This window comes from Vitis vinifera, chromosome 1 (assembly GCF_030704535.1).
Source record: "Vitis vinifera cultivar Pinot Noir 40024 chromosome 1, ASM3070453v1".
In the NCBI taxonomy this organism is placed as follows: Eukaryota; Viridiplantae; Streptophyta; class Magnoliopsida; order Vitales; family Vitaceae; genus Vitis; species Vitis vinifera.
The window spans coordinates 6773812-7019530 of record NC_081805.1 but is presented as its reverse complement, the minus strand read 5'-3'; the positions used below and the strand labels follow the sequence as shown (position 1 = coordinate 7019530).

At 34.3% G+C, this 245719-nt stretch overlaps 26 protein-coding genes, 2 non-coding genes and 2 pseudogenes across 38 annotated transcripts; 17 read left to right on the top strand and 13 right to left on the bottom strand.

The window, feature by feature from the left end:
- Positions 1 to 4940: 4940 nt before the first annotated feature.
- Positions 4941 to 5851, bottom strand: LOC132254252 (uncharacterized). Its single transcript, XM_059739477.1, has 3 exons — positions 5545 to 5851; positions 5213 to 5417; positions 4941 to 5124 (listed from the first exon to the last, which is right to left on the bottom strand). The coding sequence occupies exons 1-3, from the start codon at positions 5672 to 5674 to the stop codon at positions 4941 to 4943; spliced, it is 519 nt and encodes a 172-aa protein (XP_059595460.1). The 5' UTR covers positions 5675 to 5851.
- LOC104879551 (uncharacterized) lies at positions 5700 to 7315 on the bottom strand. Its single transcript, XM_059736302.1, has 2 exons — positions 5788 to 7315; positions 5700 to 5713 (listed from the first exon to the last, which is right to left on the bottom strand). Exons 1-2 carry the CDS (start codon positions 7313 to 7315, stop codon positions 5700 to 5702), a joined length of 1542 nt encoding a protein of 513 aa, XP_059592285.1.
- Positions 7316 to 10446: 3131 nt separating this feature from the next.
- On the top strand, positions 10447 to 12847 carry LOC100245779 (cytochrome P450 71B34-like). The gene is made up of 2 exons (XM_002285436.5): positions 10447 to 11417; positions 12182 to 12847. Exons 1-2 carry the CDS (start codon positions 10512 to 10514, stop codon positions 12791 to 12793), a joined length of 1518 nt encoding a protein of 505 aa, XP_002285472.2. The 5' UTR covers positions 10447 to 10511; the 3' UTR covers positions 12794 to 12847.
- A 4989-nt stretch (positions 12848 to 17836) lies between these two features.
- On the top strand, positions 17837 to 20095 carry LOC100250924 (cytochrome P450 71B34). Its single transcript, XM_002285421.5, has 2 exons — positions 17837 to 18931; positions 19377 to 20095. Exons 1-2 carry the CDS (start codon positions 18026 to 18028, stop codon positions 19986 to 19988), a joined length of 1518 nt encoding a protein of 505 aa, XP_002285457.1. The 5' UTR covers positions 17837 to 18025; the 3' UTR covers positions 19989 to 20095.
- A 10226-nt stretch (positions 20096 to 30321) lies between these two features.
- LOC100256069 (cytochrome P450 71B34) lies at positions 30322 to 33011 on the top strand. The gene is made up of 2 exons (XM_002285424.5): positions 30322 to 31498; positions 32351 to 33011. The coding sequence occupies exons 1-2, from the start codon at positions 30593 to 30595 to the stop codon at positions 32960 to 32962; spliced, it is 1518 nt and encodes a 505-aa protein (XP_002285460.2). The 5' UTR covers positions 30322 to 30592; the 3' UTR covers positions 32963 to 33011.
- Positions 33012 to 35881: 2870 nt separating this feature from the next.
- On the top strand, positions 35882 to 38173 carry LOC100261157 (cytochrome P450 71B34). The gene is made up of 2 exons (XM_002285420.4): positions 35882 to 36986; positions 37455 to 38173. Exons 1-2 carry the CDS (start codon positions 36081 to 36083, stop codon positions 38064 to 38066), a joined length of 1518 nt encoding a protein of 505 aa, XP_002285456.1. The 5' UTR covers positions 35882 to 36080; the 3' UTR covers positions 38067 to 38173.
- A 4708-nt stretch (positions 38174 to 42881) lies between these two features.
- LOC109123413 (ribosomally synthesized cyclic peptide ustiloxin B precursosr-like) lies at positions 42882 to 44503 on the bottom strand. The gene is made up of 3 exons (XM_019223064.1): positions 44132 to 44503; positions 43160 to 43233; positions 42882 to 43056 (listed from the first exon to the last, which is right to left on the bottom strand). Exons 1-3 carry the CDS (start codon positions 44501 to 44503, stop codon positions 42882 to 42884), a joined length of 621 nt encoding a protein of 206 aa, XP_019078609.1.
- Positions 44504 to 53138: 8635 nt separating this feature from the next.
- On the top strand, positions 53139 to 55103 carry LOC104877321 (cytochrome P450 71B34). Its single transcript, XM_010652414.3, has 2 exons — positions 53139 to 54218; positions 54296 to 55103. Exons 1-2 carry the CDS (start codon positions 53316 to 53318, stop codon positions 54902 to 54904), a joined length of 1512 nt encoding a protein of 503 aa, XP_010650716.1. The 5' UTR covers positions 53139 to 53315; the 3' UTR covers positions 54905 to 55103.
- An 87-nt stretch (positions 55104 to 55190) lies between these two features.
- LOC100257714 (cytochrome P450 71B34-like) lies at positions 55191 to 62394 on the top strand (annotated as a pseudogene).
- Positions 62395 to 66285: 3891 nt separating this feature from the next.
- LOC100266362 (uncharacterized) lies at positions 66286 to 72152 on the bottom strand. 2 transcript variants are annotated; one of them, XM_010652422.3, is made up of 6 exons: positions 70012 to 72074; positions 69864 to 69940; positions 69160 to 69271; positions 68814 to 68930; positions 67414 to 67767; positions 66286 to 66843 (listed from the first exon to the last, which is right to left on the bottom strand). In XM_010652422.3, the coding sequence occupies exons 1-5, from the start codon at positions 71440 to 71442 to the stop codon at positions 67414 to 67416; spliced, it is 2091 nt and encodes a 696-aa protein (XP_010650724.1). In that variant the 5' UTR covers positions 71443 to 72074; the 3' UTR covers positions 66286 to 66843. The 2 variants fall into 2 exon arrangements, with proteins under 2 accessions (XP_010650724.1, XP_002285440.2); XM_002285404.5 differs by lacking the exon at positions 66286 to 66843 and having other exon boundaries at positions 67167 to 67767; positions 70012 to 72152.
- Positions 72153 to 74377: 2225 nt separating this feature from the next.
- Positions 74378 to 75466, top strand: LOC100262835 (patellin-6-like; annotated as a pseudogene).
- Positions 75467 to 76922: 1456 nt separating this feature from the next.
- LOC100267987 (E3 ubiquitin-protein ligase RGLG2) lies at positions 76923 to 83579 on the top strand. Of its 6 annotated transcripts, none has more exons than XM_010652454.3 (13): positions 77072 to 77267; positions 78034 to 78376; positions 80750 to 80834; positions 80918 to 81058; positions 81158 to 81271; positions 81376 to 81473; positions 81751 to 81830; positions 81899 to 82004; positions 82106 to 82233; positions 82324 to 82507; positions 82675 to 82731; positions 82833 to 83004; positions 83115 to 83579. In XM_010652454.3, the coding sequence occupies exons 2-12, from the start codon at positions 78125 to 78127 to the stop codon at positions 82914 to 82916; spliced, it is 1329 nt and encodes a 442-aa protein (XP_010650756.1). In that variant the 5' UTR covers positions 77072 to 77267; positions 78034 to 78124; the 3' UTR covers positions 82917 to 83004; positions 83115 to 83579. The 6 variants fall into 6 exon arrangements, with proteins under 6 accessions (XP_002282202.2, XP_010650751.1, XP_010650756.1 ...); XM_010652446.3 differs by having other exon boundaries at positions 77072 to 77386; XM_010652441.3 differs by having other exon boundaries at positions 77072 to 77549.
- A 101-nt stretch (positions 83580 to 83680) lies between these two features.
- On the bottom strand, positions 83681 to 96604 carry LOC100245667 (mRNA export factor GLE1). The gene is made up of 15 exons (XM_010652426.3): positions 96290 to 96604; positions 95961 to 96131; positions 95705 to 95860; positions 95245 to 95356; positions 94146 to 94294; positions 93638 to 93806; positions 91818 to 92058; positions 91476 to 91585; positions 86771 to 86841; positions 85804 to 85885; positions 85628 to 85708; positions 84990 to 85073; positions 84586 to 84717; positions 84280 to 84402; positions 83681 to 84192 (listed from the first exon to the last, which is right to left on the bottom strand). Coding segments are annotated over exons 1-15 (1989 nt in total). The 5' UTR covers positions 96292 to 96604; the 3' UTR covers positions 83681 to 83886.
- Positions 96605 to 102333: 5729 nt separating this feature from the next.
- LOC100244027 (glycosyl hydrolase 5 family protein) lies at positions 102334 to 105459 on the top strand. The gene is made up of 3 exons (XM_002285388.4): positions 102334 to 103133; positions 103919 to 104687; positions 104774 to 105459. The coding sequence occupies exons 1-3, from the start codon at positions 102729 to 102731 to the stop codon at positions 105256 to 105258; spliced, it is 1659 nt and encodes a 552-aa protein (XP_002285424.1). The 5' UTR covers positions 102334 to 102728; the 3' UTR covers positions 105259 to 105459.
- A 476-nt stretch (positions 105460 to 105935) lies between these two features.
- On the bottom strand, positions 105936 to 112738 carry LOC100249199 (proteasome subunit beta type-7-A). Its single transcript, XM_002285379.5, has 9 exons — positions 112496 to 112738; positions 111899 to 112051; positions 108294 to 108435; positions 108076 to 108172; positions 107906 to 107975; positions 107708 to 107812; positions 107366 to 107464; positions 107156 to 107243; positions 105936 to 106194 (listed from the first exon to the last, which is right to left on the bottom strand). Exons 2-9 carry the CDS (start codon positions 112040 to 112042, stop codon positions 106118 to 106120), a joined length of 822 nt encoding a protein of 273 aa, XP_002285415.1. The 5' UTR covers positions 112043 to 112051; positions 112496 to 112738; the 3' UTR covers positions 105936 to 106117.
- A 9836-nt stretch (positions 112739 to 122574) lies between these two features.
- Positions 122575 to 124479, bottom strand: LOC100250807 (cytochrome P450 86B1). The gene has a single exon (XM_002282149.4). The coding sequence runs from the start codon at positions 124361 to 124363 to the stop codon at positions 122783 to 122785; it is 1581 nt and encodes a 526-aa protein (XP_002282185.1). The 5' UTR covers positions 124364 to 124479; the 3' UTR covers positions 122575 to 122782.
- Positions 124480 to 131568: 7089 nt separating this feature from the next.
- On the top strand, positions 131569 to 135221 carry LOC100255955 (protein SIEVE ELEMENT OCCLUSION C). Its single transcript, XM_059736296.1, has 7 exons — positions 131569 to 131819; positions 132445 to 132552; positions 132623 to 133121; positions 133186 to 133377; positions 133459 to 133586; positions 133808 to 134296; positions 134377 to 135221. The coding sequence occupies exons 1-7, from the start codon at positions 131574 to 131576 to the stop codon at positions 134998 to 135000; spliced, it is 2286 nt and encodes a 761-aa protein (XP_059592279.1). The 5' UTR covers positions 131569 to 131573; the 3' UTR covers positions 135001 to 135221.
- A 9839-nt stretch (positions 135222 to 145060) lies between these two features.
- On the top strand, positions 145061 to 148851 carry LOC100261038 (protein SIEVE ELEMENT OCCLUSION B). Its single transcript, XM_002282136.5, has 7 exons — positions 145061 to 145350; positions 145432 to 145539; positions 145802 to 146250; positions 146585 to 146694; positions 146844 to 146986; positions 147237 to 147728; positions 148058 to 148851. Exons 1-7 carry the CDS (start codon positions 145126 to 145128, stop codon positions 148673 to 148675), a joined length of 2145 nt encoding a protein of 714 aa, XP_002282172.1. The 5' UTR covers positions 145061 to 145125; the 3' UTR covers positions 148676 to 148851.
- A 589-nt stretch (positions 148852 to 149440) lies between these two features.
- LOC100266247 (protein SIEVE ELEMENT OCCLUSION B) lies at positions 149441 to 153114 on the top strand. The gene is made up of 7 exons (XM_002282129.4): positions 149441 to 149730; positions 149846 to 149947; positions 150280 to 150719; positions 151065 to 151174; positions 151431 to 151573; positions 151690 to 152184; positions 152329 to 153114. The coding sequence occupies exons 1-7, from the start codon at positions 149512 to 149514 to the stop codon at positions 152956 to 152958; spliced, it is 2139 nt and encodes a 712-aa protein (XP_002282165.1). The 5' UTR covers positions 149441 to 149511; the 3' UTR covers positions 152959 to 153114.
- Positions 153115 to 153215: 101 nt separating this feature from the next.
- On the bottom strand, positions 153216 to 153362 carry LOC132254717 (small nucleolar RNA snoR137). Its single transcript, XR_009467024.1, has one exon. It is a non-coding gene; the product is annotated as a small nucleolar RNA snoR137 (small nucleolar RNA).
- A 531-nt stretch (positions 153363 to 153893) lies between these two features.
- Positions 153894 to 153965, top strand: TRNAT-UGU (transfer RNA threonine (anticodon UGU)). The gene has a single exon. It is a non-coding gene; the product is annotated as a tRNA-Thr (tRNA).
- Positions 153966 to 157839: 3874 nt separating this feature from the next.
- LOC104879512 (uncharacterized) lies at positions 157840 to 161733 on the top strand. 3 transcript variants are annotated; one of them, XM_010652501.3, is made up of 2 exons: positions 157840 to 158477; positions 160391 to 160823. In XM_010652501.3, exon 1 carries the CDS (start codon positions 158061 to 158063, stop codon positions 158472 to 158474), a length of 414 nt encoding a protein of 137 aa, XP_010650803.1. In that variant the 5' UTR covers positions 157840 to 158060; the 3' UTR covers positions 158475 to 158477; positions 160391 to 160823. The 3 variants fall into 3 exon arrangements, with proteins under 3 accessions (XP_010650803.1, XP_010650810.1, XP_010650807.1); XM_010652508.3 differs by lacking the exon at positions 160391 to 160823 and adding an exon at positions 161532 to 161733 and having other exon boundaries at positions 157897 to 158477; XM_010652505.3 differs by lacking the exon at positions 160391 to 160823 and adding an exon at positions 160132 to 160389 and having other exon boundaries at positions 157897 to 158477.
- Positions 161734 to 172693: 10960 nt separating this feature from the next.
- On the bottom strand, positions 172694 to 174352 carry LOC100249075 (protein JINGUBANG). The gene has a single exon (XM_002282111.5). It carries the CDS (start codon positions 174232 to 174234, stop codon positions 172792 to 172794), a length of 1443 nt encoding a protein of 480 aa, XP_002282147.2. The 5' UTR covers positions 174235 to 174352; the 3' UTR covers positions 172694 to 172791.
- A 1907-nt stretch (positions 174353 to 176259) lies between these two features.
- Positions 176260 to 179871, bottom strand: LOC100254183 (putative multidrug resistance protein). The gene is made up of 3 exons (XM_010652521.3): positions 179248 to 179871; positions 177223 to 179162; positions 176260 to 177128 (listed from the first exon to the last, which is right to left on the bottom strand). The coding sequence occupies exons 1-3, from the start codon at positions 179869 to 179871 to the stop codon at positions 176753 to 176755; spliced, it is 2940 nt and encodes a 979-aa protein (XP_010650823.1). The 3' UTR covers positions 176260 to 176752.
- A 4598-nt stretch (positions 179872 to 184469) lies between these two features.
- LOC100254296 (uncharacterized) lies at positions 184470 to 185384 on the top strand. The gene is made up of 2 exons (XM_002285363.5): positions 184470 to 184714; positions 185143 to 185384. The coding sequence occupies exons 1-2, from the start codon at positions 184535 to 184537 to the stop codon at positions 185227 to 185229; spliced, it is 267 nt and encodes an 88-aa protein (XP_002285399.2). The 5' UTR covers positions 184470 to 184534; the 3' UTR covers positions 185230 to 185384.
- Positions 185385 to 188766: 3382 nt separating this feature from the next.
- On the top strand, positions 188767 to 191114 carry LOC100264473 (vignain). Its single transcript, XM_002285361.5, has 4 exons — positions 188767 to 189889; positions 190088 to 190323; positions 190417 to 190557; positions 190696 to 191114. The coding sequence occupies exons 1-4, from the start codon at positions 189442 to 189444 to the stop codon at positions 190948 to 190950; spliced, it is 1080 nt and encodes a 359-aa protein (XP_002285397.3). The 5' UTR covers positions 188767 to 189441; the 3' UTR covers positions 190951 to 191114.
- Positions 191115 to 193813: 2699 nt separating this feature from the next.
- Positions 193814 to 196870, bottom strand: LOC100242186 (protein terminal ear1). The gene is made up of 5 exons (XM_002282081.4): positions 196110 to 196870; positions 195139 to 195826; positions 194873 to 194992; positions 194583 to 194724; positions 193814 to 194421 (listed from the first exon to the last, which is right to left on the bottom strand). The coding sequence occupies exons 1-5, from the start codon at positions 196780 to 196782 to the stop codon at positions 194068 to 194070; spliced, it is 1977 nt and encodes a 658-aa protein (XP_002282117.1). The 5' UTR covers positions 196783 to 196870; the 3' UTR covers positions 193814 to 194067.
- Positions 196871 to 208760: 11890 nt separating this feature from the next.
- LOC100247322 (D-cysteine desulfhydrase 2, mitochondrial) lies at positions 208761 to 216972 on the bottom strand. Of its 2 annotated transcripts, XM_010652543.3 has the most exons (8): positions 216811 to 216926; positions 212437 to 212572; positions 212252 to 212345; positions 211716 to 211758; positions 211275 to 211622; positions 210468 to 210597; positions 210171 to 210347; positions 208761 to 209519 (listed from the first exon to the last, which is right to left on the bottom strand). In XM_010652543.3, the coding sequence occupies exons 2-8, from the start codon at positions 212511 to 212513 to the stop codon at positions 209276 to 209278; spliced, it is 1113 nt and encodes a 370-aa protein (XP_010650845.1). In that variant the 5' UTR covers positions 212514 to 212572; positions 216811 to 216926; the 3' UTR covers positions 208761 to 209275. The 2 variants fall into 2 exon arrangements, with proteins under 2 accessions (XP_010650845.1, XP_002282104.1); XM_002282068.4 differs by having other exon boundaries at positions 212252 to 212572; positions 216811 to 216972.
- A 646-nt stretch (positions 216973 to 217618) lies between these two features.
- LOC100252440 (uncharacterized) lies at positions 217619 to 229106 on the top strand. The gene is made up of 15 exons (XM_002282061.5): positions 217619 to 218237; positions 218600 to 218776; positions 218868 to 218992; positions 219082 to 219217; positions 219668 to 219817; positions 219909 to 219962; positions 224381 to 224476; positions 224554 to 224613; positions 224742 to 224816; positions 224900 to 224953; positions 225180 to 225281; positions 225431 to 226144; positions 226284 to 226418; positions 228122 to 228229; positions 228527 to 229106. The coding sequence occupies exons 1-15, from the start codon at positions 217842 to 217844 to the stop codon at positions 228674 to 228676; spliced, it is 2532 nt and encodes an 843-aa protein (XP_002282097.1). The 5' UTR covers positions 217619 to 217841; the 3' UTR covers positions 228677 to 229106.
- Positions 229107 to 229901: 795 nt separating this feature from the next.
- LOC100257862 (oxysterol-binding protein-related protein 1D) lies at positions 229902 to 240720 on the bottom strand. 2 transcript variants are annotated; one of them, XM_002282053.4, is made up of 8 exons: positions 239659 to 240720; positions 237902 to 238258; positions 236468 to 236555; positions 235447 to 235916; positions 232497 to 232652; positions 231943 to 232251; positions 230985 to 231329; positions 229902 to 230325 (listed from the first exon to the last, which is right to left on the bottom strand). In XM_002282053.4, exons 1-8 carry the CDS (start codon positions 240145 to 240147, stop codon positions 230149 to 230151), a joined length of 2391 nt encoding a protein of 796 aa, XP_002282089.1. In that variant the 5' UTR covers positions 240148 to 240720; the 3' UTR covers positions 229902 to 230148. The 2 variants fall into 2 exon arrangements, with proteins under 2 accessions (XP_002282089.1, XP_019075341.1); XM_019219796.2 differs by having other exon boundaries at positions 229902 to 230381; positions 239659 to 240642.
- Between the last annotated feature and the right edge of the window lie 4999 nt (positions 240721 to 245719).

Sequence of the window (245719 nt, the reverse complement as noted above, 5' to 3'; positions counted from 1 at the left end):
GGCCAATTGATCTTCTGATCGAATCTTAGGCAATTCCACAGTCTTATCATCCAACTTTTCCTTAATGAAGAATCTATCCACCTCGACATGCTTTGTACGATCATGTTGTACTGGATTATGAGCAATGTCACATGCGGCTTTATTGTCACAAAACAATCGGATTGGTTGCCTAGATAGGTAACCTAAATCCTGTAAAAGGAGTCTTAACCATAATGCCTCACAAAGTCGTAAAACCATACCTCTAAATTCCGCTTCTGCACTTGAACGAGCGACGACATTCTACTTCTTACTTTTCCATGTCACAAGATTACCACCTACAAAGGTAAAGTAACCAGATGTAGATCGCCTATCATCCACTACACCGACCCAATCAGCATCAGTATATACTTCTATACTCTGATGATCAACATTTTTAGCGAACAAAATTCCATTCCCAGGACCATTCTTCAAATACCTCAAAATACGCATGACTGCATTCATATGTTGCTCTCCAGGATTATGCATGTATTGACTCACTACACTTAATGCATAAACAAGATCTGGTCTTGTATGAGCTAAGTACATTAATCTCCCCACAAGTCTCTGGTATCTTCCCTTATCGGTTGATACTTGATTAGACTCAACACACAATTTCAAACCTTCTTCTATTGGTGTATTAACAGGTTGACATCCCGACATTCCAGTCTCCTGTAAAAGATTTAAGGCATACTTTCTTTGAGACAGAAAAATTCCTTCACTTGATCGAGAAACTTCAATCCCAATAAAATATTTCAGATGACCTAGATCTTTCATTTCGAATTCTCTAGATAGATAATTTTGCAGAGTTTTTCTTTCTTCAGGATCATTTCCTGTAACTACCATGTCATCCACATATACGATGAGTGTCGTAATCTTACCATGTTGTTTTTTTAGGACCAAAGTGTGATCTGAATTACTTTGACGATAGCCAAAAGCTCTCATTGACTTTGTGAACCTTCCAAACCATGCTCTCGGGGATTGCTTTAACCCATACAATGACTTCTTCAATTTGCACACCTTCTGACATTGCTTTTCTAACACATGCATCCTGGTGGAAGATCCATATATACTTCTTCAGATAACTCACCATGCAGAAAGACATTTTTCACATCGAATTGTTGTAATGACCAATCTAGGTTTGTAGCTAAAGACAGTAATACTCGAACTGTGTTGATCTTAGCTACAGGTGCAAATGTCTCTGTGTAGTCAATTCCATAAGTTTGAGTGTACTCTTTTGCTACCAATCTTGCTTTAAATTGTTCAATACTACCATCTGCCTTATACTTCACAGTATAGATCCAACGACACCCAATTGGCTTCTTTCCTGGTGGACATTCTACGAGTTCCCATGTTTCATTCTTCTGCAATGATTTCATTTCTTCATTCATGGTTGCTTTCCACCTTGGATCAGCTAAGGCTTCCTGCACATTGTTAAGAATAGCTACAGTAGATAATTGATTTACAAATGACTTATTTGATTAAGACAAACGATGGTTAGACACATAGTTGCTCATGAGATATTTGACTTTGGTAGACAATTCAGGTTCATATGTGGGTTTATGAATACCTCTATTATGACGGTGTGGTAACTGTTTCATGAATGGGTCGGGTTCCAAATTAAGAACACCCTCAACAGACGACGATTGGTTTGGTATTTCAGTGAAGACATCTTCGGACCCAAATTGTTGACCACTCATATCCAACTCACTCGCTTCCTGGTTCACTAGTTCAGATTGTCTAGATTCCTCCTCCTCATAGATATGATAATCATAATCCAGAGTCTGAATTTCCTTATGGTACTCTCCTTGAAGTTCAGACTCGGATGAAAAATACATTGAATCTTCATGAAACACCACATCCATTGTAATAAACATTCGTCGAGTTGGAGGATGGTAACATCGATATCCCTTTTTGTGCAATGCATATCCAACAAATACACATTGCAATGCATGGGAAGTTAACTTGGTGCGTTGGTGTTTGTGTAGATGCACAAATGCCACGCAACCAAAAACACGAGGAGGTAGATTTGAGACGGTTGGGGCAACTATGACATATAAGAGCTTGAAAATGTGTTTCAAAGTTAATTGAGCTAGAAGGTATCCGATTGATCAAGTATGCGGCAGATGTGATTGCTTCTCCCCAATAAGATATCGGTATTTTTGCTGCTATCAAGGAAGCACGAACAACCTCTAACAAGTGTCGATTTTTCCGTTCAGCAACTCCATTTTGTTGTGGTGTATTGGAACAAGTAGTCTGATGAATGATGCCATGTCCTTCCAAATACTTTTGAAGATCAGAACTCTGATATTCTCCACCATTATCACTATGCAGAACCCGAACCTTTGCATTGTACCGAGTTTCAATCATTTTATGAAAATTTTGAAACAACAAGTTCACTTCATCTTTGGTCTTCATCAAGTATAACCATGTCATTCTGGTACAATCATCAATAAAAGTAACAAACCAACGCGAACCACTCAAAGTTGGGACTTTGGATGGGGCCCAAACATCAGAATGTATAACCATAAAAGGAAACGGACTTTTATTCAAAATTAATGGAAACGAAGCACGATGGCTTTTAGCCAATTCACAAATATCACAACGGAAACCAGAAATATCACTCTTTGCAAACAAACTAGGAAACAATTTTTTTAAATAACCAAAGGAAGCATGTCTCAAACATCGATGCCACAACCAAATTTCAGACTTTTTCTTCTCTCCCTTAGATCCATCTGCCATCAAGACTTGTCGCAACTTATTTGAATCCTTTGATTGCAAGTCCAAATAATAGAGTTTTCCCCTCTTAATATCACAACCAATCGTTTGTCTTGTTTGGATGTCCTTAAAAACACAAAGTTCAGGCCAAAAAATGACAATACAAAATAAGGCTGCAGTGATTTGAGAAACTAACAAAAGATTATAATGTAAGGATGAAACAATTAAAATAGAATTCAAATTCAAAGTATCAGTAAGAGTTAAGGATTCTTCCCCAATGACTGGTGTTGTGTTACCATTGGTTGTGGAAACAATTTTTTGTGAGGAAAGTCTAAGGGGTAAGACCTGTCTAGAATAAAAAGTCATATGATCTGTAGCACCAGAATCAATTATCCATGCACTATTAATAACAGGTGTAGAAGTATTTAAAAACTTACCACCATAATCTGTAGCGGCTACCAATGCAGAGACTTTCTCATCAACATTAGCCTCTGTTTTTATTTCGGCAAGAGCTGCAATCGAGGTTTTCTTGGAATCCTTCTTCCGTTGATCACGATTGTGATCCTACCAGTCTGGATATCCCACAATTTCAAAGCAACGACTCTTGGTATGACCAGTCTTATTGCAGTGAGTGCATTTGAAGGTTGACTTATCAATATTAGGGTCTGTCTTAGGATGGTTGGTCTTGGATTGGTCCTGCCAATTTTGGGTTGATTGTTGTCGGACTACCATAGCTGAGGTGTCAGGGTTGTCAGATTATGCTTTCATACTAGCATGACGTACTGCTTCTCGTCGAATCAGTGCATAGCATTTTTCCAAATCGGGAAGAGGATCTTTGCGTAGAATCTTTCCTCGAACTTGCTCAAAGTCACCACCCAATCTAGCAAGAAAGATGTGCACCCGTTGTCGTTCAATGGATTTCTGGTATGCTGCAATGTCCTCAGGGTCTTTCATGACTACCTTATCCCGATGATCCAATTCGCAAAAAATTTCAATTAATTCTCCATAATATTCAGAAAGAGACCTGCCGTTTTGTTTGGCAGTGAAGGCTTTTTGATTCAAAGTGAAAACTTGTAATTCATCACTTCCATCATAGAAGACCTTTGATAATGCACTCCAAATTTCTTGAGCAGTGGGTAAGCGTAAGTAACGCTTCATAATTTCTGGACTCATGGACATTAATAACCATTTCTTTACCTTTTGATTCTCAGCATACCATTTTTCATATTCATTTTCTGACTCTTTTGGTAGATTTGTCTTACCTCGAATGTAGGAAAGTTTTTCCAATTTGGCAATATGCATCTCCACGAGTTGTGACCAAACGTCATAGTTTCATTCAGTCAAAATAATTCCTGGATTGAAAGTACCTTCAGATTGAAAAACAATAGTATTTTTTTCACTCATTTTTTTTTCTCTCGCAAAGGAGGGACGATGGTTGGCCTTACCGACAAAATATCCAGGATTTCAGTTCCATGACTCTGATACCATCAATGTTTTAAAAACCGGACCGGTCATTGAACCGGAAAAGTTACCGGTTCACGGTTCACTGGTCGGACCGCCAGTCGAACCGCTATCGAACCGCTATCGAACCGGTGACGTCATAAATATATATTTTATTATTTTATATAATATAAAAAATTAACAAATTAATAAATTATATGTAAATTTTGACAGCATCTACTTTGTTTATTGAGTAACTTGAGTTTTGTCACAAAATTTTTTACCTGTAGAAGTCATCAATTATCATATATGATATTTATAACACAATATAAGATGTTATACATTCATAATGTCAATAAACTCAATATTTATCAAATAATCAAACCATTACTATCCTATAATAACCAAATTATCAAAGAGTTGTTAACTTAACACATTGTCCATACCAAATAATACAAATGTCAACCATAGGTCCACAACACTTAAATAATTACTCAAAATAAAAACATAACATGTCAATGTTTGAATATTCATGAAGATTTTTGCATACTAATAAATATAAAATTCATGTCTTCATTCATTTGGGAAATTGGAATATGGAGATTGAAAATGAGCATTTGGAAAACCAAAATTCTCCACATCAAGCCCTTCTCTAGCCATGTCACCACCATCCTCATCATCTACAAAAATATTGAATATATATCAACAAGAAATCATTTTTGAAGAAAAAATATAATTGTTGAATTTTTATAAGTTTAAATATTTTACTAACCAATGTGAGAACTTGAACCTTCCACTTCATTTATTGGAATTGACCCTTCTTCATATAGAAGATTTTCCAATTCTTCAACATCTAGCTCTGCTGGCTGATCGTCATCAACTACCCAAAAATCGGTCTCATCAATGCATGCATAGTCAATGGGATCATAGATTCTTTTCTTGTTATAAAACCTAAAAAAGAAAAACATATAATTATTCATAATTGTGAATAGAAGAATTTGAATTCAAAACAACTAAGAAAGCATTTATAATTTTATACCGATTTTTTAGCCGCAAATTGTAATGAACGTATACAAGATCATTAAGCCTTTGATGTTCCAATCTATTCCTTCTTTTGGTATGTATACGTTCAAAGACACTCCAATTCCTCTCACATCCAGAAGACGATGCGGTTTGGCTCAATATTTGAATGGCCAACTTTTGTAAATGTGGTGCACTATATCCATGTAGCCTCCACCATTCATCTAGTTACCATTTCACATTAAAAATAAGAAAAAAATAAAACACATTAGCAAGTTTAAAATATTAAATAGTAAGTAGGTAACTAATAAAAAAGAACAAACACACTAATAAATGAAAATAATATTTTACCAGGTTGAAGTACTTCACGTGAAGAATAAGCAAGGTCTCTCCCAAAACTTCCCAATCGATCACGAAATAACCTCATTTCATTCATTGTTTCAATCTTGCCTTTCAAAACTTTTTGATCAATAACATCCATAACACCTCCAATAACATTTGGCTTATTACAAAAGTTTTCCTGATCATATTGGAAACATGGATTCAACCAATAAGCTGCTGAATGAATGCTTTTCTTTAGTTGTTGATCCCAACGTTGCTTTATGATCTCTGTATAAGGCTTGTATAGTCTTTCGCTGTAGTTAAACAATTTCTTAATGCCCAAACGAACCCTATACATGCCTTCATACACATATCCCATCGAAGGCCTCTCATCACAATCAACAATACGCAATAAACGCATTAGTGGAGACATAAGATTCACAACAATCAAACAATCATTCCAAAATCTATTATCCAAGATGATGGAAACTGCAACTTGGCTTTTATAATCCTTTGAATATCTAGAGTCCACAAAGAACTTACTAGTCACCAAAGCTTGCAAATCATGTTTGTGATCATGAAGACTCTTGAGTGCAATGAAAGTAGTAGCAAAGCGAGTTGCACCAGGTCGCAGAATCTTTGTCCATCCTTCCCTTTTTCTCAACCAACTTAACAAAGCAACATGATTATACACAAAAATTGTCACCTTTGATGCACGTCTTACAAGTTCAGCAACATGGTCCATCTTACCAATATCCTTAAAGATCAAATTAAGACAATGAGCTGCACAAGGTGACCAATTAATGTGTTTATGCTTCTGAGAAATCAATCTCCCCGCGGCCACATAATTTGCTGCATTATCAGTCACTACATGAACTACATTGAGTGGACCCACCCATTCAATCACCTCATCAAATAACTGAAACAAATTAGTTGCATCCTTGACAATGTCCGAAACATCAACAGATTTCACAAACGATATTCCTTCAGGACAATATACAAGGAAGTTGATGAGTGTTCTTTGTCTGTTATCTGTCCAACCATCACCCATTATTGTACACCCAACTTTTGCCCAAATTGCACGATAAGAGTCCACAAGTAACTGAACTTCCTTCTTAGCATCCTTTAAAAGATTAATCCGCAACTGATAGTAATTTGGACCCTTATATCCAGGACCAATTGCAGATATAGCATCCAACATTGGCTTGAAGTAGAAGGAATTCACAGCATTAGTAGGAATGCATGCATCATAAAAGAATCTCCCAACCGCCATATCCGCTCTCCAAGTAGCTTCTTTCCCAGCTAGCACACTCCTCATGGAAGGTTGAGCTCCTTGTGTATTTCTTGGTGCAAAATACTTATCCACTGTTGATTTTTTCCTTTTTCCACTACTAGCTGCCATAGGACTTTGCATTTCTTGAACCTCTTCTTCACCTTTTGCCATATCCCCTTCAAATTGTGACACATTAGGACCATAAGGATTTCTATATTCATCTGCTTCTTTGGTTGCTTTCTTAGCATTCACAAACTCTTGCAAAGAATTTTCCATGCGAAATCTGACATCAGGTGGAACCGATTTACATGGACCAATATCTCCTTTCACTCCAGCAAGATGTAGTTTCATTCTATGAATACCTCCACCTTTTGTAATCTTTTTACAATACAAACAAATAAGAGCTCTCCTTCCATTTCCATATCTTTCTTCAGAAACATGCTCCCATGCAGGATCGGTCTTACTTCTACTTGATTGAGAATGGGTAGTTGAATCTTGACCAGAGGATGGAGTCAAGTTTGATGCCATTTTTTTATTTCCCTATCAAATTAAAAACAAAAATCCCACATCAATTTAGAGAATGAAGGTCATCAACAATTTAATGATTTATAATCAAGTCATCAACAATTTACAATCACATATCACATATTAATGATAGTAAAAAATACACTTTTTCACCTATGATTCCTTAGATAATCAAACATCAAATCATTATCATATTTTAGGCACATGAATCTATAATTGAGTTGCAATCTAATATCATAATGCACAAATTGTTGTATAATGGAAACAAACCGAGAATTCTTGAACTACATGTGCATGTGTGTATTTTTTATTTTTTTATTAATTGGGGAAAGAATTCAAAGCTAGTGGGCTTGTGGTGATTTTGAATCTTGATAGATGCATTTTTTAACTTGTGTGTTTTTATTAGTATCATTTTTTGTAAAAGAAAAATAACATTTTGATAAAAAAAAAAAAGATGAATATTTAGATATAAATTAGAAAAATATTTTTGATAATACTAATTAATAAAAAATTCTTTTAGAAGAAATTGTCAAAATTCATTAACAGCATGTCAAAATTCATAAGGTGGTCCATAAATTGTTTAATTTTAATATCCATCATTCCATCAATACAATTAATAATTTGAATTTCTCAAAGTTCTCTAACTAAATAAAAAAAAATTCCTATCATTCCATCAATACAATTAATAATTTGAATTTCTCAAAGTTCTCTAACTAAAAAATAAAAAATTCCTCAAAGTGATTATCAAAAATTCCTCAAAGTGATTATCAGAAAATATAAATCAATTACAAACCATATAAAATATTAAAATCCCCCAAATTCCAAACCATTATAATATTAAAATCCCTTGTATAATGGAAAGTGCACTGTTGGAAGTTGGAACTCGGAAACAAACCGAGAATGACGAGGAGCAGGTGGGCTGTCGGCGGGCTGCTGTGGGCGTCGCGAGGCTCCGGCGGTGCTGCTGTGGCCCTGTCGGCGTCGTGAGCTGCAGCGGGGCTGCTGTGGGGGTCGCGGCTGCCGTCGCGGTTGCCGTGGGCGTCGTGAGGCTCCGGTGGTGCTGCTGTGGCCCTGTCGACGTCGTGAGCTGCAGCGGGGCTGCTGTGGGGGTCGCGGCTGCCGTCGCGGTTGCCGTGGGCGTCGCGGCTGCCGGGGAACTCTTCTTGTTGTGGGTGTCGCAGCTGACGGCGGGCTGAGGAGGAAGGGTTGGAGGCTGCTGGGTTAAATTTTGCTTATATAATCACCAAAAAACGACGTCGTTTAATGCTTTAAAAAAAAAAAAAATTAAATTCATTGAACCGGCTGGTTCCCTCGGAACCGGCCGGTTCGTCCGGTTCACCGGTTGGACCGCCGGTTCAGGCGGTCCAATCCCGGTTTGGTCTTCTTCCGGTCTAGTGACTGGACCGAACCGGAACCGTGACCGGTCGACGGTCCAACATGTCGGATCGGCCGGTCCGGTCCGGTTTTTAAAACCATGGATACCATATTCAAATTGATGAATGATAGTTTTTTATTCATACTTTCATTCGTTCATGTATAGAGTATATATAGAGGGTAATCACCATTCTAAGAATGAGAAAAGATGATACAAGAAAAGAATAATATAAGGAAATAACAACTAATATCTTAATATCTCAACTTTCCTAATATCTCAATATTCTTAATATCTAAACATTCCTAATATCCCAACACTGAATGACATAAGGAAAGAATGATATAAGGAAAACATTCCTAATATCTCAACAAAAATTACCCTAAATAAAGGATTCGTTCATTATTTGAGTCACTTACAAAAACTACAAAGTGATATAACATTAAATTTCCTTGGCCGCTACAATATCATAAAAGAACAATTTTCTCTTTTGCCTTTCTTTTACATTCTAGACCATTCCTCTCATTACGGTCTTTCTTGTTGTAATTGAAATGCTTGGTTTTTCCTTGAAGTTTGGTATAGATCTCGACTTATCTTGCTTAAGGTTTTTTTTTTTCCTATTTACCTTCTAGCCAATTAATATTTATGTGAGGTTTTTTTTTTTTTTTTCTATTCTTAGACATTCAATTCTTGAAGTCCCTTGTATTTAATTATATCCCCATCTCCTTTATGGAATGAGTATTTCTATCATATATTACGGTATTCACAAGGTTCTTATAAAAACTTGGAAGGGAACACATCAAAATTTTTACTTATCTTTACCAATAATTTTGACATAATATTTCTTATGTCTATAATGGTTCTATCAAACTCATCAAAGTAGTCTTTAGTGGATATATCTTCTTTCGTTTAGATAGAAAATAATTACCCATTTAAATAGAAGACATTCATAAGAAACTTTACAATACATAGACTTTTTAACTTGAACCATAAACAATTGTATCATCTTTTGCAACCTTACAAAGTACCTTATTATCGAAGTATAGCATACCAAAACCATGTGCTTTCTATACAATGCATGTTTTCTCTTTAGAACTTCTAAACTTTTCAATGCTTTAGACAATCTTTGTGGATTAGGCTCACTCGTCTTTATGGGTGGCTCGAGAGGCGGACTTCCTATGAATTGGATGGTTTCTACTAGCAGGTGATTGGACTCCATGATCTGAAAGATGTAAAGGAAGATTTCATCGATGTGCTGCTGCAAACAGAAAGGGATGTGCGGTTCAGCTAAATAAAGATCATATTAAAGCAACCCTCATGGTGAGCCGCAAACAAGCTCCTTAGTCCTAAATGAAAAGTGACATCAATCATTGCTTTTGCAAATAAAGGTAAGAAATAGTTACCCTTTGATTTTTTGAAAGTTGCGTTATCGCATATATATGGAAAAGCAAGTTGAGGGAAAAATGTGAAAGCTTTTAGAGGTCATGGATGCATTGCAGCTTGAATATTTTTAATTAGGGGCCCATTAGCCCCTATTCGTGGGAGTGTTACTGCAATATTGAGTGGCATGATGCTTGTGTTGCTAAGATTCTAGTGAAATCTTGGGCCCCAGTTGGCTTTGGTGCGTGACATAACCACTGAAAACAACAAAATGCTGGTTGGTTTATATGGATGAAGTAAAATGAAGCACGACATTTGAAATGGGGCCACTAAAAGAGAACTCTATATTAGGTAAGTGTTAGGAGTGTCGTCCACGTCTCATAGAGCGATGATATATGTGTATCCTAAGTACATCCCACCCAAGATTCATAGAGCGAGCAAGCTCCAATGGAGCTCTATTCCCCATCAATGTGGCTTCATCTGCTTCTGCTACTTCTCCCTCTAATGTTTCTCATAAAACGGAAAATAGAGTTGACGGGGCAAAAGAAGCCGCTGCCTCCTGGCCCTACTAAGCTTCCCATTATAGGTAATTTGCACCAACTTGGTGCGTTGCCTCACTACTCTTTATGGCAACTATCTAAGAAATATGGCTCCATCATGCTCCTTCAGCTCGGTGTCCCTACCGTCGTAGTCTCCTCTGCGGAAGCTGCAAGGGAATTCTTGAAAACTCATGATATTGATTGTTGCAGTCGACCTCCCTTAGTTGGACTTGGAAAATTCTCATACAATCACCGAGACATATCTTTTGCGCCATACGGCGACTACTGGAGGGAGGTACGCAAGATCTGTGTTCTCGAGGTGTTTAGCACAAAAAGGGTGCAGTCGTTTCAGTTCATCAGAGAAGAGGAGGTCGCTTTGCTGATTGATTCAATTGTGCAATCGTCTTCTTCTGGAAGTCCTATTGATCTTACCGAGAGGCTAATGTCTCTCACAGCAAATATAATTTGTAGGATTGCATTCGGAAAGAGTTTTCAAGCGAGTGAGTTTGGTGACGGAAGATTTCAAGAAGTGGTTCATGAAGCCATGGCTTTGTTGGGCGGGCTCACTGCAGCCGATTTCTTTCCGTACGTGGGTCGGATTGTGGATAGACTCACTGGTCTTCATGGAAGGCTTGAGAGGAGTTTCCATGAAATGGACGGCTTCTACCAACAGGTGATCGAAGACCATCTCAACCCAGGAAGGGTGAAAGAGGAGCATGAAGACATCATCGACGTGCTGCTGAGAATAGAGAGGGAACAATCTGAATCCAGTGCCCTACAGTTTACTAAAGATAACGCGAAAGCAATCGTTATGGTAAGTCACCAACCTACTCCTTTTTTCCGTCTCATTTTTTTCTTTTTTCTTTTTTGAGTTTCTCCCCATTTTGAAAGCTTAATAATAGCTCAATGTAACCCCTTTTTATTCGTTGAAACAGGCCGAGTCCACCTCCCTCTGCCTCCCTCCCTTTTTATCATTAAAGCCCAGTTCCCCACCCTCAATTTATATCATTAAAGGGGCTGGGACCTTAAACTCGTTAAATGAGTTAAGAGACCACCCCACTACATCCGACTTGTTCCTTCATGTGGCAAACAAAAAAAATATATTCTTTACTAAAAAAATTTATAATATTAAATAAAACATATAATATTTTCTAAAATTATAAAATTAATTAAAATTAAATAAATAATTTTTCTTTCATTTTTAATATATTCACATTTAAATATTATATATATAATTTTTTATAATTATTTTTAATTTTAATAATATGTAATAATATATTTATAATGTTACCCGTTACATCGTGGTTTACCTACTGGTTTGACCGGTAATTTATGAACCAATATTTTTTTTTATTTAAAGACTTGGTTTGATTATGAAAGCATTGAAAGAGAGAGACGGAGGAGGAGGAAGGCGCAAAATTACGTAGAATGCCTTGGAGCTATCTACAAAAGGGGCAATCGATAATCATTTAATTTGACTTTGCGTCTTGGGTTCTTTGAGCCAAGAATGGCATAATGCTTAGCTTGGTATACTTGGAACTAAAGCGTTCTTTTGCTTACTTTTAACATGTGCCTCAGGATTTATTCTTGGCTGGAGTGGACACTGGTGCAATCACCGTATCTTGGGCAATGACCGAGCTTGCTAGGAACCCAAGAATAATGAAAAAAGCCCAGGCTGAAGTTAGAAACTCCATTGGAAATAAAGGAAAAGTCACGGAGGGTGATGTCGATCAGCTTCACTACCTCAAGATGGTGGTCAAAGAAACTTTGAGACTGCATCCTCCCGCCCCACTTCTACTTCCAAGAGAAACCATGTCACATTTTGAGATAAACGGATACCACTTTTACCCGAAAACCCAAGTCCACGTAAACGTTTGGGCAATTGGGCGAGACCCCAACCTCTGGAAGAACCCAGAGGAGTTTTTGCCCGAGAGGTTTATGGACAACTCTGTAGATTTTAGAGGACAACATTTTGAGCTACTGCCTTTCGGAGCGGGAAGAAGAATTTGCCCGGGTATGTATATGGCGATTGCAACAGTGGAGCTCGCACTTGCTAATCTTTTATATCGTTTCAATTGGAACTTGCCGAATGGGATGAAGGAGACAGATATTAGCATGGAAGAAGCAGCAGGCCTTACTGTCCGTAAGAAGTTTGCTCTTAACCTTGTGCCAATTCTCCATCACTGTTAACAAGAAAAGAAAAGTAGAAAAATAAAAAGAAGTTTAAATTTATTTATTTTTACATACTTATTTAATTTATTTCTCCCCTTTTCTCTCCCATATAAAAAGAATAAAAATATTAAAATGTTTGCACTATCTGTGGCCAAATTGAAATTGATGAAAATCGTTGCAGATAGGAAAAGGACCTGGTAGAAAGAAAAGGAGATGTCACGTGGTGCAATGCTGCAATAGGAGAAGGCAAGAAAATAGGACCCATGACTTAAACCGACCGGTCAACTTAGAATGGTAGGGGGATTTTTGACAAGAGTACCGTAATTTTAAAAAATAATTTTTAAATTACCATAATAAAAAAAATAATTTCAAATCTATGATAGATTTTGTTAGGTAGGAGGGAGAGATATATATTTTTTTAAATAGTCTCTTCAAATTTATGACCCTTTTTTTTTTTAAAAAAAAAAATCTCTTTCCAAATTACTAAGAATGAGAAATTTCATTTTGAAGAAAAGAGCACGATTTCCAAAAAATAATTTAAATTAAACAATTGGAGATTGTCTGTTCAAGAGATAATTTAAAAAATAAAAAAAATAAAATTTAATATATATTATAATACAATTAATTATTTATATATTATAAAAAAATTAATATAATTTAATATAAAAATATATTATAAATCTATTTTACAATCATATGACTCCCTTACTACTTAGATGCCCTAATGAACCAATCGAGAACAAAGAGACAAAAGAGAGGATGATTTTAGGTGGGGGAAAAATTCAAACCTCATAAATAAGCTTTGCACAATCCGGGGAAAAAAAAAACATTGCTTCTAACAGGAATAAACACAAATATATGAATTGCATCAGTAGACTGCTCCTGAATGCTTCTTCTCAGAGAGTGGTTAATGGAAACAGTCACACTTGGAACTGACGGGCGTCCACATCCACATCCACATAAAACCTTAAAGATTAGGGAAGAACTTTCTTCCAGTCATCAAGATCCGACAATTTGCCGGTGAGAGCAATGGAGCTATCCTCCTTCCTGTTTCCGAGATTCAAAACAAAGACTGATCACCAAAGACCTTATGCATTGCCTTCAATGATTCCTCCATTACCACCTTCCCATCTCTCCTTGAATCCTTTGCCTCAACACAACTCCCTCCAACATTAACCATAATCCTCCCATCCTTCCTCAACCTCTTCATCAACTTCTTCCAAGTCCCTGGATCCTGAAGCTCTGGTATCAAACTACCCTTACAAAACAAATCAACCAAAATCCTCGAAACCCATTCCTAACACTTGCATTCAACGTATTACCAATGTAGACGAAAAGCCTAGTTGGGTGCTCTTTTTCAAGCTTGGAAAGGCCAAAATACTCTCTTCTCACTTTTGTGCTGCCCACTTGGGGTTTTTTTAATCACTTTTTGTGTGGAAATCGTGTTTTGAAGAGACAAAATCTTGTTTGTTTTTTTCCTTTTTTTTTTTTTTGTGAGAATTATATATATATATATTTGGAAATCGTGCCTCTTAATGATACAATTTCTCACTTGTTTTAATTTTTTTATTATTATTTTTTTAAATCGTCTCTTTAAAAGAGGATGTCTCACTTTTTTAAAAAACCATTTCTCAAGATACGATTTACTTATTTTTTGAAGAGACTATTTTTCATTTACAAATTATTTTCTCTTTTCTATTTGAACAAAATTACCATAAATTTGGAATTATTTTTTCTACTACGGTAATTTAGGAATAATTTTTTAAAACTGTCATACTTTTATCAAAAATCCCATTTAGTGGGTGTCTGTGTTACGAGTTACAACTTATAAGTAATTAAATACATTAAATATAATTGATAAAATAACTTAAAATAAAAAATAATTTTAAATAATAAATAAAAACAATTAATTATTATTAAGTTTACATCTTTATTATTATTTTTTTATTATGATTTATCTTAATTATCTCTATGATTTTTTTCGTTACTCCACAACCTTTATTATTATTTGACTTTCTTTACCCTAATTATAATTTATGAGGATAAATATGTTAATTTGATGATTTAAAATAAATTTTAAAATAATTTTATCAAAAAATTTTAATATTTAAAATGAAAATTAAATAATAAGTTTTAATTTAACAACTTAAATATAATTTAATTTTAGTTTCATCAAATGCTCTTTTTAGAGTAAAATTTGTCATATGTTAAAGGTGATTATTGTTTATTTATTTGTTATTATTATTATTTAAAATTAAATTATATTTATCACTTTTTAGTTATCATAGGAAGTGACTTATTGCTTTTTATTAATTATTTTAGATTAATGGATTTATTACTTTTTTTAATTGTTAAATTAACTTTGGTCTTTGAAATTTGAATTTATGGATTATTATTTATGTTAAATTAGAAACTAACACATATATTTTATGATTTTGAGTTATTTAGGGTTTTTTGGGTATATGTTTTCAAAAATAGTTTTATGTTCTTGAGAACACACTTGGTAATTAGAAATTTGTTTTTATTTTTTATTTTTTATTGTGTTTTTAAATAATATTTTTTAATTGTTTTCAATTTTTTTTTAAATAATTATATAAATATGTAGAATGATTAAAAATAAAATATTAAATATAAAAATTATTTTAAAAACATATTTAAATTAAAAAAAAACATATTTTAAAATTTATTTTAGATATTTAAACAAATTTTTACTTTATAAAACATCAAAGAATAGTTGTTAAAAATTGTTTTCTAGAACTGTTTTTAAAAATAATTACGAAATAGATTAGTTTTAACATTTTTTTTGATAATATGATTTACATGATATAAATTTTAAAATAATTACTTTCTTGGTATGATGCGAAAACCTATAAGAACCCATAGAGACCCGAGTTGCCCATGGACTTGATGTTGGGTTGGTAGAGCCCAATGTTCAAACTGGAGTCCTACCCATCTCGTTAGGAAATAATTATTACAACAAAACTTATCGTTAAAGCAATAATATCCAAATGTAGCATCAACTTGTACAACATAATTTTGTTGGCTTTCTTCTTCTAGATTTTTACTCAGCTTATATGATATAGGAAATGTATTCAAAACACCAAGAAAAACAATTGTTATCTAGAAAATCTCATTGACTTATCTTACTTCCATTTAGACAAAACCAAACACAGCTGTATATACCAAATCTAGCTATCTCCATGTCTCTTAAACAACTAGGTCCATTGTAGGAGAAGAAGAGCAAACACCATCTCATTTCTGTTTATAATTTAGAGATGAAGGCCAACATCTACCGTACTTGAATAGCTGGCATTCAGGTGGACAAGAACTACAACACTTTTCTCAATTACATGTATGCTCTATCTTCCAGTCTTACTCTATTGTCTGGATTTGCATTACCTGCCTTGATTAATTGCCTCCTATTTATTCTAGTGATCAAGAAACAGGTTTGGTGTATGTGGAGACAATATACAACTGCCCCACCTCCTATGAGAGGTGGGTGAATATGTTGTTTATCATTAGACTATGTAGAAAGATAAATTTTTTGTTTCCAAGGATATGCATATGAGGCCCATTAGGTCCCTTTTGCCTCTACATCACTTATTTCGTAATTGATTTTTGAATCATTTCCCCTTTTTTCTTTTGGCCTGTGTTTCCTAGCGGAAAACACTTGTTTCTACTTAGCAGGTTCTGTTTCTATTTTTGTTTAGTAGTTTACATATAGTTTCTCATTGCTTACTTCGGCATGATCACCAAGTAATCGTTCAAATTGCATAGAATTTTTCAATTTGTGAAATATTTGCAAATAACATTTTATGGATGATTTTCTATTTCTTTATTTATTAATTATCATCACGATTTATTCATTTATTTTAATTTTCTTGGAGCCTAAATATGAAAAATATTTTAATCTTAAATCAAATGGTTATTTGATAGTCCCATGAGCCTGCCTTCTTGACCATTATCTGAATTTTTCAGAGATGCATCATAGATATCTTGGGGCAGTAGCACTTGGTGTTAAATTTATTTATGGTCTTGTCATTTTGTTGCTCTCCAGTGTCAAACTTTCTCCTCTTCCAGAATTTTGTTGTCACTTCAAACAATCAATATGATTCATTTATACATTAATCAATTGAAGGGATTTGGATCCTTTCCTGTTAAATATCTACTTGTGTATGTGAGTTTTGATTCCAGGATCAGTTTCAGCCTTGTCAAGAGCAAAAGTAAAAGCTGAAGCTGAAGATATCATGTTGTTCCTTTCATCTTTTGCTTTGACTATAAATACTGAAAGGGCTTAAAATAATAGACTTTAATTCCAAAGTTACCAATAATCCCCTGAACTGTGAAACCGTTTTCGATGAGATTCGCTGAATGATCAAATTCCATCAGGTGATCACCACGAGTCATACGTAGAAACACAAATGAAAAGGCAGAATGATCCATTTCCGTTTCTTTTTGTCTTGTTTGAAGGAAACATTGGTGAGTCCCTTACTTCGCAGACTGAACCTTGGTGTTGTCTGAAGATCAGATCAGCGGGACACCGAACTGAAAGAGGAAAGGACATGGTGGTGAGAAACCTCAAGAATGCCTTCTAGCATTAGAGTGATGGCTCATCCTGCACACACCAAAAACCATTTGTGAGTGCATCTCAGGCTGGTGAGAAATGGCAAGTGCCTACCTTGCAATTGATGCTCACAAGTGCTCGCTTACTACTTTTTGCCAGTGGTTCAGCAAAACAGCTCATCAAAGTCTTTTGCATTTTCTATTTTCAATTAACGTTGAAAGTATTGGCAATTGTGTGTGTGTAAATGTGTTCGGATATTGGTTTTCCTCTTGAAAATATTTTAATTGATAAATAGGAAAAGGCATTGAAAAAAATAAATAAATAAAAATAAAGATCTATAGTAGTGAATAAATTATGTCCACATAAATTAGCTATAGTAGGGGCCAAGAAAAGTGCATCCTATGAGCCTTATGGTAGCAGCCAAGAGAAAACTGCAACCCTGTATAGCCTATTAATAATTTTTAACTTCTTCTACTGGCAGTTTTATATAAGTGGCTACAGCCATAGGATTTGTCTGCACCCTCTATGGTCTATGACTAAGCTTTGCTCTATTTTATCCCTATCTAAATTTTATATGGTCACAATTTTTTGTTAATTTTAGCTGCAGGATAGGACCGCAACTATAAAAGTATCTTTTTGTAGTGTATCTACAACCCACCTAAGATTAATAGAGCTAGCAAGTTCCTATGGCACTCTATTCCCCATCGATGTGGCTTCATCTGCTTCTGCTGCTTCTCCCTCTTATGTATCTCATAAAACGGAGAATAGAGTTGAAGGGGCAAAAGAAGCCGCTGCCGCCTGGCCCTACTAAGCTTCCCATTATAGGTAATTTGCACCAACTTGGTACGTTGCCTCACTACTCTTGGTGGCAACTATCTAAGAAATATGGCCCCATCATACTCCTTCAGCTCGGTGTCCCTACCGTCGTAGTCTCCTCTGCGGAAGCTGCAAGGGAATTCTTGAAAACTCATGATATTGATTGTTGCAGTCGACCTCCCTTAGTTGGACTTGGAAAATTCTCATACAATCACCAAGACATAGGTTTTGCGCCATACGGCGATTACTGGAGGGAGGTACGCAAGATCTGTGTTCATGAGGTGTTTAGCACAAAAAGGCTGCAGTCGTTTCAGTTCATCAGAGAAGAGGAGGTCGCTTTGCTGATTGATTCAATTGCGGAATCATCTTCTTCTGGAAGTCCTATTGATCTTACCGAGAGGTTAATGTCTCTCACTGCAAATATAATTTGCAGGATTGCATTCGGAAAGAGTTTTCAAGTGAGTGAGTTTGGTGACGGAAGATTTCAAGAAGTGGTTCGTGAAGCCATGGCTTTGTTGGGCGGGTTCACTGCAGCCGATTTCTTTCCGTACGTGGGTCGGATTGTGGATAGACTCACTGGTCTTCATGGAAGGCTTGAGAGGAGTTTCCTTGAAATGGACGGTTTCTACCAACGGGTGATTGAGGACCATCTCAACCCAGGAAGGGTGAAAGAGGAGCATGAAGACATTATCGACGTGCTGCTGAAAATACAGAGGGAACGGTCTGAATCCGGTGCTGTACAGTTTACTAAAGATAGTGCAAAAGCAATCCTCATGGTAAGCCACCAACCTACTCCTTTGATCCGTCTCATTTTTTTTCGTTTCTTTTTTGAGTTTGTTGTTTCAACTCTTAGCTATTTAAAGGATGAATGATAGATCAGGTCCCCATTTGGGAAGCTTAATATCACATTTCCTAAGCTCACACTTAGATAACTCAACACACTTTACATTGTTAAGTTTTAATGTAGTTATGGTCAGATCTCGTGTCATAAAATACTTGATAAGTTCTATTAATGATGTAAATGGAAATGTGGAAGAGAGAGACGGGAGGCAGGAGCAGTTACGTAGAGTGCCTTGGAGCTATCTACAAAAGGGCCAATCGATTATCATTTAATTTGACTTTGCGTCTTGGTTTCTTTGAACCAAGAATGGCATAATGCTTAGCTTGGTATACTTATTGGAACTAAAGTGTTCTTTTGCCTACTTTTAACATGTGCCTCAGGATTTATTCTTGGCTGGAGTGGACACTGGTGCAATCACCCTAACTTGGGCAATGACCGAGCTTGCTAGGAACCCAAGAATAATGAAAAAAGCCCAGGTTGAAGTTAGAAACTCCATTGGAAATAAAGGAAAAGTCACGGAGGGTGATGTCGATCAGCTTCACTACCTCAAGATGGTGGTCAAAGAAACTTTGAGACTACATCCTCCCGTCCCACTTCTACTTCCAAGAGAAACCATGTCACATTTTGAGATAAACGGATACCACATTTACCCGAAAACCCAAGTCCAAGTAAACGTTTGGGCTATTGGGCGAGACCCCAACCTCTGGAAGAACCCAGAGGAGTTTCTGCCCGAGAGGTTTATGGACAACTCTGTAGATTTTAGAGGACAACATTTTGAGCTACTGCCTTTCGGAGCGGGTAGAAGAATTTGCCCGGGTATGTATATGGTGATTGCAACAGTGGAGCTCGCACTTGCCAATCTTTTATATCGTTTCAATTGGAACTTGCCGAATGGGATGAGGGAGGCAGATATTAACATGGAAGAAGCAGCAGGTCTTACTGTCCGTAAGAAGTTCGCTCTGAACCTTGTGCCAATTCTCCATCACTGTTAACAATACCGGTGATAAGAGGAATCGTTCTTGATATTCTTTGTATTTGTCCCACGAAAACTTTAAGTTGCTGATAAATTAATGAAAATAAGTGGAGTATGGAGATTAAACACCAGTCCTTTTTCCTGGGAAAATGACATAGGAAACGTGTAGGCTATGTTTGGTTGATTATGCTTTGTTCTCGTAAATGTTTTAAAGAAAAATCAGAGGGAAAAAAAATAGGAAGAAAAGGTAAAATAAATTAGGTTTTTGAAATTAAAAATAAATTAGTTTTGAATAGTTTTTTTCCCAACATTTTTATCGTTTCTTCCATGAAAAATGTTAAAAAAAAAAGGAAATTTATTTCATGGAAAAAAAATTTGAAATTTGATTGTGCTTCTTATTTTGTTTTATTTTTTTTTCCTTTTCCATGGAAGGTTCAATTTCGTTTGGATTGTAAACAGCTTGCGCCAAAGAAATGAGAATAAAAATTGAGGAAAATTAGAAAAAGAAAAAGGGAAAAATTTTGTTGCCTTTCTTCTTATAAGGCATTATCATCATTTTAATAACTTACCATGCATAGCAACGCTTAGTTTAAGATAGTACTAAGAAAAAAAATCATTTACCTTTCATATTTGATTTACTCTAAAAAAAATACAAAAAAATAAATATAGATAAAATTACTCAATTTTTTTATATATTTTTAATCTTTACAAAGGTGAAAAAAATAAATAAAATTAGTTTGAAAAAAAATGTAAAAATAATTTTTAATTTTCATTTTCATTTCTAATTACAAATGTGTAGTTTCTCATGTCTTTTTTATTTAAAAATAAAATAATAAGGGGTGTAAAATAAAAAGAAAGTGAAAACCTCTGCAATTTATGATAAAGTGAGATATTAAAATAAATATTAATTACCATGTAGATGATACAAATATAATTACCATTTTTATCAAGATATTAGTGAAGAAGTTAAAATTCTTCATGAATAATTCTGCTTTACTCCATCACTTTCAATATGCAAAGATGGATTTTTGCAGTTTGGTAGATGCAGAGAGTGATACGATTGATGAGGAGGACCCTATTTCCCTTTGGTACTTACTAGTTTTTTACGGGCATTCTTCCTCTTTTTTTCAATTATGTTCAATTTTTTTGTCATTCTTTTACCTCATTTTGTACATAATGCCAAATTCAGTATCAGGACAACCTTCTACCACCATTATAGCCTAATTTGTGTCACAACTTATCAAAAGTTGTTAAAGGTTTCTTTTCAACACAAAGTGGGAAAGGTTGGTTCTTAAGGTCATCTCTTGAGGAGGACTTTACTCATAAGTAAAGTGATTTTTTGTTTCTTAGTTAACATAGGGAAATAAGGACGATATGTCTTGTGAAATTGATGCCAAAAAAGAAAAAAAAAGTAAAGGATTGCGATTCTTATCAACATTGTCGTTTATGACTCTTATAATTTAATGTGTTTTTGTTATGATTTAAAAATAAAATTTTATTTTTAAAGGTAAGAAATTGCTTTTTTAAATTAATAACATTTTCATTGGTAACAATTTGGAAACAATTTTTAAAAATTAAAGTGGAATGAAGAATAGTTTGTAGAAAACAAATAAAAATTATTTTAATGGTTTTTTTTTTAAAATAAACGGAAAATTTGGAGAACTTAAAAAAATAATTAAAAAAAATAACACAATCTCTTTTTCTCATTTTATTTTCTCTTCACCAATCACTATATATATATATATATATATATAAAATCTTCAAATATGATATCTTTTTTAATTATAATTATTTTTTCAAATTTCTTTCTACTTCTTTAAAAAAAAAAATTATTAGACAATGAGACCTCAAATAAAATGATATTTGATGCATACAATTTAATCATTTTTAGAAATAATTTTATTTAAAAATAATTTGAAACTCAAAAACTAAGCTAGAACTAATAATTTGAAACTTGAAGATAATTTGGAACTCAAGAACTAATCTAGTTAGTACTAGAAAGTTATGCAATTTAAAACTAATTCAAGTACCATTAGAAACTGATAGATCAAAATTCATTGTAAATGACTTTGTTAGTTTTTTCCTTACATATAAGTATATGTTGTGAATTTTTTAATTAGGTAAATAAACTCAAAATCAAATAAAACTCAATGCGTTAGATTTATTAAAGAATTTAGTAATTTTTAAAAATAATTTAAAACTCAAATAATCAACCAATTAATACTATAAATTTATGGATAAAAAAATGACTCTATTTTGCACTTTTAAACTATACTTTCATAAATTTTTTATTAAACAAGTAGATTTGAATGCATTGGATTTATTAACAAGTTTATGAATTGAGAAAAATGATTACAACTAAAAATATAATACACTTTATAACAAAAATCCATTTACAAGAATTGGTCTAGAATAATTTTATTATTGTTTTTTTACACATAATTATATTTTTATAAATTTTATTATTGACAAATAAATTTCAGATCAAACAAGACTTAATATATTAAATTTATTATAACATTTAATAATTTTTAAAAATGATTTGAAACTTAAAAATATATTTAATCACTATAAAAAATAATAGACCAAATATGATATATAATACATCATAATTTTATTGTTTATTTTAAATTTTCTTACTCGACAACTCAATTTTGAATTAAGTGAAACCAAATCAAGTGAGACTTAATAATAAATATTCTAATTTTAAAAAATAATTTGAAAATTTAAAAATTAATTCTTCAAAATATGTTACTAAATTTATCTATGTTATGATTTTTTTTTTCAAATTAAAAGAAATTAAATTTAAAAAAAAATAATTGTATTATATAAAGATATTAATATCCATATCTTCATAATTAACTACAAAAATATATAATATCATTTTTTATGAAAAAAAAATACAATTTATGATTTCATTATGATATTAGTATTCATATTTTACTAAAATCTATATATTTTTAAAACATCATATTTGTTATAGCGGCAATATCATTTTTTTTTATATATATATAAAACAATTTATGATTTCACTATAATATTCATATTCATATTTTACTAAAAACTATATATTTTTAAATTTATTTATAATAACAAATTAATTTTTATTTTTAATAAGACTTAAATTAAATATAGTTTAAATCATATAAATTGATTAACAACATTTTTAAAATCAAAATAAAAATTTGTTTTTAAGAACAATTTATTCAAACCTGTTTTTTTCCCTTTTATATATATATATATATATATATATATATATATATATATATATATATATATATATATATATATAGAATGCACTTCAAAATTAATTGTAAAACATTTTTCCTTTTAGAAAACATCAAAAGTTTACTTTTCATTCTTTAACTTAAACATAATTTTTAAAAACAAATATAATGAAATATCGTCAAACAGTCCAAAAATTCTTATGTTGTCTTTGCTCCCACTACCAACATGAAGGCTATGTCGTGTTTTCTTTTGAAATCAAGAAAATTATGTTTACACTTATATGCCAAGAAAAATAAGTCAATTAGAATTTCATAAAACATAATACTTAATAATAATTTAAAGTAATTTTATGTTTAAATTATTAAGTTATATTAAGTCATTAAGTTTTCTTGTCAAAAATTAATTTTGATTTTAAATTATAATACTAAATATACTTAATAACCTAAATTTAATCATTACAATATATTAATTTCTGAAGTTATTATGTTGATTTATTAAATATTTTTTAAATTTCAAAAAGATTCTATGAATGTGTATATATATATACTGGATAAATTATTTTTAAAAAATGTATTTGGAACATTTCTAATTTTAAAAAAAGGACAATCATGATACAAAGCTGCGTTTGGTTGCACAAAATCCGAATCCAAATATGGGAACTCCAATTCTGGGCAACCAAAAGCAGCCAAAAAGGTTTCGAGTTTTACCTTAGGGTGAAGTTGAGGTGCATCCCAAGCAAACCTAGGCCTCTTCCGAGGACGCCGATCCATGTGAGTATGAGGAAACTCAGTCACACTTTCCATCTCCATTGGTCGCAATCGGATCGAACCCTAACCCTAACCCTAGTTCTTTCAAAGAGATCGGACACGTTGACGACCATGGTTAGATGCAGGCAAACCGTGGTTGAGTCAACTTTTTTTATATTTTCAAAATGGAATATACGGCACCTAGGGTTAGATGTTCCAAGGGGCAACTCTGTGACCCTGTCATCTATAGGTTTACACAGCGCATCGATGTTGTGCCACGTATCTAATGGGCTCTGTTATGGGGCCCTTGGCCCATTTTAATTGATTTTTAATCATATGTTTTACCTCATGGATTTTACAAGATGCTACTTCGACCTGTCTCTAGGTCCAAGCCTGACCCACATGAGAATATCTTTTATGTTATGGATTTTGATCCCACTCTGGGCTATGTTTGGTTCCATAAAATTTGAAGGAAAATGCAAAAAAAAAAAAAAAAAATACAAAAGAAAAATAGAAGGAAAGAAAAAATAGAGAAAAATAAATAAAAAAGATTAAAAGTTGATAAATTATTTTTTTGTTACTTTAAACTCAATTTATTTTTTTTAACTCATCAATATAAAAATTAAATAATTTAAAAATACATAAATTTTTAATTAGTTTAAATTATATTTGATTTTCTTTGATATTTTTTATAGGACAACCAAATATGAAAAAATCATTTTCCTTTACATTTTTTTTTTCTTTCCTTAGTATTTTCTGGGACCAAATGTAGCCCTAAAAATAAAAATATCAAATTTTATTAATTTGTGGGCTTAATGCCTACATTTGTATAACGTCGGTGTCAAGGCAGTTTTGGATCTGTTACAAGTTTTTAAAAATAATTTTTTAAACTAATTTAAAATTTTTTACTCTTTAAAATTCATAATTTGCCACAAAATTAATTTTTTTCAAGAAAAAGAAATTCCAAATTTAGATTACTTTTAAAAATATTCATCAAACTAGTTCTTCATTAACATATATTTTATTATTTTTTTTAAAAAAATTATGTTAAAACTATAATCACTGACCTTGGTTTTAAGTTTAAGGTTAAACCATAGTCATTAATTATGGTAATAAAAATTATAGTTTATGCTAGAAATATTAGGCTAATCCAACCTATGGTAATCACCCTAAAGGGGGGTGAATAGAGTGATGATCTCTTTTCTCAAATTTAAACCAGTGAATGCAAGAGACAATTATATGCAAGTATATAATAATCAATATATAGACAATTGCATATAAATTAAAGAGTAGTGAAGAGAGAATGCAAACACAAGAGTTTATAGTGGTTCGGTGCAACCCGGCCTATATCCACTCTCGTTTAGCTTCAATCCCGAGCTTGAGGTTCTACTAATCCAAGGCTTCCAAACCAAGCCTTCAAGCAATACAATTGGATTATGGTTCCAATTCACCCTCTTGGATTTTTGGCTCCAAGCACCCTTTACACTTCTCAAGAGATATCCCACTCTTGAACAACCCCTCAAGTGATACCTCACACTTGAGAAACTTCCTTTTAAAGATTTACAAATGAATGATCTTTCAAAAATCTTAGCACAAGAACTTTAAGTTCAAATGATACAAGAAAAATTAGGATTGAATGGTGCACTAAAGATATGCAAGTTTTGAAATAATGGTGCACTCAAAAATACTCTTCCAAGGCTCAAATATAATCAAGAAAGATTTGGGAAGGTTAAACTCATGAAACAATGAAGATTAGAGCATTTTTATAGAAGAAAAAAACCAAACTAGCCGTTGGGGGTTCGATTGGTCGAGGTAGGAGTCGACCGGTTGACTAGCCGTTAGCATTTAATGCTTGGTAAGTGACTGTTGGGCCTCAACCGGACCTCAACATGACCTCGACCGGACCTCAACCGGTTGAGGTTCAACCTTGATCGGGAAGAGAAGGCCACTGGGAGAGAGAGAAACTTTTTGGCCTCCCTTAACCGGTCCTCGACCGAATGAGCACAACCGGTCGAGCCATTTTTTTGGCTCAACACCTAACCTTTTTCAACTTAAAACCTTTTAACACAAGTTTGAAAATCATTTAACACAAGGTTTTAGTTGAAAACATGAAATCATCCAATTCTTAAGATATTTAAAACAATATTACTCTTGGATAATTTTAGTACATAAATAAATAATGAAATGCATGAAAGTCTTAGTGCACCAACAACCTTACAAAGAGATCTTATGAAGCTTTGGTCTTGAAAAACTCTTCTCTTTGAGGTGGTATTCTTCTTCATGATTTCTCTTTGGCTTGATTTGTCTTTGTGATTGTCACTTTGGAAATCGTCTTGCCTAATCACACTTGAAATATGATCATTAGTTCTAAACCTTATTTTGTTATTATCAAAATCAAGATTAATCACACCTTGGTTTCACAGTTTACTATGACCTTAATTCTAAAGCTAACACTATTTTTGTGAATATTTTCAAAACAAATCTACATTTAGATTTTTTTTCAAAAGGATTTACTTTTATTACTCACTCTCTAATATCTTTTTATCAAGTGAATCCACTTTGCTCAAAATAGTCCCACCTTATTGTGTATATAATTGGACCTATAACTATGTTGTCTTGTAATGTATGAGAATTATTAACTTTTTGTCCTCTCATTATGAAAAGAGCACCCTTCAATATTCTCCCTAGTCCACTTCTACCTTTGTATATGCACCTTTTTAGAATGAAAAGTATCAAAAGAAATCAGCTTTTTTTCAACATTGGAATATATTGTACATCAATTAGTATCATCCAAAATATCATTAAGAATCTTAATTTGAATTGTGCATATCCTAACAATCTTGTAAGTTGTAGTATTTCTCATAATAATTTTCCTACCATCAAATTGATGGGTATCCACTCAAAGTTAAATGGTAAGATTACCCTATATCAAGGATTCATTCATTATTTGAGTCACTTACAAAAACTACAAAGGGATATAACATGGAATTTCCTTGGCCGCTACAATATCATAAAAGAACAATTTTCTCTTTTGCCTTTCTTTTACATTCTAGACCATTCCTCTCATTACGTTCTTTCTTGTTGTAATTGAAATGCTTGGTTTTTCCTTGAAGTTTGATATAGATCTCGACCTATCTTGCTTAAGGTTTTTTTTTTTTTTTTCCCTATTTACCTTCTAGCCAATTGATATTTTTATGAGGTTTTTTTTTTCTTTTTTCTATTCTTAGACATTTAATTCTTAAACTCCCTTATATTTAATTATATCCCCATCTCCTTTATGGAATGATTATTTCTATAAGATATTACGGTATTCACAAGGTTCTTATAAAAACTTGGAAGGGAACACATCAAAATTATTACTTATCTTTATCAATAATTTTGACATAATATTTCTTATGTCTCTCATGGTTCTATCAAACTCATCAAAGTAGTCATTAACAGATATATTTTCTTTCATTTAGATGGAAAATAATTACCTATTTAAATACAAGACATTTATAAGAAACTTTATAATATAGACTTTTTAACTTGAACCATAAACAATTGTATCATCTTTTGCAACCTTACAAAGTACCTTATTATCCACGTATAGCATACTAAAATCATGTACTTTCTATACAATGCATGTTTCTCTTTAGAACTTCTATACTTTTCAATGCTTTAGACAATCTTTGTGGATTAGGCTCACTCGTCTTTATGGGTGGCTCGAGAGGACATACTATGAATTGGATGGTTTCTACCAAGGATGAAAATATCGGTAATCACGGATATTCTGGAAAAAAATATTGATAGGCTTAAAATTGTTAAAAACTCATGGAAATGCAAGGAAAACCTCATAATAATATAATTATAAGTATAATGGACATTTTAAAGTTGTTTTATTAAAAAATTTGATATACATATGATATAATTTGCGATATTAGATGTAATTATATCATGTCGATCTATAAGAAATGTTAATTTTATAATTGTTCTCATTATAAAGTCACATAAAATACTTCATTTAATTAAATATCAATAATTTTTACACATTAAATTCATTAAATAAACATATTTCATATTCAAAATATAGTAGTTCATGTTAATTAAATTAATTAAATAATTTAGCAAAGTTAACTAGTTTAATTTAATTCTAAATGTGAAAATAAATCACAAATAATCATCTAAAATAAACATATCAATTTATAATTAAATAATCAAATTAACCTAAGTTAATTCAATAAAAATATAAAAATTAATTACAATTGAATGTAAAAATAGTATTAATTCATCCATATTACAAACATAGTAATTAATTGAAAATACATGAATTAATTATAATTGCAAACAAAATTAATTACAATTTAAAACAAATATACCTTAAAATGATTAAATAATTGAGCAACCTTAATAAAAATTGGAGTAATGAGAGAGCAAATGAAGAATGAAAGCAAAAATGGATGAAATAGATTAAATTTGGGCTATTTATAGAAAAAATTTGGGCCAAAATAGCCGTTGGAACATTAATTTATCGTTGAAAATCAATTTTGGCTGTTGGATAAAAAGCTGGGAGCAATCTGGCCGTTGGATCGCCATATTACCATTGGAATCACATCTAGGCCGTCATATCAACACGGGCGTGATTTGGGCCGTTTGATCACGTTGTATGAAAGAGGGGAAATATTGCAAAAAAATTGACGATTTATCTCTGATATATCATCAATATTTTGCCGATATTTTGCCACCAGAGGTGATTTTTTTTTTTAAAATCTCCTATATATCTCCTCGAGCCAATATATCGCCGATATTTTGGCGATATTTACGGAAATATCTCCCCTCTGATTTTTCTCTACGAAATATCGTATCAACCCCTCCCGATACACGATATATCACTGATATATCCCGACATTTTCCTCATTGGTTTCTATTAGCAGGTGATTGGACTCCATGATCTCAATTTAATAAGCTGTGAAAGAGGAACATGAAAATTTCATTGATGTGCTGCTGCAAACAGAAAGGGATCGAACACCCTAAATTTGGTGCGATTAAGCTAAATAAAGATCATATTAAAGCAATCCTCATGGTGAGCCGCAAACAATCTCCTTAGTCCTAAATAAAAAGTGATATCAATCATTGCTTTTGCAAATAAAGATAAGAAATAGTTACCCTTTGATTTTTTGAAAGTTGCCTTATTGCATATATATGGAAAAGCAAATTGAGAGAAAAATGTGAAAGCTTTTAGAGGTCATGGATGCATTGTAGCTTGAATGATTTTAATTAGGGGCCCATTAGCCCCTATTCCTGGGAGTGTTACTGCAATATTGAGTGGCATGATGCTTGTGTTGCTAAGATTCTAGTGAAATCTTGGGCCCTAGTTGGCTTTGGTGCGTGACATAACCACTGAAAACAACAAAATGTTTGTTGGTTTATATGGATGAAGTAAAATGAAGCACGACATTTGAAATGGGGCCACTAAAAGAGAACTCTTTATTAGGTAAGTGTTGGGAGTGCCGTCCACGTCTCATACATTTATGTTTTCGTTTTCCTTATTGAATGAAAAAGGATCTGAGATTTGACATTGCAATCTATGCAAAGTTCATCCTCATGAAACAACTTCATTTGCATTTTTTGCCTTAATTTCTTTATCATCTGGTCATATAAAATTGAACAATGCTCTAGCCACTAGAATTGACATCTCAACTCCGGATTTATAAGTTTCACTCAAGAAGTCCTGTAGATCTTCATGGATGTTAAATTGTGCTTGTTATAGATTTTCAATAAATTACTTCTCATTAATTTAGGTTATATTTGGTTGACAAAATTGAATAGATAAGGATAAAATATGTATATCCAAGGATATCATATTGATATCCTGAAATATATTGAATGATATATATATAAAACACATATTATTTTTAATATTTGAAATAAAAATTATACCATATTTTAATATTTTTTATTTAAAAAATTAAAAATTTTCTAATATTTAATAATATTCATGATTAAAATATTTAAGTTTTATAAATTAATAAAAAAAATTTATATTATGTTATTAAATATATAAAAATAATTTATAATTTACTTTGGATTCAATGGATCTCGGGATGGACAAAAATTATCTATATATTTGAGAGAATGTTCCAATGAAACTTTGGGTTAATACAAGGTATATCAAGTGAGAAAAAAAGGAAAAAAACAAAATAGGGTTTGAAAAAAAATGGGAAAGATATTTTAAAATTGGAAACTTCTTATTAAAATATTTGTTTTAAAAAAAATAAAAAAATGAAAGTTAGCTTCAAGATCGGCTCCGTGCACATGGAAATGTATGTATATGCCCTCGTATACATGAGAATGTATCCGCATGTTATGACTTGGAATGGGGACATTTGTAGACAAAAAAAAAAAAATTGTTTTATAAAGAAAATATATTTTTTCTTGCTTTGTATCACTTCACAAAATTTGTGGTAAAGAAAGAAAGAAAGAAAAGACAAATCTGTGCTTGTCGTTGCGAAACGTGGCATGTAATGCTATAGAATAAAAAAGGGGAAACGATAATTGGAAGGCCTGCTAGGACAAAATAGTGGTAGAAGTTGGAATTGGGGTTGAAGCCGATGATGTATGTGTATCCTAAGTACATCCCACCCAAGATTCATAGAGCGAGCAAGCTCCAATGGCGCTCTATTCTCCATCAATCTGGCTTCATCTGCTTCTGCTACTTCTCCCTCTTATGTTTCTCATAAAACGGAAAATAGAGTTGAAGGGGCAAAAGAAGCCGCTGCCTCCTGGCCCTACTAAGCTTCCCATTATAGGTAATTTGCACCAACTTGGTGCGTTGCCTCACTACTCTTTATGGCAACTATCTAAGAAATATGGCTCCATCATGCTCCTTCAGCTTGGTGTCCCTACCGTCGTAGTCTCCTCTGCGGAAGCTGCAAGGGAATTCTTGAAAACTCATGATATTGATTGTTGCAGTCGACCTCCCTTAGTTGGACTTGGAAAATTCTCATACAATCACCGAGACATATCTTTTGCGCCATACGGCGACTACTGGAGGGAGGTACGCAAGATCTGCGTTCTCGAGGTGTTTAGCACAAAAAGGGTGCAGTCGTTTCAGTTCATCAGAGAAGAGGAGGTCGCTTTGCTGATTGATTCAATTGTGCAATCGTCTTCTTCTGGAAGTCCTATTGATCTTACCGAGAGGCTAATGTCTCTCACAGCAAATATAATTTGTAGGATTGCATTCGGAAAGAGTTTTCAAGCGAGTGAGTTTGGTGACGGAAGATTTCAAGAAGTGGTTCATGAAGCCATGGCTTTGTTGGGCGGGCTCACTGCATCCGATTTCTTTCCGTACGTGGGTCGGATTGTGGATAGACTCACTGGTCTTCATGGAAGGCTTGAGAGGAGTTTCCATGAAATGGACGGCTTCTACCAACAGGTGATCGAAGACCATCTCAACCCAGGAAGGGTGAAAGAGGAGCATGAAGACATCATCGACGTGCTGCTGAGAATAGAGAGGGAACAATCTGAATCCAGTGCCCTACAGTTTACTAAAGATAACGCGAAAGCAATCCTTATGGTAAGTCACCAACCTACTCCTTTTTTTTTTTTTTTCTTTTTTGAGTTTCTTAAGTGTGTAGTATAGTTGTTTCAACTTTTAGCCGTTTAAAGGATGAATGATAGATCAGATCACCTGATCTCCCCATTTTGGAAGCTTAATAATAGCTCAAATGCAACCCCTTTTTATTCGTTGAAACAGGCCGAGTCCACCTCCCTCCGCCTCCCTCCCTTCCATCCCTTCCCACCCTTTTTATCATTAAAGCCCAGTTCCCCATCCTTAATTTTATCATTAAAGGGGCTGGGACCTTAAACTCGTTAAATGAGTTAAGAGACCACTCCACTACATCCGACTTGTTCCTTCATGTGGCAAACAAAAAAAAAAAATTCTTTACTAAAAAAATTTATAATATTAAATAAAACATATAATATTTTCTAAAATTATAAAATTAATTAAAATTAAATAAATAATTTTTCTTTCATTTTTAATATATTCACATTTAAATATTATATATATATATATATATATAATTTTTTATAATTATTTTTAATTTTAATAATATGTAATAATATATTTATAATGTTACCCGTTACATCGTGGTTTACCTACTGGTTTGACCGGTAATTTATGAACCAATATTTTTTTCTATTTAAAGACTTGGTTTGATTATGAAAGCATTGAAAGAGAGAGACGGAGGAGGAGGAAGGCGCAAAATTACGTAGAGTGCCTTGGAGCTATCTACAAAAGGGGCAATCGATTATCATTTAATTTGACTTTGCGTCTTGGGTTCTTTGAGCCAAGAATGGCATAATGCTTAGCTTGGTATACTTGGAACTAAAGCGTTCTTTTGCTTACTTTTAACATGTGCCTCAGGATTTATTCTTGGCTGGAGTGGACACTGGTGCAATCACCGTAGCTTGGGCAATGACCGAGCTTGCTAGGAACCCAGGAATAATGAAAAAAGCCCAGGCTGAAGTTAGAAGCTCCATTGGAAATAAAGGAAAAGTCACGGAGAGTGATGTTGATCAGCTTCACTACCTCAAGGTGGTGGTCAAAGAAACTTTGAGACTGCATCCTCCCGCCCCACTTCTACTTCCAAGAGAAACCATGTCACATTTTGAGATAAACGGGTACCACATTTACCCCAAAACCCAAGTCCACGTAAACGTTTGGGCAATTGGGCGAGACCCCAACCTCTGGAAGAACCCAGAGGAGTTTTTGCCCGAGAGGTTTATGGACAACTCTGTAGATTTTAGAGGACAACATTTTGAGCTACTGCCTTTCGGAGCGGGAAGAAGAATTTGCCCGGGTATGTATATGGCGATTGCAACAGTGGAGCTCGCACTTGCTAATCTTTTATATCGTTTCAATTGGAACTTGCCGAATGGGATTAGGGAGGCAGATATTAGCATGGAAGAAGCAGCAGGTCTTACTGTCCGTAAGAAGTTTGCTCTTAACCTTGTGCCAATTCTCCATCACTGTTAACAAGAAAAGAAAAGTAGAAAAATAAAAAGAAATTTAAATTTATTTATTTCTCCCCTTTTCTCTCCCGTATAAAAAGAATAAAAATATTAAAATGTTTGCACTATCTGTGGCCAAATTGAAATTGATGAAAATCGTTGCAGATAGGAAAAGGACCTGGTAGAAAGAAAAGGAGATGTCACGTGGTGCAATGCTGCAATAGGAGAAGGCAAGAAAATAGGAGCCATGACTTAGACCGACCGGTCAACTTAGAATGGTAGAGGGATTTTTGACAAGAGTATCGTAATTTTAAAAAATAATTTTTAAATTATCGTAATGAAAAAAATAATTTCAAATCTATGGTAGATTTTGTTAGGTAGGAGGGAGGGATATATTTTTTTTTAAATCGTCTCTTCAAATTTATGACCTTTTCTTTTTTTTTAAAAAAAAAAATATCTCTTTCCAAATTACTAAGAATGAGAAATTTCATTTGGAAGAGACGATAAAAAAAAAGAGCATGATTTCCAAAAGATAATTTAAATTAAGCAATTGGAGATAGTCTTTTCAAGAGATAATTTAAAAACTAAAAAAAATAAAATTTAATATATATTATAATACAATTAATTATTTATATATTATAAAAAAATTAATATAATTTAATATAAAAATATATTATAAATCCATTTTACAATCATATGACTCCCTTACTACTTAGATGCCCTGAACAAAAAAACAAAAGAGAGGATGATTTTAGGTGGGAGAAAAATTCAAACCTCATAAATAAGCTTTGCACAATCCGGGGAAAAAAAACATTGCTTCTAACAGGAATAAACACAAATATATGAATTGTATCAGTAGACTGCTCCTGAATGCTTCTTCTCAGAGAGTGGTTACTGGAAACAGTCACACTAGGAACTGACGGGCGTCCACATCCACATAAAACCTTAAAGATCAGGGAAGAACTTTCTTCCATTCATCAAGATCCGACAATTTGCCGGTGAGAGCAATGGAGCTATCCTCCTTCCTGTTTCCGAGATTCAAAACAAAGACTGATCACCAAAGACCTTATGCATTGCCTTCAATGATTCCTCCATTACCACCTTCCCATCTCTCCTTGAATCCTTTGCCTCAACACAACTCCCTCCAACATTAACCATAATCCTCCCATCCTTCCTCAACCTCTTCCTCAACTTCTCCCAAGTCCCTGGATCCTGAAGCTCCGGTATCAAACTACCCTTACAAAACAAATCAACCAAAATCCCCGAAACCCATTCCTAACACTTGCATTCAACGTATTACCAATGTAGACGAAAAGCCTAGTTGGGTGCTCTTTTTCAAGCTTGGAAAGGCCAAAATACTCTCTTCTCACTTTTGTGCTGCCCACTTGGGTTTTTTTAATCACTTTTTGTGTGTGGAAATCGTGTTTTGAAGAGACAAAATCTTGTTTGTTTTTTTCCTTTTTTTTTGTGAGAATTTTATATATATATTTGGAAATCGTGCCTTTTTAAGATATAATTTCTCACTTGTTTTAATTTTTTTATTATTATTTTTTTAAATCGTCTCTTTAAAAGAGGATGTCTCACTTTTTTAAAAGACCATTTCTCAACATACGATTTACTTATTTTCTGGAGAGACTATTTTTCATTTACAAATTATTTTCTCTTTTCTATTTGAACAAAATTACGATAAATTTGGAATTATTTTTTCTACTACGGTAATTTAGGAATAATTTTTTAAAACTGCTATACTTTTATCAAAAATCTCATTTAGTGGGTGTCTGTGTTACGAGTTACAACTTATAAGTAATTAAATACATTAAATATAGTTGATAAAATAACTTAAAATAAAAAATAATTTTAAATAATAAATAAAAACAATTAATTATTATTAAGTTTACATCTTTATTTTCCTTTTTTTTATTATGATTTATCTTAATTATCTCTATGATTTTTTTCGTTACTCCACAACCTTTATTATTATTTGACTTTCTTTACCCTAATTATAATTTATGAGGATAAATATGTTAATTTGATGATTTAAAATAATTTTTAAAATAATTTTATAAAAAATTTTAATATTTAAAATAAAAATTAAATAATAAGTTTTAATTTAACAACTTAAATATAATTTAATTTTAGTTTCATCAAATGCTCTTTTTAGAGTAAAAGTTGTCATATGTTAAAGGTGATTATTGTTTATTTATTTGTTATTATTATTATTTAAAATTAAATTATATTTATCACTTTTTAGTTATCATAGGATGTGACTTATTGCTTTTTATTAATTATTTTAGATTAATGGATTTATTACTTTTGTTTAATTGTTAAATTAACTTTGGTCTTTGAAATTTGAATTTATGGATTATTATTTATGTTAAATTAGAAACTAACACATATATTTTATGATTTTGAGTTATTTAGTGTTGTCTGAAGATCAGATCAGCGGGACACCGAACTGAAAGAGGAAAGGACATGGTGGTGAGAAACCTCAAGAATGCCTTCTAGCATTAGAGGGATGGCTCATCCTGCACACACCAAAAACCATGCATTTGTGAGTGCATCTCAGGCTGGTGAGAAATGGCAAGTGCCTACCTTGCAATTGATGCTCACAAGTGCTCGCTTACTACTTTTTGCCAGTGGTTCAGCAAAACAGCTCATCAAAGTCTTTTGCATTTTCTATTTTCAATTAACGTTGAAAGCATTGGCAATTGTGTGTGTGTAAATGTGTTCGGATATTGGTTTTCCTCTTGAAAATATTTTAATTGATAAATAGGAAAAGGCATTGAAATAAATAAATAAATAAAAATAAAGATCTATAGTAGTGAATAAATTATGTCCACATAAATTAGCTATAGTAGGGGCCAAGAAAAGTGTAGCAGCCAAGAGAAAACTGCAACCCTGTATAGCCTATTAATAATTTTTAGCTTCTTCTAGTGGCAGTTTTATAAGTGGCTACAGCCATAGGATTTGTCTGCACCCTCTATGGTCTATGACTAAGCTTTGCTCTATTTTATCCCTATCTAAATTTTATATGGTCACAACTTTTTGTTAATTTTAGCTGCAGGATAGGACCGCAACTATAAAAGTATCTTTTTGTAGTGTATCTACAACCCACCCAAGATTCATAGAGCGAGCAAGTTCCAATGGCGCTCTATTCTCCATCAATCTGGCTTCATCTGCTTCTACTACTTCTCCCTCTTATGTTTCTCATAAAACGGAAAATAGAGTTGAAGGGGCAAAAGAAGCCGCTGCCTCCTGGCCCAACTAAGCTTCCCATTATAGGTAATTTGCACCAACTTGGTGCGTTGCCTCACTACTCTTTATGGCAACTATCTAAGAAATATGGCTCCATCATGCTCCTTCAGCTCGGTGTCCCTACCGTCGTAGTCTCCTCTGCGGAAGCTGCAAGGGAATTCTTGAAAACTCATGATATTGATTGTTGCAGTCGACCTCCCTTAGTTGGACCTGGAAAATTCTCATACAATCACCGAGACATAGGTTTTGCGCCATACGGCGATTACTGGAGGGAAGTACGCAAGATCTGTGTTCTTGAGGTGTTTAGCACAAAAAGGGTGCAATCGTTTCAGTTCATCAGAGAAGAGGAGGTCACTTTGCTGATTGATTCAATTGCGCAATCATCTTCTTCTGGAAGTCCTATTGATCTTACCGAGAGGTTAATGTCTCTCACTGCAAATATAATTTGCAGGATTGCATTCGGAAAGAGTTTTCAAGTGAGTGAGTTTGGTGACGGAAGATTTCAAGAAGTGGTTCATGAAGCCGTGGCTTTGTTGGGCGGGTTCACTGCAGCCGATTTCTTTCCGTACGTGGGTCGGATTGTGGATAGACTCACTGGTCTTCATGGAAGGCTTGAGAGGAGTTTCCTTGAAATGGACGGTTTCTACGAACGGGTGATTGAGGACCATCTCAACCCAGGAAGGGTGAAAGAGGAGCATGAAGACATCATCGACGTGCTGCTGAAAATAGAGAGGGAACGGTCTGAATCCGGTGCTGTACAGTTTACTAAAGATAGTGCAAAAGCAATCATCATGGTAAGCCACCAACCTACTCCTTTGATCCGTCTCATTTTTTTTCGTTTCTTTTTTGAGTTTGTTAAGTATCATGAATATGTATTATTGTTGTTTCAACTCTTAGCTATTTAAAGGATGAATGATAGATCAGGTCCCCATTTGGGAAGCTTAATATCACATTTCCTAAGCTCACACTTGGATAACTCAACACACTTTACATCGTTAAGTTTGAATGTAGTTATGGTCAGATCTCGTGTCATAAAATACTTGATAAGTTCTATTAATGATGTAAATGGAAATGTGGAGGAGAGAGACGGGAGGCAGGAGCAGTTACGTAGAGTGCCTTGGAGCTATCTACAAAAGGGCCAATCGATTATCATTTAATTTGACTTTGCGTCTTGGTTTCTTTGAGCCAAGAATGGCATAATGCTTAGCTTGGTATACTTGGAACTAAAGTGTTCTTTTGCCTACTTTTAACATGTGCCTCAGGATTTATTCTTGGCTGGAGTGGACACTGGTGCAATCACCCTAACTTGGGCAATGACCGAGCTTGCTAGGAACCCAAGAATAATGAAAAAAGCCCAGGTTGAAGTTAGAAGCTCCATTGGAAAAAAAGGAAAAGTCACGAAGGGTGATGTCGATCAGCTTCACTACCTCAAGATGGTGGTCAAAGAAACTTTGAGACTGCATCCTCCCGTCCCACTTCTAGTTCCAAGAGAAACCATGTCACATTTTGAGATAAACGGGTACCACATTTACCCGAAAACCCAAGTCCACGTAAACGTTTGGGCAATTGGGAGAGACCCCAACCTCTGGAAGAACCCAGAGGAGTTTCTGCCCGAGAGGTTTATGGACAACTCTGTAGATTTTAGAGGACAACATTTTGAGCTACTGCCTTTCGGAGCGGGAAGAAGAATTTGCCCGGGTATGTATATGGCGATTGCAACAGTGGAGCTCGCACTTGCTAATCTTTTATATCGTTTCAATTGGAACTTGCCGAATGGGATGAGGGAGGCAGATATTAGCATGGAAGAAGCAGCAGGTCTTGCTGTCCGTAAGAAGTTTGCTCTCAACCTTGTGCCAATTCTCCATCACTGTTAACAATACCGGTGATAAGAGGAATCGTTCTTGATATTCTCTGTATTTGTCCCACGAAAACTTTAAGTTGCTGATAAATTAATGAAAATAAGTGGAGTAGGGAGATTAAACACCTGTTCTTTTTCCTGGGAAAATGACATAGGAAACGTGTAGGCTATGTTTGGTTGATTATGCTTTGTTCTCGTAAATGTTTTAAAGAAAAATCCGAGGGAAAAAAAATAGGAAGAAAAGGTAAAATAAATTAGGTTTTTGAAATTAAAAATAAATTACTTTTGAATATTTTTTTCCCTACATTTTTATCGTTTCTTCCATAAAAAAATGTAAAAAAAAAAAAAAAAAAAAAAAAGGAAATTTATTTGAAATTTGATAGTGCTTCTTATTTTATTTTATTTTTTCCCTTTTCCATGGAAGGTTCAATTTCGTTTGGATTGTAAACAGCTTGCGCCAAAGAAATGAGAATAAAAATTGAGGAAAATTAGAAAAAGAAAAAGGGAAAAATTTTGTTGCCTTTCTTCTTATAAGCCATTATCATCATTTTAATAATTTACCATGCATAGCAACGCTTAGTTTAAGATAGTGTTAAGAAAAAAAATCATTTACCTTTCATATTTGATTCACTCTAAAAAAAAATACAAAAAAATAAATATAGATAAAATGACTTAAAAATTTTATATATTTTTAATCTTTACAAAGGTGAAATAAATAAATAAAATTAGTTTGAAAAAATATGTAAAAATAATTTTTCATTTTCAATTTCATTTCTAATTAAAAGGTGTAGTTTCTCATGTCTTTTTTATTTAAAAATAAAATAATAAGGGGTGTAAAATTAAAAGAAAGTGAAAACCCCTGCAATTTATGATAAAGTGAGATATTAAAATAAATATTAACCACCATGTAGATGATACAATTATAATTACCATTTTATCAAGATGTTAGTGAAGAAGTTAAAATTCTTCATGAATAACTCAGCTTTACTCCATCACTTTCTATATGCAAAGAGGGATTTTTGTAGTTTGGTAGATGGTGATACGATCGATGAGGAGGACCCCATTTCCCTTTGGTACTTAATAGTTTTTTATGGGCATTCTTTTTTTTTTTTTTTTTTCAATTATGTTCAATCTTTCTTTGTCATTCTTTTAGATCCTTTTGTACATAATGCCAAATTCAATATCGGGACAACCTTCTACAACCATTATAGCTTAATTTGTGTCGCAACTTATCAAAAGATGTTGAAGATTTCTTTTCAACATTAAGTGGGAAAGGTTAGTTCCGAAGGTCATCTCTTGAGAAGGACTTTACTCATAAGTGAAGTGATTTTTTGTTTCTTAGTTAACATAGGGAAATAAAGACGAGATGTCTTGTGAAATTGATGCCAAAAAAGAAAAAAAAAATAAAGGATTGCGATTCTTATCAACATTGTCGTTTATGACTCTTATAATTTAATGTGTTTTCGTTATGATTAAAAATAAATTTTTATTTTTAAAGGTAAGAAATTGTTTTTTTAAATTAATAACGTTTTTGTTGGTTGTTATTTGGAAACAATTTTTAAAAATTAAAGTGGAATGAAGAATAGTTTGTAGAAAACAAATAAAAATTATTTTAATGGCTTTTTTAAAAAATAAACGGAAAATTTGGAGAAATTAAAAAAATAACACCATCCCTTTTTCTCATTTTATTTTCTCTTCACCAATCACTATATATTAATCTTCAAATATGATATCTTTTTTAATTATAATTATTTTTTCAAATTTCTTTCAACTTCTTTAAAAAAAAATTATTAGACAATGAGACCTCAAATAAAATGATATTTGATGCATACAATTTAATCATTTTTAGAAATAATTTTATTTAAAAATAATTTGAAACTCAAAAACTAAGCTAGAACTAATAATTTGAAACTTGAAGATAATTTGGAACCCAAGAGCTAATCTAGTTAGTATTAGAAAGTTATGAAACTTAAAATTAATTCAAGTATCATTAGAAACTGATAGATCAAAATTCATTGTGAGTGACTTTGTTAGTTTCTTCCTTACATATAAGTATGTGTTGTGATTTTTTTTCATTAGGTAAATAAACTCAAAATCAAATAAAATTTAATGTGTTAGATTTATTAAAGAATTTAGTAATTTTTAAAAATAATTTAAAACTCAAATAATTAACCAATTAATACTATAAATTTATGAATAAAAATGGATTTAAAACGACTCTATTTTGCACTTTTAAACTATACTTTTATAAATTTTTTATTAAACAAGTAGACTTGAATGCATCAAATTTATTAACAAGTTTATGAATTGAGAAAAATGATTTACAACTAAAAATATAATACACTTTATAATAAAAATCCATTTACAAGAATTGGTCTAGAATAATTTTATTATTGTTTCTTTACACATGATTATATTTTTATAAATTTTATTGCTGACAAATACATTTCAGATCAAACAAGACTTAATATATTAAATTTATTATGACATTTAATAATTCTTAAAAATGATTTGAAACTTAAAAATATATTTAATCACTATAAAATATAATAGACCAAATATGATATATAATACATCATAATTTTATTGTTTATTTTAAATTTTCTTACTCGACAATTGAGATCTTTTTGGTCAAAAACAGGTAGGTAGACAATTGATTGCAAGTGTTCTCTTGTCAATAAATGAAGTGGAGCTATCAATTTATAGGTTTCTAAGCTCAGGAGCCAAAAATAGCAAAAGATAACCTTGACCGGTCGAGATAGGGGTCAACCGGTTCACTAGTCGTTAGAGCATTTAATGCTTGACAGGTTACCGTTGCCTCGACCAGACCTCAACCGGGAATAGAATCACCTCGATCGAGAAGAGAAGACTATTGGGAGAGAGAGAAAGTTTTGTGCATCCCTTGACCAGACAAGGGCAACCGGTTGAGCCGGTTGGCCATAGCCTCGACCGGTTGAGCCGGTTGGCCATAGCCTCGACCGGTTGAGCCTTTTGGCCCCGAAAACCTATCTTTTTCAATTCCTTTCTTTTCTAACACTTAGGCAAGGCTTTAAGATGAATTATTATGTCAATTTTAAAACATTTTGCCTAAGGTACATTTGTTAAAACTCAGGTTTTAATGAAATCAAAATTTTAAAGAATAAACGTCTCGATCACAAGTCTCCTATGATCACAAGTCTTCTAATGAAACGATATGAGAATCCTAAGTGCACTTAGGCATTTATCTTATATTAGTTTCCTATGATCACAAGTCTTCCAAACGTCTCGATCTTGTATCCATTTGGTCATTTGATGAATTTTCGAGTTTATGCCTGAGATTCTTAACCATTAAACCAATTAGTCATTTAATCATAGTTTGTTATCATCAAAACCCGATTAGGAGAACCCTTGGGCTAACAAATACATCATAATTTTATTATTTATTTTAAATTTTCTTACTCGACAACTCAATTTTGAATTAAGTGAAACCAAATCAAGTGAGACTTAATAATAAATCTTATAATTTTTAAAAATAATATGAGAATTTAAAAATTAATTTTTCAAAATATGTTACTAAATTTATCTATGTTATGATTTTTTTTCAAATTGAAAGAAATTAAACTTTTTTAAAAAATAATTGTATTATATAAAGATATTAATATCCATATCTTTATAATTAACTACAAAATATATAATATCATTTTTATGGAAAAAAAAATACAATTTATGATTTCTTTATGATATAAGTATTCATATTTTACTAAAAACTATATATTTTTAAAACATCATATTTGTTATAGCGACAAAATCATTTTATATATATATATATATATATATAAACAATTTATGATTTCATTATAATATTAATATTCATATTTTACTAAAAACTATATATTTTAAAATTTATTTATAATAACAAATTAATTTTTATTTTTAATAAGACTTAAATTAAATATAGTTTAAATCATAAATTGATTTACAACATTTTAAAAATCAAAATAAAAATTTATTTTTAAGAACAATTTATTTAAACCTGTTTGTAGACCCCCATATGGGTCTCGGTTTTTTGTCATATCCCAGCAACTCATTCTTACCAGGTGGAAGCCTCTCATTGAGCCACTTGTCGGCTCGTGGATGGTTGCTATAGAATCAGGTAGTGGAATTGAGGAGCAATGAAAAAGGGACACCTGTTATGGAATCTTGAGGCCGTTATGAAGGAGCGTCTGGCAGTTGCAGGAGGAGAGGTTGCTTTTTGGACGTGCTGCCTGGAGAGATTTCTGGAGGAAAAAGAGAAGAGGTGAAGAGTGATAGCGGAGAGCTTTGGGAAGGGGGAGAGGGCTGGAGCTTCAGAGCAGGACGTTTTGGGGAAGGAGGAGAGGGTTGGAGCTTCAGAGCAGGACGTTTTGGAGATAAAGAGGGGGACTAACTGGAAAAGAAGGAGGGGAGTTTTGTGAATTTTCTGGAGAGCTTCTAGAGCAAGAATAGGGAGAAATCCGCTGAAGAGAAGCGTTTTCAGGTACCTTTATTGTGGATTCCCCATTAGCTTCTACTGGTATGCTCTTATGTTTTTTTTCTGGTGTTTCTTAGATGATATTTGTGGACTAGGACTGACCATGTTCATGTTTTGCTAATGGTTTTGCTGTAGATTAGTTTGCTCCTATTTTGATTCCTTCATGAGATATTTTGTAACCGTGTTTTACCCTTTTATATGATACTCATTTGATTTCTCCCACCCTCATCTAAGCTTGTTGATTAAGATATGAAGCATGACTTGAATCCATTTGTAACCGTGTTTTACCCTGTATGGGCTCGTTGCTTGAATCCACTTTTTGTGCTTTGTTTTTTGTTATCTTCATCTACTCTTGGTATAGCCATGGCACGTCACTCCTAGGCTGTAATTTTCCAACACAGCATTCATGTAGTTCCATCCAACTGCATTAGCTGGTGAAGATCTTCCCATGTCCACCACCTTTATAGACCCCACACCATCACCTCTCTGTACCCAGACGGTTGCCTCATTTTTCTCACTAAATCCGGCCACCCAGTCCATTAATTCCAAGCCCATTAAACCCACTCCCCATTATTCTTCCCCATCCATTCATCACACCCACTTACAAAAGCTAATCTTACCATCCATTTTCATACCCGGCTGCCCACCATACCCATGCCATGCTCATCTCCATAGGAATCCCAAAGCCACCCACCTACATGCATGGGAATCATGCATGCATGGCTACCCCCCATGGTTGCCATTCATCAACACATACCCATCCTTTCAAACCTCCATACTTACCCATGCACATCACCACCCTCATACCCATGCAAACTCTCCACGTTTGTATACCCTAGCCCTCATGTCCATGCAAACCTTCCATGCTTGTTGAGGCCTCGCGTCCCTGGTGATCCACGTAGTTGCCAAATGGATGGACGCACGATCTCAACCAATATAGATTCTTGCTTCAGTCGTTCCACCTGCAAAAGGCGTCCGGACGGGGTGTCCGGACGCACCATCCGATGGTTTTGTCAGCCATGGTTCAAAGAGAGATAAATTAGTTGGCCTTTTACTAGGTATAGCAAGCTTACCTTCCTCTTTGTGTGAAGGTTCGTATATATAGCATCAGAAGCTTTGTTTCCCTTTTCAATGGTGGGGAGATATTTTGTGTTGTCATGATGACACTAGGTGGTGGCAGGACCATCATCACCCTACGGGCGGCTGACAGAGATCGTGGTAGGTGATGTGGTTGTCAGAGATCGTGGTAGGTGATCGTGGGAAGTGACTTGTTGTCACTTCATCTTGTCCTTTCACTCTGCAGGTGGCGGAACATGGGCCATGGCAGGCTATTGTGATAACGTGCAAGACTTGCTTACTTCAGTCAATGATCTAGGCAACGTATCCGGATGGCCTGTGTTTAGTCGTCCGGATGCGTTTGTGGAAGTCGTCTGGATGTCATGCTTATGAGTGTCGTGTGCTTCTCCTTGAGGTAGTCCGGATAGGAGAAGCGCGCCACGTGTACTCTTGGGGAAATCCGGATGGGGTTGACCCCAGATGAGAATGTGTGCCACATGTTATCAGGGAGAAGGGTCCCTACAATGCTCACATACCCTATCCAACATGCATGGCCACCCCCCATGGACACTTTCACTCACCACCCATTCCTCACCCGTCCATCTCTCACCTTCAATACCCAACTCCCTCATTTTCTTCCTCACCACCTTTTCTCTCTCTACACCACACCACAATCCTCTCACCACATTTTCTCTTTCTACACCACACCACAATCCCCTCACCACATTTTCTCTTTCTACACCACACCACATGTCCCTCACCATCTTTTCTCTCTCTACACCACACCACATGTCCCTCACCACATTTTCTCTCTCTACACCACACCACATGTCCCTCACCACCTTTTCTCTCTCTACACCACGCCATGCATCCATTCCACTCTCCATGCTCTCATGCATGTATGCCATTACTCACAATAACCGAAAATATCGTGTCTCTCCCTATACATGAGGCATCTTCAGTGCACTCTCCATCAACATAAGAGGGTCTCCAAGGAGTGGGGTTGAAGGAAGGATCCGGTTGGAGTGGTGGGCTGTGAGGGAATTTGGAGCCTTTTAGGCTTACCCATAGGTGGAGGTTTGAGCCCAAGCCCAGGTTTGTGATAGAAATACGTTTTGGGCTTGCCTCTATTGGCCTTGAACTTAGGCTTAAGTTGGAGCCTAGGGCTAAGCTTTGATGGTGATGGTGCCTTGGGCTTAAGTTGGGGCCCAGACCCAAGCTTTTATGGTGATGGTGCCTTGGGCTTAAGTTGGAGCCCAGACCTATGCTCTTGGTGACGAGTTTGGGCTTGAGTTGGAGCCCAACCCAAGCATGTTGATGAAAGGCCCCATGCCCCCTATGCTAGCCACCCTCATTGGCCCATGCCCATTCCAAGCCCATGCTCACTTCAAGTTGATTTGTTCACCAACCTTAAGTTAGCCTATTGTCACAAGATGTTTCAAATGACCCTCCCCATGGGCTTATATAGGAGGAGGGAAGCTTCTGGAGACTCCTAGAGCCATCTACACTAAGCCATTGGTGGGAAGAGTGTGGAAGGGTCTAGAAATACCTAGAGATGTCCACACATCTCTACACTATGGTGGAAGGCATGGGAGGAGTCCAAGGCTTTCTAGAGACTTCTAGGAATCTCTTGTATATTCTTGTACATAGGGTTGTACATAGAATAGGGTAGGATGTTCTAGAATATTCTTGATTTGTAAAGAACCCTCCAAGGTTCTAGAGTGTTCCCTTGGTGCCTATAAATAGGTGAGGGCCTCATTTGGCCAAGGCACCACCCAAATCACTTCCTAACCAAGCAAGTGAGCATCCAAGCACTTGTAAAGGCTTCTTGAGTTAATAGAGCTTCCATTTTTTTAAGGAGTTGCCTACCAAGCTTCTTAAGCCTTTGAGTCGCAAGTGTCTTAGCCGAGCAAGCTAAGCATTGGGGAGCAAGGCTGACTTAGCAAGATCAAGCGTCTTGACTTGTCTAAGTGTCGCACAAGCTTAGTGAACGACTAAGTCCATGACAAGTGGTATTAGAGCACGGTTACGAGGTGGGCACACCAAAGGAAGCATATCGGGCTCTAACGTGGAGGAGACTAGCGAGTAAACCCGTGGACGGGAGATGGAGCATACTACACGGGGCCAAGGCCGGAAGGACAAGTCTCGTGACGCCTTAGCCAACATGGAGGCAAGGCTAGCCAAGGTGGAGCTAGCCATGGCGGACACCCAGGAAGGGGTGGACTTGATCGAGCAAGGCATGGAGAGGGCTTAGAGGATCTAAAAGAGCAGATCCAAGACCTTCATGAGAGGGTGCTAGTCTCACAGGTTCAACCAGTGTCGCACGAGGAGTTTGTGTCCTTCCAAGGCAAGGTCATGAGCATGTTCGCTAGTGTGGAGTCAAGGATGGAGGCCTTGGCTGCGCGCATGGAGGCCCGAGACCAGGAAATTCGGCAGGAGTTGGCCATCTACAAGGCTGCTATGTCGGTTCGAGTCATGGCTACACAAGAGGCATCTAGGGTGGAGGTGCCGAAGCCACACAGGTTTAGTGGCAAGCGGGATGCCAAGGAGTTGGATAACTTCTTATGACATATGGAGCGATACTTCGAAGCTATCGCATTGACAGATGAGGCGGCTAAGGTGAGAACTGCGACCCTCTACCTTACTGACACAGCTACTCTATGGTGGCGTCGAAGGTTTGCCGATATGGAGAAAGGCATTTGCACCATAGAGACGTGGGAGGACTTCAGGAGGGAGATCAAGAGGCAGTTCTACCCGGAGGACGTGGCTTACCTGGCTAGGAAAAACATGCGGCGTCTTAAGCACACAGGCTCACTACGCGACTATGTCAAGGAATTCTCTTCGCTCATGCTTGAGATTCCTAACATGACTCAGGAGGAGTTGCTATTCAACTTCATGGATAACCTGCAAGGGTGGGCCGAGCAGGAATTAAGGCGCCGAAGCGTTCAAGACTTAGCCACTGCTATGGCAATAACAGAATCTTTAACGGATTATAAGAGAGGAGACTCCTCCAAGGATGAGTCTTTAGAGGATAGCCACGCCATGGGTGGGAGAGACGAGGTTCTAAGGGACCACAATGCTCCTAAAAAGGGATCAGGCAAGACGTCTAACGTCCGAGAAGGAAGGGATAAGGCGGAAAGGAAGGAGTTTACGCCTAAAATCAAATGATTCCTATGTGACGGTCCACATTGGGCACGGGATTGTCCAAAGAGGAAGGCGCTCAGTGCCATGATCGAGGAGAGGGAGTAGGAGGACGAAGCACATATGGGCTCAATGCAGCTACTGGGTGCCCTCCAATTCAACCCAAAGCCTAGTACGCCTGAGACCTCCTTACTAGCAGGGGTGCAAGTAAAGGAGGAAAAATGGGAGCGAGCTGAGGTAGCCCACACACACATGGAAGAGGTCACCAAGGGAAAGGTGAACTCGATGGGTAAGAGGAAGCAGCACTCTAAGCATCAGAAGCGCACGGGTCTGCATCCATTTGAAGCCTCACGGGAGAAGGAGGTGAAGAATATCCTGGCTGAACGGGTCACCAGGAGACAAGGGGTCCCTCCTGTGGTAGAGTACCTAGTCCAATGGAAATGACTACCTAAGAGGCGGGTAAGCCAGGAACATGCGGATGCCTTGAGAAAATTCTGGAAACACATCGAGAAGTTTCAGAATGAGGCAACGACGAGGACGTCGACGACATCGGTGGGGGAGAGTGTCACAGGATGTTTCAAATGACCCTCCCCATGGGCTTATATAGGAGGAGGGAAGCTTCTGGAGACTCCTGGAGCCATCTACACTAAGCCATTGGTGGGAAGAGTGTGGAAGGTTCTAGAAATGCCTAGAGATGTCCACACATCTCTACACTATGGTGGAAGGCATGGGAGGAGTCCAAGGCTTTCTAGAGACTTCTAGGAATCTCTTGTATATTCTTGTACATAGGGTTGTACATAGAATAGGGTAGGATGTTCTAGAATATTCTTGATTTGTAAGGAACCCTCCAAGGTTCTAGAGAGTTCCCTTGGTGCCTATAAATAGGTGAGGGCCTCATTTGGCCAAGGCACCACCCAAATCACTTCCTAACCAAGCAAGTGAGCATCCAAGCACTTGTAAAGGCTTCTTGAGTTAATAGAGCTTCCATTTTTTTAAGGAGTTGCCTACCAAGCTTCTTAAGCCTTTGAGTCGCAAGTGTCTTAGCCGAGCAAGCTAAGCATTGGGGAGCAAGGCTGACTTAGCAAGATCAAGCGTCTTGACTTGTCTAAGTGCCGCATGAGCTTAGTGAACGACTAGGCCCAAGCTTTGATGGTGATGGTGCCTTGGGCTTAAGTTGGGGCCCAGGCCCAAGCTTTTATGGTGATGGTGCCTTGGGCTTAAGTTGGAGCCCAGACCTATGCTCTTGGTGACGAGTTTGGGCTTGAGTTGGAGCCCAACCCAAGCATGTTGATGAAAGGCCCCATGCCCCCTATGCTAGCCACCCGCATTGGCCCATGCCCATTCCAAGCCCATGCTCACTTCAAGTTGATTTGTTCACCCACCTTAAGTTAGCCTATGCCCATTCCAAGCCCATACCCACCTCAAGTTAGCCCTTTTGTTTTCAATTTGCATGACTTATCTTCTTAAAAACATTAATTCCTCAATAAATTTTAATTCCAATTTCCGAAATTTTAATTCTCACATCAATTTATTTAATCATCATTTTCGTCAATATTATTATTCTATTTCAAAAATTCCTTCTTCAAACAATTCCAATTTTCCGACTTTCGAATTTAATTTCCAATTTCAAAAATTCCGATATTTTCATTCATTTACTTAATCATTATTTTCGTCCTTATTATTGTTGTTCCATTTATTTATTTATTTTAAAATTTCATTTTTCAACATTTTTTCAAAATTCCAATTCCTGAACTTAATTTCAGATTCCCAAAATTCTAATTTCCTTCAAATTTAAAATCTAAAATTCTCATTCTTAAATTCAATTCCCAAGGCTCCAATTATCAGATAATCTTCGGAACTTCAATTTTCAAATAAATTTCAAAAATCCAATTTTCACTTGAACAGTTTTAATTTCGCTTTAGTTTTCAAATAATCTTCTTTTTTTCTCTTAATTTTATATAAGCGTGAATGCAATTTTCATAATTCCAGAATAATGGAATCTGTGATATTAATTCATGCAAAATAAATCGGGCTTTGGTGGGGGCCCCACCTACATGATTTTATGATCTATTGATTGACTTGATTATAATACATGATTGATTGTTTCTTCTCTATGACATGCTCGAAATTATTTCTTAATTGTGCGCTAACCTCACTTCTTGATAGCGCATTGAGGATCATTGCCCAGGTACGAGCTACATCCATTCTTATCATCATTTATGCATGCTTTGATACTCATATGTGCATGATCGATTTGAGTATTCATTGATTTACTCATCAATTGTCATGATTGCTTCGCTTTATTAGTAGAGACCCGACTTTAGGGACTTAGAGGGGTGTTATGGTCTTTACCGTACCTTCCTGATAAGTAACCTGACCCCCGAACCCAATCCGGTTTTTCGTAGACCACCTTTTCCAAAATAATGAGTCACACTTAGGGTTTTTCTTTCTTATTTTGTTTACCCTTTAAAAATAAAACAAAAATAAGTGGCGACTCCAAGTCATTTTCTTTTCAAACAATAAAATCAATTTTTCGAATAAAAATCGAGCTCGCCATCGAATGGGAAACGCATGAGCACGAAATGCGGGGTCCACACTGTTTTTCTTTTTCCTTATATATATATATATATAGAATGCACTTCAAAATTACTTGTAAAACATTTTTGCTTTTAGAAAACAATAAAAATTTACTTTTCATTCTTTAACTTAAACATAATTTTTAAAAACAAATATAACGAAATATCGTCAAACCGTCCAAAAATTCTTATGTTGTCTTTCCTCCCACTACCAGCATGAAGGCTATGTGGGGTTTTCTTCTGAAATCAAGAAAATTATGTTTACACTTATATGCCAAAAAAAATAAGTCAATTAGAATTTGATAAAACATAATACTTAATAATGATTTAAAGTAATTTTATGTTTAAATTATTAAGTTATATTAAGTCATTAAGTTTTCTTGTCAAAATTAATTTTAATTTTAAATTATAATACTAAATATATATACTTAATAACTTAAATTGAATCATTAAATTATATTAATTTCTTAAGTTATTAAATTGATTTATTAAATATTTTTAAAATTTCATAAAGATCCTATGAATATATATTGGAAAAATTGTTTTCTAATTTAAAAAATGTATTTGGAACATTTTTGACAAACAATATTTTTTTTCAAAATGCGTTTCAAAAGTATGTTATTTTTAGAATAATTTTGATGTATATTTATTTATTTTAGAAGATGAAGAATATTTCATAATTTTTTTTATTATACATATTGTAAATGCCTTTAAGTTGAGAAACTATTTTTCATATTTAAACTCACAAAAAAAAATAATTGTTCTAAAAAATAATTGAGAACCATTCTCAAAAATTGTTTTTAAAAATATTACCAAACAAATCTTGAACTTTTAACTTAATTTATTGCAATAAATCAATAAACAGATGGTTTATAAAAATATTTATAAGCTACCATAAAAGTATTTTCATAGTTAATTTTAAAAATGTGAAATTATGGCTTAATTTTGTTAGTCTCATGTTTTAATTACAAGAATGGAATATCTTTTGTGAAATTGTGTTAAGCAATGTTTTCAAGAATATTAACCATCATAAAAAAATATAATTCAAAGTTGTAATTTTTTATTCTTTACTTTACTTTTGTGAAGTCATCTCTATCTTTTCCTCCTTCCCATTTTTGTTCTTTCGGCAATTTTATAATTATTTAAAGGAGGATATAAGAGATAAGAATGGAAAGAGGGAGACAATAATGCGACCTATGATTGAAAGGAACAAATACTTGATAAGGTTCAAGTAGGGATGGTAGTTTCGTGGGTTAATTGGGAAACTTGTCTTGATTTGCTCTTATTGGGACAGGTATGAGAATATGGTAATCGGGTATGAAACAAGTTTGGGGAATTTTTCAAAACCCATGTCGGGTTCAAGGTTGGTATGGATTTTGTAGCAGTTTGCCCTATCCCATACATATAATTACTAATTTACCCTTATAATATTATAAAATACCAACAATCTCTTTTATATAAATAATTGTTTTTTTCTTATAATTTTAGGGTTCTTTTCACTCGTGAGAGAGTTTTGAATTCACTTTTTTTTTGTATGCTTTAAAATCACATTTGGTACTCTAAAACCAGCTTATAGACAACTTATGTGGATTCCTCATTTTTAGGAAAAAGAACCCTAAATTTTAACTTGGTTTCCATATTTGCGGTGAAGAGGAACCCTAAATTTTAACTTGATTTTCATATTTGTGGTTAAGAGGGAGTGGATTTGCTGAAGGTAGACAATTAGTTGGCTTGTTAGCCTGTCCCTTTGCAACTTTGCTGCCACTATCCAAACTTTCCCCGTATTACTTTTCTTTCTCCAAAACTCAAACAATAATGAATAAAAAAAAGGTTGATTCTAAGTGGTGAATGGATATTGAAGATCTCTCTGTAAATTAAATCAAATGTTTGTGTTACTGGAGTCTAATAATTTTCAGCCTATTTGACTAAATTCCCAAACAAGTAACTTAATGAAAATGAGCAATAAACATGAACAAATTTATTATTATATTAAAATATTAATTTCAATTTTGTGTTTGGGTACAAGAACATCATTCTTTTAAGTCTAAAATGAGTCATGCAAATAATTCTTGAGATGTCTAACAATTGAAATTAGAGATTCTAAGAAGCTGTCAATTTTTTTTAAAAGGATATGTGAAAGTAGAAATATCCCATTTTGGTTCTAGGTTCTATAAATTTTTGGTTACTTGTTTCCTCAATTTTTTTCCATTCACTTAAAAGAGTTTATTGTTTTCTTTGGTAGACTAACACTTTAATGTTAGAACTTAGGCTATAGTAAATTAACTTGTTTGTTTCTCTTTTTATTTTTGTACTTAAATTTTAAGCATATGACAAATAGAATTTTATTGTGATTAAAGTGTTGTAAAACCATTTTAAAACATTCTATAGGTTCAACAAAATGACAATCAAAGAAGAAATTATTTTTTGCACGCCAAGTATTGGTTTTAATCTAACTATGGATAGTAGTACTTCAACTTCTGATGGAACATTGACATCTAAAAAAAGAAAGTTGACATTGATTGTTTCGAATGATTTTGAGAAAGTCATAATAATTTATTGTTTTCATATGCTATTTAATGTATATTTATTTATGTGCCTCCTCCTCATAGGAAATAAGTTCTTTTTTATGTGTTACTATTTTTTTTTATTGGATTGAAATATTGATAGAAAAATATCTATAATCACTGTGGATAATTGCTCAAGTAATGATGGAATGATTGATATTCTCTTAGAGAAATTATCATTGAGCAGGTCACTTTTGTTGAATGAAAAAGTCTTTTATATGTGGTGTGCAAGGAAGGTCTAAATGTCATTGAAGTAGAAATTGAAAAGATTTATGAGAGTGTTGCATATTGGTTGACAACATTCTACACTATAGTATATCATTAGAGGATTTTTTTTTTTTAATATTTATTCATTATTCTATTAAATATTTATTTTTAAAAAAATATAACATTGCCTTATTTATTGTTCTATTTTATGAATATTTAATCAAATAAAACTTATTTAAGTAAATAACATAATAAAGACTTTTCATCTCAAAAGTGTAAAGAAAGTAATAAACATTGACAAAGAAAAAACAAGTGACACTCGACACATATTTTATAAAGACCTTCTAATCGATCATATAAATTTAATTATGTATTATGAAATTATTAAGGTTATCCATTTTGAAGTTATTTATATTGTACTACAATTTTAAAACTATTTTTAAATATCTTTTGAAAAGGCAACTTCTTTATTAATGTGTTAAAAAATGTCATAATTTTTTTTTTTTTTTTAAAAAAGTAGATTCTCATATTTAAAAATAATTTTTAAAATAATATTTTTCTTTTTCCTTTCAAAATTCCAAAACTTGGAAATGATTGATTGAGTGAATTGTGAAAGGTGTTTCCATGTATCCTTTTTTTTTTTTCCTTTTTAACCCCTTGATAAAGGAATGCTGTATATTATGATTCATGGATGGAATTAGGAATCTTGTTGGATTTTCTTGTTGCCAAGATTTTCAACATGATGAGGTGGGATGTTGAAATGTTGTCCTCAAATATCATTGTGATTTGGAAATTACAAACCGGCCAAAATATCACTATACATTTTACAGTGATTTTGAAAGAATCATATGTTAAATAATTTTTCAGGTGTCATTTTAAGTGATTTTTAAAATTTATAAAACACCTAATTTCTACAAAGAGGCATTTCTAATCATAAGAAAAACGTTTCTAAGTTTATTAAAATCACTCCCAAAAGGGTCCTAAGGAAGGAGGAAAAAATTGAAGTGATTACAAGAGATATACCTATTAATTGGACAAATAAGTAATTAGGACTTGAAGGGGTCATGATTAATTATAATTGGGCTTAAAGTGACTTTCGCTATGTGTGAACAGGAAGGCTTTTGAAGGTTCATGGTTTATCCACAGATGAACAGGACAAATCACTGTGTACCAGTGGAATTTCAGGGGGTCCATGGCTTATTTATTGTTGATAAGAATCCAACTAATCATCAATGGCACCCTATTCCCCGGATCTGTGGCTTCCCCTGGTTCTCCTATTCCTCTCACTGCTGTTTCTTCTGAAGAAAATATTAGAGTTGAAGGAGCAAAAGGGGCCTCCTGGCCCTCCTAAGCTTCCCATTATAGGTAACTTGCACCAACTTGGTGCGTTGATTCACCAATCTCTGTGGCAACTATCTAAGAAATATGGCCCTGTAATGCTCCTTCACCTGGGTTTTGTTCCTACCCTTGTAGTCTCATCCGCAGAAGCTGCAAAAAAGGTGTTGAAAGATCATGATATTTCCTGTTGCAGTAGACCTCCCTTAATCAGCATTGGAAGACTGTCCTACAATTATCTTGACATATCTTTTGCACCATACGGCCCATATTGGAGGGAGATCCGAAAGATATGCGTTCTCCAGCTTTTCAGCACGAATAGGGTGCAGTCATTTCAGGTCATCAGAGAAGCAGAGGTTGCTTTGCTGATTGATTCCTTGGCACAATCATCTTCTTCTGCAAGCCCCGTTGACCTCACTGACAAGATCATGTCTCTCACTGCAAATATGATTTGCAGGATTGCATTTGGGAGGAGTTTTGAAGGGAGTGAATTCGGTAAAGGGAGATTTCAAGAAGTGGTTCATGAAGCCACTGCCATGATGAGCAGCTTCTTTGCGGCTGATTTCTTTCCATATGTCGGTAGGATTGTGGATAGACTCACTGGGATTCATGAAAGGTTGGAGAAGAGTTTCCATGAATTGGATTGCTTTTACCAACAGGTGATTGAGGAGCATCTCAATCCAGGAAGGATGAAAGAGGAGCATGAGGACATTATTGACGTGCTTCTCAACATAGAGAAGGAACAAGATGAATCTAGTGCATTTAAGCTCACTAAAGATCATGTTAAAGCAATCCTTATGGTAAGCTACTTTTTTATCATGAATGTGTTGTTGCTTCAATTTTGATTGTTGAAATTAAGGCTTACTTCTTTGAGCAGGATTTGTTCTTGGCCGGAGTAGACACCGGTGCAATAACCGTGGTCTGGGCAATGACCGAGCTTGCTAGGAAGCCAGGAGTGAGGAAGAAAGTACAAGATGAAGTCAGAAGTCATATCCGAGAAAGAGGAAAAGTCAGGGAAAGTGATATTGAGCAGTTTCACTACCTCAAGATGGTGGTTAAAGAAACCCTGAGACTACATCCTCCTGTTCCTCTTCTACTTCCAAAAGAAACCATGTCCACTATAGAGATTAGTGGGTACCAGATTTATCCAAAAACCCAAGTCTACGTTAACGTATGGGCGATTGGGCGAGATCCCAACCTCTGGAACAACCCAGAAGAGTTCTTCCCAGAGAGGTTTATTGACAACTCCGTTGATTTCAAAGGACAACATTTTGAGTTTCTGCCCTTTGGGGCGGGGCGAAGAGTTTGTCCTGCCATGAATATGGCGATAGCAATGGTGGAGCTCACACTTGCCAATCTCTTGTATCATTTCAATTGGAAACTGCCCCATGGGATGAAGGAGGGAGATATCAACATGGAAGAAGCACCAGGCCTCTCTGTCCATAAAAAGATTGCTCTAAGCCTTGTGCCAATCAAATATCCTTGACTAAATAAAATGAGCTTATGAAGAAGTTTACTTGATATCTTCGGTAGATCTGGTTGTCAGAATCTATCAATTGCCAGTTGGGTAGGAAAGCAGAGGTAAGCTCTGGTGTTTGAATTATCTAGTCTCTGTCAAAATCACCATTTCAAATTGTGTAATAAAAATAGTTTTTGGAAGAAGATAATTTCCAATTTTCTCACCATGATTATCAATTGTATGTGAGGTCTTGTCAGTCTCTGTCATCACGGTCCTTTCAGGATTCCGAAAGGGGCGTTTAGGGCTGGCGTGCATGGCTCTGATGCTGAATCCGGTAAGTAGGCCACAAAGGCCCCGGTGTCTGTACATTTGGCAGGCCGCAAGTGTAGACTATAAAATAAGTATCTAAATAAATAAATAAATAATAATAAAAATTATCACAATTCAAAGATGCTTACAAGCCTCATACCTTCCGTAATGTCCTAATTAAATTTGAAGGGTAAAACCATAAATTTAAAAATAATAATAAATTAAAAGATGATATAAAGGTTTTTTTCATATTAAAAGTTGTATAAATTAGATTTTTTGACTTACGAATATTAGATAACCTAAGGCACATATTTGAGATTTTGGAATTTGAAAATCAATTTTTTAGAGTATGATTTTAACCCTAGATTAGTTTTTCGGATTCATTAAATAGTTTAGATATTCTTTTTGTTTGATTTATTTAATTTTAGATAAGGAAGATTGCAAATATATGAACATAATTTTTTATTTGTGGAAATGGGAAACTTTTGAATATTCAAATAATTAAATGTAAATCAAAAATAAAAATAAATTATAAATTCAAATGTGAAAAATAAATAAATAATTGGAAAAAGAAAAAAAACTTGGGATGTGTGTTGTGTAAAGGTTGGGAGTTGGGAGTTAAAAGGAAAAAGACAAAATTTGTGATTGTGCTACAATGATAGTATCAGAAGGATAGAGAGTCCAATGAAATTAAGAATAAACTTATATAGAAGCTAGATCTATATAGAACCTAGATCGGGTTCTAATGATGATAGTCCAAATGAACTAAAAATAAACTTATAACTTAAGATGACATTCCTATGACAGGAGTCCAAAGAAACAAAGAATAAACTCAAATATAACCTATCATGATGTCACAAAATAAAAGTTCAAGACTAAGAATAAACTTAAATAGAATCTAAGATGATGTCTGAATCACTATAGTACAAAACAACTAAAAATAAACTTAGAACTTAGGATGACATCCCAATGATAAGAGTCCAAAGGAACAAAGAATAAATTCAAATAGAACTTATGATGACGTCACAAAAATAACAGTTTTAAATAGAATCTAAGATGATATCGTAATCACTATAGTACAAAGGAACTAAAAAATAAACTTAGATAAAATATATGTAAAATCCCAGGGATAACATCCCAGGAGAATTCAAAGGAACAAATAAAATAATTGAGGGGATTTGAATCCCATCAAAAGGTTCAATCATCACATGCAATCACCACTGGATAGGGATGACAACTAGTTCCCATCTCAACTTCATCTCATTTATTCAAAATAATTCTTATCCTTATTCTATTAAAAAAATTAAAAAGGGATCCAAACTTGCCTCAAACCCATCCTAAGTATTTGAAAAAACCTATCTCATTGTCATCCCTATCATTGAGACAAGTTTATCCCTTAATAAATATTATGCACTAAACATATACATTAAAAGTTATCATAGATTCATATAAACAAAATATTAAAATAATACTTTAAAAAATAAATAAATTATAATTATTTTATAATTAAATGAAAACATTTTATTTAATTGATTAACAAAAATATAAAAGTTATCATGATAATTTTATTCATAGTGTTTTTAATATAATAAATATATTAATTAAATATTAAAAAATTATATATTTATCATTATTTATTTTATATTATTTAATACAATTGAATTAAATATATCATAATTTTAATATTAAATATATTTTAAAAGTAGACATATTATAATAAAATATTATAATATTATTGTTCAATAATATTTGTATAATTTAATAATGAATGCACACTTATCAAATTTATATTTTTATTGACAAATACAATATTATTATCAAAGTGTAGACCCCATTTGGAGCCTCATCTCCCAGGCAGCCTGTTTTGACAAGTGTTACAGTCTCATTAGGGCCACGTGTCGCCTCGTGGTTGGTGGTCATAGAATCAGATAGTGGAATTGAGGAGCAAGTGAGAGTTTGACACGTGTCATCGAGATATTCTGGCCGTTAGTGAGGAGCGCATATTTTCTGTTAGAGGAGATTCGTTTACAGGAAGGAGGTGGCCTTTTGGGTGAGAGATTGGCTGGCAGCTGGGGAGGGGGTTGAGAGACGTTTCAAAAAAAAAAAAAGATATTTTCAGAGAGAGAGGGAGATACCGGGGAGGAGGAGGAACCTGAGAGAAGATGGAGCTTTCACAGGAGGTCAAGACAGAGGGGAGGATGGGGACTTGAGGAGGCTGCTGGTAAGAGAGTTACAGAGAGGTAAGCTTGCTGGTTTCATCGGCATTGGAGGAGGACTTAAGGCGCTTGGAGTTGAACAGAGCCTCACTGGAAAAGGGTTCACTCAGGTATGGATGCAACTGACTTATTGTTTGATTTCGGATCTTTGCTATCCCTCTACATTTCTTGTTGATATTTGGACGTTTGTTGGATTGCTTGGGGTGGATGATGAAGGCCACTTGTTGCTTGTTGATATATAATCTTGAACTCGTGTTTGCCATTGTTGATCTTAATGTACCTTGTCTCTGTTATGAAATACCCAATAATCCTTCCAATATTTGCATTTGGTGCTATTTTTCTCACCTAAGAAGGAGGTTCACTGATGATTCATGATGTGAAGCCCCTTTTGAGGACATTTTTATTTGTTTCTTCTATGCTCTGTTTTCATTGCATTTTTCATTATCAAGGCCACTTCCATTCCTGGATCTTGTTCATTATATGGACTGAGAGGGAGGCAGAGATCTTTTCTGAGGGGGAGCTTGGAGAAAAAATCTGAGGCGATGGAGCAGAGAGAGGAAGCTGGGGGAAGACATCTAGTGCATTTTCAGGAGGTTTCTGGGAAAGTTTAATTTGGTCCAATAGCATCAGCTGTGGAAAGAAGCCAGGGATTGGAGCTCTATTGAAGAAATTAGCTTCATCCTGGTGCTACGTGGTCTTTTGAAGAAATCCCCTTTGTTTTATCTAGCATCAAGGATTTTGAGGGATTATTTCCAGTTGTCAATGTGGATGATGACTATTCTCAGAGTCATTTCTGAGTTGGATGGATACGACTGTATCGAATGTGGACTCAAGATTCTGGAGTGCAGTATGGCAATCCGATTCATTGTTGGCTTCTAGAGTTGAGAAATTCAGACCCATGGTCTTCATGGCAGGCCATTTGGTTTCAATGTCGGACTGGTGCAGTCCCTTGCATTGGTTATATGCAGGCGCATGTATTTATGGAGTCCGGTGGTTGTTGTCGGAAATGGTTCGTGAAGAGGATAAAGGTCAGTTATGCCTCCTAAAGTGGTGTCCACTCAAGTTATTGAAGTTCCTGTGCCTTTTAAAATGCAGATACTCAAGTAATGCCTATGATGTCCATCAACCTCCCCGAAATTCCATAAGAAGCATTGGTGGAGATCTCGTTTTGATTATGCAGTTTAAAGTGATGGTCCTTGAGATTTCTAATCAACTGTTAGAATCTGATGCTTATGGGAGAGAAGAGAAGGGTTTAGCTATGCATCTTCCAACTACAGCTTATTTATATGCTTCACTAACAGCTGAGATTACCCCCCACTCTTCCGAGGTTAAAATAGCCAGTTCGGAGTGGCTTTTGTGGGTCATCGAAGAGAAAATTGGAATTTCTAAGATCGGAAATGGCTGCTGCTGTAAGGAAACTTATTGCAAGGATGAGATAGTGCTACGATCGCTGAGACTGTTCTATATATCAAAAAAAGAATTCAACATGTAAAGTGGAACCCTCTGCATGGGATGTACAAGCCATCAGGCCTTTGCAAGTTCACCATTTAACAAACTGAATGAGTGCTCCATTACGCTGGATGCTTCAAAGTGGGTTGATTGAGGAATTGAGAAAATAATAAACCAAGCAAAGCTGTCCTCGAACGACGCCGGCGGAGGCTTTTGACCGGAATCTTGAGGAACTTGCTTCTCAGAACAAACTGGTGCAGCCACCAACAGTTTAAGAGACGCACTTAATTTGTCTCCTAGAGATATTGGCAAGCATAACAACAGGTATTTGCATGGGCTTTCAAGGCCCAATGACCAACAACCAGCTGGATCAATGGGGCTCTATCTAACCTCATCTCCATCAGGCCTTCCAGAGTTCTGGCTTTGAGCATCCAAACTCTGATCATCCACGCCAACTTCAGTCATCGCAGTCGAGTTCTAATCCCTCAAGCAGCAGCTAACACATAGGTGAAGACGGAAGCCTTTCTTATACTTGTAAGACTAGGAATCAAATCATCAGCTTTGATACTAGACCATGCATTGTTTAGGATGCCCAGTTTCCTCGGTTTACGTGCGGATCATCCTTACTTCCTTTAGATTGGAATCATCAGCGCCTTATTTTGCATCTGATCCACCTAATGCACCTCCAGTTGGTTCTCTGTTCCTGTTTGACTGAAAAGCACTTCGATATTTTCGCAAGGATGGTCATCATTACAAGGTTTGAGGGTTAGAAGAGTGCATGTGACATCGCCATCACTGCCACCTTATTGGAGGCGCCTTCAACGACCGTGATCAACCAGCCTAAACCCTATATCAGATCTCTGACACAGGTCCGTTACTGCTATCACCGCAATTGCCTCGATCTCTTTTCCTCTTCACATGGATTCAGCCGCTTCTCGCCCCGCTGTGATCATTAACAACGGCACCGGGTATACTAAAATGGGTTTTGCCGGTAACGTGGAGCCGTGCTTCATTGCCTTGACAGTTGTTGCTGTCAACAAGTCGTTCTTGAATCAAAATCGGAGCTCCACCAATCTAAGCTATCCGATTGTTCACGGCCAGGTTGATTAAAAGGGATGTGATGAATCGTGTGACAGCAGCAATATATAAGAAGCCTACTTCTAATAATTGCTATGAGAAAAGGTCGCAAAAATGAATCTCCAATCTGTGCTGATTTAGAAAATGCAAATGCTGCCTGGAATATCCCATTGCGAGCATGTATGCAAAGTGCCAGTTGATACATCGAAACGCGGCTCTCAATGGCTAGAGCTATGACCTGCAAGGTTGGATAAAACTCCGTACTGATTGACAAGTTCCCAGGTTGGGGTTTATGGCAGAGCAGCACCGGAGGATTTCACTGCAGACTTTGAACATTGGAAACGAGTGGTTGCTAAGTCATATCCAATTGGAGGTATCTGTGGCACCTTTAGGACCCATTCTCTCTTTCTAGCCTGGCATGCATGGCCCCCTTTGGTGGGCCGCTCCTGAAACCCACGTGTCTCACCCCTATATTCCCATGCATTGTTTTAAAAAATTGATTCTTATCATTTTGTTTAATCATCCTGCATCTTTTACTTTATTTTTATTCATATTTTCATTTTTATTTTTTTCTACTATTATTATCATTATTATTTTCATTTTTATTATTATTAATATTGTTATTGTTGTTATTATTATTTTCTCTTTCTCTTCTCTTTTCTTGACTTTAAATATTTTTCTTTTTTTAAAATAAAATTGATTGCCATATTTATTTTTGGCACACATTTTTTTATAAATCCTCATTGATTTTTAATAATTTCCTAATTTTCACATTTTTTAATAAACATGAGTTAAATTTTGTAATTCCGAATAATGGAATTTATGAAATTAATTCATGTAAAAATAAATGAGTTTTGGTAGAGGCCCCATATAAGTGAATTTATAATTGATTGATTGATTGATTGATTTAATTACCATGCATGATTGATGTTATTTTGCTATATGAGATGCTTGAAATTATTTCTTAATTGTGCACTAACCTCACTTTTTGATATCTTATTGTGGCTCGTCGCCCAGGTACGTATTTATTCCCACTCTGGTCTTTCTATATACATGTTTTGATTCTCATATGTGCATGATAGTTCCAGGTATTTATTGTTTTCCTCATTAATTGCCACATCAGCTTTATTTTATTAGTAGAGACTCGTTTCTAGGGACTTAGAGGAGTGCTACGGTCTTTACCGTACCTTCCCAATAAGTAACCTGACCCCCGAATCCGATCCGTTTTTTCGCAGACTACCTTTTCCAAAATAAAGAGTCACACTTAAGGTTTTCTTTCTTATTTTGTTTACCCTTTAAAAATAAAACAAAAATAAGTGACGACTCCAAGTGATTTGTCTAAACAATAAATAAAATCAATTTTTTCAAATAAAAATCGAGCTCGCCATTGAGTGGGAAACGCATAAGCCGAGATGCGGGGTCCACACAAAGTTATATATATATATATATATATATAACTTTGAATTATAGAAAAAAAAATCTTAACAAAAACTTCATCTTCATATTTTAGTACATATAAATAGCCTGCCATACCAGGGAAAGAAGTGGTACTGGGGTAGAATGCCTTTGAGCATATTTATTATGTCAAGCAGACCTCTTTCTCTGACTCTTCAAACAAAAAACTGGTGCTGCTTCTTTTGCTTAGCATACCAAGGTCTTTATTTGTCTCAGAATTTACTCTTGGCCGGAGTCAACACTAGTGCATCGACGGTGGTCTGGGCAATGGCAGAGCTTGCAAGGAACCCAATAGTAATGAAGAAAGCACAAGCTGAAGTTAGAAGCGTCATAGGAAATAAAGGAAAAGTCACTGAAAGTGATCTTGATCAGCTTCTCTACTTCAAGCTGGTGGTTAAAGAAACTTTCAGATTACATCCTCCTAGCCCACTTCTACTTCCAAGAGAAACCATGTCCCATTTTCAGATGAATGGCTACCACATTCACCCAAAAACCCGAGTTCATGTTAATGTATGAGCAATTGGGCGAGATCCCAACGTCTGGAAGAACCCAAAAGAGTTTTTCCCTGAGAGCTTTATTGACAACTCCATTGATTTTAAAGGTCAACATTTCGAGCTGCTGCCTTTTGGGGCAGGGCGAAGAGTGTGTCCGGCGATCAACATGGGGATTGCAATGTTGGAGCTCACATTTGCTAATCTCCTTTATCACTTCAATTGGAAATTGCCCCATGGAATGAAAGAGGAAGATATTAACATGGAAGAAGGAGCAGGTATTACTAGCCCTAAAAAATTTGCTCTTATCCTTAGGCCTACCCAATATCCATGACCATGCTTTAGCTTATAGAGAAAGTTAATTTTCTTCATATTTTTTGTCGGTCTCCTTACGGCAATCCATAAATCGCTATTCATTGATGAAAGCAATGGTAAATTATGAATATTGAATGGTTGTTATGAACTAATTTTGTCCATCACATGCATACATCTGCAAATGATTGGTTATCCGTAGGAAAAATGACTGTATTTTCCCATAGAAAAATAAAGGTACCTTCTAAACTCAAGGTGGTAGTGGCTTCACCTTGCACAACCTTAGCTTAATATAATGTACTAGCAGTAGTATAATGTAAAGAAATACCCAGGGTCTTATGGGATTGCAGGCTGAGAGGCAGTGGCATAGGGTGACAGAGAGATACTGGGAGGCATACAAGCAGATTGACCCTGAAGAACAAAATCAACAAAACACGTTTCAATAACCTCTGTAGCCCTTTGAATGAAAATGGTCTAGACCCTTTTTGTTTCTCTTGTTTTCCTTTGGCGTTCCATCATCAAACCATGTATCTGATAGTCACTTTGTGTACAATTGTCTGAGTTAGATTTTGCATTGTGGGGTAATTACTGGAGGAAAATTGAGGAAAAAGGGCATGTGCCCCTGAGCTTTTATTCCACTGCAAACATAGCTGGGTAGCGTACCTACTGTGGTAGTCTCTTCTGCTTGAGCTACAAAGGAAGTAAAAACCACAGAGAAAACAGAGAAAGCTTCTTCCACAGCAAAAAAATCTCATCTCCCCTGCTGTTTTGCCGACTTTTTTTCTCTCCCTTGTGCCACAGCCCACACAAACAGAGATATTCTCACTAATGATCATATTAAAGCAATAATCGAAGTCTCCACCGACTGACTCATGTGCCAAGTCTTCCTGTGCTCCAATTTAGTGTATTGCACATCATTTGAAGTATTAATAGCCAAAAATCATGGAATTGTTAACACATTAAGAATCAGTTTGATAATAGTTTTAGGAAGTACTTCTAATATTTCTAGTACTTGAAAATTTTTATCAGAAGAATTGTTTTTCAACATTGGAAAGGCTTCTAATATTTCAAGCGCTATAATTTTTTTATCAAAAGAATTGTTTTCTTTGTTTCTCCAATTCTAGTTGTGTCATCCTGCAGAGTCCTGTGGCAGGGGGCTTTACCGTAGTTCTGACTCGATCGACCGAGCTTACTCTTTTCTAGGAGGGAGTTTCTTAGGCAGCTTGATTAGTATCACATCCTTTAACTTTTTCAATCACTCCCATAACTTGCTTAGGCATGGGCTTTTTTGTAGCGGGCTCATCCTCCTCCTTAAGGGCCATCTAAGACTCTTTAAGTATGTTGCTTTCCTTTTTTCTGCACCCTTTCCCTGAGCTACGTGGAAGAAAGAAGGGGAGTCTTACATACCTTTGCTTATAGCTGGGATCATGTATAATGTACCTTCTTCCAAGATAGTCATCGACTGTAAGAAGGGTAGTAGCTTTGCCATGACCTTGCTGAGGAAATACATCCCCAGCTACTTAGAAGTCATCCATTCTGTCAAATCAATCCTTCCTTGCTATGTCTCATAAGTTCTTTCTTAAAATCATCTCGCATATCAATAGAGCATTTGCCTTTCTCTATGTAGGTACTTTGCCAGAGTGTGACATCATTGACCTTAGTTGACAACTCGGTGCTTTGCCTGGATCAACAACACTTGTTTATATTTTTTCAAAACAAATTCTAGGTTTCACGCCCATGATTGACCTTTGGTGGATTTCCAGTACAGGGATGCAGAATTTAGAGATGGTTTCACGAGCTTTGACCTAAAATACTATGTTTTAAAAAAACAATTCATAAAGTACCCCCATTTCCAAAATAATACACAATCTAATGTGTTTATACCACGTAAATTGTCATGTCATAAAACCATAGTTGGTAACTACGATTTTACTTTTTAAAAACAATCAAAACTGTAGTCACCAACCACGGTTTTAACTTTAAGTTTAAAACCGTAGTTAATGACTACGACTTTGACTATTTTTAAAAGCAGTCAAAGCCGTAGTCATCAATTATGACTTTAACTTCAAGTTTAAAACTAATTAGTTACAACAACACTATTTTGATATAGAAAAAATAATGTATTAAAAAAAATTTACAATCTAAACCTCCAATCAAAATAATTTTTAAAAAATTGAACATTAACATGATTTAAAATTTGAACTTAAAAATTTGGATTTAGGTTTAAATTTAAAGTTATGATCACCAACTACTATTTTGACTATTTTTTAAAAAAAATCAAAAATCATGATTACTAATTACAGTGTTGTGATGTGAATATCTATATGAATAAGACACATTACATTGAAAATTATTTTGAGAATAAAATTATTTTATGAATTTTCTGTTTTAAAGAAATCATTTTTACCCAAAACTCCCATTAGTACCCAATAAGAAACATTTTTCTTATTATCAATGAATTTACAAAAATATTCCAAAAGCATTTTTATCTATTTACCAAAACAATTAAACTAAATAGTGAATCGATTGGAAAAACAAATCTATTTTCTTTCTACAATTCTATATTTTAAGAAATAGAAAAACAAATTCTTTTAGGTTGGCATTTTAAGTTTAACATTTTAAGTCTTTCCATTCCATTTTGATCCCATTTTAAAAGGAGAAAAATGGAAAAAAAATTATTTTTGTTGTATTTAAGTAAATTTTCAATTATTTACCCACTTGAAGTCATATTATATTTTATACAAGTGCATAATTGCCTTTAATTTTTGCACAAAGTTACAAAATAATATAATATTCTTCATTATGAGGGTATAAAATAGTATATTTATAACTAATTATATTTATATTGAGTGTAGTGCCAAATATTTTAATAAAATTATCAAAATATATTTTTATATCAAATTAAAGACATCAATTATTTAATTTCATATATTACTATTCTTTAAATAATGAGATCAATTAAAGGTAAATATTTTTATTACACCACTTACATATTTTTAATCAATATAAAATCAAAATAATATAATATTTTATTTTAAAAAATATTAAAATTAAATATATATATATATAAAATTAAAGTTAAAGTTGTAGTTGGTGATTACGACTTTAACTGTTTTTAAAAATAAAATCGTAATTATCGACTACGGTTTTATGATGTGACAATCTATGTGGCGCGGACATATTAGATTGGATATTATTTTAAAAATATGGGTACTTTATGGATTTAAAAAAAAAAAAAAACGTAGTCTTTTGGGTCAAAGCTCTTTCGCGCTCTCGAAGTCCATGTCACAAGTTGTAGCCATGTAGGGATACTGGGTTATCCACCTTGTTCACCATTATGACGTCCGTAACCCATGTAGTAAAGAAATGCCACAGACCTAGAGCCACGTGCCAGACTGAGGGCTGAATGCCTCTGAGGTATCAACCAAACATTTCAATAACCTCCTCTCTGGCTGTTTAGAAGAAAATGGGCGTTTCTGTTTTTGGCATGTAATTGTGAAACTAAGGTCATTTTTCTCAGCCCACTTTCAGAAATGTATCAGGATTTTTGGCGGGGGCAAAACAGGAGTGCCCCACCATGGTCTGAGAAATGGCAGAGCTTGCTAGGAACCCAAGAACAATGAAGAAAACACAAGCTGAAGTTAGAAGTTGTGCAGGAAAGCAAGGTAAGGTTTTGGGAACTGGGATGTGACCTTGATCAACTTAACTACCTCAAGATGATGACTATGAAAGAGATGCTGAGGCTATATCCTTCAGTCACACAATACTTCCAACTGAAACCATGCAACATTTCAATATAAATGAGTAGCTCAGTTTATCCTAAAACACAGTTCCTTCAACTCGATGTTTTAGCAATCGGGAAAGATCCCAACATATGGGAGAACACCCAGAAGAATTTTCCTTGGAGAGGTTTTACTGATACCCCAAAGATTGAGTGAGAACATCTTAAGCCACCGTCATTGTGGGGCAGGTTGAGAGAATATGCTTCAATATATGATATACATGGAAACAGATATGAAAGGGCTAGTACTAGCTAATTTCTTAATATCTGCCTTAGGAGATGGAGAACTTAGCAGAGAAGAAAGTAGGTCTTGGAAACTGTAGAAAAGTAGTTCTTAAACCTTGTGCCCATATAAAGGTTTAAATACAAATAATATTAAATTGAGCGTCATCTCATAAAGAATTAGTTCTTAAGCCTATAGTATGATAAAATGAGTTAAAAAAAATATATATATATATATTAAAAAGGCGCCTTACTTTCTGCAGAGAAAAAAGGGCGCAAAACAAAAGTTGCATCTTCAGCAGCCGGGTCACCTGATCACTCAAGGAACTTGTTGATCCACGGTTGGGTCCTTGGCCATCTAGGAATGTCACACCACTCAAAAGATCGTATGCTTAATTGATGGATCAATGGACTTAATTTTTAGGCAAAACATGCAATTTCAGCCCATATAAGTAATTGTTGAGAATCCTGTCTAGTTTCAGCCGGTTATTCTCAGATCAGCAAATGCTTCTTGTCCAATGTTGTCCTTGTGTTGATAGGAAGTGGGGTATCTAAACTCACACACAATGCAAGCCAAGTCCCAGTCTCATTGTCTCAGGAGTCTCACCTTCTACTCTAACTCAGCGCCATTTCGGATGACATTGCCTGACAAGTCTTTCAGATAAAATGGACAGGACTCAGCTCATAGGTACATCATTTAAAAAAACGTATTTAAATAAAAATATAAAATATTTAAAAAAAAATAGTTTTACAAAAATTACAAGCATTGTAACAATGTTGCAGGCTGATCATTTATTAATTTGCAAGAAATGCCCTTATGCGATGATTATCAAAACCCATGGCCAGAAAAATTTACATGCCTCAGTCAGTGTGCCTGGGGGAAGGAATGATTATGAAGACAGACCATACCGGTCCATGAGTTCTCCTTACCTAAGAATCTATGTATGCATGGAAATAAGAGAACTGAAAAGCGGAACTTAAGCAGGTAGTGAATCCTTTCTTACTCAATAGCAAGAGAATATAAAGCGGGTTGGGACGGAAGCAATAAGCCCCATAAAGTAAAGATTTACTTTGCCTGGTGGCCAAACAAGATCACTAAAGTTTTTCTATTAAGGGAGCCTGGAAGAATGAAGATGCTATGAACTACCATTTCTTGACTGTTCTGATGTCAAACAGCATAAATACACAAGGAAGAAAAGAGAGAGAGAGAGAGAGAGAGTATACTCAGAGAAGAGGTTCGGAAAGCTCCATTTCATTTGAATTCTGTTGGTTTGTGTCAGGCTGGTGTAAACCTACAAAGTTCAGCCCGAGCCATTCCCAAGGCCAGCATACATATCTTGGCCCATTTCGACTCCTCCTTGAGTCTTCCCTGGTATCAGACTCCTCAAGCTGATGAGTCAGCTCCTCCACCCTATCCCTTAACCTAGATGCCCGCAAGTCTGCCAATCTCAATGATTTCTCAGCAGCATCTCTAGCTTCCATGGCAGCAGCTGCTGTCTCTTCTTTGAATTTGAGCTTTTTCTCCGACTCCATCACAGCTTGCTTTGCCTCTTTGAGTTCCTGACGAATCGCTGATAACTACAGGTAATTGCATCCGCAGACTATTATGGTTAAAAAGAATTTTAACACAATCAAAACCAAGGTAGATGCACAGTAATTAAGGGAGAGAGTAGTAGGAATGGTAATCATCAATACAACGGAATATAAACAAGTACATTGGATTAGTAGTTGAGGTAAAATATCAAGCTGTCATGGGTACCATAATAAGCACAGTAATCAGTGCCATAATGCCATAATGCCACCTGACTCTAAGACAACTGTGTCACATTGTTTAAATGAAAGTAAAAATAAAAAATAAGAATCAATTTTATTTATTTTTTCATTCTATTAACAACCAAATGGAGGCTAAATCAACTTACCCTAAAATGGAAACCTAGAACATTAGATGTATATATCCATGCATGTATGTATTTAAGCATGAAGGTAAGTAACTTAAAAACAGCAATCTAGAACAGTGCATGGATGTACCTAAACTCTACTTTCTAACATAATGAATCCATCCTAATTATATGTTCAGAACCAAATCAAATAACAGCATCCCATGCCCAATGAAGTTTAGTTTACCTTTTCCTTGGTGATTTCATATACTCAATTGGGAGTCAAACCTTGCAAGAGATGTATTTCAATCCTTGGCACTGTTTTCACATTGCCTATTTTTCTTATAATGAACGCCCAGGGAAAAGGGCATTTATCATAGGCAAACTAACCATAGAAAACAAGGACTTCTCACGTGCAAATTAGTTTTTAGTCAATTCCTGCAGTTAAAAATTAGAACTATGCCTTGAACAGAATGACTCCACAGTTCATGTCAGTCCTGATTAACATGGTGCCTGTGATTAGTAAATGCAAAATTGCATGAACAGTATATGCAGCAGATATATGCCTCCAAAAACATATTATATATTAATAGCAACCATTAGAAGTCATTTTATAAAAAATTTCCTAAATGCCAAACTTAAAACTACATTTACATCATGTATTTTTTTCACACTTCAAAATTACCAATCAAATTCCATGCAAAAAAAAAGGTCCAGAATGTTTTCTGTCCAACTTTGTGAGCATACCTGAGACACAAATTCTTGTTCGACAGCTCTGCCTGCTGCAGCTTCTTGTTCTGCTGCCACTTTCCATCTTGTAATTTCTTCTTCAGCAGCAGCAATATCCATCATAAGCCCTTCAACCTGTAACATAAATAAATCTAGTCAGTTTTCAATCTTAACAATAATGCATACATAATTACACATCTAACTGGACTAGTTCATGAATAGTGAGGGCTATAGAACACTTTTTATCTCTTCAGAGATTTATTTAACAATCCAACAACAGTGACTGGAATGACTTAAAAATTCTTAGCTAACAGACCTGTCAATTGGAAAATTTTGAAAAGATAAAAATAAAAATAAAACTTACACTTTCATTTGCCACTCTTTCCTTCTCTTCAAGTTCCTCTATGCGACGCTGCCTATGGTTGAGCTCCTTAGCTTGAGCCTCCATATGCTCTTTAAGTAAACTTGACTCTGCCCTTAATCCAGCAAAGCAGTACATGTAACATAAGAATGCCTGATCAATCCATGTCCAATAACATTGGCAGGGTACACCATGGAACTGCCAACAGATTCTTACTAAATCCAGTTGCAGCCACCTCCTCTTTCTCTTCTCTCTTTCACAGAAAAAATCACAACAGAAAACAAGCAAAAGGGAATGGAGGACAAACAGATGGAATGCAGCAGAAGAAACAATAGAAATGAAATGAGCTGTCTGAATCATAATTCAAAGAGAGTTTAAGGTGTTAGAGTGCATGGTTTACATTGTGGATTCAAATCCTACAAGCTTAAGCTTTTAGGAAAATTGATAGTTCAACATGGTATCAAAACCTTGTTTTGTAGGTCAAGTGTTCAGACCTCACCACCGTATGTTTATTTAACCAATTTATTAAGCCCACATAAATGGAGGCTACATGTGTGAGGATGGGTGTTAGAGTACATGACATACATTATGGACCCAAATCCTACAAGCTTAATCTTTTAGAAAAATTGATAGTTCAACATAAGGGAATAAAATAAGCATATCTGTTTGTTTGCAGTTAAGTGAGCTCTAGAAAGATAATTAAGTACCTTAATTCATCTACTGAATGCTGCAGTTCAATGATCTCAAGCTGAGATGCCTTAACAATATGCTCCAAAGCACCAGTCTGTACAAAAAAGTATAGATAAGCACAGTAAAAAGGGGATTTTGAAACACGTATCCAGGATAAGTGCTTACCATATTGTATAGTTCATCCTCCTCTGTTTCCAAAACACCAGCTTTATCATGAGACGCCATAACCTTCCCATCCTCAAGAAGATTGCTAAATTTGAATTCTATCCCAGCCTCTCTTAAACCATTTTCTGCAACTTGAAACAACTCTTTCATTTTGGATGATGGATCTAATGCCATCCTTCTTGACAAAGCACTTCTCAGGAAAGATCCGATTTGTTCTTTCTCCTTAACTAATCGGGTCACCGTTTCATTTAAACTCTTTGCTTCACGACTCTGATCCTCCATTAAATTCCTTATTTTTTCTCCAACAATTCTGGTTAACTCATAAATAGATTCCATGCCTGCTAAAGAAGCACGGATGTTCTCCTCCATGTCCGTTGCTTGTGGAAGAAACAAAGACTCAGAGACCTCTGACTGATCCAATTTATTGTCATCAACAATCCTGATGACATCATAAATTCGGTCATGAATTTTGGATACCAAATTTAACTGGTCAAACAATAGATGCCTCTGTGACTCCATTATTGATTCCAAATTCCCCAACTTAAGATCATACTCACTGACTATTTGTTTAAGTTCAGACATTTCATTTTCTGCCAGTTGAATCTTCTCTGACATCTCTCTTTCCATATCTGATATCTTTGCATCCTTCTCAGCCATAGATTTCTCCACATTCTCAACAACAGAAGTTTTCTTCGAAACTTCTTCTCTCAGCCCACTAATGGTTGCTTCAAGCTGAGACACTTCAATAGCAATCTCATAATTTCTATGCTCCATCTGTTCACGAGCATCATTCCTGGACTTAGTTGTTGCATCCATCTGTCTAACAAGTTCTTCAACTATTTCATTTGTCCTCTTAATAACTCCATAAGCAATGGCAGGCAATCCAGTGTACTTCTGAGACCTTGGCAATCCCCCTGCTGTGAAATTCTTGAAATTACTCACCTTTCCTGAAATCTTCTCAATTCCAGTCACAAGCATTTGTGCTGAAGTTTCAATCTCAGATCGCGAGGCTTCCCTTGCCTTCACCGCCTCATCCAATTGCTTAGCAATCTCATCCCTCTGCTTCAGAACCTCATCTTTCAATTTGATTGCTTCCGCCAATTCCCCCGAAACTTTATCATTTGATCTCAAAACTTCTTCCTTTTCACGCAATGCCTCATCCCGTTGCCTCGTGCTCTCATCTCGCTTCTTAATTGCCTCATGAGCAAGACTCTTTAACCGATTAAAGGCCACTAGCAATTCCGATTTCGAATTCTCCGCTGCCTCCCGAGCTTGCCGCTCTCGATCCACCTCGGCAAGAAGCTCTCGAAATCTCTCCACGGATACATCCTCCTGAGACGGATTCTTGATGACGATCGGCACAGGCACCGGATCGTCACCTTCCACATCGCTCAACACGGCATCGGCGTCTTCCTCACCGGCGCTCGTCATTTCTCACCACCAATCACTACTACCAAGAGATTAAGCACACCTCCATTTCGCGGTCCACCATTGGTAATTTCACAATTGAAAACAAGAAAAACCAAACCTAATCGTTCTGATAATTAATTTTGATCTCTATCCTCTTCTCTTATTATAGAAAATATAAAAAAAAAAACAAAACCCTAGAATTCAAAAATAGTGATTACTTGCAATCGAGTAAAGAAAATAGAAAGATGATTGGGAAGTCGAAGCTAGAAGTATGATTTAGTGATAATTGAAACGGCCTAAAACATGAAATTTGATAAAAATAATTGCTGCTTCTTGCGAGAGAAAACGGCGAACAAGATCGTACCTTGAGAAAGACAACAGAGGAGAGGAGCGATAGCTACCAACCAGTCTCTCTGTTTCTCCCGTCGTTCTTGAGTTTTTAAAAATATAAAAAATAAATCACAAAAATTGATGTTACGATCGTCTGCGACGTGGTGGATTGTTGGTTGGTAATCTAAATGGACGGCGGTGATGAGGTTGCCGGGGCTGTGAAGAGAAGTGGACAGCCCGGCTGAGGATTGATTGATTGGGATGTTTAGAGTGTGGAGTACGGGACACGCAGACGGACCGTGCATCCACCGTTTTCCTGAAGCCATCCTCACCGTCGATTTGGTAGACCCACTTCTAATGATAATTTTTGGAAATTACATCAACAATTACGAGGCAGATTATGAATAAGTATCCACTTTGAGTGATAGTTGGACAATTTGAATAAGAGAATTTTTTATGGCAACAATATTTCGTACCGTATGAATCGTATATAGTCTATTGCGAACCTAAAAGGATGTTTTAAAACGTGTCCATATGATTAAAAAAAAGTTCATAATTAAGAATTTTATTTTTTATTTGACATGAGACATCATATCTTATTTGTAATTTTTTGACTTAAATTAAAAATAATAAAATATTTTTTTGAAATTGATGGATAGGGTTTGTTTGGTACTTTAAATTTCTATATTATATCATTAATTTGTAAGGAGAATGGAGTTTTATAACTTTATGAATAACTTTATCAATAAGTTATGTAATAACATACTAAAATTGTGGGCATGTCCATTTAAGGCTCAATCAAACATCGTTGCTTCTTCACTTCTTAAATACACAGACCCACGGATAATCATGACTTTAAGCCTGTTTAATAGTAATTTTAAGAAGTGTTTCCAAACATTTTAATACTTTAAAATTTAAATCATTTAAGTATTAAAAATACTAGAAACGTTTTTAAAATCCTTTTTATATAAAGACATACTACTGTCATTATGTTTCATGTACATATAAACCTATATAGAAAATTAAATAAAAATAATTTAATTTAATTTTTCTTTTTAATACATATAAAAATATTTATTTATTTTTATAAATATAAAAATTATATTTGATTTAAATAATCAAAATAGGATGGAGATGATTTGGGCTAAACTCAGGTTATCTATTTAAATAATAAAAATGGTGGTATTTTACTTCAAGAGACAACTTTAATAGTAAAAAAAATAATATTTAATAAATTAGAAGTACAATTCATTAGTAATAATTGAATATTCACTCTAATAATAAAAAGAATTACAATATATAAAAACCTAAAAATTAAAAATAATATATAAAATTAAGGAAAATTATAAAAACTACTATTATGATTTTAATCATATTTTTATTAAAATTATTAATTATTTTCTTTTTCTTCACAATATTTATGAAAGGGTATAAGAAACATCAATCAATCATTAGTCTATCTTCTGTCGAGGCAAGGAGACAAGTTTTTCCTTCACACTCGAAAATGCCATTACATTTTCTATATGATAATTGAAGGAATAATGAATGCTAACTCAAGCATAGGCTCAAAATTTGGTTCATCAACCAGAACCATTAATGTGAATTGAAGCTTTCTCAAGGTGTTCAAGCTCTTATACTTTCCTTTACTTTAAGGTTATGTGATCATGGCGATAAACGACTTACTAGAAATACAATCGGATGAAGTGACTTCGACTATTGTTGAACTTGCTAAAATCATTGAATAAAAGGTCTTACAAATTGCTTCTCTTTGAATACACTACAAAAGCAAAATATCGGTTACTTGAGTGCAAAACAAGACCAACTTACCTTAATGCACCATGCTACTACCGCAGCTCTTATAGGTGCCAACACTTCTTAAAGTATTTTGTTTGTTAATATTTTAAGTTATTTAATATATTCTTAAATAATTAATAAAATATCAACTTTAAACTTAGGATAAATATTAAATTTTATATATATTAAATATTTTATTATGTAAAAGAATTTTTTATATATATATTTGAAATTAATTATTCACCATTTAATATTATGATAAATGAGTTATTAAAAAATATAGATGTAACAATATGAATTCATAAGAAATGGTTCTCAAACGTTGTACCTGGGATAGGGCTAGAGGAAGATGAAAAAGCTTAATTGTAGACCCCTTTTGCAGACGAAGGACTATTGGTTTATTTATTTATTTATTTTTATTGCTTTTATTAGTAGCATTTCATGGATATTTTCTTACCGGGAGGAGCTGGATAGCATGTTGTTGAAGTAGGGGACGGCTTCCACAGGTGAGCTGCATGCATGAGACATGTGGCAAGGATGTGACCACCTTGCCATGGTGGTGGTTGAAGCAATGGAGCTGGTGGAGGATCGCTGGAACAGGGAGCTTCAGAGAGGATGATGAGCTAGGCAATGTCTTCGGGCTAGAGGAGCTCTATAAAAGGGGGGGGGGGGGGATGGCTTTCAGCACAGGATTTTAGCCAGAGAGGAGCAGGGGGAGGGGGGAGACTTTTTGGGGTGAGCTAGCTGTAGAGAGTGTCTGGGAACAGCTAGAGAAGAGCTCGTTTGAAGAGTTTTGATCCGTGATATCAGTGGAGTGTTCTTATGTCGTTGCTGAGTTTGAAACCTTTTCCAGCATGTAATTGATCCCCATAAGATTCCATCTGGGTCTTGCTCAGAATCCATTCATGGAAGCTTCCTCACCCATCTCAATGCAACAAACTCCTCAACAAGACCAGCCGGAAGCGTCCTCCAGGCCTTTCAGGAAAAGCTTTGTGACCTCGTTGATGGAGGCCGCTACCCTTCGCTCTCCTTCCTTCAAGGAGGACACCTACTTCGTGTCCCGCCTCAAGTCTTCAGAGAAGGCACTGCAGGAGTTCAAAGACAAGCTCGTGGCCTCTCATGGGTCCGACTCCATGTGAGGCATTCCTCTCTTGGGTGGAGACGAGAGAGCCGATGTCATACTATTGAAGTTTCCGCGAGCCAGAGACTTCAGGGTCGCCGACTCCTTTCACATGCTGGAGAAGTGCTTGGCTTGGAGAAAAGAGTTCAGAGCGGATGACGTCGCTGAGGAGGACCTGGGGTTTAAGGAGCTCGAAGGTGTCGTGGCTTACATGCACGGGTACGACAGAGAAGAACACCCAGTTTGCTACAACGCCTATGGGGTTTTCAAAGACAAGGATATGTACGAGGGAATCTTCGGGGACGAAGAGAAGCTCAAGAAGTTCCTGAGGTGGAGAGTTCAAGTACTAGTCCTCGAGAGAGGCATCAAACTTCTGCATTTCAAGCCCGGTGGTGTTAACTCCATCATTCAGGTGACTGATCTCAAAGACATGCCCAAAAGAGAGCTCAGGGTCTCTTCCAACCAGATCCTCCTCTCTTCCAAGATAATTATCCAGAAATGGTTGCCCGGAAGATTTTCATCAACGTCCCCTGGTACTTCAGCATCTTGTATTCAATGTTCAGTCCGTTCCTGACCCAACGAAGCAAGAGCAAGTTTGTGATCTCTAAGGAAGGAAATGTTGCAGAAACCCTTTACAAGTTCACAAGGCCAGAGGATGCGTCGGTGCAGTACGGCAGGCTGAGTAGACCCAGTGATTTGCAAAATGGCCCCACCAGCCCCTTTGTATCGTTCCCACTTCTGCATGCAGGCATGGCTCTCTTTCTGTTTTATTTTGAGAGACACGTGGCTTTCCTTCGCTAAGATTTCACAATTTCATATCACTCGTCTTAAGATGTAAAAATAAATTTATTAACATAAATATATTTATTTAAATTAAGTTAAAATAGAAAAATTAAAACACTTATTGCAAAGAATAAAAATATTCAAAAAATGATTTTTAAATCATACAATAATTTTTTTTAAAATAAAAAATTAGTTCTCATATGAAAATTTTAAAAATTAATTAAATTTTTAACATTATTTTTTTTAATTAAAAAATATGTTCACAACAATTCAATAATTCAATTTTATGGAGTATTCAAATATTATTTTTGAAATTCACATTACATTAAAGAATTTAAAAAAAAATTGCAGAAATACTAATGTGAAGCCAATGTGTAATTTGGAAACGTTTTTTAAAATGATTTTAAAAACAATATTTTTAAGAAGAGTTACTAAAAATTATTTTATGATGTTTTATAAAATAAAAGTTGATTTATGAATTAAAATATTCTCAACTTATTTTCTAATAAATATGTTTTTAAAAATATTTTTTTCTATTTTCCATATATATAATTATTTCTTGGAACGGATTTTAGAAAACAACTTAAAACAACTATTATTCTTGGAAAACACTTTCAATTTTTTGGTTTTAAGAATAAAAAATTATTTTTATATTTTTTAATTATCAAACATGTTTCTTATTTTTTTATTTTGAAAAACAAAAAAGTAATAATAAAATAAAATCTAATTCTATCACGTACAGCGTTGACATGATCCATTTTGGTGTATTAAGAAAATTCATTTAGTTAAGTTTTCTTAACAAATATTTTAGAAAACAAAATACTAACATATTAAAATTGGTACATGTGACACATGGAAATTTAGGTCATGGAAAATATATATTGAAACTTGAGTCATTGAACAAAATAACAAAAAATAAAGATATTAAAAAATAGTGGATTTTTTATAAGAGTACAATACTTTTAAAAAATAATTCTTAAATTACTGTGGTAGTTTTTTTTTAAGTGAGTCTCATATATATATTTTTTTCTTATGAAAATCATCCTTGAAGAGATGATTTATCACTTAGTTTTATTTTTATTTTTTTAAATCATCTCTTGAAGGCGATTTACTATTTCTTTTTTTTTTTGTTTTTTTTTTAAATTGTCTTGATATGAGTTACTTGATTTTATTTTTTTTATATTTTTTTTGAAATTGTCTTTTAAATTTTTTATTTTTTATTTTTTGAAAATCGTCTCGAGACAATTTCTCACTTGGTATTATTTTTTTATTTTTTATTTTTAAAATCATGACGATTTTTCAATTTTAATTTATTTCCACTCTCCTTGGACAAGATTTGAAATTATTTTTCTTACGATAATTTTGAAATTATTTTTTAAAACTATCATACTCTTATAAAAAATCTTGTAAACAACAAAAACTTATATATCATTCGTTTATATGGAAAGTGATGTGGTAGGTCTAAAGTCTTATAATATTGATTGCTGATGGAAAAGTATCATCCAATATAATGTACCGATTCCACGACTCTACTCTACCTACCCCACGTGATGTGAACATACGAGGAGAAACAGACAGAGCCATCACAAGTACTGTTCCCAGAAGATTCGGTGGTGGGCCGGTGCCGTGACGGGGCATTCTCCGGGCATCCCTCTTTTTTCATTTCAAATGACTCGACTCCAACTCGATCCGTTCGAAAAAGAAAAAGATATTATTAGATCAAAAGCTCAATTATGAAACATTTTTAAAAAGCAGTGAAACCCTGGCAAGGAGGGTTCAGCTCCACTCAAGGAAGCTTCCCAAAAGCACTGATTTTGAGGTCGTGCCCGCCAGATTTTCGCTTGCTTTCTTTTAACATTTTCCTTCCGTTTCCCGGTAACCAAACGGAGCGGATACAGTTGATGCGATGTCAGCAACAAAACAATGGCTTTTGCTTTAGTATCCAGGCTCGCCGTTCCGTGATTTCATTTGGCTTTGCTACTATTTGATTATTATTAATCTCTGTATTATCATCATCATCATCATTATTATATGAATACAGATGCTGAAAATCGGAAGAGTTGTGGTTGACCAGCCCTATTCAGCTTTTCTTGCGCATTAGGTTACCTATATGATTCACGTTTTTACTAATCTTTAGCAAAACAAACAAAGGCATTGCGTGCTGGGAAGCCACTTGGCCAGCCCTAATAATTCTGTAACATCTTCTTCAATAGCTTTCTTTCTATGAACAATCCACTGGTCAACGTTTCTCAGAAGGTCGGCAGTCATTGAATGGGTCAGCTAGACAACTACGCCGCCTCTTTTATTATTAGTCTTTGTTTTCATATTCAGTTTTCTTCCTGGAAATTTTCCGCTTGAATCCTAATTCAGCTGTCAACCATTCCATGCTGATATCTCCCTCACTCCGTTTATATACATCTGTGTAATTCTTCATCTTCCCCAATTTCCCGAGTCATATATTCTACAGAAATCCGAGAAACTTTTCGAATTTTGGTATTTTATGACAATCAAATTTACTCCACATACATTTTTCTTTTGAATTCCTGTAATCGGTGTATTGAAATTCGATTTGATTTGGAGTGCAGGGGAGATCATCCAAGTGGTTTTGATTGATAGAGTGAGTTAATATTGAGGTGTGTGGAATTGGGAAGGAGTTGTGCAGAGATTGCATAGGTGATGGGAGGGAAAAGTTCGAAACGGCGGAGTGGGAGAGAATATCCATCGTTTGAATCGTCTTCATTCAACCACCATGGTTACTCACAGTCACAGCCTTATGAGGAGGCCTATCCAGCCCAGCCATACCACACGCCGCAGCACCACAGCCCTCCTCCACCTCGCTACTACAGCGGTGCTCAAACTCCTCACCGGCACCCCCAATTGGACCGGCGTTACTCCAGGATAGCTGATAATTATAATAGCTTGGATCAGGTTAGACCTATACGCCTTCTCTTATTATTATTAAGAAATATTTGGTTAATTGGGGTGAAATAATCCGCTTGTTAGAAATCTAAGGCAATGTTACTTCCTGTTTTTAAGAACTATTTTTTGTTCTTGAAAACAGAAAACACAGAAATCTTGTTAGGAAAAGGGATTTTATTTTTGTTTTTTTGTGTTTTTTCTGTTCTCAAAAACCACTTTTTTTTTATAACAATAAAAAAATATTTTCATTGTTTTTCACCGAATTGATTGTTTTTCATTTTTCAAAAAACTTTTTTTGAAAACTATTTTAACAAAAACTGTTTTTTAAAACAGTTTTCAAAAATAACAACCAAACTGGTAATAATCATTTTCATTTTTTTATAAAAAAAAGTAACCCATTTTTACTTAAATGATATTTTTTATTTTAAATATTTATACATAAGTTTTAAAAAAATAATTAATTTCACAAGAAAATAATAAGAACATTTTTGTTTAAATGATGTCAAAAAAAAAATCGATTAAATTTCAAAAATTAAATTTTGAGAGACCCTTTTAATCAAATTACCCTATTATTAATATGTTGACATAAAAATGGAAGCAAACTATTTACGTATACCTTTTTTTTCTTTTTCCTTTAATTCTTTTATCGGTTGATTTTATTGAAATAGCTTATGATTTAAAATAATTTTAATATAAAAATTAGAAAAATATTTAAAAACAAATTTCAAATAGCTTATGAAATGTGTTTTTTATGTTTAGATATGTTTTTTTAAAAGTCGATTTGATTTCATTTTCGTGTGGGAATCCATAAAGGATATTTTAAATATGATTTGATAATTGAGTTAAATATTTTACTATTTGATATTAATTATATATCAAATTTTGGATTTTTCATCTTAAACACGTATTTGGTTTCGCATCCTTTACGCTATAAAAATCTTGAAGGACAAGTGTCCTGATTTATTTTCTTTCTTAACATAAACCATCATTTCAATAAATTTTGATAACACCCTTTTTTAATCTATCCATCTTTTTTTCTTAATCTTAAACTTTACATAAGTACATAGTTTCATTTGTTTTAACTTTCTTATTCTCAAACTATTATGCAATTCCTTACCCTTTTTTTTACTAATGAAAAACAATTTGAGAGAATCGAGGTATGTTGGAATATTGATTTTGAAACAATTTCTCTTTACTAATGATAAAAAAATAAAAATAAAACTATTATGTATTTTTTTTAAAAAATTGATGGATAACGAAGGAATATGAATGACAGTGTAGTGAGTTTTTTCATATACTCATCCCGTCATACCTTTAATGGGACAGATTTGAAATTTAAATAAACTGATTATAATGAATTTAAGATTTTTTTAAAAATCTAAAATGAGTCAAAATTTATTTAAATATTACCTTATTCCATTCCATTTAAATTATATATAAAATTAATTTAATTTTTATTTTTATTTTTATTTTTTAGTATTATAATAATTATAATAATTTTTTTAATAAAATAAGTTATAAAAAATTATAATATTTTAATTATTTATAAAATATATTTATTTTAATGTAATTGAAAATTTAAAAAAAGATTTTTTTTTTTTTTTTTGAAAAAAATTAAACGAATTGGACTCGACCCATTTAATTTTTTTTAATGGGATAGAACCCATCCTGTTGCCATCCTGTCGGGAGCGGCCGTTCCACCTCCCATAGCGTAGCAGCATGAGAGCGCCAATCACAACCTTCTGTCCCCTCTTTACCTTTTCTCGTTTTTCCTTTATATATATATATATATAATGTGTTAAGGGTTTTCAAACTAAAAATGATGAGAAGGGACTAAGAAGAAAGGATGAAAGAATTTGTCAGCCGGTGATTTCGTCATTTCACAGGAAGCGCAATTTTGTAAGAAGAGCAAGGGAAGTTGTACTTGTACTCTCTATACCCACCGTTTTTGATATAAAAAAGAAAAAAGAAAAAAAAAGAGAAGTGCAATGACCATATTGTTCTTTTCTTCCCCTTATCAATGATTCCCTTCTTCCTCGTTTTCTTCTCTATTTCATCTCATTTTCTTCCTTTTCAAAGACAAATACCATGAAGAAATATTTCATAATTATTTTTATTTGAAAAAGAAGGTGGAGTGTGTGTCTAACCATGGGAAGTACAAACAAAACAAGTTGATTGAACTTGGCAATTCTCACTTTCTTCTTCTCCTCCACGAATTTTTAAGCTTCTCTTTGTATGATGTCCTTGCCTCCTTCAAGCTCTGACCTTGTTTTGTGATATGCCTACACATCCTACTGTAGGAAATTCAACTTATCTTTTACCTTCATAATAAGCTTTAGCTATTCATCATTCTATATAAGTAATGAAGATGATCACCCACAGGTTACTGCTGCTCTTGCTCAAGCTGGCCTTGAGTCTTCTAACCTCATTGTTGGTATTGACTTCACCAAGAGTAATGAGTGGACAGGTTCGATCCCATCTGCATTCTTGTAAGTTACAACTTCTTCAATTGCCTTATCATGGAAATTGCTGAATTTTGTTGGAAATCAGGTTCCAGGTCATTCAATAGGAAGAGCTTACATCACATTGGAAGGGGTCAAAATCCATATGAGCAAGCAATAAGTATTATTGGGAAGACCTTATCTGCATTTGATGAGGATAACTTGATTCCCTGCTTTGGATTTGGAGATGGTAATCTCATTTAGAGCATCATCTTAACTCATTTATGTAGAGTTTACCATCACAATTGTGGAAAATTGGAAATCAATTTTTTCTCACGTCTCATTGCAGCCTCAACACACGATCAAGACATCTTCAGTTTCTACCAGGACGAGAGGCCCTGCAATGGATTTGAAGAAGTACTGATGAGATACAGAGAATTGGTTCCCAGCCTTCGACTTGCAGGTTCTGCTTATATTGATTCTATCTACTTGGCTATTCATTGGATATGGTGCTTTGGAAATTTAGCAGTTAGTTCTTACAGCAAAGGTTTGTTTTTCTTATTGCAGGACCCACCTCTTTTGCACCCATCATTGAAATGGCCTCGACCATTGTTGAGAAAAGTGGTGGCCAATACCATGTTTTGCTGATAATCGCTGATGGACAGGTAATTCAGTTCTGGACCAAATTTTATCTATATAGGTTTTGCAAGCATCATAAAATATATAGTTCATTTCAACTCTGTTCAAATTAGATGTCAGGAACAAAAATAAAAACTATGTTCATAAGAGCATTTGATGGTCTTCTTTAATAACAAATCCCCCAACTCTGTCCCCCTTGCCAGTTAAAAATATACATCTTTCGATACTAGAGAACAATAATTGTGTGTCCATCCTTGGCTGCAACATGGAGTTGTGACTGACTGAGGTTTTCTGCTGCCTTAGGTGACACGAAGCGTTGATACACAGCATGGCCAGCTCAGCTCTCAAGAGCAAAAGACGATCGACGCAATTGTAAAAGCAAGGTAGGTATTCATAACTCGTTTGCTTTTGATTGTCAATCCACATTCTTATACGCTTGTTTTAATTGCAGTAAGTACCCCTTGTCAATAATTTTGGTTGGGGTTGGAGATGGGCCTTGGGATGTGATGAGGGAGTTCGATGACAACATCCCTGCTCGTGCCTTCGATAATTTCCAGGTAAGGGATTGTCATTGTCATTGTCATGTACATACTAGGTGCCATGTTCCTATATTCAAACATACTAAATTCGGAAGGACTGTTTTGCTTTGTCTTGTTAGTTCGTGAATTTTACAGAAATTATGTCAAAGAATGTTGATTCATCGAGAACACAGACAGAGTTTGCTCTTGCAGCCTTGATGGAAATTCCTTCCCAATATAAAGCAACTATTGATCTCAATACACTGGGGTAATGATTGAATCTTGTTTTTTGATGTTTCTGCAGGCTCTTATTTATTCAAATCTAACTGGCTATATTTTCTGTTTATTCATCAAGCAGTGTAAGGAGAGGGAATGCTCCTACTAGGGTTGCTCTCCCCCCACCCCAGTATGGAACACCTTCTTTCAGCAGCAGCTCAAAACCTTACCACTCGAACAGTTTCCAAAAAAGCGCTGAGTCTTATCCTGAATATGAGGCAGCAGTCAGCACAGGCCCATCTTCTAATTCTCTTTATGATAACAAGGTATATAGAGTTGCTCCCCAAATATGGCTATGCTTCATTTTCTCTTATCTACTTCATGTGGTTATCAGTAAGACAGTAACCAAATCTATGTAGCTGTCATTTGAATCTATTTGAAGAGAAGTGATCTTTCTCTTTATCAATTACTTATTTGGTTTGAACTTGGACAGGTTTGCCCCATTTGTCTCAGTAATCCAAAGGATATGGCTTTTGGTTGTGGTCATCAGGTAAACCACTTTCCATGTGTTAACTATTTCTTCATGCCCTGAGGTCCAAGGATGACACTATGCTGACCACCTAGAAATTTTCCTTTTCTTTAAACTGACAGACTTGCTGTGAGTGTGGAGTAGACCTCAATTCATGCCCCATTTGCCGAAGCCCGATCCAGACTAGAATAAAGCTGTATCAATAAGCTATTGTGTTCATGTCCTTAGATCCCCCTGCTCTCAGATTGGAACTCTATTTGTCTTGGCAAATGCTCGCCAAATGCCAAAGGCAAGGTCTGCAATGCCACAGTTATTCATTTGCTATTATTACTATTATTACTTTTTGTTTTGAAAAATTAAAATTTATTAAATAGATATAGGTTAACTTTTTCTGTGATTTACAGGGATGTTTTGCATCTTGGTGAAGGTGCATTTTGGCCTGGGACATGAACTCCTACTGAAGAGTTACTGTAGCACTACTAGCTTTGTATATATATATATATATATATATGAAACGCCATGCCTCGATGGAAGGAGAAATTCCTCAGAGATTTATCAACCATGACCTTCAGAAGACCGAGGATCCCCCATACAATTACATCCTTCATTAGGAGAAGACTGTTTGGATTGGATTGCATTTTGCGCGTGGACAGAGGCTTTTTATATTTTTTTTTTGTTCATTCTTTTATTGGTTTGTATTGAAGCCGTTTTTCCCCCTCTTTGAAATGACGATAGTTTGCAGTGTGTGTATAGTACAAATTTGTTTGCATTGTTTTGAATTTGATGTACAATAACGCATTAAGGTTTTGGATTATTAAATGCAGCACGCCTCCTTGATGTATAGATGTGGGGTGGTAAAGTTATAAATACTTACGATAGCTAAAAAATAAACAGTAGTATTCTAGTATTCAGCTCAATCCTTACATTAAACGAACAGACAGTTTAATTCCAGTTCAATAAAGAAAGTTAATGAACAACAATTATACTGGAGCACAATTTATTCATTGCTGGAGATTCAAATTTGATTTCCTTTCTTCCGTATTCCTTGGTTTACTGTCTTTTTGTTTAGTAGTATGTCATTTGCACTGGGTGACTTGCTCTTCATACAAATCCAATACATTGGAAATTCCCTTTTTTGTAAAAAAAAAGCTATAATTTAATTTTAGCTGTTAGTCATCAGTAGTATGATGAATAATGATAGGAACCTGAGTAATTCGATGGATGATGATAGGAATCTGGGTAGTCTAGCTCAGGCGCCATAGAACCCGATAATAAAGAACCCTGCATCCTCCATCCTTCTGGTTCCTGAAGGAACTCGTTTTTTTCCACATAGTACTGAATATTTCCAATGACTTGCTTCAACTTCGGTTCTTTTACTTTCTCTCCTTGTGCTTTGAGTGCAACCAGAAAGTTGCCAGAGATGACCTTTAGTATCTTCCTGAACTGAGATCTGTACTTTCGAAAGAGAGCAAAGCCCGCCACCTGGAGAATGCAGAAATCTTTTAATTCTGTGGTATTTGAAAATCAGTTCAAATGGCTAAACTATAATAAGTTTCTATGTTGGCTTACTTGCAGGAACACCTCAAGCGCAACTGCGGTATATACATTGGCAGGGAGAGCATTTAAGAACCTTGCCAGCCATGCCCAACCTTCCTTTAGACCATGTGGGTTTTTAACACCATCAGCTTCAGTCTGCCAAAACAAACCATCTTAATCTCCTGCTAGGGTTTTAAAAAGTTAAAAGATACATGGAGTAAGTGGGACAACAAATCTCATGATGGAGAAAGTAGATTATAAAAAATAAAATTCAGTTTCAGCATAGAGAAAACTAGGGCCCTCAAATTCATTCAGTGCATAGTATGATAGTAACAAAACCTGAACCAGTGCCGCATATAATTTCATGTAACATGCCAGTCGTTTCAAATAATCTTCAGTTCTTTCAATTTTCCCATTTTCTTCTCGATAGCCAATCATTTTGTAGTAATCCTCTTTCGATTTGAATGCTGACTGAAGAAGTAAGAAAGGTTTTAGAATCTATGCAAGCAGTGACACCAGTAACAATAAAAAGCATGACACCCATCTAAATCTTTCTGAACCTTCACTTTGCATGGCTTGTCCATGCAAGGGTTAACTGATCATGGAAAAATAAGGATATTCCAGGAGGCAAGTTTTGTCAAATTCAATTAATATCCAAGGCACAATAAATTGTTCCCTCAGATGGCATGTCACCACAGAGCATTAATGAAGAATGGCTGGTGAGAGTTAAAAATTTGAGTCACCTTTGAGTAATCTATATGCTTTGGCACAGTATATATGCAAACTCGATGTAATTCAGCAAGAAGAAGATCCATTGCATATGGAACCTGATTCATAAATTAAAGATACATGCAACTCATTAGAATAAACCCAAGAACACCAGTGGTATGAGACACATTTAGATAACATATATGCTTTTTCATAGGCATGACACATTTAAATAATATACATAATTATGTTGTGTACAAGGGCAGCAGCTTGGGAGGGCTACCCACCAACCTAACCAATGACCTAACAGGTATTTTCAGACTAAACAATTGGGGATTGACTCTTGAGTCAATGCTTTAGTACCCCAACCAGCAATGCCAGTATATGGATATAACTTCCCTAAATGGTGTCTACATCCTGTATGATACCAAATAGACTTCTTTTGTAAATACATACATTGTGTGTTTGTATAAAATGACATGAATGATGACCTAATATCTACTTCTCCAATTACTGCAATGTTATTAACTTCAAATGATCCAAGAAATCATGAAATCCTGCTTAATATTAGACACTGCAGATAATTCTCCCCCATTCCAAACCCCACAGACAACCCCTTTGTGCTGACAATTAAGGAGTAAAAAAAAAAAGGGAAGTATGAACAACATTGTACCTGTGAAGCAACAAAAACAATGACATGACCACATGCATAAGTAACCTTACTAGGCTGATCCACTTCAAAGTAGGAAACAACCTGCAGTATCAAAAAATTGGAATTGCATATAAACATACTATCAACATGCAGTGGGAGTGAAAAAATGCGATTCCAGACCAAACAATAGACAATACCTTCTTCACAAATATTGCAACATTGATTGGTTGAGGACAAAGAGGATCGTTGAACATCTTAATTAGTGCATTCCCTTTTGTTCTGCAGAAAGTAGATCAATAGTAGAAGTTGCATTAATATGTACAAGTATTTCAACACAAATTGGAAGTATTGAAAAGAAATGTTTCAGAGATGTGGTCATGTCAAACTTATGCAAATTGAGAAACCAAAACTGAGAACGTGTAAAAAATATTAACAGACTTATCTTCTTAAATCATGTTATAAGGGCTAATTTGAAAGTTGTGAGATAGTTATTCTTATTGGTTGAGTACCCATGGCCTATTGATTTTAGAAACTACCACAACCCTCATTTCAGCGAGTACAAAGTCACAGAAATAGGGCGTAAAATCACACACATAAAAGAGAATCACCTCAAATCAAGAAAGAACTCATGTGCCTCCTTCCTAGTTTCCAACAATGTTTTTCTTTCTCATAAAAAAAATATATATACAAAAAAAAAAAAAAAAAAACAAAACAAAACAAAAATGAATTCCTATGAGGGTGTGCATCTCCATCCACAGGCTCCAGGCCCCAATCCCACAAGTCATACATGGTAAGCAATAGGAATGCTGGGAGCCATTATTGAAAAATATTCTGTCCAAACTCCCTTGAGCTATGACAGAAATAAGGAAGCATTTAGCATAATAGGTTGCCGGACCTTCACAAGGTGCAAAGGCTGAAATCATCTCCATATAGACTTTTGTCCTGTGTAAGGTCCACCTCCAAGGCAAGGATAGAATAGTTGCTAGATTTTGGTGGGCATTGGGTCATGTATTTTGCTTAAAAGCATGGTTAAAGTCAAAACTTGGCAAGTTCCTACAATTTATTGGTTACTATCATAACAAATTGCAACCATGCAGAAATTACATTTAAAAAACAATAATATACCATGACAATCCATGAACCTAAATGAAAGTCTTCACCTACCTGACATTCTCTTTTGACCCTGATATTTGTCTTATTCGCCTAGCAAATTGCTGTTCATGTCTCTGAAAATCCTGCCCATGCATGAAACCAAGTGACAGAATGATTTACGGGAAATAAGCCAGCATTTAAGTTCTAAATATATCTTTTTTGATAAGCAACAAAACTTTATTAATGAAATTAACCCACTGAGAATAACAACCACCAGCATCCACAAATAAAGAATTCCAAGAAAAGGTTCCTTGTTAGGGCAACCTGTTAGCTACCCAATTTTGTGACCTACACATATAACTCAAAAGAACAACTGAATCTCTAGAAAGATCAATTATCTTACAGATTAAAGAATCCAATTGTCATGGCTCCCTCATCCCCTGAGTAACCTATGAGATAACTACAGCTAAGATCTCCCTCGAGAGGACATCTCCATCAAACCTTCCAAATAAGCATGACACTCTACCTAAATGGCCAACCAGAACCAACCAATTTGGAGAAGGCTCTAACCTGGAAACCTTTCCAGGTTTCCAGTCAATGCTACCTTCTAAACACCCCCTGCCTTCATTTCACAATTCTCCACAATCCAATAAAATCATAATAAAATGCATGCCTTAAACACAAAACTCCTGAAGAGAAAAATGGTAATAAATGGAATCTCATGGGATATCTAGTCCTACACAGATCTTCAAAAACTCTAGTTCTCTTATTGATCCAGAGCACCCAGAGAATGATTAGCACAGGCCCCTAAAATAGTATTCCCACCTAAAATTCCTGCAAAGTTTCTCTCCATTACCACTTCTTTTATTTCACTCTGTTCAAGAAACCTGTCATGGTCGTGTTAAAGTGCATTCTAGGGCTCCAGTTTGGTCCTCCTTCATCTATTGGGTCATTGAGTATGGCAAGTTGAATTCAAGTGGGCAAAGCATGATCTAGAAAGCTTTAGGGGGTTAGGTGTAGTGGTTTGCTTTCACTTGAAGCTTTCTACTGATCACTTGACTGCGTCATTCCTTGGATTCTGCGCTGAGTTTTCCTTCCATAATTTCAGTTTTTAAACGAGTGCATTGTAAATTAAATGCCCATTTGCATTACACCTTGACAAATGCACTGTGTCTACAATGGAAACTGTCTTTCTCTGACTACCAAGCCCTGTACAGTATTTCATAACATCAGTTGCCTTGTTTTTGAATAGCTGATGAACTCTTTTGGTAGTTGCATAATTGTTGTGAATGCAATTGTACATGGATCAGCTTGTTTAGACTGATTGATTGAGTAGAAATCCTGGAATAACGGTTGAGCCTCTAATTGAGTTTTCCTGTTCACAATAGTCAGACCTAATGGTAATTGAACTGTGCTTGTTGAACATCACTTAGCAGCTTATTCCAGAACTATAAAGAATGATTTTGCATAGAACTTGGGACCTGAACTATGTGTTTGATAATGAAATTTTGGTTTATATAAGTGATAGCAGTTTTGGTAGTATAACTTGTGCACAAGTTGCTATAATTTTGGGACTTGAATTTCAGACACTTGGTTTTGGCATTTTAAGCTTAGAATTGTGGATTAGGATGGGTGATAAAAAGGAAAATTTTTTAATTGTTTTTCCATGCATTTGTGACTTGTTAGGGTATTGATTGTGTTGCAAAAGGAAAAGGCCTATTGTGTGTACTTTTAAGTGACAAATGAATGATCAAGACAAGTGAAATGCATTTGGTATTCATTGAAATGACTTTCTGGGGCTGTTTTATACTGCATGTAGGTACGTATAGGATGTCATTGAGTGTCCTTGGAAGTTGCCTACCTATGCTCCTGAATGGGTTGGGTGATTTAAGGTGGGGTACTCTAGGCTGAATTCTACCTGATATCTTTTGAGCCACAAACTCAGACTTAGGACTATGACATTAGGATTTAGGTTGGACTGGTGTGGCACAAACACAATTGTTAATTGTGCAGGACACCCTCTAGATTTTGCAAGAGTGCACCTAAGGGTCACTTTGGAATACTATTTTCAGTTTTCTTGGACCTCTATTTTACCCAAAGGGATCACAAATCTAAATCCAATAGAGCCTATCATTTCCACACCTTATTGAGCTTTAACATACCCTTCTTGGCTTCCAAAGTCTGTGACTTGCATTGCATAGATTCCAGTATGCATTATGCACATGGTTGAGCATTTGCATTGAATCAATTCTAAATCAACTGACCACAAGGCTGTACATGTTTGAATAGAGCAATTTGCATTGCTTTGATTCTAAATGAACTGGATGTACTGGTTTGAATACCAGTTTGTGGTCTATGTAAGGCTTATCGTGTTAATAGTTGATTTGGTTATGCTAGCCACTTTGCTACTATGTAGCTCTTGGCATTACTATTCAAGCAAATATCAGCATGTGCTGCTCCTACCTTGGTGTTCTTTAGGAAGGCTGACTGAATTGGATTTTTCATTTTTTTTTTCTGTTTTCTTTTTCTTTACTTTTTTTTTTCCAGCCTGTTTAACTGTTGTAGTGTCAAATTTTTCTAGATTGTATTTTTGTTGGAATATCTGGATTATGGACTCAATGATTCTATCCATAAAATGGCATGATGGGATTAATTAGATGGAGGCTTTGGAAGCTTGGTTGATTTCTTTTCTTCTCTATGCGCTTCTGCCACCAATGCCTTTGAGCACAAATTTGAGTTTTTTATTCCTAAACTGAAGTGTCAAATATTTCTAAATTGTATTTTTGTTCAAATATCTGGATTATGGACTAAATGGTTCTATCCATTAAGTGGCATGATGGGATTATTTAGATGGAGGCTTTGGAAGGTTGGTCTATTTCTATTCTTCTCTATGCGCTTCTGCCACCAATGCCTTTTGAGCACTCCTTTGAGTTTTTTATTACTAAACTGGAGCCTGGCCAGCAATTCCAATGGGTTAGGTGGTAAGAGAAGTCCTAAGCTGATATTGGCTATGATGAGCCCAATAAAATTAGATTTTGTCGCTATTCTTTTGTAACCTAGGACAGCTAGAGCCTAGAGGAATGCTTCAATATCACACTAGTAACAAGTAAATTGTTGAAAGTTTTTTCTAAACCTGTTGGAAAAGATTCGGCTATTGAGGCAGATATACCAACACTTTTGGAGTCCTGCTGCAGGCCAAGACTTTAAGCCTTCCTAATCTTTAGGCGGAAGGAGACTCAAGTATTATCATCTTAAAAACGTCCATAAAGGAAAGAGATCCATAGAAGGATGCTGGAGTGGCTTTGCCAAATTTCTGATGTCACTAGATATTTAGGATGCTACTCTTTTAAGGCTTCAAGCATAGTTAATAATTTCATGCTTGGTAAGTGAGAAAACTGTTGGTTTTGTTTATAAGGGACTCTAAGTTCTTGAAGCAGTTTTGAGATTGAACATTCTTTTGGTTTCCTTTTCTAGTTGTGCTACTTGTTTTAATTTCCTCAAAAAAAAGTCCATACATATTTTTTCCTGTTTTTTTGGGAACCTTTATTTATTTATTTTTGGAAGGATTTCTTATCCCTTTTTGTACTTACTATTTCAATGCAATAAATTTGTTGTTTCATGATTAATAAAAAAAGCAATTGTCAAGTGATCTCTCCTCCGAGCCTGGCCTCAACTAAAGAAAATTTGTTTGAATTTTCTTAATCCTAAATGTAACAACAGATGAGGCCTTGAAGATAGAAAGGTAATACAAACAAACAGAGTGACAAAGACCCTAAATGATGGTAATCCCTGTCTCAAGAAGACAAGAAATCCTTCTTCTAATCATCCACCTGCAAGCTTCTTACAGCCTTAATGGACATAGAATCCACTTTTTTACTGCTGGAGACACACCAAATCAACCTTTAAGGAGAAAAACAAAAATTTCACCACCCTTTCTTTCTCCAATTTTCAATAGATAGTTATAACCAACAACCCCCAGAAGATCCTTCCTTAAACCAGAATACATGAATACCAAACCAATGATCCAAGTTTGAGTAAGGGGATCTATGCCTTCTCATTTAGTAGATGTTAACTTAGGCTTGGATCAAAGGGATCCATGGTCTTTGAGGTTCAGTAGCCTAATTTTTAAAGTGGACAACTGCACTCTAGCTACTCCAATCTCATTGGATAAAAGGCCCTTTATGGCTAATCCATTTGTTAGGGATTGTCATTTGATAAGTGTTCTAAAGGAACTAAGTTTATTACATTCATTAAAGAGTCCCCAAAAGGAGTAATCATAGTAGAAGTGTCACAGAAGCATGAACACAGACTACCACAGTAGACTGATTACAGCCAACTTCAGGGTTAGGAGGAATAGCCAACTCCCTGAAAGGAAAAGGAATATGTGTAAAAGGAGAGGCAATAGGCCATCCATGGATAACTTAAAGAGGGATTAAGGGGAGATGGGTTCTCTATGTCCATAAATTGAACTAAGACTCGAGGACCAAACCTCCACCTAAGCAGGGTTTGTCATATGGGCCAAGATTCTTGAAGGAGTTGCGTGGACATTTGAAGCTTTAAGCTTGAGTTTGACATTTGATAGATATCAAAATGCATTAGAATATTCCACTACAAGGCTGTAGTTTCAACACCATGGATATTGCAAATTGAGTAATTTAAAAAAAAATAAAAATTAATGCAGTGTGATAATGCTATAAAATTGTAGAAGAATAACCAAAACAACCAGAAAACTAAGCATATAAATTATAAATCACAAAAGCAATATTTCTGGCATTACCTTATTGGAACTTTGTCCTAGTGCCTGGGTTTTTTCATCAAACTCCTTGTACTTCTGTAGTCTCTCTTGCTCTAATTTTAGGGCACTCTCTGCAGACTTAAGTATATTACCTGTAATCATATTTGTGAGTTGCATTCTTAGATAAGAAAAAATCTTATGAGAAGCATCTAAAAATAACTTAAAGTACTACTAAGCAAGAAATTGTATTAAAGGTGTTGAAATTTAATAGAAGACAGCCATGGTGTTGGCTTGGTTTAAAAAGAAAAACTACCATTAGATTCCTTAAAGTTTTGGCTGGTAGAAAGAAAAAGTCGTGTCCTTTCAATTTGGAAATAGAAATACCTGCTGATTGTGCTTTCTTAGTTCCATCAGTTTTGGATCCATTCAATTGAGCATTTAAAATTCCCAAACTAGCATCTCTCTGGTGCCCTGTAGCTTCCTTTGGGGCAACTTCAGTAGCAGCTCTTGTAGAGGCTCCAATACCTTCCCTTTCTGCAGCTTCTTTTGCTGCTCTTCTCTCATCTTCCAAAGCTGCTATTTTTGCTTCCTCAGCTCTCTTCTTTGCCGCCAACTCAAGTCTAACCTGCATCCAAAAGTATAAAACTTACTTCTGACAAACTAAGTATTATCATCCTAAAGTATATAATAGACAAGCACCTATGCCACAGACGCCAAGTGGTTTTGACTCTTGTCAGATCAGCCCTGTTTCAATTTTGGGACAAGTTTAAACAGTCTTAAATTTTTTTATAGTTTAGTGTATAAAATCAATATCTGAACAGACAAAATATCAGATAAATTTAAGTTGTCATTGGGAATATGTATCCAATTGCGTATTGAGGGTTCTTTTTGTATAGATTTTGCTTCAAGGAAACTTCTTTTGGGGTTTTCAAGTTGGGATGGAAGTTGCCAACTTTCTATTCCTTGCTCAATGAGGACTTTGGGTTCGCAACTATACAATTTAAGCGGTTCAGAGTGTAATTTGGTTGTACCTAAAGTAGAGATGTCCTACTTTAGGAGAGAGCCTTCTAGGAGAAATCATTGTGACTCTTTGAGTGTGGTTTCTACAGTGGAGAGCGGTTCTCTACACAATTCTTGTTCAGGTTTGTTTTGGGTACTGGTTTCCATGATTGTCAGAACAAATCCATTTTTTATGTTGAGGATGCTTCTTGTTTCAGGCTCTACAACTCTCTATCAACACACCATTTTGGTGGTTTTTGGTGAAAATCCACCATAAATAAGTTATTTTATTAAACTTTGTAGATCATCTTGGTGAATATAGCCTATTAAGTGAATCATATAAATCCTTGAGCTTGGTGTTTCTTATTTTAATTTTTAATTTTTTGATAGGTTGGTGTTTCTTATTTTGATAATTCTCTACTTATTTTCAACATGCCAACCAAAGTTGGACCAAATGCATTTGCAGATCCAACAGGCAGTATTGGATCCAACAAGCCATATCAGAATCCAAATTTGGGCTCTTTGCATTCCTGTGAAGCATTCCAACTGAAGATTTAGTCTGAGATATTTTCTATTAGAGGTCAAGGCTTGACTTAGGGCACACTTACTACAACAGTGGTGAAAAATTGATCAATTCTTGATTAGGTGAGAGAAATTTACTGAAAATAATAGGTTTGCCTGTGGTGAGTCAAAGTATGAAATTTGCACAAGATTCTAAGAGAAAGACAACATGCGTCTGATGCTGGTATGTGTCTAGGCATCTGATCTTTCACATCCCAAAATTTGACAATACAATGATTCGGCTTAAAAGGATCTCAATAATGGATATAGGTAATTGGATACAGCATAATAAAAATTAATGCAGAAGTGTTAAGCACATCTTGAATGAGTCAAAATAGTAGGAAAAACATGGATAGCTCCAAAATCAAGACATAACTGCAGTGATAGATAACCATGCCAGAGTAAACAGATGGCAACAAATTGATGTATGAATATGATTCCTTCTGAGTTTAAAAGCAAAAACATCCAAGTTTCAGATGCCACAAGGAAAAAAATAAAGTCATTTAGAATACAACACCAATAAATAAATAACTATTTCAATATACCTGAATAGATACCTATAACAGTAGTAATATGTCACAAATACTACAACCAGAGATTCACCAACAAAACATCAATGAAACTGGAATATCAACTAAACAAACCTTTGCTTCTGCTTTAGCCTTTTCTTGACGTAGCTTTTCTTCTTGAAGAGCCTTCTCTTTTCTTGCCTCTTCAAAAGCAGCCTCATTCCTTATTCGCCTTTCTTCTATTTGGGATCTATGTTCATGGTCCCTCTGAACAGCAGTCATGTGGTTGTCAAGCGCTTCTGCACTAAATTGTTCCAATTAAAAGTCAAGAATGCCACTGAGCTTCTGTAATAATTTAGCAAGCACAGAACCACACAAGGCATAATTGATGCAGTAGGTAATCCAAATTTCAATCTTGCCAAACAGGAACAATTCAAAACAGTTCAAGTAAGGAATGACCATAGTTGCCAACCAAAAATTTAAGACCAAATGTAATGATGCTTTGACATTTTGGAAAATAGCCAAACTAAATTATAAATATGAATAGCTGACTAAAAAATCCAGAATGATAAGCCAAAGACATGATTAACCTTGTTTCAGGATTAAAAAAAAATACAATAAAGAACCAGAACGTGAAGCTTACATATTGCGCTGATATTGAATATCAAGTTTCCTATCCATCTCCCGCCTTGCTTCAATATATTTCTCAACCCGAACAATTGCAGATGTAGATTTTTTCCTTTCATGCGTTAGATCTGTCTCCAATACTGAAATTTGGGTCCTAACTTCCTCCTGTTTATCAAAGCAATTGTATGTCATTCCAGCAAAGAAAAACAAACAGGTAAATACAACCATTGTCCATGTGCATATAGAGGGGAAGAGGGTGAGAGAGAATAAAGAGTACATTGCTAATATGCATTTTGGAAGCTCAGTGCTCAAACAGAATAAGCCACTTCAGATAACAACACAGAGAAACCACTAATGTTATCAACACAGGGGAGTGAGAAATGAAAAAATAAGTTTCAAGAGATTGTTATCATGAACCCTCTTGTCTACTTAAATTCACATATCAGAGAGAGAGAGAGAGAGAGAGGGAGAGATCACTGTCTTGAACAACTCTTGTATACTTGGGGCAGGGATGTGCAAGGTTCTAGGTTTGAGTCTCAATACGAACAAATAAAAAAATTAAAAGAAAAACATTACCTATCAAAAACCATACACACATACATAGTTACATATATGCATATATATATATATGCAAATACACATCCATCCATCCATATACACCTTTCCATGTTTCTTCAGCTTGGGAGTGGTATGTGGAAAATTCTAGTTTCGAGTCTCAATAGGGACAAAAAAAATTGAAAGAAAAATGTTACCTATCAAAATATCATTCAATCATACGTGCATACTGCATACTTACATACATATATATATATATATACAAACATGCATACATAAGCATATTTTAGTACTCCTATCATCTTTCCATGTTTCTTTGGCACCATGATGAAAAAATAATAATGAAGGAATGTGCAATCATGATTTTCATTCTATTGCAGTGATCTTGCATGGTATTTACCAGGTAATTGCCATCAAATATAGAAATAGAAATTGGATCATCCGCCATACCAACATCTCTAATACCTTAACATGACACCCCCCAAACATAAAGATCAAAAATCTAAAATGCTGATCAGTTTCAAGGTTATCAGATACTACAATTAGAACAAGTACCGCACCTTAACTGCAAGCTGATGCTCATGGGTTAGCTCAAAAAATGCACCTTCTGCTACTCCTGCTTTATCCATCAAGTGGAATTGGTCATGAAGATTTGACTCATCATCACTATCACTGAAAGGCCATTTGCAAAATCTCAATTCAGAATTACAAGCCCAAAAAACAAACACATCAAGTTACTAAATTAAAAATTCATTGAGGCAACAAATTCTACAACAGGTATACATGTAACATAAATGCTCAAACCACATTACAAAGTAGAATTAAAAGCAATTATTCACATGGCTTTGTAACTCTATCTTCAATATTGAATCCTAGGTTTTTCAATATTTAGGCCTGAAGAAAATAAATTGATCCACATACTCAAGCCTAGAAGAACTATTTACATTCACTTTCAGTCACTTCAACAACCAACACTTTATGCCTCAGATAAAATTGATCACTGACAATATAGTTTCATACCTCAGATAAAGTTCATCACAGGCAAATCGGCTCCCTGCAACTAAACTCCGATCATAAACCCCTTCAACCCCACCCTCTCTTTCCACATCCTCCATCTCATCATCTGATACCCGCATTACAAATGCGGTTGGGCCCTTCTTCACATTGGAAAGTCCTCTAAGCACAAAACAATGAAAAGATATGAAAAGTTCAATAACAAATATTCTGAAAAAAACAATTAATAAATACAATGCCACCAGCAAACAAAATAGAATACCGCGACTCTGTTTTAGTAAAAGGGATAGGAAATATTGACGATGAATTGAGCTTCAATTCTAACGAATTCAGCTCCGACACAAGAGCTTCGAAGCTCCAATCTGGTTCCGGATCGGCGGCGATAATTCCGTTCTCATTTTGGGGACAGCGAAGTTCTAATTTAACAGCTCCCCTAAATCAACAAAACCCCACAAGATATTATTGTCAGAAACATAAACCACAACAAAATTCCTAAAAATTCAAACTAGAATTTATATATTTGAAAATTTTGGGGGAAGAAACCAAAAAAGAACAAAAAGAAAAAAAAAAAAAAAAAAAAAGGAAACCTACATCGCTAACAATGCGATCCCAAGTTCTTCAAAGTCGAAGGTTTTTCTCCACACTCTCGAATTCAGACCGTTCGAACCCAAGCTACAGCTGAAACCCTAGAAAGTGTAAGGGTTCTTTTTGGTGGCAAGAGGGTTTGCTCGAGTTCGAATAAGCGATTCTTGAATGGGCCTGGATAATTTTTCTTTGAGCTTCACAGCATTCGTTAGCTTCAAAACCATCCACAAGGAGGAAAGTTAAATATTTGTTTGATTTAAAACTTAAAAAGAAATATGGCAAGAGAGAGAGAAAAAAAAAAAAAAAGTTACTACATGTTTGGTGACGGTTTTCATACTTTTTGAAACCTAAAATTCTTTTAACATGTTTTAAATATTTTTAAACATAATTTTTATTTTATTATTTTATTTTAAATCATTAAGAAACATTTGAAAAATTATTTTATTTTAAATCATTAGGAAACATTTGAAAACAATAAAAATAATTAATAAATGTTTTATGAAAATATTATAGGTCTATTTGATAATTATTTTTAAAAATAATTTTAAAAAATAATTTTTTTAAATTGTTATTTGATATTTCATAAAATAAAAGTATATTTGAAATCTAAAATATTTTAATTTGTTTTTAATATTTTTAAACATATTTTAAAAATAATTTTTTTGTATAATGGTTTTTTTTAATCATTTTATATATTTATATAATTATTTTTTAAAACAATTTTCAGAAAATAAATTAAAACAATAAAAAATAGTTTTTGAAAACCTTATGTTTTATGTTCATTTATTATTAAAAGTGGTTTTTTTAAATAAAAAAAAAAACTATTTTTCAAAACCATTAACTAACAACCCCTAACTATCACAATTTATTTATTTATTTAGATAAAAAGTATTTAGTTATTTATTTAGAGAAAAAGTGGGGAAAGGGAAAGGGAAAGAGTCCCTCAAAAAACCATTTAGGTGAGTGTTGGGCTAAAATTCCAAAATTATTCTTCAACTAAAATCTTAAGATTCAAGTACCAAATATTCCACAAAGTAAAACACATCTTCCTCGCGTTTGGATATCATCTTCAGCCGTGGAAGTTCCCAAAGGAGAGCACTTTTCCTACGAGAAAGGAAGAGCAGAGGTACCATGGATGAGGATTTTCTGCTCAGTGTTCACATCTCCCAATATCATCTCTGGAAACTCACTCTTAATCTCAGTTAAAAATGGGTCTATAGCACTCAAATGTCCGAGTATTTCGCCGCCTACAATGCGGATGATATGGCGAAGTCGATATATGTTAGAGCGTATTTAGAACTGGATTGGTTATTAAACTAGAAAAACTATCGATTCATGATTTAATAGTCGAATCGGTGGTTGAATAATGAGAACTTGATGATTCTTAGAGCTTCATAAGGGTGAAAAATGGTTCAATCTTAGTGGATTTTTTGAAGATGATCTTGATCCATGAATGTAGGATTCAATTTTAGGTCCGAACCACGTAAATCCTACTTGGTTTATTCTGTTTTGATTTCTAGTATTGTTCTCTTTGTCTTCTTGGATTGGTGTTCATGTCAAGTCATTGAGATCTTTATATATTAAACATTATATATGTTCTATTTAATAAAATTTAAAATATTAATATATTTATATTTATCTTTATCATTTAATTTGATATGTCAAATATAAAAACAAAATATTATTAAAAGTTTTAATTATATATAATTCTAATTTTTATAATTATTTTAAATTTTATATAATATATAAATTATATATTTATAACATCATCGGTTTGACAACGATTTAATTATCGATCAAACTAGTGAACCGTGAACTAATAACTTTTTCGATTTAATCACTAGTCTGATTATGAAAGCATTAGTTTTAATTAAGCATAAATTTATTATCATCATCATCTTCATCCCTGTCAACGAAATTATTAACTCCACGAAAATTGGCTAAGATTAGCTCAAATCGAAATTTTCCACACATTGACAATAGAAACTTTATGGATACAAAAAAAACTTTGGTTATATGAAAAATGAGGTGTACCCAAAGAGCTTACCTAACCAGAAAAAAAAAATGTAAAAGATGATTGACAGAACTAAAAGGAAGCATCTCCAAGTAGGGTTCATCCCCCAATCATAACTAAACCAAATTATTTCTAAATCAAGAGCTCAAACATTTATTGCATCAAGAAATTGGACATTTCAACTTGAAAAACAACATGAGGATCGAGAATTCATCTAACAAAAATGAAAGTCTACTCCATTGTTCAAGGTCCATAGCTCAAGAGTTGAAATGGTTGAACTAATCTTATTACCACAAGCATTATTTAGAGTCAAGAAATAGACTTCATTCAATAAATAATAATCTTTCACACACTTCACAAAAATTTCAAAATGATCATAAACATATACTAAAAGCTTTGATCCACCTAGAAGAATAGGGCATTTGTAGGCATAACTTTCTATTCTCCACTTTAATCTTTGCTTTGACAAGTGGAGAGTAGTGGAGACACTTTGGAAAGTTATCTCTTGTGATTGCTTATACTTATAAGGTTAACGTTCTTCAATTGATCAATGCATTGGCTATTACTCACCTAGTTCGAACCATTCATGTTTACATTCTCAAATAAGCCATAATCAAGGGATGGGAAATTAGGGAAACTCCTTCTACGATGAACTCAATATCAATCAACAATCTTCTCTATAAAACTCTCAAGCTTCAAGGTAAAGTAAATAACCTTGAAGATAGCAAATAGTTGACAAGGTTTAAGGAGACATTGACACCTAATTTAACCAATGGTTAAATGAGAATCATATTTTAAGTCCAAATAAGTTGCTTTCAACTCATCTATTTTATCTCAATTTCTAGTTCAATTACTTTTCTTTGGAAAAAGAAACAAATGACATTGAGAAATCAAAGCCTTAAAGTTAACATAACCCAACTTGAAAAAAATAGGGTTGGATAAACTTCCAACCTGAGAACAATGATTCATGATGATACTACTCAAAATAAAAACAAATAAAAATATTAAAGGTATTGTTACCAGGAACCTAAGAAGAAGCTTTGACTCAAAACTTATATAACTCTCTCAAGAATCACTAGATCAAAGTTCAGCATAACCCCATTGCAAAAGAATAGACTAAGATTTAAGATTGGTTTATAAATAGTCAAAATAAATATTTGCACAATAAACCTTCATGAGTATACACCACACTGTCTTTACATAAATTTGATCACTGCATAACATTCCTATTTTAAGCTAGGTAGCCTTATTTGAAGGCTTTTACATATGCCTATAGGTAGAAAGGAATAATCACACTCTAACTCTTGAAGGAAAAGATTTGATCAACTACCTCCAAAAGAATATGTAGGAGAGTATAAACTTCTTCAAATTAGAAAATGAAAATAAAACACTAGAATTGAAGACATGTTAATAAGCACTACAACAACTACTCACCGATTCTTAATGAAATGGTGAACCTATAAATCTAATAGTAATTTTCACATTAAAGTTATAATATTCACTATCCTAACCTCTTTGAAAATACCTTTATGGTTTAGGTTATTCCTATACTAAACTAAACTCCATGGTTGCAGGTGAAGGTTTTAGTACAAATGCCTAAGCATAGATCATCTCTATTTTGAGTTGACATTCACATATTTAGGCCCTTAAATGTGTCCTTGAGCTGATGATTTAGACTTTCATTAATAATTCAAGTTTGAAAAGTTTAGCATCAAACTGTCTCAATATGAACAATGTTCACCTATATCTTTGCTAGTATCTTGACTTTGATATAGGAAATTCCCAACCAATATTGCAAAAGTGGAGCTTAACCCAAAACTAAATCCTTAATTCACTAAAAATAAAGAAAGGTTACCCCATGAAAGGATTCTTAAGGTACACAAAACTAAGCTAAAGTTTTTTTTTTTTTTTATTCTTATTCCATCATATGAAAAAAAAAATTGAGTTAAAATATGTTGCTAAACTACCTAAGTACAAAATATGAATGCGCAACTTGCAAACACTACTGCCATTATTTCTAAAACTCTTAACTATGCACACAAACAAATATAACCTCCAACAATTGCACACATAACTACATATCATCCACAAAAGGACAAAATGATCTAATAAAAATAACTTAATTGCAAAGTAAGATCGCATACATCATGTCAAGAGAAAGTTGATAGTTATCATAGGAAGAACAATTCAAAGACGGCAAAATAACATAATTGAGTAAGAAAAATGTTTAAAAGAGTCATATATGCTAAAAATAGGATGTGTAATAAGTAAGACAACAAACACAACTCGAAAGATAAAAAAAAAAAAATAAAACACAACATGTGGAGCTATAAACACAATTAAAAAAAGATAAACTAAAAATAAAATGCAGCTGACCAAGTTGCGAAAACAACTTGACAAGCTTAAACTAGCAAAATAGTTTGATGACAATTGTATTGAGGATGATAATAAACAAATTTCTAATGCTTGACAATTGTGACACCTTTGTATTGTAAATATGCAATACACAATGCAAGAAAAATAGGAATACCCATTCTTTTATCCAAGAAATTCTACTTCATCTCCAATTATATGCCTTTTATCATTTGAAACACCTTCACAATATCCATATCTTTTACAGAAAGTACACTGCAGACATGAAACTTCCTTTTTGCCCAACCTATTTCCTCAATGAAAGTTCAATAGATATCTTTTCTTATTAGCTAACCAATACTCTATGCTGCAATCAGTTTTTAATGAAATTTAATACATAGTTCATTGTTTGTATAATAAAAGAAAGGAAAAAAAACCCATGTTATGAGTTCAGAAAAGCTTTACCACATTATTTTATTAGTCCCTAAGTAATACATTGGAGTAAATATCCAATACTACCTTTATATATACAAAAAATGATTAAAATTATATATTTATAATAATAAAAAATTCAATGACCCATTAATTATGCTTAATTATATTAAGGGAGAATGACATGAAAAAAATAAATGACCGAACACTAAATAAAAAAACATGAAATGATAAAAGACGAAATTACAATAATAAAGAAAATATACAAAATAATAATAAAAATCAACTTCAATTAATATTTTTATAAGTTAAGAATAATCAAATATTAATAATATTAAATTCTCTTAATTTAAAAAATAATATTTATCTTTTTTTAATTTTAATATATTTATTATTTCTTTTTTAATTTATATAAATTTTTATAAAGAAATAATATAACACAATCGCTTTCCTTCCCTATCAAACTTTTCAAATTGTGTTTTTTTTTTTTTCAAACATCAACTGTTTTCGAATAACAATAAGGTTATGCATGAAGAAGAAGGGAAATGATAGTATTCATACCTTTATACTAATATATATATATATATATATATATATATATATATATATATATATATAATGATAAAAACTCACATGGCCAAAAGGATTAAACACAAGGATGGAGAAAACAAAAGCAATTAGATGTGATTTGCCTTCAACGTTAGCTAAAGCCCCAAACGTCCAAAGGAAAAATCTTACTCCTCAAGTGACCGAGGTGGCATCCGTCTTGGCTTTTTCACAGGCTATACGACATGCGTCACTACATGTCTGTAACTTGGCGTGTTTCCAACACCAATCAGCACGCTCCCATGCCCTGCATTACGCCAAAAAACAAATTTTATAAGGTCTCTTTTCTTTTATGATACCCATCTTTTCTTTTAAAATCCCCCTTTTTCTTTGTGTGTTTGTTGATACCCATCTTTTGTTTTCAAATCCCTTTTCTTTTCTTCATTGATACCCATGTCTATTTGAGTAAAAGCAGTGTCTTAATTAATTGCTGGAAGCATTATTGTGTGATCCATAGAACAGGGGTGGTTAAAGATGATACCAAAAATGATGATGGAGTCCTTAACTTGGCATTGGCTTCATGAAATCCTAAATAAGAAAGTGGGGAATATCCTTGTTTTGATCACTTAGGAGTTCTTCCTAATCTTAAAGTCAATACGATCAAATTAATCAATTATAAGTGAGATCAAGTTAATCATTTTTATATGATTCGATGTTATATTCATATTTGGGTTTACCTATATACAATACACCTATTTTGGGTCTGGGCTCTTAGCTCAAATCTAATCATCTCTAAACCTTTCGTTATAAACCTATACTTCGATCATTTTTCAAACCTTTTATTTTTTTTTTTAATAAGAAAAAGCATTGCTGAATTCTTAACAATTTTAACAATCCAAATACCGATCACATGCTCAACAAGGCAAGTGATTTAAAACTTAAGGCCAAAACCTTCTCCTTTACCCCTATTTGAAGGCTTGCTGAGAAAGACAGACTTCAAAAGGAAAAACAAGGGGGTCATGTCACCCAACCCCAATATAAATAGAATACTATGAGGCTCTTCTTGCATCTATCTAACTAGCAGTCAATACAAATCCCACAATGGGGAAGTTCTTCTTCTGCTTCTTCTTTTCCTTTCTTTCTATTCTACCTCTTCCACTTCTGAAGCCTGTGGTGGCTCTACCACTCTACACCAATTCAAGGTGGATAGTGGACGAAGATGGTGCCCGGGTGAAGCTGGCATGCGTGAATTGGCCATCCCATCTGGAAGCAGTGGTGGCGGAGGGCCTCAGCAAGCAGCCAGTTGCCATGATCTCCAAGAAGATTGGGTCCATGGGGTTCAATTGTGTCAGGCTCACTTGGCCACTTTTTTTGGCCACCAATCAATCACTGGCCTCCCTCACTGTTAGACAGTCCTTTCAGAGGCTTGGCTTGCTTGAATCCATTGCCGGCTTCCAAGCCAACAACCCTTCCATGGTTGATCTTCCTCTCATAAGTGCTTACCAGGTGCGCCAGTTAATTTCTTCATTATTGACCTAATTTGTTTATGCAGTTAGAAAAATGAAAAGCAAATTAATGACAGTGAAAAGCACTTTCTTAGGAGGAAACCTTATCTGGTTTGTAGTCATCGTGTTGTCTAGAATCCAGATACCGCACACTCATTGAAAAGATGCCAAGGATTTTTGGAGCCTTGTATAAGGATTTTGACTCTCTCAAGTTTGTCGGCAATAATTTAAAATTAAAAGAAAAAAAAAAAGGGGGAAAAGAAATTAAGGCATGGAAGCAGACTCGGCATAGACCAAACAGCAGTAAGTTGAAGGGGCTCCAAGGCTCCAAGGCCCCAGATGGCAGTGCCAGGAAAATTGAATGAATCTATTTTGATTGGCTAATTAGTATTTGAAATCTGTCTCTTGTAGTTAGAACTTAGAAGTGAAATTAATTGATCTGTTTTTCTTTGATTTGATTTTTAATCACTTTCCCAAGTACATCTCCACAATGATCAAGAGTTTAAATTTTGATTAGGGCATGAAATTAATTGAGTTTTGAAATAAGTTAAGTCGATATATTAGCATAAAGACTGACATTCACATATTACCATAATTTTAGTCATACTGGAATGATGGCTCCATTTTACACCAACAATTATGCACTTAAAAGAGGCCATATGCCACGTACAGTGCAAGGAATAGATAAGATTGGTGGTTAGTCAATGATAATAAGACACCGCAAATGGCAAGAAGGCACCAGACCCAACGCCTGTTTTGTATTGATCTAACAAGTTATTATGGCAGGCAGTCGTGTCCGGCCTTGCGGACAACAATGTGATGGTCATACTAGACAATCACCTAAGCAAGCCGGGCTGGTGCTGCAGCAGCTTCGATGGCAATGGCTTCTTTGGCGACCAGTACTTCAACCCAGACTTGTGGGTCCAGGGCCTCACCCGGATGGCCACCATGTTCAGGGGCGTCACCAATGTGGTTGGCATGAGCTTGAGGAATGAGCTCCGAGGCCCCAAACAAAATGTGAAGGACTGGTACAGGTACATGCAGAAAGGAGCTGAAGCAGTGCACTCAGCTAACCCAGATGTTTTGGTCATAGTATCGGGCTTGAGTTACGACACAGACCTATCGTTCGTCCTGAAGCAAGAGTTGGAACTGACGTTCACAGGGAAATTAGTGTTCGAGATGCATTGGTATGGATTCACGGATGGGAGTGCTTGGGAAACCGGCAGCCCCAACCAGGTGTGCGGGAGAGTGGTAGAGAGCGTAATGAGGAGAGGAGGGGTTTTGCTAGAAAAAGGGTGGCCATTGTTTGTGAGTGAGTTTGGGGTGGATCAAAGGGGTACCAATGTGAATGACAATAGGTATTTGAATTGCTTCTTTGGCCTGGCAGCTGAACTGGACTTCGATTGGGCATTATGGACACTGGTAGGGAGTTATTATACGAGAGAAGGGGTTATTGGGTTGGAAGAGTTTTATGGTTTGCTGAATTGGAACTGGTGTGAAGTCCGGAACTCAAGCTTCTTGCAGAGGATTTCTGCCCTGCAGTCTCCTTTTCAAGGTATTGTTGGTACTCATGTGTAGTGGGCCCTCTGAAGGCAAATTTGCTTATCCATAGCTAAATTTCTTGTTTCATGCGAAATGCAGGGCCAGATCTATCCGATGCCAGGCCACATAAAGTAATTTTCCATCCTGCAACGGGTCTTTGCATTGTATGGAAGTCAGTGTTTGAGCCATTAACGCTGGGTCCCTGTCCGGAGTCGGATGCCTGGAGCTACACCCCCCAGAAGACCTTGATAATGAAGGAAACGTATTTCTGCCTTCAAGCAGATGGGCCAGGGAATCCTGGAAAACTTGGTATAATATGCACTGAACCTGGTTCAAAATGGGAATCCATTTCAGATTCAAAGATGCACCTATCAACTAAGCTGGGAGATGGTACCACAGTTTGCTTGGATATAGACTCCAGCAACAACATTGTCACAAATGCTTGCAAATGCTTGAGTGGGGATAATAAGTGTGACCCTGGGAGCCAGTGGTTCAAGATTGTCAACGCCACAAATATTTCAACAAGACCTCTAATTCAGATCAGCTCCAACTTGGATTTGAATGGAGCTGAACATGCCAGCTAAAAAAAGCAAAAAGGGTCTGTCGTACGCCTATACGTCCTGAAAGAGGGAATTTTTTAGAGAAAATACTAAATAAAAAGAAGCTCAAAATCACTTTATCAAGCCTCATTATCTCCCTCAGCCAAGGGCTTTTTAAACTAAAAAATGTTCATTCTAATGGGCTCACCTACATGCCATCAGTTATATATCTTTCTTGTTTACCAATTCTTGCGAGTACAATTCTGGATGCCTTGGCCCAACCCATCTACTTGGAAATGCAAAGGAAACCAACTCCATAACAATTATGCAAGAGGTCAAGCAGCATGTTACTGCCGTTTTGATCTAACTTTCAGAAATCACAAATAGGGATGTAAAAATGCTCAAAAACAACCAACACCACCCTCTTGTATCTGTCATCGGTACTTCCCTTTTAACAAGCCTGGGCCAGAGTGCAGTGGCTCAGGCTCAGGCTCAGTCCAATCAAGCCTACATTTACTGTCTAACACCAGTACAATCCAATTTATTTCCCACACAAGGATCTGATGATTTTGGCCCAATCAAGCCTACATATGCGGTCTAAGAGTGCAGTGCTGAGCTCAAATCTTTTCCATATACAACACTAAAATCCTAATAGATTCAATTATACAAGTTCGTTTTACCCTCCTTAATTTTCCAGAAAATTTAAGGATGTACGCAAATGATGAATCTCAAATAGCCCAGGTTAGCAAAATATAATATATGAAAAACTGAAAACTGACAGTTGAAATTTGATGACAATTCATCCAAATCTCCAACTAGATTTAGCATACATAATGAAAAGCTTGAAGAGATGGAAGCATAAAGAAATTGATAGAAACCATACAACTCAGTTCAATCACAAAATTCACTCTTCCATTGCATCTCCCCCTTCAATCACTTCAACTTTTTCTTTCAGTGGAGTAACCTTGGTCAAGAGAACCTCTGTAACAACAAATAGTACGGTGACATCAGGTTTTTTTTATAAAGTCCAACCGAAAAACACATTAACTTGCATACCAACTATATAGTGTGGCTTACTTGTAATTTTTCATCCCTTGTTACATTTCAATCGAGATACAATTAGAAAACATTATACTACACATTATATATGAGAATATAGAATCAGGGCATATGTATGTTATGGAACAGAAAATAGGATTGGTTGGCCATGGCCCTAAAAAAGATTTGTAGGGAGTGGCATCAATCATTATAATTTGTCCAAAATCAAATAATTGTCTGTTTGATACACTTCCTAGTTTCTGTTTTTAAAAATAAAAAATAGTAGTAACTTCTATATAAAATATAGTAACTCTTATATAAAAAACATGAACTTACCTTATGGCTTAAGAAATCACTTCTAAAATTTTGCGTAAAATTTTTTTAACACCTCAATTCTTTTATCCAGTTTTTAAAGTAATTATCTTCTAAAAGTAAATCTAAAAAAATTGTTACATTTTATATACTTGTGACTATCAATTTTTATTTTTAAAAACAAAAAACAAGGAGTGTATCCAAACAACACCTAAGTGATAAGAAACATAGAAACACCAAAGAATTGTAATTTTTTGGCAGGATAGTTTCAAGGCAGTCACAAACAATGTTGGAATAGTAGATGGCTGGCTAAGAGCTGAGTTTGATCATGTCAATGATAAAAAGGCAGTTGTTGTCCCTTTTGATGGGCAATTATTGGCCTTATTTCTTATGATAACCAATTAAACCTAATCAAGGTTAGATGTACCATTTTTCCTAATGAAAAAATGATTTGTTATATCATTTATTGAGATTCAAAATAATAAGGCCAAGCCATACAACTAACAATACAAGATTGATTATAGAGTTATCTGACTTCTCTAAGGCAATAATAGGTAGTAAGCCAAAAGTGATGTCAGGTGAAGTTACTAACCAATTGGCTTGGGAAATGAATATCCTTTTGCACTCACGTAGGTGCGAGGATTCGGCAGCTGGTGGTTTCTAAGGTACTCCTTATGGCCCTGTACCAGCAAGCAACTTATAAAGGGAGTTCCAGAGCAAATCCCAACAAACAAGAGAAAGGATATATGCATACGAAATGAGTATCACTCTTCTTAATGGGATTAGGGAAGAATCAACAAACCTTGGTTATTACACAAACATCTACATTGCTTCCACTCCCCAAGTCATTGAATATGCCAGAGCAAATAGCCTCGCTTACTAAATTTATTCCCTCTTCCCTCTGCAGACAAATACTTGGAAACTCATTTTCCATGGAAACAAACTAAATGCATCATCTATTTCTATAACAAATAACCATCACTTGGTTTTGAAGAAGCTCAGCTGTTCCTTAACTATTACCAATGTATCTTCCACAGAAACTCATAAGAATACATAATTAGCTTCCATTTAGTAACGAGAAGCACAAAGTTAGACAAATTAAAGCCAGTTCTAAGAATTACCAAACTAAAGTATGACAACTTACAGTCAACCCTTCATGATACTTTGACTCAAATACGGCCATTGCAGCAAGAGAACCAGAGCCCATTGTGGCAAAGGGCAGTGTGTCTGTAGATCCATGGGGGTAGATCTGTGCAATCAATAATTCAATAATGAATTGCTAATACCATGTAAAAAGAAAACAATATACGGTTCATATGCCCATAATTAGAATCCAACTAACAGTGTGCAAATGTGGTCCAGTGCAATCAACTCCACCAAGCACCAAAGCAGCTTGAACATAGCCTTGATAACTGGACAATTAACAAAAAGTTAGGCTATTTCAAATCATCATCCAGTTACACATGAGTAAACATCTAACACTACCAAGGGCAATACTCCCAAAATACATACCTAAAAAGATGAGACTTCAGAAGGGTAAGAGCTGTCACAACCCTTGATTCTCGACCAGTATGATAACGATGTAACTGCAGCTGGGAACTAACCATGTCTGGGAAGACAAAATCAAAGCATACAAATGATAATGATCTTATGAAAACTTTAAAAAGAAACAGAAGTGAGTAGCACAAATAACAACATGCCAGTACCATCATATAGAACACAAAAGGTACCTGTTACTGCCTCTGTATCAGCTGCAGTTCCTGCTCCACAGCAATAAATGTTAGGTGCCATATAATGAATTTTTTCACAATTCTTATCACAAACTATGGGTCCTTCAGTGGCCCTTGTATCTGCTCCAAGAATGACACCATCCTGAAGATAGATTGAGAAAACAGTATTAAAAAGTGAATGGAAATAGTCTATCAAAAAAAGTGAATGGAAATAGAACTAAAAGTACAAATTTTTTTTTTTGACAGATAAAGAATCAAATTGTATTAAAAGGAGCCCGCCTCTAGGGCTCAAACAGGAGAAAAATTTACCAAAAGAATTAGAGCCTCAATCCCGACTGATCAAACAAACTCGCTAAAGTCAGAGGACAATCATCCATAAACAATTCAGTCTCTAACTAAAGGAAGCAAATAAAAAAAAAAAAGTCAAAAGTACAAATTTACTTCAAAGTCCAGGTAGGGGTAATGCAATCAAGAGAGAAGATTTAAAATTCATTCCTGCTTGCGATACCTTCTGGTATACACTTCTAGAACCACCCAAACCCTTCCCAACCCCAGGCAAAAGAAACACACCAAAGACAGTGAGACAGCCTGTTAATTTCAAATAGGGTTTAAAGTGATACAACCTAATTAACTAACTGTTTGGATTAGGTCCTTAATGGACTACATGGTTTACAACTAAACAGAAGTGGGCAGTTTTAAACAGTTCTTGGAAGAAGTCCAGTACAAACATCAGACTAGAGCAAAAAGAGAAAAATACGGGGAAAAGAGATAAGAATGACCTTTCTCTGTGGATATACTTAAAAAAGGGTTTAAGGAAGACCCAGAGTATAAATTTTTGTAGAGAGCCACCAACATAATAAATTAAGGATAAATTCATGTTCATCTCTATAAGGGCCTATAAGCATGCATGTATTTAGAGAGAGGCTTTCAAAGTATTTAGGGTACTATGGAGAATCAAAAGACATCTATTTTAATGGACACATGCAGGCATATGCTTGTCCATGAATCATGTGTGTGTCAAACATTTGAATAATGAACACACCAAGGTGGCAATACAAAGAGATAGGGAGGAAGGAAAAATTGGAAAAATATGAATTGCATAGATTTAGACCACATAATGTAAAAACACAAAATATGACCAAGCCAACTACTTGGACTTAGCTCACAACTAAAGATCACCACACCTTCAATAAATTTCTTCGTCAAATAGGTGCATTATATACAGCGCTGATTCAGCACTGATTCAGTCTGTCCACCAATTTATTTGCTGGCCCTTTCATACATTTTTTTTAATAGGTAAAAGCAAATATATTAAAAGTGCCACTGGCCCTTTCATACAGCATTTGAAACTACGTTTATTAAGGATCTTCTTTATTGAACAAAACTCAAGGCTTGACAACTAGTTGAATGTCATAAAGAATGTCTATTTTATTCCTATTGTTTTGAAGAATAGAAATTCTTCCCCAAAAGTGGTGGAGGACCAAATTGTGTCTTCTAATTTCTTTAGTGATCCAGAAGAAAGGATTTTTTTTCTGTTCTTTTTTCTTTTTCAGGGAGCATGCTTTAGATTTTATTAGAGCCTAATCTCCTTGCTATTTATGCCAGAGGTACTGTATGTCTTTTGTAGACCTCTGATGTAATTCTTTTTGTTAGTTAAACATGTATAGATATAAAAATGGAAATATCTATGAAAGGGGTGGGAAAATTAGTAAATGGGGAGTATACAAGGAACTGTAAAAGAAGAAAAAATAAAAAGTTAATCAAGGAGCTCTCAGTGAACTCGATATAAAGCAAGCTCTCACCCCACTGACGGCCTAGACCAAGAGAATGACTTCCAACATAAATCTTTTCCCACAAACACATGATGTCTCTGCCTTAAAAAGTCCTCCATCACTCAAAGACACTAAAACAAGCTTAGAGGCAATGGGTTTCACGCTTTCCTCTCACATTATGGAAAAAGGAACCATAACAATAAGCCAAAGCTTCCTTCAGAGAAAGAGGCAATGCCCATGAAATGCTAAACATGGAGAATAGATTTTTTATTTTTTATTTTGTCATTACTATTTTCTTCTCTTCTTTTTTCCTTTCACTCTTCCTTTCCCTAGTATTTTCTGAGATGCAAATGAAGTCCTAAATTTTCACAAGAAATTGAAAGTAATTGGAACAATATGAGCAAAGATCTACCTAAAAGATTAGATCCATAGATAATAGTGGTCATTTATATGAAATATTTAGCACAAATATCTTCTCTTTTTTTCTTTTTAACATTGAAAATTTAACACTGCATAAAATAACTACTCATATATATCCTTGTGTTAATAAAGAGAAATTGAATACACAATTTCACAAAATGAAGAGTCAAACCATAGTTGTCAACTCATAAATGTTATTGTGTAATTTTTTACTGTTCTTTTGTATCATGAATCATATTACATAATGAAAATCAAACAGAAAAAATATCCATAGCAATAGTAATGTCAGTAAGTTACATTGATGACACAAGCCTTTGACAAGAAATTATAGTGCTTTCACATATAATCATTTTCTTTATTCCTTTCTATTTTGTTATCTGTTTCTAATTTTAACGTACATTCTAAATAACTAATATACTAATATTTTCTATAAGAAAATCCAAAATTAAATTTTCCTCAAAAACAATTTAAAATAGTCAAAGTTGCTTGTATTACAGTCAATGTTTAAAAGGTAAAATGTGGTTTTGAGGTGTTTTGTCCAATTGATGCGAGGTGTAAGCCTCAACCTAAATAAATAAGAAAAAAGAAAAGAAAAAATCTCAAGAAAAAAAAAAAAACTAATACAATCGCATGAAAATTGAATAATAAGAAAACCATACAATTCATAATAACCAAATCAATTGTTTATCATCATCACCTCCTTCTCTCTTCAAAAATCCAATTCTCTTTCATGGCTTCATCAAATGATCTTCAGGATTACCATTGTTATCACCATTAGGATCATCCAAGGAATCATAATCATATCCAATAACTCTATTATCCTCCACATCGGTGCTAAGTTTAGGTATTCTTCTCCATTCATCAATTGCAATGGTCTTTTTCCTTTATTCATCAATAATATGAAATTAATTATAAATGAGTTCAATCATTACAATGGCCAACTACTCCTTTATTTCTTTTTCTCAATCTCTTTCTTCCCTCTCCATTTAAAAAATAAACTGGCAACTAACTAAGCCCCTTACTTTATAAAAGGTTTAACCCTAGTTTTTTTTTTTCCCTTTTTCTTTTGGATAGGCAAAACCAAGTACATATTAATAGTGGCAAAGAAAAGGGTGGACTGGAGAATAATATATACAAAAGGCGCTAATAGGCAAGCAAAAAAGAAAAAAAGAAAAAAGAAAAGAAATGAGATCTAAACCACAAAAAGAAAGTTGATGCCCAAAAAAATGAACAATTAATAGGTGGTACAAAAGAAAGATGCCAATAAGATCTAAACCATCATATTTTCCCCTCAGCTTTTATGCTTAATCATTGTTAGCAGAGTGATCACCATGAGATGTAGAACAAATTAAAAAGGAAATGAACAAGTAAATTAAACTGATACAGGCTAAGATGGATGGAAAAAAAACATACCTGGAAAACTAGCCCAACAATAGTGGTTCCTGTCTTCCGAAAAGGTGGAGTCTGAACACCTTTTTTCGACAACATTTCATTCCTTCTACATAGGTCAAAGCTAAACCCACCCTTGGGAGGAACATCTACAACTGCCTTAGACATCACGCAAACCTAAAAGAAACGAAACACAAGCTAAGTTTACCCTTAGATGTTTAAAACAATTACATTGATGATTTCAAAATGCAAATACATTGATTAAGATTAGACAAGTTCGAATCGAACAAACCTAGAAGAGAACCCTATGCAGGGATTTCCAGTATATAAACCCTAACTTCAGGATTTTTACGTTCAAACATGAATTGAGAGAAGTAAAGCCTAAACATCTGCTTGGCTGATGAAAAAATGTTCTATAGATTCACAAAGAGAATAAACAAGTTATCTCAATCGAATCTTGTATAACTATTTACGAAGTTAACAAGAGCATTCGATTTCTTGGGTAACAATGTATAGCCAAAAAAATTCTTTACCCTTTCTTGGGTTTCTCAACATCCAAACAGATGTTAAAGGTTTCTCAATTACTATGACAATTAGAAACCTAGAGACACAGAGACTGACCTGAAAAATCGACGAAGATCTGAGTCTGAGGAACCAGTGAAGACTTCGCTGCGTATTGGCAACGAAAGCTTGGGGAATAAGAAAAGCAAGGGATTGTACCCTCGACGCTCAAGATTTCATTTTAGTCTCTGGCTTTTTGCACTTTCGGTCCCATATTTTAACTGAATTCACAATTATGCCTCCTATCTTTCAACTTTTTCTATTTCAAGCCCTAGCACTCAAGGATGAACGAGTTTAAGACATGTTTGACAAATATTTTTTAAAACAGTTTTATACTCTTTAAAATAAAAAATATATTTGATAATTAAAATTTATTTTTTAATTTTTATTTTTAAAAATAAAAAATATAATATTTTTAGATAATATTTTTAAATTATTTTTTATTTTTTCAGAAGACTATTTTAAGAAATAATTAAATAAAATATTATATATAAAAATTATTTTTAAAAATATTAAAAATAAGTTAAAAATATTTTAAGTTTCTAAACTTTTATTTTATAAAAATTAGAGAATAATTTTTAAAAATTATTTTAAAGATTTTTTTGAACTACCAAATAAAGACTTAGTTTTTTGAATTTTTTTGAAAAATACAACTAAGTTCTTGCCCATTTTAATATTATAGGTAATTAAAAGAATATTTAATTCTTTTTATTTTCATTTTCTTACAAATAAAATAGAAAAAAAAATATTTCTCTTAACAATAAATTATAAAAAATTATAATATTTATTTATATATAAATTATATTTATTTGTAATATAATTCAATTTAAAAAAAATATTATACAGGTATAATTTAATTCCTGCGCCAACTCATTTCACCACATTTAAATTTTACTGTTATTTCTAGTCGATTAAATTTTTAAATTTTTAAATTTTGGATAAAGAAAAAAAAAGATTTAAATAATATATTTAAATATTTTGGATACTACTTGCTTTTCCTACTAACATCATAACATACATTTTGGAGTCTCTATAGGTTATAAAGTGAGGTGGGTAACGACCCAAAGCCTAGGCCCGGGTTAGGCTTTAAAACCTTAAGCCCAAATGAATAGTTTATTTTTTCAAAATACAAGAGAAGAAAGTTTGGGCCTATTTGGGAATTGTTTTTGAGATTGCTTTTCTGTTTTTTTAAAACAAAAAACATAGAAAACATATTTGACAATCAAAAATTGTTTTCCATTTTTCATTCTTAAGAAAAATAAACAAGGTGTTTTCATATAACATCTTTTAGTTGTTTTATGTTATTTTTATTTGTTTTCTAGGAGTTGTTTTAATAAATAATTATATAAAAACATAGAATAATTAAAAATAAAACATTAAATATAAAATTTGTTTTTAAAATATATTTAAAAATATTAAAAATATGTTAAAAACATTTTAAGTTTTCAAATAGACTTTTTTATACAAAAATCAAAGAATAGTTTTTAAAAACTGTGCTAAAAAACTATTTTTCAAAATTATTTTCGAAAACAGTTACCAAACAGACTCTTTATTGTTCTATTTGGTTTTAAAGAGCTGATGATATCATCAAAGGTGAAAATTATTGGTTTTCATGAATATATTAGGAAAGATCATAAAAAAATTTAATTAAAAAAAAATGAGTAGCATGAAAATTAATTAAAACTAATAAAAATATTAGAAAAAAAACTCCAAAAATGATAGAAAAATAATAATTCAAATATTAAATTTTTTTAAGGAATAAATTGATATATGTATAATAAATTTTTCATGACTAATAAATTTGGTGAAAGAAAAATTATGAGTCTTTGTTTGCATATAACTCATGTTTTTTTTTCTTTTTTAAATTTAAAAACTTTTATATCAAAGTAGAATATCTTATACAAAAATTGTAGATTTACTTTACTTTAAAAATCATTTTCAAAAATTTGAAAATTTGTTGTGGTAATTTTTTTTTTTATATCTACATGTTTTTAAACAAATTTTAAAACTATTATTTTTCAATATCAGTCTCTAAGAATTCTTAATTTTTATATAAAAGCTACTATTATTTTTTTATTTTAAAAATAAAAAATAAGAAGTACGTGCAAACGGATGCAAAGAGATTGATTTTCTTAAGAATTAAATAAATTTTGTTAGGATTTTAATTATATCAACTTAAGATAATCACCTTAGGGTGAGTGGATTGGGGGGAGAGGGGTGAATAGGGGTGATAGTTACTCTTTTGCAAATCTAAAATTAAAGAATAAAATTGACAATTGTATAACAAATACAGTGTAATATGACCTACATCTACTGTTTTCAAGCACCTAAGTAAAGGTTCTATTAAAAAGACTTTTAACTCAAGTCTTTAAGCTTTCTAAGTGGATTATGGTTCTAATAAGCCATTTTGGACTTTGGTTCTAAATACCTTCTTAGATTATGGTTCGAAGCACTCTTTACAACAAAACTTTTTAAGACAAAGTCTCTAAAATCTTTCCTTTATATTATGGTTTTAAAACACCATCACAAGATATAAAAATGAATAAAATATTCCTCATTTACAATATTTACTCAAGTAGAATACAAATAAATTACAATTGAATGTTGCATTAAGATATGTTTGAAAGCAAATGCACTTTAAAAACATTCCCCCAAGATTCAAATAATATTTAAGAATATTTAAAACTCTTTCTTCCAACAATACAAGAAGTTTAAAGTTTTTAAATAAGAGTTAGAAGTCTAAACTAGTCGTTAGACATAGTTTAGGTTTAATCGATCGATCAATAGATCAATTGATTATCAATTGTTAAGGTTATTGTTACCCAACTGGCTTAACCGTTCCTTAATTAATCCTCAATTGGTTGAGGTTTATCCTCTACCAGTTGAATACAAGCTATTGGAAGAAAGAAAGTGCAAGTGCGCCTTGACTAAAACCTCAACTAGTTGAATACATGCTATTGGAAGAAAGAGAGTGCAAATGCACCTGATTGAACCCAATTGACTTAACTGGTTTCTCCTTACCTTAATGGATTGTACTATAAAGTGCACAAATTAAAAGACCTCAATTTGAGGGTTAGAACTTCAGACCATTTATATTCAACTTCTTAAAACCTTTTAAAACAAATTTAGAAAGGATTAGAATTAGGGTTTTTAATAAAAGCATGAAATCATCTTATTTATAAAAGAATAAAATTGATATGGGCATTTGTGATTTTAGGTGTTTAAGTAAAAATGATATGCATGATCCCACCAACAACCTTACAAAGAAATACTAAACAAATGGTCTTGATTGATTTCTTTTTAAGATCTTCTCATTCTTCTTGATTTCTTTTTGGTTTGATATGTCTTTAATTGTTTATTTGGAAATCTTCTTATCTAAACACACTTATGCTAAATTATTAATTTTAAACTTTATTTTGTTATCATCAAAATCAAAATTAACTAAACCTTGGTATTATAATCTTCTCATTTTTTATGATGACAAAACTAAGGTTGTTAAGATACTTCACCCTAATATATGCTCTTTAGTCTTAGAGAATATTTAAGTTTAAAAGCTTTAAAGAATATGTTAAGGATACTATATAATCAATTATAAATAGTACAAAAAATAATTAACACTATGGCAAGATGTAGACATTAACTAGGATGCATGCATATATGATTAATTAAGCACATAGCATCAATATTGATGGGATTGCTAAAACAATTTAGTATTACTTTTTTATCAAGTTAGTAACCTATTATTATTTTTCCCCTTTTTTGTCATCAATAAAAAGTCTTAATAAAGCATGAAGAGGGAATCATAATATCAAATAAAAATGATTTTACAAATGTGAGAATTAAGCATACATCGTTTTTCATGAAAATATGCAAGATAAAATTATTTTACTATTTTTCCCATTTTTTTTCATTGAAAAACGTTTTTCAAATAAAAGTTTGACCGAACTTAGAGCATTATCTAATTTAAAGTATGATTTGGAAAAATAATGTAGGAGAATGTGAGAACATATACATTTAAAAGAAAAATGTAGCATAGAATGCTTAGGATAATACCACATATAGCATGCAAAATACAAATGATATTATCAATTTTGCATAAGGTATTTATAACAAAATGTCTTCTTTTAAATCCAAACCTTAGGGCAGCAATTATACCAATTTCATCAAAAGGATTTAACATTTTTTCTGTGTATGACCATAATTCAAAATATATTATAGTTTGTATAGCTATGTGATTTAAAAATGATTTTCTATTTTGAAAAATAAAAAACCGTTTTTAAAAATATCTAACTTTGTTTAGTCATTATTCTCTTAAAACAATTTTTAAAAATAAAGTGAAATAAAGAATAATTTTTAGAGAACAAGAGTTTTTTTCATTAGTTTTTAAAAACAAAAGGAAAACACAGACCCATTTAGCTATATTTTCTTAAACTTGGCTTTAAAAACTATTTTTAAATTAAAGAATAAAAATGGTTTTTAAAAACAAGTTTCAAAAAACATGGTCACCCTTAATTTTGCCACATCAAAATTTCCATTCAATAAAATAAGATGACAAAATCAATTTAAAGCATTCTAAACTAAGAATAAAAACTTTTACCCCTTTTATACACATTTGGTCCTTTGATGATAATTGATATTATCTCCATTATGGAAGATTTTTTAAGTGTTTTATCAATTTTTCACACTATCTCATGACATGTTCCTTTTTACAGTAGTAGTAAAACTCTCTAAGAGTGTAATTGGAAATTATCATCTCATATCATAATATCTTCCTCATGGTTTATTCCTACCACGATATGATCTAGACTTCACCATAGGATTTTGCCAAGTATAAGAGGAACTACTTAGTCGTTTAATAATTTAATCACTGAAAGTACAATTGAGATCTCATTCACAATCAATGTCATCTTTCCAATTAAAGGTGTAGTCACCAATTTCTTATATAATTTCGATAGGAACATTAATGAAACAATAGCTTGACGTTGCTTATTAATCTTAACCTCTACACTTAATAATTAAGTTATGCACTGATTGATAAAGCCAAATGTATATAGAGTCAAATGGGTTAACCCTTGATAATAAGTTTCTCAATCTTAGTCAAACTCAAAAAGTAATTTACCTAACCCTTAATTCTATAAATATCAACTTTTTTTTAAATAAAAATAAATAATTTGAGTCAAAATTACTAATAAAAATCACTTAAAGGTTCACCTCTATGTATGAATATCTGATATCTGTTGATTTCTTTCTCTATGTCAAATAATGTATGACGAAAAAAATTAGTATTGTTAATTGATGTATGCTCGTGGTTGTCATTTCTCTCATCTAATGTGATACATAATTAATGGAATTAATAACTTATCATCTGTAAACTTTAAATGAATGAAAAATTTCACATTCCCATTATCTTTGAGTTGTACAAGAGTTATTAGTGTATATATTGACATTAAATATGTACTACAAGTAACTTAATGCATGTCACAAGCGGCTTAATACCTCTTAAGTTGGTAGTCAACATGTTGAATTGTATTTAATTATTTTTAAATTTTATATACAAAGAACAAGGCACCAATTACATTCAATTTTAAAATTTTAAATAAATACTTCACTTACTTCATTTATTTATTTTTAACAAATAATTCCACTTAAATTTAATCTAAAATTTCATTGTTTCCCCAAACCAAAAAAGTGTGAAGAATAGTAAAACTAATGTAAATATTTTCGCGTTAGGTTAGATTACTTACCTTTGTTCAACCTTGCCATCTATTTTTGCTTATTTTTCTCTCAAAATTGTGTTGTGATGATTGCAAGAAGGAGAAGACATTATAAAAGAGTGTATTATGAGATAAGAGAGTATTGGCAATGAGAGAAAAATCAACTCAATCATGATGGTAATAAAAAAAATGAGTTGAGTTCATGAGAGAACAAAATCAATTAATGTGAATGAGAAGGTTGGACAAAATTAAAGAAATGATAGGGAAAGATACTTCACAAGAGAGGCAAAATGAACAAAATTAAAGACATAACAGAGAAAGGTATTCATGAAAGAGACAAAATGAACCGTGAATAAGAAAAGTCGTAAAGTGAAAGAAAGAATATTTTCTTTTTTGGAGTAAAATTAATAAGAGTACAAATGTCCAAATAATGTCATATTTCAATAAATTATTAAATGAGATTATTTTTCCTATATGCGTTCATTTTGAGTCAATGGTTGAAATAACCCTTTAAAAGTTATTGTCTATTTTAAGGCAAATTTGTCTTATCTATATAAGAATTCTTACGTTTTATATATGTATTATTATAATTTTCAATTTCTAAAAACAAAAAATAATGTATCCAAACCCCACGTTAGGTATAATTATAAAACATTTATAAAATAGAGAATAAAAAATTTAGATTATGTTTGCCATGTGATTTATTAAAAAATAGCTTTCTATTTTTAAAAATAAAAAATTGTTTTTAAAAATTCTTTAAGAATAATTTTAAAAAACAAAGTAAAATAGAAAACAATTTAAAAAAAATAAGTAAAAGTTGTTTCCATCTGTTTTTAAAAACAAAAAGAAAACATATCATTCTTTCTCTCTCTTCACCATCTAATACCAATGCTAAAAATCTTTAAATATGATATTCCTTTCACCCGTGCTTTTCTAATTTTTTTTTTCCTAAAATTCTTCATTAAACAATTAAATTATAAATCAAACTATATATAATACACAAAAATTATTTTTAAAAATAACTTATTCAAACAAGTTTTTTATTTTTTGTTTTTTAAAAATAATTGTCAAACACCTTTATTTTTATAAAACACTAAAAAAGACAAAAAAAAAAATTTCTTGAACTTAGAAACAGTTTTTTAAAACAAGATTCAGAAAACACGGGTCATATACTTTTTCCACAAGTCTAAAGAAAAATGAACATTTCTTCCATCTTCATACCCAGGTATTTTCATCCATGTGAGGCCCCTTCTTATGACAAAAAAATACATGTAATATTAGATTAGGTAAACGCCATTAATTTGAAAGGTATATTTAATTAGCATCAGTTTTAGTATAGATACTGATAAAAGTAAAGATATATTCAATTGCACTGATGTTTGGTTGCTGAGAAACTGAATGAAGGAAAAAGAAACTAAAGTTGAGGTCTTCCATATGTATACAAGATCAGCTTTTTCCTTGTCACTCTCATACAGTCATACCAAACGCCCCATTTTCAACCTCCACATTGACTCTTTATTCCAATGCTTCGATCACTTAATCATTTCTACTTAACTTTTTATAAAACATTGGCATTTATAGATAACAATATCTTGGTTAGTGCAGAGGAAAATATTCTTAGCAGATGCATAGATTGGAAGGACCCAGATGGAAATAAGATGCTAATCCTTTCAATTTAATGAAGAAACTCATCTTCCATCTACCTTGTCCTTCACCTAACCTTAGAAGAAACCAAAGGCAGACACCCTTTTAATTGATACCTTTCTATTGTCCCAGCATCCAGACAGCCATTCTTAGTGCAGAGGGTAGTTGTGATTTTTAGAGCAACCTTCCTCTGCATGTTTGGCAAGCTTTTTACACTATGCAACACACGAGGATGGTTGAATTGATTTTCGCTCACTAACTGCACATTTTTTTTATCTATTTGAACTCCATGCAGGCTTTTTCCACATGTGGGCTCGATTAAAGCCATGGATAGAAGATGGAATACCTATCAAGGATGAGAATTCTGTGAGTTTTTCTGGTTCCATCCGTGTTTCATGGGATAGGTTTGGAATTAAAATTTACAAGTTAGGGGCGAGTTTGAGGTTTTTTGAAATTAGGACCACCAATTATATATAATAATTAAATTAAAAATATTTTAACACATAAAATAATAAAAAACTATTTTTCAAATAACATAATATAAAAATTTTAATATATTTATTTTTAAATTAAAAAAAATTATTATTTTTTAAATAAGCTATGTGGATGTGAGAATTATTATTATTTTTTAAAAAAAATTAAAAAATAAATAACATAGGTGTGAGAAATTCTTATACCTGCATGTCTTTGTTTAAATTTTTTATTAAGATAAGGATGAGAATTAATTTATATAAATCAACAAAGATTAGATTAACAAAGTGGGATCCATCCAGCCCTATTGCCATCCCTAATAGCTAGTCTCACTTTAACTAATGTCCCATCTGCTAACACCCACTCTCTATCTACATTAATAATCAATTAGGTGAACAAATTGTTTTGACTTTTGGTTTATACTTTGGCGTCGGTAGGGAACATGGCAGGGCTTTCAATTAAATGATGATGGCTTTATAAACCAGGGGTTGGTACCACAACCTCCCACAGGGCCATGGCCATAAGTCATGACAACTGACAAGGAGGCCTAACCACAGTATTCCTGCATTGATGGGCGAGCTGTGCTATTACAAAATTGTAAAAACGGTGCTAGGCGCCTCATTAAAATGGCTTCAAGACCAGGTACACCAAATCATACCTTATCATAAACCCTCCTTGTCCATTGTATGTCGTTGGCTTCTTAATTGATTGGACCAAGTCATTTAATCTTACAAGTACTATTTAAACCATTAGTTACCATAGTATATGATTTAAATTATGAAATATAATTTATTAGTAGGATGATGTTAAGAAATCAAGAAAGGATCATAATGAAATGGTTGACTCTCATTGACTTACATTAGATTTTGTGCAATTATTGTCTAAGCCTCATATAATTTAATTAAAGAAATTAAGCACCCAGGAAAGAATGATTATGAAAGAACAACCAATTCTACTTAGGTCAATAATTATTAGGTGAAAGATTAATAAAAAAGGAATGGAAAGAAGCAAAAACCACACCAATCAATCACAGCTTCTTCACCAAGACGTGTGAACAAGGCCTCTACACCTTTTGCTTGGTAAGTCCCAAAAAGAATGAAAGCGATTGTGAACTCCTAGAAGCTAATTAATTGTAACAAATTAAGCAATCCTTCCATCTTCAATATTTCTCATGAGATTCAACATCAAGGGCTTTACTTAACAATTTTTTGACTTCATAATTAGCATGATTATGTTATTAATTAATAATATATTTGAGAGCATCTTACTTGAAGTGCTCTCTTTATAAGCATTTTTGGAAGAATCATCAATCAATGCTTCATTGACAAATAATATAAATGATTTTTCAATTTTTTAAGAGTCAGTTTGATAGTAATTTAATTTAGTCTAAAAAGTGTTTTTGAAATAATATCAAACGTTTGATAAAATTTTGGAAACAAGTTAAAAATTTTGAAAAACCACTTACAATATTAAAAAAAAATCATTTATAATATTTTCTAGAGAAAAACTTTATTGGTAATTATTTTAAAAACACTTTCTGAAAAAACATTTCTATTAATAGTGGTTTGATAGTATTTCTAATTTTTTTAATAGTAGAAAAATTTTATCTTTCAAATATTAAATAAATTAAAAATATTTCCTAAAATCATAATCAAATGTATTTTAAATACTTTAAATAGAAATATTTTGATATGCACTCTAAATTTTATGAAACATCTTATTTTTATAAATGTTTTTGGAAAATACTTTCCAATAATGTCTAATATTACTCATAATTCTTTAAGTGTGAAGGAAAGACGACAGGAAAAAAAGAAAGCATCCAAACCAGCTCAAACACATTTTAATTAATTTGTTTATGTTAAATATCCAAGATTATTATACCAAAAAAAATAGAAGGACATGCACGATGAGAATTCATGCACGTTTGCAGGATGACTCTTAGACATTCACATATGTATATGATGTAGCCTTCTCATTAAACTTAGAACAGGCTTCTCAAAGCCAGGCCCCTCTGGTGGGTGAGTGGTGGGCATGCAATGCAAATCTACTTCGTCGTCTGTGTCGTACTCGTACCTGACACTCTATTTTCTCTTACACACTGTCCCTGTCCACCGCATTTACAGTTAAGTTTCCACTTTCCACCATTATTAACCCTAACAAACTCATGGACAAGATATAAAATAATTCATGCACGTTTCCTTAGTGTTTGACCTACCTCAAATATTTATTTTGAAGCTATATTTATTATTTATTGGCATTTCCATTTTGCAACGTAAATTTTTTTTTTTTGGTTAGTTAAATTTCACATTGTACGTACAAACTTGATGTGTAAAATTCATTAGTTCATATATATTGTACAACACGAGAGCAAACGAAGACGTACGTCCATTTGTTTTCCTCCCACTGCTACAACTCATTACACGGAGCTATTGAATTTATTTGATAGTGATTTTAAAAAGGGATTTTTAGCACTTACCTTATTATGACCTGACCAACCTTAGCTTAATCACTAGCTAGCTTAGCTCACCAGGCTCAACCTAGGCTTGAAAGTCACCAATAAGCCATTCTTCATGTAGAGTGTGGTTGTCATTTTGGGAATAACGTTATGACCTTCAACAACCTTAACCGAGTACCTCATCAGGATCGAAGCAGCCACCATTTTCATCTGCATGTAGGCAAACTTTTTCCCTATGCAAAGCCTGGGTCCAGCATTAAACACTGGATACTTAAACTGATTCTCACTCACAAGCTCCCCGTCTTTGATCCACCTCTCTGGCTTGAACTCCATGCAGTCTTTCCCCCATATGGACTCGATTCGAGCCATGGAGAAGATGGAGTAGAGGACCCTGGCCCCACGTTTGATGGGTGTGCCGTCTGGGAACACGTCATCTTCCATAACCTCTTTGAAGTCGATTGGCACAGATGGGTAGAGCCGCAGGGACTCTGTTAAGGCCGCTTGCAGATACACCATCTTCTTTAGTTCTTCCACTGTAAAAGCTCTCTGACTTAGGTCTTCCTTGTTGGAGTCGTACGGACCCAAGACTTCTTTGATTTCGCTGAGAATTCTGCTTTCCACATCTGGGTTTTTGTGTATTAACCAGAAGAACCACGCCAGTGCAACAGAGCTCGTGTCTCGCCCAGCTAAGATGAAGCTAATGCAAAAATCCTTGAGAAACTTGTCAGAGAAGTTGTTGTTTTTGCCTTGTTCCGAGTACCCAATGGCCACAATCCTGGACAAGAGATCACATCGGTTAGTCGAACTGCCGGCCTTACTCAATTCAATCCTCCGTTCTGTCACCGTCTTCTCAGCAAAATCATGTACAATTCGCACTGCTTCCTTGAGCCGCTTCTCAGTTCCTACTCTAAAGAACCTCATGGGCTTCCACACAAAAGGAGGCACAATGAACCTGAACAGTGTTGATTCCGTGGCTTCCTCGAAAGCTTTGGCAAAAGGAACTTCGGGTAAATCTAGAGCCAAGCACCCTGGATCAACACCAAAAGCTGCAGTGCAAATATTATCAAATGTAAAACGAAGAAGCACTTCTTGCAGATCAATACAATCTCCTGACTTTGCCAGCTTCTCTATCAGTTTCAACAGCTTCTGGTGCACCAAACCTTGTATGGTCTGAAACGAGTGCGCCACGAACGGACCCGAATGCATCTCAAAAGTCGCAAGTCGCCTTTGCTCCTTCCATGATTCATCATCTGCATTGAAAATGCCACCCCCGAGCAAATCATTGAACCTCTCTCTATAGTAATTGCCTTTGGGGAAGTTCTTGAACCTTGTCTTGAGCATGTACTCAATGTTGGCAGGATCAATAGTCATAATCCCGTAACTACCACCCATCCACATTCCCCTATAGTAGAATGTCCCCCCAGCTCGGATCAGAACTCTGGTTCCCCAATTGTAGATGTCGTTCATGTGGAAGAATACTGTTGGTATGATTCCCATCACCGGCCATAACATGGGACCTTTGTTGGTGAGTCTATGAAGTATAGAACTGAAGATGAATATGCTCGACAAAGCCACAGCTATGTCAGAAAACCATATATGATGAACCACCCAGTCTACTGCAGAGATAACAATCCTTCCAACCATTCTCTAATGCTTTCAGTTCTTGGAGAACCACGAAGAACGAAAACGAATAGGTGGATAGTAATGGAAGCCTGAGATGCTTTCTCTCAGCTAATATATTATATAAATATTACTTGACCTATTGATGGTGGAGCAAGAGAGCCTCACCAGCTTTTTTGACCCTCATTAGGTGGGTATTAACTGCAGTCGCTGACCCAGCATGCATGTCATTAGGTGGCTATTAATACTTGTAACTTTTTTTTTAAAAAAAAAATATTTATAAAAAATGGTAGTTGTAAAATTAATTTGAAATTTATAATAGTTGAAAATACATCTCAAAATCTATGGTGGTTTTTGAAATATTGAAGTTGTGATCAATTTTAATTTAGCTAAATCATATTGAAGCTGTTTTATGAAAAAAGAAAAAATTTAACATAAAATTTAAAATATGTCTTATACAATAACAAGAGTAGATAATAATAATAATAAAAAATAGAATAAGAACACAGAGTTACGTGAAAAAACCTAAGTAGGAAAAATCATGAAAAAAAAATTTATTATATCAAAATATTAATATAAAAAAAGATAAATGTGAGTGATTCGAATATAAGCATTATCATTATAACCCTAAAACTATATAACATAAATATAACCAAGCAGGTTCATACCGCAGGGGGTTATGAGATCTGGCCTATCAGGCCTGATCCCTCTGCTACTATTACAAACCTTCAAATATCTATATATATATATATATATATATAAACTTTTTAGTTTAGACCCAATAGATTTCAGGTCACCAAATTCCAATAATATGAGGTATTCAAGTTCAAGTTGGCTCTTCAATCGGTGTGGGATGTCAATATATTGCTTTGCTTAGGTCATATCTTTGATTTATATTCATATTAAAAGCATACAAGTTGAACATGCACTAGAGTCACAAGAAAAGGATAACGCTAGGGACAATGCAAAATATTAATGCCTACTGCAGAGTCTATATTTAGTCAAGTTTCTCAAATTTTGATAAGTGTAAGGCTGGTAAGATGTCTTTATTATCTCTCTACGATGTCTACATCTACATCTACATCTTTGTAGCCATAGGCAAACCAAATTATTCCTTCAAAGAATCAATTCTGTCTGAGCTCCAAATTTATCAAGCAGTCAGATCAAAGTTGGGAAATAATGTTGGTTAGAAGCTATTTCTTGTAAAGCTGTGAATTCTACGGGTCTAATGACTTAAAGAATAAAACTGCATTAAATTTCAGCCAGAAAAGGAAAAAAACTAACTCATCAAATCGATATCTACCGTACTTCAAATTTAGGTTATTAAAAATATATAATAAAGTTAAAATAATTGAATAACGATATAAAGAAATGAGATTGATATATAACCCATTAAGATCAAAGTATAAAATAAATGGACTTAATGTATAAAGAGATAAGACTAAGACATATTGTTACAAAGGAATAAGACTTAATATTAAATAATAAAACCCGAAATAAGAAACTGAAAGCAAACATAATAAAGTGTCCATCAGTTGCTTTGCAAGTCTAATCCTATGATGCATTCGGTCCACTCAATTTGAACACAAAATCCAACTGCTATAAATATGCATTTGGCAGATTTTACCAATGCAGTTAGGTGTTAGGAATTTAATTAGCTGCATTCATTGCTATATCATCATCCTTGTCCGATAGGAGTTCAAGTTTGATGGATATCATTCAACCAAAAATATTGACTTAAGAGTTAAGTTTGTGGGTTCCTCGTATGATCTCATCGTGAGGATCCAAATTCCAACCTATTTTCCTTTCATCCAATCAGCATCCACTGTGCATCTAGAATAAACCTTTATTTTCAAAGCCTTGATGAGTACGTTCAAGGTTAAATTGCCCTCCATATGATTGTGGTTGATTTAAAATAGTTATTGCACCGAAAACTAAGTACTTTAATACGGTTGACAAGGAGAATCAAAATCTAATATGTTTTTCCATATGGGTTTGAATTGAATATAGTAAGGTTAGAATCAAATTCATGTCGATTTGTATAACACATTGAATAAATAAATAATTTTTGGATTAATCTGCATGATATAAATTTGATCCATATTGATCTATTCAACAATCGTGCTTATTAGTCTAATTATTATTTTAGATTATTTAACTCATATCTAACTCATTAAAATTTTGTTTTTAAATAAATACGTCAATTGAATCATAAACATGTTTGATTGAAATATTAATCTTGTAAGTTTATACAAAATCTAAGTCAAACTGATTATTAAGTAGGATGACTTATATTATTAAATGAATAATATGACCAATTTTATGATACGTTACTTGTTTAATAATTAAATAGCATTTGACTTTATATTTTTAATATAATTATTATTTATGTTAAATGTGAGTTTGCCTATCAGTAAAAACACTTAGATTTTGACAAGACATAAACACGACTCACTGACATGAACTATAAATATAAAATCCAGATATATAACAAGAAATTGTCATGATTTAATGTTGAAGCATCTTATAAATTTTCACCTACAATTAATGACAACCTTGGATAGAAGAACCTGACACAACCAATGTCAAGTTCTTCCCTTCAAGAAAGAAGGAAAAACATCTTCCTAATTCCACCCAATTTTCTGAGGCATACCAAACACAATTTGTAACGAATTTATTTATTTATTTTTTAAATTTTGTCTGGGTATATAAATAAATGAGTTTGGTATTAGGTAAGCCCTAAGTTAAATATACCCATAATTAAATTAATGAGACAAGACAGCTTTCTGAGTTGATGATATGCATGAGAGAAGGAAGTGGACATGATGAGAATGGGGAAAGAGAAGATAGTAGTTGCAGGCATTAATAAGGAAGAGTCATAGGGTTAGTGTGCTTGTCATTTTTTGAAATTTCAATTAATAAAGCCGCTCCTCAATGTCCCAATATTTAGAAGCTTTGGACATGATGAGAATGGGAAAATAGAAGAAAGTAGTTGCAGGCATTAATAAGGAAGAGTCATAGGGTTAGTGTGCTTGTCATTTTTTTAAGTTTCAATTAATAAAGGGGCTCCTCAATGTCCCCATATTTAGAAGCCTTAGAACGTGCACACTTGTTAGGTATATTGGTCATGATCGAAAGATAATAAGAGCCACTTGCTAAAGATGTCACTCCTGCATTTTAAAAACATCAAGGCTAGTTTGATTACGTTTTCTAAAATTATTTTTTATTTTTTAATTTAAAAATAATTTTTAAAAACAAATTTTAGAAAAGATTAATGCTTTTCTTTTATTTTTAAAAATTAATAAAAATAATCTTTACTTGTTTTTTAAAAATTATTTTTTTATTTTATTTTACTTTTAAAAATTATTTTTAAAGAAACAATGTTAAAAAAATTTTAAAATAATTTTTTATTTTTAAAAAGGGAAAATTGTTTTTACATCTTTAAAAATTGGGAATAAGATTCACCATATTCCATCTATCAAAAATCCATAAAATCTTTCCTTTTCTATCTCTATTTGGGTGGACCAATCTTCTCTTTCTTTTTTTTTCTTTTTTTTTTTTTTTTAATTTTAATATTAGGTGAGTGGTCAACTGGTCATTCCACCTGACAGAACCACACCCAACACAAAAAAGAAAAAAGAAAGAAAAAGGAAAACCTCAGGTCCACCCATGGAAGAATCTGACTTGAATTTTCTTGAAATTGAGATCCAAGAGACTTTTACATTTTATTTTGCTGCATAAATTTTCCCTTTAGAAGAAACTGGACGTGGTAGTTATTTCCAATGATGCCCTTACTTCCATTGTTATATGTCTTATTCTCCTATTCACTAACGTGATAGCTAATGCAACATTATCAAACTAATTGATTCATTTTTAATAATATCATATTTGTCAACTCAACGGTTGATTTGAAAGGTTAAACTTGGCATCCGACCAAATATATGGGAGAAATTAATGGACTAGTAATGATTAAGACAGAACATAGTAATTTAGAGTATGGTCTGATTTAAATATGAGCTCCTATTATTGTAAAAAATATTTTTAATTTTTCTGATACCAACAACCAACTCTTACAATAAAAATTTATTTTTTGAGTGTTAAAAAAGATAAAAGAATATTTCTTGGAACTACTATCATAGTGATTCTAAATCCGAGAAATAGATCAATAATGAATAGTTGTTTTTTAAATTGGTATTTGAATTTAGAAAATAAAAGGTTGGAATAAAATATTATAGGTGATAGAGTTTGATACGATTTATTAATATGATATGAACCTAACATATTTTTTCATGTCTGACCTATATAACTTATTTAATAAATAGGTAATTTTTTAGTCAACTTGTAGAATATGAATTTGACTTGAATTGATCTATTTAATTAATAACTTTGTTATTAGTTTAATCATATCTTAAAACTATTTAACCAATATTTGACTTATTTTAAATTTATTTTTAAATAAATAGATAGTATATATTTAAGTTTATATTTTTTACACAATTATTATTCATGTTAGGTTTGGATTGAGTTATGTAATAAAATATCTAAGTTTTGACACGATAGGAACACGACTCATCAACAAAAATAATCATCCTTAAATATACTAATATTTTGATAAATTTTATTATATTAGTTAAGCTAGAGATGAAATTGAGGAGTTTAAATTATTAAATTCTTAAGTGGTGTTTGGTTTTTTACTTAATTCTAAATAGAATTTTAATACTTAATAGTATTAGGTTGTTTTTTTTTAATATTTTCTTTCTATTAAACATTAAAAAAAAAAAAAATCAACATGTTTGTAGAAAAATAAATAACTTTTAATCTAAAAGCAAATTATTTTCAATAAAAAACTAAAAAAACAAACTGCCTCTATATATATATATATACACGACTCAATTAAACCTATGGTATCATAGCACTTATTTCTTAGCACTGCGCTTATAAATTGCACTTAACTCAAGAGGATCTCCATATGCCTGTAATTTGTAGTAAAATAAATGGAGTGAGATCTCTCTCAGGGTACATCATGTGATTAATCAAGTGCTTTGATAATGGCATGTAATAGAGTTTCATTTGGGTGTAAATATCATTCTTCACCTTTTTACAACATTTTGTTATATGTTTTAATTGGATGTAAAATTTTACTTTTTATATTTAATATATACTAATAAATAGAATGTGTTTATATTGTTGAAAAGAATAATAAAAAATAAAATTAGAAACTAATCAAATGATGATTTTTCATTAAAAATATTGTTTTCTTATTTAAAATTTTATGGTAATAATATTAGTTGTGTTAATTTCATTCACAACTCTTAAGGTTTTGGTTAAATATGTATAACATGAAATTTCATTAAATACTTCTCTTATTTTGAGTAAGAGGAGAGTCGGGTGGAAATTAGAAATGAGAATGATATGGAAGGATTTTGATTAAATTTCTATATTTTGATCAATAAGTTTATTTTAGTTATATTGGTTGATCTCAACAAGTTATTTTTGACTGAATAGTAAAAGTCAAAATAAACACCACTTAATCATTTGTAAAACTTGCTATTTATGACTTCAGGCAATAAAAATTGAGCAAGTTAACTTACAAATCATTTTTTTAAATTTTTTCTAAGGTAAGAAATATTATACCTCCTATTTTTTCTTTATAAATTATATATTAAAAAAATATGAAAATAGAAACTTTAACTTTAAAAACATAATTAATTTTAGAGTAATTAATAAGTAAATAAATTATTTAAAATTCTTTATAAAAGGAATGATATATTAATGAAATATGTGGAGAGGATGTTTAAATAAAGACATGGAATAAAAATGAATGATATATTAAAGAAATGTGGAAATATAAGGTTTAGAGAAATATGAAAATATAAGAATAGGGAAATAAATGATTTAATTCTTTATAAAAAAAAGGGAATATTTTAAATTAAAGAAAAAAAAGAAAATAAATATATTAAATAAATATATAATGCAGGAAAATTAAAGAAATAAATAAAAAATTTATATTTAAAAAAAGTTAAGAAAATAGATATTAAAGTAATAAAATAGGAAGACCACCCATTTATTAAATAGGGATAGTAAATTATTTAAGTTCAATGAAATTAACTTTAATTTATTAAGTAGCATTATAATTGATGAAAATCAACAAAGATTGTGGTGGGTCCACCCAGAGCCCTTTATACCAGAGTGTAGTGATATAGTGGGAAGAGTGGAAGCCACACGGATCAACTGGAGGGGAAAGCTCATGATTTTGGTGGACATCTGAAAATGGGATCAAATATTTATAAAAATATAAAGGCCCAACTGCTGAGTTGCATAACAGTGAATGGAGTTGTGAGTAAATCAGATGCATTCTTTATCTATAAGATTTGCCATTAATAACATCATGTTGAAGGCTCGAGTATCGAAGCATAAGGTTCTAAGCACCTGAAATGGGGCAATGGGTGGGTCTCACTTCATATCTTCCATGACTTTGGAGTCACCTTCAAGATAACAACCAACCTAAAGAACTAGCTTTAAGGGCAATGGCCAATGCTTTTTGTCATGAAAAGTATCACCCCGAATAGCTTTAATGTTAAGTCAGGTTACTTTCAGTGATTACGAAGAGGCAATTTTCCTGTTAAATGACCAAGAGTTCATAAAATGCAGCAAAATACATGGGAACAGTTATAAACCAGACCTTTTCTTATCAACAAAATAAAGAGAAATCAAATCTTGACTCACTAAGAAAGTGGGAGTGTCCCTTTGGCCCTTGTGTGATTTTCAGAACTTCTACATGAAGATCCGTTTTCACTTATGTTCTAATGGCTTTTCTTTTTGTCACTTTCCAAGTTATAAAGAAAGAAGGTTGAAGAACCACTGCTTCCACTACCCACCTCCCTAGCTCCCTCTTATACATATAGATCATAAAATTTCATATTGAGGCTCCATTATTTCCTTCCACAACTAGTACTAATCTCTTCATAATCAGAAACAGAAAAAGAAAAAGTGCAAAGGGGAGGAGGGCATCAAATTTGGTTCAGGTTCATGGTTCAAAAATCTTTAGGAACCTCTACTTTTGGTGGTCTCCACCTAGAAGATGTTTTGACACCTTCTTGTTATATTGTTCATACCATGTGTCTCTCCGTGTGTGGGACTGGGAGAAAGAGGGAGATATGTTACTATTTGTCTAAGCAAAGTAGATTCTTATTTTTCACTTTTTTTCAAAATCATCCCATATATACTATAAAACATGGTAATGAGTATCCATGTACCTTCTCAACCACATGTGTTTTTTTGTGTTTTGCTCACCATCACTTCCGCCATGAACTTGCCTGAAACTGATAACGTCTTGCCACACTCATCATCGCCTTTGGAACAAGATATTCTGATAAAGAATATCCTTCTTACCCATGACCCTAATGGCTGTTTTCTTGATTCAGAGCTATTGCTTTGTGCTATGGAGAATATCATGTGTCATACTACATCAGAAATAAGAGTAACTCAACTCTCCTGTTGGCATCTCTATCTTCAATGATTTTAAATGCTCTGGGTTTTGCATTTTAGTCTATTACGATTTTGTATATATCAGCTTGGTGATGCCTTGAAAAATGATCAAACATTTTCAGTAAACATTGCTAATTCTCACAGAAAATGATTATGTAGCAAAAGACTTAAAGCTCAGAGTTGATGTGTTTGTTCATGATCTAGGTGGCTTCTTAAACATCTGGCATCATTTTACAGATTATAAACTTACTGGAAATTTAGATTTATCAAATAAATTTGGAATAATAAGTTCTATTTTGAATGGAAAAGAAAATGACAATGGATTCAGTTTCTTATTGGGTATGAATAATTTTGATAGGATGAATCGCTTTGTTGTCACAGAACTGAAGCAATAGGATGTACTTTTCTAAAGTTGTTAGCTATTTTCTGATAATAATTTTTGACAGAGCCGGTTAGCCCTAGATTTCAATGGGTATGATTCACTAGTTTGTAGAAACCCCAGGATGCAAATATATCTTTTTGTTGATTACTCATGTTAATGGGCATAACATGCTTGAAATCAAATGTTCAACATTCCATTTTTGATATTTTAATAGATCTATAAACTATTGTTTCAGGTTCCTGGTCTATATTTTGATGCAATGGCAAGGAAAATTGTACGCGACATTGAAGTAGTTGGATCACAAGAGCCGCTGGGATTGATCATCCATAAAATCTCACGTGAGGTAATCCCTGATCTATCTCTTGATCTTTCTCTGTCTCTCATTCATCTTTGTGCATTGGTTGTGATAACAGATACTCTGCAAATGCTCTGTGGAAGGGGATTCACATACAAGAACAATGGTCCTGTTCGATATGCTGAGGAATTATAGATGGGATGCAAAAGTGGTTCTAGTACTAGCAGCCTTTGCAACATGCTATGGTCAATTATGGCTGTTAATGCAGCCATGCCCTGTCAATCCCCTGGCAATATCAATTGCAATGCTTAAGCAGCTGCCTAGCAACTTCAGTGCATTGAGGCCGCGATTCAAGGCCTTGAACTTGCTGGCTAAGGCAATGGCTGATGTGGCCAAGTGTATAATCAAGTTTGAAAGCCTTCCAATCAAAGATGTAAAGCTGGATAAGGAGACAATGACTGTTACCAAGTCACAGATTTATTTATCTGCTTACTGGGTCATTAAAAGCACCTTGACATGCTCCTCTCAAATCAGAGACTTGACAGCCATGAAACTTGAGCAAGTGCATGTTCTTTCCCTTCAATCAGCCCACAGATATGCTGATCTCTGTTGTTTCTGTAATTTTTTCTGTTAAACAAATAACTGATCTTCCAAATAACTATTTCTTTTACTTTTGATGATTTCATTTTAGATTTCAGATCATCCATAGATCAAACTTAGCATGCCATAAGCCTTTAATGTTCTCTGAATTCCATTTCAGGCATTCAAGTTCTATAACCGTTGCAGCATGGGAGCTCTTAAGCTTGGTGTATAAGTTGGGCAGAATATGCAGTCAGCTCAGATGGCAGGTGGATGTGTGTCATCAACAGATAGGTTGCTGCTTGGATTCTTCCGAATGATTTGGACAATGAACCATGTACAATTTTAATTCTCCATGTTTTCTATAACTTACAGAGACAAAGTTGCATCAAAAGCTCTTGGATCTCTCTGAGGAGACCCAGGTCGACAATCAAGAGGTGCTTCACATGTTGTTTGCTTTAAGGGATGACACACCACTGATAGATTGCTCCTCTCAAAAGAAGGTTGGTTTAATCTTTTCCTCAGTAAAGATTTCATGTTGTCTGCAACATACAACACAATTATAATTTCATAATTTCTTCAATTATAATCATAGTCACTGGGATCCTAAAGCATGTCCTGCACAAATGAACAGAAACCAATCCAGACCTTTCAATTTCATGAATAGAAGCCCTTCTCTTCACAATACAGTACATTATACAATCTTCTTTGAATTTATTGGCAGCTTGGGGTCTCTGAACTGAAAAACAAGGTAGTCATATGCATTGTCTCAAAGCCAGAACCCCTCCCTATTGAGGAATTACTCTTCCTGGTTCAGCAGACATATGATCATCCCCACCACAATAAGTTAGAGAGAAGCTATGAAATTGTGTGGGTTCCCATTCCATCTTCTGATACATGGACTGAGGCAGAAGAGAGAAGCTTTGACTTTTTATGTTACTCTTTGCCATGGTACTCAGTTCGGCAACCATGGCTGCTTTGCTCTGAAGTGGTGACTTTTATAAAGCAAAAATGGAACTTCAAAGATGAGCCCATAATGGTAGTTTTGGATTCACAAGGGGAAGTTACAAACTCAAATGCAATAGATATGGCACTGATTTGGGGTGACAGGGCATATCCCTTTTCAGCTTCGGTAGAAAAGAAGCTTTGGGAAGAGGAGAAATGGAACCTGCAATTTATGATTGATGAAATCGATTCCCTACTGACCAAGTTGGTATGGTTCTAACTCAAATTTTGTATCTCTAGACAATGTAGAAATTTCTTCTTGCTGCAGTGACATTTCACTGATTTCAGGTACATGAAGGCAGAAATCTATGCATTTATGGAAGCCAAAACCTGGACTGGATCAGGGAATTCAACTCTAAGATGAAAGAGATAACAAATGCAGGCTTGCAGCTGGAGATGGCCTATGTTGGGAAGAGAAATCCAAGTGAGCATGAAAGGAACATACTAGCCACCATTGATTTGGAAAAGCTGAGTGGTTCCCTCTCCTTCACAAAGATACATCTCTTCTGGCGTCGGTTGGAGAGTATGAGAAGATCAGTACTCCGACTTGGAAAGACGGCAAACACCGATCATATTCTAGGAGAGGTGGCAGCATTGCTAGACATGGATGATGAGAATGGCCAGGGTTGGGCAGTGATGGGGTCAGGGTCTTCAATGGAGATTGTAAGGCTTCATGGGGCAAGGCTCATGGACTGCTTAAACCTTTTCTCAGTATGGGGTAAAAATGTGGGAAAGCTGGGACTAGTAGGTGCAGTCAAGTCTGCCGTTGAGCCTCCTGCTCTTCCAGGGCATCGCTGTCAGTCCAGAGTCAGGCCATTTGCTGAAGGCTTAATAGACGAAACGGAAGTTTGTAATGAGTGTAAGCGCCCCATGGAGAAGTTTGTGCTTTACAAATGCGATACAAGAGAGTAGAAGATTCCAACCTCACATCTATTGACTTCTTAAAGCACTTGATGAACTAGTGATAACAACTTTTGTTTTTTGGTGAGTTCTCTTGTATCTCAACTTTCCACATTTTAAGCATTTGATGAGCTGATGAAAATGGTCGTTCTTCCGGCATGTGATCTACTTGTATTCACTTCTTTTTTACTGGCTTCTAAGTGATGTCTAAGCCAAATCATGTTAGCTTTTTTCCTATAATGTGTGATCATATATAATTACATTTGTATAAATATTATTTAAGGGTATCAATTAATAGGTAGGTGAATCAATTGACTAGGCATCCAAGAGTCTTATGTATGGAAGACTCAAATTATAAATGGGGAGTTAAAAAATTTAACTCATATGAATGTGGTGTTACAACTTTTGTAACCCCATCATTATGAAATTTATTTGGTACATTATGTTTATGAGTAATGGAGGAAAATGGAAAAGCATAACTTATGCAATTATAGAGATGCATTCAAGTTCATAACCCATCATTACCCATTAATTTGTACATAATGGGTGTAAATAATAAGTATAACTCCCATATAGTATTTGATGGGAAGACTAAGAGATGTACAACTTTTTATAAGTTGAGGTTTCAAGCCACACTCTCATTCTTATATCTTTTTTGTTGTTTTATTTTTAATAACATACACCACAAAAGTAACTCATCCACTAAATGAAAGTAGTGAGTTAAAGACCTTGACAATACAATTCACAAAGTGACTTCATCTCACTTCAAAAGTGTTATTGGTATCATGGATCAAGGTAATAATATAATCATTATTTTAGTACTTCCATTTATTTTGTTTTATGCGTCCAAAATTATTTTTTTAAATAATTATTTTTGCATAAAGTTTATAAAAGTTTGGTTAACAATTGGTATCAGAGCCAACCAATTTTGGATCATAAAACATATTTTTTTTCGTTTTTTTATTATTGTTTGATCTTATAGGCAACTAAAATATATATGATGTGATGCATATAAATAATGTAGTAACACACATTTTCAATGTTTCATGATTTAATCATATCTATTGCATGATTTTATGAAAGTTGCAAAAATATGATTAGTAATTTAAATGTGTGATTATGGAAATCTCAAGAAATAACTTTTCTAGTATGTATATTTATTTACTTGTTTGTTTGAAGATGATCATATATGTGTGTGTGTGTGTGTGTGTGTTGTTCAACTTATGAAACAAGTGTTGATCAACCCAACGGAGGATTGTCACCATGTTTGATTATATGACAAGAGTTTAATAATAAAAGGTTGATGATGTTTTTACCCAAGGGTATTAAACTTCTTTATGTTTCAATACTTTTATTTTAATAATTATGTCATATCTATATGATTTATGAATTATTATAATTTAACCCAACGGAGGGATTATAATAATGTAATTTTGAATTATATGATTGTAGTTCGGTCTAACGAAAGAACTATGATATGATCTCTTATGTTTATGATTAATGTGATATCTAACTTTTTTTTTTTTTTTTGTAATTAGATTATTGTAAAGTGTGGTGTTAAATGTTGTCATGACATAAAATAATTTTCCTTTTGAATTAAATTTTATTTTGCAACAATGAATCCTACTACTATTACAAGCTATTGGTCTGGTATTGAACAATTAAGTGGGGCAAATTTTAAAAAATGGAAGGAACAAATTGGAATTGTTCTTGATTGCATGGATTTGGACTATGCCTTAAGAGAGCCTACACCCACAAAGCCTACTTTTGAAAGTACTAATGAACAAAAGGCTTTATATGAAAAGTGGGAGCGCTCTAATCACATGAGTCTAATGATTATGAAAGGTTCAATCACTCCTGCAATTCGTGGAGCAATCCCGAATTTAGATAATGCAATGAGTTATATTAAATCAGTTGAAGAACGATTCTCAGGAACTTCCAAGTCCTTGGCAAGTACTCTTATAATCAAAATGATAACAATGAAATATAATGGTCATAGTGGTTTACGTGAGCACATCATGAAGATGAGTGACATGGCTTCTCAAATGAAATGAATGGACATGGCAATTTCTGAAGGTTTTCTTGTTCACTTCATAATGACTTCCCTTCCTTCACAATTTGGCCCTTTCAAAATTAATTATAATACTCAGAAGGATAAGTGGAAAATGAATGAACTAATTGTCATGTGTGTTCAAGAATAAGAGAGACTTAAAGTGGAAAAGTCCGATATGACTCATCTCACTATTGGTCTAAATAAAAAATCCTTCAAGAAAGGTAAAAGTAAAGAAAAAAAAAACAAGGTAATGATGTATCTCACAATGGGCAAAAGGACGAAAATAAGATACAATGTCATTTTTGTCACAAGAAAGGTCACAAAAGAAGATATTGTTTCGGCTTTAAGGTTTGGTTAGAAAAGAAAGGTAAAACTCAATGCTTAGTGTCTTATGAATCTTATTTAGTTGATATACCACCAAACTCTTGGTAGATTGACACTAATACAAGCATTCACATAATGAATTTATTGCAGAGATACCTTACAAACAAGAGACTAAGTAAATGAGAGCAATCCATTACTTTGGGAAATGGAACAGAAGTGGAAATTGAGGTTATTGGCACTCTTCGTTTAATTTTGGATATTGGTTTCATTATGGATTTAGTAGATACAGTTTATGTTCCTGTTTTTACTAGAAACCTAATTTCAGTTCCAAGACTTGATTCTTATGGTTATGAATTAAAGTTTGGAAATGGAGTTTCCTTGTTCTATAATTCTTGTTTGGTTGGCTCTGACACTTTACATGGTAATCTTTATTCATTGAATTTAGATTGCAAATATTCATAGTCTCTTTTATCTTATCATGTGTATGAATTCTCTAACAAATGAAATCGAGTGAATGAAAATTCATCCATATTGTGGCATAAGCGATTGGGTCACATTTCAAGGGAAATGATGGAACGTCTTATTAAAGATGAAATTTTGACTTCACTTGATTTTTCTGATTTTACTAGTTGTGTTGAATGCATAAAGGGAAAATACACTAAGGTTAAGAAAAAGGGTGCCTCAAGGGCTACTGAATTGTTAGAATGTATTCATTTTGACATTTGGGGACCTTATTCAATTCCAACCATCAATGGACATAAGTACTTTATTAGTTTTATTAATGACTTTTCAAGGTATTCTTATGTGTATCTTATTCGTGAAAATTTTGAAGCATTAGATGTTTTTAAAATTTATAAAGTTGAGGTTGAAAATCAACTCAATCGGCGAATTAAAAGTGTAAGATTTGATAGAGATGGTGAATATTATGGTAGGTTCATCGAATCAAGTCACATCTTAGTGTTTTTGCCTTATTTTAAAGAGAGCATGGTATCATTGCAAACTACACAATACCTGGAACACTAGAGCAAAATGGTGTAGTAGAGCAACGAAATCGTATTCTAATTGACATGGTGAGAAGTATGATGAGTAACTCAACCTTGCTTGAATTTTTGTAGGGTGAAGCATTGAAAATTGTTGTTCACATTCTCAATCGTGTTCCTAGTAAGGTTGTACCCAAAACTCCTTATGAGTTATGGGTGGGTAGGAAATCGAATTTGAATTATTTACATGTATAGGGATGTCCAGTTGAAGCTAAAAATTTTAACCCACAAATAAAGAAATTGGATTCTAAAACCATAAGTTGTAATTTCATTGGCTATCCTGAAATATCAAAAGGTTTTAGATTTTATTCTCATAATCAGGGCCCCAAAATTGTTGAAACTAGACATGCTGTGTTTTTAGAAAATGAATATTTTAGTGGAAGAACTGAGCTTAAAAAGTTAACCTTTAATGAAGTATCAACACTAATGATGGAATATGGTATGACTCAAGAGGTTTCTCATAATGAAAATGAGAATGTCCCAACTACAGAAGTATCTTTACGTAGATCACAAAGAAAGAAAAGACATGCTATATCAAATGACTGTGAAGTTTATCTTAATGAGTGTGATTATGATGTTGGCTTGGAAAATGATCCTATTTCTTATGATCAAGCCATCAATAGTGAAAATTCAACTCTATGGCTTTATGCTATGGAAGAAGAGTTGAAATGAATGAAAGATAATGAAGTTTGGGATCTTGTATAATTGCCCAAATGAATTAAAACTATTGGTTGTAAATGGATTTTTAAAACCAAACATGATTCTAAGGGCAATGTCGAAATATACAAGGCCAGGTTAGTTGCAAAAGGATACACTCTAAAATAAGGAATCGACTATAAGGAAACATTTTCTTTTGTTTCCAAAAAAGATTCCTTAAGAATAGTCATGGTTTTAGTAACTCATTTTGACTTAGAGTTACATCAAATGGACGTTAAAACTACCTTTTTGAATAGTGACTTGCATGAAGAGGTTTATATGGATCAACCTGAGGGTTTTTAGGATGAAGGCAAGGCACATATGGTCTAAAGCAGGCTTCTAGACAATGGTATCTTAAGTTCCATGAAATTCTCATCACTTTTGGTTTCAAAAAGAATCTAGTGGATCAATGTATATACCTTAAGATCAGTGGAAGCAAAATTTGTATTATTGTATTGTATGTTGATGATATGTTGCTTGCTATCAACAATATGAGAATGATTTTTGAAACCAAATAATTTTTATCCAAGAATTTTGATATGAAAGATCTTAGTGAAGCATCCTATGTGATAGGAATTGAAATTCATCGAGATAGGTCACGTAGATTATTAGTATTATCCCAAAAGAACTATATTGAAAAAGTTCTTAAAAGATTCAACATGCAAAATTGTTCTAGCAGTGTTGCTCCTATTGTGAAATGGGACATATATTGTGAACTTCAATGTCCCAAAAATGATCTTAAAAAGAAACAAATGGACAAAATTCCTTATGCTTCTGCAGTAGGGAGTATTATATATGCTCAAGTTTGCACGTGACCAGACATAGCTTATGTGATAGGCATGCTTGGTCAATACCAAAGTAATCCAGGTATTAATCATTAGAAAATAGTTAAGAAAGTATTGCGTTATTTGCAAGGGACTAAGGACTATATGCTTACATATAGAAGAACAAATAATCTAAAGATTATTGGTTATTTTGATTCTGATTATGTTGGCTATAAGGATACCAGAAAGTCTACATCTGGCTATATTTTTATGTTATCAAATGAACTTATTTCATGGAAGAGCCATAAACAATCATTAATAGCTTCTTCTACAATGGAGGCAGAATATGTAGCATGTTATGAAGCCACATGTCATGCAATATGGTTGAGAAACTTTGTCTCAGGGCTTCATGTTATTGATTCGATAATTAAACCATTGAGAATATATTGTGATAATAGTGTTGCTGTCCGATTCTCTAAAAATAATAAGACTACAGGAGGATCAAAGCACATTGATATTAAGTATTTGGTTGTAAGGGAGAAAGTTCAAAATGAAGTTGTCTCTATTGAACATATTAAAAATATACTCATGTTGGTAGATCCATTAACAAAACGTCTTCCACCTAAGCTTTTTATGGATTATGTTGTGCGCATGAGTTTGGTGGCAAGTTTGTCGATTTTAGATTGATTGAGAGTGTAATGTATGTGATCACATTATAATGAGAATAAAGTTCTTGATTATGATATATTGATGATTATTATGTTAATCTTATACATCCATTTTGTGCACAATCTAGATGTTTAAAAGTTGATGGGACCATTATGTGAATGAATTAACATTATCACCTTAATGTTGTTAATGTCATAAAAGTCATTGATTCATGTTAATGGAGGTGCTAGTACTATAATCCTTGAAGAATATTGGATCGTTGTGTGATCCAATCATTTCAATGATTTGGTGTTAGTGGTTCCATGAAACACAATCTTAACATAAGGGATGCCTATTTTTGAGAAATTGTTATGGTCATATTATGTTTTAATTTATTACAAATATAATTATGTAGGCCAAGTGGGAAATTGTTAGCTTTTTTCGTATAATGTGTGGTCATATATAATTACATTTGCGTAAATATTATTTAAGGGTATCAATTGATAGGTAGGTGAATCAATTGATTGGGCATCCAAGAGTCTTATGAATGGAAGACTCAAATTATAAATGGAAAGTTGGAAATTTTAACTTATATGAATGTGGTGTTATAAGTTTTGTAACTCCATCATTATGAAATTTATTTGGTACATTATGTTTATGAGATGTACAACTTTTTATAAGTTGAGGTCTCAAGTCACACTTTCATTCTTATATCTTTTTTGTTGTTTCATTTTTAACAACATACACCACACAAGTGACCCATCCACTAAATGAGAGTAGTGAGTTGAAGACCTTGACATTACAATTCACAAAGTGATTCAATCTCACTTCAAAAGTGTTATTGGTATCATGGATCAAAGTAAGAATATGATCATTATTTTAATACTTCCATTTATTTTGTTTTATGCATCCAAAATTATTTTTTTTTAAATAATTATTTCCGCATAAAGTTTATAAAAGTTTGGTTAACAAATCATACATCCATCTCCCGGTATTTTTGGTGAACGGTTATAATAAGCACAAGCTAAAAATATTACATGAAAGCATTTGCGAATCAAATGAAATTCTCAACATCTTTCACCATGAAAATTCAGCATTGGCAGTTTTTTTGTGCCAATTCAATGGAGCAATATCATTTTTCTTAGCTGACTATTGGCATGGTTACCTGGAAAGGGAAAAGGAAAGAAGAAAATGCATTATTTGTTGAATTATTTGCCATTTAGTCCTTCTATAGATCCATGGTGGTATGTGATGTAACTCATTTTTAAAATGAGTGTCACTTGTAGACCATATGAAAAAGAAAAAAGAAAAAGGGATTGATCATATACCTCTAACATAAACAAAAGTACAAAAAAAAAGTTAAAATTAGGTTTGCTAGTGATTCAGATTAAGTAGTTTATATTAAAATGCTGTTCCAAACATTCTTAAATTTGATTCTACATATTTTTTAGGACTTATATTGGCCTTGAAGACACATGATCATTATTGATTCATATATTCATAGAGATGTTTGGGTAAATATGGTCGAGTTTGTTTAGAGTGTAATGGCATACAGAGACGTAATATAGGTTTAATAACATAAAGGGCTTGAAACTAAACTAGAAAAACCAAGTGCCCTTGGAGAATGCTCAAATATTGTTTGTGTTGTGTTTTGCATGAATATTTTATATAATCGTTAGCTTTCCAACTTCTTTGTTATTAAGTTTTTATTTAATTACTATACATTACCTGACCCAATAGGGTTTTTTTAATTGAGTTAATTAATTAATTAAAATCTAATAAAGTTCATTAATTAATTAGGACACAATGGGTTATATTAAGTGAACTAAACCCAAGATGAACTCAAGTCATGTAAGTCCATAGGTAAGCATATATATAAACACCCTTAAGGTTTGGGGTTTATATCTGTGCTATTTAGTCTTTCAGAGAGAGAGAGAGAGAGTCTAGCCTCCATCCCTGTAGAGAGTATTCCACCATCCTCACATGCCAATATATAGGAAAAATAGTCATCGGGTGAAGGATCTTAAGGTATTCAAGATCCACGACAACTTCTTCGCTAATTGGAATTGATCTTGGAACATTTAGATTATTTATTGTTTTGATACTCCTAAATCTACAAGTTTTTAGATGTTAATGTTTCTATTGCATATATCTAAAAATCTTTAGGATAGTTTTGCATGCACCCTAATGATCTAGAGCCTAAAATGATTTTTCTTAGTCATTCCTATGCTTGAAACACCAAATATCTAGAGTTTGAATCTCCTTTGATTTATTGTGTTGTCCTAGATTTAAAAATGTGTTTAACCTTGTATTGAGAAATAAAAGAGAGTTTTGCATAGAGAATGAGAGAATATGGGTTTAACACAGCAAGTTTGATAAATGTCTCAAAGGTTTTCAAAGTACAAATCTTCCTATTGGACTTACCATGATGGAATTCATTTGTGTTTTTCAATAAGTCATGCATTGAATCCTATAGAGTGATAATCGAGGCTACATTTCCCTTATTGATTAATCTCTCCATTCTTACAAACCCAAACTTAATTTTTTTTCATTTTTTTATTTATAAACAAATCTTCGTGCCACCATTTTTTTTCTATCACTGTTGCATTTATAAGGAGCACTAAAGTGATCCTACTGCTCAAGCACCCTTGGAGAATGCTCAAGCATTTGTGTTGTGTTTTGCGCAAATATCCTATATTTGTTATAGCTTTCCATATTCCTTTTTATTTAGTTTTTGGTTGCCTTACATTGCTTGGCCCACTAGGAACCTTCTTCATCTATAAATACAACTATTGGTTGTGTTTTTAAAAGTTTATTACCATTGCAGACGTGCAAGTGAGTGTAGGTGTTAACTAAGATAAATAAAACCCTTTGGAGTAAAGGTACCTTCTAGTCAACTTATAGCCGTGCACTCGTGCTTTCATGTTTTAACTATTGAATACAGATATTAATCAAAGAAAAAACAAAAGTATTACAAATTCAATGTTTGTGCTATATAAAAGAAAGACTACCTATTCACCCCTTCTTAGGTAATTTCATAAAACAAGATCCACACTTTCAAGGTTCATAGGACAAAAGAGAATTAAAGATAAAAAAAACACGAAAGAAAATCAAATATAATTAAAATTTATCCATTTTCAAATTATTTAAATTTTATATAAAAAAGTTAAATGACATTGAAGTAGTCTATATCAATATTTATTAATTTTAAATCTATTTTTTTATTTAAGTTTCCTATTTTTTCTCTTTTTCTCGAATTTTTCTTAAATTTTTTTTGTATGCATTTTCCCTTGAATTTTCCAAATAACCAAACAAAGGGTAGGATGAATCAATGATACCCACTAAACCCGTATAGTTCATAACTCAAATAAAGATAGTAAACCCAACCCATTGCTACTGGTTCAGAGTGCATGCAGGCGATTTTGTTTTGGGCTCAGCAGTCGGATCGGCCTCACCCTTGGGTCGGGTGTCTGCAACGGAGGCGGAACCAAACCCAGTTTAAATTTCAGAGTTCATGATTCATATTGAATCCGCAGTGTCGGTCAGAAAAAATTGTGACGCAGACGTCACATATTTTTGAAACATAGATTTCCCAGCTTTTCCTTTTTCCTTCTTCTACTTCATGTAAACAAGGATAGAAGGATTAAGCATGATGATCAGTGCTTTTCGTAATTCAGAATTTCTCTCACATATGATTATAAAAATTCTCGTTTCATGAATGGAGCATAAAAAATTTTTAGATTACATGTTACAGTGGAAAAGTGACTGGCCTTTGAAGTGGAGCATTGAAGCAAAGACCCGTATTTGGATATTGAATTAGAACGAACCAGAAAAGGAAAAGAAAGAAATGAAAAAGAAAAAGAAAAAGAAAATAAAATTCCCTCGAGCTCGATCCCTGTTTGCTTTTCCTCACTTTCAATTTGGACCATTGGCAAGAACTGGAGATCGCTGTGGGAGGCTTCAAAGTATCAAACAAGGAAGCATATGTTTTGCATTATTAAAGTGATTTATCCAGCATACAGCATCCCATAATGAAAGAGCTTTATGTTTGGCTGACGCTTGTTTGCTTGCATACGTCATAAAATCCAAATTAGGGCAACAAAAGGAACAGCAGCCGTCTTAAAAGCTACAAACATAGCCACTGGATAACGATTTACAAGTACAGTCTCAGATTTTCTTGGTACCCACAAATAGATTTGATGAAAGTGTGGAAGTTGGAAGTTGATCAATAGTACATCCTCTTCTGGATTTCCCAACTGGAACCGTCTCCTGAATCTTATAAACACCCGTACGATTTGGAATCAACCAGAACATCCAATCATGAAACCTGAGGCATTGATCTCATCATAATTAATGATGTTAGAAGACTTGGTTCTCGGGACCCATTACACCCCAGCCATTCTTAAAAGTAAAAATTCTAAACCTCAGTACTACTCTGGTTTAAACCATTGCAGAAGCAAGGTAGCTGATTCAATTGACCTTTACTCCACTTGTGAATTTTCAGTTAGCAACTGAGGGATTAGCTATATATAAGGTTCACAGGAGAAGCAAGTCCATAGCAAGACAACCAATTATCTTCTCTTTTGTCCTTGCCATACCTGTAACTCAAAATATGGCAACCACATTCATCCCTGACAAGGTGCAACGAGTGCGACAAAGGAGCGGGGATCGGATGTTTGCATCGGATGACAATGGAATCATGAAACAAATTCATGCCATCCATGTTCCCGATGGCCGCGACTTTGATGTGAAACCTCTTCTTCGCATTGTTGAGAACATATTGCTCCGTACAACCTCTTCTACCACCCTCACTCCTGCCCTTCCTGGCATTCCTCTGGTATAATTAAACCTCCCTACTTACTCTTTCACTTGATTTTGTGCATGCCCAGTCATTTAATTTATTTTATTGCTGGTGTAGGGATCAAATCAAGCGCAACTGGATGCTTTGGAGGATAAGACCCTCCAAGATGGCTCCAGCAACATGATTGATCTTTTGGCGCACACGATAAATAAAATCTCTTGCGAGGTTTGTTTTGTACTTCATGTTTTGTTAGTCACACTTTCAAGTACAAGGATATCTCTCACAGTACACGACTATGTAGGAATTTAACAAACCCGCACGATGTCATACTTTAATTACCTTCTACAAACCCGCACTTCTTTCAAAAGTTTAAAGGCATGACGAAGGAACTATATATAGCTTTATTCTTCCATGTAATAACAATTAACAAAATTGTGTTTTAGAAATATATTTTATTTCATGAATAAGAACTCATTATATATGATAGATATCGTGCAAATGTACGAGTGGTGGAGATGCACATGCAACGGCTGTAGCAGTATTCAACATATTATCGAGCTACTCATGGGATGCTAAAGTGGTGCTAGCTTTGGCAGCATTTGCTACCACTTACGGAGAGTTTTGGTTGGTGGCCCACCTATACCCCACGAACCCACTGGCCAAATCAGTGGCCATTCTTAAACAATTGCCAGACATATTGGAGCATACGGATGCCTTGAAACCAAAGTTTGAGGCACTAAGCAGCCTTATCAAGGTTATGGTGGATGTGGCCAAGTGCATAGTTCAGTTCAAGGAGCTTCCACCCCAGTACATTACCCCTGACACTCCAGCGATGGTAACTGCCATTGCTCACATCCCCACAGCTGTTTACTGGACCATCCGCAGTATAGTGGCCTGCGCATCACAGATTGCGTCCCTCATTGGCATGAGCCACGAGTATGTTCTCCTTCTCCATTTCAAGCTTATCCACTTCTTAAATACGTGTTCTTAATCAGGCAGGATTATCCTGAAAACATTATATTATGTCAAATTATGACTTTCCTAAACTTGGCACAGAAGTTTGTCCAAGCTAGGAATGGAATTGAAAGATATCCCTATATTCTCATCACTTCACCAAAATCTAAGCAGTTTGTCCTTTCCGTATCATTCCATATTTGCTCACTTGAGCAAACCACATAAGAGCGATTTGGAATGGTTACTGCTTCTTCACCTGAAAGTGCACAAAACCATGTTACGTTTTGATTTCTGGTCTCTCTTTGACTGCTCTCAGGTACATAGCCTCAACAATGGACGCTTGGGAGCTCTCAGGCTTGGCTCATAAGGTCAGCAACATGTATGGTCACCTCCAAAGCCAGCTATATCTTTGCCAGCAACACATAAGTGAGTCCTACACACTTTTTTTTTTTTTTTTTTAAATACGAAGTCATACAGCTATATCATGCAAGTAGTAGTTCAGAAAATACTAGCTAGCTAGCTAATATATGCTGCTCTTATTTGACCAAAAAAATTATCATGGTCATGTACTGCAGACGATAAGAAACATATTGAAGCATATATGATGCTTGTACGGCTGTTCGAGACCCCCCACATTGATAACATGAAGATTATTAGGGTGTTGATTTATGCCAAGGATGACCAGCCGCCGCTATTTGATGGCCTCAGCAAGAGAAAGGTGTGGCATATGACTCAACTCTCTTCTTCTCCCACATGCATCTCCCGGTGTTTATTAATATGGTTAAATTAAACTGTATTGAAGAGAAAGTAGTTAAGGACAGAGATATGAGGATGTTGATCATGATTAATTAATCATGAACCTTGAACGACACTATGTCCAACATTAAGGCTGTCAAAATTTTCACTGAAGTTCTTCTCTGGAGGACGGTTACTTTGCTAAGATTTTCTCAATTTGTATGAAAAAACAGGTTAGCCTTGATATATTGAGGAGGAAGAATGTGTTGCTATTTATTTCAGAGCTTGAAGTTCCCCATGAAGAGCTTTTCATTCTGGATCAGATGTACCAAGAATCACGGCAGGATCCAACCAGACCAGAGAGTCAGTATGAGGTTGTGTGGATGCCAATGGTTGATCGATCCACTCCTTGGACAGAGGAAAAGAACAGGCAGTTCGAGACTCTAAAATCAATGATGCCATGGTACTCCGTGGATCATCCTTCATCGATCGACTTGGCAGTCATCAAGTACATCAAGGAGATGTGGGGCTTCAACAAAAAGCCTCTGCTAGTGGTGTTGGACCCACAGGGAAGAGTTGTCAACAACAATGCCATCCACATGATGTGGATCTGGGGCAGCCTGGCTTTCCCTTTCACTAGCCTGAGGGAGGAAGGACTCTGGAAGGGAGAGACATGGAGGATGGAGCTATTGGCAGACACCATTGACCCGATAATCCATAACTGGGTACGTTCATAATGCTAAGATTATATTTCCATGCATGCATACCCACCAAAATACATATATGAGTAATGCCATGATCTCTGGACAGAGCATGAATTTGTTCCTAGAACCTATCTGTTGCACAAATGCTTTTCCTTCTATAACAAAAATTATGTAACATCGTGTCCAATTGATAGGAGGAGCAATTCATAAAGTAAAACATTCTGTCGATCTGATCAAAACCCTAAAACCATTGAACTCTCTGTACTAGCTCCATCATGGTGAAAAATTATGGTACCATCTTATATATCTATCCATACCTAAACCTTGGCTGGTGGTACTTCCCTTTTCAGATCTCAGAAGGAAGTTACATTTGCCTGTTCGGAGGAGAGGATATGGAGTGGATCCGGAAATTCTGTATCCTTGCAAAGGCCATTGCAAGAGCTGCTGGCATCAGGCTAGAGATGCTTTACGTGGGAAAGAGCAACCCCAGAGAGAAAATTCAGAAGATTAATGCAATCATTTCTACGGATAACCTGAGCCACACATTGCCAGACCTACATCTAGTATGGTTCTTTTGGGTCAGGCTAGAGAGCATGTGGTACTCTAAGATGCAGCATGGCAAGACCGTAGAGAGCGACCCCATAATGCAGGAAATTGTGTCAATGCTTAGCTTTGACGGCAGCGACCAAGGATGGGTTGTATTCAGTAAAGGATCAGGCGAGATGACTAAGGCAAAGGGTGAGAATATTGTGAGATGCTTGAGCGACTATGATGTTTGGAAGAATAATGTATCAAGTAAAGGGTTTTTGGGTGCATTGAATGACTACCTCCGTGAGATCCACACCCCACACCACTGCAACCGTCTAATACTGCCAGGAACCACAGGCAGCATTCCGGAGAGGGTGGTCTGTGCTGAATGCGGGCGTCCAATGGAGAAGTTCGTTATGTATCGCTGCTGCACGGATTAAACCTTCGGGATCATGCAACAACTGGTTAATTTCCTAGTTTATTTGATGTTTATTGTGTTTTGTTTGTAGGGTCTAATCTCTTTAATTTGCTTGTAATGCTGCTGATGAGTGTGTTGTAAGATGTGATATTGTTATTATGACTAAATTATATTACTAGCCCTTTTCTCTCCTCCCAATTTAACAGTCACTAAGATGCTTAATTTTGGATATCCATGCTTTCACATCACATTCCAAATCAGTGAAATCACCCATGCCCCTTTTCCCCATTGGATTCTCAAAAAATTGTCATTTTTGTAAATGTTATCCCAGCAGGCCTCATTCCAATTGCAGGCTCCATTGTTTGGATGCAGAAGTCTGACTTCTTGGAAAGGACAGGTGTAAACTTCAACTTACCTCTCCACGGCTGGACAGGGCTTAGGTAGCCACATGAGGTTCTCCTCCTACCCCAACACACATTCAACATTCTCAATCCATCGCACCAAAATTAAGCTTCCAAATCTTTGTTAAATTTTCGATGTCGAATTGGCCGAGTATGAGGGCATTCGTTGCGTAACATGGGCATGCTAGTGAAAAGAAAGAAAATTTGATTCAGCCGTGAGTGGGGCCACGGTGATCAACGGGGTCCACCATAACCATGGCCTCACGAAAGGTACAATTCTGAGTCTCATTAATGGTACTAATAGTGTGACATACTAAAAGTAAGGTAGTTGATTCCACTGACCTTTATTCTTCACGTAGCAATATATATGCAAGGGTTCATAACGAACCAAAACTAAGCCAACCCAACCTATTCTTCTCCTGTGCCCTTCCCCTAAAATTTGGCCTGTAACTTGGAAATGGCAAACACGACCATCTCTGCCCAGATGCAGCAAAGCGTGAGTAACCGATTAATGTCAGCATCACTGATTGACAATCCAATCATGAATCAAATTCATTCCATCCATGCTTCAGATGGCTGCAGCCGCCACATTGACATGAAACCTCTTCTCCGCTTCACTGAGAACATCTTGCAAAATGCTCTGCCTACCACCATCGACACCCCTGCCACTCCTCAGGCATATACCTCTGTCCTGACTCTTGGCCTATGCTTTAATTTATATCCCATCATTTAGTATTATTAGTTATTATTATTATGAATATTGTGGATCATTAATGTGACTCCATGTTTAGGAAGCTCAAACACAACTCAATGAATTACTGGAGGATTACGACGGCCACTATGACTTCCTCAAGCTCTATCTCGCACAAATCATAAAGAGAACCTCCTGCAAGGTTTTTTTTTTTTTTTTTCTCAAGGGTTATATAAATAAGATACCATTTAATGGCAAAATTCTGCCTCCCCGTCAACCACATTTCAAACACTAGGGCACTATCTATGAAAAGTTGACATGTTTCCAAATTCCAAAATTCAGCTCGGAATCCTATAATTAAAATTTTGAGATTAATGTGGTACATTTTCATGTGTGGATGGCACAGTTCACTTCCTTCTGTGATTCTGTAACATTTTTCTCTTGCTCAAAGGCAAAAGGAAGGAGCCGTACCATAGCTTTGTTCTTTGAAAAAGTTGTGTTTCAAGTTCATAAGCAAAAATTCATTACTGACAGATATCATGCACGTGCGGTCAAAGTGCATATGCAGCGACCTTGGAGGTATTCAAGACACTTTCATCCTTCACCTGGGAGACCAAGGTGGTGCTTGCCCTAGCAGCTTTCTCTGTGACCTATGGTAAGTTTTGGCTGGTTGCCCAGCCATCTTCCACCAACTTACTCGCCAAATCAATTGCCATCCTTGAGCAATTACCAGACATGTTGGCGGATAAGGAGCCTTGGAAGCCAAAGTTTGAAGCGCCTAGCAACCTTATCAAGACAATTCTGAAAGTGACCAAGTGCGTAGTTGAGTTCTGGGAGCTTCTATCAGAATACATGACTGACGGGCGAGGAATGCCAACCGCGGCTGCTCATATTCCCACAGCTGTCTATTGGACCATCCATGGTATGGTGGTCTGCACAAAAAGAACCATGTGCCTTACAGACATGGGCCAAGAGTACGTTGTCCTTGGCTCTGCCATTTCTGAAATAATTCCTCATGCCATATCTCACCACTTATCATTCAAATGACTGGAAGAGCATCCCCATCTATGCACCCAAGTAGAGTAGCTGTATCTTCCCCATCAATTAACTTGAAAATTTTCCTTTTTATCTTAGGCTGCGGTGTTTGTCTTTTTGATTGAATAGAAAAGGCTAAATATTTTAACTTCTTCTATTCAATAAAAAAACAAACACCACCTAATCTAAATTACATGTATTTTAATTGGACAAGAATCAAGATAGATGAAATCAGGCACAGAAGGGAACCAATTTTCCCCCCTCATCTCCTTGGCTTCTTTCAGGGATATAGACCAAACAATGGAGGATTGGTACCTGTCCAGCTTGGACCACAAGCTCAGCCAGATACATGATTACCTTAAAGAGCAACTAGCTGTTTGCCGTCAACACATTCGTGAGTTCCATACGCTTTTTATGTCATTCAGCGCCTCTGCCCTAAAAATAAACCTCTTATCATATTTATTATTTACTCTACATAAACTAAGTAATAAAAAAATGAATCTCAATAGCTTATCAAGATTTGGTGTAGGTTCGAATTTATCGGAGTTCTTGTGTTCTATTTCTACCATAAGCTTTTGCATTTTTCTCTTTTTTGGCTGGAAACTAAGGTTAACAAATTTCTACTTGTATAAATATTTAATGTAATGCAGGTGAAAGGAGAGAGATTGAGGCATATAAAATGATTGAGCACCTCCTCAAGACTCCCCAAATTGATAACATGAAGATTCTTGGGGCTTTGATTTGCGCCAAGGCAGAGCAGCTGCCCCTATTTGATGGTTTAAACAAGAAAAGGGTTTGCCAACTGTGGCCTAGTTTCCTTCTTTCCTATATTACTCAATTCTAGACATGGTTAAAACAATTTGTGAAAGGCTAAACCATATTTTCTGAGACTGCTTTCTGAAATCACAGGCTAGACTCGACGTACTGTGGAAGAAGAATGTGTTGCTATTCATTTCAGAGCTTGAAGTTCCCTACCAGGAGCTTTCCATTCTGGAAAAGATGTACCTAGAGTCAAGGCAGGATCCAACCAAAGAAGAGAGCCAGTACGAGGTCGTGTGGCTTCCAGTGGTTGATGGATCCACCCCACGGAATGAAGAGAAGGACAGGCATTTTGAGACTCAAAAAGCATTGATGACATGGTACGCTGTTTTTCACCCTTCACTGCTGGAAACAGCAGCCATCAAGTACATCAAGGAGGTGTGGGGCTTCAACAAGAGGCCGATGCTAGTGGCATTGGACCCAATGGGAAGAGTCGTCAACCCTAACGCTATCCACATGATTTACATTTGGGGCCCTACTGTTGCCTTCCCTTTCTCCAAGTCCAGGGAGGAAGGACTCTGGAAGGAAGTAACATGGGGCATTGAGCTACTGGCAGCCGCCATCCACCCAATGATAGTCGACTGGGTATGTTCATCGTTCCAATGGGTCTCTACCATTTTTTGTTATACCATTTTTGAGAATACCACTAGTAATCCTTTGATACAGTCCTAGCCATAGGGGAAAATTGTGACACTTCTAAACCTGCCAAAACCGTTCTCTGTTTTTCAGATCTCTGAAGGCAAATACATTTGCTTGTATGGAGGAGACGATATAGAGTGGATCCAGAGATTCACTGACGTTGCAAAAGCTGTTGAAAGCGCTGCAGATATCAAGTTGGAAATGCTCTATGTGGGCAAGAGCAACCTTAGGGAGAAAGTTCGGAAGAACAATGACAGCATTGCCCAGGAAAACCTGAGCCATGTACTGCCAGACCTAAGTTCAGTATGGTTCTTCTGGGCCCGGCTAGAAAGCATGTGGCACTCCAAGGTGCAGCATGGGGGGGAGAATGCAGAGAGAGATCCTATAATGCAGGAAATCGTGTCAATGCTTAGCTTTGACGGTGGGGATCATGGATGGGCTGTTTTCGGCAGGGGGTGGGGGGAGATGAGTCAGATGACTAAAGCAAAGGGCGACACTATTGTGGGATGCTTGAGGGACTATCACGTGTGGAAAAATAACATAGCAACCAAAGGCTTCGTGGGTGCCGTCAATGACTACCTCCCCCAGCTTCACACCCCACACCACTGCAACCGTCTCGTCCTGCCAGGAACCACCGGCAGGACCCCGGATAGGGTAGCTTGCGCAGAGTGTGGCCGTCCTATGGAGAAATTTATCATGTATCGCTGCTGCACTGATTGAGGCATTATTATCATCAACCAGTTTTGAAACATTCCTGACCAATCACTACTATCAGTTTGCTTATGCTGCCATTACTATTCATGTGTGAAATCTAGATTGTTTGTCTATGATGTATTATCATTACAACTAAATAAAACATTTAGTTGTTATGGAAAATGGCTAAAATGCTTAATTTTGAGGACCTTTTTATTGGGACTGAAAACCCTAATAATGTAGAGGGGCATTATAGAGCCAAAAATATAAAGAAGAAAAGGGAAAAATGTACCAGGAGACAGGTAGCGCGGTGGTGAATAAGGATAAGCACCCAGGCGCTGTTTAATACTGGCAAAGATGATTGGTGTATGCTTCGGAAACATGAACATCCCTCATTATGATCTAGAGGGAGTTCACCAGTAAGAAGCAACCATAACTACAGACCCAAAAAAAAAAAAAAAAGAATTTTGAAGAATAAAAATGGATATTTACTTGTTTGTAGCCAAAGCCTGGATCAAGCTACGACAAAAGCGTGGCTCTGAATGAAAAAAAAAAAGGGAAGACAGGCATTGACAGAGTTTGATTTACGCTTTCGTTGACGCGTCCCTCTGGATATTGAAATCCACCGAAGAACGCAACGCCTATCAAAAGCGATTTCCCCCAAACATCTTGCATAATCATCAATCATACAAGTACTACTGATAATCAGAAGAACGCAAATCATAAGAACGAAAAGATTTCAAATTTGTATAAAATCTTGAATGAATTAGTAGAAGATTTTGAAAGTGCGGCGTTAGGGTTTCCAATGGAAGACGGGATCCGGGTGCTTTTATAGAGCTTCTGGGTTCATTGGACATACGAAGTGACCCTTCACTTCAATCAAATGACGAAAATACCATTAAGCAAATAGGTTCATATCTTACAACATTGGTATAAAAAAGTATCACTTCTCTGAGACAGGTGCCCCTATAGCTCAGTGGTAGAGCGTCAGTCTTGTAAACTGAAGGTCTGTAGTTCGATCCTGCATGGGGGCAATTTGGGTATTTTTACATTTAGTTTAAAAACTAAATTGGAATCATAAGGTGACCGGATGTACCTTCCTATCATTTTTAATCTTGAGACTAAGGGTGGCAAGTAAGAATTGAAAATTCGATGGAAGTGATCCAACTCAATTACAATTGAATAGATTGGTTAAATTTTTAAAGAATCGTGAATCAAATTACAAAACTCCATTCGTTTTGAGAATTCTATAGACTAATTTAGTAGATTCAATTTTCGATTTTCTTATTTTATAACCAACAACATAAAATCAAATCAAATCAATATTTTAAAACTTGCATTTGTGTTATTGATAATTGTTTAATATTAGATGAGTTTATTTATGATCATTACTACATATATTGTATGGACTCTCTTAATCTAACAACATCTCGAACCTTTTGACAAAGAGTAGTTCGGATCTAATTTGATGTCTTAAACTAATACATAGGTATATCGAGGAATTTAATGTTAGATAATGTTACTTCAAATCTATTTCAAGACCAAATTACTATCTTCAAATAGTGTAATTCCTCGAGCAAAGCATGGCATGTCTAGGTAAATGATTTTGTATTTTCTTTCATTGGGTAACTGTTCATGTGTTAGGACCCTTTGCTCACATTAGGTTCTTTTTTTATGCCTAGATTCAAACTTGTTAATCTTTGAACTTGTACCAAAAGCGATACAAAAAGAACAAAAATGATGAGCCATAAGGAGTACTTAAACTAACTGAGATAGTAAGCCAATCTATTATGAATTCAACCAAGCATAGTTTGTTGATAACTAGAATATCAAGGACCGATTAAAAATGTGACAAAATGATTTTATATTATTTTAATAAGAACATTATAATAAAGATACTTAACAACTTTAATTAGACCACATTACACAAGACTCTCCTAATGGCAATTGCCAATATGCAATATGTTGGATGTTACTCCTCCGATATCTTAAGTCTAATCTTCCTACTATTAAACTTCATGATAACCTTTAAAGCTAACTAATGCAACATTGATCGGTCCACATGTTATCGCTAGGGAATGTATGATATTTTTATTATTAACCACTCTCCATTAGTGCATGCACTCAAATGCACTTTCAAGAAATATTTTCAAAAATTTAAAATTGAAAATAAAAACTAGAAAACGTTTTCCTAACCAAATGCAATGTAATTTTTTCACAAATTTCAAACTTTTCTCTTAGCTTATCAATCTCTCCTCAAACCAAGTTTCATGAGATCGTTACAAAGTTCTTCGATGGTTTCTTGTATTTCTCATAGTTTGAGTTAAAGTTTACATCATCATCTTCCTCAATTTCCATAAAGTACATGTTAGCTATTTTGTTTCATTCACTTCTTTTGTTGATTCTTCTTTGCTATCACGCCATATAATTATTATTATTTTCTTATTTCCCTTTTTTACTTCATTCTTGGTAAATAAGTAATCATACTTGATACGACCAATTTCTTGTCCTTTATATCATATGTTAGCTTTACTTTCGAAAAAAAAAAATGATACCTCAAGAACTCAATTTCATTTGGAAATACTTACACTTTAAAATGAAGAGGAAAAAAATGTAGAAGATAAGAGTTTTTATGATCTTTGGCTTTGTAATAATTTTCTCCTAAGAAATTAGTGAATTCCAACAGTGAAGACAATGATTTAAATTTTTCATTATAATCTCATATAGATGATAATATCACCATTTTTTATATTATGGGTACCACCTTGCTACTAATGAGAAGAATTTGAAATAAAGATAAATGAATTTGAAGCAATTTCAAGAAGTTTTTAAAAAGCCTAAGACTAATTCAAGGTGAGTTCGAATGTGACTTTGTCTCGTCCTATTCCAATTATATATAATTTTTAATAAAAAATTATTTGAGTTGATTTTTCATTTTTTCTTTTTTCAATTTTCAATTTTTTAAACATAAATAAAATATTACTTTTCATAAAAATAAATTATATTTATTTTTAATAACTTTTAAATTTAAAAAAAATGAAAAATATTAAAAAAATTTAAATGGGATGGGATGAGTATGAAAATTTCCTATACTTGCTTCGCCTAGCTTTGCCTCATTTTTTATTTTTTTTAAACAATGATAAAAATAGATGTAAATAAATGGGACAGGATTAGGGTAAGGGTGACTCATTTCGAACTCACCCTGTCATCCCTATATAAATGCAAGAATATTATGTAAATTATTTTATAATTATTTCTTGGGTTTTGCAAGGTTGCGTCTTGTCATTTCCATCTCTATAGCTTTTTAGTATAGTAGCTTGGAAAGTAGTTTAGGAAGTGGTTTTAGAAACAATTCTAAAAACTAGTTTTTAAAACCGTTCTATAATGTTTTGTAAAATAACAGTCTTTTTAGAACTAAAATATTCTTAACCTATTTTCTATAGAACAAATGATTATATGCATTCTTATAATGTTGTAAACATAAGATTTTAATCTCTAAGGGTTATGGGAATGAAGTTCCAACAACTTAGTTATTTTGTTCAGTAAATAATACCATCAAATGCATCATCGAAGAGATTTTTATTTAAGGAAAAATTATTATATTTTTTGTATTAAATTCCTTTTTATTTGATAAGTTATTCTCATAAAAACATTGTAACATATTCAAATCTCATAACAACCTTAAAAAAAAAATCTCGAAAAATCAATTTAAACACATCCATGAAATCCTTTTACATTGTCAATTGCTTGCACAAAAACTACTTTATTCTTAAGTGACTATTATCATAATGTTTATTTTAAAAAAAATCTATATCATTATGTCTTCTCTTTAGGCTCCTCAACATAAAAAAGGTAAAAAATTTATAATGAATTTCTTTCAAAATTAAGGGGACAAAAAAATGTTAATACCTTATTTTGACGAGAGGAAATTATTATTTAATTTGATTTGCGTTTTATTCCTCTTAAGACATTTTCTATTATATAGGCATTAGTACAATATTGTCACATTAACATGACAATGGCAAGATTTCATAGTATTATAATCTTAATATATTTTCAAATTATAAAGTTTATATGCTGAAAAAATTGTGATATAATAAGAAAAAATAGGAATTTTTTAAATACAATTCATATTTTTTATTTTAAAAAATAAAAATATGAAATATAAAAATTTTATATAAAAATAAAGAATTTATGGTGTATTTATAATTTTTTAAAAATTTGAGAATGTTGAAAATAAATTCTTAAATTTTAAAAATTTATCTTTTTTTTTTTAAGTATCCAAGTACCTTCATATGTATAAGATTTTCAAAATGTAAGAAGAATGCAACTTGGATAGGTTAGTTTGATCCAATTAAAATCTAAATTGATATTTGAATAGATTTGAACAAACATTTTCACTACTCAGGTTGAGTTTGGATCAAAAAATTTTAATTCAAATTCACTTTAGGTTGGACTTGGGTTAAGGTTTAGATAACCTGAGCCCGACCCAAATTAGATTTAATATTTTTATAATATTTATTATCTTATAAGATAATATTCATTTTTTTTAAAAAAATATCAAATTACAATTATAATATATATATATATATATATATATATATATATATATGTATTTTTAAAATATAAAAGTTTATTTATTTTTTTTTTTTTATTATCTTGAAATTATGATATTTATTATTTGAATTTTTGTATACATAGATTAAAAAAAGGCTTTTTAAAAATCATGAATTTTGAATCTTATAACCAATAAACCAAAATAACACGAGTCTTATCGATTAAACTGGATTTAACTCAATCACCTCAAGTTTAACTTGATCAACCCAAATTTAACTTAAATGTTCCATCATAATTTATAAAAATAAGATCAATTGGGCTTGGGTTTAGTACATCGGGTTAGAAGTTGGACTGGATTGAACTTAAATCGTTTCTTAATTCGGATTAAATTTGTGTTAACCATCAACCCATCCAACCCTCCCAAGTTATTGCCCAACCCTTCTATAGCCCTCCAGATAATAGAAAATGTGTCCGAAAATGCACTTAATTTTATTTTTATTTCTATTTTTTCGCCGAAGGTGAATTCTGGAGCCTATGTCCTTCGAGATTCGAAGGAAAGCAACAGTGTAACAATGGCCGCCGCTGTGCAGAAACTGCTTAGGAAGCCATCGTACCAGAGAATCCTTCCCTGCCTCAACAATGGAAAATCGTCAAATCTTGTAGCTCCTCCACTGCTCCACAAGCCCTATCCCCCAGAGACCAAATCCGACGCTGAACCTAACCTAAACCCTTGCCAGGGTTCATCAACCACAGAGAATCATACTCATTACAGTAGCTTTCAGATTTACCCTAGTTTTCCATTTGGGTATTGCTTGAACCCCATTCCATCACCCGTGCTCGAACAATCTCAGCCATTGAAGGTCGAGGAGGTCGACTCCGATGACTCGCGTACGATTTGGGCGGACAGTGTCAAGAAGAAGAGGAAGAAGAAGATGAACAAGCACAAGTACAAGAAGCTTCGGAAGCGTCTTCGCCGCCGAACCTAAGAAGTGAGAACTGGGATTTGTTCTTGATCAATAATTAATTTGAATATGCCTCTGTTTTTTAACCCTAGATTTATTTACATTGTGAGATTATCATTTGAGGCTTTAGTTGGGGTTCTTGTTTGTGGCCAAGATGGATTATTCAGGAAATTTTGAAGTGATCTATATTGGTGGTTGCTTGTAGGATGCAATTCCGCGCTTAATTTGATCATATTGTCTTTTTGTATTTATTTATTTGATTTTTGCTTAGGTTTATTTGTTCAAGACTGTAAGAATAACACATCTAAATGTAGAGAACCTTGTGGTTTTTCTGGAAATCCTTTGTGGGTAATTGAAAATGCTAGGATTGTCAGAAAGATGATCCCTACAAGAATAAATGTGAACCCTAAACCTTAGCTCATAGGCGATCTTCTAATAGATAAACGGAAGTACTATTTCCATGGATGTTTGGTTACTTGTTTTTTCATTCAATGGAATGCTTTGCATGTATGCTCCAAGTATATGTTTTTGATAGAGTTTGTGAAAATGCATAATATTGTGAGATGCATCTCTTTTTCTGGTTATAGGCATTGTCGATAGAGGAATGCTTTATTAGTGAAATGCAAAGATATTCTAGGATGCAAAACTGTTGTGTTGTGGCACATTATGGGCTGTATTATTGACCTGGACGTTGGTTAGTGTCATATTTCTATATCCTAAGATTTAAGAGTTTTGCTAGTGGAAATTCTCTTTCACCTGTTTTTAATCAGAAACAAACAATTCATTTATTGAATTGCATAGGTTCTAAACAAGCATTTTTAGCCTTTAACATAAAGTTTCTAGAATATTTTTCTTTTTGGGTTAGAGTTTGAGGCAGAAGTAGTATAAAAATTGGATACATTATTTCTGGAAAAAGATCATTTATCTCATTTTAGGTGCTCATGTGGTACTAGTGCTGCTTGAGTGTGCCTATTTAGAAAAGAAAAGTTTAGATGGTCTAATCCATAATTGTCACATTACTAATTCATTGCCACATGGTCTATGAAGCAGATGCTATGTGGATCTTCCAACACCTCTCTCAAAGAAGTGTCAGTTGGCCTAATATAATTTTTAGTCAATTGGTAGACAGATGTTTCATCTGTGAAAGTGAGATAGAATCTATTGATCACATTCTTCTTCATTGAGGTAGGAGTTATGACACTTGCTATTTTCTCTACTTGGAGTCGTTTGGTCCTTTCTTTTACGGTTAGGGAGAGCCTGTTAAGTTGGCACAACTTGATTGTAGGAAGAAAGCAAAGGAAGATCTGGAGAGCCGCCCTGTTGTATATTTTTTGGACATTGTGGAAAGAAAGAATCCAAAGAAACTTTGAAATGCGGAACAATCAGCTCAGTCATTGAAGAGCACCTTTGTTAAAAGTTGGTCGTGTTGGGTTAGGATGTACATAGCATAAAGAACAATGCCTTTAATCAATTTTGTAGATTGGGTGAGATCTAGATGAGGGAAGGAGCACCTTTTTGTATTTTCCCTGTGTTGGGCGATACTTTTGTTTTCCCTTTGGATACAACCCATGTACCTTGCTATATAGCTCCTTTATCTATCTATCTATCTATCCATATATATATAGTTTTTGGGCCAAAGCCTCAGCTGCTTGCATAAGCCAATTGCCCCTTTTTCGTGTAGATGTTGTGGTGTCGCAATCATTTGGTCCTCCTTAGCAGTACCAGTTGACCAGAGACTGCTGCTTAATCTCTGATGCTTCTTAGAAGAGTTCTACCATTCTGCCATGTAGGGGACTGCTTGGTGCTTTGTGGCCTTGTGGTTGTGGGTGTTGTTTATTCTACCTGTTGATTTCCTTTGAATATACCTTCCAATTACATGGTTTGCACCACCTTATCCGTTAGGTGCTTTTCTAATAAAATTTTCTTTGCCTATGAAAAAGGTCATTGTCCCATCAGATATCGGAAAGGATCAAGGCCTGCAATGGGTTTCAAGTATGGTCTGGTAGTTTTGTGGTTCCTTCGTGATCAATGCTAGTTTGAGCTGCTTCAGCCTGAGATGGAGGAAAATAGAAAATTGAAATCTGAGACTGCATCATGTCCATGGAAATAAACTTGGCTACGTGCACTCTTTGTTATTTTATAAGGAGGGGATTTTATTTTGTTCACATTGCCATATTAGGGGTTTTGACTTGATTTAAGCAAAAATCAATAGCATAGTTATTAAAGGCCCAAGGTGCTACAACTCCCTAACTGTAGCAACTTGGCAAGGTGTGCCTCGACTATTTCTTTTTCTATTTTTACAATTTTATTCTTGAAATTTAGGACTTTATGATTGAAATTTTACATAATTGCATCGATGTTTCATTGGATGCCTGTTTACATGCTTGAAATCTTGATGTTTTTGTCATTTGGATTGGAATTTTAAATCATATTTGGTCATTACGAGTGTATATCAAATATTTGCATGTCCACATTTACAATATTTTATAAAAATTGACATGTACTCGTATTTTGCACCCCATTTAGCTCAGCTGCGTGCCTTGTGCCTTGGCCCTAGGTGACATTTGAGGCTTAGTGCACCTTGTGCCTTTTAGAATGATGATCAATAGAAGTTCAGATTTAATTAATTTAAATACCTGGCCATTTGAAGCTAGCTCCCCTAAACCATACTAATGGCTTACTGGATGCAGATCTTCAGATTGAAGCATCTCCTTGTCATCTCTAATGGCTTTCTAATCTACTAATTGCATTGGGACTATTTAATTTTTGTTTTGATCTCAGTTTATTTAGCTACTCTTTTTCTTTAATCCTGTGATCATAATATCTGACATGGAACATTAGTGTGGCAAAAAATTATCTTCTCTGTGTACCCTCTTAATTTTTTTGGGGACGGTTACTGCTATATGTTTTGCTTCCATGGAGGTTTGAAACATCTTATTGGCATTCGCTCATGAAAACTTCTAAATGAATAAAATTTTTAGCTTCTCTCAGTTGCGTTCTCAAATATCATTCCCACCTGTACAGAGACTGCAGTTTACAGATATCCAAATGGTTTGATATTACATTATATCCTTTTTTCAGAGGTGGCTTGTGCCTCAAACATCCATCCAAAAATGCAGGTCTGAATAGAAATCTAGGTATCAGTCTGGTGCTATCCTGGTATTAGTCAATTATCCCCTGTGGCTGTTTGAGGTCCTTATGATATACCACTAGTGGATATAACTCTCAATAACTTGTGTAAATCAGACGAAATTATCTTTTTGTGCAAGAAGATCTTTGAGTTTCTAATTGCCGAAGGTGAATGAATGCTGAAACGAACTGAAATGCTTGTGATTAGGGCTCCTCATTGAAAAGGGCTGTGCTGTTTTAAACATATTTCTTCTTAGTCTTGTGCCATTGCAGGGTTAAATTAGGTGCAAAGCCATTGAATTTCTATGTAATCTGTTTGGCAAGTAAAATATTATTAGCTAGTCAGTAGAGGTCATTCCCCATCATATTTGAATTCGTTAAATTATTGGCCATATGGAATATGTAGCAGACTAGTGTTTCTGCAGAAATTAAACTTTCCTGCAATCTATTTACTCATTTTCATGACTCCTCTTCTGAACTGAGGGTTGAGGTTGGATTAAGGCTTCGCATATCTTTCCACTCTGACTTGCGAGAGTTATCCGGATGAACACAAGTTAGGAGAAGTAAAACACAACATGAGATAAACTCCATTGAGGCTCTGTGATTGAACTTGGAGTTTGTAGATTAGAGTTAAGGGGCACGGCTCGGTTTATGCCCTGTTTTAACTGATGCGTGAGTCTCAATAAGTTGGTTGGTTTTAATTAAATTGGTAAAAATTTATTTATTGATTCAAAATAACTTAATTTAATAATGGTTAGATTTGCTTCTAATTAATCCATTTGATTTAGGTTAAAATCGTGCATGTGCATTCTTTTGGAAAAATGATGGACATGGATTCACTTGAAAATTTTAAAGGCTTGTTTAGTAAATGGAATCAGTGTTTTAACAAGCAATTGATGCTTGTGGCTCAGGGCAAGGCAATGCAAATTAGCATTAAAGGCTGTAACTTCAGAATATGGCAATCAAGGCTTAAGCCTCACCCTTTGTGGCTGCCTTGAGGATATTGAGAGTTAAGCCTCAAATATTTAAAGGATTTTGATAATTTTAGGATCTTTCTATGTATTTTATAAGAGGTTTAAGTCTTAATATTGCGTTTCTTTTTTTGGGATTGTGGCGTGGATTTCTAAGTTTTGTCCGAGGTTCAAGACAAAGATTTAGTTTAGTTGACTACTGATTAACTTTTCAAAACGAAAGGGAAAAAAGAGACTCAAGAGAAGAAATAAAGAAGTTGTTAACTATTTTAATGGTTGAATTCCCTATATAATCATTATTGAAAGACCCATTATAACTGATAGATGAAAATAGGTAGATATTAATATGATGGGGAGGATATAACAATTGTATATGATTATAACTTCTTGGAAGATCCTACTAATGTTAGTGATGGTAGAAGGCATGAGAGGATTAGATTTAGAAAAGATAAAATAAGGACCTATTTGTTAAATGTTCTCAAACATGGTTTTCTGATTTTTAGAAGAAAAAAAAATGTTTAACAATCAGAAAATTAAAAATGGTTTTTTATTCTTAAAAAGAGAAAATTAAAAGCATTTTTTAGTTATTTCAAATTATTTTCACTTTTTTTTTAGGATAATTATAAAATATAATTGCACAAATATGAATAATGATTAAAAACAAAACATTACATAAAAATATTTAAAAACATAGAAAACAAGTTAAGTAAATTTCAAAGTTTTCAAATATGTTTTTGTTTCATAAAAACGTCAAAAAAGTATTTTAAAACATCAAAAGGCATTTTAAATTTGTTTTAAAAATCATCCTACTTTCATGGTAAATTCTCAAAAAGTTTTTTTCAATTTCAAATTTTCTAAATATGTTTTTATAATTGATTTTCTTTTCTAAGGAACAAAAAATTGTTTTTAAGAATAGTTTCCAAATAAGTATTTTTTTTTTTAAGCAACATAATGAGAAAAATATATGATACATTTTAGGAAGACATTTGGATTCAAATTCTTATTAAGAATTATTATTATTATTATTATTATTTCATGATAATTGTTATAAAATGAACATAAATATTAAGAGAAAACAAGAAGAAGAAAATAAGAGGATAAAAGAAGTTATTAATAAGTTAGTGATAATCCAAACTTGGTGATCGTGATCAGTCATAACTTTTCATAAGAATTTATAACTCTCCATTGGATAATCATCATACTAGAAGAATATATCATGTTAAAGTCTTATTAGACAAAATCCCAGGGAAAGAAAATGAGTACAATATTCTTTTGTTACTCTTGAATTGTTAGATTGCCTCGATCTAGGGACAAAGAGTATAATGTAATAATATTTTGATTATTTTGTTCTTTGTCATATATATATATAATTATGTTTTCTTGTTGTTTGAAGTTCCTTGAATCCTCGCATTTCAATATTGTGTAAGAGGTTATTGAATCTTATAGTATGTAAGATTTTTTCAATAAATCTACTATATTATTGTTTGATCTTATTTTTCCAATAAAAAGTTTATTTGTATAAATTCTTTTAGATGAAATATACTTGATTTGGTTATTTTTAGTATATCTTCCTTTGATTTATAGTTTACACAAATTCATGCAATCAAGAATTTCTAAATATGTAAAAATATCTTTAGAAAATTCAATTACAAATAAGATCTACTTTATAATACAATCAACCATATATTCCACATATATCAAATTAAAATCTGAGATATCATCAAGCATGAGTCTTATTAAAATATGCTATTAATTTAAATAAATATTTATATATTCATATCACATGTCAAAAACTAGAACAAGATTATTCTATCAATTTTAAATCTCCAAAAATTTTAAAATATTCCAAATAAAGAATCATGCACAAAATCTTTGGAAATATTATGTATATTTACAAAGATATACTAAAAAAACTACACAATATTGAAAATAAATCAATACATATTTAAAATTTTTTTTTCAAAATTCAAATAAGGAAAATCATATATACCAATATATGCATATCAATGTAAACAAAATAGATAAGATTTTTAAAATATCTCCATAAAAATGTAATATTTATTTCCATATTATTCATAAATAAGATGCCTAAAAGAAAAATCAAATCATAACAAAGAATTCTTATTTCAAAATCATTTTGTATTTTATATTTTTGATAATATGAGAACCATATATTATACTCATAAGATTATTCTAAAAGAAAAAAAATTGAATCATAACAAAAAAAAAAAAAAAAAAAAATCCTAATTTTTCTATTGATGACAAACATATATCAATATAATATCACTTTCAAAATATTGCAAAAGTCTTAATCTTTCTACAATTGGGAAAATTTCTTAATTATTTAAAATTAAAATATAGAATATTCCAAAATCAACCCTAACACAATAATTTCAAGCTTTTCATATTTTTTGGTTAATAGTTATTTTTTACATAATTTTATTACAATAAAATAAAGAAACAATGTTTGCATAATTTCAAGTCATAAAATATTTTTGCAAAATGATTATGTAATGTATTATTAATCAATTAAAAAAAAAAGGTATCATTTCCTTATAAACGTTTTGGAATAAGAGTGTAAGAATAAAGTAAGATGATGCAAGTTCTTCTACTTTCCGATAGAATCTCTCATCACTCTAACCTTCATGCGTGGAATATAATGAATAGAAATTATAAAGAAAAAATGAGAAGAAAATAAGAGGAGAAAAAATATTAGTTGTTCAATCAACTTCATTAACCCTCCATCCTTAGTTATAAGCTAATGGTAATTATAGAGTGCTCTACAAATTGCCATAAGAATTTATAATAACAAAAAAATTATTCAATAGCTATATATTCCTTTCTTTCTTTTTTTTTTTTAATAAAAATATTATAAAATATATGGTAACAAAAATTTTAAAAGTAAATATTTGAATATTGTTAGAATATAAGAATAAGAAGGGTGTTTACTTTTCTCTCTAACCTAGCTCTCTTACGTGGCCCACATAGTGTTGGGTCTCACTAACAAATTCTGCAACCATAGAAATATTCTCTATTATATTTTGCCTTACTTGTCTTCTTCTTGGAATTTTTAAGTATACAAGTGTCTATCTTAGATTGGTTTTCTATGATGAATTTCCTCTTATATGTGTGAACCACTCCACCTTTGAGGTGTTTATCATCAATAAAACATTGTGATTTTTCAAGTTGGCATCAAAGCTCGCAAAGACAACACCTCTCTTCTATCATCTTGATGGAGCCTCAAAATTGAAAAATTCTACCTACATCAACTTCCTCATCATTGATAATAGCTTCAATGTTGTAATAAGTAGGTAGTAATAGCTTTGGAAGCATGCCTATGCCATTCGGAAATATTATTAGTCATGCTATTTTAATTAAGTTGGATAGACATAATTTCCTTTTCTAGAAAATGATGATTACACTAATGATTTGAGGTCACAAACTCGATGGTTATATCTTGGGCACAAAGCCTTGCCCAAAGTATATTCCTCTCTCGATAACAACTTTTTTTTCTCCTAGGTTTAAGCTTCATCCTAATGAGTAGTAGATAACAAATCACCAACTACTCTTGGGTTGGCCTTATTGATTCATGATAAAATCAATAGTTTCTCAACTGTTAGGTTTCACCACCTTGGCTGAAATTTAGAAAGGTCTTGAAAGATTATTTGGCTTACAATCTTAAGGCTAAAACAAATGGTACTACCATTCAAACCACTCAAAAAAAGAATAAGACTCTTAAAGAACATTTGAATAAGATGAAGTCATTTTTTGAAGGCCATGCCATGGTAGAAGAACCTTTTCTTGAGAAGGATCTTACATCTTGTGTTCTAGCTAGACTTGATTTTGAATACACTCCTATTGTGGTTCAAATCAATGCAAAAGATTCCGTCTTATGGCAAAAGTTATAGGATATTTTGTTGAGTTATGAGAGTAGATTGGAGCAACTTAATGCCTTGACAAACAAGAGACCTCAAGGCTGAAGCTCAACATAAGGAGGAAATTACACATCACACCAAAGGAATTTTCATGGAAGAGGAGGTCATTTCAAAGGCAGAGAAGGACACAACAACTCAAAACCTACCTGTTAAGTTTGCAACTAATATGGGTACTCAATTGCAATTTGCTACAATCGATTCAATTAAAATCATGCAGGAACAACTCCAAATCAAAGCAAGACACAACCATCAACTTTCATTGCTTCCCTATAAGTGGTTGCAAATCCAAATTGGTATGTTGATAGTGGAGCTTCAAATCATGTGATAAGAGACTTGAATAATCTGAATCAAAGTGTTGAGTATGGTAAGAAACGTCTCACAGTTGGTAGGTAATGGTGATTAACCAAATAAAACTCATATAAGACACTCATTTACTATCCGTTGCCCACAATTATCCTTGATTGTCTCTAAAAAATATACTTTATGTTCTAACAATTACCAAAAATTTATTATGTGAAAACTAATAACAGATGATAATATTTGCCTTGAATTTCATTATAATGTTTGTTATATCAAGGATAAGATAACCAAGATGTTAGCATTTTAGCTATACCAATCTAAGATAATCACCTTATTTTTTTGGCTCGAGGGGAATGGGGTGATATTCTCTTTTTGAAAATTTAAACAATTTAACTTAGGTGAATATAAGAATCGGAGTATAGAGCCCTTACTCAAGTATGTTGAAATAGCTTGGTTAAAATTTTTTCTTCATGAACTAGATGTTGATATATTTTCTTGTCCAATCATTTGGTGTGGTAATCGAAGTGTAAGTTCTCTAATTGCCAACCTGATTTATCATGCTTAGACAAAACACATTAAGTTAAACATCCATTTTATGAAAAATAAGGTTGTGGAGAAAAACTTGGAGATTTGTTATGTTCTTTCTTGTGAACAAATAGCTTATGGATTAACCAAAGTTAGATCTTCAACACATTTTCATTTTCTCAAACATAGTGTGGTTACGGCACCCTCAAGTTTGATGGGTGGTGTTAGAATATAAGCATAAGGAGGTTGCTCACACTTACCTTTGGTCTAGCCCTCTTAGGTGGTCCACACGATATTGGGCCTCACTAACAAATTTTACAGCTCTAGAAATATTTTCTAGCTTTTTGTTATACTTTTTCTCCCTTGTCTTCTTATAATTTTCAAGTGTATAGGTGTCTATCTTAGATTGGTTTTCCAATGATGAATTTCCTCTTATATGTATGAACTACTTTACCTCAAAAGATGAGGTTGTTTATCATCAACAAAACATATGATTTTTCAAGTAGTATCATGCACCATATTGGTTTGGAGTCAGTCGGGTTCATATTGGCTTCAAGTGTTGGTAACTTGGAAGCCAAATTAAAATTTTGATTTTTATCAAATTAATTCAATTAAAATAAGAAAATGTGAAAAAATCAACTTTATTGAGTTGGGTTCTTTGAGATTCATGGGAATGTCACCTTTTCTCGCAACTGCTATAAAGTACAAGTGGCAGGCGGAAAACCTGGCTGGGGGCACTGGACTTGAATTTGTTGAATGGCGTCAACCTGCTTTGGGATAAACACTTTGCTTGTATCCTAATCCTTGGCCAAATTTTTCTTCGAGTGACATAAATTCAATGCTAGATGTTCCTTGTCATAGACTCATAGTTATGTGGGGAGCATGATGTGATCAGGCTCCGGAACTCTTACAAGTAAATGGAAGGTGTAACATGGTTGGATTGGTCTCCCCAACAACTCCTCGTCTTGCGTATTGCTAGTTGATGCTTGGTGATGGATACATGACTAGATAAATTTTGACCTTAAAACAACGAAAGAGGGAGAGACATTGTACCTGCAGACTGGTCTCCATGACGTCATCAAGCGCCAACTCACTCCCTAAACATATTTTCAATCCGGCATTTTTTGAAACTTTTCTTTAAACCAATCAATAAAAAATTATCAATTAAGAATATATTTAAAAGTGATTTTAAAATCAATTTTTAAATTTTTTTAATAAATTTTTTTATCATTTAAGTGTTAAAAAAACTAAAAACGTTTTTTAAAATTACTGTGAAACACATTATAAGTTTTTTGAAAACACTTTTTATTTATTTTAAATAAAAAATTATCGTACAAAAGTAAATTTCTTGTTATATTTATCTTATTTCTTTAAAAAAAATTTAAAATTTTTTAAATTTGAGACAAATTTCCTTTTTATACCTCAATTTTGTTAAACAATTCTTAAAATCATTACATTTTTCATATAAACTTTCAAGAGTTGTAATATTATCTTATATTAAAATTTTTGAAAAATTATTCTGAAAACTAATAATTTTTTATAATAAATTTAAGATGTTTGCTAGTGTTTATGTAGAGTGTTATAAGAATGATAAAAAATATGAATAATGTTGTAAGAATTTTTGCAATGTGTGCACACTAATTAAACATAATTTTTAAGAATAATTCTTCAAATATATTCTATGAGAATTATTTTTGATAATGTTGGAAACAGACCTTTCTTTTCTTTTTGACACATCTATTAACTTTTAATCAACAAATTATCCCCACCTTTGTGATTTGGTTGGATTTCCTGGTTTAAAACTAGGGAAAGGTTTAGGGTATATAGTTCCTGGGGTTGTGGGGACCATCACCATGGCTAGGTAAAATGGGTTTTTCCATCTGAGGGAATTTTTTTTGGGAAGCGACAACCATGAAGAAAAACTTGGAAAGCAAAACGTGGATGAAAGAAAAAGCTTTCAGGGCTGGGCAAATCAACCTTCCCACCTCTTTTTCCAGCACATGATATCAAACCCGTCTGTCTTTCTCCTTTGTCCCATCTTTTTTCTGCTCTAAAGAAAGAGAATGAATTGTTGGATACAGCATAGACTACTACTTTGTTTTGCTTGCAAGGTTGGGAAAACAATGGGAAAAGAATAATTAAGGCAGGAGGTGGGTGCGGAGAGACAGGGATAACTGGATAAGGATGGGTTGTTTTGACTGGAGGGAGCCACTCAACACCAAATTCTGTAGAAAAACTGACCGCATTCTGATTTTTTTCATTGTCCCAAAGTCTAGGGTGCAATATCATAGATGAAATCCACCCTTCAAAGTAGTACTCTATTTCTATTATAATGGCTGCAGAGCTCCTTTCACCTTCATCGAAGCAGGCTTTTGAGGCGTCGCATGAGCAAGTTGGCAAGTTGGAGCACCCTTATGTATTGTGGTGGCGAGGTCAATGCACATGGTTCAATATGATATTCTTGTGGTCATCGCTCATCTACAATTATTTTCCTATTAAATTTGATGCTTCGTTTTCTATTATGTGAGGCCAAAATATTAACTTTTCCTCAAACTACTAAAATTATTTTCTGATACCTCTCAATGTGGTGTTTCTCTCTGTTGGGCAATGTGGCAAGTGCCATAACCACACCTTGATGAGCCGTTCTTTAGAAGTTGCTTAGATCAATGGTCTGCTTCTTTCCTTTTGTTTGTATTTAGCACACGGTTTGGAGGCCTTTAAAATTGTAGTTTTTGTCTTGGTTTGACCTTAATTAATCATTTCTTAATCTATCATTGGAAACTAGTTTAATAGAAATGAGCAGTTAAATCTTCGATCGAATGGGGACAAGGAGACAGTTTCATGTGCCTCTCCTTTAAAATCATTGGTTTTTAATCTGTCATAAACCCTATATCAAGACAAAAAGGAAACTGCTACCATTCAATTTTGGTTCAATCTTTGGGGTGCAAATTTAATTTGCCCATGAAGACAAGGGAAAACTGAGATTAGTTTATGCTACCAGCTAACACAAAAAACACTACATATAAGCTTGGATTGTGTGCAAGACAAAACGAAGCTGAGCAGGCTTGTCTGATTGAAACATTGAATCATGCATTAGAAGACCTATTAATGTATTTAAATTTCAATGTATATTCATTGTACAGCCATACGCATAAATAGAAAAAAGAAAAAAAGAAAAAAAAAAAAAGGGAGATTTTAATGTGGTTCGATGATCATCTCTACATCCATAGAGTTCTACCCCCGACATCTTGGTGTAACGCAATATAAGACTGATCTAGGTTTACACTCCAACAATTACTTAATTACCCAAACTTCATCGGGAAAGAAAACATAATATACTATATGACTTATAAATACGGAGGTCGAATCTTTTGTTTAAGAATGGAAATATAAGGTATCAAAGATAAAGATTTCCGGACTAATTGTGTGTGTTAGTGACGATGGCTGACACAATTCGTTTACTTATAAAGTCGAGCCAAGAGAACTCGGCTTGCAATTGGCTGTCCAAACGGTGCATGGCCACACAAAAGATGTGAAAATATCAATATTCTTAAATTTGAATCCATGGATTGAACTTTGGACCATGGTTCCGACTGCTTTTTGCCAGCCTCACCGACATACCCAACTTGGCAACTTGCACTACTGACACCAGTCTCTATCTCTTTCTTTCTACCTCCAATGGTGGGAGGAGCTCCAGTTATATCATTATGAACAGTGGTACAGTGGTACTGCTACTACAATAATGTATGGTGGTCGGACTCCTCGCTATTACCAAGCTGCCTCATTGCTTTTTTATTTTTGACATATGGTTAGTTCTTCTAAATAAAACAAGGAACAGGGACAGGAATGGCCATGATTCATGCACTTGGACAGAACTTTTTTGCTGTATTCCAATGCGATCGCTTTTAGAATAAAACAAGTATAAAGAAGAAGAAGCTTCCTTCAGATCAGAAGAGAATATCAGAGGGGTGGGCCTTCACTTGTAGTCTTGTGTGGGATTGTAAGTAGTGTAATATATTGTGGTAAGACGAAAACCAAGAAAACCAAAAGAAAAGGCAAATGATGCCTGCCAAAGTTTCGATTACTACTTGTTTTTAATGGTGAGACATATGAGACTCAGACTGAAAGCATTTCCCTTTTTTCTTTCCATGGATGGAAACTGTGACTTGAAAGGCATATCAAATCTGCCAATGACCAATTTTCTTGCGTAAGGTAAAAGCTTGAAGTGTCATGCATGCATCATCTAACCTATTAAAGTTATTCAACAGAGAGAGAGAGAGAGTAGATTTCGTGCATTTTTACTTTGGCAACAGGTTTAATTGCTGTTTCTGTTGACCTTGATCCTCATGGAGTTATTGATGGATAATAATAAATTAATTGGAGCACTGGGTAGCTCTTGAATTAAGCTGTGTAGTGAATCATAATCCAACTCTGCCCGACGATGTGTGTGATGCCATTTGCAGAACGCATATGATTAAACCCTGGAAGCTGCTGGGGCTTTGAGGGCCCTGGTTTTTGGAAGAAATCAATTCAAATACTTGAGAGGATCAGTTGAACGAGCCAAAAACAAGAATTGTAATTACGGCGCAGATGTGGGGAAAGCATTCATGAGCAGACCTCGTGATCACCCACCAACGGGTGTTTTTCATATGGGAGTTGGTTAACAACGTTATTTTATGTGATCCACAACAAGAAAAATAGAAAATGAATGACACACAAGTTTTCAAAGGGGCAAGGGAAACAAGATTTCCAAATGTGTGCAATTTAAAAAGGAAGTGAAGTGTGGCGTCGGACGTGTTCATTTTGAGCCCAAGAGGAAGAGGTTATTGTGTATAATGTAGATGCGTCATGCACGGCAACCAGGCCTACCTCAGATCTATAATGGAAATTACTGTGTAGCAATATCACGACCTTTCCAAATAAAACCATTTTGGGATGATTTCTGTTGTGAACAAACATGGTCTTGGCAATTATGTATTTGTATCTCCAAATGCAATGTTAAATTTAGAGTTATTTCTTAAAATGTTTAAGAAAAAAAATAAAGTATTTAATAAAATTTAAAAAATTGAAAAGTCAACTATACTTCTTAGAAACACTAAGAATGTTGATTAGGACACAAAAAACAGAAACTTAGAGCACGGTTGATAGTGATTTTAAAAAATATCTTTAACATTTTTAGTACTTGAAATTTTTTATCATTAAGTATTAGAAAAATTAAAAATATTTATAAATTCACTATCAAATACACTCTTAATCGAGCATAAACATCATACAACCATCAACCAACGATCTTGATGTGAAATGGTTATAATGAATTGATTCGGTGACAATGGTTGGCCAACTCATCTATTGTCATTATTTGTTAAGTGCTTCACAACAAAAATGAGACTAATTAATTATACATGGATTTATAATAAAATTAACCAACCAATCAACGCCCTCCAAGTCATAATTATCATTATTTTATAAAATTATTTCGATTCAGAAAATCGGGGTCAAGGGACCATAGTGACTAGAAACGGATACCTGCCACACCTTAATCTCACCGTCAAGGCTGCCACTAAATACCCTGATTGCACCGGCCACCTTCGATTCCCCATCGGAAACCGCCACCAACGCCTTCACAGGTTTCTCGTGTCCTTCCAAAACGCTCAGGCAACAGTAACGTCCGTCACTTCCATGTTGCCATATTCTGACCGTTCGATCAGCTGATCCACTCAAGAGCAGATCAGAGACGCTGATCAAGCACAATATGGCCTTACTGTGCCCTCTCAACGCCCCCGTAACCACCATGTGATTCGCGCTGTCTTCCCTCTCCCACACCAGAATGGAACGGTCACAAGCCCCCGAAAATAGGATCGAACCGTCGCCGGTCAATGCTAAAGCATTGACGGCCGATTTGTGCTTCTCTAGGGTGGCTACCACAGTGTGCCGTTTCTCCCCTGACGCTTTGGCCCAGACCTTAATCCGGCAATCTGCCGATCCTGTGTATATAATTCCGTTACCGGAGATGGCGACGGCGTTAACGGCGTCTTGGTGCGCCTTGACAGACTCCAGGCAGCGGAGATCGGAGGCTCGCCATATCTTGAAGCACTTGTCCCAAGAAACGGAACAGATGAAACCGTCTGAAACAGAAAGGCCGGAAACGGCGTCAGCGTGATCAATCCAGAGCCGTTTCTTGTGACGTCGGACACTTACGTAGTTCTTCGGAAGCATGAAGTGTCGTAACCGGTCATTAACAGTGGGGAGAGTGGCCACTAGCTGGTGCCGTTTACTGATGGTCATTTGCCAGACTCGGATCTTGCCGTTCTGGTGAGAAGTGAAAATTTTTCCGTCGCAGAAAGCGAGGGACTTCACTGAGCCAGAAGAGGAATCATCAGTGTTAAATGCATCCAAGTGAGCGTAGTTTTTCAAATCGAAGACGTGGATTTGATAGCCGGAAGCTGCATAGAGGCTGTCGGCGGAGACGGCAAGGCAATTGATGTGGACAGGGCGGGGCTTAAGAGTGGCGACGCAGAGGTGAGAGACGGAGAGGTTTAGGGCTTCGGGTGAGAGTTTTTGGAGTGAGGGAACAGATGGCAGGGTTTGGAGAGAAAGACTGCTTTGGAGGCCACTATCGCAGCTGGTCTCTCCGGAGGTCGACAAGCTGCCCAACATTTCAGGGGACCTGCTATTATCGGAGGCGAAGAGTTTGGGGAACGATTTTTGGATTTCTGGAAGAGAAATCTCAGAGTCATCGGCAGTGGAGATCCAGGCGGGTAGACATGATCGGACCCTCATGCCGCCATAGCATTGAGAGGGAGAGACGAAGAAAGAGTGAGCGTGTGTATTTATATAGATACCGAAGGAGAAGTAAAGCCCTGCCACGTGGAGAGAGGGAAGGGTACGTTTTGTCCGAGGTTCCGAGCGAACGAGAAAGGACATGACATGGAAAAGAAAATAGAAGGTACAGTAAGCAGTGAAGAGCCTCTAATGAAATCGCGACTCGTAAACGCTTGAGGATGTTTGGGTAATTTGAAAGATGAACATGTGGACTGAAGGGCAGCTTAGCTGTACATCACAAGTAGCTCTACCCTCCACAGTTCACAGCAATGCGCGTGAGTAGTTGACGCGTCCACGGTCTCTCATTGAACGGCAAATAAGGATGGGTTTTTGTTTCATTATGGAAGCTGCCTCGAATCGCTCGCCAATCTAAACCACGCAAGGTCATGTTTTTTTAATCATTTTTAGCTGCATAATTCTTCTAGGTGGGTTTGGCCCGTCCATCAAGTCATAAGACAATACTTCTCCTACAACAAACACACACTGTATATACAAACTAATGACGGAAGTAGAAGTGACCGGTAAGGCCATAAATGTTCTTTTATGGTTTGATATGTCATCATGTTTTCAAATATGAACACGTAACTCCAATGCTTAAAATCAATTTGTTAAAAATAGAATAGAATAGTTATTTTATTTCATGGTTGCGCCCAAGGGAGTCTGTTGTTATGATGTCAGTGACATTGATAATATAAGTTATGCCAATAATAAGGACAATAGTGTTAGAAAGCTTTTATTAATTCACAAGGTACATTGTCCTATGTGATGAATGATTAACCTTTTTTATTCCTTTTTAGTGTTGTCTTTGTGTGTGATGGTGGTGAGGATGTTTGCTACGCATGATTAACCACTTCCTGCTAAATATCTTTACTTACCATTTTTAATATGAATTTTGGAAAAGGACAGTACAAAGAAAGAAAGGGGCTGTTTTGGAATGTTTTCAAAATGCAGTTCCATAATGCCTATTGAATCTCTTAAGTCTCTTGATCAAAGCAATTTAGCTTCATCTACGTCTCTCACACACACCCACCCACATAGAAACACACAAATTGAATTTTTTAGTAGTCAAAATGAGAACTTACAATACTTTCTAGCAAAGTATATTCCCTCTTTGCTATTACTACCCATTTAGCCAAAAAATGACAAACCTTATTGTGAGATGAACAATAGCTTATGATGATAATTACAAAGAGAAAAACTCTCATTACTCCTTCCAATACTAATCACCCCTTAAATTTTGTCACTGAGGAGGGTATATATGCGCATCTGTAGTGACACATAGCTACATCCAAATGAAAATCTGTAATTGCTGATGATGATGAGAAAACATGTGATGAAGATTAGATATAATGACATTTAGTACAAAAGCTTGTCATATTTTTTCTCTTTTGTGGGTTTATTATCACTTCCATGGATGTATGTTTGAAGTGTTCTCATTTGATTAAATGGAATGTTGGTTGGGATCTTGGCCCCTTTTAGGCTGGCAAGAATATTTGTTTCCATGGCACTTGCAGCATATCTCTATAGGTGGATTTCGTTTTGATTTATCAATCCCTTGAGTGGAAGGTGTGGTGTGTATAATGTGTATGGAGAATGAGATCTTTATATAGAAGGGTGATTTGGATCCATCGCTCAAAATAATTATCAAATTATAAATATAATTTTTCTTAGAAATGTTTTGAATTTTTTTTACTTCGTCCACAACTATAACTACGATTTTGAATTTTTTTCAAAGTCACATCATCACAATTACCAATTATAATTTAAAATTAAATTTAAATAAATTTATTTAAAATTGTAGTCAGTAATTATAGTTTTATATTTAAAATTATGATTATTAACTATGATTTTATGGTGTATAAAAAAAATTTCGATGGAAAATGACACTTACAAGAAAACAAATAAGGGCAAAACTGTCCAAGATGGGCCATTTTTTTGAAAAATTGATTGAGGATGTCATTTTCCAATTTCAATAGTATTTTTGGTATTTTAACCGGATATCTCCAATATTAAATTTCAAATTAGAGAATTAAATGGAAGCCCGGCCTCTATTCCATAGATGCCTCCAAGCACTACGTTATATTTATATTGTTTACCCAGCCTTTCATATGGATTCACTGAGAGCCCTGCTATTTGTTGCCAAGAAACTTCAGTCTGTTGGGGGTCGCTGGAATCAATGTGCTGTAAAAATTAAAGAAGTGGATTACCATCCAATCCTTATATCTCTACTCGTATGATTAAAAACTTCATTAGTTACTATGTGGCTGCGCTATATAGAATATGTTGAATTGGGTCCATTGTTTTGAAATTTTGATCTTCGACTACACACGACTCAACCAGTCTCGTGTGGCTGACTCTAAGCCACGTCCTTCTTAGCCTTACATGAATGCAATTGAACTTCAGAATATTGCTTAGATGGTCATAGATTATATAGAATTATTCATATCATTGTGCGGGGACTTCTATTGGAGTCGTCTACTGCTCCTTCAGGGTAAGCAAATGCTGAAACTTCATAAAGGTAGGCTGCTAAGATAGGAAGAGGTCATATTCCATTTGTAATGCTAATCTTCATATTTGAGAATCATCTAAGCATAGCTTTCCGAAGAACAGTTGCCTTGGCTCACCGATAAGGAGAATGATTGCCCTGTAGCTTTATTAAAGAGTAGTAAGTCCCGCCATGTCCAACAGCAAGTAGATCAGAATGGGAGCCTTGTTCCACAACCTTCCCATTCTTTATCACAGCTATGGTGTCCGACTTCTGTATTGTGGATAACCGGTGAGCTACAACTACACAAGTCCTGCCAACCATCATCTTCTCCAGAGCTTCTTGAACTAGATTTTCTGACATACTGTCAAGGGCACTGGTTGCCTCGTCTAAAAGAATGATTGCCGGGTTCTTCAATATTGCTCGAGCGAGTGCTATCCTTTGCTTCTGGCCCCCTGATAGCTGGACTCCTCTTTCTCCACAGTAAGTTTTGTATCCATCTTTCATAGAACTGCATTACACAAGTATATTTATGCCAAAGGGAATTAAAATTGTTCTTTAATTTTTATTTTTCTAGCAGCTTGGAGTATAAGGTGAATTCATACCTTATAAATTCGTGAGCATTAGCAAGAAGTGCAGCCCTCCTTATTTCAGCTTCTGTAGCATTCTCTTTCCCATAAACAATGTTCTCATAGATGGTTCCTGCAAAGAGAATGGGCTCCTGACTCACCAAGGCAATATGTGACCTCAGTTTTCTCAAATTATAGCTCCTGATGTCATGTTGATCTATCTGTACTGATCCGTTGAGTGGGTCATAGAACCTCTCAATCAGCCCAATGACAGTGGATTTTCCTGAACCACTCTCTCCCACAAGTGCAGCTGTTTTACCAGCTTCAATTCTGAGAGAGAGCCCCTTGAAGATCATTTGGTCAGGCCTTGTTGGGTATGAGAAGAATACGTTCTTGAGTTCTATGCAGCCCTTAATTGCCTTGTTAACCATGATTCTTTCTGGATCTTCAGGTTCAATCTTACTTTGCCTGTCTAGGATTGCAAAAACAGATCTCATGGCCCTGCTCCCTTTGGCCAAATCAGAAGTCATGCTTCCTGCATCTGCAATGTTCTTACCGGTGCTCATCAGGATGAAGAAAGCTTGAAACAGGTGCTTTGGGGTTATTAATCCATGAATCATTAGCCTCCCTCCATACCAGTAAGTCAAAGCTATAGAGGCTGTTGTCAGAAACTGTGAGCTGAAGAGACCAAAGCCTGAAATCCATGACTGTTTGATATTCTCCTTCTTGGGGCCTTCCATTGTGGCTCCAAACAGACCCAATATTCTTTGCTGAGAGGAAAAGGCAGTGATGGTCCTGTGGTTAACAGCTGCTTCACTTGCTAGTTGGCTTCCTTCATTTTGTGCTTTCAGGGCCTTTTCAGACATACTCTTCATCAGAACACTCTTCGAATAGAAGCTCCCAATGAGTAGAGGCTGCATGGCTATCATTACAATAGCTAATCTCCATGTGACTATTAATCCAACCATAAAAGCGAGAGAAGCACTGAAGAAAACCTGAACCAGCAATGATATACGATCTCCAATCAGCGACCGAACCATGTTGGCTTCAGTGGCTAACCGTGCACAGATGGCTGCACTTGTATTCTCATCTTGATCGAACCACCCAATCTCAAATGTAAGAACCTTTCCAAGCATCTTCTCCCGCACTCTTTTAATTAAACGCTCTCCCATGATTGCAAAATTGTAATGTTGGAGGAGATTTGCTATGAAGCTGAGAACCGCCAGGCCTAAGAAGATGAAGCAATAGAATTTGGTTTGTGATTTGATGGATGAATCGTCTTTTAGGAAGTAGACTGAGACAACTGTTCCCAAGCAATAGGCATGGGTTGGCTGAATTGCTCCAAAGACTGCAGCCCCTATACACCCAATCAAGCCTCTCTTCCACTCTGGTAAATTCATTTTCACCAAACGCCATTGCCAAGGAGGGTAAGAAGATTTCTCCAGGTTTTCACTGTCACTTTCATCGTAGGAATGCAGTTGGATGGAGGGTGCCATGCTAATGGAAAATGCTGGGCTAAAGAGGAAAGCTGGACTGCTTGGCAAGCTTGAGGTCACACTTACCGGAGTCTGGGCACTCATCGTTCTGCTATGGCTTGTGCCATCCGCTGGACGATAGAAACTGGAGTTACTTTGCATAGCTGATTGCTGCAATTGCAACATTCTGCTATAGGCCCCTCCTTGTCCATTGTTCATCTGGATCAGATCATTGTGAGAACCCGATTCAACCACTCTTCCTGATTGAAGAACCACTATTATGTCGGCCTTATGGATCGTCGAGAGGCGATGGGCAATCATGATTGTTGTCCTTCCTAAGGAAGCTTGATCCAGTGCTTCCTGTACTATTCTTTCAGACTCTGCATCCAAAGCGCTTGTAGCTTCATCAAGAAGAAGGATTCTTGGGTCTCTTATTAAAGCCCTTGCAATGGCAATCCTTTGCTTTTGCCCTCCAGACAACTGAATTCCAAATTGCCCAACCTGAGAAATCAATGGATCACAAAAGTAAAGTTCAGTGACAGCAATTAAATTTCCAAGAAATGGGAATTAGAAAACCATGTCTTACTTGAGTTTCATATCCTTGAGGCAATTTGGAGATGAAACCATGGGCATTTGCTGCCTTAGCTGCTCTTACAACAAGTTCCAATGGAGCTCCTTCTTTGCCAAACAGAATATTCTCCTTTATGGATGTGGCGAAGAGGACTGGTTCTTGATTGACCAGACCTATTTGAGATCTCAACCACTTAAGCTGAAGCCTCTTTATTTTGTGTCCGTCCAGGAGAATATTTCCTTTGACAGGGTCATAGAATCTTTCAAGCAAGGAAATGATTGTGGATTTGCCCGAACCACTACCTCCAACAAGGCCTACTGTTTTACCAGCTTTCACTTTAAGATTGAACCCTTGAAGAATCTTGGTAGTGGGTCTTGATGGGTAACTGAATTCAACCTCTTTAAATTCAATTTCTCCTCTCACATATGCAAGAATTTTCCCTTTTTCATTTTCAGAGTCTATTTCTGGAATCCGGTCAGTGATCTCAAAAATTCGGGTGGCTGCAGCTGTTGCCTCTAAGATGAAAGAGAGATTTGGGAGTGCATTCATAATAGACCTGAAGTTGCGAGATTGAGATTGTGAGTTCTGACCATGATCTTGCTGAAGGCCAGTGAATAGCCTTAGACAACATTTGTTCATTTCCCAAACCCAGTTTTGTTTAGTATATTTCAGTAATTCAAAGATTATTCAAGAGTATCCTGAGTATGTTAATGATTCCTGATTTGTTTGGAATAATTCCACTGAGACAGACACATAATAAATTACAATCATGAAAAGAAATAATAGTACTTATTTTCAGGCTTAAATAAAAGTAACTCACAGTCCTCCCAGGATGACGCAGACTCCAGAAATGAAAACAGAGCCACCTCCCTCTCCTTTCTCAGTAACAAGAATAGTCCCAACCCAAGCCTGAAAAGCCCAAGCTGCATAAATCGTTCCCATACTTCCTATCAACAGCCCCTTTGTGAATCCTAGCTTTATGCCAAGCTTCATACTTTTTTGAAGGGCATGGCTGAACCTGTCTAGAGTTTGACACTCCCCCGCATAAGAATAAACTGTTCGGACTGATGAGATTGCTTGCTCTGCAATCTCACCTGCAACCCCATAAGCTACCTTCATCTTCATCCCCAGGTTCATCATTAGCTTTCCAAATCCTACCCCTGGAATGATGAACATTAGCGAGAACGGAAGAGCAGCAACTGCCAATCGCCAAGAAAGAAAGAAGGCAACTATGAGGCAGAAGATGAATGATGAGAGGTGAGCCAAGCAGTTGGGTATCTACAACAAAAAAAAATGCGTTAAGTCATGTTACTGAAGAAGAAGAAAAAGAAAAGGGTGTTTGAGAAAACCAGAAACCTTCTCAGATATAACATCTTGGATTGAATGCGCATCAGAAGAGATGGTGGATATGACTTGGAAGGTAGTAGAAGAAGCAGCTTGTTTGTCAAAGAAACCAACTTCTTGCCTGAGGACTGACTTTAGGTATTCCATTCTCATGCGGGATGTCTGCCTCTCTGATGTTCTTGTCCAGCAAATTCCTTCTGCAAAAATGAATGCACACAGGTGCAGTATGAAGAATATGAAATGCTGGTAATTCAACATTTGTCTAGCCCATATGTTGCTGATACTATATGTTAATTGTATTTCACTGGGAAAATCTAACAGATTTGAACACTCGACATGCTAAATTTAAGGATGATGGAATACCAAAATTTGATATCTACTTGCCTGATCTAAAAAGGTTTTGAGTTTTTCGCTCATACCGAGTGACTCATGCCTAAATAAACTTCTGGTCTTTCCAATGTTGTGATAAGAAAAATTTTGGAAACCTGATAAGTTCCTAGCATTAGCTTTAACTTTGAGAAAACAATGGGTTCATGGAATGATTGGTAACAGAATTACAAGAAAAGAAATTGGGTCGGTTCTGTTAATATGTTGTAACTTAACTATACATACCAATAAAAGCAGATATTCCCACTCCAATAGCAACACAGAACAGCCAGAGTGAGTGCTGTAAAAAGGAGACAGTAGCTTGTTAACAATTTGCTATGAAAATGAAACTTAAGACCTTGATTTGATGATTTTTAGCCTGAGATCTTTCACACTCTTCTGTAAGTCTATCAGGTTATATATATGATAATCTGAGATGATGATCCCTTTTACTAATAGAGACATTAAACGTAAAAACACTCTAGGCGCACCTTGTCCACCACTTGGATGGAGAAAGATGGGTCAACATCTCCATACTTGTTGATCACATCACTGAGAACGAGCATGGTGAGCGGTGACATCAAGCCATCTCCAATGCTACCCAGAGTTCCAAGCAGCATCAGCAACATGTCTATGCCATTGGCATAGCGGAACATCCCACCTTTCCTCCCCATATCGAATGCTACGTAAAACAGACCTCCAGGCCTCAATCCTCCTCTCTAGTTTGATCAAGCCTCATCCGAATTCTTCAAATAACAATGTTGTTTCATGGTCCAAACACACCGGACACAATTACGCATGTGACAGTATCAGAGAGCTTAGTAGAGGAAGCCGCCCTTAGTTATCCTTCTTTTCATTTTTATTATCAAGTGGACTGTCTGAAAGGCACGCTTCAGATTAGCCGGCACGTAGTTTTGACAGTTTAGTCATTTTGGGATGTTGGTTTCCATAATTCCAACCAGGTATGCTCATCTTTTGGGGTTTCTCTTTGGCCGTTTGGCTGCTGTGGGACTCTTGGAAATTAGTAACTCTCATCTTTTACTCAGTCATTGCCAGAGGCCCCAGAGATATTTGGTTTTTATTTTTGGCAGAAACTGGAATAGTTTGGAAGCTTAATCAATTGAAGGGCTTCTTATAATGAGGGGAATCTATGAACTATGGGTACCCGGAATCAAGCATCAAATAAATGGACAAGAGTTGGATGAATTCCCCGATCATATCCATCCTGCCTTATTTAAATTTTTTTAATTACATTAAAATAAATATATTTTATAAATAATTAAAATATTATAATTTTTTAACTTATTTGATCGAAAATAAATTTTATTATAATAATAATAATATATAAGAAAACAAAAATTAAATTAAATTAAATTAATTTTATATATAATTGGGATGGGGCAGACCAAGACAATACTCAAATTATCCTAAGTTTTTTTTTAAAAAAACTATATATATATATCTCAAACTCGCATCTACTAATCTTCCACCATACATAATTATTATACCGTGCTACACTACGAAATTTCTTAAAAGTTTTAATATCATTTAATTTGGACCATAACATATATCATACTTCACAGCAAATCTATGACATCTATTAATTCTACCCATCCATGTAATGGGTTAGAGAATCTCTCAATCAACCCAACAATAGTTGATTGGCCAGAACCACCCTGGCCAACACATGCAATAGCCGTTCCAGCTTCAACTTTGAGATTTAAACTGCTGAATAAAATTTGCTTGGGTCTTGATGGATAAGCAAAGGACACATTGTTCACCTCTAGGACTCCATTTATCTTTTCTTGCCTAATTCCAGCTGAGTTATCTATCTCCATCTTGCTATCCCTTTTCAGGACTGTAATAATTGATTTCATAGCATCGGTGGCCTTTGATTGGTCTAAAGTCATGCTTCCTACTTCTGCAATGACTCTCCCCTGTTGTCACCAATATGAAGAATGTCGGAAATAGATGCTCGTATGGAATCTCATTATGATATAACAATCCTCTCCATGCCACTGTGTTGGCAGTAGTTAGGAGCTGAGAGAGAGATAGGACAAATCCAGCATACCATGACTGCTTTAGGCTCTCTTTCAGAGGTTCTGTAAGTGTAACCTCAAAGAGCTTCATGATTTTCTCCTCAGCAGAGAAAGCTGCAATCGTTCTATGATTCCCAAATAGCCTCACTTGCTGATTGATTGCTCCTACTCTGTGTTTTTAAAACTCTTTATGTTAACAAATTAACCTTCCAAAACATCATATTAATGAAGCCATAAAAGTAAGTAGAAATAATAATCAATAGAGGCGGACAAAACATAGCACAAATTTGCGTGGCTCACCCAAAAAAGCAATCACAAAAGAATCCCAGTACTTTTTCACTCAAATAGTTATACCACTCTTTTTCTCTGGACTCTAGGATGAATAGAATGAGGAGAGGATGTTTCTATTTATAAGCTCCTACCACCACCAGATTTCCATATAAATGACACGTTATTGTCAAATATATAAATGACAATACACGATTTTGATCCGTCTGTGTCCATAATTTCATTATCTAGTATTCTTTATATATATCATACACGCACGCATGTAAGACTTTGAGATTCTCCATGTGCATTCCGTATCCTTAAATCAAGAACTTCACTACCAACACTCCATGACATCTTCCTCATCAAAACTACTCTAACAGACAAAGAACCAATGATTACCGGTTTCAAATCAATAATTTGGATTGTGAGCTAACAATTTTTTTAAAAGTTTAAATTTCGGATTTGAGCACAACATGCATACCATACTTCTTAATACCGTCTATCACAAGCGCCCCATACTTAGACGTAAAAAAATACCATAAAATTGTAAATTGGGGAGAGAGATACCAAATGCATATCATATCATGCTTCTCAACAATGAAAACATCCTATCACATTATTATTTCAATCTTTGCATGTTGATTTAAATGATTTTACATAGTTTTAAAAGTACTTTTTAGTGCTTAAAAGCCTTTTTCTTACAAAAAAAAAATAATAAGGTGTTTGAAAATCTAAAGAATTAATTATAGTAATTTTTGAATAATTATTTGATAGGCAATTCCTTCAAAATTTGCCTTTTTATCATATAATATATTACAAAAATACTATTAAAACAATTTTTTTTTAAATAAATTTATTTTAAAACACTAAGTGTCTCTTTGGATTTTTTGTTTTTAGAATTACAAACTTAAGTGTAGATTTTCCTTGTACAGCGTTTCAAAAAAAGTTTAATTTTAAAAATTAAAAGTTTTTTTATATCTAAATTTTTTTTAAACAGTTTTTAAAATTATTATTTTTTATGTGACTTTTTTAAGATTTGTTATATTTTATATAAAAAATATTATATTTTTTAGAGTTTAAAAACATAAAATTTAAAATGTATTCAAGCATGATAAGTGGCGCGGATAACTGTAACCGAATCACCCAAAAGGCCCATAAATGAGGGATGGGCTTTGGAGAATTAGACAAAATCCATTCAACCTAAAGAGAAGATGCGGGCCAGCAACCGGCCCACCAGATCACAGACCCAGATGAACCCAATAAAAGGAGATTGACACAGTCGAATGACTAGTGCCCCTGTATCTGTATCCCCATTCCCCAGAACTGTCTGCAGAAGAGGAAGAGAAGTAAGGACAAGCATGGTGAGACTCGTCACCGCTTTCGGGATGACGGTGGCTGCCTTCATGTTCTGGGAGACCATGGACAAGGTTCACGTCTGGATCGCTCTACGCCAGGACGCGAAGGTACCCTCTCAATCACCATTCCCTTCTTTTCATGTCGCTTCCATTTACTAGTTTAATTTCTACTCTTGTTTTTGTTATTATTTTTAAGATAGAGGGATGACCTTAACCCTAGATTATATTCGAATCGCCATTATTGCAGTATGTCAAATTGAATCATTTGCGTAGTTTTAGATCCAGGCATAACCCTAGTCTGGATGATTGCATCCAGAATGGTGTTGACCCTGTTATGTTTCTCGCTTTTCACCATCAAGTGTTGCAGGATCCAATCGTATATATGAGAAATTTAGGTTTCAGGCGCAATTTATGGTGAAAGTTGAAATTCTGGTGTCGATTCTGTATTTGTGCTTGTGCCTCTTTTAGCTTATTGTACTTAGGTGCTTGCTGCGGCTAGTTTGGCGTTAAAATAATGATATGGTATTTTGTTGCAGAAAGAGAGAATAGAGAATGAAATGGCAATCAAAAGAAGGCGAGAACAGCTGATCGAGGAAGCCAAACAAAAGGGGATGCTTCCATAAGCTTTGCTGGTGCTCGAATGCCAATAGTGTCATTGGGCTACTCTATTATTTTTGTTATTTTCTTGAATAATTCAGCTCAAAAACTTTCTCGTAAAGCATAATTGGTTTATGACTTTTTACCACCGAGGGAAAATTAAATTGTTGTGTTTCGGAAACAGCTTTGCCTCTGTCTGATGTTGGTTTCACATGATTAATGCTTGGATGATTTCCCCTGCGTTTTTTTCTTTTCTTTTTTTCCTTTGAAAATTGGGATTGCATTACAATGGATTTCATGCTTTTGTTGAATATTCTGTAACTGCTTCTGTTGTCATCTCTTGCTTCCAATACTCACCATTATTCATGATTCTTCTACTGACCTAGATAGAAAGCTGTTAACTCATGAACACATTTGTGTACTCAAGTTATTATGCAGAAGTGAAGATATGGTGGCAATGAGGGAGCTCCCCCCTATGGGGTATTCTTAGACATTACAAAAGATGAGAATCAGAGCACATAATATTTAGGTTTAGAATTTTTTCTAAATTAAAATTAAGTTCTATATTTTCTGCAGTATCCAGCGAGGAAGGCCCATCTCCATTGCTCCTATCTCCTCCTTGTGTGAAATCTTGTTTCATACTCCTTTGTCTCACAGCCACAAAAGGAAATTTATATCGTTGCTTGATGCCATCTGATACAACTATCTCAAAGAAAACTGTGTAGGAGAAAGCAAGCAGAGAGATTTATCTGCTTTTACACATTGTCTTGCCACATCTTGTAATCAAAACCAACAAGCAGTTTGCTTGTTGAACTCAATCACTTGCTGCCTTTATACTTCATGTGGAGGTCTGTCCTATTCTTTTACTCTAGGTTGAAGACTTTGTTCCTGATGGCTTTGAACATCTTCTTTGGAAGGGACCAAGCGCCTACTTGTTTGCATGATTTAATGAGAAAGCAAAGTTAATATATCCAAATGTGCCTTTGGTTTCCATTACCTGTCTCCAGACTATATTACCTAGTCCTATTGGCTGTAATTTCCCATATTTTCTCTGAAGGGTAAAATGACAAGAGCAGGGAGGAATGAAAAATTGGATTGAAAAAGAGGAGTTTAACTGTAGCTGTTTGAATTGAGCTTTCAAGTTTTGGTTCTGGGGCTTGGTTTTGATTTGTGTTTTAAAATCATATTAGATATTTAGATCAGTTTTAAGTCTGTAAGATACTGCTGTTGTGGTTGATACTTTTTCTATTGGACCATAGAATTGGTTGCAATCCTTCCACATCCTGAGCTTATTACCTTTTTCATGGCAATTATTATCAGGAAATTTGAAGCAATTGCCATACATTTGACTACTTTTGTGTCCACTATATGCACCACATGCCTCTAGCATGGTGATATGCCGGAAACATCTAGTATTTATAAGTTGACGAGTTTATTATATCCATATCTTGCTCTGTTTTTCTTTTTTTGCTCTTTAGCAAGTTGCCACTATTCATCTTTTGCTATTTCATTTATATAGAATTAAGTATTTATGAATCATATGGAGCATTGACTTCAGTATGTTTAGGTCTTAGGGAGTTCTATTTTAGATGCTGCACAAATATATCACATTAGAAGATGAGAAACAGATTAGAAAAAATTCAAAGAGGTTTTTTGTGGGGAAATATTTGGGAAGACAACAAGATGCACTTAGTGAGCTGGTCTAAGGTTTGCAAGGAGAAAAAGTCTGGAGATTTGGATATTAGGAGATTGGAGATTCTCAATTGGGCCTTACTTGGTAAATGGTTGTGGAGGCTTACTCTTAAGAGAGAAAACTAATAGAGGAAGATCATTAAAGGGAAATTCAAGGAGATGGAAGGGGGAAGGTGAAGGAGTCTTTTGGTGTGAGTACGTGGAAAGACATTAGAAAAGATCAGGATGGTTTTAGCCATAGGACAATCATCCGAGTCAAAAATGGTAGAATAACAAATTTTTGGAAGGACAATGGGGTGGGGGAGACTAGTCTGAAAGAAGCCTATCCTCTGCTGTTTAGTTTAGTTTATCATAAGAATGCCATGATGGCAGACATGTGGGAAGGGGGAGGCAACGGAGGTTTAGTGGTTAGTGTAGTTTAGAAGATCCTTCCCAGATTAGAAAGTGAAGGGAGTCTCCTGTTTTATGGAGCTTATTTATACAGCAAAGTGCAAGAAGCAAGGGAAGATATCTTTTCCTAGCCAAGGAAATTTGGGGTTCTCATGCAACTATGAGATCTCGTTTCTTTGCCTTGGAAGCAGTTTGGGGGAAAATCTAACCACTAACATGTTAATGAAGAGTGGGGTCAATGGTTATGGACATAGTCTTTGTACAGAGGGAGAACTGAGAAGAGTTTGCTAACCATATCTTGATTCCTTGCAAAAGGACAAAGGAGCTATAGATATTTCTCTTAGCAATCTTTGGTTTGAAATGGGTATTTTTAGCAACTATGAGAAATTTGCTTCTTGACTGGAAGTTTAAGGGATTGGATAAGAAGAGACATCATGTCTCCTATGTGTTTGTTTTGGTACATTTGGAAATAGTGCAACCGCCGAATCTTGAGGGGTGCAGAGCTCTCATATTGGAGGTTAAACCTCATTAGAACCCTCTTGGAATGGACAAATGACTCGCAATATTTGGGAATTTTGTCAATGCTTGATTTTCTTGATAACCTTAGTTGTGAGTAGCCGTGGTTTTTTGGCTGGCTTCTATTCGTTTTTCTTTGTCTTTTTGTGTATGCTTCCTGCATGCATAGGTGTGCTCCATGCTTTGGCTCTCTTTTAATAGATTTGCTATATTTGCCTGTCAAAAAAAATATATCACATTAGGAGGGGTATGGAACTGGCAGACCTTATGTAAGTGCTGTGTTGGATATCAATCCAGCTGTTATGTGGTTTCTAGGAAAAAAAGAAAGAGAACAATGGCTGGATGAATCTTGAACACACAGTTGTGGCCTCTTGATTAAGAAATGCTGCCAAGATTAATGTTTGTCTACCATGTTGGTTTACTGCCGGATCATCATCTTATAATTGCCAGGGCTGTCATTTTTACCGTAATTTTTAATGGTAACTTCATCACCCAAATTTGTTTCAGTAGGATTGTAGAGATTTCATGCAGGACCCAAGGATGCCCTGAAGCAGAGAGATCTACTCAAGTACATGCCTGCTTCCGTGCCCTTCATAACAGAGGCTTACCAGCCCTATCCCTAATGAGGTCAAAACTTGACAAAAGTTGGCACAGCGATGTCTCAAAACTTCAATGTCAGCACTGTTGTAAAGTTGACTTGCAGTGCTCAACACTAGTACAGTACAACGTTATGAAAACGCATCCTTCCTCAATCCATGTGAACTGCAGCCTGCAGGCGTATTTAAGAAATAGCTGTGCCGTCAGAATAGTAGTATGATAAAATTTTCCAGAAATAAGGATTTTCTTTCAGGGTTGGTCACCATGACAATCCATGACAAAATTCAAGGCCTATGTGTCATTGTTGATTGTGCAGTAGAAATTCTTCTTCTGCTTGGAAAATATGATTACATACTAATCCAGGATCATCAAAGTTTCAAGCAGGCCAATCCCCCGAATAAGATGATTTGCAGATATATTCCGACGGATGAGTCACATTCAACCCAAAATCATAGACTTGTTCTCCATGCAAGTCGAGCTCTTCACCACATTGGGCAATGCATGATCTGAGGCTGGGAGTACTCAAAATGTTGCAGAACAAGCACACACAAGTCACTCCACTAGAAAACACTTTTCAAGTTTTGTTGTTTTTCAGCAAAAGATAAGCGGTTTAGAGCACTTTATCTCAACACTTGAGAGAAATCGTGTACCAAAGCGGCTGTACCTTACAAGATAACCACTCTTGTCACCTCTTATGAACAAGTTAAACAAGGTAACGTGGTTGGCATGTATGAGAGGTGCCCCAACTCTACACTGTACAAATCCCACCTCCAAATATGTCACAATGGCCTCTAACAAGAATCCCCCTTTTTCCCTTATTTTCTGGTTAAAGCTCTAAACAGCTGGGACCCCCCATTGCTCATAGTAAAATCCAACCCACCTTACTTATATAAGGCCATCAGCGCTGCAAACCAAAACCAAATCAAACACCATCTTCCATACTTGTCAATTTCTCCATATTTATTGATGCCCACAAGTGAACTTCACCTTCACTTAGTTTATAGTATCTGAAAACTCCCTTCTGGGGTTCCAATTCTGCAGCTATGAAGATGGAAAAGGTCATCCTCGTTGCTCTATCACTTGTTCTAGTGTTTGGTCTGGCTGAGAGCTTTGATTTTGATGAGAAGGATTTGGCTTCCGAGGAGAGTCTCTGGGACTTGTACGAGAGATGGAGGAGCTACCACACAGTTTCCCGTGACCTTGAAGAGAAGAATAAGCGCTTCAATGTGTTCAAAGAGAACACGAAGCATGTTCACAAGGTAAATCAGATGGACAAGCCTTACAAGTTGAAACTGAACAAGTTTGCAGACATGACCAACCATGAGTTCAGAAGCTCCTATGGTGGTTCTAAGGTTAAACATTATAGGATGTTACGTGGTGACCGGAGAGGCACTGGTGGATTCATGCATGAGAAAACCACCTATTTGCCACCATCTGTTGATTGGAGAAAGAAAGGAGCTGTCACTGGAATCAAAGATCAAGGCAAATGTGGTAAGTTTAATTGAAGAATACTTGTTGCTCAGTGTTAAACCAACCACTTGTATATGATTTCATACAATGTTTTAAAATCAGTACAAGATTATCCTTGAAAATCATTGCTAGTTTGCTAATATTTAACCCAACATGATTCCTAAATCACACACTTGTGGTTTCATCAGACAATTTACGCTGTCTTGTTTGATTTCACAGGAAGCTGCTGGGCATTTTCAACTGTAGTTGGCGTGGAGGGCATCAACCAAATCAAAACAAAGGAACTACTGTCTTTATCGGAGCAACAACTGATTGATTGCGACAGATCTGATGACCACGGTTGCAATGGAGGGCTAATGGAAAGCGCATTTGAATTCATTAAAAAAAATGGAGGAATAACAACAGAGAATAACTATCCATACAAAGCTAAAGATGAGAGATGCGACATGTTGAAGGCAGGGTCATTTAACACCACCAAAAAAAAAAACAGAAACATCATAGGCATGCTTGTCACATATTCCTTATACTGTGTTTTTTGTGTTTCTCAGATGAATGCTCCCGTGGTGACAATTGATGGGCACGAAAGCGTACCAGTGAATGATGAGAGAGCCTTGATGAAGGCAGTTGCTCATCAGCCTGTATCGGTTGCAATAGATGCTGGTGGTTCGGATCTGCAGTTTTACTCAGAGGTATGTTTGCGGCTTAATGAGCAACACACATTAGTACTGAGGAAGCACGTACGGGAGAAACAAAAAAAAAATGTAGTATTAGTGAAGTTTTTGCCTCTTACCTTGTAAAATTAATATGATTGTTACGGATGAACGCAGGGAGTGTTTGACGGAGAATGTGGAACAGAGCTAGACCATGGGGTGGCAATAGTGGGGTATGGAACAACCCTGGACGGAACGAAGTACTGGATAGTGAAGAACTCATGGGGAGCTGAATGGGGTGAGAAGGGTTACATAAGGATGGCTCGGGGGATCCAGGCAGCCGAGGGACAGTGTGGTATAGCTATGGAGGCTTCCTACCCAGTCAAGTCCTCCAACAACACTAGAAGAGGATCAATAAAGGATGAACTCTAGAACATAAATTCGGTAGGTTGTGCTGCTACTTTGGTAAATTAGGTGCTTTATGGTGGAACAGTTTTTAGGCTTTGTTTTAATTAATAATAAAAGCTCTTGGGTATGTGAAATAGCTGTATCTCCAATAACTTAATATATTATATGCAGGGAATGTCCAATTTCAATAGGGCTGTTTGTAATTAACCTTATTAGAACTTGATTATGATCTGCCCAACACAGCCAAGGGCCATGTCATTAACCAACATGCGCACCTATGTTTGGACTCTGAAGCCCCGGCCTTAACCAAATTTATATATGCTGTGGTATGTCTACATTATTCAATTTCAGGGTCCTAAAAACCCTAATGACAAACACGCTTCTGGGCTAACCACAGTTCCATCTAGAGACCATGAGAGCAGATGACACCCAATAGATTATAGATCAATACAGGGCATCATCTTTGGGAAGATGTTAGTTGGATAACATGAAACAATGGGCAAAGAGATGAAAGAGAAAAATAGCAAGTATTAGGGTGAGTGGAAGAAAATAAGAAGAAAAAAAAAATGGAAAGAGCATATTGTGGTTGTGGATAGCAAAGTCAAATTAAGATGAAAAAGCAAAACCAAAAGATTTTGCTGGAATTGAGAAAAAGGACAAGAAGGGCAAGCAAAATATTATAACCATTAAATGGATGTTCAATTTGTCATTATTTTTTCATAATCAACTCCTTAATTTCATTTATGCAATAGTTCTAGTAGTGGTGTAATTTATTTCATTACAAGATGATTATTCTCTAGTGAGAATTTTGGATCCTTGAATATTCAAAAATAAGCAAAGAAATCAAAACAAAATAGGTCATCGACTTGTCTATGCTTTTGCATGATGTTCAATAGAAGGTTGGTAGAACGTCATTTTCAATATCTAATAACCCTCTGGCTTAGCACCTAAATTAAATAGAACTTTATATGTAGGAGATAAGAAAATAAGTTATTGATCAACACAAGATTAAGAAAAAACTTTCTCCCTTCAAAACCCTAAAAATTGGTTTTTAAGGTAGCAATTAGTACTTGGTATGGTGGGTGGGTGGAATTAGGAGGTGGAAAATGCAGATTGGAGTATTGGTTAAGAGATTATGGAGAAAAAAAATGAAGGAAAAAGATTTTTGTCTAGAGTAGAGTTGGGAGAATGGTCAAAGAGAGAGTAACTTCATGTCAGGAATTGACACCAACAGTACAAGGTTGACTTGTGCAAAACATAAAATCGGGAAGTAAAGTGGACTTGGGAGTACTCCCCCTACTCTCTTTTCCTAATCATCACATTCCACCATCCCATGGGCCCATTTCCATGTGATCCCCCCCCCCCCCCCCCCCCCCCTCTTTCTCTTCTCATGTTGTACTATATTCTTTTATATATGTTTATGTACTCGTACACACAATATATATTGTAAGAATGGGAAAGAGAGCTCAATGTAGATGACCAAGCCAACCTTATTAAACCACTCTCCTATTCAACATGGATGATGGAACACAACTCCTATATTGGTAATAAACACTTACCCTTCCGAATCTCTCACAACAATACCCTTCTTCGTTTTTGTAGAAACAAATGTTGCATGTGAAGTATCCCAGATTCCCAACCAATCTTCTATGCTTGGTTCAAGTAGTAACATAGCCCTAAACACCCTTCGCTCCCTTCTAAGAGGGGCATAAAAAGACATACAATCTAATTGTATGCACGTAAACCACCAAGGTTATATAATAAAGGCAATCAAGGTTCATGACTACCTCCATGAAATCTTTCCCATGTTCCATATTATGTACATTTTCCCCATTTTGGCTCAATAGAAACCTTATTCCTCATCATTTCCTTACTGAAATCGAATGGCCAAACGCAATCCTATTTGAACTACGTACACAATAACTTATCGATGATTAAAGTAGGAAAAAAGGACTACAAAACCTTCGAAAATTGCTTAGACCCCATGAGAAGAGATGTGATAGAGAGGGCAGTTGGGAAAAAAAATTGCATAATTCACACCAACTAGGCTCATGCACGTGAAGTATTTTCCCAACTAGAACCTCAAAACTATGAGGTCAAGCCCACCCTAGATGAACTCTCCAAATAATACCTTGGTCAAGCATGAGAAGGAGAAGCTACTATTTATATTTTAAATTGTATCTTTTGATTATAATACTGAATGACACAACTAGGTAGTTATTAATTTTGGATTGACTAACAAAAACAAATATATTTGATTGCGAAATATCTATGTCCAAAATGTCCATGACTTTCACACCATTAATAGAAGCAAGAGAGGTAGTTCCCTAATTGAATCACATCTTAAGAAACTCAATTGAAGAAAAGTTTTGTTAATAGGAAACCATTTGAAAGAGACTAAGAAATAATTTATAGGCCCTTGAAACCTGAATTTTATCCTTCCACCATTAGGGGATCTTTCCTAAAAGGATATGGTCACTGGTGACAACTTGAGAATTTATTATTTAAAAAGAAAGACAAGTAATTAAGAGAGTTGGGGGGGGGGGGGGGGAAGATCTTTACGTAGACTCCTAGCACATCACAAAGCCATCTACCCACCATGAAACGACGGTGTGGGGTGGCTCATCCTCATGTCCCATGGTCTTTCTCCATCTTTTTTTTCTCTCTCCTTTATTAAGATTCAAAACAAAGCTTACGATGAAGTGATGAAAAACAAAACCTCACTTACTCCTTAATATAATAATAATAATAATGACAATTAAATAGTACATAAATTAAATAAAATTTGATTCTCAACAAACACTCGATCTTCAAAATTTGTTTAATTATTACTAACAATACAACAAAGAGATCAAAATTAAAGGTAAGAAAAGCAACCAAAATATAGGGAAAAAATGGGAGAAAACAAGAAAAAGAAAAAGAAACGGGAGGGGGAGAGAGAGAGTAAATGGAGGGAGGGTGAGCGAACCTGAGAACGAGATACAAAGCCTTAGGCTGGAGAGGTTGGTGGTGGCTATGTAAGAGGGGTCAATATTCAATAAATACCCCATTGGGTGTTGAAGCTGCTTTCAATAGTAGTAGTCTTGTAATTAAAGAGGTAGCATCGGTACGTAACAATAAAAGATGGAAAAACATAGATCTTTAGGCACTAACACTAGTGCTATCATCATCATCGCCACTATCGTCATCGTTTGGACTTTGATTGTGGTCATTGTAATCCTCAACATCATCATCATAATCGCGGACGTGACCACCATTATTCAGCCTATGAGGACCGTCCATCATCATCTCCCATTCATCACCATCATCGTTGTCATCAGAAGCTTTAGTGTCATTGGTGATGATACCGATGATGAGCTTATTGTTGCCAACAATGGGTTGAGGCTCTGTCAGTTGTCTCCCATCTCGAGGCGGTGAAAACACCACTGGTAGGTATGTCTTCGTGTCGCACAGGAACTTTGAGTTCTTGAAGTGCTCTTTCAATGCTTCCAAACCCTAATTTTATTTTTATTTAAAAAAAAATGAAAATAACAAATAGACAATATTACTTTTTAAAATTTGAAAAAAAAAACATATACTTCTACTTTGTTTGTATTAGAAACCAACAAACGATAACAAATGTAGACATTTTTTTAATAGAAAGAAAAAAAGACAACCTGGATTCGAGCATAAGTAACTTCACAGATTTTGGTGGAGTTGAAAACCTTCCAAGATTGAAGATGAAAGGCCTTGTAGAGCCTCCATGTCGCCTGAGGGGACGTCATGTTCACGAACCCATATCCCACATTGCACTTGTTGCTGCGTCATCCACCAAATCAATGTTTGGTACCACATCACCAATTCAGTGTTTAATCATAAATCAGATTTCAAAATTTAGAGATTGAAACATGCATCTTTTTTTTTTCTCTCTCTATATGTAAATGCAAAAGATAGAAAAGAACATCACTTGAAATCGATGGGGAGGTATATGAAATCATAGGAGGACAATGGTTGGTCCCCTCCGTCGGGAACCTGCTTATTGCAGTCAATGCAGTGATTATCCAACATGTTCATTAGGAGCTTCTGACTGCACTACGCATAATAAGTCAAAAAACAAATGAAGAAATAGAAAACGATAACAAATCGCAGAAACTTTGTATATTTTTCTTCAAATTTTATTTATTTATTTATTTATTTTTACATGTTAGTCGGAGAAGAAAGCAAAACACCAACCTGTACTTGTTGGGTATGTTCTTGATCATGACAGTTGTTCTGGAATCTCTGTAATGGGATTCCGTTTTGGCATCCTCGTTTATTAGAAAACAGGAATCGATGTTCTTCTGTCTTCCCTTCCACGGCCGATTTCTTTGAGCTTGTTGTTGTTGTTGTTCTGTTGTTGAGGAACCGTTTGGGCTCTTCTTTGGATTCCACCTATGAACTCCTTTAGAATCTTCAATTCCATTAACAACTGAACCAGTCAAACGAAGTGATGTCATTGAAGCTTTAATGTTCCCAGCATTTGAACTCCTTTTGTTTATACCAACATTGGACTTTTTTGTGGAATGATGTGTTTGAGAGAGATAAGAATGAGGAGGCACATTGAAATGTGAGCTTTTCTCTGGTAGTTTACAAGGCAATGCTGGTGGGCATCTCGAAGTGACTGTGTGGTAAGCTAGTCTTGAGGGGGAGATTACAGTTGAATTGGTGGTAGAGTAAGTACTTGATAGGGCGGTAGTACTAATGGCATTGAAGAACCTCCAGCCATGACCACCTGGCCGACTAAATTCTATTACCACACGTTTCCCTTGAATTTTCTTGCCATTCATTTCTCTAAGAGCCCTAGCTGCATCTCTGATATCAAAAAACTCCACAAACCTCTGGTGCCGCTTTAATGGTGTCTCTCTCAATTCCTTTATTGACCCTGAATCAAATAGAAGGGAGAAGCCAAAAGAAAAGTGAGAAAATGGGATTGGAGAGAGTGAGATAAAAAGACCCATCATATTGAATGAAACGCCTACACGGTGATACCCCACACTCCCCACCAAAAGTTATCGACATACACACCACAAATAAAGAAGTCTAATAACAATGGAAAAGAAGTGGATTATTTAGTGATCTTCCCTTTCAAACTTCTTTTAGATCTCATATATTACTCAAAATTGTTAACAAAATAAAACCTCGAGACAAAAATGCATTCGCCCTACCAAATGTCTCGAATATGTCCCTCAGACTGCTGGTGGAGACCTCTGAGTCCAAATTGAAAATCACAAGAGTTCCTTGATTATAGTCGTCCAGCATGCAAGTGCTCACTGGAATCATGAATTGAGCCCAAACTGCACGACCTGCAATAAGCCCACGTGCCGGCGGTGGTAGTGGGACAAGCAAATGCTCCACTTGAGAAGCTAATTTTCGTGTTAACAAGGAATCGTAGTGCTTCTTCAGCCTACTTTGTTGTTGCATGTGTTGTTCTCGTACCTCCGTCAAACACGCTTGTGCATGCCTTAGATCATAGAAACTAACAGCCACAATTCCATCACACACTCTCTCGATCTGCACTGACCTCACCTCTCCAAAGGCCTCCAATTCTCTTCTCACTGTCACCTCGCTCACGTCCGTCGGCACCGAACTCAATAGTAGCGCCCTAGTAGGTGTTGCCGACAAAGGCGACATCAGCGGAGAGAGAGGCGGCTTTCCGGCGATAGGTCTCACGTACGCCGATGAAGCTACAAATTGTGGGTGTGGATGTGTGTATGGATAGTAAATTTGGGTTGGTACAGACAAGCTCATCTGGTTCTGGATATATGGGTTCCTCGGCCTGAACTCCTGCGCACTTGGGTCTAAGTTTCCCAGAAACCTAGAGGTCCCCGTCTCTCCCATGGCTGTTTCTCTGGCACCACCTGATCAGATACCCGTTTACACTCACAAAGCAAAAGGCTAAAAGAAGAATAAATAAATAAATTATTTTCCGGTAAAGTCACGTCTGGTCAAGTACTGCATATTAATTGGAGACTGTCTTCCTAACGCTCGTTAAACTCTTTCTTTCTCTGAAGTCTATACTCTCTCTCTCTCTCTCTCCTTTTATTTCTCCCCTCCTCTTTCTCTTTGAAGCAAAAAGAAATGCATAAATGGTTAACCCTTTTTCTCTACTACCTTTTCAAGGCAAAATTGCTAAAATTGTTACAATTGCATTACCATTTAATAACTTGTAAAATTACAAGGAAGTCTTGGAGAGATTGAATGTAGAGCGGAGATTTTCAAAGCTAACACAGTAGAAGAGAGTTTGGCCATACACGCGGCAAGAGACCAAAAAGGGTAATTGGAAAAAACAAGGGGCATAATAATGGGTCTGATTCATGTGTTGTAGGCATTTTGACTACTCTCATGTACTTTATTTTTGTTTCTCTTCCCTAGCCTTTTTCTACTCCAATAATGAATAATCAATCTCCATCTCTTACTCTTGCACCATTCAAACCTAGATTTGTCCATATCCCCTCTCCACATTTTTTTCTCTTTATCTTTTTTATATAATCGTTTTGATAAGGAAGAGAAATTAATGTTGGGATCCTCAAAATCCCTACCTCTATCCTTAATATGGTAAACTAGATTCCAATTTTTCTTATATTTGATAATACATCCATTTCTAAGGATGTCTTTTTTTTTTCCTTTAAAATTATTATGATTATCAATGTGGTTTTCAAATTAATTACATTTGATTAAATTGACCATTTTGCCTTTAGGGAGAGAGATTTTATTAGCAAGAGACATAATTCCTTATGCCCCTTCTGTTTTTTTTTTTTCTTTGTCCCCCCATTTTTACAAATCGATTTCAGTTTCCTTTTCAAATTTTATGCATACTTTCTAAAGCAAGAGTATAAAAGAAATCATAGGTATATATTCAAGAGAAATAACAAACAAATTAATTGTGTACATTTTTATTTTATTTTTATTTTTTAAAATTTAATAATATTTTAGAATATGAGAAATTAGCAAAAAAAAATAATTGTTTTTCTTTTTAGATATTTTTCATTTAAGATAGAATGTAAAACCATATGAAAATTTTGAAACAATTCTAAATTTTATAGAAATAGTTGTTGCATATGAAGAAACTATATAATACTTTAATGTATAAAATTATAGTTAATTGTAATTATTCAAAAGTAATAATATTAAATGGTTAATGAGAAAGCAAAATTATTTTTTTAGGGAAAAAAATCTTATTTCTAAGTCGTTTTTTATTTACAAAAGTGTGCTCATATTTAGGGGCTTTGTGTAAAATAAAGAAACATATGGTGGTTGTTATTGATATTTTGAATCTGCTAATCAAGTCAACAACCCTAGTTGAAGATTTCTATCATGTTGTCTTTTCTTCTACTAATTATTGATTGGTTGTGAAGTTAGATTTTGATCATTTGTGGAAGATATAAATCCCTTCACTTAAGAAAATAATTGTGCATTAATCATAGAGTTTGGTCATTCTAAGAAAGATTATCTATTATAGATTGAATTTTGAATTACTTGCACCAATAGAAATTCATAATTATAAGGTTGACTTTTGTCTTGACTGCATACATGCATGTTTTTTGTTATTTGTAAGTTTCATAACCAATAGGTGAATCATGTTGCACACAATGACAATTAGTTAAGTTGAATGTCTTCCCAAGGGAATGATTTTTACACAAAGTAGAAAATGAATAAGTTCTTCTCGTTGATCCTAAGATTTGGGTGTGAGCATCCCATTATAAAGAGGTGACATTTAGAATGACTTATAAAATATTTACATTGATTTAATTTAATTACTATAAAGTTAATTTTGTCTTTGATTGTGCGTACATGTCTTTTGGTGATCTATAAGTTGGTCCCCTAAGCAAATCTTCTCAATCTATGTTTTTGTTGATGTTCTAATTCCCATTATGGTGGATAAAATCTTGAGTGAAATGGGAAATGAGTGAGTTTTGATGGTTGGGCCAAAGATGCGGCAACAAGCATCTCATTATTAAAAGGTAACACTTAGACTAATAATTTGTGAGGTACTTGCTAACAGAATTTGATAACTATACAATTTGACTTATGAAGTATTTACGTCATTATAATTTAATAACTATAAAGTCAATTTTGTCTTTAATCACATACATAACTCTTAATGCTCTATAAATTAGTTCTTTGAGCGAATCTTCACTATCTATATTCTTATCGGTGTCCTAATTCCCATTATAGTGGATAAAATCTTGAGTGAAGTGGGAAATGAGTGAGTTTTGATAGTTGGGTCAAAGATGTAATAGTGAGCCTCCATTATTAAAAGGTGACACTTAACTAATTAACTTTTGACGTGCTTGTATTAATGAAATTTGATTTATATATATATATATATATATATATATATATATATATTAATAGCTAAAAAGTCAATTTTGTCTTCAATTGCATACATAATTTTTTGTGGTTCGTAAGTTAGTTCTTTAAGCAAATCTTCGCGATCTATATTCTTATCGGTATCCTAATTCCCATTATAGTGGATAAGATCTTGAGTAAAGTAGGAAATGAGTGAGTTTTGATGGTTGGGCCAAAGATGTAGTAGTGAGCATCTATTATTAAAAGGTGACAAACTTAACTAATTAACTTATGACATGCTTGTATTAATGAAATTTGATAACTGTATATATATACATGTAAGTTAGTGATCCTAAGAGCAAGTTGATGGACCATCTACCACATAACGACGGTTAGATTTGATATTTCATGATTTGTGTTGGTGATACAATACCTAATATGGTGAATGTGACCTTGGTCAAGTGGGAAATGAGTTTTGAAGGTTGGTTTGGAGATGTGAGCATCCATTATCACGACATTCAATATCTTGAAGATGTAAGGGTGAGTATCCCATTATTAAGAGGTGGCACTTAATGTCACAAAATAATGATAGTTGACAGTGTTTATGGTGGTTTCAATTACCTTCATCAAATTCTATTGAAATTAATTTCTAAAAATGAGTTCATTGAGTATGAATGAGATTTCAAATATTTAAAGTTTTAACAAACGCAAAGGAGCTAAACCCTATGACTATTGGCTTCATGACTTAGCATTGACAGTACTATCATAATAGAACAATTCTCTCTCTAAAACTATATTTGATTGACAAGAAATGATGTATATACATGTATATGTCTCATCACTATAAGGAAAAAGATATATGGTGACATTTATAATGAGTCACTCTAAATATAGGGTGTCGCTACAACATAACGTCACCTTATCCAATGATACCATAGAGTGTACTAATTGGTGACGTATTTGGAAGTGACACCAAAGCAGATAAATGGTGACGCATTTAGAAGCGACACCATATATTTTTAGTGATGTTTAATTTGATATAGAGTTGTGTGAGATATATAAGGTGTCATATTAAATGCATCATCTTTAAGTTATGATATCACATTAAATGCATCACCTTTTAAGTTATGGTGTCACATCATTGTAAATGATTATAGAAGATATGGTTGTTTTTTGTTAATTAGCCTATAGAATTTTGTAATGCTTATTAATAAATAAGATCAACGTGTGTAAATTTTGTCCATAAATATAATAATCATATTACATTTAGCTTATATTTTCATAATGCTTATGGATTAACTTGTAATATATTGCATCATCCACCAATGTTTGTATATCAAATGTTCACAAAACAATAGTACATCAAACACGTCAAACTCACCAAAACTAAAAAAGAAAAGTAAATCCACATTAAAACATGATTTAGAAATATTAAACATCTCAACATTCATGTATACTTGCATTTCATATGTATAAAAACGGATAACCATAAAATGACATGATTTGCATCCAGAAACCCAAAATTCTTAATTCCAAATAAAGTAACATTTATGTCATATAATGTATGACATAAGAGTCATATCTAAAAACCCAAATCTTGTTGCCTCTTTCTCCTTTCTTTTTATTCTTCATATTGTCCTCCCAAGAGTGTATACCTGTATTTTATAATTTAATGAGTTTTAGAGTTCTTATTGAAAATAAAAATGTGATGTTATAAAAAAATAAACAAATCTAAGTACTAATGTTTTCTATTTTCTTTTTCCTATTTTGATAAAAAAAAAAAAAATAGTTCGTAAAGAATAAGTAATGTTATACAATACTAATGGAAAATTTATATAACAACTAAGAAACTCACCATGCATGATCATGATACATCAACATAATTCATAATTAGTTATAACACAAAAGTAATTCATTCTCCTCTAATTTCATCAAATTCTACTTGAGAATGTGTTTTATGTCATCAAACTGAAATCAAATAAGAATAACATTAATATCACAATAATTGGAAGTATGAAACTATGTACAATTCATTAAATGGATAAAACTTTTAATGCAATAACTGTAGAATCAACAATTATTTCTTTAATGAATCTCGTAACAAAGTAATCACATTTGAACTCAAATAAAAACAATTCAATAGATATAAAATAAATCAAAACTACAAAATAAAAATATAAATATAAAATTTTAGAAAATACTAGTCTTCCACTTAAAATCTACACTTTTCTAAATTTATTTTTTATAATTCATTATGCTTTTAAAAATCATTTTTAACATCTAATTCTTTTTATATATTTTTTTTTATTTCTTGGCAGGATTTTCTTAATTTCAATATTTTTTTAATGTTCATTTTGTGAAATAACAATGTCCATTGAATTTCATCTCAATTATATAAAATAAAATTTTAGTAATAAAATATAAAAATCTTTTCAACTACTAATATGATAGGACATGATATTATAACAAGAATGAAAATTGTGTATATAAGATAAAAAAAAACCTAATTCGTTATTAAGAAATGTTAAGAGAAAAATTAATATGAGAAAGAATTAAAAAACCTTTCAAAAAAATTATTGATTTGTCAATCATAACTCCAATTGATTTTTTTTTTTTCTAAGTAAAATAATTAATAAAAAATTTGGATAAGAAAAATATGTTCAAATAAAAATAATAATAAAATAAAAACATCAAAAGAAAAAATATTCTTTATTTTAAATTTTTTACTTTTAATATTCTTTAGATTAATAAATTATCAAACATTTTTTTTCTGAAAAAAGAAAAATGAAGAAAAGGAAGAGTATTATGGAAGGAATTGGAAAAAATTTATAATAAAAGGATTTTATAGAAATTTCCTAACCTTGAAAGGAAAATTTCATCACCAATCTCAAATTACTCCAAAGTTTGGTCAATGTATATAAAAAAATAAGAAAATAAGACAAAAATAAAACATATTTTTAGAATCCATTTGCAGGAGATGACAATATTGAGAATAATTTTCTAAAAAATTTTCCAAATATCACCAACCAATGTCCTCATCACAACATACTATAATATTCTTAGAAAATAAACAAACAATCCAATAAAAGGAAATTTCATAGAAAATCAAAATAAAATTATCAAACTCTTCTTAAAAAAAAGAAAAATAAAAATAAAAAATGAAGAGTTTTATGGAAGGAATTGAAAAAATTATGTAATAAAAGGATTTTATAGAAATTTTCTAATCTTGAAAGAAAATTTTCATCATCAATCTCAAATTACTCTAAATTTTGGTCAATGCATATAAAAACAATAAGAAAAAGAAAGTAAAAACAAAAAATATATTTTAAGGATATAAAAAATATGAATAGGACAAGATGAGATATTAACCATAATACCATGTAAAATAATAGAAAAAAAAACCAAAATATAAGATTTGATCATTTTTATAATTATAAAAATTTTCATTCCTATTGAAATTTTTAAAAAATAAATTCATTTACATTAATAAATAAAAAATAAAATTAATTTCTTATTGTTAATTCCAACATTCCAAACCGACTCCAATATGATAGGAAAACTATTTCATTTTTACTTTTGTGGGAGATGACAATATTGAGAATAATTTTATAAAAAATTATTTTTCAAATATCACCGATCAATATCCTCACCACAATATTCTATAATATTCCTTGAAAACAAACAGAAAGTCTCATCAAAGAAAATTTCCTACAAGATCAAAAGAAAATTTCATGTTGTAAAATGTTTATCTCTCATTTTGAGTATAAAATATATTAAAAAAATCATTCATTTTTCTTATTTTCATTCATTTTGGGGTTTATGGGTTTAACAATGAAACAGAATATATGCTGGAATGTTAAACCTAGTTTTACTTTCCTACAACTCAATAAAAAAACACTATTTACACAATCCATATTACAGATAAACCAAATCAATGAATATAAATCAATTGTGCTAATAAAGATTTTGAAATTAATAAAAAAAAAATGAAAATGATAGATCTAAGAGATTTTGGGTTACCTAAGAGTCCACGAAGCAGAGAAGAGCAATTGTGTGTTAATTATGAGTGTGATAAAATGTAGAAGAAAATTTTGGTTAGGGTTATGGATGAGATTTTTTTTAGATTGTGGGTATGTGGAAACAATGACCTTTTTATATACTATCATTATTCTCAAAGTGGGCCCATTAAGTTATAATATTTAATATATATATATATATATATATATTATATGGTGTCACTTTTCGAAAACTAACACTATAAATCTAAAATTAATATCATCGATCCTAATTGAAAATTTTTATATAATGTGTCACCTTTGTGAATTTTAAGTCATATGGTGTCATTATTTTAAAAATGACACCATAAATTATTTTTGTAGTAGTGCATGGTTAATATTGTTTAGATATTTATATATAATTTATTTATAATATAGTAAGTAATTTTTATTTATCTGTTAATAATATTTTTTATTAAAATATTTAAATTATAACTAAAATATTATATGATTTTGTTAAATATATATAAAAACAATTTGTATATATCAAATATTATATTAATATATAATAAATATATTAATATTATTTTATGATATATTTTGTATATATACTTTTAGTTTTTTTTAAAGCTACAAACTTGATTTTTTAATCATAATTTTTTATTAAAAATTTCAAGAAAATAGATAAGAATAATAAATTTATAATTCACAACTTAGAATTATGAATATAAAAAAGACGTTAAATAACATATCTCATCATTATCATATCTAATATCTGGTTGAATATAAAATATGATAAGTAATAGGATAAATTATGATATCTTAATACCAATCAAATATAGAATATAATATTTCTCTTTATATAAGAATTTTGGTTATTCCAATTTTTATATTTGGATGCATATAAGAGTGTAAGGTTGAAATGACTATTTGTTTTAATTTCAATGTCAAATAATAACAAGAATGAGAATGAAAAAAAAATGATAATAATATTTGTACATATAATTTAAAATTTTTTTTTTATTTTAAAAAAACTCTCACACTATACATATGTTAGGATAGAGTCCTTAAAAGTATAATATGATATAATAAATTTTGAATTCATTATTTATTTAATGATGTTTCAGTTTCACTTTTATCTCCTTATTTCATGTATTATACTTTATGAGCATTTTTGTCTACATCTTTTGCATTGTACGTGACTTAGGTGCATTAAGAGTTGCACAAAAAATCTAAGTCATGGGTTCCTTGCAAATAGATAATTTGTTCACAGTCGGTTTATGGGCCTAGACAACCCACTAGAGATTGTAGTGCACCATATCCTCATTGGAGAGATGGTTGGTCCTAGTTACTGGGATGGGTTTCCCACGATGTGTGCACTAATGTGTATGGTTGCACATTGGATAAGACCTATGGTGAGTTATTATTTAAGGCTATCAAGTAGTCATGACTCCATCAAGCTGCTTCATTGTATTGTCTCTTAACCTTGAGAAAATATTGAATTTGTGTTGAAGTTAACAGTAGTTTTGACTTACGAGTGAGATCATAAACTAGTTATATATTCCCTATGGATTTGGTCACTATTGATGGAAGTTGGTAACAATAGATATTCTTAATAAAAGAACAATGATATCTCTTATGATTGATATAGTGTGTCCCCTTAGATGATCATAAGAAGGTGTATTCATAGAAACTATGGTTATAGTAGTTCCTTAAGTGAAATTTGACATAGGTTATTTGAGAGCTAAGATATGTTAATTAAATACATAATAGGAGGATCTGTAATTCAAGAATTGTAGAAGTAATCTTGAAAGGTTGATAGCTTATACCTTATTAGACTACGAATACTAGTTCATGGGGAGACTAAACACAATAGATAACAGATGAAAGACCTAAGCATTATTTCGTTGTTATTTACATAGGACACTAAAGTTCAGTTGATTCTCTGTAGTGAGATGTTGAATCAACTTTAAAATGGGATTTTGAAGGAGTCAATATTCCTATGGATCCTAATGGTCACTACTCTGAGCTCATATACCTTATTAACATGGATTATGAGAGTTGGATTGACTCTAAGTTCACTTTTATGCATAAGGGTGTTTTGGTAATTACACAAGGTTGCATATGGATAAGTGAACAAAGTCTCTAGATTAAGCTAATTGATTAATTAGTAGACCATATTGGATTAATTAATCAATTAGAACTCATTTTGGGCTAAATTAAGCGATTCAAGCCCATGTGGGCTCAAGTCACTTAAGTCTAATTAGGAACCCTATAAATACCACCTAGGAGTTATGGTTTTCAATGCTTTTATCCAATGTTTTAAAAACCGGACCGGACGAACCAACGATCGGACCGTTGAATCGGACGAACCGGCCGGTTCCCTTCGAACCGTCCAGCTCAATTTTTTTTTTCCTCCCAGCATCCTCGCAGCTATTCCCATTGTCATCGGTCACTGGAGTGTCGTCCCTCTGGCAGCAGCCCCCACGCGTTGGAAAGCCCTCCCCCAAAATGCTGCAAAGCCCCGTCGCCGGCCACTCAACCCCCCATTCCCCGCGGTTGTTCCCATTGTTGCCGACAGTGTTTGAAATATCAAAAAATTTTGGCGATATTTCTCAAAAATCGTGGAGTTAGGGTTCGTGAAATTTAAGTCCATTTGCACAAAAGCAAAGAGACCCCTAGAACAGATCCAGAAAACACAGGGAGCAAAAAAAAATAGCAATTTTGTTGGTTTTCCTTGGGGGTTTTGCATGGATTTTCTCGGAAATCAAACGAGGATGAATTTTCCCGGAAATCTAATGGGGGATGGATTTTCTTGGGAATCAAACAGGGGTTGCAAAGAAAAAAAACAAAAACATGATTAGATTAGTAACTGCAAGGATTGAGAGTGGCAGAGGAAAGTAGGGTTTTTTAACCTTTTAGGGATTGTGTCACCTGGAGGGAAAGGCAACTTCAGAAAACAGAAAAGGGCTTCTTGATGCCTCGAGCGAGAGAATTCCTCCATATAAATAATTATTAATTATTAATAATTCATCATAATTTTTATTAAATCAAAACCGTGGCTTGAGTTGAATGTATGCTACCTTAGACTATGATACTCTTTGAATTTGTTAAGGTTCATCATTAAAAAAATCTAATTTTAATTATTTTATTTTAAATTATATTTAATTGATTAATAAAAATATAAAAAATAATATTATAATTTTTTTAAAATTTTAATAATATATAAAAATATATATTTATGACGTCATCGGTTCGACCACAGGTCCGACCAGTGAATCGTGAACCGGTAACTTTTCCGGTTCAATGACCGGTCCGGTTTTTAAAACATTGCTTTTATCTTCTACCATCTAGAGAGATAGAAAACCATAGCCTCCACCATCTTTTACTTCCCATCGGAAATGTGTCGAGATCAAGGTTTGAGTCATTGGACGAAAGACTTCAGGTTTACGAAACTTTTGTGATTTCAATTTTCATTTTCACCATATGGATTTGATTCGGGAACATCCAAATCTAAGGTATGTTTTTCATTGGCACTTTCTGAATCTTTTAAAGTATAAAAATGTTTTTTTTTTTTTTTTTTTGTACATAGGATTTAGAAAAAACATAGAATAGTTACGCATATTTCTAACCTGATTCGGACTTGGGATATGGAGAGATCTGAATTTTTCCTATCAACATAATTTAAAGTATTTTTTTTACTAAATAATAAAAACCTATTTGGGTTTATGATTTAAAAACAAAATTGTTTTTAAAAATTTATATCATTGTTTGATTGTTGTTCTTTAAAATTATTTTTTAAAAACAAAGTAAAATAGAGCTATTTTTTTTTACTAGAAAAAGAATTTCAAATCAAACTAGACTTTGTATCAAATTTATTAAAAAGTTTAATCATTTTTAAAAATAATTTGAAACTCAAAAATACAAAAAAAAAATAACAGACGTAAATAATGTTTTAAATTCTTTAATGAAACTTCTAATTTTTAAGTATAATTTCAAATTCAAAAAATTGATTAATTAATTATAGATTCAATAAAAAAATTGAAAATACCATATCCATCATTGAGTATTAAATATGTATGTGTAATGAAAATTTTGGTTCATTTATACCTTAAAAAATTGAACTTTATTTGTTTTTAAATTCATTTAAAAAATAGTATTACTAATTATTAATTTTGAATTGCTATTATTTATTTAAAAAATCAATTATACTTTTGTAAGATGTTAATATCCATATTTATATAATATTTATAAAAATATAATTTATGATTTTATTATAATCATTATTCATATTTTATTAAAAATTATTTTTCAATTTATTTGTAATTAAAAAATTATTTTTATTTTTAATAAGACTTGAATTAAATTTAGTTTATATTATAAAAATTGAATTCACAATTCATCTTTTATAAAATCAAAATTTTAAAAAAATTAAAAACAACTTATCTAAAAAGGTTATTTGTTTTTAAAATTTTAAAAATATTTTTTAAATGCAGAAATCAAAATACATCTTATTAAAGCATAAGTCGGATTTCATTTCCTTTGAAATCATTCTTGATTTCACTCTCTTTATCACTTGAATCATCCGAACACAAAAATAGATAAATCTCATTATCACTTGAATCATCCAAACATGGGAATAGATGAAAAAAAGAATGAGATATTTATTCATAGGTCTCATTTTTTTTATACCAAAGATGACGCTTCAAGTTACATTTCTTTCTACTTTTTCTCTCCATTTTCTTTCTCTAGTATTTTTCCCCAAATTTTGCAGGAATCAAACATAGTCTTAGCATTTTTTTTTTCCTTTCCTTAGTAATTTCTGAAAATTAAACATAGTCAAAGACTAAAATTGTTTTTACATGCAGAGCAAGGCATGAGTTGAGGGGTGGAAGGGAAGACAACATTAAAATTGAACCTGCAGGGATATGAAGTGGACACAAGTCTTCATCCCATCTTAAGACCCAACTGTCTGTGTATTAATTCACATATTCCAAGTAGAGGCAGATTTGTTTTCTGCTCAAATCCAACACCATCCAAATAATCAAAGTTCTGTGAAAATCAAACAAGCAACTCAAAACTAACAGTTTTTATAAAAGGAAAATTTCAAGCAAATTTTTAGAAATTCATCCCAATTCTCAGTCAAACCCAAAAAATAAATAAATAAAGAACAAAGAACAAAGAACAAAGAACAAAGAAAAAAGAGATGTTCTTCAATTTTTCCCAATTTTGAATTGAACATTCTGTATTTTGGCTGAATTCCCAAGACTAGAGGCAGATTTTAATCCCAATTTGATTTGGGGTGCCCCATTCAAATCCAAATTCAGCCCATTCCCAGCAAAATTTGAATATGACAATGTTTGCCACCCAAACAAGAAATTCAAAAACAAAGGGGAAAATACTCTGACCAACACCTCAACATATTACCTGCTCAAATTGGACTTATCCATATGTTTCCAAGTACTGGATCCAGGCTTCTGGAGCCATGACATTGATGACAATAAAGTAAGAATCATCCAAGGTAAAAAGATGTGAGACCAAATCATCTTATTTGATAACAAAATGAATAAGTAAAAGACTAAAAGTACTGTTGGACATCTGCAACAAAAACAGAGGCTTGTGGTAGATCACAATGTCTTTTTACAGCATCTTAAAGCTCATCAAGTGTACTCAGTACAGAGCAAAGCCAGGTCCAGTTCCCCTCACCTCAGACTCTAGTCACTCGATTAACATTGGGGTCCTGGCCACTTAACTGAACACTCTATATGTTCTTTTATAGTAGTAGAGCTCATGAATTTGCAGGATGCATGATGGTACATGGTTGTTGATTCTGCAAAGTCTAGGCAGTTCCTCAGATTGATGCATGAAGGTACTTGGACTGTTGGACAAGTATTGTTGATGGAGCTGGGAAAATATAAAAGGAGAACAAAAGGCTACATACCACTATGCTCAAGCTCTGAGCAACAGGCATTGGGTTTCTCTTCATTTCTATGTCACATATGAGTTAGAAGTTAAGATGGAGCAAACATAAAATTCTCCATTACTAGTTAAACAAGCAGTCCATCTTTGACTGCATGGAAGTAAGACTTGTACCTCTGTGCTAATCCAAACATGCCTAGTGTACCCCCTGTGTGAAGCATCACCACTTTTGCACCCCCTTTAGCTTCCTCTTGACTAAGTAGTGTTGCCAGTTCCCAAGCAGCTAAAGTATATATGGGATCCACTAGAATACCAGTTTGTTGTGCAATTTGTTGGCATGCTTCTACTTCCCCTTTCTTCACATTGCCGAATCTGGAAGGGAATAAAAGAAACCTCTCAGTTAAGAATAGTGACTAGAATAAGAATCATCTCAATACTTAAAATATACACATCATTTAAGACAGACTTCTAGCAAGTCAAAATGCAAAGAAATAGTGATTGGTTTTTGAACTTTCCAAAGGTAAAGATAATAAATATAAAAGGTCAGTCCATCAAGGTTGTAAAAGAGGAGTCAAAAGGATTGGGTGGGCCTAACCATTTCAAACAGCAACGAATTAAATTCTCTTATCTTCAGATCAACATGACCCAAAATTCCCACTAATATGTGGCTCCTTTATGGAGTGAAAAGTAGATTTTGGAATTACCAGACCCTGGATATATCATCATTGTGATAACTAGTAACAGAGAGATGTTAGTTTCATTCCTTATTTTTTGTTGTTTAAAACATTTTTTTTTCTCCTTGAAGGACACTTCCTTTCCATTTACCTCTTTTTTTTTTTTCTAAATAATTCATGTTTATGAAAAAAAGAATGGAACATAATTCATGTTTGCATGATTACATATAGAAGCAATGAACTTAGTTTCCTATGGTGGTCGGCAACGAGAATTAATTGAATGGGTTTGGAACAATACCATTGAGTATAAGAAAAAGATCAGTAACTATGACAACATATCATTACTCACTTCCTTGGATGGTCACGTTCTACCCAATGAACAATCCCACCATCCATCCCCTTGAGGACATGATCAATATGATGAAAAGCAGTACAGTGCTTGAAATCGGAAATTAAGCATTTCTCCTTTTTTCTGTAACCATCAACGGTATCAGCCAACATGACTCCAGTTACCTCCCATGAGAGCCTGACAAAACAACAGCAGTCTTTACTATTCTGAGTCCAACATAGCATGCTTATACAAAAGTCCAAACCTTACATGGAAGTAAAAGCAATCATTTTATATGTAATACAAACTGGAACACACCCTAAACATAAGGCTCCAAGTCCTAAACCAACAGCTGTTGTCCCAGTACCAGCATCTACAACAATTTTTAAGGTCCTCTCCTTTCCAAATAAATGGTTCTGGGACAAGTACTGCACAAGGCGAATCATACCTATGGAGAGAAAAAACCATAATTGAGTGAAGCAATTGTAGCAATAAAGTAGTTATTGTTTCAAGGAAACAAGAGCCAACTTGAAGCCCAAAACTATTACTATAATATACATTTTGTAAGATAAAAGACCTACAAGAACCACAAAATAAGTCAGCAAATGACTACAGATATGAAGAAAAGATAGCCTAACATAATCAAAATTAGTCTTTCATAAACTGTCATTCAGGACACTATGAAAACCATCAACCAATAGTCACTAGAGAACCCAAAAAAGGGGGTTGTAAATAGAAGAGAGATAACCAAAAAGGAGACCATAGCATCTGACACTACACATTATAAGTTCTTATCTATTTCATTGGCCATACTTCTTCTGATCACTCAAAAGAATTCCACTGTCTGTCATTACCATCAATTTGATATGTTTTAAGCATAAGAGAGGGCAACATACCCACTCACCCTCATTTGCACCATGCATATGATTGAGACTAAATAAACCATCTACACAAGTTTCATGGGAGAAGCAGATGCATTAATATTTCTGTATGTTAAGTCTATTCTCGCATAGGAGGAATAGGAGCTGGAAATGTTACACAAGCCCTAAAAGACATGCAGATTCATAGTTTGCAAACCCAGCTAAGATATGGCACTAATCACCTAAAATACAAATCCAATCTTACCAAGTAAACCTACAGCATCTGCTGCACCTTCATTGATAATAGCAACCTTTCTTGGATGACTATCAGCATTCATATGAGCATCAATTTGCACAAGATTTGGTTTTCCAGATGTTTGAGTTGTAAAAGAGGTCTCAAGAAGATCATTGAACCACACAACAGAACCACTGTTGCCTGCCACCAAATCAGCATGCCTGGTGAGCATTTCTTCCCTCTTGGCATAAAGAGATCTTGGAACATATTTCACATTTCCATATAATGTGGAAATCAGATTGTAGCCTGTCAGAATTTCAGGTCGTTCCCCTCGTAGCAGCAAATGTGATTTTAGTCCTCTCTCAGCACATGAAACAGCTTCACAATATGCAAATCAATAAAAGGAATATCACTTGACTGAACAAATTTCAGAGGAAAATTCTAGTATAACAGCAACTGGAAATCACCTACCAACTGCTGCTGCATGTGCACTTTGACAACCTCCACATGAAACCTAGAAAGTATCCCAACAAGATGTTATTTTATTCTGGAAGTCCCCAAAAATGAATGAGCATTATTTGACACTGTAACTTGCATGTCTATCAAGGAAAAAGAAGCAAACATTGCATGTTGAGAACATGCAAGGGCTGAGATCCACCATTTAACAAAATCCACCCAAAAAATATGCAAATGCCAACATGATTAAATTTTGATAACCATTTGTTGTAGAAATCTTATAAAACTACTTTTCATATTTGTTCAGTGAGTTCAGTCTCTTGAACTTGATGTATAGCACAAAAAAGAGTATCATCAAAGAAATTAGCATCAAATCTCATGCTAGAAACTCATCCAACTATGATAGGCCAGGAGAATGTATATGTATCACATATTTCCATCATCAAAGCCATCTTAGATGGAATAGGGCGACTAAAAGCAATAGCTGTCTTAAATGGAAAGGTAAAACTCTAGATAACGCTGTATTAAATGGGAAAAGAAAACCATCTAACCACATCAGTCACTGAATGATCTTCAACAAGAGGAAGTAGTCCATCCAGTTTTCTTGCTTTATTACCGTTTACCAGTGGATGCAACAAATCATCCCTGACAACATAGAAGGATGGGTCTTGATTGCAATTATCCGCAGTGCCATGACCTAACGATGGATGAGTATCGCTTGAGAAGGAAATGTTACCAAGCAGTCCATTCCCATGTAGCATAGTAGAAAGCTTTATTTGATGAATTGTGGTATTTGGGTTGAGTAATGTCCATCTTCTGTCAAGTAATTTTGTCACGAACTCCTCACCACACAGTTTGAGCTCAGAAACGCCCTAGAAATTAAGAGAAAATCATTGATCAACCATTGGACACAATGCTCCAAAACCAATCTTAATTGTAAACAAAAGCAACAAAAAAGAAAAAAAAAAGATGTAATAATAATGACATAATAATAAAGGCTAGATGCAAACCAACAACCTATCTTAGTTTTATGGGATTCAAAAGACATGAATGCAGAGGAAAAATTATTCATTCAATCCACCCATTGATCATAGTATTTGCACATTATACCTACATTTGAAGAAAAAAGCTTTGGTTAAGCTGCTTCAATCACCAAGGATTTTCCCTCTCAATGCTATTCTTTCATATGTAACCATTGCAAGTTTGTGTGGGTGATGTTTCATAGGGTATTCTTTTCAAGTGTATCTTCCATAAAGCACAAGAGTGCTTATATAGACCTTAGGATAGGACATAAAAACCAAACTACCCTTGGTGACATAGCCTTAGCCACGACCCTTATATTACACCCAAGACTACATGGCGCAACCCAATTCTCCAATTGCTCAATTAATTAATTGTATGCTTAATTAAATAGCTTGAATGGGGACCACTAAGACCCATAGAATAACTAGCTCCCATAGAATAATTTTACAAGGGCTGTAATTAATCTTTACCCCACCAAAGAAGATTAATTGCAGTTCAATGAAAATTATGATGAAGTAATTACCCAATAAATGTTTTGTCCACATCCTATAATACCATTGCATGATGTTCCCTATGAACCAATAGTTATAATTTGAATTGGAATTTGTTATACACTATTTGAATTACATCTTTATGTCATAAATCCATTTTATTTCTATGGATCAATTGAAATATCTATATTCCTTAGGAAGTTAGGATGAAAATCAAATTCCAACTTAATGGAATTACAATGACCATGGATTAAACTTGATCATTAATCTTAGGATTACTTAAGATGATAAATTGTCTCAAATACCAAGATATCATGGTTCTATATTCAAGATCCATTTTACTACAAGTTGAATTAAATAATCATCCAATAAAACAAGAATATATGATCATTTTAAAATCTCACTCCAGTATAAACTCAAAACAATTATTAATTCAACATTAGCTCAATGACCTTTCAAGATTGAAAACACATGCAACATAGTACATTAGAGAAAGTACAAGTCCAACTAATAGCATTTATGACACACATCTTTATAGGTCTAGTTCAATCTATTACACATACACTAGGCACATTCACCTCAGAATCCAATTCTAATGACCAAGACAAGTAATTTCACAAATGAAAGGTGATGCATTACGACCTCTACTAAATTGCTCAAATTCATAAATGGTCGTCAACTACCTATCAAGTCACAAGGATCCCATGTTTGTCTCTTATGTATATCCTTATATACCCAAATCTTGTTCAATGCACTTGATTAAGCATAATGCGTGTAAAGACAATCCTCAAACAAATTAAACATCCCTAAAAATGTCAGCAAAATAAATCATATTGATATGATTAATAACATTTATTTGTTTTGGAAAGAAGTCTTAGTTGGTGTTTGATAAAACTAGAAATTAAATACTTAAAAACCTTTGTGCTAAATTGTAAGTGTTGGATTAATAGAAGTGAAAAGTATTTGATATTATCTTAGGTTTAAGTGTTGAATGTGATTTGACCATTTGATAATGAAAATAGTTTAAGTCTAAAAATGATTCCTTTTTACAAATTTTAACCTTATAATTATCATATGACATCTTTAAAAATTTAAGCATTATACACCATGAAAATAAAAAATATATTGTTTAAGTGATTAAATCTTATTTAATAATATAATTTCATATGTTAGAATTAAAACTATACAAAATATTGTTATTTTTTAATCTACAAAAATGTAATGACTATTTTCTAATCATCATTTAATTCAAAAGAAATATAAATGTTTAAAAAGTTTCTTGGTACTTACCTTCCACTAGGGAAAAAATTGATATTAAACCTTCATTCAAAACTATGTATTAACTTCAAAATTTTGATTATAAGAATAGAATTAATTAAATAAATTTTTCCTTTGTAATTTTATTTTTATTTTATATAATAAAAACTTTATTTTTAAAAAAGTTTAATTTTAATTTAAAAAAAGATTCAGAGTACTTCTCATAAATCCACCCATTTTGCTACTATGTTTTTTTATCTTAATTAATTTGACTATAAAGAATAAATGAATTATATGTAGATTTATGATTAAACATAATTTAACTTTACCCTAAAAATATCTCATAAAAAGTAAATAATAATAATAAAAAGACAATGAATCATATAATTTGCTTCATCATAATATTTTTTTATTTTAATAAAAACTATTTACAGTGTGTTCGGTTCTTGAAAAATGCTATGAAAAGGGAAAAATATTAAGAAAAATCATTCTCCTCAAGGAAAATGAGATACAAAAAATAATAATAATAATAAGAAGAAGAAAGAAAATATTATGGAAAATTTTAAAATATTTTCCTAAAAAAATAATAAGGAAAGTTTAAGAATGTGCATTTTAAGGTTGCAACTTGGACAAGTTGGCCCAACCCAACTTGATCCCAACCCGATATTTGGATAGGCTTGGACAAACATTTTCATTACTCAAGTTGAGCTTGGGTTAAGTTTTCTCAACCCGAGCTCAATTTGGGTTGGGCTCGAGCTAAGGTTCGAATAACCTAAGCCTAACCCAAGCCCGATTTAATATGTTTATTATCCTATATGATAATATCCATTTTCTTTTTAGATTTCAAAGAAAAAATGTTAAATTATAATTATATCATATGCTTTTAAATTTTTTTAAAAAAAGACTTATAAGTTTATTTTTATTTTTTTTCATATATTTTTTCATTTTTTTTAAAAGATATATAAGTTTATTTTTACTTTTTTATTATTATCTTGAAATTTTGTGTTATTTGTTATTTTAATTTATGGTATAAATATATAGAAAAAAAAAAGTTTTTTAAAAACCATTATGAATGGATTTTGAATTATGCAACCCGATCAACCCAAGTTTAACTCGATCAACTTAAGTTTAACCCGATCAACCTGAATTTAACCCAACCAACCAGAGAATCAATCAGAGTTTATAAAAATGAGGTTGTGTTGAGCTTGGACTGAGTACCTCAAGTTAAAGGTCAGGTTGATTGTTTCTCAATTCAAGTTAGGCTCGGGTTAGTCATCAACTCGACCAACCCGCCCAAGTTGCAACCTTAGTGTATTTATTAACAATTTAAATTTATTTTTCTCAAAATTTTTATGAATAATGAACTAAAGGAAATTTTATTCACCATTTTTCCTTCTATTTTATCTTTCTAATTTTTTGTCAATTTTTTTTAATAACTAAATATAGTATATTTTTTTTTTAAGAAACATACAATAAGAAAATCAATAAAAACAAATTATAGTATGAAAATTGCAACCAAAAAAAAAAATCTTATATAGCATAAATAGTTTATAGTAGATAAAAAATAATGTATTACTTACTTTATTTCAGAATAATTTTTATTTTTTTATCAAAATCATTTAGAGAAATATAATCACAATTTTCAGTTTCTTCATTAACCCTTTAATGAAAAAATAGTTCTTACAAAAATTAGGAAGAGTTTATTCGGAATTCTAATTTTATTATATTAAATAACTAGAAACAAAAGATTTGATGCTAAAAGAAATTCAATATTAACATAACTCAATAAAAAATAGGTGTTTTTATAATTTTAATTTTTTCAGTAATAAGTAGCTAGCTATTTTATCAGACACCCCTTACTTTCTATGGCTAATTCTAACATGTTTGTACTTTATAGTGCAGTATGACTAGAAACAGAACAAAAACTTACATTGCTATAGACTAAGCACTAACCAATATCCACTGCCCACAGTTACTACATTGATGCTCTAATGGATGTAATCCTGAAATTTTGTTTAATCCGTTTGGAACTAAAGCTCAATTTGTTAGTATAGAACTGCACAATTATAGATTCTTTCCTGGAATACTTACTCAGAAAGGCAAATAGTTGTAAATAACAGAATGAGATTTTATCACGAATACTGGGAAAGTAATAGATATCGAACCCATATCAAGATCCTTAGTATCTGAACTAATAATCAGTTTATCACATGATCCCAACCACAGAATTGAACCAAACCCTAATTTTCTAAACAATTCATCATCTGTTTAACTTACAAATGTCCCATTAGCGACAAGTAAAGAAAATTATAAACGGTGGAAGAGATATAGAGAGAGACCTGAGAAGTGGTTGAACGGAAATCATTTCCCAAGGATGAAAGTGGAGGATGCCTTGGTAGACGGTGAAGCTTCATATTCAGCAGAGGCACAGCAATGGAAACCATCCGGCTAAGAGGATAAATGCGTATTTGAAGGCTGGTTCCCTTGCAGTTATGCTTTTAAGTAACCGTACAATTTAAAATAAGTTTTTGCCATTAGTGAAAGATCGAAATATTGGAAATGGGTAAAATATTGATGACTAGATTTTATAGAAATTTTGATAAATATCGGATGAAAATTTAAAAAAAAAATGATAAAATATAATAATTCATTTCCAACCATATAGATATTATTCATTCTAAACCCAAATAAATTTTTACATTGTCTACAAGTTAAAAATTCATACTTACGTAGTATCATAAAATTTTTTTCATATAAATACAATGTCTTTGTTGTATTACACAATATTACAGAATTAAATAAATAGATATTTCTCATAGAATCAAATAAACTCTCACATTATAGTCAAAAATCGGTACTGATATCATTTATAATAACCCATATCTAACAATATAAATATTATTTACTTTATCCTTAAAAGGTTCTTACAGTTTTAAAACAAATATATAGGATTAACAATATGAATATTACTTATTTTAAATTTAAAGGGTCTTCACAGTTTTAAAACAAGTATATAGGATTAAAGAGAAACTCATACTTATATGGTATAAAGAATTTTTTCATATAAATCAGAACTAATAAGAAAAACTACAAAATGATTAGATTTTTTTTTTCCATTTTTAGCCTTTTGAGTTTGGATTGAAAAAAAAAAAGCTTAACCCAATTTCAAGCTGAGTATCAAACTGGCCCAAAAGCATATATTTGGATTCGGGCAAGTTGGATTGGATTTGGGAAAGTTGCACCGGGGCCAACCCGTTCCATTAGATTTGGATTAGATCGGGCAAACCCGGAAAGCTGCACCCCAACTCCATTTCCCTTCAAGGGTTTTTCTAGGGTTTCTCTTGAGTCGTCTGCTTTGCGCAACCAGACAATGCGGCCTCAACACGTGAATTCGGAGGCGCTCTCTGCCTCCGGCAGGACCTCCGAGAAACTGAGCCTCCCAGCGCTGCAATCCAAGATGAAGTGTGACCCAGAAGGTTACGAGTCCGAACTCCTCCTCCTCTACAGCCAATTCAACTCCTCCCTCGAGCTCTTCCAACAGCAAGCTGTCTTCACCTCCATCAGCGGCGTGGACACCGACCCCGCTGTCGCCAAGGACCTTGGCGACAGGGCCGTCTTCTTGTCTCACCTCACCCCATTTTACCCCAAACATCTCGCTGAGTTCCCCAAACAACTCGCTCAGTTCCTCCGCTCAACCGCTCGTTCGCTTCCATCGTCGCTTCGCTGCCATGTTGCTCAAGCCCTCATTCTTCTCATCAATCGGAAGGTATGTGGGACTTCTTTTTCTAACATTTTTTACCTTTTTTTTGTTGGATTTGATGGCCTCTCCGTAGAAATTTTTACACAAAAAGTCGAGTCTTGAATGTATATGTTCCTCATGATTTTGGACCCAAAAAACAAAAACAAAAACAAATTTTGGTCAAATGATTTTATCATGGGAACGCAATGGAATGGAACATGTGTTTGTTTGGCTACAGAAAAATGAAAAAGACGAGAAAATGTTGAATTTTTTGAACCTGGATTTTTAATTATTTGGGACTGGAGAAATAATAAACCTCCACTCAACTGAACCTTAACGCTACAATCATAATATTCAAAAATCTATTGACACATATTCTTGTTTAGTAGATAGTTGATATTGGTGACACTCTTGCATTGTTCTTGGAGCTTCAAACTCTCGGTGATAGGGCTTTGAGAAAATTGGCATTTTCTCATGTTGTTCATAGTATCAAGAGAATGAACCAGAAGCATAAGAATGAGGCTCAGAATCGTGCACTTCAAAACATATTGTTTCCGATGCTACAGGTTAGTAATTCTCCTTTTCCTGTGCTTCTGTCATATGATTCCAGATTTTCGAGCTGTTCCAAACTCCTTTTTGAATTATATGTTGTGATAGCAAGAGGATGAAGCACAAGCTAAGAGATCGCTTATCACACTTTGTGATCTTCATCGCAGAAAGGTGTGGTTTGATGATAGAACCGCCAATGCAGTCTGTACAGCATGTTTTCATTCATCATCGAGGTGTGCATTTTTCTTAGATGTTTGTTGTATCATTTCCTGGGCTTAATTTAAGCAACTAATGAACTACTATCTGTACCTGAATTATTTAGGATCATGATTGCTGCTTTATCCTTTCTTCTTGACTATGAAAAGATTGAAGATGATGATGACAGTGACGGTTCAAGCAGTGAAGATGAGACTCCCCAAAAGCCTCAAGTTGTCCTAAGTAAAGGGGATGTTTATAAGGTCAGTTGTGCCATATGACTTGGTAACTCCTTGCAATTTAGAGTATCCTAATTTCTCCTGAGACTAATAATTCTTCTAATGCATGATGATTCCTGGTATATAAGAATATATTACCAACCCTTATTTAATGAAGTAAACACCACATATCCATATGATTCCATCGATATTGAACTGTATCAATTATTACCAAGAAATTGGAAATTGATTTAGATTAATTGTTGTTTTGGTTTCAGTGTCCTTTATTTTCATCCTCCATGAGCATAAAGTGTTAGATTATCCAATTTTTAGGGGGTACAAAACAGTAAAAGTTCCCTGAAATGCTTTCTTTTTCAGGATGGATAGGTTTTCTGTAATGCTTTGATAGTTGAAAATGTTTTCTGTAGCTCCTCTGTAAAATTTAGACTACACATCATGTTAATTCTAATGTTGTTATTTCTTATTGGACTTCAGGCACACCATAAAGGTACACTTGCAAGCAAGAAGAAAAAAAAGGCAAAATTGCAGCGTGTGATTCGTAATATGAAAAGGAAGCAGCGCCTATCATCAGAAAAAGTGATTTCAAATAACTATTCACCACTTAACCATCTGAAAGATGCGCAGGTTTTTGTTTACATATGATCATCTTATTCCAATTCTTAATTACTCTATATCCACAGGATCAAGAAGATTTCTAACTTATATTCTATAACAGGGATTTTCTGAGAAACTATTCTCTCGTCTTCAAACATGCAATGAACGGTTTGAGGTAGAACTCTTTGATGTTTTATTCTGGTATATTTTATTTGTCTCTTTGCTGATAGACTAGTACTGCAACTGATGTTTGAGCTACTTCTATTGATCTGTGCGTTTCACTAATGTCTTTTCCTGCTTAAAGTTTCTCCTTTTGTAAGTTTGCATGGTAGGGATAGTTTTTTTTTTTTTTTAATATTGTTAATTGTTGTTGGCATACCAGTTTTCTGGCTGTCATCATCAATTAAAGGTGGCACACACTTAGATTTGTGTAATAACTATAAATATTTTTTTAAAAAAAAAACACTTAGATTTGTGTAATGCGGGGAAATTAGGGCTTGGGAATAATTGGAAAGTGGCGTTGCTGATTTAAGCACGAGAGAAAGGAGGGAAAAGTATTAAATGGAGGTGTCAAAGGTGGGAAGAGAAATTTGATGCTGTTTCTTATAATGATTTTGGAAGAAAATTTTCCTGGATGGAGATGGGCTTGTTTGGATTTTCACTGGAGTCTAGGGGCCGTTCACCAGGAAGGAAAGGGAGTCTATGTGGGAGGAGCTAGGGGCAATAAGGGGCATATGGGACGATCCCTGGTGTTTAGGGGGCGACTTTAATGTCACCCTCTCCCAAAGGGAAAGGAGTAGTCAAGGTAGTTTAAGTGGAGCAATGAGAAGGTTTGCTCAGGTGGTTGATGATCTAGAGCTCCTAGATCTCCCTCTACAAGGGGGTGTGTTCTCCTGGAGCGAGGGTAGGAACAATCAGTCCTGGGCTAGACTGGATCGTTTCCTGGTGACTCAAAGTTGGCTTGATTTGTTTAGGGGGGTTGTCCAAAGTAGGCTTTCCAGGCCTACTTCAGATCACTTCCCCATTCTGTTGAAGGGTGGCGGGCTAAGTCGGGGACCCTCACAATTCAGGTTTGAAAACATGTGGCTAAAGGTTGATGGTTTTAAGGATCTCCTTCGGGATTGGTGGCAGGGAGCGGGGAGGAGAGGGAGGGCCAGCTTTAGACTGACTGCTAAGATGAAGGTGTTGAAGGAGAAAATTAAAGTTTGGAACAGGGATGTGTTTGGTAGGCTGGAAGTTAATAAAAGCTCAGCTCTCCAGCAAGTTGATTTTTGGGATAGGGTGGAATGTGATAGGGGCCTGTCAGAAAGAGAAACGGAATTGAAAAATGAAGCTAAGGAAACCTTTAAAAAGTGGGTACTCTTGGAAGAAACCCATTGGAGACAATTGTTAAGGGAGTTGTGGCTAAAGGAAGGGGATAAGAACACATGGTTTTTCCACTGGATGGCCAACGCCCACTGGAGAAACAACTCTTTGGACAGAATTAAGATCAATGGGGTGGAGTTGGCTGAGGAGCGGGAGGTGAGGGAGGGGATTGTGGATGCTTTTCAGCATCAGCTCTTGGAAGAGCCAGGTTGAAGAGCTGGCATTGAGGGGTTGCACCTTCAATGTCTAAACCACAATGAAGCTGAAGCTCTAGAGACGCCCTTTACTGAGGAAGAAATTTTCTTAGCTCTGATGGAAATGAACGGAGACAAGGCTCCAAGCCCGAATGGGTTTATTGTGGCCTTTTGGCAATCTTGTTGGGATTTTGTGAAGGAGGAGGTTGTAGAGCTGTTTAAGGAATTTTATGACGAGAAATCTTTTGCTAAAAGCCTAAATACTACCTTCTTGGTCCTTATCCCAAAAAAAGGTGGGGCTGAGGATCTCGGGGATTTTCGGCCCATCAGCCTTTTAGGGGGGCTGTACAAGCTTCTGGCCAAAGTGCTGGCCAATAGGCTGAATAAGGTGTTAGGTAAGGTGGTCTCGGCGGATCAAAATGCGTTTGTGAGGGGAAGACAGATTCTGGGCGCCTCTCTTATAGCTAATGAAGTGGTTGATTATTGGCAGAAGCGGAATGAGAAAGGGCTGGTTTGCAAATTGGATATTGAAAAAGCCTATGATAGTATTAATTGGAACTTCCTTATGAAGGTTTTGCATAAGATGGGCTTTGGGTCTCGTTGGATGGAATGGATTTGGTGATGCATCTCAACTGCAAAATTTTCTGTTCTTGTCAACGGGGTGCCAGCAGGCTTCTTTTCCAGCTCTAAGGGGCTGCGTCAAGGATATCCCATTTCTCCTTACCTTTTTGTTCTAGGTATGGAAGTGCTGAGTGCACTCATAAGAAGGGTTGTTGAGAGGGGCTTCATTTTTTGTTGTAGACTTAGAGGGAGAGAGGGGATGGAGATGAATGTGTCCCACTTGCTCTTTGCTGATGACACAATTATCTTCTGTGAAGCAAGGAAGGAGCATCTAACTCATCTTGGCTGGATTTTGGCGTGGTTTGAGGCGGCTTCTAGTGTTAGGATTAATCTGGCCAAGAGTGAATTAATTCCTGTTGGGGAGGTTGAAGATATTGAGGAAATGGCTATGGAGTTAGGGTGCAGAGTGGGGGGTCTTCCTGTTAAGTATTTGGGGCTGCCCCTTGGAGCCCATCACAAGGCCTTGTCTATGTGGGATGGGGTGGAGGAAAGAATGAGAAGATTAGCTCTTTGGAAAAGGCATTATTTGTCTAAGGGCGAGAGAATTACCCTCATTAAAAGTACATTGGTCAGCATTCCCATCTACCAATTGTCCCTTTTCAAAATGCCCAAGTTAGTGGTAAAAAGGCTTGAAAAATTACAAAGAGATTTTCTTTGGGGAGGGGGAAGCCTAGAAAGGAAAATCCACTTAATCAATTGGGAGGTGGTATGCACTCAAAAGAAGACGGGGGGTCTTGGCATTAGGAAGATTGTGTTATTGAACAAGGCTTTGCTGGGTAAGCAGATTTGGAGATTTGCCTTTGAAAAAGATTTATTTTGGAAGAAGGTGATCAGGGTGAAGTATGGCCAAGAGGGATGTGGTTGGAGAACTAATGAAGCTCGTGGTACTTTTGGAGTGGGGGTTTGGAAGGAGATCCTGAAGGAGGCAAGTTGGTGTTGGGATAACATGGAGTTCAAGGTGGGGAGGGGGACTAAGGTCAAGTTCTGGACCGACCATTGGTGCGGCAATGCAGCACTGTCCCAAAATTTTCCCCAGCTTTATGCCATGGCGGTCTTTAGAAATGCAACGGTCAATGAAGTGTGGGATTCAAGCCTTGGTCAAGGAGGGTAGAATCTCAGATTGTCTAGAGATTCTAATGATTGGGAGCTGGATTTAATAGAAAGCTGCTTCTTTTGCTAAGGGACTTCAGGATGTCCTCAGAAGAGGACTCAGTGTTATGGAAAGGAGGGGGTCTTGATATTTTTCGGATTCGGGAGGCTTATAATTTGTTGGCTGCCCCCAATCCCCTTGTCTTTCCGAAAAAGAGCATTTGGGTGGATAAGGTCCCAACCAAAGTTGCTTTCTTTGTGTGGGAGGCCACTTGGGAAAAAATCCTCACGTTGGATAGGCTTCAAAAGCGAGGGTAGCAGCTCCCTAATCGTTGTTATTTGTGTGGCTGTGAAGAGGAAAATGTAAATCACATTCTTTTACACTGTACAGTGGTCAGGGTCCTCTGGAAGATCGTCCTTGCCTTGTTTAGGGTTAAGTGGGTGTTCCCAGAGATAGTCAAAAAGGTGCTATTTTGTTGGAGGGGCCCTTTTGTGGGCAAAAAGAGGAAAAAGATTTAGAATTTCATCCCGTTGTGTATTTTTTGGACGGTTTGGAAGGAAAGAAATAGGTTAGCTTTTAGAGGGGGTTCTTTAGCTATTCAGACACTCAAGAATTCTTTTGTATGTAGTTTGTGGAGTTGGGCTAAGGTGTATATGGGAGAGGAGTCCTCTTCGCTTTTAGGCTTCTTGGAGTGGTTAGCGGCTCCTTAAGGGCTGGTGAGGTTGTTCTGTTTATGCATTTTTTGCTTTGTGGCTGCTTTGTATACTCCCTGTATGCTTTGTGGCCTTCCGACCTTTTTTAATATATTTTGTGCTCATTTATAAAAAAAAAAAGATGGAGAACTATGATTTTGGGGTGTCGGCAAACTTGACATCTATTGTCATCTTCATTCTGGAGAACTTGTTGCAGCTAGGAAGGATTCCATTATTTTCCTTTATTGTCATTACTCTTAGCATTAAATTATTTTTGGCTATTTTCAATATTAAATTGATCATGGTATTTAACCAATATTCTAGAGAAGATTTGTATGGCTAATAATTAGGACAATGACACTTTGGATGTTGTAATGACTCATGAGTCAACTTTTGCTTAATTTATCATTTTACTTCATGGAACCTTCAGTTAAGGTTCAAAAACTTGACTAGAATGAGTCACAGAATTCTTCCTATTTGGTAGATGAAGTTCTGTTTTTTTTGTCTTTTTTTTAGTTTTATATCTGGTCAGCTTCTTACCATGTCAACTTGAGCTGCTAATTTCATGTTTCATGTATTTGGAAAATCACCTCATGCATGCGTATGTTTATTTTTTGTTTGTCCTATGTAGGTTAAGATGATGATGTTGAAAGTAATTGCTCGAACAGTTGGGCTTCACCGGTTGATTTTACTAAATTTTTATCCTTTTCTCCAGAAATATGTTCAGGTATGTTGTCCTGCTGATGCAATGAAATTGTTGCTTGTTCTCTTTCTTAATTTGAAGTATGCTTTTGGTGTTTGCAGCCCCATCAACGTGATGTCACAAATTTACTTGCAGCGGCAGTTCAGGCATGCCATGACATGGTACAATACAGTTTTATGATTGGATCTTAACAATCTATAGAATCCAATCAATTTAGCCCTTTTTTTTGTTGCTCCTTGTTAATTTTCTATTCCCCTCTTGCTAATTCAATTAATCCTGTTTTAACCAGGTGCCTCCTGATGCAGTTGAACCACTATTCAAACAAATCGTAAATCAGTTTGTACATGATCGTTCACGGACAGAGGTATTGTACAGAAACTGGATAAAATTAAAATGTTTTTCGTTGGCAATGGATTGATCATTGACTTTGACCTTTTCTTTTGTTAGGCTATTGCTGTGGGACTGAATGTAGTAAGGGAAATATGTCTGCGCATACCTTTGGTATACAACCTATCCGTGTTATTAGTCCCTTTTACCTTTCATTTCCAAATGTTGATGAGTTTATATGTATATCTTTGATCTAATGTCAATAGTTGTTTCAGTTCAAGTAATTTGACACATGTTCTTTATGTTCTGACTTTTTAATTCCTTGGTTTTTCTGTGCCATTCATTTTCATGCTTCAACTTGGAAACTCTGCCAATTGTGTATTTTATTGCTGATGGCTAGTTGATGACGGAAGACTTGCTGCAAGACCTTGTTTTGTATAAGAAATCACATGAGAAAGCTGTTTCAACAGCAGCTCGTTCACTCATTACATTATTTAGAGAGGTATTAGATCTCTCTCTCTCTCTCTCTCTCTCTGTTTGTGTGCTTACATGTGTGTGTTTGTGCTCATGCGAGTGCATGCATGATTAATTTATCAAGACTAACTATTTCTTATACCTTCTCATTAAAAAAACTATATCTTTTACTTGCAGATTTGCCCTTCTCTGCTGATTAAAAAAGATCGTGGACGACCTACTGACCCAAAGGCAAAGCCAAAAGCGTTTGGAGAAGTGAATGTTGTCAGTAGTGTTCCTGGTGCTGAGTTATTACAACATGATGATGATGATGATGATGATGATGATGTGAATGATGACAATTCTGATGAGACTGGATTCAGTGATTGTGATGATAGTCATGATAGTGATGTGAAGTTTGCTGCTAGTGATGGTGAACAAAATGAGCTAGACAATCATAATTCTGACCTTTTCAGAAAAGATAGCACTAATGATGTACAAGTTGCAGAAGTGGCTGAAGATGAAGATGGCAATAATATTACTGATGATGATTCTGTTGATGTCAGTGATGATGATGATGATGATGATGACAATGAGAGCGGCGGTAGTGGTGATGAGGATGATGATGATGGTGTCAGTGACGATGTTGATGGGGAAGAAGAGGAGGGGGAGAAGGAATTTAATGGTTCTCATAAAACTAATGACCATGATGATGGGAATGATGGTACTGGAGAAGAAAAATCTAAAGCAAGGAAGAGGAAGGCTTTGGATTTTGAGGGACAATTGAATGCTGCTGATACTAGTCTTCGGGCTCTTAAGAGATTAGCAGGGGCAAAGATGGGGCATGCCCCATTGGACTCAACAGATGGTATTCTTTCTAATGAAGACTTCCAACGGATTAAAGACCTAAAGGTATGTTGCCACTTTTCTTTTTCTGAGTTAAAGTTCACACTTTTGGATAACATTTACATGGATCAAGGGACACTTCTCAGTTTGAAAATTTCCTTCTTCTTCTTCTTCTTTTCTCATTTTTCTTTTGGGCCATAATCAGGCAAAGGAGGAAGCCAAATTTGCTTTGGCTCAGCATGGGTTGTTAAGGAAAGGCTCAGATGCAAAATCAACAGGTTTTAAGATTCCAACTTCTGATCAGCTGAGTGTTAAACGAGTGGATCCTGCTATGCTTGAGGTAAGTTTTCTGCTTGCTGGCCCTGTGTACGATCAGCTTGTTTATTGTGTCTTGTAAGTGAACGTGGAGTTACAGATAAAAAATATACACATCTTGGATGGTATAAACAGGAAACTGTGGTGAAGTACAGGCAAATTGTTGAGAAGAAAATACAGAAACAACAAGATGCTATAACTTTTACTTCCTCAAGTTGCTATGTGCTCGTGCTTGCATGATGAGTTTCTTTTTCTAATGTTTTTTTTTCTTTTTCTAATAAATGGAAACTTTGTTGAAAAACTATAATGAAAAAAGAGGGAGGGGGTGGATACCATTCAAATCTGACTTAGAGAAAAGCTACAAGTCTGAGAGGCTATAAAAACAGCCACTAAGAATAATATTCAACCAGTCGTTTTACAAGGATAGGAATGACCCTGAAAGAAAGCAGGAGAAGGAAAGCTGAAAACTGAGCTCTTACTCTTTTGGTCACATTGAACACCTTTGAGAAACAACACCACCAACCCCCCCTCCGCACCCCAATCACACATAACCTGTAATTTTGGAGTTCTTTTGTTTTCAAAGGATCCAAATAAAAAGATCAATTATAAAGCACCTTTCCTTTCCTCTAGTGCCAAAAGCCTCCCAATACCAAGCAGTGAGATGATCAGCAAAAGAAGCTTGGAGCACCCTGGTGAATCCAAATCAAAGAGTATATCGTGTTCACAGTTGTGTTTATTAATATTAGGAACCCTTTTCTCAGAAAATGTTGCCCAAATGAAGATGATATTTCATAGGGATGTGACAGGGTAGGAACTTGAGGTTTAGGAGCCAACTTGAACAATAGGCAGATTCCTATATTTTGTTGTCTAACTGATTTTCCCTTGTGGAGTAATTGTGCAGAGGATGTTGGTTGAAGGATATTCCTGAATTGGTTATGTTCTTGAGCCTAGGACCAGTCTTCTTCTCTTGTTGAGAGAAATCTGGAATGTGATTGATCACTCACTATCCTTAGTAATAGCAAAAAGTAATGGAATTTTGCCCGTCATGATTCTTTTCCAAATTGCACGAAACAACTTTACTATCAAAATCCAATCTGCTTGGATTTGGTACCTTTCACTTCTAAGTTCACACACATTGTATTTGAGAAACAGAACATTTTTAAAAAGGTGATCCACTCTGTGAAAACAGTAGTGTGCTAAACTCTTAGTGCCCTTTTTCATTAAACCATTTATTAAAAGGAATGTCGCTATAAATTCCAAGAATTCCTGTATTAGGGAACCAGACATAATTATTTGGCTCCATTAATATTTTATATTTCAGAAAGTAATTAGAAATTAATCATGAAAATTTTGAGAAACTAGCAGCCTGACAGAATCAGCAAAAAAATTGAGAATGGTCTTTGAGAATATGGTAGTTGAACTTGATGGAGAAAAAAAGGATGCATCAGCATACTACTGAAGTATGTTTAAGAAATTCTGGTCGTGTATACTTAAAAGAAAAGTCATGTTTAGTTTGAACCTTTCTGAAGTTGCAAAAATTTGTGAGATGTTCGGCTGATCTTTCATCCCTTACTGATTCCCATTTTTTTTCAGTGCTTAATAATTCTGTGCAAAGATTATGTTCTTGAGTATTTCCTCATCTCCTTTCCCTTTGAAAGACTGTCTGCAACTTTATGTTTGATTCTTATATACAAATATATCTGGCTTCTCTTTGTATGCATTTTATAGGTTAATATAAGGAAAAAGCTAAGTAAAGAGGAAAGATTGGAACTGGTGAGAGCAGGGAGAGAGGACAGAGGGAAGTACCAGGCCCGAGCTGCAGTGAAACAGAAGAAGGTATGTTTTGCTTCTTTTATGTACTTAATTTTCAGAATCATAGTAATTTTTCCCTTTCCTTTTGTCTGTAAAGTGGAATGTAGTGTCAGATATGGTACTCTCAATAATTTTTGGTGAGCATTGTGCTTGATTGAGGGCACAAAAGCATTATACATGGGATCCAATCCATAAAATTTGAGAAATGCTAACTTCTATTCTCCCTCCTGTTAGATGTCATGGGTGCCACCAAGGAGATGCTCCATGTGGATGCTTTGTTTTGCATTGTCTGATTACCTTTATTGTTGTGTTTGTGTACAGACTGGTGGTTTGAGCAATCGGCAGAAGGAACACAAGAAGGCCATGCCTCTAGCTGCTAAGCGATCCAAGATACAAAAATCACGAGAGGTGAAAAGGAAACAACAGCGTCGTTCTGGTAAACAGTTTCGTGGGAGGAAAGCATGGAAGTGATTTGGGATTTGTGTCTGTCCTTCCCATAGCTCAAAATACACTCTGTTACCCCTTTTTTTGTCTGATGAGAGAGTGTGTGCGTGCGTATTTAAGGTGGGTGATTTTCCTTTCCCAATTCTCTTTCCAGTAGGAATGTATGTTGCTGATTATTTTGAAAGCCAACGAAAAAAAATAATTCCGTTTAGTGAATTATCTACCAAGTCCGTTGTCTCATTAACAGTGATTGATTCAGTCTCTTCTCTTTTTGGCGTAATGGAAAGTCTCGAGGGGACATGGATGTTGGTGAAACGGTACAATTTGTTTGTTCCAAGTATTTTTTGGTTATCCACGGCCCAAGGTTGTTCATGGGCTGATCATTAGATAAATTGTAAAAACAAAAAAAAAATATATATATATATATACAACTTTACATTTTAGCATCCTTCAAAAACTGTAGGACCTGACGTGGAAATGTTGTGAAGTCCAAAGATTAAAAGTTCTCCAAAATTTTACTTTGTTTTAAGTGATGCATCTTGTATGATTTCCCCTTTTTAAATTGTAGCACAGGCAGCGCATAGTGTGGTATACTAAGACAGTTTGGTCAGTTTTTGGATAAAAAATGAGTTGAATCAATATAAGCGATTTTATATGATACAAATCTGATTAGATTGGGAGTGAAAAATCAAATCAAATTAAACTTTTTGAGGTGGGTTTGGTTCAATTTTCATTTATCAGTCTTAATTGAATTTTTTGCCCTGTTATAAATTTTATATGTGGATGCTTATTCTTATTGCCTCTAGAAATTATCCTATATTTTACCATTATTTACAATGGTGCCATAATGCCATAGACCAAGTGCCTAAAAACGACTGCAAATATTATGGTAAATATTTAAATAAACAAAATGAGTCGTGACTTTAATTATGGACCATAGATGTAGATAGAACGAGTGTTGAATGCAGCCCTGCTTTTTAAGTCCACCACGTGTTCCTTTGATAAAAAGGAATAAATACTTTGCAATCAATGATCAGGTAAAATATACGTTAAAAAAGGGGCAAACCTAAACCACTTGGATCCAAAAGGTTGCATGAGAATACAGGATTTGTGGTTTGTTTTACAGACTATCGATCCCTGTGTTCCCTTGCCATTTATAAACAAAACCATTGCCCTGGATTTTTATGCTCCTGGCGAGTTCCCCACCTAAAAAAAAGAATAGAAAATGAACTCGGCCAAAAGAAACCAACAATGGTGAAAGGAAGTATGAATATAGTTACTGCCTCGTACACCCCTGACAGTATGTCAGAACAAACTTTGGAAAAGTCAAAACCGATCTCCTGGAGAACTACACATTGCACCTTAAAGGAGCTTCTTTATAACTTAAACAAGTGCTACATCTAAACCAGCCACTAAAATGTTCCCCGAATAAGCAGAGTAAAAAAGATACCATACAAGGGAACCAAAACAACTTGAAGCAAGCTGGGCCATTACAAGATTTACTCCTCTATTAAACATGAGGGTGAATCACTACCCTGGCCAAATATATTTGGAATCCCATCCCAGTACCTTTTCTCTCTTGTTTCCCAGTATCCACCTATGTAACGGTAACAACCATCCTCCTTGTCCTTACGGAACCATCTAGGCTGCCACCCCCTTTCCTGCAACTTTCTTGCCTGCAACACAAAGTACACAAGGACTATCTCAACTTCCTTTTTTTTTCCTTATTTACCTGATAAAAAAGGGGGAATGAAATTAAAATTTTAAATTAAACGAAGATAAAAGCTCTCCAGTCACCAAAACCAAGCTTTGCATTCATGCCCAAGCCTACATTAATGAAAGACACTAGGGACACATCAGGTCTACCACATGATAAATGCTTATAAGATCAAAACTGTTGACCTTCTAACAATTTTGTTTTCACTTCCTTACAGATAAGCATTATTCAGTTATGTTGCAACCATACTAGATAATAACAAAGCAATGTTGTGTGGAAATGGATGCCTGTAGTATGCAAAAGCAAGATCGGATGACTCGTTCAGATTAATTAATTTAAGAAGGCCAGTTTTAAATTCAAATTTGGTCCTTCATAGCTATGTCTAGCCGTTTGGAACAGAAGGGTACCACATATTCATGCAACCAGCTCATCAATAGCTCAGTTCTAGCATTTTATGGTAATCCTAACAAAAATTTACTTCCAAAATTTTTTGTTCCTACCCTAGTTTGCTCATTCTTTGATTAGTTTATCCAACAATCACAACTTGTGATAGGAAAAATTTAAACTAGAACACGGCCAAACCTAACAAATGAAAACAGAGGAGACTAAGTGAGATACCTGTCTCTGCAAGTGTTCGAGTCTGAGCTTCTCCGCATTTGCCAGCTCATATTCTCCATTCTCCAAATGCCTCTGATCTGGCCGCAGCCTTGAGTCAGTAGGTGGCAATTTTTCCAATAAGCCTGGTGTCAGTTCATTTAAAGATATTGCAAAAGGTGTGAGGTTGTATCTTGTCTTGGTAACAAATTTTTCTCTTTCCCACAGCAACACAGCTTCTGTCATTGGATCATACCCTTTTGGCTTTGTTGTTGGATCTCCCAACACATAATACATTGCCTCATCCCATTTCCCCACCAACATAGCTACCTTCTCTCCAGTTCGATTATCTTGCACAAATCCATGAACCTGCAATTATATACCAAAATGTAAATTTATATATATTCAGTTTTCTTACCCAGGCCATTAATATTCAAAAAGCATCGATTCAGAGTGATAGCACCGTTTGTTCTGGTGCACTGCCCTCTTTGACAACCAGTGACCTTTCTTCCTTTTTTTTTTTTTCCTACTAACAATCTTGACAGGGGGACATTCATTCCAACAGCCAGCAAATGCCCTCACCCCCACCCTCACCTGGGAAGGCTCAAACTTGGGACCTTTGGTTCATTGCCAAAGGGCGCACTAGTGATGAACTACATTCCAGGGGGTGATAACTAGTGACTTTTACTTGATCTGAAATTAAATATCCAATAAAAGTACAACATGAGGAGATCTAAATGTTGCAAGAAAAGTGTCAAACTTTTTTAAGCTCAGCCTAAAAGGTCATCAACTAATTTCTAATTTCTATGACTATTTTGAATTGCCATGGGAAATCAATGTGAAAATTATTTTAGTAAATAAGGAAGAAATAAGTGTAACATTACAAGAGGAGGAAAAAAGCTCTAAAACTCAGAAATATCAAGGGAAAGGTTTTAGAAAGTCTGTTCTTTTTATCCTCTTCATTTCAACTCACACAAAGTACCTGATGTGGATTTCGGTCTATAATAGACTGCTCCTTGAACTTCAGCTTACAGGAGTAATTTCCACTGCCCTTGATGCGCATGGTTCCATAGTGATCACAATAGATTTTACCTAGTATGATATTGTATATAGAAGTAGTGACTTTGCTCCATTGGAATGTCTCATCATCATCAAACTGCAGGGTAAGGACACCCACAGGATCAAGCTGAATGGAACGGCCCCAGAACTTCCCTTTGAGATTAGAGTCTGCCCAGAACTTCCAGCCTCTCCCCTCACAGTGGCAAGCAACAATCATTGGGTGGTGACTCACCTAAACAACAAGCAGCTTGTTAGAACATAATCAGAGGACTACAGGAAATGTCATAGTGCTATCCATTATGTCTAGCCCAAATTTCTATGGAACCTGAATGATAAGGATAAAACATGGAGTGACTTCAGTTTCATTTCTCTCATTTTCATCATGATTGAGAATGAAGTCCAGTAAAATTGTGAGGTTACCATCACAAGTAAAAGATACACTGATGCTTAACAAATTTTAGTGGCAGAGGGAATTACTTTTTCAGAGAAGAAGCGAAGACCTTTATCAGGATAATCAGCCTCATAGGTTTCCCCAAGGAGAGGATTAAAGGGTTTGCACTGCCGACCTTCTGTTGATGCATAGCCAGATACAGCAAAAGCGGCAATATTCAGAATTCTCATCAAGTCATTTCCCTGCGCCAGGTAAAACCATGCTCTTCAGTCATGGAATTCAATTAATATCACCCAATTATGATGTAAAACAGTTCAAGAACAGACGGAAACCATTACAAGTAGAAATGAGAGTATAAAGAAATAAAATAAAACAAATAAAAGAGAGAGAGAGAGAGAGAGAGAGAGTTTGGACACCTTTAACTAAAGCACAGAAGTCATTTTTTTAATCTTAGAATTTCATCCTTCATTGTAGAGCATTGAAGGCCCTTAGATAGGCTCATTAAGAAACCATGATGCTGCCTAGTCAAGTAGGTAAAAGTCTCCAACTGGTTTGACTGGAGACCTGGGATAAAATCCTGCCTCATATAGGTTTAGGGAGGCAGAAAAAAACAAGACCCCAATTTGAAACAACTTGAACAGACTGACGCATTAAAGAGACAGTAAATATAAAGTCATAGTTTATACATAATAAAAATAAAAGCGAATAGTTGCGTGAGAATTTTCACTTATAACCAACAGTGATATAGGAGCATCACTGTCACATATAGAATCCAAACCATTTTAACATACTCTTTTATATGAATCTCCTCAAAGGACCTGAAGCAAGTTTTTCCCAGCTATTTGGAATCAGGTATATAAATTAGAAGTATAATCCAACAAAGGTGCAAGATAATTTACAGCTTGATCAAAACCTGATGTCAACCGTGGTTGAATTGATGCATATTCCTAGAAGGCCAACTACGGGTGAGGGGAGAGGCGCATGCAATGAATATTTTCTGAGACTGGCAGCAAGGAAATATACACTGCCGGTCAAACATGGGCAACCAAGTGAATACAAGTCCAAATATCTATGGAGGCTTAATTTGTAAGGTAAGTTGGAAAGCACATCTTATTAGTTATGCATTACTATCAATTCAAGCCAGTTAATGCAAACTATTTTGGTCTCATATCCACTACATGCCCAAAGCTAAGGAATGATAATGAATGATTTTTGCTCTGTTTGGTCAATATGGGCCCTGATGAATCAGGTGAAGGAGCTTTTGTCAAGTCTCTATGGAAACTCTATTGGAAAAATGAGGGGACAAGTGAGGAGGCCGCTCTTTTCGTGCAACATGGTGTATCTAGAGGGAGCTTAAAGATGTATCTTTGAACCAATTGTGATCTCAGCAATGAAGCTAAAGGTAAACCTCAGAGGTTTCTGCATGAATTAGCAATGGAATCTATAGTAGTTTGGAGGTGAATTTAGATTTCATAGATAAAACAGGTCACTCTTTTGTAAGAGTTTAATGGATAAATGTACTTAGGAGCAGGTGGATGGGTTATAATGTGAGCAGCTCATTCAGTCATATTTGGCAACTAAGCTGAAGGCTCTCAAAAACGATTTAAAAGCATGGAATAAGCAGGTGCTTGGAAATGTCGCAACTAAAAACTCTGAGACCCTTTTTTTGATCAGTAAAGAAAAAAGTCTCAGATTTTTTTACTTATCAAAAAAAGGGTCTCAGATTTTGTAGTTGCAACATCTAAATCAGATTGGTTTCTAGGACTCTAAGGACAGAGGAGTCCTTTCTGTTAAAGAATCTGAGACCAGAAGGTTAGTGGTGTTTGAGTATAGTAAGTGGGCTTCATCGGAAGAAACTATGTGGAGGTAGAAATCCAGAGAAACCTGGTTAAAAGAGGGGGAACAAAACACCAAATTCTTCCATAAAATGGCTAATGCACAAAGATGAAGAATGTCTTGTCCAAAATTAGAGTGAATAGGCAATGGTTGCCTAAGAAAGCAGACATAATAGGAGAGGGTGTCGAGGACCTTCCATAATCTCATATCTAAATTAAGGGATTGGAGACCTAGCATTAGCAAGAAGTCCTATGAATCATTGGGAAGTGACAATCTTAGAAACTTGGAGGTTCCTTTAGTTGAGGAAGAAGTGTTAGTTGCATTGTCTACTCTATGTGAGGACAAAGCTCCAAGGCCAAAAACCCTGAGGGGGGTAGCTCAATTGGTCCGACCTTGGGTTTGCTCCCCAATGGTCACCAGTTCAAGTCCCCTCAGGGCCACTGGAGGTTTACCTGGTCATTAACTTCAGGGTCTCGTGGGATTAGTCGAGGTGCGCGTAAGCTGGCCCGGACATCCACGGTTATCGAAAAGAAAAAAGACAAAGCTCCAAGGCCAAATCCATGCTATTTTTTAAAATGAAAGAGACAAATTTTATTTTAATCTAAAATTAAAATTTTACTTATCAATTTATTTGTAAAGCTATATTTTAATTAAAATATGAAATATAGAAAAATAAATTTATTAAATATATTTTTAAGATAAAATTGAAAATTGAGAAGAATAATTTATTTTAATTTTGTGTGTATTAAATTTATCCTAAAATTTATATTTATTATTATCCTAAAATTTAATTTTTTTTATTACTTAATTGAATACAAAATTATCAACAATAATGTATTCTGTTTATAAAAGAATTGATGTGGCATCTTCCTAAACCATTGGTTTAGCAATTTGCCACATGTCATCATATTATAACAAAGATAGGATATCTCCTCTCCTACCATGCATTATAGAGGATCTGAGCAAAAAATACAAAAACCTGAAAGAAAGGGAGGAAAATTTAATCAAGTAAATGCCACAACCTATGTTTTGGGATATAAAGCCAAAATCTAGATAAGGCTTGAAGTAGTTCAACTATTCAAGAAACATGTGGTTCAAAACTAAGGCCAGCATATCAACTACCTGGATTAAAATGTAATTAGCAGATCATGCTTTAAGAAACTGCTTTGCCACAAAAGAAAGCACAGCTGAGGACCTGACCTGCTTTCCCCATTCCATTGCTCGATCAACCAAGTAGGAATACTCCAAATCTTCAAAGCACTTCTGCAATGAAGAAAGTGGTTCATTGAAGTAAACAGGGAGACAAACTCCAGACAGGTCCTTTCCAATATTATCCTTGATTATTGACCATAGACCGACTGGCTTCTCTTTCTCCTTTGGTTCTGGCAAACTATCCCTTCTTTTGATGTATGGATATTCAACTGTCCTGATCTCCATCTCATCATGCAAATGATCAGAAAGGAAAGGATCTCTATTATTTATCAAAGTCCCATTTCCCAAGGTTTCTCTGCTCCTGTAAGAAGCACTTCTAAGAGATTCTGAAGACAAAAAATCATTTGTGTCGAAAAATACTATATCATCTTCATCAGTTTCAACATCTACTCCATCCTGACTTTCATTATCTGCATCAGAATCACTTCCACTGCCCTCTGACATGATAGAATAGAAGTCTGCAACATTATGATGATGGTATGAAAACCATTATTTTCCTCAAAATAATTTTACTTTATCACAAGTTCCTTATCAGTAAACATTTCAAGGAGAAACTGGTATTTTTGCTAAAAAAAAATTCATGTAAACAGAAAGGAATAAGGAAAAATGTAAATTGAAGAACCTAGGAAAGCATGATTGAATGCACAAATTTTGCAGCAGAAGGGTAGAAGGCAATACTTGAATGCTATGACAGGACAGTTTTATATATTTCCTTGGAAAAATTATGCCACTTAACGATCATATAGGGATACAAAAAGCACTTTAGTTGATTAGAATTATTACAAATGCACAAAGCAAGTAATAATGAACAAGGTTGAATTGTTTTAAAACCACTAAAGATCCATATCAGGCTGTCCCATTTCTTCCCAAGAAGCTCTTGTATTCATATTCAGCTCCAATAGAGTCTTGAATATTCAAATTATTCAAAATACAGGCTAGCTCTGGTGTTACAAAAATATGTTCAACAAAAACATTAATAAATCATGGTAGTGAGAAAAGATTTACTAACCACTGAATCTTCTATTTCCTTGGCCACAGTATGACTCCCGTTCCTTTGTTTCATCCACTACAGTAGTTTCCAGTTCTATTTTCTCTGTCTGCAAAACCATTTTATACCCCAAAAAAAAGATGAACTTATTCCTCCAAATAAGAAAACCACCAGCTCCCTCTTGCAGTATATAGGTAGGAGAAAACCACAAGGAACCAAATGTGGTACAAAACTAATATAAATTATCATAAGGTAGAAATACAGAGAGAAAGCAAAGTAATGGGCAGTCAACATAGATTCAAGAGGCATGGACGCTTGGCACTAAGCTGTCAAACTGCTGTGCCCAGTTTGCATTAAGTAAAAACACTTTCAAATCATTTGATACAAAGGATGCATGGCAATAGAGACCCTTTACTTAGAGTTTTAAAAACATGGCAATAGAGAAAGGTGCCAAAGAAACTACTAGTGCGCTGACTTTTACTAAAAACAAGGACCAAAAGGTAACAATCATGAGGGTTGAACATCCATTTATAGTTTGACTAATTTAATAAAAGATGTATCCAGAGAACTTGGGTTTGGCAATTCAGAACCTTTATCAGCTATTCAATTTCATTGACAGGCATATGTTCTAGTAATATCATATCTTCTGTCACAGCCCCAATTCACACTCTTTTCAACTTTCCCTTGTCTTGTGAATTGCATTCGAATTGAAGCAAATCACTTTTTCATTCTTGATGGGAGTCAATAGATTTAATTTAACAATCAAAATTTTTTTGATAGGCAATAAGAAAGAATACAATTCACACTCTTTTCAATATTCCCTTGTCTTGTGAATTGCATTCAAATTGAAGCAAATCGCTTTCTCATTCTTGATGGGAGTCAATAGATTTAATTTTAACAGTCAACTTTTTTTTTATAGGCAATAAGAAACAATACATACATACATACATACATATATATATATATGAAAAGTGTCTGAACCAAAGACGCAACAAAGTACACGAAAAAGTAAACATTTGTCACTTAAAAACAGGCAAGCAGAATAGAGAAGAAAGGAAAAAAAAACACAGAACCCCTCACCCCCTCTCCTCATTTTGAACTAATCCAATCTACAAAGCCTTCCATGGACACAGGAGGCTCATCTACATACCACCCATTCCAAAAGAGTATTCAAAAAAGAGAGTTTAACAGTCATATTATATCATTCAAGAAAAATGATAATGAGCCTATTTTATCATGCATCTTAAGACAAAAATGCAACAGAATTGGAACATAATAAAATTTTGACAAAAGCTGGCCAACTCCATTCTGTGCTTATTCATGGCATGTCAATTTCAAGCTTCGGCACATCCAAGATTTTTTTTTTTCTTCTGAGAGGTGGTACATCCAAGTTAGTTTTACAAGTTTCAGGTACTGAGATGAAGAGAAAGGGAGAAAGGGAGAAAAGGCAGATACCTCCAACTGTCTCAATGTATCTAGCAGGATAATATGCTTCCGTTGAAGAGCCTTAAACTGATTTTGCAGCTCAGAGAGTTCGGAAAGCATGATAGATTCGCAGTCTTTAATGACTACCTCACCAACACCTTCCTGCACTAATCGTAAACGTAGCTTCTCAGTTGAAACAACAATATCTTCAGATGGTGCAAAATCACTGCTTGTCAAAACTCTAGGGAAAAGATCTTTAGCAGCCTGCAGTGCCTCAATCCATGCAGATCTATCCTCCCTAGATATGCAACGCAAGTGAAGAGTTTTTGTTCCCGTGAATATGGACAGCCTTTTATCATCTGATTTGCTTGCACGAATTGAGGACACCTGCAAACCATATCATTCAAATTTCAGCTACCATTCGAAAAGGGAATTATGAAACATAAAGTCCATGGGCACACATTGCACATATCACACAATCAAGGTCGTGGATTATCTATATCACAAGGATGCACCAAATTTTCACAATAAGCTCTGATTAACCAATTACAAAGTAGCTTTAGAGAAAACTGTTAACTTTAGTTAAACATTTAGGCTATGTTTGGTTCTGAGAAGGTACTGAAAAGAAAAAAATGTTAAGGAAAATAAATTTCTCACGTTGGGTTTCACTATGGAAAATAACAAAAGAATATCTTAATGCATTTTTAAATTATTTAATCTTTACATAGGAGAGGAAAAATAAGTAAAACGAGTTTGAAATAACATATAAAAAAAATTATTGATTTTAAAAATATTTTTTATTTTTCTTCGCTTTTCTTTTTTTCTATCTTTCCTTCGTATTTTCTGTGCCTTGCATTGTCCCTCAGATTTTATGGCAATCAAACATAACCATAAAGTTCACTATGCGGTCTATAAATTAAATAGCCCATCCCACAGTGATTCCACAGGGAAGGAGAAACTTGGCCAAATGCTAGTACCTATCTTGTTTTATAGACCAACTATGAGGGAACTACAGTGATCACTAGTCAACCCTACTCAAAGGCAATAAGCAGTTTCTCAAGAGAAACCAGCAGAAAGAAGTTTACACTCTTTAACACAGGGCTGGTTTTTTAGGAGGGAAAAAAAGAACTTATACATCATAAACAAAGACAAGCTTGCATAATCAGCTTGTTTTCATGCAGGGCATGTGGGAGTTACCCAAATCACTTTGCCGGTTAGAGAATCTATTCATTGGAATAACTTCAGAAAAAGTTCCAAATTACACACTCGCCATAAATCGCATATTTAACACTGGAGCATCCAAATTTAATAGAGTTTACAGATGATGCGGTTTTTTCTGTAAGTATGTACATAAATCCAAGTATGGCAGAAGTTCTTAAATAAACATTAAACTTTTGTCGATCCCCCACTTTTGTGACCCAACCCTTTAGTAAATTCCTCCTTGTAACTTCCCTGCTTGGCGGCTTACGGAACAGAGGAACAATTTCAAATAGTCCCAAACGAACGAATAATATCAAAAGAAAAATTCCATATATTTATAAACTAAGCGCATCCGCAAACGACAACAAGTACGTATACTCATAAAAGGCGTCTGAGTCTAAAGACTTTTCAGAAAAGATAACCATATTGCACATCCATGTCATCAAAATCTCTCTACAACTACTTCCGTTTCCGAATATGAACATCACCGATACCCACCACAGTAAAACTCTAATCAGTCTTAATCTGTGCTTTTAGCAAGACAAGAATAGAAAGAATCAATTAAAAAATAAAAAACAAAAGCAAACCTTCAAATGAATCTCCCCAAACGGCTTCCACTGCTTCGCAGACCCAGCAAGACGGTGATGATTACTCCAACTGTTCTTCTTCATACACCTCAATGAATCCTCTCCAATTACCTTCAAGCTCTTCTCCCTTGCTGGACTCATCAAAATCTTGTCCGGACCATGAATCTTGTAATACGAAAGAACCCCATCTTCAAGCACGAACCACCTCGACCTCCAACCCTTGCCGTAATTCACCCACTTGTAGAGAATCCCAGCCACGCCTCCACCTGCACCGAACACCTTCCCGTCCCTGGCCTCCGGAAAAGCGTCCTCAACATCGTGGCTCACCGCATCCGACTCAGCATTGATCGACGAAACTTGAGCTGAGAATCCCTGCTTGGAACCGATGTTAACATTCTTCACTGAACTCTCCAGCCCTAACTGACACGGACCCGGGTTGGCCCGGTCCCGATCGATGGAAACCGGAGCAATGCAGCACAGCGGATTCATCCCAGCCAAATACAGATCACGCTGAACCACAACACCCCCTCCCCCACATCCGAAGAAGATCCGAATCAAAGAACCGGACCCGATCGGATGCGACACGCGGTGACTGCGTCACAAAACAGCCGAAACGTTTCGGAAATGACATAAGCCTTATAGATCGGAATAAAGAGAGGGGGATCTAGAGATGAAGAGAGAGAGAGAGAGAAGGAAAGAACAGTTATGAGTTATGACTCGCTGTTGGTTGTACAGTGCGCAGATCAATTTAATTCACTCATCAGTAATTCAGTAGACCACAGTGCAGCTACTAAGGACTAAACTAGAGAGAGAAATTAGAAAGAGACAGAAAGAGAATGGATGTGCCTGTGCGCGCGAGAGCGTAGGTTAAGCTAGTGGGGGGGAGGTGTGGTTGCACAATAACTCTTATAAATGCATGGCTTTTGGTTTGTTTTGGGGGAAGTAATGATTGCGGAGACAGCTAACATGCGCATATATGTGTGCACAGGTAGTGATTGGGTGGGGGAGGGCTTGTCCGTTGGTTGAGAGGAAAACCCCTTTCTGGTCATGACTCATGGCCCCCATTGGCCACGCCTGCTTCGCTCTCTTCCCCCACCTTTCCACTTCCACTCTTCCCCTCACACCACAACCCCCTCGTTGGAGGCTGTTTCCGTCATTTCCCTCCCACGGAACGGAAACGATCGCCCAAACAGCGGGTCCCCCACCCGTCTCGGAGAAGCGCATCACATCACTTACCAGCCATGAATTCGAAACTTGGCCTTACCCCTGCCCCACTCATACTATTCAATTTCCTCCTTCTCCACCGTTTGCATAGTAATTCTAAAATAAAAAAATCATTTCAAATATCCACTCACTCCATTTTTCTTATAACTAAACTTTTATTCCCACTTACATTATAAAAGTCAAATAATATTTCAAATAAGAATTAAATTTATGTACGTTATTAGAGTTGCATAGGAAAAGAAACATTTGGCACTTTGCAATAAAAGTTTAAATTTCGTACAAAATTGGTGCGGAAACAATTTGAGATTGGATCGAGTGGTCGCAGATTCCCACAAGAGCGCAAGGGAATCAGATCCATTCTTATGCAAATCGTACATACAAATATTAAAAGACTGTCACATCTTACAAAATTGAAGGTTTTTTCACTCATTAGTCAGTATGACGAACCACAGGATGGGAGAGTTAAAAAGGGTATCCTTCGATACCATATGGTCCCCATGCATTGAAGTGGGGCACCAATCAGCCAATCACCATGCCTTTCATACATTCTTTAGAAGACCCAATTGGATGTAAGGGACTTTAGGTGGCTGGCCCTTGAAGTTACTGGGAGAAAGGAAAAGGATTTTGAAAACCCAACTATTATAATTGGGTGTATGAATGTGCATCCCATGTGATACTGCCACGTTGTACATTATCACTTCATCATTTTATTCACTTTGTGGGCAACCGTAGAGCCAAGGGAGAAATTGAGGGGCCATGATATGAAATTTATTGAGGGGGCTCTTGATTGATGTAGGAAATGATATAAGACATATTAAAATTATTATTTTCTCTTTATTTTCATTAAATCTATATGACTTTTAATGTTTAATTTTTATTTATTAAGTAAATACTTTTTTTTTTTACTCTTTTTTACTCTTATCATTAGTAAAAAAAATACTCTTAAAAATAGTTTCAAATAATGATTAAAAATATTATTATCAATTTATTTATTTTTTCATTCTCATTTTTATTATTACTAAATATTAAAACAAAAATAAATAATCACTTCAATTTTACCTTTTTCGGATGAATCATTAAATTTGTTCTCATTCTCATGTATTAAATATTACCTTCTTTCTTTCCATTAATTGCAAATATTTTTTTTATTTATTACCATTAAGATTTATCATCCTTTTTTGTCTCTCTTGCCATTTTTTTTCCTTTACAATATTTTAAAAAGGTTATTCTAGAACATGTTTAAAAAGGTTTAGCATAATTTGTTCTTTTAATGTAAGCAAACAAAGAATTATGTTTATGTGTCTTCTCTTCAAAGGCTAAGACATTATTTAACAACTATTTTTCGATAATGGTTTCATATTCTTCAAGATAAGGAAATAAGAAAACACGTTTAACAATAAAAACCTAATTTTTTATTTTTTATTTTTAATAACACGAAATAAAGTATTTTTAGAAAATATTACTTAGTTATTTTCATTTATTTTTTAAAGACCATTTTTAAAAATAATTATATAAGCATATAAAATAATTAAAAATAGAACACATTTAAAAATATTAAAATCAAGATAAAAACATTTCAGATTTCTAATAAATTTTATTAGTATAAAACATTAAAAAACAGTTTTCAAAAACTATTTTTTAGATTTATTTTCAAAAACAATTCCCACCCTAACATTTTATATTTATAGTGCCATATGTGAGATAAATTGTTGAAGGTGGTCTAACTTTTTTTCTATTTGTCAATTGTCAAGAAAAAATAAAAATGCTCAAATAATCAAACCCAACTAAATGTCCTAATAAAAATGATCACTGGTGATCATCCAATGTTGCATGATGGAGTTTATTGAAAATGGGGAAAAGACTAGTATGGAACTATCTGAAGATAAGATTGTCTCGGATGTAACATGTCGGTGCATTAATTTTTTTTTTTTTAAAAGTGTTGAATTAAGCTAATAATGCTACAGCAAAAGAGCACATGAGGACACCAGTTGAGTGTTGAATGACTGATGCAAGGAAGAAGATTCCCTTTGCTCAGTCTCCAACCTTTTTTATTTATATGACAAGAGTAACCCTTTTGCCTTGTTGTGATTGGACGTAAGGTTGCTTTTAAGCTCATGATTGATTCCAAAATTATTTCCTTTGACGCGAAGGGAGGAGGTTGGAGCTAAAGTTATGTATGTGAAAATATCTTGTATTATGTCAAAATACTAACATATATATTACCATGGTAATATACATTAAAATATTAAAATAGGTCATTTTTTAAATTGAAGAAAAAAAAAATGTATTAATAAACGTTGTTGTGGTCTTTTGGTAGGATAAGAGGTGAACTACAAGGATGATGAAATGTCGAGGTTTGAAGAGAGAGTGGAGCGAACTAAGAGGAGAGTAAGGGGAACAAGTGACAATGATCCATAATCGGGAATAGAGCATCAAAGAGTACTTCAAATGAATCCTTGGAGATTAAATTTTAAGGATCTTAAGGTAATAATAGACTTAGGTGGTGTTTGTTTTTTTAATTAGCTCTAAATAAAATTTTAATGTTTAATAGTATTAAGTATTCTGTTGTTTGTTTTTTAAATATTTTATTTCTATCAAGTATTAAAAAGTAAAGAAAAATTAATATAGTACCTTTTCCATTTAGAAAAAATTAAAATATTTGGTTTTTTTTATTCAGTAAAAAGTTTATAATAAATTATGAAAAAGTAAAAAAACAAACAACTTAAAGTTTGAAAACAAATTGTTTTCACAAAAAACTAAAAAAACAAACACCCTCTTAACCTTCATCTTTTTGTTTCTTTTATTTAGAGACTCAAGGTTTTAATCTCTAGTTAATAAAGTATAACTATGGAGAGACTATCACATGCGTGTACTGACTAGCATCATTATGCTTGTATTGTCACATGGCATTGGATGACAATGGGTTTTTCAATGACAAGATGTCTCAATCCTCTCAATCTTATTGACACAAATTCAATGCATACACAATGTAGTGTGCCTAGACGAGTTTCCATCTCCATCCATCAAACCAAGGCCCTCAACATGTTCCAATAACTCAAGTCTATCACTATGAAAGGCCACTTGATCCCCTATTTTTTACTCAAACAACTGTAATAGCATCAAGGAATCATGCCAGTGGGATGTCTTCAAGGAAGTGGGAAGACATAGGGTGATACAAACTTGAAGAAGATGCCCCCTTCTTGAAATGAGAGGGGTGTGTGTTGACATACAAAGAATGAGGTCATACCACCTTATCGGAGAGCAGGATTATGCACCTTGCATAAAAGATTAGATTGACATCATCTTGTGAGGGTTTAGGTCAATCAACATTATTAGTGGGCATGCAACAACGAGAGATATGTGTAGTTGTGTGAGTAAAGAATAATTTAATGCACGTGACAACACATTAACGACAATTCAACATGTAGCATTGGAACATATGGCAACATTTTTATTACAAATAAAAAAATAAGGTTGCACACCAAAATTGATCACAAAGACATGTAAGCATCTTTGGTTGATTTGTAATTATGTTGCTTTAGTGAAATGAAAAATGATAAAGCAAATGGGGACCAATCCAAAACAATTATGCAGGGAGATGAGTACACAACCTAAATCGACCACAAAGGATGTGTGAGCATAAATCCTATAGGTTGATCATTTTTATTAATTTTATAAGATATTTGACATGAAAAACTTGGTTTTATGCATTTTTTGACTTTCCAAATTCAATATTAATCACCAATTCCATCCTCAAAAACTTTGGGAAGTTTCAATTCCAACTAAGAATTTGAATTTTTTTTTCATTCATCAAACTAGGTATACATAACAAAAATTGAAAACTTTCTCAAATGCTCTTGTTTATATAAGTTTTAAGCACTTCCAACACAATTTTTTTTTTTTTTGAAAAAAAACATGTTATTATAATACATTCCTCAACCAACATAACACTACACCCTAGTCCCTAAAGAAGTTCTTTACTCTCTAAGAAACCTACTGAGATTTTCCTTCACCTTGGACACCTTCAACAATATCTAAAACAATTTTATAAAAGAACAAGTTTCACAACTTAGTAGAGATTATTTATTGGTCTATTGAATCATTTAGTTAATATGTATAATTAGTAATATAACATTTCACCCATTCAAGCATTATTGAATTCATAATCATCATAAGATGCATAATTCAATCATACCACCTCACCCATATACTTGTGTTGTGGCTCAAATGTACTTCCTTTGATTAATTGGTCCTATAATCTTAAAAAAGATATTCCTAAAGCATGTTTTGCGTCTTTCACCTTAGGACATTTTGCCCTTATTCCTTAAGAGCATTTGACCTACGAACCGTCACCCCTTATTAATTCATAATTATACCTATTCTAGGACTCACAATTTATTTCATTGTACCTATTCTAGCATTCACAATTTGTTTCATTATTTTAGGGGCTCTTAGTTACAAACAATGTTCTCTATTAATTCATAAAGTTACCCAACATGGCGTCTGTTTCCACATTTTCTAATGCCTTAAACATTATTACCATATTGCTCATATTGTAGTCCAATGTTAGTAACAAACACAATGGCTAATGCTAAACAATTAAAATTTCATACAAATTTTATTTTGTATCAGTACTACAAGTCATTTCCTTTAGCCTTAGTTTAGCAATAAACTCATAATTGACAATGCTTAGATCTTATGTATTCATAATTACATAGACAAACACCAATTTTCATTTAGCAAATCTTATCAACATGCTATGTAATATATATGTATTGCCTATTTATTAAAGAAAATTCAAATTTAGATAGTGTTTGTTTTTTGGCTAAATGAAAAA

Excerpts from the sequence above, each read along its gene's own strand:
- LOC100261038 (XM_002282136.5), top strand. The coding sequence starts at position 145,126 with ATGGCAACCACATTCATCCCTGACAAGGTGCAACGAGTGCGACAAAGG. Across the intron at positions 145,351-145,431 it reads CCCTTCCTGGCATTCCTCTG|GGATCAAATCAAGCGCAACT; the intron begins GTATAATTAAAC and ends TTGCTGGTGTAG. Across the intron at positions 146,987-147,236 it reads ATGGCCTCAGCAAGAGAAAG|GTTAGCCTTGATATATTGAG; the intron begins GTGTGGCATATG and ends ATGAAAAAACAG.
- LOC104879551 (XM_059736302.1), bottom strand. The coding sequence starts at position 7,315 with ATGGCATCAAACTTGACTCCATCCTCTGGTCAAGATTCAACTACCCAT.
- LOC100250807 (XM_002282149.4), bottom strand. The coding sequence starts at position 124,363 with ATGGTTGGAAGGATTGTTATCTCTGCAGTAGACTGGGTGGTTCATCAT.
- LOC100254183 (XM_010652521.3), bottom strand. The coding sequence starts at position 179,871 with ATGAACAAATGTTGTCTAAGGCTATTCACTGGCCTTCAGCAAGATCAT. Across the intron at positions 179,163-179,247 it reads CTCAAGGATATGAAACTCAA|GTTGGGCAATTTGGAATTCA; the intron begins GTAAGACATGGT and ends TTGATTTCTCAG. Across the intron at positions 177,129-177,222 it reads AATGCTCACGAATTTATAAG|TTCTATGAAAGATGGATACA; the intron begins GTATGAATTCAC and ends TGTGTAATGCAG.
- LOC100249075 (XM_002282111.5), bottom strand. The coding sequence starts at position 174,234 with ATGTCCTTTCTCGTTCGCTCGGAACCTCGGACAAAACGTACCCTTCCC.
- LOC100252440 (XM_002282061.5), top strand. The coding sequence starts at position 217,842 with ATGCGGCCTCAACACGTGAATTCGGAGGCGCTCTCTGCCTCCGGCAGG. Across the intron at positions 218,993-219,081 it reads TGTTTTCATTCATCATCGAG|GATCATGATTGCTGCTTTAT; the intron begins GTGTGCATTTTT and ends TGAATTATTTAG. Across the intron at positions 224,614-224,741 it reads TTCAGGCATGCCATGACATG|GTGCCTCCTGATGCAGTTGA; the intron begins GTACAATACAGT and ends TGTTTTAACCAG.
- LOC100266362 (XM_002285404.5), bottom strand. The coding sequence starts at position 71,442 with ATGACGAGCGCCGGTGAGGAAGACGCCGATGCCGTGTTGAGCGATGTG. Across the intron at positions 69,941-70,011 it reads AGGATGAACTATACAATATG|ACTGGTGCTTTGGAGCATAT; the intron begins GTAAGCACTTAT and ends TTTTTTGTACAG. Across the intron at positions 67,768-68,813 it reads AACAAGAATTTGTGTCTCAG|TTATCAGCGATTCGTCAGGA; the intron begins GTATGCTCACAA and ends AATTACCTGTAG.
- LOC100245779 (XM_002285436.5), top strand. The coding sequence starts at position 10,512 with ATGGAGCTCTATTCCCCATCAATGTGGCTTCATCTGCTTCTGCTACTT. Across the intron at positions 11,418-12,181 it reads ACGCGAAAGCAATCGTTATG|GATTTATTCTTGGCTGGAGT; the intron begins GTAAGTCACCAA and ends CATGTGCCTCAG.
- LOC100250924 (XM_002285421.5), top strand. The coding sequence starts at position 18,026 with ATGGCACTCTATTCCCCATCGATGTGGCTTCATCTGCTTCTGCTGCTT. Across the intron at positions 18,932-19,376 it reads GTGCAAAAGCAATCCTCATG|GATTTATTCTTGGCTGGAGT; the intron begins GTAAGCCACCAA and ends CATGTGCCTCAG.
- LOC100242186 (XM_002282081.4), bottom strand. The coding sequence starts at position 196,782 with ATGGGAGAGACGGGGACCTCTAGGTTTCTGGGAAACTTAGACCCAAGT. Across the intron at positions 194,993-195,138 it reads AACATACCCAACAAGTACAG|TCAGAAGCTCCTAATGAACA; the intron begins GTTGGTGTTTTG and ends TGCGTAGTGCAG. Across the intron at positions 194,725-194,872 it reads TACCTCCCCATCGATTTCAA|CAACAAGTGCAATGTGGGAT; the intron begins GTGATGTTCTTT and ends TGGATGACGCAG.
- LOC104879512 (XM_010652508.3), top strand. The coding sequence starts at position 158,061 with ATGGCCGCCGCTGTGCAGAAACTGCTTAGGAAGCCATCGTACCAGAGA.
- LOC100267987 (XM_002282166.5), top strand. The coding sequence starts at position 78,125 with ATGGGAGGGAAAAGTTCGAAACGGCGGAGTGGGAGAGAATATCCATCG. Across the intron at positions 78,377-80,749 it reads ATTATAATAGCTTGGATCAG|GTTACTGCTGCTCTTGCTCA; the intron begins GTTAGACCTATA and ends GATCACCCACAG. Across the intron at positions 81,272-81,375 it reads TCCCAGCCTTCGACTTGCAG|GACCCACCTCTTTTGCACCC; the intron begins GTTCTGCTTATA and ends TTCTTATTGCAG.
- LOC100247322 (XM_002282068.4), bottom strand. The coding sequence starts at position 216,915 with ATGGTTTCCATTGCTGTGCCTCTGCTGAATATGAAGCTTCACCGTCTA. Across the intron at positions 211,759-212,251 it reads ATCATTCAGTGACTGATGTG|GTTTCATGTGGAGGTTGTCA; the intron begins GTTAGATGGTTT and ends GATACTTTCTAG. Across the intron at positions 211,623-211,715 it reads TGCACATGCAGCAGCAGTTG|CTGTTTCATGTGCTGAGAGA; the intron begins GTAGGTGATTTC and ends CATATTGTGAAG.
- LOC100257862 (XM_002282053.4), bottom strand. The coding sequence starts at position 240,147 with ATGAATCCGCTGTGCTGCATTGCTCCGGTTTCCATCGATCGGGACCGG. Across the intron at positions 232,653-235,446 it reads CAATGGAATGGGGAAAGCAG|GGAAATGACTTGATGAGAAT; the intron begins GTCAGGTCCTCA and ends TACCTGGCGCAG. Across the intron at positions 230,326-230,984 it reads TCGAACACTTGCAGAGACAG|GCAAGAAAGTTGCAGGAAAG; the intron begins GTATCTCACTTA and ends TTTGTGTTGCAG.
- LOC109123413 (XM_019223064.1), bottom strand. The coding sequence starts at position 44,503 with ATGGCATACATGCATGAGAGCATGGAGAGTGGAATGGATGCATGGCGT. Across the intron at positions 43,234-44,131 it reads GGCCATGCATGTTGGATAGG|GTGGGTGGCTTTGGGATTCC; the intron begins GTATGTGAGCAT and ends CCATGCATGTAG. Across the intron at positions 43,057-43,159 it reads GCCGGGTATGAAAATGGATG|TGAGAAAAATGAGGCAACCG; the intron begins GTAAGATTAGCT and ends GGCCGGATTTAG.
- LOC100254296 (XM_002285363.5), top strand. The coding sequence starts at position 184,535 with ATGACTAGTGCCCCTGTATCTGTATCCCCATTCCCCAGAACTGTCTGC. Across the intron at positions 184,715-185,142 it reads CTCTACGCCAGGACGCGAAG|AAAGAGAGAATAGAGAATGA; the intron begins GTACCCTCTCAA and ends ATTTTGTTGCAG.
- LOC100264473 (XM_002285361.5), top strand. The coding sequence starts at position 189,442 with ATGAAGATGGAAAAGGTCATCCTCGTTGCTCTATCACTTGTTCTAGTG. Across the intron at positions 189,890-190,087 it reads CAAAGATCAAGGCAAATGTG|GAAGCTGCTGGGCATTTTCA; the intron begins GTAAGTTTAATT and ends TTGATTTCACAG. Across the intron at positions 190,558-190,695 it reads ATCTGCAGTTTTACTCAGAG|GGAGTGTTTGACGGAGAATG; the intron begins GTATGTTTGCGG and ends GGATGAACGCAG.
- LOC104877321 (XM_010652414.3), top strand. The coding sequence starts at position 53,316 with ATGGCACCCTATTCCCCGGATCTGTGGCTTCCCCTGGTTCTCCTATTC. Across the intron at positions 54,219-54,295 it reads ATGTTAAAGCAATCCTTATG|GATTTGTTCTTGGCCGGAGT; the intron begins GTAAGCTACTTT and ends TTCTTTGAGCAG.
- LOC100249199 (XM_002285379.5), bottom strand. The coding sequence starts at position 112,042 with ATGTCTAAGGCAGTTGTAGATGTTCCTCCCAAGGGTGGGTTTAGCTTT. Across the intron at positions 107,465-107,707 it reads AGTATCATGAAGGGTTGACT|AGGGAAGAGGGAATAAATTT; the intron begins GTAAGTTGTCAT and ends ATTTGTCTGCAG. Across the intron at positions 107,244-107,365 it reads ATGTTTGTGTAATAACCAAG|GGCCATAAGGAGTACCTTAG; the intron begins GTTTGTTGATTC and ends TTGCTGGTACAG.
- LOC100266247 (XM_002282129.4), top strand. The coding sequence starts at position 149,512 with ATGGCAAACACGACCATCTCTGCCCAGATGCAGCAAAGCGTGAGTAAC. Across the intron at positions 149,731-149,845 it reads ACACCCCTGCCACTCCTCAG|GAAGCTCAAACACAACTCAA; the intron begins GCATATACCTCT and ends CTCCATGTTTAG. Across the intron at positions 151,574-151,689 it reads ATGGTTTAAACAAGAAAAGG|GCTAGACTCGACGTACTGTG; the intron begins GTTTGCCAACTG and ends CTGAAATCACAG.
- LOC132254252 (XM_059739477.1), bottom strand. The coding sequence starts at position 5,674 with ATGGATGTTATTGATCAAAAAGTTTTGAAAGGCAAGATTGAAACAATG. Across the intron at positions 5,418-5,544 it reads ACGTGAAGTACTTCAACCTG|ATGAATGGTGGAGGCTACAT; the intron begins GTAAAATATTAT and ends AATGGTAACTAG. Across the intron at positions 5,125-5,212 it reads AATTTGCGGCTAAAAAATCG|GTTTTATAACAAGAAAAGAA; the intron begins GTATAAAATTAT and ends TTTCTTTTTTAG.
- LOC100244027 (XM_002285388.4), top strand. The coding sequence starts at position 102,729 with ATGGGGAAGTTCTTCTTCTGCTTCTTCTTTTCCTTTCTTTCTATTCTA. Across the intron at positions 103,134-103,918 it reads CTCTCATAAGTGCTTACCAG|GCAGTCGTGTCCGGCCTTGC; the intron begins GTGCGCCAGTTA and ends TTATTATGGCAG. Across the intron at positions 104,688-104,773 it reads CCTGCAGTCTCCTTTTCAAG|GGCCAGATCTATCCGATGCC; the intron begins GTATTGTTGGTA and ends TGCGAAATGCAG.
- LOC100245667 (XM_010652426.3), bottom strand. Across the intron at positions 95,861-95,960 it reads TTTACTAAAACAGAGTCGCG|AGGACTTTCCAATGTGAAGA; the intron begins GTATTCTATTTT and ends TTTTGTGCTTAG. Across the intron at positions 91,586-91,817 it reads TAAGAAAGCACAATCAGCAG|GTAATATACTTAAGTCTGCA; the intron begins GTATTTCTATTT and ends ATATGATTACAG.
- LOC100256069 (XM_002285424.5), top strand. The coding sequence starts at position 30,593 with ATGGCGCTCTATTCTCCATCAATCTGGCTTCATCTGCTTCTGCTACTT. Across the intron at positions 31,499-32,350 it reads ACGCGAAAGCAATCCTTATG|GATTTATTCTTGGCTGGAGT; the intron begins GTAAGTCACCAA and ends CATGTGCCTCAG.
- LOC100255955 (XM_059736296.1), top strand. The coding sequence starts at position 131,574 with ATGGTAATGAGTATCCATGTACCTTCTCAACCACATGTGTTTTTTTGT. Across the intron at positions 133,122-133,185 it reads TGCTGATCTCTGTTGTTTCT|TTCATTTTAGATTTCAGATC; the intron begins GTAATTTTTTCT and ends ACTTTTGATGAT. Across the intron at positions 133,587-133,807 it reads ATTGCTCCTCTCAAAAGAAG|CTTGGGGTCTCTGAACTGAA; the intron begins GTTGGTTTAATC and ends ATTTATTGGCAG.
- LOC100261157 (XM_002285420.4), top strand. The coding sequence starts at position 36,081 with ATGGCGCTCTATTCTCCATCAATCTGGCTTCATCTGCTTCTACTACTT. Across the intron at positions 36,987-37,454 it reads GTGCAAAAGCAATCATCATG|GATTTATTCTTGGCTGGAGT; the intron begins GTAAGCCACCAA and ends CATGTGCCTCAG.